Raw genomic sequence first — 288,358 nt, forward strand, 5'->3', positions numbered from 1 at the left:
AGTGAGTGATAACGGAAGGAATTTTATGGCTGCCATGGCCCTTTCACAACTGAAACACATTCCTTGCCTGGCTCACACCTTAAACCTGGTGGTGCAGTGCTTCCTGAAAAGTTATCCGGGGTTACCCGACCTGCTCCTCAAAGTGCGCAGACTTTGCTCGCACATCCGCCGTTCGCCCGTACACTCCAGCCGTATGCAGAACCATCAGCGGTCTTTGAACCTTCCCCAGCATCGCCTAATCATCGACATTGCAACAAGGTGGAACTCCACACTGCACATGCTTCAGAGACTGTGCGAACAGAGGCGTGCTGTTATGTATTTGTGGGAGGATACACATACACAGGCAGGCAGTTAGATGGCAGACATGGAGTTGTCAGGTGTGCAGTGGTCGAAGCTACAAGACCTGTGTCAAGTCCTTCAGTGTTTTGAGGAATGCACACGGCTGGTTAGTGCAGACAACGCCATAATAAGCATGAGCATCCCCCTAATGCGTCTGCTGATGCAAAGTTTGACGCACATAAAGGAGCAGGCGTCTGCAGCCGAGGAAGAGGGAAGCCTTGATGACAGTCAGCCATTGTCTGTTCAGGGATGTCTACAGGACGAGGTGGCAGGCGAAGAGGAGGAGGACAAGGAGGATGATGGGGATGAGTATTTTTTGGATAAGGAAGCTTCTCAGGGGGCAATAGAAACTGGTGGCGTTGCAAGGCCCGGTTCAGGGTACTGCAGCATCATTTCAAAGTGACAGGAGACAAGATTTGTCCAGTATGGTTACTAACTATTTTTCATCCCTTATCGATGTTCTCCCTCAACCATCATGCCCATTTGATTACTGGGCATCCAAAATAGACACCTGGCCTGAATTGGCAGAATATGCATTGCAGGAGCTTGCTTGCCCAGCAGATAGTGTGCTATCAGAAAGAGTATTCAGTGTTGCTGGTTCAATACTGACTCGTCTGGGTACCCAAAATGTTGATGATCTAGCCTTCATTAAAATGAACCACTCATGGATTTCTAATTATTTTGCCTCACCTTTACCGGCTGACACCTAGCTTTCCTGTAAAATGGTCTTGCTTTTGGACTGGTCTTACTGACTGTTCCAATCTCTTAATTTGCAGCTGCTGTTTGTCCAGCATATGACATGTTTACACCTCCCTAAATGGGCTATCTCCCCCCACGGGGCCGTGGTCTCGCCACTTGGTGCAAGCACCCGTGAGAGTGCTGTTTGTCTGAAGAGGTGGGTGTGCCCCCTTTGGTCGACGGCACTGCCACTGGGTCCCTCATAGTACAATGAAGTGTCTCTGGTGGTGGTGGCGCGCACCCAACGTCAGACACACTGTTGTAACATGAGGGGCCCTGGGCCTGTACCGCCGGCCACGAGAGAGTGTCCCCCCCAGCTCAAACAGTGCTCTACCACTTGCAAAATTATCTCTCACAGCTCCACCACTGTTTAGTCTATGCGCTGAAATCCTTCAATGCCTGGCACTGACAATACCAATTTGTTGACATGTATGATGCTAGTTAAAATATTCAGGGGCCCTGTCCTACATTTACACCAGTAAATACTTTGCACCAAATTACAATGTCTGAAAGTCAGCAGTTTTGTTTTGTTGTTTTGCGAGACATTAACATCTATTTATTTTTTGGGAGTACTAACTGTGTCAGACACTCCTTCCAATTGTCCCCCGCTGACCACACCAATGCTGCCTGTGTACCCCTGCAACATAAACGAACCTGCATTGAGCCTATTTTGTTATTTTAGGCCTACTAAGTCTGTTTGCGGTCCCTCCTTCCAATAGTCCTCCGCTGACCATACCAATGCTGCCTGTGTACCCCTGCAAGATAATTAAAACTACATTGAGCCTACTTTTTTATTTTAGGCCTACTAAGTCTGTCTGCGGTCCCTCCTTCCAATTGTACTCCACTGACCACACCAATGCTGCCCGTGTGCCCCTGCAACATAATTCTAACTGCATTGAGCCTACTTTTACTATTTTAGGCCTACTAAGTCTGTCTGCGGTCCCTCCTTCCAATAGTCCTCCGCTGACCACACCAATGCTGCCTGTGTACCCCTGGAACCTAATTAAAAGTGCATAGAGCCTACTTTTTTATTTTAGGCCTACTAAGTCTGTCTGCGGTCCTGCCTTCCAATAGTCCTCCACTGACCACACCAATGCTGCCTGTGTACCCCTGGAACCTATTTAAAAGTGCATAGAGCCTACTTTTTTATTTTAGGGCTACTAAGTCTGTCTGCGGTCCCTCCTTCCAATTGTCCTCCACTGACCACACCAATGCTGACCATGTACCCATGTAACATTTTTTAAACCTGCATCGAGCCAACTTTGTGGTGTAAGGCCTACTAGCAGTGTCTTTCTGTGCCACTCAATACAGCTGTCCTCTTAAAAAAAATGACCTGCAATTGTCAGGTTTTCAGCCTATCAGAATTTTAAAACTGCAGTGGGGCTACTAGTTTGGTTGGGGCCTACTAACAGTGTCTGCCGCTCAAAGGTGTTCTCCAGGTTGCCTTTCCTGACCTTCTATCTTCAGGCTCTTGTTAAATAGTTGTTAAATGGAACAAATGCAGTGGGGCTCCAAGTTCGGTTGGGGCCTACTCACAGTGTCTGCCACTCCAAGGTGTTCTCCTGGTTTCCTGTCCTGAACTTCGATCTTCTGGCTCTCGTTAAGTAGTTGCTAATATTACACTGCATTTGGCCTACTAGTGTGGTTGGGGCCTACTAACGGTGTATGCCGCTCCTTGCTGTTCTCCTGGTTTCCTGTCCTGAACTTCCATTTTCAGGCTCTCGTTAAGTAGTTGTTAATATTACACTGCATTTGGCCTACTAGTGTGGTTGTGGCCTACTAACGGTGTATGCCGCTCCTTGCTGTTCTCCTGGTTTCCTGTCCTGAACTTCCATTTTCAGGCTCTCGTTAAGTAGTTGTTAATATTACACTGCATTTAGCCTACTAGTTTGGTTGGGGCCTACTAACGGTGTCTGCCGCTCCTTGCTGTTCTCCTGCTATCTTGTCCTGAATTTCCATTTTCAGGCTCTCGTTAAGTAGTTGTTAATATTACACTGCATTTGCCTACTAGTTGGGTTGGGGCCTACTAACGGTGTATGCCGCTCCTTGCTGTTCTCCTGCTATCTTGTCCTGAATTTCCATTTTCAGGCTCTCGTTAAGTAGTTGTTAATATTACACTGCATTTGGCCTACTAGTTGGGTTGGGGCCTACTAACGGTGTATGCCGCTCCTTGCTGTTCTCCTAGTTTCCTGTCTTGAACTTCCATTTTCAGGCTCTCGTTAAGTAGTTGTTAATATTACACTGCATTTGGCCTACTAGTTTGGTTGGGGCCTACTGACGGTGTATGCCGCTCCTTGCTGTCCTCCTGGTTTCCTGTCTTGAATTTCCATTTTCAGGCTCTCGTTAAGTAGTTGTTAATATTACACTGCATTTGGCCTACTAGTTTGGTTGGGGCCTACTAACGGTGTCTGCCGCTCCTTGCTGTTCTCCTGCTTTCTTGTCCTGAATTTCCATTTTCAGGCTCTCGTTAAGTAGTTGTTAATATTACACTGCATTTGGCCTACTAGTTGGGTTGGGGCCTACTAACGGTGTCTGCCGCTGCTTGCTGTTCTCCTCCACTGAACAAAGCAGTGCCGCCTGCTTACTACTGTTACCAATTTTGAACTGCATTTAGACTACTTACTGATTTGGGCCTACTCACTGTGTCAGCCTCTCATTACAGTTGTCCTCCACTGAACCAAGCAATGCTGCCTGGTTAGTCCTGTTACCAATTTTGAAATGCATTTAGCCCACTTTATTATTTGGGCCTATATCTGTGTTTCCTCCTCATCCTGCCCATTGCCCAGCCAGTGCTAGATGACTCTGCTGGTACATTGACCCAGACCGCTACATTCCCCTTGCACGCTACACAGCCAGATTTTGACCCTGCTGAAAGTGAGGTTCCCCTTCCCGCATACTATACCACCTTACACGGGGACAAAGAGGAAGGTGCAGATGAAAGTGCAGGTTCCTTCATCAGGTGGGGGGAATACTCGTTGGCGACGTCACTGGCACAGGGCCCCTCATAGTACGCAAAAGTGTCGCTGCCGGTGGGAGGCGCCCCCGCCGTGCAAACACACCGCCGTACTTTGAGGGGCCTTGTGCCAGTGCCAATGTGAACGAGTGCCCCCCCCCACTTGCTCAGGATCACAGCACTTGCAAAGTTGAAATACTTACCTCTCCCTGCTCCACTGCCGTCCACGTTTCCTGGGCCCACTAAATACTTGAACCAGCCATACCCCCCACAACTTTAGCCAAATGACCCCCAATTTCCAATGCCTAACTATTATTATAAGGTAAATTAAGATTGGCAAGCTTCAGTAACAAGAATGGATGTTTTTGCCATTAAAATGGGCACTGTAGGTGTTTTCCTGGCCCCCACTCACTGCCGACTATGCTTCCCCATTGACTTGCATTGGGTTTCGTGTTTCGGTCGATCCCCGACTTTTCGAGATAATCGGCCGATTGCACTCGACTCGACTTTTAAGATTCGCGAAACCCGACTCGACCCTAAAAAAGTAAAAGTCGCTCAACCCTAGTGATAAACAGTTGTGTCCATAAATATTGGCCCAGTTCTTAGATAAGGATTGTTTTATTGGGGTCTGGTTCTGTTGTGATGACCCCTCATAGTCTGAGGGGCAAGTTCCTTGGTTGATGTAAAAAGACATAAATCCATGCGACACATTCATTCCTGCAGTGAGAGTGTCGTCATCAGTTTATATTCCCAGACTTTTCTGTCTCTCTGAGATTTGAAGCTACCTTTTAACACAAGTAATTTCATTTCCATAATGTTATGATTTGGGAGACAAAAATGTATTGCCACAGGTAGATCCATTCTTTTTTCTCTTATTGTGTGGCCGTGAGAATTCATTCTTGTTCTAAGCTTTTGCCCTGTCTCCCCCACATACAGACCCCCCAATTTGTTTTAGTCTTTGCCTGATGAAGAGACCTGTGTAGTCTCGAAAGCTTGCAATTTGCTACCATCTTTTCAGTTAGCCATTAAAAGGTATCAACCACTGAGGACTCTCAATTCTAAATATTTTTCTATCTACTGGCTAACACGGTACCAATATATATTTCTTTCCTGTATCACCCATAGATAGTGAAACTAAACTGAAATGGCTGCTGGGAGGAAAGAGTGACACTTTAACCAGAGTAGAAGGCATGCCCGTAAGAATTAATTAATTAGCTTGCTATACATAAAGGGGACATTAGGTGGCAGGAGAGTAACATGAAGAATGGTACTATGCATAGCTTGAAAATATAACACATAGAAACTGGATAGGATTTATTACAAGCCTGGAAACCGGCCAAATAAAACAGCACAAGGTCTGATATTTAAAATATAGGATGTCAGGGATGAATATAGATATTTGTCCCTCGTATTATGTAAATGGTCCACAGATAATGAATGATTCTATACCTAACTTTGATCTAAGGGGTAAGTTTTCTCCTTATGGAGAGTGATATGCTAGATCTGGCATGCCATCATAAGGAGACTTAAACGTCTTCCATGTTGGCAGATATGCAACAGATACAGACTTATTTGTGTACAGGTGAAAAATAGCAACCCTATTTCCCAGCCAAATAATAATAATAGATGTGAAAAATATTATATAAAAAATTGTACTATCAATAAGGTCAAACAAAGGAAATTATGATTGCTAAAAAAGACAATGGCTGACCACTCGGAGCATAAAAAAACAAAAAACCACAACCTAGGAGCTAAAAAAAAATAGTAAAAACAATATAAATATATAAAAAGACAATATATATGAAATGAATACAATAAAATACATGCGCACACCATTGTTCTACTTTTTCAGATGGTTGTAGAATATTTTATATGATTTATATTTTATTTCGCATTCCTTTTTTGTCCACTTTTTTGTCATCTCCGTTTATATTTTATAATACATATGTATTTTTAATTTTTGGGGTATTTGCTACTTCCAAGTACGGGCACATTGTTAGTGCCATTGTTTGCCAATAATATGTAATAAAGGCATATTTTATACTATTAATTTCGTATATACAGTATTGTCTTTTTATATATTTATATTTTTACTATTTTTTGGAGCTCCTACATTGTGTTTTTTTTGTTTTTTTATTTGTGTGCAGGGGGAATTTACACTTTCTGACAGTAGATGGCGATGTTGTTACTGTTATATGCTTAGTTGAATGTAATGCATATACTTGTACTTTGGCTTCACTTTCTCTCTGGTAAAGGGTCCTTTTCAGACTTCCTGTTATGCTGTATTAAGGAGCTGATGAATGTACCTCATGTTCTGTGTAGATAAAGTTAAATTACCCCATATAATCTACTCTCACAAGTTTCTTCTGAGACCAAACTTTGCAACATTCCATGCTCCTCTGGGAAATTAAATATGCAAATTGTCTCTTCAGAGAGGAAGAGAACTTGAACTCTAGAGTCATCTATTGGAAACCGCAATCCTACAAGTCAATATTGAACCTTTAATGAGCCTTACATTATGACTTAGGATAAATGCCAAATCAGAATCCAAGTTTGCAGACACAGTGCTTCAGGGTATCACCCCTCATCAGTGCAAAGTATGCAATCTAATTTGGCTTGGGGAGAAGCTAAGACTAGAATTTAAAAGGTAAGTTTTCTCCTTATGCAGAGGGACATGTCATGTCTGGCCTGCCAGCATGAGGAGATGTAAACACTTTGCATTCTCCTCTGGAAAATTAAATATTTCAAATTGCCTCTTCAGAGAGGAAGAGGATTTGAACGCTATTGACACCTATTGGAAGTAGCAATCCTACAAGTCAATACCAACCTATGCTCCAAGAGGACCATGCAAGGTATTTCAGTCTCCAATTGCATGCCAGACTTGGCATGTCACCCTCATAAGTTACAATGGGGGGAAATAAGTATTTGATCCCTTGCTGATGTAAGTTTGCCCACTGACAAAGACATGAACAGTCTATAATTTTAAGGCTAGGTTAATTTTAACATTGAGAGATAGAATGTCAAAAATAAACAAATGTATTTGCATTCTACAGTGAGAAATAAGTATTTAATCCCTCTGGGAAACAAGACTTAATTCTTGGTGGCAAAACCCTTGTTGGCAAGCACAGCAGTCAGACTTTTTTTTGTAGTTGATGATGTGGTTTGTGCACATGTCAGGAGGAATTTTGGTCCACTCCTCTTTGCAGATCATCTCTAAATCATTAAGATTTTGATGCTATTGCTTGGCAACTCAGAGCTTCCACTCCCTCCATAAGTTTTCTATGGTATTAAGGTCTGGAGACTGGCTAGGCCACTCCATGACCTTAATGTGCTTGTTTTTGAGCCACTCCTTTGTTGCCTGGTCTGTATGTTTTGGGTCATTGTCTTGCTCGAAGACCCAGACACGACCCATTTATAATGTCCTGGCATTCTCAATCTCTCCTGTGCCCTTAGCAGAGAAACACCCCGAAAACGTAATGTTTCTACCTCCATGCTTGACAGTGGGGATGTGTTCTTTGGGTCATAGGCATCATTTCTCTTCCTCCAAACACGGTGAGTTGAGTTAATGCCAAAAACGTCAATTTCTGTCTCATCTGACCACAGCACCTGCTCCCAATCACTTACAGAATCATCCAGGTGTTCATTGGCAAACTTCAGATGGGCCTGCACATGTGCCATCTTGTGCAGGGGGACCTTGCGGGCACTGTAAGATTTTAAACCTTTATGGCGTAATGTGTTACCAATGGTTTTCTTGGTGACTGTGGGCACAGCTGCTTTGAGATCATTAACAAGTTCCCCCCATGTAGATTTTGGCTGATGTCTCACCTTCCTCATGATCAAGGATACCCCATGAGGTGAGATTTTACATGGTGACCCAGATCAATGTCGATTGACAGTCATTTTGCATTTCTTTCATTTTCTTTCTATTGCACCAACAGTTTTCTCCTTCTCACCCAACAAACTTATGGTTTTGTAGCTCATTCCAGCTTTGTGCAGGTTTATAATCTTGTCCCTGACATCCTTATAAAGCTCTTTGGTCTTGCCCATGTTGTAGAGGTTAGAGTCTGACTGATTAATTGAGTCTGTGGACAGGAGTCTTTTATAAAGGTGACTATGTAAGACGGCTGTCTTTAATGCAGGTAACTAGTTGATTAGGAGCGTCTAACTGGTCTGTAGGAGCCAGAACTCTTAATGGTTGGTAGGGGATCAAATACTTATTTTTTACTGCAAAATGCAAATACATTTATATAATTTCTACAGTGTGATTTTCTGGATTTTATTTTTGATATTCTACAGTATCTCTCAATGTTAAAATTAACCTACCCTTAAAATTATAGACTGTTCATGTCTTTGTCAGTGGGCAAACTTACAAAATCAACAAGGGATCAAATACTTATTTCCCCCACTTTCATACTTTGCACTGATGAGGCGCTTTACCCTGAAGCATCATGTCGGCAAATTGAGATTCTGATTTGGCTTTTATCCTAAGTCATATTAATTTGTAGGATTGCTACTTCCAATAGGTGGCACTAGAGTTCAAGTCCTCTTCCTCTCTGAAAGACAATTTGCATATTTAATTTCTCAGAGCAGCATGCAAGGTGTTTAAGTCTCCTTATACCGGCGTGCCACACCTGGCGTGTCACTCTCCATAAGGAAAAAACTTACCCCCTAGGTCCCAGTCTTAGCCTCTCGTCCAGCCAAATCAGATCTCATACTTTGCGCTGATGAGGCGCAATATGCGGAAACACTGTGTCTGGCTTTTAACCTAAATCATATTGACGTCTAGGATTGCTACTTCCAATAGGTGTCACCAGAGTTAAAGTCCTCTTCCTCTCTGAAGAGACAGTTTGCATAGACCTGACTTTGAAAACATGCTCCATGTTGAGCCTCACCTCTAAACCACATTAGAGAGCAGCCACAGCTCTCACCTCCTCTTGATTATTAATGCGTCTGAAGGCGGGGACAGTGATGTCAGCTCTGAGTGGGCGCAAAGCTCAGGTAACATAACAAACTCATGTGAGCCCCGGGAACATGAGTGCCAACACTGCTGGAACGGGAGGTGAGTTTGTTTGAGTGTTCTTGTTTTAACCACCGCAAACATTAAGAGTGTTATACTATTGTTATAGTAGTGGGCAACCCCTTTAATTACTACTACAATTATTACTAACATCATTTTTATTATTATTATAAAGAATTTTCTGTCAAATTAAAATGTAAAAGGTCAGGAGGACTGGACAGATGCCCAATTTCTCTGAATGTAGTAGTGTACTAATGCAATAAGCCACTAGATGGCAATAAAGACCAATAGTTGAGCTTAGATTCTTAAAATATTCCAAATGCTACAATATTAATATTTTATGTTACTTATCACTATACTGTGTACATGTTAGAAGTTATCACTTTGCTAAGTGTTCAGAGCTAACATTGTTTGAAACCATCGTTTACCTTATATTTCCATGTAGGCTGTGGAACTGAGCTGTAAAGCAGATGGTGATGTTGTAGGTTGCACACTGCACATATATTCTATTTGATAGCTTGGTTAATCATCTTGTGTGGATTGTGTTTCTGCAAGAACTGTACTACTAAATGTGTGCCCCAAAACATGATTGAACAGAAATCTTGAAATGCCAATACTGTATTATCTGTTCATATACTGTATATTCATATCAAGTATTATGTTTTATTAAAAACAATGGCTCCACCTTTGTGCTATTAAGTAACATTATATCCAAGGAAATGTGATAATATATTGTATAAAATACAGATCAGATGGCTTTCACGGCGTAATGTGCTGAATAGTAGAATCCTGTAGACTGTGAGCCCTCGCGGGCAGGGTCCTCTCTCCCTTTGTACTTGTGTGTGCCTTCTATTGCTCATGTTTATTGTACTTGTCTATATTTGCCCCTTTCATGTGTAAAGCGCCATGCAATGAATGGCGCTATAAAAATTTATAATAATAAATAATAGTGATGAGTGAGCGTGCTCATCACTACTCGTAACTTGCTCGAGCATCAGTGTGCTCAGGATGCTCGTCACTTGGCGGGTATTTTTTGAATGTTCGAGTGGGAGCTCAAGTCCTTGCCTGGCATGTTTTTACACATCCAATAAACATGTGGGAATTGCCCGACAGTCACCAAAATGCCATAGCCATCTTGGTTGTGGCATTACTGTGATTTTCTGGCTGCATAGTGTCATCAGGTCTATATAAAAACGTGATGCCATACTCGGCACAGTGTACCCCAGACACAGGCAGTGTAGGGAGAGGTGCTGGGTATTAGCCAGGGATTCGGTCACATTTATATTTCTGTGAAGTACAACAGTCCTTCTTAGAACTAATTATAATCAACTAGATGGTGGCCAGATTCTAACGCATCGGGTATTCTAGAATATGTATAGTAGTATATAGTACAGCCCACGCAGTATATAACACAGCCCACATAGTATATAGCACAGCCCACAAAGTATATAACACAGGCCAAATAGTATATAACACAGGCCATGTAGTATATAGCCCAGCCATATAGTATATTGCCCAGCCGCGTAGTATATTGCCCAGCCATGTAGTATATTGCATAGCCACGTAGTATATAGCACAGCCACATAGTATATAGCACAGCGACGTAGTATATAACACAGACATGTAGTATATAGCAAAGCCACGTAGTATATAACACAGCCCACATAGTATATAGCACAGAGACGTAGTATATAACACAGGCCACACAGTATATAACACAGCCCATGCAGTATATAGCACAGCCACATAGTATATTGTACAGCCATGTAGTATATTGCACAGCCACGTAGTATATAGCACAATCCACGTAGTATATAGCACAGCCCACATAGTATATAACACAGGCCATGCAGTATATAACAAAGCCCACGTAGTATATAACACAGCCCACATAGTATATAGCAATGTGGGCACCATATCCCTATTTAAAAAATAATTAAAATAAAAAATAGTTATATACTCACCTTCTGGCGGCCCCCGGATCCAGCCCAGGCGTTTATCGATGCTTCTCGTGACGCTCCGGTCCCAAGAATGCATTGCAGCAATACCACGTGATGATGTAGCGGTCTCGCGAGAACGCTACGTCATCATCTCGCGAGACCGCTACGTTATCTCCGGTCATTGCCGAAATGGATTATTGGGACCGGAGCGTCGCAAGGAGCAGAAAAGGCGCCGGAAGGTGAGAATATAATGATTTTTTTTTTTTTTTAACATTAGAACTTTTTACTATTGATTCTGCAAAGGCAGCATCAATAGTAAAAAGTTGGTCACACAGGGTTAATAGCAGCATTAACAGACTGCGTTAAACCGCATTATGCCGCGGTGTAACGCAGTCCATTTTACGGACAGCTAAACTGCTATGGGGACACTGACTGGGGAATAGGGAGGGGGCACTGACTGGAAGGGAGTAGGGAAGGGCGAATTCGTGGCCGGACTGTGCCCGTCGCTGATTAGTCACGGACGGCTGGCCACGACCAATCAGCAATGTGGGATTTCCATTACAGACAGACAAACAGACGGAAGTACTCCTTAGACAATTATATATATATAGACTAGATGGTGGCCCGATTCTAATGCATCAGGTATTCTAGTATATGCATGTCCACGTGGTATAATGCCCAGCCGCGAAGTACATTGCCCAGACACATAGTATATTGCCCAGCGATGTAGTATATTGCCCAGCCACGTAGTATATTGCCCAGCCACGTAATATATTGCCCAGCCACGTACTATATTGTCCAGCCACGTAGTATATTGTCCAGTGACGTATTATACAGCACAGAGCCACATAGTATATTGCACAGCCACATAGTATATTGCCCAGCGATGTAGAGTATTGCCCAGCCACGTAGTATATAGCCCAGCCACGTAGTATATTGTCCAGCAATGTAGTATATTGTCCAGCCACGTAGTATATTGTCCAGCCACGTAGTATATTGTCCAGTGACGTATTATACAGCACAGAGCCACATAGTATATTGCACAGCCACATAGTATATTGCCCAGCGATGTAGAGTATTGCCCAGCAACGTAGTATATAGCCCAGCCACGTAGTATATTGCCCAGCAACGTAGTATATTGTCCAGCCACGTAGTATATTGCCCAGTGACGTAGTATATTGCCCAGTTACGTAGTATACAGCACAGAGCCACGTAGTATATTGCACAGCGACATAGTATTCAGCACAGAGCCACGTAGTATATTGCACAGCGACGTAGTATATTGCCCAGCCACGTAGTATATTGCCCAGTGACGTAGTATACAGCACAGAGCCACGTAGTATATTGCCCAGCCACGTAGTATATTGCCCAGACACGTTGTATATTGCCCAGCCACGTCGTATATTGCCCAGACACGTAGTATATTGCCCAGCGACGTAGTATACAGCACAGAGCCACGTAGTATATTGCACAGCAACGTAGTATATTGCCTAGCCACGTAGTATATTGCCCAGTGATGTAGTATACAGCACAGAGCCACATAGTATATTGCCCAGTGACGTAGTATATTGCCCAGTGACGTAGTATATTACCCAGTTATGTAGTATACAGCACAGAGCCACGTAGTATATTGCCCAGTTACGTAGTATATTGCCCAATGACGTAGTATACAGCACAGAGCCACATAGTATATTGCCCAGTGATGTAGTATATTGCCCAGCCACGTATGTCACAGGTTAAAAAATAAAAAATAAACATACTCACCTAACGATCCAAGGGCCCCTTGTAGTTTAACATACTCACCATTCTTGTCGCTGCTCCTCAGCGTCCCGTCTCTCCGCCTCCTGGGATCCAATGGCGCTGTGGCGATGGGCGTGCGGCTGCCGCCATCTTGCGTTCCCAGGATGCATTGCGAAATTACCCAGATGACTTAGCGGTCTTAGCAGCAGTAACGGAGTGCGTTACCCGCAGCATAACGCGGTCCGTTACTGCCGGCATTAACCCTGTATTAGCGGTGACCGGAGGGGAGTATGGAGCGGGCGCTGGGGACAATGACTGCGGGGAGTATGGACCGGAGCACCGGGGACACTGCGGGGAGTATATAGCGGAGCGCCGGGAACACTGCGGAGAGTATATAGCGGATCGCCGGGGACACTGCGGGGAGTATATAGCGGGCGCCGGGGACACTGCGGGGAGTGGGGATAATGGAGCCGGCGCCGGCCACTGACTGCGGGGAGTAAGGAAAGGCCATTTTCTTCCCGACTGTGCCTGTCGCTGATTGGTCGTGGCTGTTTTGCGGCGACGATTCAGCAACTTGGATTTCCATGATAGACAGAGGCCACGACCAATGAATATCCGTGACAGACAGACAGAAGGACAGACGGAAGTACCCCTTAGACAATTATATAGTAGATAGTAATACTGCTATTAGCAGCACTTAGGGAGAGATTGTGCTGAAGGGATTGTGTAGGACTAGTGATGAGCGAGTGTACTCATTGCTTGGGTTTTCGCGAGCATGCTTGGGTGATCTCCAAGTATTTGTTAGTGTTCGGAGATTAAGTTTTCATTGCGGCAGCTGAATGACGTGTGCACATACCCTAAAACTTTCCTCTCTAGCTCTCATTCTATCAGACCGAGTCTAAGGGCATGTGCACACGTAGGTCGAATGTCTGCAGATTTTTCCGCACCTGTTTTTGTAAATCCGCTGGTAAACCACACTGCGGATTACCTGCAGATTTACTGCGGAATTACCGTGGATTTACCAAGGTTTTTGTTCGGATTCCACCTTCGGTTTTACACCTGCGGATTCCTATTATGGAGCAGGTGTAAACCACAGCGGAATCCGCACAAAGAATTGACATGCTGCGGAATGTAAACCGCTGCGTTTCCGCACTTTTTTTCCGCAGCATGTGCACTGTGGATTTTGTTTTCCATAGGTTTACATGGTACTGTATGCTCATGGAAATCAGCTGCAGATCCGCAGCAAAATCCGCAACGTGTGCACATACCCTCACAGGGCTCATACTCACTTGTGAGAAACTCGGATGAGTCTCGTACGGCAATACCCGGCACTGCACCCGGCACAGAGGAGCGGAGCACGTGGCTGCATGTATTCCTATGCGGCCACATGCTCCGATCGGAGTGTCGGCAGCAGCGCCGGGTATTAACATACGAGACTCATCCGAGTTTTGCACAAGTGAGTATGAGTCCTAAGAATACATATCGTGTTCCGTCTGTTTATAATCATGATTGACACCCATTTATCCTTTTCATTTTCATTTTTTGGTTTTTCACAACAATGCCTCTTATTTTATTGTACTGCAATTAAAGATTTACCTTTTTATTGGATCTTGCTGGTGTAAGAGGGTGGTGCTGTTATGGACAATAAGAAACACGCTGTCACTTTAAGAGGCTGCATCCACTTGTCTGGTGTGATGGTATGTTCTGCTGTTCTCCCCTGCTCTTATGTTTGCTATGAACTGGTCGGGGCTGTGTGCAGGGGTGGAGCTGAAGCAGCGTGTGGAGGGAAAGTTTCAGAGGGAACTGAGAGAACTTTGTGCTGTTCTGTCTGCAAGGAAGAGTCGTTGGCTGCAAGAAAGATTACACAGCTTGAGACGAACTGCGTTTGTTAAATAGACTTTCCCGGTTACAGCAAAGGGTGGCTGTTCTGTGCTGGTTTGTGAAGCCACGAAGATACTGAGAAGGGGACTTACGGTTTCCAGGAGCAAGGAGAAGACCACGCTTTGCAGAGCTGACAGGAATCCGTGCGCACCACCGTTTTGGACTTCGGGGGCCCCCTGGGACTGGACCTGTGTCCCCAACATCACCGTGAGTTTGTTCCTGTTTGGTGCACCTGTTAGGGCCTAGTGCAGGCTTCAGTAGTTAGAGCACGGTAGCCGTGTGGCCTGAGTAGTAAAGGCCAGGGAGATTATATGCAGAGTAGCATCGATATATGTTTTATTGGGTAAAGTTGCTTGTGAGACAGATTCTGAGTTTGTAATTGTTGAAGCACTGTGCTATTTTACAGACAAGATAACTCATGTGCATTATCTTTTGCTATTGTAAACCCCTGTTTGCACCTTCCTTGTCCCTTCCATTCCCTGTCTCCCAATAAATCTATCCTTTGTTGTTTGCACCTCATCTTGTGTACAGTAGTCTTCCTGCACCGTGGTGGTCCCCCGGCCATCGCTTCAAGTGGTGCTGCGAGCAGGGTACTGTCACCAAGATGGAGGCAGCAGACAGCAATGGTGGGAATGCTAACATTAATGGGGATGCTGTGGGCATTGGTGGAACCCCTGCAAGGACACTCCCTATGGGCACCATATTTAGTGTGCTCCCAAAGTTTGACGGCAAGAATATGCCACTGTCCGACTGGGTGTCCCGGCTGCAATGCACCCTGAAGATTTATAACATCAGCCCAGACCTTGAAGCGGACATTGCTTTAACTGCCCTAGAGGGGGAAGCCCGCAGAAACGTCTGCCTACAACCAGAACTCACTCGCAGTACCCTGAAGGAGCTAGTGAAGTTCCTGGAAGAGATCTACGGCGAGACTGCTAGCGTGGGACATCTTCGTGCCAAATTTTTCTCTAGGCTGCAGCGGGAAGAAGGAATTTCTCAGTATGCAACAGCACTGCAAGAAGTGTTCGAAGAAGTGCAGAGAAAGGAGGCAGATGGATTTGGCAGCATGGGCTCTAAAGACCGGATACTTCGGGAGCAATTCATTCTTGGACTACACAGCACAACCTTGCGGCGAGCACTGTCAGAACAGGTCCAGGCAGATCCAGCCCTTATGTTTCGTCAAGTTCTGGCGGAAACAGTGGCCCGAAGTAAAGAAGAAAGCTATGCGTCTGGAGTGATGCGTGTCCAGGGCGCCAATTCCAGAGGGGACCCAAACCATCAAGAGGTGCTGGTCCAGGTAGTGCAAGACTTGCAGCGGTCCCTTGTTAACGTGCAAGAGAAACTGACCCAGATGGAGCGAAGAGTGGGGGAACTAAAAGAGACTGACCCACCATACTCATGCAACCATTCTTCAGCCCGATCGACAAGGGATCAGTGGGAACAAGCCCCCTCCCGTCAGGCATCGGCGGCACGAGGACAGGCTCGAAGTACCCCTCGGCGAGGAGGAGGCATTCAATACTGGGAGTGTGGAGGATGGGGGCACCTTGCCAGAGACTGTCGGAACTATACTCAAGGCCAGTGGAAGCCGCCGTTAAACTACCAACCCCCTGCAGTAGTGCGGCACTCTGCGGGGGAGGCGAGAAGAGAGGCCGCTCCATATCATAACGAACACTTGATTGCTGGGAGCCCCATCCTATGTACTGAATTTGAAGGACTTCTGGTGGATTGCCTGGTAGATACCGGGTCACAAGTGACAACGATGCCAGAAGTGTACTTCAAGCAGCATTTCCAGAACCTGGCCAAGCCAGAAAAAGAGACATTGATTCGCTTGTTTGCTGCCAACCAACAACCGATTCCGGTCACAGGGGTCGTGTGGATGAATATTCGAATCTGTGGGCAAGAAGTTGGAAGAAAAGGGATCCTGCTAGTCCCTGAGCCTGTCAAGGAAGATGTGCCTGTAGTACTGGGAATGAATATCCTACGTGAACTCGATCAGATTATGTTTACCAAACGGGGACCTGGATATTGGAAGAAGGCTACTCCACATAAGCCTACTCAAGAAGCCCTTCAATGACTGATCCGCGTCTGTGGGACGCAGAAGAGTGTGCCATCTTATCAGACGGTAGGGGTCATCCGGGCTCCTGGTAAAGAACCTGTAATCCTACCTCCCGAGCGAGAAACTATAGTATACCTTCCAGTGGGGACTCACGGCAACCTTGATGGGTTGGAAGTGGTTGTTCAGCCTGTGGTAGGCGGAGGAGTGGATCAAGAACTCATGATAGCTCAAACGATAGCTGTGGTCCAGCGAGGACATGTCCCCATAAGAGCTTTGATTGTGAGCCCCTGGGAGGTCACCTTGCCACGAGGGACAGATCTGGCCCTGGTGTACCTACATAAGGGGGAAGTGGTGAGTCAGAAGGAGATGTCTTTATCACCGAAAGAAGGCGTGGGGTGGACCCTAGCAATTGCTGCGGGAGAAGAAGAGACACCATCCCCGGAGTGGAGTGGACGGGTCATCCTTGAGCAAATGGAAGTGGATGTGAAGGCTATGGACCCTGAGCTTGTGCAAGCAATAGAAACTATGCTGTGGGAAAATCAGGCCGCATTTGCCCGTCACGCCGAAGATTTCGGCTGTACTGAAGCCATCACGCATGAGATCCCGACTGGGGAAGCTCGTCCAATTTGAGAACGATACCGGCAGATCCCGCCCAAGATGTACCAAGAGGTGAAAACATTACTGAAGGGGGATGCTGGATTCAGGAGTGGTGCAGAGTAGTCAGAGCCCTTGGGCAGCCCCGGTGGTGCTCGTCAAGAAAAAGGATGGGACCATCCAGTTCTGTGTAGATTACAGGAAACTCAATGCCTGCACTGTTCGAGACTCATATCCGTTGCCCCGCATCGAGGAATCCTTGACAGCGTTGGGGAAAGCCAAGTACTTCTCCACCCTGGACCTAGCAAGTGGATACTGGCAAGTAGCCGTGGCAGAGAAAGACAGAGAGAAAACCGCCTTCATCCTCCCTATGGGACTGTTCGAGTTTAACCGGATGCCATTCGGGCTCTCCAATGCTCCAGGCACCTTTCAATGGCTGATGGAAAAGTGTTTGGGAGATTTAAATTTCGAGGCTACCCTGATCTATCTGGATGACATCATTGTGTTTTCATCCTCATTCGAAGACCACCTTGCCCGGCTTGGACAGGTACTCGGAAGACTGCGGGCGCATAACCTGAAGTTGAAGCCAAAAAAATGCCACCTCTTCAAGAGGAAGATCGAGTACCTAGGCCACATAGTGTCACAAGATGGAGTTCTACCCTCGCCAGAAAAAGTGGCTGCTATTCAGAAGTGGCCAGTCCATCAAACAATGCGAGAACTCCAGGCCTTCCTGGGACTCGCGGGGTACTACCGCCGGTTTGTTAAAGACTTCGCAAAGGTGGCAGGTCCTCTCAATGAGTTGCTGAGTGGGACCTCTGGAGTGCCGAAGACCCAGCGCATCCCCTGGGCACAGGGACAACACAAAGCCTTCCAGGCTATAAAGCATGCCCTTACTTCGGCCCCGATTTTGGCCTACGCAGACTTCAATCAACCTTTCCTGTTGTACACGGATGGTAGCCTTCATGGACTCGGTGCAGTACTTTCTCAGATACAGGATGGACATGAGAGAGTTATCGGGTATGCTAGCAGGTCCCTGCGAGACAGCGAAATAAACCCTCACAATTACAGCTCCTTCCGGTTAGAGCTCCTGGCCCTGGTGTGGGCCATGACAGAAAAGTTTGCAGGCTTCCTGACAGGAACCAAAATTCAAGTTCGAACAGACAATAATCCCCTGGCCCACCTTGAGAATGCTAAACTGGGGGCCTTAGAACAATGGTGGATGGCTCGCCTGGCCAAGTTCGACTTTACCATCCGTTATCGCTCTGCTACTGAAAACGCAAATGCGGATGGGCTGTCAAGAGTGCCTGTGGAGACTCCAGTGGGGGATCTTGATGAGCAACTCGAAGAGGAGGAAACCCCAGACTTCAATAAGTTCAAGCCCTCAATGGTTGTGGCCCAGTCAAGAAGGGAGGCCTGCGCATTACCCCGGTCCCTGGGGAGAACCAATGAGGAATGGGGACACGTTCAGGATGAAGACGAAGGGCTGAGACAGATGAAATGGTGGGTAACGCAAAAGCGGAAGCCTGGCAAACAAGAGAGAGATAATCTGGACTCTGAAATGAGGAGTGTGTTGCACCAGTGGGATAGACTGGAAGTGTGAGAGTCAGTACTATATCTTAAGAGGCAACAGCCAAAAGATATGGAAGTAAGGTGGCAAGTGGTCATCCCAGGAAGAATGGCTCAAGAAATAGCTAAAGAAGCCCACGAATTCAGAGCACACTTCGGCCCCACAAAGACCTACCAATGGTTGCAGCGGTTGTATTGCCCCCGGTTGGAGCTTGTGGTGGAAGAGGTTTGCCGGCAGTGTCGAGTATATGACCTCATTAAGAGTACTGAACAGAGGGCACGCATCCAGACCATACAAACTAAGGAACCGTTGGAAGTCTTGATGATCGACTATCTCCTCGTGGGACACTCGGCCCGGGGGCTGCAATACTGTTTGGTGATGACCGATCATTTCTCTAAGTTCGCAGTAGTCACTCCGACTAGAGACCAGACTGCAGAATCGGTGGCGCAAGCCATCTGTCAAGACTTAATCCGGGTGTATGTGTGCCCAAAGCGCATCCACTCTGACCAAGGCGCATGTTTCCAAAGCAAGGTGATGGAAGAATTGTATCGCATGTATGGCATCGAGCGGTCCCGGACCACCCCTTACCATCCTCAAGGCAATGGAGCTTGTGAACGCTTCAACAGAACCTTGCTTCAGATACTGAGAACATTGGAGGAGGATAAGAAGGTGTGTTGGCCAGACTATCTGCCAGAATTGGTCTGGACCTACAACAATCGGGTCCACTCCACCACAGGTTATACCCCCTATCTACTGTTGTTTGGAAGAGCTGGACGAGAGATCATTGAGCTGAATTTGGAACAGCCAGAGGAGCTGATGGAGCGAAATGTCACCTCATGGGTGAAAGAGCATCGGCAACGTTTGCAAACGATACGGCGGTTGGCGGGTCAGCAACTGCAAGAAAAAGAACATACGGCCTGCAAACCGACTCAAGAGTTACCGCTCCAACCTGGAGACCGGGTATTGGTCAGAGAGAAACGCCCTAAGGGAAAACTGAGAGATGGGAAGTACAGCCGTACAAGGTTATCGAGCGAGTGTATGCTAACGGCCCTGTCTACAAGGTACAGATTGAAGATGGGGCATCCACCCCTAGAGTACTTCACAGAAATATGCTGCAGCCTTGCCGGTCTGAGGTCTGTTCTATACCATTGTCGCCTGGAGGCGCCACTCCACTTCCTGAATCTGTCATGCCTGATGACCAAATCGATGATGAGTGGGGGACTGTCCCTGACACAGTAGGGGGTCCTCAGCCGCCCAGAGACGGTAATCTCATGGATGTACCAGTACCGCCATGCGAGGATGAGACCAGACAAGAGCGCACAATGTCCCCTGCAACAAGTGTTCCTCTGGAAGATAGTCAAGCCTTGCCTGACAGCCAAGAGCTTCGGAGATCCCAGAGGTCTAATGCAGGGGTTCCACCAGTCCGATATGTAGAACAGTGTGCTCTGTCTGTTTTTACACCTTTGTTGCCTCCTCCATTACACTTTTACCCTGATGCTGTGATGGCCGAGGACGACCATCATTAAGAAGGGAGGCATGTAAGAGGGTGGTGCTGTTATGGACAATAAGAAACACGCTGTCACTTTAAGAGGCTGCACCCCCTTGTCTGGTGTGATGGTATGTTCTGCTGTTCTCCCCTGCTCTTATGTTTGCTATGAACTGGTCGGGGCTGTGTGCAGGGGTGGAGCTGAAGCAGCGTGTGGAGGGAAAGTTTCAGAGGGAACTGAGAGAACTTTGTGCTGTTCTGTCTGCAAGGAAGAGTCGTTGGCTGCCAGAAAGATTACACAGCTTGAGACGAACTTTGTTTGATAAATAGACTTTCCCGATTACAGCAAAGGGTGGCTGTTCTGTGCTGGTTTGTGAAGCCACGAAGATACTGAGAAGGGGACTTACGCTTTCCAGGAGCAAGGAGAAGCCCACGCTTTGCAGAGCTAACAGGAATCCGTGCGCACCACCGTTTTGGACTTCGGGGCCCCCTGGGACTGGACCTGTGTCCCCAACATCCCCGTGAGTTTGTTCCTGTTTGGTGCACTTGTTAGGGCCTAGTGCAGGCTTCAGTAGTTAGAGCACGGTAGCCGTGTGGCCTGCGTAGTAAAGGCCAGGGAGGTTATATGCAGAGTAGCATCGATATATGTTTTATTGTGTAAAGTTTCTTGTGAGACAGATTCTGAGTTTGTAATTGTTGAAGCACTGTGCTATTTTACAGACAAGATAACTCATGTGCATTATCTTTTGCTATTATAAACCCCTGTTTGCACCTTCCTTGTCCCTTCCATTCCCTGTCTCCCAATAAATCTATCCTTTGTTGTTTGCACCTCATCTTGTGTACAGTAGTCTTCCTGCACCGTGGTGGTCCCCGGCCATCGCTTCACTGGAGCAGGATTTTGCTACCTTCTTTCCTACACATCATCTCCATGTCTCGCGGAGACGGATTCCTGTGCTCCACATATGGACCATGTGAAGTCCTTCATAAAGGTGAGCTGAATTCATTATATATCTTACTACATAGTGTTATTCATACTTTTTTTTCCATTTTGAGGTAATACTTTTGCTGCTAGCATTGCTGCACTTTTTATATGTAACAAATTACGTGTCCTGTGCATATTGTGCATTTACTGTACAATTCATAAGCTGGATTTATTGTTTGTGTCCCTCACACTAAAGACATCTGTTTTATCTTATTTTTTATTATTTTTCTATAATAAAAGTATACTTTATTCATTCGTTTATCGTGTTCACTGTGTCCAACTAGTTCCTTATCAGGAGTTTTTCTATGTGGCACTTTTTTTGATTTACATATTGTGTTATGACACTATATCTTGATATGGACCACTTTTCCATTTGATTTAATGTTGGTTAGAAATATATTGATACTGCAATGTAAAAAGTCCATCTGTAGGAGGAAAATTTTCCTGTAATAGTCATACTACAATGTTTTCTCAACAGGGATATGTCATACGTAAATTAAAATGGGCACGGCTCGTAGTAAGGGATGGGGAAGTTGACGTGATGGTAAGCGCCGAGGCCGTGGGCAAAGTGAAACTGTGAGTCCTGCGGGAGCACAGCAAACCCACACATCATGTCAATCTAGCTTCCTGTCCCACTTTGTAGGGGCTCTGGAACACCACTCTTGAAGACAATCAGGGTGAAAAGGTTGTTGGATGGATAGCAGATAATGCTTCCAGTCACTTTGCCAGCTCCACCCTGTCTTCCACACAGTCAAGTCTCAGTAGCCGTGATTCTGGAACACATAATCCTCACCCTGATCCTCCTTCCTACCACCATACCGAGTGCCTGAAAACAGGAAGGGGTGGACATTGTCATGAGGCGGGAAACTAGGTGAAGTTGCCAAGCCAAGGGTTAGGTGTTCCCGAGTCTGAAGCATTCTTAAACAGTCCAGTTATAACCCCAAAAAAGGCCATTTCCAAGATGCCAGCATCAGCAGGGGCAGCACAACTACAAGCCTGACCACCACCAGCATGCTCAGGCACATGCAAGCAAAGCACCCGACTACTTGGACCGAATGCCAGGGTCCAGAAACAGTGTATGCAAGTGACACCACTGCCTCTTCCCCTGTTCTACAGGCACACCAATCCCCTGTCCATGATATAGGCAAAGATGTTTGATCATGTCTCACACACCACATAGCCAGATAAGGTATTGAAATGATACAATTACATTACCTGTAGCATGTTTTTTCACCATTGAAAGAAATGCAAAATCACTATGTGACGCCCAGGAGACCGGGGTACCCAGCACCGGACCAATGGGGTCTGTCTCTTGAGGGAGATATCACGGTTGGCTTGACCCGGTGCTGTGGCCTCAGGCAATGCACAGTGTAAGGGGTATCGTGAGGGAACAGGCACTTACTTGATCAGCAACAGGTTCTCCCAGCGGTGATGATCCTGATCCTGGATAGATAGCTATTGTCCAAATGAAAGTCTGAGGCACTGAAACGTTTAACCAGTTTACTTCAACATAAAGGGATTTACAACCAGTCCTGTCACCGGAGTCTGTATGGGAACTCTGAGTTACTTTGACCCTGCCGGGGTCTTCGCCTCTTATTGTACGCAGTTTCTGTGTGGCCCTGCTGCTGTATGTGAACTGGCTGCCGGCCCAATCTGTCCCCTCCGGGTCCTGGTTCGACGGGCAACCCGAGTCCTTTTATCGGCTTACCCCCTCCAGGAGTACCCCTGAACTCTGTGTCTGTTGCTGCGTCCGGCCCTAGTGAAGCTGATATCACCTCACGTTTTTCCGGTTGCTGTATTATATATAATGAATACAGCCACGGATCCGGTATCCGTCTTTGCGCCTGTTCTGGGTAGTGATTAATGCTACCCGGTTCTCACAATGTCCTTTTTCTCCGTCCCTTTTCTCCTCAGGCCGGTGATTTGGGCCTGGAAACCGTCATAGGACTGTTAGAAATTCAGTTGTATGACCTCTCACTTTCAGCTCCTTAGCCCAACTGCCAGTTCTTCTCTCAGACCAGAATAGATCAAGGGGAGTCTCTGGAGCTCCCCCTTCTGGCCGGAGGTGGTAGTGCAGTCTTGCTATTTTAGTATTTGTATCCAGTGTCAGTAACTGTTTTTGTGGCAAATACCCCTAGGGGTGCCACATTTACATGTGAACATAGCACAAAGGGTGGAGGAGCATTTTTTCCCTTATTTATTTAGCCTTCTATACAAGTCATTAACCTGGAGAGAATGTTTAGCTACCAATTTTAAAATCGGTCCAATTATGATGCAGGAGAGTCGGAAGAATGTAATGTAAGTGTCATGCGTTTTTTTTATTTTTCATGGCAGTACAATTTTTCACACCTAGCATCAGATTTACATCTGAATGCAATGCGATTTTAACATGAGCTTTTACATAGAGAAATTCTCTAAGTACCGTATATACTCAAGTATAAGCCGAGATTTTCAGCCCTTTTTTTGGGGCTGGTAATTCACACATCACTTTCAAAGGAAATATTAAAAAAATATATATATATATTCTATTCTAACCTGTCACTCTGTGACTTCTACTGTATGCAGCACAAGAATTGCCAGCTTTTCCAAGGAGATCGGTGTGTAAAAATTTAGACAGCACTCGCATGGTCCAAGTGCTATGCGTTTTTTTTTCTCTTGCACCCATTGACTTCTATCACAGGATGCAATCCGATTTCCGATTACAATCGCAGCATGCAGCAACTGTTTTCTAGTCTGATCGTGATCTGATCCGAGCTGGAAAAATAAAACGCAGATTAACACACAATGATGGAATAACATTGGTCTGAATGCAATCTGATTTTAAATCGGATTGCATTCGTCTGATTTCAAGTGGGAATGAGCCCTTAGCATATTTTCCAGTCAAATCTATTTTAACTCTTTTGTATGTTTTATGGTCAGTCCTTAAGGCTGCCGTCATACTAGCAGTATTTGGTCAGTATTTTACATCAGTATTTGTAAGCCAAAACCAGGAGTGGAACAATCAGAGGAAAAGTATAATAGAAACATATGCACCACTTCTGTATTTATCACCCACTCGTGGTTTTAGCTTACAGATACTGATGTAAAATACTGTCCAAATACTGCTAGTGTGACCGCAGCCTAAAAGTGAAGTAAAACTCTGACATTGTTCCCAGCAGCTATAAATATAAGAATGAATGACCTCAGGGAGATCAAAACATCCAACATCGCGGAGACACCATCACGTGTTTCTCAACGCAGTGATCCAGAACACTGCCCCCATCCCTTATGGGAAATATGCAAATGCATGTAGAAAAGCCGCGGAGACACCATCACGTGTTTCTCAACACAAGCAATAAATAGCCAGGTCTTTCACCGGGAAGGAACAACGACGGGAAGGGCAGCATCCAAAAAGGAAAACCACCTATGCCAAAACATGGTATCCATCCACAGACAGCTGTTTCGGGGTATTTGCCCCTCATCAGTGTGGAGTAGGAAACTGGCTATTAGGAGCAGTGCCTAGTAAAAGGACTATAAACATAAGTAGTTTCCTACTCCACAATGATGAGGGGCAAATACCCCAAAACAGCTGTCTGTGGATGGATACCAAGATGCAACCGACCATCTCTCAGGGCCTGTCCGCGACCAGCAAGGGGTAAAGCAAAGCAGTTGGCCGTTGCCGAGGAGACTTGTTCTTGGCGCAAGAGACACACGCCCGAACATAATCTGCGACGTCACGAGCCATATGCGACCACCAATATGTCCTCGCCAGTAGCTCAGATGTCCTTTTGGACCCAAAATATCCACCCACCCTGGACGAGTGAGCCCAAGAGAGAATACAAAAGTCTTGCCTGGAGGCACAGACTCGAGCAAAACCGGGGCCACAGTTCTAAGGCTCTCGGTGGGGACAATAAGCCAAGGCTCCTCTTCCTCCTCAAATGATGATACAACGGAGCAAGAGAGGGCGTCGGCATGAATGTTCTTCTCCCCGGAAATAAAATGGAGGGTGAATTGGAACCGGGAGAAGAACAAGAACCATCTTGCCTGGTGAGAATTTAACCGCTGGGCTGTCTACAGGTACACCAAATTCTTGTGATCTGTGAAGACTTGGATGGGAAAACAAGCTCCCTCCAAGAGATGTCTCCACTCCGAGAAGGCCAACTTCATGGCTAGCAACTCCCTGTCCCCGATGGAATAATTCCTCTCTGCTGGTAAGAAGGTCTTAGAAAAGAAGAAGCAAGGATGCTTCCGACCTTGAGCATCCTTTTGGAAAAGGACTGCTCCAACACCAACAGATGAGGCATCCACCTCCATTATAAATGGCTTATCTACATTGGGACGATGTAGGATGGGAGCGCTAGCAAAGTGTGACTTAATGGAGAGAAAGGCCTTGGAGACCTCCTCAGACCACAATTTGGGTTTTGCTCCCTTCTTGGTGAGGGCTACCAAGGGAGCTACCAAAGTTGAGAAGTGTGGAATGAACTGGCGATGGTAATTAATGAACCCCATAAAGCGCTGCACCGTTTTAAGAGAATGGGGTTCCTGCCAGTCCATCACAGCCTGTAGTTTGGTAGGATCCATAGCCAATCCCTGGGCGGAGATGATATAGCCCAGGAAAGGTAAGGACTCCTGCTCAAACACACATTTCTCCAACTTTGCATAGAGGGAATTTGCCTGTAAGAGGTCGAAGACTCTTCAAACATCTCTCCGGTGGGAGTCATTATCTGACTAGAGTAGATGAGAATATCATCCAGATAGACTACGACTAAGGTGGAGAGCATATCCCAGAAGATGTCGTTCACAAAGTCTTGGAAAATGGCTGGGGCATTACAGAGCCCGAAGGGCATCACCAGATATTCATAGTGCCCATCCCTGGTGTTAAAAGCCGTCTTCCATTCGTCGTCCTCACAGATGCGAAACAGGTTGTAAGCACCCCGCAGATCTAATTTTGTAAATACTCTTGCTCCCTGAAGCCTATCAAAGAGCTCAGATATCAGGGGCAAAGGATACTTACTCTTAACGGTGATAGCGTTAAGACACCTGTAATCTATACATGGACGTAGTTCCCTGTTCTTCCTCTGCACGAAGAAGAACCCAGCCCCTGCTGGTGACACTGACTTCCTAATGATTCCTCTTGCCAGATTTTTCTGGATGTACTGTGACATTGCCTCCGTCTCCGGGAGAGATAACGGATAGACTCGGCTCCGGGGAGGCTCAGCACCAGGAAAGAGGTCAAAAGGACAGTCACAGGGGCGGTGAGGCGGATGGCCTCCGCATTCGTGTGACCATGGCTGTTGAAATCTTTGTGCATCGGTACATGCGATCTCATCCCACTTCAAGTTGACCGGCTGAGAGTCTGGAATCTTGAAAGGGAAAACTGAACAGCTCTTTGGAATGTCCAAGTGTGGGATCAGTTGTCTCAGGGCACTCAGCATGGTGGGAGGGAGGAGGATAAGGGTGAGGAATATCCGGTCCACACTCATGGCTACGCAGACTTTACCGTGTGGAAAACGTGGTGGTGGTGGCTAAGTGACTGGAAGCATTATCCGCTATCCAACCAATAACCATTTCACAATGCTCTGGCTTCGATAGTGGTGTGCTGCAGTCCCCTAGAAACTGGGACAGGAAGGTCGAGCAGGAAAATGTGGGTCTTTGTTGTGGCCCACTTTCAGTTTGGCCTCGTCCTCTGCATGCACCATCAGCATCATGTCCTCTTCACCGCCCCTTGCCTTGCTCATTTTAAATGGACTTCTTGAAATGGACTATTTGAAAAGCTCAATACAAATGAATTTATTTGGACAAAAATTGTGGTCAGTATGCCTGCAAAGTGAAGATTTTTCCACCACAGATACATCAGGTGTCTGACGGAGATAACAGACTGTATACATTTTTTTTTATGTTTGTTGGTATTTTTTGACAACTATAAATATTGAGTAGAACAAGGCTAGCAGACAGAACGGTTTTTGAGACCACTGATACACCAGGCGTCAACCAGAGATAACAGACTGATCAAAATGTGGCCTTGATTTTATTATTTTTTTTTTGGGGGGGGGGAGGGAGGGAACACCAAAATTGTGTCAATAAGTTGGCTATGAAACAAAAAAAATTGGAGTATTAAAATTGTAAGATATTTAGTGCAATGATATATGATGCGTGTGGCGTACAACTCAGTGATAAATCTAAGAACTGTAGCTAAATATTTTTTGGGCCAGCTATAGATTTTTGGGGCAGCAAAATGGTGTCCAAAAATGTTGTAAGACACAAAAAATATTAGTACCAAAAAAAGGACAAATTTTTTTGCGCACTTGCATCTGATGCCTGGGACAACAAAAATAAAAAAATCTTTTGATGTTCACACTCTTGTATTGCAACGAGGTGGGATGGCTTTTGTGCTATTTTTTGATCAAAAAACAGTATTACTAAAAACTCTGTGTTATTTAAATGCACTTTTGCTTTTTTACTTAGTTACATCAGGGTTTTCAGTTACTTTTTTCTCTTGTAGGTTTCAATGTTTTGTGGCCAATGTGAACATGTGTTTAACCTCTGTATGTGTACCAACTCAATTTAAGCTCAATTTTGTGTTTTTTTTCTCTTGTATTGCAATGACCTGGCTGTAGTCTGTAGCGTGAACAAGCAAATAAATGTAATAAAAAGGGGGCTATGGATTGCTTTAGAATAAAATGAGCAGATATAAGCTGCAAAACAAAATTGCCACGGATACCTGCAGCTAGGTAGATATTAAATAAGCAGCAGACAGTGATGGAACTTTTTTAGGTATGCTGTGAGATCTATATACTCACATACAGTGCCTGCAGGCCTTGCACTGATGTGGATATGTGCACATAGACTCCCCTGCCTACCTTACACTGCAATCTCTGTACCCCCAAATTAGCCCTAAAAAGGACTGTTGGTTTCTCAAGATTTGTGGACTGCACACTAGCAGACCCATACTAACTCTTAAAAGGATGATTCTGGCCCTATCTCGGCAGCAGCTCTCCCTACATAAGTCCGAAGCAGAATGCGGCGAGCAGGGCGGCGTCCCGTCTCTTCTACCCCTGATGATGCTGTTCAGTCAGCCAGTCACTGCAAGACCACAACAAAGATGGCTGCCGTGTTACAGTGCCTGGCAGACATTCCCTGAATGTTGATTGGGTCTATAAAGATCGCCAAAAATGCAGGGTGGAGACACGAGCTCCCGCCGAATAATCCCGGAAATACTCGGTACTCACCGAGTACACCGAGCATAGTGATACTCGGGCGAGTACCGAGTAGTGGAGAGCACGTTCGCTCATCTCTGTTCTTAATATTTGGCTAACCTTTCCTATTCACAGTTGTCTGTACCAGGAGAACAAAACAGTCCCAGGAGAACATTGACACACATAATTACACAAGCAGCAAAAGGCTACTTTCACATACAATTTTTGACCCCAAAAATGCATGTTACAACACCATCTTTTTTTGCTAATGTATTTTAATGCCTTTATTTTTGGTTTAATTTTTAAAGACATGTGATGCACAAATCATGTGACTTCAAGATTGCTTTTTTATTACAGATTTGCAAAATCTAAGTGCACAATCATAAACCCCAATAATTAAGATTAAGACATGCATGTTATTGATATTGAGGCTTTAGGAAGAAAATCCTAAACTGCATGAGAAAATTTCATAAAAAGTCACTAACAAAATATAGAACAAAAGTTTCCACTCTGATTGATGTCTGTATCCATTGGCATAATTAGAGTCTGATGGACCCCGATGCAAAATTTGGACCTGAGTCTTCACCTGCATGTTTGTCAGATGTATTGGCCAGATGTATAGAGTTCCAGAGCCTGTGAAGATGCATGTATTCACTCTCTCATGTAACAATGTCCCCCCACCTGTAATAATGTTCCAGCTCCTGAACACTTCCAGTAATAATGTCCCCATCCTGTGCCCCTTTCCTGTAATAATTTCCCTCATCCTTGCACCTTCCTATGTTAATGTCCTTCATCCTGGCCCCTTTTCCTGGTATAATATCCCCCATCGATATTGGTGTTGGTCTTTGTATAGAGATTATATTCAGCAACAGCACGGTCATCTGCTGAGCTTCTCCTACGTCCACTATTAGAGTGCCCCACCATAGTTGTAATCAGGGTTACTTGGTTAGGGGCCCACTCAGTTGTTTCGCCCCCTGAACATACACTGAAAACTATTGCCACTATTTCATGGCATAGATTTTTGTTAAAATGTATGCCAATTTATAACGTAAATTATAGTAAACTAGATGGGATTCTAACGCACTGGGTATTCTAGAATATGTATGTATGTACTGTATATAGCAGCCACATAGTACATAGCACAGCCCATGTAACACAGACAGCCACGTAGTATATAGCACAGACACGTAGTATATTGCCCAGCCACATAATATATTGCACAGTCACGTAATATATAGCACAGCCACGTAATATATTGCACAGCCCCGTAATATATAGCACAGCCGCGTAGTATATAGCACAGAGACGTAGTATATAACACAGCCCATGCAGTATATAACACAGGCCACATAGTATATACCACAGCGATGTAGTATATTGCCCAGCCACGTAATATATACCACAGCCACGTAGTATATAGCACAGAGATGTAGTATATAACAAAGCCCACACAGTATCTAACACAGCCCATGTAGTATATAGCAATGTGGGCACCATATCCCTGTTAAAAAAATAATTAAAATACAAAATAGTTATATACTTACCCTCCGTCGGCCCTCCAGATCCAGCCGAGGCGTTTACCGATGCTCCTCACGACGCTCCGGTCCCAAGTGTGCATTGCAATCTAGCGAGATGATGATGTAGCGGTCTCTCTAGACCGCTATGTCATCATCTCGCAAGACCGCAATGCATGGACCGGTCACCGGAGCGTCACGAGGAAAGGCCTCGGCTTTCGGGGCCAACGGAGAGTGAGTGTATAATGATTTTTTATTTTTTTATTATTTTTAAAATTAGATCTTTTTACTATTGATGCTGGATAGGCAGCATCAATAGTAAAAAGTTGGTCACACAGGGTTAATAGCAGCGTTAACGGAGTGCGTTACATAACGTGGTCCGTTGACGCTGCCATTAACCCTTTGTGAGCGCTGACTGGAGGGGATTATGGAGCGGGCACTGACTGCGGGAAGTAAGGAGCAGCCAGTTTGCCGCCCGACTGTGCCCGTCGCTGATTGCTCGTGGCCGTTTTACCGCGACCAATCAGCGACTTGGGATTTCTACGACAGACAGAAAGAAAGACAGAAGTGGCCCTTAGACAATTATATAGTAGATTTGTCAGGCTCACCCCTCCCCTCTTTTTTATAGACGTGATGAATAGTGATGAGTGAATATACTTGTTACTCGAGATTTCCCGAGCACGCTAGGGTGACCTCCGAGTATTTTTTAGTGCTCAGAGATTCAGTTTTCCTCACCTCAGCTGAATGATTTACATCTGTTAGCCAGCATAAGTACATGTGGGAATTCCCTAGCAACCAGGCAACCCCCACATGTACTTAGCCTGGCTAACAGATGTAAATCATTCAGCTGCGACGATGAAAAATAAATCTCCGAGCACTAAAAAAATACTCGGAGGACACCCGAGCATGCTCAAGAAATCTCGAGTAACGAGTATATTCGCTCATCACTAGTGATGAGTAAACTTTGTTGTAACTTTCTACCCTCAGGTTGACCTTACACAAGATTGTGATTTTTCATCACCAGAAAACTAGGGCAGGATACATCATAAATGCCCCCCATGGTGTTTGGAACGCCCAGAGATCAGTTGTAATCTACGGGAAAATATAGCAGCAATTATTCATTTTCCCTATAGCATCACCTTACGAGGAGTAAAGAATTACATAGTATGTATTCAGATTAATAGGCAGTCTTGTGTGATGCCATCACATATCAAGTCTGGGAGACAATCTTTGTAGGTACATGGCTTAGGCTAATGGATGAAGGTCTCGATACAGGGATCCCATCCCGTATGTAACCTACAGATCCCATAATAGGTTATCTGAAAACTGGACATTCAGGCTACGCTCCCACAATGACAGGTGCATTTTTAGGTTATACATTTTTTTGCTACATTTCTGCACCTATTAGGTCAATTAGGGTACTTGTGTTTTTTTCATTGAGTTTTTTATTGGCTTTTTAATGAGTTTTCAATACTGTTTTTGTCTATTTCTGGTAAGTCATAAATCAAGCTTCTTAAATACTGCTTTGATCCTTGTATTTGGTTTTGATAAAACTTTCTTGATAAAGCCTTGTGCCAAATGCATGGGTTTTCAGTGGGTTTGACATTTCTATAAATCCCATCCACTTTGCTGAAAAATGCTGCATATTTTACATAGCAAAAATGCACAGCTGCAAAAACTCATCGTGGGAACTTAACCTGGTAGGAGGATAAAAACCTGATAATTCTGCTTTAAAGGTGAAGTTTCCATAAATGGTCTCTATCATCATCATCCCATACTCTCCAACATGCTCTTATCAAACATAGACAGTCAGATACACAACTAATGTAGCACAGAAACAAACAATATTATAATAAATATTTATTTTGCCTTACATCTGTATATTGTTCACATTCATTAATGTTGATTAAAAATTGTGTTTTATAATCTGAAAAACTAAAATGTTTAAAAATTTACCCAACACTTTTTAACAATATCAGTTAAAGTAGAGGTTCAGAATTTGAAGGGCCTGAGGGAATATAGCGCACAACTTGCCAAATGAATGTACCCATAGCCACAATATAAGTATTTGACCTTTCCATTGATGACATTTATGGGGAAAAAGAAGGTGATTTCCTGGAGAAAGTTAATAAGGTTACAAACATATGCTAGCATTGGAAAAAAAGATACATTAAACAAATCAAGTGACAAACGTAAAAGAAATGGATCCGTCAAGAAATGGCATAAAACACTGTATAAATCATCATTATGAATTAGCATAGTTCCTATGAGCTTTGGTATAGAAGGCAAGTTGGCAAGGTATTAGTGATTGTTATATAGATAGATTTCCTGCTAGAATGAATATTTATGTAGTTAATTATTAGTCCAGTAACTGTAGTGTAACAGATCATATCCTGATATGTAGTATGTGTAATAATATTTAGCAAATACCTCCAATTAGAAATGTACTATAGTTCTACTGATTCACTATGTCGCTTACCTCATGTGCAGGGCATTGCAGAAGCTTAGGTGTTCATGGTTAAGACCACAACAATTAACTGACAGTTACTATATGAGTGGTAGTAACCATGCATACCTAAGCTACTTTAACCCCTTCATGACCCAGCCTATTTTGACCTTAAAGACCTTGCCGTTTTTTGCAATTCTGACCAGTGTCCCTTTATGAGGTAATAACTCAGGAACGCTTCAACGGATCCTAGCGGTTCTGAGATTGTTTTTTCGTGACATATTGGGCTTCATGATAGTGGTAAATTTAGGTCAATAAATTCTGCGTTTATTTGTGATAAAAACGGAAATTTGGCGAAAAGTTTGAAAATTTCGCAATTTTCACATTTTGAATTTTTATTCTGTTAAACCAGAGAGTTATGTGACACAAAATAGTTAATAAATAACATTTCCCACATGTATACTTTACATCAGCACAATTTTGGAAACAAAATTTTTTTTTGCTAGGAAGTTATAAGGGTTAAAATTTGACCAGCGATTTCTCATTTTTACAACGAAATTTACAAAACCATTTTTTTTAGGGACCACCTCACATTTGAAGTCAGTTTGAGGGGTCTATATGGCTGAAAATACCCAAAAGTGACACCATTCTAAAAACTGCACCCCTCAAGGTACTCAAAACCACATTCAAGAAGTTTATTAACCCTTCAGGTGCTTCACAGCAGCAGAAGCAACATGGAAGGAAAAAATGAACATTTAACTTTTTAGTCACAAAAATGATCTTTTAGCAACAATTTTTTTATTTTCCCAATGGTAAAAGGAGAAACTGAACCACGAAAGTTGTTGTCCAATTTGCCCTGAGTACGCTGATACCTCATATGTGGGGTAAACCACTGTTTGGGCGCACGGCAGGGCTTGGAAGGGAAGGAGCGCCATTTGACTTTTTGAATGAAAAATTGGCTCCACTCTTTAGCGGACCCCATGTCACGTTTGGAGAGCCCCCGTGTGCCTAAACATTGGAGCTCCCCCACAAGTGACCCCATTTTGGAAACTAGACGCCCCAAGGAACTTATCTAGATGCATAGTGAGCACTTTGAACCCCCAGGTGCTTCACAAATTGATCCGTAAAAATGAAAAAGTACTTTTTTTTCACAAAAAAATTCTTTTAGCCTCAATTTTTTAATTTTCACATGGGCAACAGGATAAAATGGATCCTAAAATTTGTTGGGCAATTTCTCCTAAGTACACCAATACCTCACATGTGGGGGTAAACCACTGTTTGGGCACATGGTAAGGCTCGGAAGGGAAGGAGCGCCATTTGACTTTTTAAATGAAAAATTATCTCCATCGTTAGCGGACACCATGTCGCGTTTGGAGAGACCCTGTGTGCCTAAACATTGGAGCTCCCCCACAAGTGACCCCATTTTGGAAACTAGACCCCCCAAGGATCTTATCTAGATGCCTAGTGTGCACTTTAAACCCTCAGGTGCTTCACAAATTGATCTGTAAAAATGAAAAAGTACTTTTTTTTTCACAAAAAAATTCTTTTCGCCTCAATTTTTTCATTTTCACATGGGCAATAGGATAAAATGGATCATAAAATTTGTTGGGCAATTTCTCCCGAGTACGACGATACCTCACATGTGGGGGTAAACCACTGTTTGGGCACTCGGCAGGGCTCGGAAGGGAAGGCGCGCCATTTGACTTTTTGAATGGAAAATTAGCTCCAATTGTTAGCGGACTGTTATGAAAGGTAACTCAGTACCACAATGGACATAGAGATCAGCGCACATACAGTGACCTGGCAATAACCCAAAAAAACAAGAACGAGCTCTGAGACGTGGGAACTCTGTTGACCGCAATCCCTAATCCTCTCAAACCACACTAAAGGCAGCCGTGGATTGCGCCTAACGCTCCCTATGTAACTCGGCATGGCCTGAGAAACTAGCTAGCCTGAAGATAGAAAATAAGCCTACCTTGCCTCAGAGAAATACCCCAAAGGAAAAGGCAGCCCCCACATATAATGACTGTGAGTTAAGATGAAAAGACAAACGTAGAGATGAAATAGATTTAGCAAAGTGAGGCCCAACTTTCTGAACAGAGCGAGGATAGGAAAGGTAACTTTGCGGTCAACACAAAACCCTACAAACACCACGCAAAGGGGGCAAAAAGACCCTCCGTACCGAACTAACGGCACGGAGGTACACCCTCTGCGTCCCAGAGCTTCCAGCAAGCAGTAAGAAACAAATTGACAAGCTGGACAGAAAAAAACAGCAAACAAATAGCAAAGAGGAACTTAGCTATTCAGAGCCGCAGGCCACAGGAACGATCCAGGAGGAAACAGGTCCAATACTAGAACATTGACTGGAGGCCAGGATCAAAGCACTAGGTGGAGTTAAATAGAGCAGCACCTAACGACTTCTGTTGTGAATTCTGTGGCAGAGCTCCCTCCTGTGGTCACAAGTGGTACTTCGGCTGATTCTCTCTGTGAGCTTCTGTTGGTGAAGGGAAGTGGTACTGTGGCTTCTGAGTTTCCTCCCTCAGGTGATCTGGTGAGGTCGTTAGGTGCTTCTCTACTTAACTCCACCTAATGCTTTGATCCTGGCTTCCTGTCAATGTTCCAGTGTTGGACTTGCTTTTCCCTGGATCATTCCTGTGGCCTGCTGCTCTGTATAGCTAAGTTCTTCTTTGCTATTTGTTTGCTATTTTTTCTGTCCAGCTTGTCTAATTTGTTGCTGGAAGCTCTGGGACGCAAAGGGTGTACCTCCGTGCCGTTAGTTCAGTACGGAGGGTCTTTTTGCCCCCTTTGCGTGGTTTTCTTTAGGGTTTTGTGTAGACCGCAAAGTTACCTTTTCTATCCTCGATCTGTTAAGAAAGTCGGGCCTCACTTTGCTGAATCTATTTCATCTCTACGTTTGTCTTTTCATCTTAACTCACAGTCATTATATGTGGGGGGCTGCCTTTTCCTTTGGGGTATTTCTCTGAGGCAAGGTAGGCTTATTTTCTGTCTTCAAGCTAGTTAGTTTCTCAGGCTGTGCCGAGTTGCATAGGCAGAGTTAGGCGCAATCCACGGCTGCCTCTAGTGTTTGGAGAGGATAAGGGATTGCGGTCTGCAGAGTTCTCACGTCTCAGAGCTCGTTCTATGATTTTGGGTTATTGTCAGATCACTGTATGTGCTCTGACCGCTATGTCCATTGTAGTACTGAATTGCCTTTCATAACAGTACAGGAAGCCAAAAGTACTAATGATTCTCAATAGAGGGAAAAAAGAAGTTCTGAGACCATTTTTTTTTCTTTGCACTGTGTTTTGCCTTTTCTTTCCCCTAGACATTTGGGTGGTTCAGTACACAGGTGTAGCGACGGACATTAGAAGTCTGTCTTCATTTGTGGATCAGCTCTCGGCAAGAGTACAAAAGATTCAAGACACTATTGATCAGAAAGCTATGTTGGAACCAAGAATTCCTATTCCTGATTTGTTTTTTGGAGATAGAACTAAGTTTCTGAGTTTCAAAAATAATTGCAAATTATTTCTGGCCTTGAAACCTCGCTCCTCTGGTGATCCAGTTCAACAGGTTTTGATTGTTATTTCTTTTTTGCGCGGCGACCCTCAGGACTGGGCATTTTCTCTTGCGCCAGGAGATCCTGCATTGAGTAATATCGATGCGTTTTTCCTGGCGCTCGGATTGCTGCACGATGAACTTAATTCAGTGGATCAGGCAGAGAAAAATTTGCTGGCTCTTTGTCAGGGTCAGGATGAGATAGAGGTATATTGTCAGAAATTTAGAAAGTGGTCCGTGCTCACTCAATGGAATGAATCTGCGCTGGCAGCTATGTTCAGAAAGGGTCTCTCTGAAGCCCTTAAGGATGTCATGGTGGGATTTCCTATGCCTGCTGGTTTGAATGAGTCTATGTCTTTGGCCATTCAGATCGGTCGACGCTTGCGTGAGCGTAAATCTGTGCACCATTTGGCGGTATTACCTGAGCTTAAACCTGAGCCTATGCAGTGCGATAGGACTTTGACCAGAGTTAAACGGCAAGAACACAGACGTCTGAATGGGCTGTGTTTCTACTGTGGTGATTCCACTCATGCTATCTCTGATTGTCCTAAGCGCACTAAGCGGTTCGCTAGGTCTGCCACCATTGGTACGGTACAGTCAAAATTTCTTCTGTCCATTACCTTGATCTGCTCTTTGTCATCGTATTCTGTCATGGCATTTGTGGATTCAGGCGCTGCCCTGAATTTGATGGACTTGGAGTATGCTAAGCGTTGTGGGTTTCTCTTAGAGCCCTTGCAGTATCCTATTCCATTGAGAGGAATTGATGCCACGCCTTTGGCCAAGAATAAGCCTCAATACTGGACCCAGCTGACCATGTGCATGGCTCCTGCACATCAGGAGGTTATTCGCTTTCTGGTGTTGCATAATCTGCATGATGTGGTCGTGTTGGGGTTGCCATGGCTACAAGCCCATAATCCAGTATTAGATTGGAAATCCATGTCGGTGTCCAGCTGGGGTTGTCAGGGGGTACATGGTGATGTTCCATTTCTGTCAATTTCGTCATCCACCCCTTCTGAGGTTCCAGACTTCTTGTCTGATTACCAGGATGTATTTGATGAGCCTAAGTCCGATGCCCTACCTCCGCATAGGGATTGTGATTGTGCTATCAATTTGATTCCTGGTAGTAAATTCCCAAAAGGTCGACTGTTTAATTTATCCGTGCCTGAGCACGCCGCTATGCGCAGTTATGTGAAGGAATCCCTGGAGAAGGGGCATATTCGCCCGTCATCGTCACCATTAGGAGCAGGGTTCTCTTTTGTAGCCAAGAAGGATGGTTCGCTGAGACCTTGTATAGATTACCGCCTTCTAAATAAGATCACGGTTAAATTTCAGTACCCCTTGCCATTGTTATCTGATTTGTTTGCTCGGATTAAGGGGGCTAGTTGGTTCACCAAGATAGATCTTCGTGGTGCGTATAATCTGGTGCGAATCAGGCGAGGAGATGAATGGAAAACTGCATTTAATACGCCCGAGGGTCATTTTGAGTATCTAGTGATGCCATTCGGACTTGCCAATGCTCCATCAGTGTTTCAGTCCTTTATGCATGACATCTTCCGAGAGTACCTGGATAAATTCCTGATTGTGTACTTGGATGACATTTTGATCTTCTCGGATGATTGGGAGTCTCATGTGAAGCAGGTCAGAACAGTTTTTCAGGTCCTGCGTGCTAATTCTTTGTTTGTGAAGGGATCAAAGTGTCTCTTTGGTGTGCAGAAGGTTTCATTTTTGGGGTTCATCTTTTCCCCTTCTACTATCGAGATGGATCCTGTTAAGGTCCAAGCCATCCATGATTGGACTCAGCCGAAATCTCTGAAAAGTCTGCAAAAGTTCCTGGGCTTTGCTAATTTTTATCGTCGCTTCATCTGCAATTTTTCTAGTATTGCCAAACCATTGACCGATTTGACCAAGAAGGGTGCTGATTTGGTCAATTGGTCTTCTGCTGCTGTGGAAGCTTTTCAAGACTTGAAGCATCGTTTTTCTTCTGCCCCTGTGTTGTGTCAACCAGATGTTTCTCTTCCGTTCCAGGTCGAGGTTGATGCTTCTGAGATTGGAGCAGGGGCTGTTTTGTCGCAGAGAGGTTCTGATTGCTCAGTGATGAAACCATGCGCTTTTTTTTCCAGGAAGTTTTCGCCTGCTGAGCGAAATTATGATGTGGGCAACCGAGTTGCTGGCCATGAAGTGGGCATTCGAGGAGTGGCGTCATTGGCTTGAAGGAGCTAAGCATCGCGTGGTGGTATTGACTGATCATAAGAACTTGACTTATCTTGAGTCTGCTAAGTGGTTGAATCCTAGACAGGCTCGTTGGTCGCTGTTTTTTGCCCGTTTTGACTTTGTGATTTCGTACCTTCCGGGCTCTAAAAATGTGAAGGCGGATGCTCTGTCTAGGAGTTTTGTGCCCGACTCTCCGGGTTTGTCTGAGCCGGCGGGTATCCTCAAGGAAGGAGTAATTGTGTCTGCCATCTCCCCTGATTTGCGGCGGGTGCTGCAAAAATTTCAGGCTAATAAACCTGATCGTTGTCCAGCGGAGAGACTGTTTGTCCCTGATAGGTGGACCAATAAAGTTATCTCTGAGGTTCATTGTTCGGTGTTGGCTGGTCATCCTGGAATCTTTGGTACCAGAGAGTTGGTGGCTAGATCCTTTTGGTGGCCGTCTCTGTCGCGGGATGTGCGTGTTTTTGTGCAGTCCTGTGGGATTTGTGCTCGGGCTAAGCCCTGCTGTTCTCGTGCCAGTGGGTTGCTTTTGCCCTTGCCGGTCCCGAAGAGGCCTTGGACACATATCTCTATGGATTTTATTTCTGATCTTCCCGTTTCTCAAAAGATGTCAGTCATTTGGGTGGTCTGTGATCGCTTTTCTAAGATGGTCCATCTGGTACCCTTGTCTAAATTGCCTTCCTCCTCTGATTTGGTGCCATTGTTCTTCCAGCATGTGGTTCGTTTACATGGCATTCCAGAGAATATCGTTTCTGACAGAGGTTCCCAGTTTGTTTCAAGGTTTTGGCGAGCCTTTTGTGGTAGGATGGGCATTGACTTGTCTTTTTCCTCGGCTTTCCATCCTCAGACTAATGGCCAGACCGAACGAACCAATCAGACCTTGGAAACATATCTGAGATGCTTTGTTTCTGCCGATCAGGATGACTGGGTGTCCTTTTTGCCTTTGGCTGAGTTCGCCCTTAATAATCGGGCCAGCTCGGCTACCTTGGTTTCGCCATTTTTCTGCAATTCTGGGTTCCATCCTCGTTTCTCTTCAGGACAGGTTGAGTCTTCGGACTGTCCTGGTGTGGATACTGTGGTGGACAGGTTGCAGCAGATTTGGACTCATGTAGTGGACAATTTGACCTTGTCCCAGGAGAAGGCTCAACGTTTCGCTAATCGCAGACGCCGTGTGGGTCCCCGACTTCGTGTTGGGGATCTGGTTTGGTTATCTTCTCGTCATATTCCTATGAAGGTTTCCTCTCCTAAGTTTAAACCTCGTTTCATTGGTCCGTATAGGATTTCTGAGGTTCTTAATCCTGTGTCTTTTCGTCTGACCCTTCCAGATTCTTTTTCCATACATAACGTATTCCATAGGTCATTGTTGCGGAGATACGTGGCACCTATGGTTCCATCTGTTGATCCTCCTGCCCCGGTTTTGGTGGAGGGGGAATTGGAGTATATTGTGGAGAAGATTTTGGATTCTCGTGTTTCTAGACGGAAACTCCAGTATCTGGTTAAATGGAAGGGTTATGCTCAGGAAGATAATTCCTGGGTTTTTGCCTCTGATGTCCATGCTCCCGATCTTGTTCGTGCCTTTCATGTGGCTCATCCTGGTCGGCCTGGGGGCTCTGGTGAGGGTTCGGTGACCCCTCCTCAAGGGGGGGGTACTGTTGTGAATTCTGTGGCAGAGCTCCCTCCTGTGGTCACAAGTGGTACTTCGGCTGATTCTCTCTGTGAGCTTCTGTTGGTGGAGGGAAGTGGTACTGCGGCTTCTGAGTTTCCTCCCTCAGGTGATCTGGTGAGGTCGTTAGGTGCTTCTCTACTTAACTCCACCTAATGCTTTGATCCTGGCTTCCTGTCAATGTTCCAGTGTTGGACTTGCTTTTCCCTGGATCATTCCTGTGGCCTGCTGCTCTGTATAGCTAAGTTCTTCTTTGCTATTTGTTTGCTATTTTTTCTGTCCAGCTTGTTTAATTTGTTGCTGGAAGCTCTGGGACACAAAGGGTGTACCTCCGTGCCGTTAGTTCGGTACGGAGGGTCTTTTTGCCCCCTTTGCGTGGTTTTCTTTAGGGTTTTGTGTAGACCGCAAAGTTACCTTTTCTATCCTCGATCTGTTAAGAAAGTCGGGCCTCACTTTGCTGAATCTATTTCATCTCTACGTTTGTCTTTTCATCTTAACTCACAGTCATTATATGTGGGGGGCTGCCTTTTCCTTTGGGGTATTTCTCTGAGGCAAGGTAGGCTTATTTTCTGTCTTCAGGCTAGTTAGTTTCTCAGGCTGTGCCGAGTTGCATAGGCAGAGTTAGGCGCAATCCACGGCTGCCTCTAGTGTTGTTTGGAGAGGATTAGGGATTGCGGTCTGCAGAGTTCCCACGTCTCAGAGCTCGTTCTATGATTTTGGGTTATTGTCAGATCACTGTATGTGCTCTGACCGCTATGTCCATTGTAGTACTGAATTGCCTTTCATAACAGACTTCACCACATCACCTGAGGAAGGAAACTCAGAAGCCGCAGTACCACTTTCCTCCACCAACGGAAGCTCACAGAGAGAACCAGCCGAAGTACCACTTGTGACCACAGGAGGGAGCTCCGCCACAGAATTCACAACAGCGGACACCATGTCGCGTTTGGAGAGCCCCTGTGTGCCTAAACATTGGAGATCCCCCAGAAATGACCCCATTTTGGAAACTAGACCCCCAAAGGAACTAATCTAGATGTGTGGTGAGGACTTTGAACCCTCAAGTGCTTCACAGAAGTTTATAACGCAGAGCCATGAAAATAAAAAAATAAAAAATATTTTCTCAAAAATGATCTTTTAGCCTGCAATTTTTTATTTTCCCAAGGGTAACAGGAGAAATTTGACCCCAAAAGTTGTTGTCCAGTTTCTCCTGAGTACGCTGATACCCCATATGTGGGGGTAAACCACTGTTTGGGCACATGCCGGGGCTCGGAAGTGAAGTAGTGACATTTTGAAATGCAGACTTTGATGGAATGCTCTGTGGGCGTCACGTTGCGTTTGCAGAGCCCCTGATGTGGCTTAACAGTAGAAACCCCCCACAAGTGACCCCATTTTGGAAACTAGACCCCGAAAGGAACTTATCTAGATGTGTGGTGAGCACTTTGAACCCCCAAGTGCTTCCAGAAGTTTATAATGCAGAGCCGTGAAAATAATAAATACGTTTTGTTTCCTCAAAAATAATTATTTAGCCCAGAATTTTTTAATTTTCCCAAGGGTAACAGGAGAAATTTGACCCCAATGTTTGTTGGCCAGTTTCTCCTGAGTACGGTGATACCCCATATGTGGGGGTAAACTACTGTTTGGGCACATGCCGGAGCTCGGAATTGAAGTAGTGACGTTTTGAAATGCTGACTTTGATGGAATGCTCTGCGGGCGTCACGTTGCGTTTGCAGAGCCCCTGATGTGCCTAAACAGTAGAAACCCCCTACACGTGATCCCATTTTGGAAACTAGACCCCGAAAGGAACTTATCTAGATGTGTGGTGAGCACTTTGAACCCCCAAGTGCTTCATAGAAGTTTATAATGCAGAACCGTGAAAATAATAAATACGTTTTCTTTCCTCAAAAATAATTATTTAGCCCAGAATTTTTTATTTTCCCAAGGGTTACAGGAGAAATTGGACCCCAAAAGTTGTTGTCCAGTTTCTCCTGAGTACGCTGATACCCCATGTGTGGAGGTAAACCACTGTTTGGGCACACGTCGGGGCTCAGAAGGGAAGTAGTGACTTTTGAAATGCAGACTTTGATGAAATGGTCTGCGGGTGTCACGTTGCGTTTGCAGAGCCCCTGGTGTGCCTAAATAGTAGAAACCCCCCTCAAGTGACCCCATTTTAGAAACTAGACCCCCCAAGGAACTTATCTAGATATGTGGTGAGCACTTTGAACCCCCAAGTGCTTCACAGACGTTTACAACGCAGAGCCGTGAAAATAAAAAATCATTTTTCTTTCCTCAAAAATGATGTTTTAGCAAGCATTTTTTTATTTTCACAAGGGTAACAGGAGAAATTGGACCCCAGGAATTGTTGCGCAGTTTATCCTGAGTATGCTGGTACCCCATATGTGGGGGTAAACCACTGTTTGGGCACACGGCAGGGCTCGGAAGGGAAGGCGTGCCATTTGACTTTTTGAATGGAAAATTAGCTCCAATTGTTAGCGGACACCATGTCGCGTTTGGAGAGCCCCTGTGTGCCTAAACATTGGAGCTTCCCCACAAGTGACCCCATTTTGGAAACTAGACCCCCCCAAGGAACTTATCTAGATGCATATTGAGCACTTTAAACCCCCAGGTGCTTCACAGAAGTTTATAACGCAGAGCCATGAAAATAAAAAATAATTTTTCTTTCCTCAAAAATGATTTTTTAGCCTGGAATTTCCTTTTTTGCCAAGGGTAATAGGAGAAATTGGACCCCAAATGTTGTTGTCCAGTTTGTCCTGAGTACGTTGATACCCCATATGTGGGGGTAAACCACTGTTTGGGCGCACGGCAGGGCTCGGAAGGGAAGGCATGCCATTTGGCTTTTTAAATGGAAAATTGGCTTCAATCATTAGCGGACACCATGTCACGTTTGGAGAGCCCCTGTGTGCCTAAACATTGGAGATCCCCCAGAAATGACCCCATTTTGGAAACTAGACCCCCAAAGGAACTAATCTAGATGTGTGGTGAGGACTTTGAACCCCCAAGTGCTTCACAGAAGTTTATAACGCAGAGCCATGAAAATAAAAAAATAAAAAATATTTTCTCAAAAATGATCTTTTAGCCTGCAATTTTTTATTTTCCCAAGGGTAACAGGAGAAATTTGACCCCAAAAGTTGTTGTCCAGTTTCTCCTGAGTACGCTGATACCCCATATGTGGGGGTAAACCACTGTTTGGGCACATGCCGGGGCTCGGAAGTGAAGTAGTGACGTTTTGAAATGCAGACTTTGATGGAATGCTCTGTGGGCGTCACGTTGCGTTTGCAGAGCCCCTGATGTGGCTTAACAGTAGAAACCCCCCACAAGTGACCCCATTTTGGAAACTAGACCCCGAAAGGAACTTATCTAGATGTGTGGTGAGCACTTTGAACCCCCAAGTGCTTCCAGAAGTTTATAATGCAGAGCCGTGAAAATAATAAATACGTTTTCTTTCCTCAAAAATAATTATTTAGCCCAGAATTTTTTAATTTTCCCAAGGGTAACAGGAGAAATTTGACCCCAATATTTGTTGTCCAGTTTCTCCTGAGTACGGTGATACCCCATATGTGGGGGTAAACTACTGTTTGGGCACATGCCGGGGCTCGGAATTGAAATAGTGACGTTTTGAAATGCAGACTTTGATGGAATGCTCTGCGGGCGTCACGTTGCGTTTGCAGAGCCCCTGATGTAGCTAAACAGTAGAAACCCCCCACAAGTGACCCCATTTTGGAAACTAGACCCCGAAAGGAACTTATCTAGATGTGTGGTGAGCACTTTGAACCCCCAAGTGCTTCATAGAAGTTTATAATGCAGAACCGTGAAAATAATAAATACGTTTTCTTTCCTCAAAAATAATTATTTAGCCCAGAATTTTTTATTTTCCCAAGGGTTACAGGAGAAATTGGACCGCAAAAGTTGTTGTCCATTTTCTCCTGAGTACGCTGATACCCCATGTGTGGAGGTAAACCACTGTTTGGGCACATGCCGGGGCTCGGAAGGGAAGTAGTGACTTTTGAAATGCAGACTTTGATGAAATGGTCTGCGGGCGTCACGTTGCGTTTACAGAGCCCCTGGTGTGCCTAAACAGTAGAAACCCCCTACACGTGACCCCATTTTGGAAACTAGACCCCAAAAGGAACTTATCTAGATGTGTGGTGACTCGTGAGCACTTTGAACCCCCAAGTGCTTCATAGAAGTTTATAATGCAGAACCGTGAAAATAATAAATACGTTTTCTTTCCTCCAAAATAATTATTTAGCCCAGAATTTTTTATTTTCCCAAGGGTTACAGGAGAAATTGGACCCCAAAAGTTGTTGTCCAGTTTCTCCTGAGTACGCTGATACCCCATATGTGGGGGTAAACCACTGTTTGGGCACATGCCGGGGCTCGGAAGTGAAGTAGTGACGTTTTGAAATGCAGACTTTGATGGAATGCTCTGTGGGCGTCACGTTGCGTTTGCAGAGCCCCTGATGTGGCTTAACAGTAGAAACCCCCCACAAGTGACCCCATTTTGGAAACTAGACCCCGAAAGGAACTTATCTAGATGTGTGGTGAGCACTTTGAACCCCCAAGTGCTTCCAGAAGTTTATAATGCAGAGCCGTGAAAATAATAAATACGTTTTCTTTCCTCAAAAATAATTATTTAGCCCAGAATTTTTTAATTTTCCCAAGGGTAACAGGAGAAATTTGACCCCAATATTTGTTGTCCAGTTTCTCCTGAGTACGGTGATACCCCATATGTGGGGGTAAACTACTGTTTGGGCACATGCTGGGGCTCGGAATTGAAATAGTGACGTTTTGAAATGCAGACTTTGATGGAATGCTCTGCGGGCGTCACGTTGCGTTTGCAGAGCCCCTGATGTAGCTAAACAGTAGAAACCCCCCACAAGTGACCCCATTTTGGAAACTAGACCCCGAAAGGAACTTATCTAGATGTGTGGTGAGCACTTTGAACCCCCAAGTGCTTCATAGAAGTTTATAATGCAGAACCGTGAAAATAATAAATACGTTTTCTTTCCTCAAAAATAATTATTTAGCCCAGAATTTTTTATTTTCCCAAGGGTTACAGGAGAAATTGGACCCCAAAAGTTGTTGTCCATTTTCTCCTGAGTACGCTGATACCCCATGTGTGGAGGTAAACCACTGTTTGGGCACATGCCGGGGCTCGGAAGGGAAGTGGTGACTTTTGAAATGCAGACTTTGATGAAATGGTCTGCGGGCGTCACGTTGCGTTTGCAGAGCCCCTGGTGTGCCTAAACAGTAGAAACCCCCTACACGTGACCCCATTTTGGAAACTAGACCCCAAAAGGAACTTATCTAGATGTGTGGTGACTCGTGAGCACTTTGAACCCCCAAGTGCTTCATAGAAGTTTATAATGCAGAACCGTGAAAATAATAAATACGTTTTCTTTCCTCAAAAATAATTATTTAGCCCAGAATTTTTTATTTTCCCAAGGGTTACAGGAGAAATTGGACCCCAAAAGTTGTTGTCCATTTTCTCCTGAGTACGCTGATACCCCATGTGTGGAGGTAAACCACTGTTTGGGCACATGCCGGGGCTCGGAAGGGAAGTAGTGACTTTTGAAATGCAGACTTTGATGAAATGGTCTGCGGGCGTCACGTTGCGTTTGCAGAGCCCCTGGTGTGCCTAAACAGTAGAAAACCCCCTCAAGTGACCCCATTTTAGAAACTAGACCCCCCAAGGAACTTATCTAGATATGTGGTGAGCACTTTGAACCCCCAAGTGCTTCACAGACGTTTACAACGCAGAGCCGTGAAAATAAAAAATCATTTTTCTTTCCTCAAAAATGATGTTTTAGCAAGCATTTTTTTATTTTCACAAGGATAACAGGAGAAATTGGACCCCAGGAATTGTTGCGCAGTTTATCCTGAGTATGCTGGTACCCCATATGTGGGGGTAAACCACTGTTTGGGCACACGTCGGGGCTCGGAATTGAGGGAGCACCATTTGACTTTTTGAATACGAGATTGGCTGGAATCAATGCTGGCGCCATGTTGCGCTTGGAGACCCCTGATGTGCCTAAACAGTGGTAACCCCTCAATTCTACCTCCAACACTAACCCCCCCACTCCCCTAACCCTAATCCCAAATGTAGCCATAACCCTAATCACAACCCTAACCACAACCCTAATTCCAACCCTAACCCTAAGGCTATGTGCCCACGTTGCGGATTCGTGTGAGATTTTTCAGCATCATTTTTGAAAAATCCGCGGGTAAAAGGCACTGCGTTTTACCTGCGGATTTTCTGCGGATTTCCAGTGTTTTTTGTGCGGATTTCACCTGCGGATTCATATTGAGGAACAGGTGTAAAACGCTGCGGAATCCGCACAAAGAATTGACATGCTGCGGAAAATACAACGCAGCGTTTCTGCGCGGTATTTTCCGCACCATGGGCACAGCGGATTTGGTTTTCCATGGTACTGTAAACCTGATGGAACACTGCTGCGAATCCGCAGCGGCCAATCCGCTGCGGATCCGCAGCCAAATCCGCACCGTGTGCACATAGCCTAATTCTAAAGGTATGTGCACACGCTGCAGAAAACGCTGCGGATCCGCAGCAGTTTCCCATGAGTTTACAGTTCAATGTAAACCTATGGGAAACAAAAATCGTTGTACACATGCTGCGGAAAAACTGCACGGAAACGCAGCGGTTTACATTCCGCAGCATGTCACTTATTTCTGCGGATTCCGCATCGGTTTTACAACTGCTCAAATAGAAAATCGCAGTTGTAAAACCGCTGTGAAATGCGCAGAAAAAACGCGGTAAATCCGCCATAAATCCGCAGCGGTTTAGCACTGCGGATTTATCAAATCCGCAGCGGAAAAATCCGCAGAGGACCAGAATACGTGTGCACATACCAAAACCCTAACCCTAGCCCTAACCCTAGCCCTAACCCTACCCCTAACCCTACCCCTAACCCTACCCCTACCCCTAACCCTAACCCTACCCCTCACCCTACCCCTACCCCTAACCCTAGCCCTAACCCTAGCCCTAACCCTAACCCTAGCCCTAACCCTAACTTTACCCCTAACCCTACCCCTAACCCTATTCTAACATTAGTGGAAAAAAAAAATTCTTTAGTTTTTTATTGCCCCTACCTATGGGGGTGACAAGGGGGGGGGGGGGGTCATTTATTATTTCTTTTATTTTGATCACTGAGATATAATCTATCTCAGTGATCAAAATGCACTTTGGAACGAATCTGCCGGCCGGCAGATTCGGCGGGCGCACTGCGCATGCGCCCGCCATTTTGGAAGATGGCGGCGCCCAGGGAGAAGACGGACGGACCCCGGCAGGATCGGTAAGTATGATGGGGTGTGGGGGAGCACGGGGGGGGGGATCGGAGCATGGGGGGGTGGATCGGAGCGCGGGAGGGGTGGAACGGAGCACGGGGGGGTGCATTGGAGCATCGGGGGTGGATCGGGCTGCAGGGGGGGTGGATCGGACTGCAGGGGGGGTGGATCAGAGTGCAGGGGGGGTGGTTGGAGCACGGGGGAGGGTGATTGGAGCACGGGGGGAGCGGACAAGAGCACGGGGGGAGCGGCGCACAGGACGGAGGGGAGCCGGAGCAGTGTACCCGACAGATCGGGGGGCTTGGGGGGCGATCGGTGGGGTAGGGTGGGGGCACATTAGTGTTTCCAGCCATGGCCGATGATATTGCAGCATCGGCCATGGCTGGATTGTAATATTTCACCCGTTATAATAGGTGAAATATTACAAATCGCTCTGATTGGCAGTTTCACTTTCAACAGCCAATCAGAGCGATCGTAGCCACGGGGGGGTGAAGCCCCTGGGCTAAACTACCACTCCCCCTGTCCCTGCAGATCGGGTGAAATGGGAGTTAACCCTTTCACCCGATCTGCAGGGACGCGATCTTTCCATGACGCCACATAGGCGTCATGGGTCGGATTGGCACCGACTTTCATGACGCCTACGTGGCGTCATGGGTCGGGAAGGGGTTAATGACCTGCACATGGGGTAAGCAACATAGTGAATCAGAAGAACTATATTACATTTTAAATTGGAGGTATTTACTAATTTTATTATTATTACTACACTAACTACATATTGGGATAGGATCTAGGAGACTGGAATACCCCCTTAAGCAACACCTTTTTTTCCTGTAGTAAATTGCAGTCCATTGGCTTCACACACAGGCACACACATTTTATGGTGGGTTTATGTATATTTTCTTTACTTTATTTCCTTTTTTCAGATCTAAAGTTGTCTATATACAATATTTTGGTTCTTCCCATTTTAATAGCATTTTTTCTATATGACTTCAAAAATCCCAGAATAAAAGGCATTTCAAAATGTAGCAAAATATATACCGTATTTTCTGGTGTATAAGACGACTGGGTGTATAAGACGACCCCCAACTTTTCCACATAAAATATGGAATTTGGGATATGCCTGCCGTATAAGACGGGGATCATCTTATACACCCAGTCATCTTATACAGCGTGTGATTCCCAGGGTCTGGAAGAGAGGAGACTCTCCTTCAGGCCCTGGGATCCATATTCATGTAAAAAATAAAGAATAAAAATAAAAAATATGGATATACTCACCCTCGGACGGCCCCTGGCTGTCACCGCTGCAAGCGTCTGCCTCCGTTCCTGAGAATGCAGAGAGTGAAGGACCTTCGATGACGTTGCGGTCAGGTAATCGGTCACCTGACCGCTCATGTGACCGCGACGTCATTGAAGGTCCTTCACTCTCTGCATTCTCAGGAACGGAGGCAGACGCTTGCAGCGGTGACAGCCAGGGGCCGTCCGAGGGTGAGTATATCCATATTTTTTATTTTTATTCTTTATTTTTTACATGAATATGGATCCCAGGGCCTGAAGGAGAGTCTCCTCTCCTCCAGACCCTGGGAACCACATGCCGACATGCAGAATCGCTCCCTGCACACGCCGTACCCGGCGTATAAGACGACCCCCGACTTTTGGGACAATTTTTAGGGGTCAAAAAGTCGTCTTATACGCCGGAAAATACAGTATATATACTTAATTCCTTACACAAAACAGCCTATAGACGAGCGTTGCCGTGCTTCTAGAATAAACACCATGAACACCATCAACTCATCACCATTTTCTTGAAAGTAGCCATGGTTTTTTTCAATCTTTAAAAACTCTTTTAATAATGAAACAAGGAATGACTAATACTGAAATCCTATTATTGTTAATTCTAAAGTGGAAGTAGTATTTATTAGGAAAAATATGTTTCTATATTTTCTAAAAATATTAAAATACTATATATATAAATTACCTATAAATATATCAAACTCTGATCTCTGACTAGCTCATTTTAAGAATATTTTTTAAATTAATAACTTTATAACACTAGAGAAATATTTTAACAAAGTAATATTAATCTGTCAGCAGCGTCCATATTAAAAAGAAATCTCCGTAGATTCAAGTAAAATATTTGTTCCCAGTAATACTCTATGCATTGTTAGGAAATGGAACCACACATCTTCCAGCGACATAAACGGCCTTGATGTTCCTATCATCACCTACAGAAAATTAAAGATAAAGTGATCAGAGAATTATAAAAGTCAATACATATAATTCTGCGAACTATAACAAAACTATAGTAGACCATGTACAAATGAAAATAATCCCCAAAATAAGCTGTGTCACTGACAGCACACAGAAATCGGAGAAAGTAGACTCTCTTATCCCACCTGGTTGGCTTGAAGGCCCCACTAAGACCTTAGACTGGCCCTTATTGGTCGCCTCCTACTGTCTTACATAGTTAAATAGGTTGAAAAAAGACTTGGGTCTATCTCTAGATTATTTAGAACCCCCATTGCCATTTGTTCTGAGGAAATCATCCAGTCCTTCTTTAAAAGCTGTTATATTGTCTGCCATTACCACCATTTGCAGTAGGGGAGGGAGAACCTCAGACCCATCGCCCATTTACGGCCCGCGATGATCTTTTTTCTGCCCCCGGACTGATTTCTGGGGACCACAATGCTTGGGCCCGCAGCTATGTTTTGATGACCAATGGCCTTTTAATTTTTTCTTGATCTGTGCGCATGCGCAAACAGTGTTTACTACTGAATGCTGAGGCGCATGCAATGAAAGATAACATCCTGACACCAGTGTCGAGACTTACTTTCTGGGTGGAGTTAGCACACAATTTGCATGGCTCCCGAAGAATACTTTAAATATCCAAATGGCCCTGAGCAGAAAACGGGGTCCCCACCCCTGCAGTAGGGTATTCCACAGTCTGACTGCTCTAACTGTAAAGAACCCTTTCCTATTTAGCTGCAGGAATCACCTTTCCTCCACATGTAATCAGTGCCCCTTGGTCCATTCTAGGGTCCTTGGAAGGAATAAGTCATGTGCCAGTCCTTTGTATTGACCACACATGCATTTATACACATAAACAACATCTCCTCTGAGACATCTTTTTTCTAAGTGAAATAGACCTGATGTTTCCAACTTTTAACCAGTGTACGTGTACTTCCGGCTAAAACAAAGCACACGTTCATTTAAATTAGTACACATGCGTAGTAAGGTGCGTTCCCGCACTTAATACGCATGTGACAAGGAAGATAATGTGGTTTTACCGCATTTAATGAAAGTGTATGGGTAATTTACGCAGCAGAGACTGAGCATCTCCGCTACATAAATTGCATTGCTGCGGTCTGGAAAGATGCGCCGCATGTCCATCTCCGCAGGTGAGCCGGAGGCATCTCAGCACACATAGTAGAGATGGAATTTCTTGAAATCCCATCCACTGTGCTGTAACATCTGGCCGCTGCAGGTTGGACGCTGTGGATGTACGCAGCGTCCAACCCACAGTGTTTACTCACCGTGTGAACATACCCAAAGAATTCTTCACTGGAGAAGATAAAATTATTAAAATTCTGTTACATCCCATTTCAGCAGTCACGGTGTCTTATGAAAGGGTCTGTCATCTGGTGGAGCCCAATTTATAACATCTAGATATGTACACTGAACACGCATGTAAACATCAATTTTAGTGCAACATACAGTGAGTAAAAAATAAAGGCTGAGAAATACGAGCACACTGCGAGATCTGGTCATTCTTTTACAAAAATCTTGTTTACTTTCACATTGGAATTCACCCTTTTAAATCCAAAGTTATCTGTGGCCAATCCATTCACAGCACAAACCATGGCAAAAACTACAGATAATGCTGTGAAATCTGTAAAGATCTGTATTGGAACAAGTACACCACATGTATCTATATATCGGTACAGCTTGTTCACATTGCTGTGGTTTAACCCCTTCGCGCCACGCGCCGTACTAGTACTGCGCTGCCGGCACTGCATTTGTGCCAGCACCAGTACTAGTACGGCGCACCGATCACCGCGGTCTCGTGCTGAGCGCCGCGGTGATCGGGTGCGGGTGTCAGCTGTATATGACAGCTGACACCACGCAGCAATGCCCACGATTGGCGCTATCGCCGATCGTGGGCATTTAACCCCTCTGATGCCGCTGTCAGTAGTGACAGCGGCATAGAAGGGGATCGCGCAGGGACAGGGGCTCCCTGCGCTCTCCCACCGGAGCAACGCAATGAGATCTCGTTGCTCCGGTGACCCGGAAGGAGTCCCCAGATCCAAGATGGCCGCCGGACTCCTTCCGGGTCATGAAATGACCTGGCTTGCCGGCGCCTGCTAAGAGTTGCTGAGAGCAGGCGCCGGAAAGCCTCCTGAACTGCCTGTCAGATCGTTGATCTGACACTGTGCTATGCACAGTGTCAGATCAACGATCTGATCTAATACAGAGATGTCCCACCCTGGGACAATGGTAGACAGTTAAAAAAAAAAAAAATGTGTAAAAAAAAAAAAAAATCCCCAAATAAAAAAAAAAAAACATTTCCCAATAAATCCATTTATTTATGTAAATTAAAAAAAAACAATAAATGTACACATATTTGGTATCGCCGCGTCCGTAACGACCCGCTCTATAAAACTATCCCACTAGTTAACCCCTTCAGTGAACACCGCAAAAAATAAAAATAAAAAACAAGGCAAAAAACATTGCTTTATTATCATACAGGCGAACAAAAAGTGGAATAACACGCGATCAAAACGACGGATATAAATAACCATGGTACCGCTGAAAACGTCATCTTGTCCCGCAAAAAAAGCTGCCATACAGCATCATCAGCAGAAAAATAAAAAAGTTATAGCTCTCAGAATAATGCGATGCAAAAACAATTATTTTTTAATATAAAATAGTTTTTATTGTGTAAAAGCTCCAAAACATAAAAAAATTACATAAATGAGGTATCGCTGTTATATTACTGACCTGAAGAATAAAACTGCTTTATCCATTTTACCACACGTGGAACGGTATAAACGCCCCCCCTAAAAGAAATTCAGGAATTGCTGGTTTTTGTTCATTCCGCCTCCCAAAAATCGGAATAAAAAGCGATCAAAAAATGTTACGTGCCCGAAAATGTTACCAATAAAAACATCAACTCTGTGGGCCAAAATATGGATAAATTATAGCTCTCAAAATGTGGTGATGCAAAAACTATTTTTTGCAATAAAAAGCGTCTTTTAGTGTGTGACAGCTGCCAACCCTAAAAATCTGCCAAAAAAACGCTATAAAAGTAAATCAAACCCCCCTTCATCACCCCCTTAGTTAGGGAAAAATAATAAAATGTAAAAAAATGTATTTATTTCCATTTTCCCATTAGGGTTAGGGTTAGGGCTAGGGTTAGGGCTAGGGTTAGGGCTAGGGTTAGGGCTAGGGTTAGGGTTGGGGTTAGGGTTTCAGTTATAATTGGGGGTTTCCACTGTTTAGGCACATCAGGGGCTCTCCAAACGCTACATGGCGTCCGATCTCAATTCCAGCCAATTCTGCTTTGAAAAAGTAAAACAGTGCTCCTTCCCTTCCGAGTTCTCCTGTGCGCCCAAACAGTGGTTCCCCCCAACATATGGGGTATCAGCGTTCTCAGGACAAGTTGGACAACAACTTTTGGGGTCCAATTTGTCCTGTTACCCTTGGGAAAATAAAAACATAGGGGATAAAATATCATTTTCGTGGAAAAAAAAATATTTTTTATTTTCACGGCTCTGCGTTATAAACTGTAGTGAAACACTTGTTGGTTCAAAGCTCTCACAACACATCTAGATAAGTTCCTTGGGGGGTCTAGTTTCCAATATGGGGTCACTTGTGGTGGGTTTCTACTGTTTAGGTACATCAGGGGCTCTGCAAATGCAACATGACACCTGCAGTCCATTCCATCTACGTCTGCATTTCAAACGGTGCTCCTTCCCTTCCGAGCTCTGCCATGCACTCAAACGGTGGTTCCCCCCCACATGTGGGGTATCAGCGTACTCAGGACAAATTGGACAATAACATTTGTGGTCCAATTTCTCCTGTTACCCTTGGGAAAAAAAATTACGGGCTAAAACATTATTTTGTGGAAAGAAAAAATGATTTTTTAATTTTCACAATGCTACATTCTAAACTTTAGTGAAACAATTGGGGGTTAAAAGTGCTCACCACACATCTAGATAAGTTCCTTAGGGGGTCTTCTTTCCAAAATGGGGTCACTTGTGGGGGGTTTCCACTGTTAAGGCACGTCAGGGGCTCTCCAAATGCGACATGGCGTCCGATCTCAATTCCAGCCAATTTTGCATTGAAAAGTCAAATGGCACTCCTTCCCTTCCAAGCTCTGCCATGCGCTCAAACAGTGGTTTATCCCCATATATGAAGTATCGGCGTACTCAGGACAAATTGCACAACAACTTTTGGGGTCCAATTTATCCTGTTACCCTTGGGAAAATAAAAAATTTGGGGCAAAAAGATCATTTTTTGTGAAAATTAATATGAAATTTTTTTTACGGCTCTACATTATAAACTTCTGTGAAGCACTTGGAGGTTCAAAGTGCTCACCACACATCTAGATTAGTTCCTTAGGGGGTCTACTTTCCAAAATGGTGTCACTTGTGGGGGTTTCCACTGTTTAGGCACATCAGGGGCTCTCCAATCGTGACATGGGCTCCGATCTCAATTCCAGCAAATCTTGCATTGAAAAGTCAAATGGCGCTCCTTCCCTTCCGAGCTCTGCCATGTGCCCAAACAGTGGTTTACCCCCACATATGGGGTATCGGCGTACTCAGGACAAATTGTACAACGACTTTTGTGGTCCAATTTCTCCTGTTACCCTTGGTAAAATGAAACAAATTGGACCTGAAGTAAAAATTTTGTGAAAAAAAAGTTAAATGTTCAATTTTTTTAAACATTCAAAAAAATTCCTGTGAAGCACCTGAAGGGTTAATAAACTTTTTGAATGTGGTTTTGAGTACCTTGAGGGGTGCAGTTTTTAGAATGGTGTCACTTTTGGGCATTTTCTGTCATATAGACCCCTCAAAGTCACTTCAAGTGTGAGGTGGTCTGTAAAAAAATGGTTTTGCAAATTTTGTTGCAAAAATGAGAAAACGCTGGTCAACTTTTAACCCTTATAACTCCCTAACAAAAAAAAATTATGTTTCCAAAATTGTGCTGATGTAAAGCAGACATGTGGGAAATGTTGTTTATTAACTATATTATGTGATATAACTCTCTAATTTAAGGGCATAAAAACTAAGAGTTTGAAAATTGCTAAATTTTCATAATTTCCGACAAATTTTTGTTTTTTTCACAAATAAATGCAAGTCATATCGAAGAAGTTTTACCACTAACATGAAGTACAATATGTCACGAGAAAACAATGTCAGAATCACCAGGATCCGATGAAGCGTTTCAGAGTTATGACCTCATAAAGTGACAGTGGTCAGAATTGTAAAAATTGGCCCTGTCACTTAGGTGAAAACAGGCTTTGGGGTGAAGGGGTTAAAGATATGTTCACGCTGGCATTGTGGTTTGTGGTGATAACAGAGGCCACAACATCGCTGGTTCTATCATACAGGGGAATCCTCGGACTCCCAATGGAACTAATTAAATGAAAGGGTCTTCCTGGACACAGTCTTCACAGTGTGCAGAACTCCCACTGTCAGGATTTCCCTCTATTTGCACCTTGAGTAGGCAGTCACATGACTCCATGTATGCAATTTGCATCTACCAGCTGGCATCTTTTACTGCCTCTCTCAATGTTCAACCAAGAGAAGTGGATGAGAAGATAGATAGTCAGATGATAGCAGGCACATGAAAGCAAAGCAGAAGCTGGCAATTGTCTTCACAGAGATAGTCAGAGATTTAAGAGGTGAGTGGAAGAGTTGCAATTTTTAAGCCTTGAGTACCCCCAGGCCAAAATCAATAAACAGAGAAATTCTAGGATTTTTGTTGGTTTTGCCGAGAAAGATGATTGATTGGTTATATACATATATTAATGTTAAATTTTGTATGCCATGATTATTTTTAGGAAACAAAAACAATATTTAGTATGAAGTATTCTGACCTAAGAGATTTTATTTTATTTAAGGTGAAGAAACATTGACATACGTACCAAGATAAAGGAATCTCTGGAACATTTCCTAATTTAAAAAAAGAGAGAAATTTACAGAAAATTCCACGTATCCAGTTGTATATACAGTGTATATAGTACATCAAATATTTCGATTTCTAAATACTTCTCTTTTGACATATAAAACTACAGTGGCTTGCAAAAATATTCACCTCCTAGGCTTTTTACCTATTTTGTTACATTACAACCTGTGCTTAAATATTTTTGAATCGAATTTGTGTGTGATGCGCTAAATAGTTGAAATTGGTGAAGTGAAGTGAGAAAAATTAAATTTATGGGATCAAATAACTAAAAATTGTCATGTGCATATGTAAGTGTATGTGCATCCTTTTGCTATGTAGCCCCTAGAAATTTCTTGTGCAAGCAATTACCTTCATAAGTCACATGCTCAGTAAAACGAAGTCTACCTGTGTGCAATCTAAGTGTCACATAGTCCGTCAGTATATACACAGCGTTACTGAAAGGCCACAGAAGCTGCAATGCCATTAAGCAAGAGGCACCACTAACCATACACCACCATGAAGACCAAGGAGATCTTCTAACAAGTGAGGGACAAAGTTGTTGAGAAGTACAAGTCAGGATTAGGCTATAAAAAAATCCCAGTCTCTGATGATCCCCGGAGCACCATTATCATCAAATGGAAAGACAAATGGAAAGCCCACTAAAACTCTCAGCCCAGGCATTAATCAGACAGGCAGCACAGAAACCAAAGGTAACTCTGGAGGTGCTGCAGAATTCCCAAGCAGAGACTGAAGTATCTGTCCATACAACCACAATAAGCCGTACTCTCCATAGAGGTGGATTTTATAGAACAGAGAGCAGAAAAAACCTTTACGTCACACAAAAATTGTAAGGCTTGTTTTTAGTTTGCCAAAAGTTATGTGGGAGAATCCTCAAATGTAGGAAGGAAGATTCTGTGGTCAGATGAGACCAAAATTGGACTTTTTGGCCATCAAGGTAAACATCATGGCTGGTACCAGACCAACACAACTCATCACCCCAAGAATACCATCCCCACAGTGAAACATGGTGGCGGCAGCATCATAGCATCATGCTGCGGGAATGTTTCCAGCAGCACGGACAGGGAAAGTGGTCTGAGTTGAGGGGAAGATGGCTGGTGTGAAATACAATGATATTTTTGAACAAAACCTGTTTCAGTCTGCCAGTCTCATGTATGAGAAGGGGGTCAGGAGGAGCATCTGTTATTCAAACTAATCAAACATGTATAGCCAGCTTTAAAATCAAATGTACTATAAAATTGTCATGATTCTGCCACTTGAATGACAGGTCTACCACCCTATGGCATTGAGGGCTTGCTGAGCTATCAGGATTGTGAGTGACAGCTATGCCACCCAATCTGAGGCAGAGATGTGAGTATTGTGAATGACAGATAAGCCGTCCTTTCTGACGGGGGCTGTGGGATCTCCTCCAGGTGTCATCCATTCTGGGTGACTACAGGGCTACTTAGCACTCTGACAATTGTCAGGTCATTGCCAATTGTAGCTTTACTCAAGTGGTGAGTGTTTGCTCTGTGCCCTGAGTTTTATTTTGATCTCCATTGCTGACTTGCTGGCCTTGTATTTACATTTGACCATCCGTCTGACTTACCCTTTTGTCTTGCTTCGCTATCTTCCTGATGCTCTGACCTCGGACTGTTACCTGACCACACTTTTGTCTTACCCCTTTGTCTATTACAAGCCCTCTTGGTTTTGACCCCGGACCTCTTGACTTTCCTGCCTCGCAGTGAGTAGTCCCTAGTGTCACATTGAGTAGTAAAAAGGTGAGAAATTAGTGAATATGTTCGGAAAAAGATTGCTGAATCCGAATTTGCCTTATTCGAGCCATAGTTGCACCATATTTGTGCCGAATTTATGATTGACGATCGTTTCCGAACATGTTCGCTCATCTGTACTCCCAATGACTACAAGGGCGTTTGGCTATGTTTGGCGAATATTAGAAATGCGACGATCGTAGATTCAACCGAAAATATACATTTTACACATCTCAATACTACCTCTCTAGACATTTGAGAAAAGACCTCTAAAGGGCTGTCTTTGGCTTCAGGGTTGATTAACAGTGCATCAAATTCCTTGCCCACGTTAAAGTTTCCGGTTATGTGGTCAATGCTTAAAGCTGTAAAAAAAAGGCATAGATAAACAGATTTTACTTATGTAGTGAAATTGGCTGTCATTTTGTTGTTTTTAAATGGTGAACTTACCTTCACTGCCACCCAATGTTGCTAGCCGGAATGCCTCCTTGTAACTTAACACTTTAGCATTATATTCAGTTATTATTGAGCCATTTTGAGCTTCTCTGTTTATTCCACTTGGCTTCTTCTCGTTTTCTATTTTATTATTGTCCTGTTCATCCTTTGTTCTTTCCATGAAAAGAATTTTTGAAGTTTCTATTGCTTTCCGGATAGCATCAAGTAATGATATGGAATACCCACCAGCAACATCTAATAGAAATGTTATATTTACATTTTTAAGTATTCTTTCATCAATTATTTCTAAAAACTAGAAAGTTATAGATCAGCGGCATACGACCAGAAGAGAAGTCATATTCAGAGACCATAACTAACTGGACATAAATGACATGTCTTGAACAATGGTTTTTCAATTTACACCACTAACCCCAAGCAGTCAACCACCACAAGGATATGTATTAAATACCTTACCAGTCCCAAGCCCTATTTTAACTCTGTGATTTAGAGCATTTCGAACATCAAGGTGACCACTGCACAATCTGAAACAAACAGAATGGATGCATGAAATATACTTAATTAAAGTGGTTGTCGAGTTCTTGAGTTGAGATAACCCCTTTAAGAACTTTTTATCTTTCTATACTTTTACGCCTTTGTTGGTAGGACTTTTTTTTGGCTGTGCTTCATATCTAAACTTTTACAAGATATACTTTACTTTATAGAATAAAACACAAAGCAGCGGCCAACACATGTAAATATAAACATCATAGATACGATACTGCCAAGAGCTGCCATATAATTTCATGGCAAATTGCAAGTAAGAATCATGTGGCTTTCAAAGTTTTTGGTGTTAGCCGTTTGCTAATTTGCTAATTATGTTGTTTATGACTTCCATTCTCTTTTTATAAAAAAGTGTAAAACGTATAAGGCTAATTCATCAAGATGCTCACGGTACGAGTACAAGGAGATGAATTCATTAAGATGCGCTTTCCACTTTAATGAATCTAATGAATTCGGCTAATCTTGTTAGTGACAGTAACGGACTGGAGCAGCATTTCTGCCATACAAAAAAAAACAGCACTTTAGATGAACTGGAAGGGCGGGCGTGGCTGCATCCCATTTCACCCTGACTCCCTCCCGGCTCCACCAATTCCAGAGGAGCGGATTCAAACTGGCATGATAAACGCCAAAAGTTGCAGAATTTCTGAACAATTTCACACTGCACAAAAATGTTACAACTTCAAAGTTTTTATGCCAGCTTTATGGTGTAAACGCTTGGATGAATTTGCCCTTATGACTTATGATTTTACAATTATTTCCAACATTTACTACCTTTTAAGTCATAATTTTGATTTTATGAATACAAGTTACCGTATATACTCGAGTATAAGCTGAGATTTGCAGCCCAAATTTTTGGGCTGAAAGTGCCCCTCTCGGCTTATACTCGAATCATGGTCTGCGGCAGGGTCGGCGGGTGAGGGGGAGAGAGGACTGTCGCATACTCACCTGCTCCTGGCGCTGTCCCTGCCTGTCCCATGGTCTTCGGGTGCCGCAGCTCTTCCTGTGTTCAGCGGTCATGTGGTACCACTCATTAAAGTAATGAATATGGACTCCACTCCCATAGGGGTGGAGCCGCATATTCATTCCTGTAATGAGTGGTACCAGTGATCGCAGACCATCTGCCCGGGAGAAGGAGCCAGGGACCGCACCGGAGCAGGTGAGTAGTTCATATTTACCTGTCCACGTTCCAGCCTCGGCGCCGCTCCGTCTTCCCGTCCTTTTGCTGCGACTGTTCAGGTCAGAGGGCACGATGATGTATTAGTGTGCACGCCGCCCTCTGAATGAACAGTCAGTGCGGAGAGACGGGACGCTGAGGAGCACTGGGCAGCGACGAGAGGTGAGTATGTCATTTTTTTTTTATTGCAGCAGCAGCATTATATGTGGCACAGCTTTACATGGAGCATCTATGGGGCAATAATGAACGGTATGGAACATTATATGTGGCACAGCTTTATATGGAGCATCTATGGGGCAATAATGAACGGTATGGAGCATTATATGTGTTACAGTTTTATATGGGGCATCTATGGGGTCATAATGAACTGTATGGAGCATTATATGGGGCATCTATGGAGCCATAAAGAATTGCATGGAGCTTTATATGGGGCATCTATGGGGCCATAAAGAACTGCATGGAGCATTATATGGGGCATCTATGGGGCCATAATGAACTGCATGGAGCATTATATGGGGCATCTATGGGGCCATAAAGAAATGCATGGAGCATTATATGGGGGCATCTATGGGGCCATAAAGAACTGCATGGAGCATTATATGGGGCATCTATGGGGCCATAAAGAACTGCATGGAGCATTATATGGGTCATCTATGGGGCCATAATGAACTGCATGGAGCATTATATGGGGCATCTATGGGGCCATAAAGAACTGCATGGAGCATTATATGGGGCATCTATGGAGCCATAAAGAACTGCATGGAGCATTATATGGGCCATATTTGTATATGGAGCATCTTATGGAGCCATAAAGAACTGTATGGAGCATTATATGGGGCATATTTTAATATGGAGCATCTTATGGGGCCATAATGAACTGTATGGAGCATTATATGGGGCTCCTGATTCAATATGGATATTCAAAAACACTTAACCTACTGATGTCTCAATTAATTTTACTCTTATTGGTATCTATTTTTATTTTTGGCATTTTTCCGGTAGCTGCAGCATTTTCCACCCTAGGCTTATACTGGAGTCAATAAGTTTTCCCAGTTTTTTGTTGCAAAATTAAGGGGGTCGGCTTATACTCGGGTCGGCTTATATTCGAGTATATACGGTAGTCCTGTTTAAAATTATTACATTAATTTCTCATGATTAGGTTGGTTTTACATATCCAGCTTTCAATTTGAGAATTATCACAATGTCTGGATTGTCCTCAGGACTCCTGACCCAAACACACATGAGGCTTTTGAGTTCAGGTCAAAGGACCTGCTGCCGGGCCAAGCTTTATGGACTGTCCTTGGACAGTGAAAGTTGGATGTTGGAAACTGGCCTTATTATTGTTCCTGTTGCCGTTTTTACAGCCTAAAAACTCTTGACAGTCCCTCTAAAGAATAAACCTTGACTGTGTGAACTTCGCCTCAATACACATAGTAAACTTTATAGCTTATTATGTTGCATGTAATTTCCATTAACTTACGAAATATTGGAATTAGGGCAATGTGATATTGCAGCACCACTTTCTCTAAATACATTTAGCTCCTCAGTGGTCAGGTAGCAGCCGTGAGCCATTACTGTCTGAAGTGACAAATCAAAAAGGAAACAAAATAATGAAGCAATAATATTTTGACCTTACTTCAGTAACACACAATGGCTTTGCCCAAAAGATTGAAAAATCCAATAGAGTATTGCACACCTTTTCTTCCTCATACCATTGAAGAAATCAATCCATTGTATACAAGGAAAAATAAAATTGGTCACATTAACGAGGAACTTTTGACCTATAAACTGGCAGAAAATCAAATCTATGTCTCAAACAATTGAATCCAGTTTTATTTACTCAACAATGTGACGTCAAACTACCACACCTTGGAGCCAATGCCAGTTTTTCTTAGAACTTTTTTGAAAATGATTAAAAGTGATTTAAAAAATATATTCATTTTAATGTTAATTTGTCATGCAGCATATTTGCTCATTTTTATGACGCTGTTTACACTAAAACCTGGTGTAAACTCTAGGGAAAGGAACCATGAACTTCAATTTTGTACCTCATTGTATATATTAAGAGGGCACATGAGAAATGTAAATTTCTAATCAAGCTACTCATAAAGAACAGAATACTATATGGGGTCTACGTATTTAAACCTTTATGAAATTAAGAGCACAGTGTTGGTGGTCTTGCACACTGCCCAGTCTACCACAACATCACTTGCTTTCGTAAGCAAACTTATTACAGTTTTGCTTATACACAAAATGCAGGGTGTCTTTTTTCAGTAAATATATTTTTGTGATTAGTTGAACTTGTTCTACATTAGCAAACTCTAGCTGTTTTATGTCATCAGTGACTACTTATTCGTGCTGAAAGAAAATTGAGAATTAGTAAGTGTGTTATTATTCTTTACAGTAAGAGCAGTGAAACTTGGTACTCTCTGCCACATGATGTTACAGTGGTTGATTCATTACAAAAATTCAAGAAGCGTCTAGATGCCTTTCTTATTGAATATAATATTACAGGTTATGGGCACTAGATTCTGTCATGAGACATTGATCCAAGGAGCTAGTCTGATTACAGTATGGAGTCAGGAAGGAATTTTTCCCCTAACATGGCACTATTAGGCTGTGTGCATGTTGCGGATTTACTTGCAGAAATTTCTGCAAGGTTTCTGCATCTCTTGGCAGATAAACACAGTGGAAAATCCGTGCTGTTTTTATGCGTTTTTGTTGCGTCTGTCAGGACTACAGGACTTTTCATGGAAAAAGTCACGGTGGCGAAACGTATGTTGGAGCTGGAGTACTTGGGAGCCAGGGATCACTAATATATTGGTATTTATACCCTTTGTACATCACTTATGCACTTTATGCAGTCCTGACAGACTGATTATTTAGATTTGCACTTTATATGATTTTTTGAGGGTCATTCAGCCAATTATATTTGTATATAATATGGGATCTGTGTTCCTAACGATGTATATATTCTTTGTACTATGATATATATGGTGATGTTTGTTGTTAGTTTCTCCTGGTTTTTAATTATATTCAATAAAACTATTTTAAAGCATTTGATATTTGGATTTCGAATATTCACTTTTGAGTAGGTTTTCTGGATTTGTTCTAGTGAATATTATTTATTTATCTATTTTGGTGAGCTTTTCTCACTGTTTGGTTGATATAATACTATCCTGTCCGATATAGTCCATTTAATACCGAGTGTCCCATGGCGATCTCAAGTGTAGATGTGACCGCTCTACTCGGCCTTCGGCGATACACTTCATCAGCTCCGATGCTCTCACTTACGGCACTACCGATGTGTGAGAACTTTCCCATGCAGCGGTGCCGCAAGTGAGAGCACCGAATCTCATCAGCTGATGAACTTCGATGAACTCTCATGGCGGCTCAGTGATACACTGCGGGAGCGATTACCTCCTGTCAGTGTATTGCCGGCGGCCGGGTGAGATCAACGAGGGACACTCGGTATTAAATGGACTACGGCGCAAAGGTGAGTATATGTTGGTGTATTATTTTTGATTGTTTGCAGGAGACACAAGCATCGGGGATTAGGTGTTCGGTGAGTATGTATTGTGTATGTAAATATGTAAATGTTTTTATTTTTTTTACAATTGAACACAGGCGCCGGATGATGAGACTATTCTCCCATCATCGGCTCATGCTGTCACTGTAATATGTGACAAAACACGTAGCCGGATGTTAGTAGTAGTCCCATCAGATGACGCCTGGGTACACACGTCGTATGGGTACACACACACACACAGACGCACACACACAGATAGACACACAGACAGACAGACACACGCACATATTCTCCACACACAGAGACAAACTCTTCCTCCTTCTGACATCATTTCCCTTTGACAAATCGCAGCATTTTTGCCAGCAACTCCACAAACCATTTTACACCTGCATTTTGCTGTGGATTTGGCTAACTCAATAGAAGTCAATGGGTGCAGAAATGCTGCAGATCCGCAAAAAGAATTGACATGCTGCAGAAAATAAAAGACTACAAATAAGGATGGAAATTTCGGGATCATGTGCACAACACTTCAGGAATGTCATTGATGAACATTGCTTAAGGAATCCATTGCGTTTTTGGAGCATTTCCATGCGTAAAAAAACGTCGTGAAAATGCATAAAGAACGCATCGTGTGCACATAGCGTCAATATCTGCCCCTTGGGATTTTTTTTTACCATGCTAGGCTATAGGTTGAACTTGATGGACTTGAATCTACCTTAAAATTTAAAAACTATGAAAAAAACTACGAAACTATTATGTTTAGATCACTGGACTGCATATATCAAATATTCTACTGCTCTTTAGATAAAAAGTGGTTGCCCCATAATCATCCATGGCCTACTTACTGACTAGGCTCCACCTCTGGGAATCGTGACATAAAGGAGCGTTCTGTGTTTACTGACTTGTATAAATGGGCCATAATTCTCTGGTGAGTGTGTTTGTGCAATGGAGAACTGTGGATATGAGGGCTACCTTTCCATCACACCCATTCTTGAGGGAGAGTGGGCACCAAAATATAAAGAGAACTAGAGTATAATCCAAAATATTTATTTAAAATTTTAATAAAGCACACAAATTAGTTATTATACAATGTAGTACAGAGGCTGCCCAGCTACACTAAAAGGAACGCACCTTCTGGATAGATAAATAAAGTGCATAGTGCAAAATTAAGTACACAGTCATTGTGCATATTACTTTATAGTTTTCTTCTAAAAATCGCATAATAGTAGTGTAAAAATAAACTGAATTTCACTTAATGAGGTATCTATCAGTGGTGCTATGGGCAGCATCTGTACTACATTGTATAATAAATATTTTGTGTGATTTATTACAATTTTAAATAAATATTTTGGATTATACTCTAGTTCTCATTTTGCTGTCTCTGTTATAGCTGAGTTTTCGATTCAAATGGATTGTGTTGTTAAAAGTGGGCAATTTATACCAAAATATAAAGCCTCAGCCTTAGGTCTACAGGAGCAGAAGTGCACGTTAACGGCCATCTCTCCCATAGAAGTTAAATTAATGGTGGTAACGCATGTGACTTTGGGATAGCAAGTTACCAGAATTACAAAGGGATGCTAGTGTCCAAATCCCCAGTGATCATACTATTATCAGCGAAAGTGTGGGTAGGTGTGAAATGTATTTTGCAGATTGACACTTTAATAAGAAACTATAAAAAAATATTCAGCTCACCTTGTTTGTTAGAAGTTTATTTTTATTATAAACTTCAGTATAATTTTTGTAAGCAGGAAATAATCTTAGAACTTCTTTGATTTCTGCCGGTGACTCACTGATGTGACTCTAAAAGAAGATGTAGAAACTTAGAAACGATACTAAATAATTAAATAAAATAAATGAAACGAAATTATTAAAAAGGTAAATAAAATCATTAAAGTATGTTTAACACTAAAAACAAGAGTTTTGTAGCTTTCTGTGCTGGTATCATATAGGTCTCCCAATCACTCTGATTTCCTTGTGATTGTTCCTTTGACCTGTCAAAGATTGATACATCCTATCAAGATATAAAGATTAGAGGAACCTAGTGTGGAAAATCTAAAAACTGTTGTACACAGAGTTTATTAACATAAACTGGAACTTGTAAAATTGTTTAATCTAATTCTGTGATACAGAAGTTGCAATGCTTCTACAGGAATATATTGTGTTGTATTGAAGTACCATGTGGCCTATAGATCTGAAATCTAGAGCTCAAGGGACCAAATGCCATAATAACTTGTCACTTCATTTTTCAAGAAAGACATGTACATTTATGATTAAGCTTTCAAAATGCAATTTACAAGTTTTCTTCCCAGAGACTCTATGACGTCTTGGTTAGTACAAGAAATTTTATGTCTGAAATGAATGCAATTCAACAGAAGATTGAATCCATATGACATTGCTTTATCTCCACAGATTAAATGGGGTTTCCCTTAACCCCTTGTTGCAACCTGTCCTAAATGTACTTCACGGCCAGGGCCGGACTGGCCATCAGGCAAATCTGTGAAATATCAGCTGGACCGGTATGGCCGTGGGTTGCATTGATATTGTTAACAGTATCAGCTTACCGATACTGGTAAGAGCTATGGGGGTCGATACTGGTAAGAGCTATGGGGGTGTAGAGACCCTGCGACATGCTGGTGGAGACACAACACAGGGGACATTGTGTGGCGCAAAGACTCAATGTGAGACAAATTGAAAGTGGAGAAGAAGGCTCCAGTTGACAGGGAACAAGGGGTAGGTGAGTATATTTTTTTTCTCATATTATTGGGCATGGGAGTCAGGTGATAGGGGTATAATACTGTGTGGGGGAATTTGGGGTAAATTATACTGTAGGGGAGCTGTAGGGGACATCATAATCTATGGGGGGCTGTGGAGGGACAAAATACTGTATGGAGGTCTGTTGGGGATAACCAACTGTATGGGGGCTGTAGGGAACAACATAATGTATGGGTGCTGTGGGGGACAACATTCTGCATAGGGAGCTGTGCTAAGTATCTTAATGTGTGGAGTGCTGTGGGGCATCATACTTTGTGTGGTATCATACTGTATAGGTGGAGGAATGTGAGCATATCATTCTGTCTGTGTTTGTCATACTGCATAAGGGCATCATATTCTATCGGTTCAATGGTGGATGTATCATAATGGGTGAGAATACTAAGAGGTTTCAGTAGCGGCAAAATACCTGTGTAAGTGCCATGATTTCTATGTACATCCCGGTTCATAAAAATTATTCTAATAAGGAGGCTACAAAGCTCATTATTCTATGGAGGCATAATAGGGGGGCGCCATTATTATATGGAAGCATACTGGGGGATTCTTATCATCATAGGGGAAGCACAGGAGACATTATTAAAAGGAAAAGCAAAGTCAAAGAAGCTATAAAAATTTTATAGGATGAAATCAGTGAAGTGGTCAAGAATGGTGTTGAGAAGGTCGAACGTTTAAATTCCTATTTTGCATCTGTGTTCTCTAAGAATGCAATTGTATAATCAATTGTAGAGTACTTAGAGAGTAAAATTGCAGAACCACCTGCCAGAATCTTTGAAAACTCCTGGAGAACAGGAGAAGTCCCAGAAGATTAAAAAAGGGCAAATGTTGTCCCTATCTTCAAAAAAGGGAAAAAAAATTGAGCCAGGAAATTACAGGCCAGTGAGCCTTACTTCTATAGCAGGAAAGATATTTGAACAAATTATTAAACAGCATGTATGTAAGTACTTGGAAAAGAATACAGTAATTAATCAGAGCCAGCATGAGTTTGTGGCAAACAAGTCATGAAATACTAATCTAGTTTCCTTCTATGATGGAATCCCTGACTGGCTGTATCAGGGAGATGGGGTAGATATAGTATATCTTGACTTCAGCAAAGTATTTGATAAGCTATCTCATACTATCTTCATTGAAAAAATGACCAAGTATGGGATTGACAAGGCTACAGTTAGGTGGATTCATTATTAACTCCGTGGTTATACTCAAAGAGTGGTAATAAATGGTTGCATATCCAATTGGAAGAGTGTTTCAAGTGGTGTACCACAAGGCTCTGTCCTGGCTCCAGAGTTGTTCAACATTTTTATAAATGATCTAGATAAGGGAACTGAAGGTAAACTAATCAAATTTGCAGACGATGAAAAGCTAGGAGGGATAGCTACAGGTACCGTCACACTTAACGATATCGTTAACGATATCGTTGCTTTTTGTGACGTAGCAACGATATCGTTAAGGAAATCGTTATGTGTGACAGCGACCAACGATCAGGCCCCTGCTGGGAGATCGTTGGTCGCTGAAGAAAGTCCAGAACTTTATTTCGTCGCTGGATCTCCCGCTGACATCGCTGGATCGGCGTGTGTGACACCGATCCAGCTATGTCTTCACTGGTAACCAGGGTAAACATCGGGTAACTAAGCGCAGGGCCGCGCTTAGTAACCCAATGTTTACCCTGGTTACCAGCGTAAAAGTAAAAAAAACCAAACACTTCATACCTACCGCTGTCTGTCCCCGGCGCTCAGCTTCTCTGCACTCCTCCTGCACTGGCTGTGAGCACAGCGGCCGGAAAGCAGAGCGGTGACGTCACCGCTCTGCTTTCCGGCCGCTGTGCTCACAGTCAGTGCAGAGGAGTGCAGAGAAGCACAGCGCCGGAGGACAGACAGCGGTAGGTAAGTATGAAGTGTTTGTTTTTTTTTACTTTTACGCTGGTAACCAGGGTAAACATCGGGTTACTAAGTGCGGCCCTGCACTTAGTTACCCGATGTTTACCCTGGTTACCGGGGACCTCGGGATCGTGGGTCGCTGGAGAGCTGTCTGTGTGACAGCTCTCCAGCGACCAAACAGCGACGCTGCAGCGATCGACATCGTTGTCGGTATCGCTGCAGCGTCGCTTAGTGTGACGGTACCTTAACACTAGAGAAGACAGATAAAGCATTCAGAAGGATCTAGATAAGCTTGAACAATGGGCAGTGACTAATAGAATGGCATTTAACAGGGAGAAATGCAAGATTCTACATCTGGGCAAGAAAAACGAAAATTACATCTACAGAATAGGAGGAATAGAACTAAGCAACAGCATGTGTGAAAAAGACTTGGGTATACTAATAGATCACAGAATGCACATGAGTCAACAGTGTGATGCAGTAGCAAAAAAGGTAAATACAGTTCTAGGATGTATTAAGAGAAGCATACATTCTAGATCACGTGAAGTAATTATCCCCCTCTACTCCTCCTTGGTCAGGCCACATCTGGAATACTGTGTCCAGTTCTGGGGACCACACTATAAAAAACACATTGAGAAACTGGAGCAAGTTCAGAGAAGAGCTACCAGGATGGTGAGTGGAGTGCAAAGTATGTCCTACAAGGAACAGTTAAAGGATCTGGGAATGTTTAGCTTGAAACTAAAGCTGGAGTCACACATAACGATATAGTTAACGATATCGTTGCAATGTCACGCTTTTGGTGACGTAGCAACGATCCCACTAACGATCTCGTTATGTGTGACAGCGACCAACGATCAGGCCCCTGCTGGGAGATCGTTGGTCGTTGGGGAATGATCAGGACCATTTTTTGGTCGCTGATCACCCGCTGTCATCGCTGGATCGGCGTGTGTGACGCCGATCCAGCAATGTGTTCACTTGTAACCAGGGTAAATATCAGGTTACTAAGCGCAGGGCCGCGCTTAGTAACCTGATATTTACCCTGGTTACCATTGTAAAAGTAAAAAAAACAGTACATACTCACATTCTGATGTCTGTCACGTCCCCCGGCGTCCACAGGGTTAAAACTGCTTTCGTCAGGAGCGCTGCCAGCGCCAGCCGTAAAGCAGAGCACAGCGGTGACGTCACCGCTGTTACTGCCGGCGCTGACACAGTCAGTGCAGGGAAACTCTTGGCAGCAGCGCGTGCATTAGCAGCGCTCTTGCCGAAAGCAGTTTTAACCCTGTGGATGCCTGCAGGGAACGTGACAGACATCAGAATGTGAGTATGTAGTGTTTTTTTTTTTTTTACTTTTACAATGGTAACCAGGGTAAATATCGGGTTACTAAGCGCGGCCCTGCACTTAGTAACCCGATGTTTACCCTGGTTACCCGGGTGCTGCAGGGGGACTTCGGCATCGTTGAAGACAGTTTCAACGATGCCGAAGTCGTTCCCCTGATCGTTGGTCGCTGGAGAGAGCTGTCTGTGTGACAGCTCCCCAGCGACCACACAACGACTTACCAACGATCACGGCCAGGTCGTATCAATGGTCGTGATCGTTGGTAAGTCGGTTAGTGTAACTATACCTTAAAGGGACACTGTCACCTGAATTTGGAGGGAACAATCTTCAGCCATGGAGGCGGGGTTTTGGGGCTTTTGATTCACCCTTTCCTTACCCGCTGGCTGCATGCTGGCTGCAATATTGGATTGAAGTTCATTCTCTGTCCTCCGTAGTACATGCCTGCACAAGATGGCTAAAGGGTGACTTAATAGCTGTTTACAAATATCTGTCACAGTGTAGAGGGATCATCCTTATTCTCATTTGCACATGAAAACACGAGAAGCAATGGAATGAAACTGAGAAGGGAGAAGATACAAATGATTTATTAGAAAAAAAAAGTGACAGTTAGGGTGATCAATGAGTGGAATAGGCTGCTGCGAGAGGTGGTGAGTTCTACTTCAATGGAAGTCTTCAAACAGAGGCTGGACAGACATCTGTCTGTGATTGTTTAGTGAATCCAGTATTGAACAGGGGGTTGGACACGTTGACCCATGAGGTCCCTTCCAACTCTAACATTCTATGATTCTATGATTCTATTATAAGAAAGCACAGGGGAGAGTTGTTATTATTATTAAGGAGGTACTGGGTCAGTGTTATTATAACAACACATAGAGGGATTATTAAAGAAGACACAGGTGGACATTATTACTATAAGTTGCTGTATAACTACAAGGAGGCACACGGGAGCATTGTGACCATGTGAAAGTAGAGAGGGAATATTATAGGGACCACTATTATTGTGTAGGGCACAAAAGGATGTTACTGTTACTATGCGGGTCACAAGGGAGGCATTGCTATTGTCTCAGGCAATAGTTGTAGCACTATATAGTTTTTGTACAGGTGGGGAACGTGAGGAGGTTGCTGGAAAAGCAGTAAGCCAAAGATGTCTCTGTATTACATTTTGTTAGGGACAAGTTATGACTGGAAGAAGTAGTCATTAAGGTCTGGGCCGAATTACAAAAAAAGCAGAAAATGAATGACTAATCAGAAAGAATGTCACTGGTGAGAACCTGTATTGTACACACATATATGGCCTACAAAGCACTGGTGTAATATTGGTATTACCATTATATGGTTACCATATGGTGGTAATGTCAGTCCTAGTATGGTCGTTCTGATTAATGATCAGCATGGTATTATCACTATTGTATATGCTGGTAATATTTAGTTATAATCAGGTGGTATTTGTCTGTTGCATTGCAATATTATTACTGCAGTCTTATTAAATTTTATATAGCAGTATTACTGGAAATGTAGGTAGTAGTAGTAAATCTTGATTTTCTCCAGGCAGGGTATTATTGGTAATAGAGACCCCAATCTGGGGAAGGGGTGGGGGCAGCAAGGGGCATTGTGCTTTGACTGAATCTCAGTCCCAGTCCACAGCTCAGGAGCTGTGCCCACCTCAGAAAAAACAATAAAAATAAACACAATTGGTATCACTACATACATAAATACATAAAAGTCCAGTCTATCAAAATCTAAAATTATTTCAAACATAAAAATACAATAAAAAGTCATTATTATGCTGTAGGTGCCCCAAAATGGTATCAATGAAAACTGTAGATCAGCAAGCAAAAAACAATGCCCACATACAGCGCTATTGATAGGAAAATAAAGTTACATATCTCAGAAAATGGCAGCAAACAATTTTTTTTCTTCAGAAATGTCAAAAAAATTCTGTTACCAAAATACAAAAAAGGATACAAGTTTGATATTGCCAAAATTGCACTGACCTGAATAATCATATTCCCATATGCAATCAGTAGACACAAAACTTGAAAACAATGATGGAATTGCATTTTTTTTCTCACAATTTTATCCAACTTCGAATTTTTTTCCTATTTTCAGTACACGATATGATAAAATGAATTAAGAATCTCCCGGTACTTACCTACACGCAACTTTCGATCCTCTCAAGATCTCCTTCTCTACTCCCCTCTCATCTCCTCTTCCCACAACCACATCCAAGACTTCTCCCGTGCTTCCCCCATACTCCGGAACTCTCTACCCCAACGCATCAGACTCTTGCCTACCTGTTATGATCTGGTGGCCTAGGAGCAGCATGAGACGTACTCTGGAGAAGGTGGTACCTGTACTGACCGCAAACCTGAACTTAGCAGCGCAACTAGAAGTAGCCGTGGGGGGTACCTAACACTCCCTAGACCCCTCGACACAGCCTAAGAACTAACTTCCCCTAAAGACAGAAACAGGAAACCTATCTTGCCTCAGAGAAAATCCCCAAAGGATTGACAGCCCCCCACAAATATTGACTGTGAGAGGAGAGGGAAATAACATACGCAGACATGAAATCAGGATTTAGCATAGGAGGCCATACTACCTAAAAAGAAAGAATAGGACAGAGTACTATGCGGTCAGTATTAAAACACTAGAAAATATCCACCACAGAAAGTACAAATCACCACATCTGACTAAAGTCATGGAGGGTATATCTGCATCTCCAGAGACACAGCTAGGCTACAAAAAATCCTTCACAGACAAAGCTGGACTAGACCAAACATGAAAATGCACAGAACTATAAGGTCCACAGAAGGTGGACAGCAAAAACAAAGCCAGAACTTATCTTTGTTGAAATGAACAGCAGAACAGAAGAGACCAGGTATGGATGTGAATCCTCCAAAAACAATGGACAACTGGCACTGACTAAAGGCTAAAGCAGGACTAAATAGCCCAGCCCAAATTGCAAAAAATAGAAACACCTGATAAATGCTGCGATCCAACTACCGCAGCACTACCACTCATAACCACCGGAGGGAGCCCAAGAGCAGAATTCACAACAGTACCCCCCCCCCTTGAGGAGGGGTCACCGAACCCTCACAAGGGCCCCCAGGCTGATCAGGACGAGCCAAATGAAAGGCACGAACCAAATCGTCAGCATGAACATCGGAGGCAACAACCCAAGAATTATCCTCCTGGCCATAACCCTTCCATTTGACCAGATACTGAAGCTTCCGCCTTGAAAAACGAGAATCCAAAATCTTCTCAACCACATACTCCAACTCCCCATCAATCAACACCGGGGCCGGAGGATCAACAGAGGGAACAACGGGCACCACATACTTCCGCAACAAAGATCTATGGAAAACATTATGGATGGAAAAAGAGGCTGGAAGGGCCAAACGAAAAGACACTGGATTGATAATCTCAGAAATCCTATAAGGACCAATAAACCGAGGCTTGAACTTAGGGGAAGAAACCTTCATAGGAACATGACGGGAAGACAACCAGACCAAATCCCCAACCTGAAACCGGGAACCAACACACCGACGACGGTTAGCAAAACACTGAGCCTCCTCCTGAGACAACACCAAATTGTCCACCACAGAAGGCCAAATCTGCTGCAGCCTGTCAACCACAGAATCCACACCAGGACAATCAGAAGGCTCAACCTGCCCTGAAGAAAAACGAGGATGAAAACCAAAATTACAAAAAAAAGGCAAAACCAAGGTAGCAGAACTAGCCTGATTATTAAGGGCAAACTCAGCCAATGGCAAGAAAGCCACCCAATCATCCTGATCAGCAGACACAAAGCATCTCAAATAAGTTTCCAAAGTCTGATTAGTTCGCTCGGTCTGGCCATTTGTCTGAGGATGAAATGCGGAAGAAAAAGACAAATCAATGCCCAGCCTAGCACAAAAGGCCCGCCAAAACTTAGAAACAAACTAGGAACCTCTATTGGACACAATATTCTCCGGAATGCCATGCAAACGAACCACATGCTGAAAAAACAACGGAACCAAATCAGAAGAGGAAGGCAATTTAGGCAAAGGTACCAAATGATCCATCTTAGAAAACCGGTCACAAACCACCCAGATAACCGACATCCCCTGGGAAACCGGAAGATCTGAAATAAAATCCATAGAAATATGCGTCCAAGGTCTCTCAGGGACCGACAAAGGCAGAAGCAACCCACTAGCGCGGGAACAGCAAGGCTTAGCCCGCGCGCAAATCCCCAAGGACTGCACAAAAGAACGCACATCCCGCGGCAAAGAAGGCCACCAAAAGGACCTACCAACCAAATCTCTGGTACCAAAAATCCCAGGATGGCCAGCCAACACTGAACAATGAACCTCAGAGATCACTTTACTAGACCATCTATCAGGAACAAACAGTTTCCCCACTGGACAGCGGTCAGGTTTATCAGCCTAAAATTCCTGAAGAACCCGTCGTAAATCAGGGGAGATGGCAGAAAGAATCACCACTTCCTTCAGAATGCTGACCGGCTCAAGAACCCCAGGGGAATCAGGAAAAAAACTCCTAGAGAGGGCATCCGCCTTAACATTCTTAGTACCAGGAAGGTACGAGACCACAAAATCAAAATGGGAGAAAAACAGGGACCATCGAGCCTGTCTAGGATTCAATCGTTTGGCAGACTCGAGGTAAATCAGATTTTTATGATCGGTCAGGACCACAATACGGTGCTTGGCCCCCTCAAGCCAATGACGCCACTCCTCAAATGCCCACTTCATAGCCAACAACTCCCGATTGCCGACATCATAATTGCGTTCCGCAGGTGAAAACGTCCGAGAAAAGAAGGCACACGGTTTCATCAAGGAACCATCAGAATTCCTCTGAGACAAAACGGCCCCTGCCCCAATCTCAGACGCGTCAACCTCAACCTGAAATGGAAGAGAAACATCCGGCTGACGCAACACAGGGGCAGAAGTAAATCGGCGTTTAAGCTCCTGAAAGGCAGAAACAGCCGCAGAGGACCAATTCGTCACATCAGCGCCTTTCTTCATCAAATCGGTCAGAAATTTAAACACACTGGAGAAGATGGCAATGAAACGACGATAAAAATTAGCAAAGCCCAAGAATTTCTGAAGGCTCTTCACAGATGTAGGCTGAATCCAATCATGAATGGCCTGAACCTTAACCGGATCCATTTCTATAGATGAGGGAGAAAAAATGAAGCCCAAAAAAGAAACCTTCTGCACTCCAAAGAGGCACTTCGACCCCTTCACAAACAAAGCATTATCACGGAGGATCTGAAATACCATCCTGACCTGTTTCACATGAGACTCCCAATCATCAGAAAAAATCAAAATATCATCCAAATATACAATCATGAATTTATCAAGATAACTCCGAAAGATATCATGCATGAAGGACTGGAACACAGATGGGGCATTAGAGAGTCCGAATGGCATCACAAGGTATTCAAAATGGCCTTCGGGCGTATTAAATGCAGTTTTCCATTCGTCACCCTGTTTAATATCAATAAGATTATATGCCCCTCGAAGGTCAATCTTAGTAAACCAGCTAGCCCCCTTAATCCTAGCAAACAAATCAGTAAGCAAGGGCAAAGGGTATTGAAATTTGACCGTGATCTTATTCAAGAGGCGATAATCAATACACGGTCTCAAGGAGCCATCCTTCTTGGCAACAGAAAAAAAACCTGCTCCCAATGGTGAAGAAGATGGCCGAATATGCCCCTTCTCCAAAGACTCCTTAATATAGCTCCGCATGGCGGCATGTTCTGGCACAGACAGGTTGAAAAGTCGACCCTTAGGGAACTTACAACCTGGAATCAAGTCAATAGCGCAATCATAGTCCCTATGTGGTGGAAGGGAACTGGATTTGGGCTCATCGAATACATCCTGGAAATCTGACAAAAACTCAGGAATTTCAGAAGAGGGGGAAGAGGAAATTGACATCAAAGGAACATTACCATGAACCCCCTGACAACCCCAACTAGTCACAGACATAGATTTCCAATCTAACACCAGATTATGTAGCTGTAACCATGGAAAACCCAGCACAATATCATCATGCAAATTATGCAACACCAGAAAATGACAATCTTCCTGATGGGCTGGCACCATGCGCAGGTCAGCTGTGTCCAAAACTGAGGTTTATTTTTAGCCAACGGTGTAGCATCAATGCCCCTTAAAGAAATAGGGTTCTGCAAAGGCTGCAAGGGGAAACCACAACGTCTGGCAAATTCTAAGTCCATTAAATTCAGAGCGGCGCCTGAATCCACAAATGCCATGACAGAAAATGATGATAATGAGCAGATCAAGGTCACAGATAACAGAAATTTAGGTTGTACAGTACTGATGGTAACAGAACTAGCGATTCTCTTTGTACGCTTATGGCAATCAGAAATAACATGAGCAGAATCGCCGCAGTAAAAACACTACCTATTCTGACGTCTAAATCCTTGTCGTTCAGCTCTAGACAAAATCCTATCACACTGCATAGGCTCAGGGCTCCGCACGGAGGACAACGCCACAGTGTGCACAACTCTGCGCTCGCGCAAGCGCCGATCAATCTGAATGGCCAGAGACATAGAATCACTCAGACCAGCAGGCGTGGGGAACCCCACCATAACATCTTTAACGGATTCAGAAGGACCCTTCCTGAAAATTGCCGCCAAGGCATCCTCATTCCATTTAGTCAGTACAGACCATTTTCTAAATTTCTGGCAATACAATTCTGCCGCTTCTTGACCTTGACACAGGGCCAACAAGATCTTCTCAGCTTGATCCACAGAATTAGGCTCATCATACAATAACCCCAATGCTTGAAAGAAAGAATCAACATTAAGCAATGCAGGATTGCCAGATTCCAGGGAAAATGCCCAATCCTGTGGGTCACCACGCAGCAGGGATATGATGATTTTAACCTGCTGAATGGGATCGCCAGAGGATCGGGGTCTCAATGCAAAAAACAGTTTACAGTTATTTTTGAAACTCAAAAATTTGGATCTGTCACCAAAAAATAAATCAGGAGTAGGAATCCTAGGTTCTAAGGCAGGAGTCTGAATAATATAATCTGAAATACCCTGTACCCTAGCAGCAAGCTGATCCACCCGAGAAACTAACTCCTGAACATTCATGTTATTACTAGGTTCCGTAGCCACCCAGAGATTAAGAGGGAGGAAAAGACAAAACAGGTTAAGGAAAAAAAATGGCTCAAAACTTTTCCTCCCTTCTTCTGAGATGCAATTAACCCATTGTTGGCCAGTTGTACTGTTATGATCTGGTGGCCTAGGAGCAGCATGAGACGTACTCTGGAGAAGGTGTTACCTGTACTGACCGCAAACCCTGAACTTAGCAGCGCAACTAGAAGTAGCAGTGGGGGGTACCTAACACTCCCTAGACCCCTCGACACAGCCTAAGAACTAACTTCCCCTAAAGACAGAAACAGGAAACCTATCTTGCCTCAGAGAAAATCCCCAAAGGATAGACAGCCCCCCACAAATATTGACTGTGAGAGGAGAGGGAAATAACATACGCAGACATGAAATCAGGATTTAGCATAGGAGGCCATACTAGCTAAAAAGAAAGAATAGGACAGAGTACTATGTGGTCAGTATTAAAACACTAGAAAATATCCACCACAGAAAATACAAATCACCACATCTGACTAAAGACATGGAGGGTATATCTGCATCTCCAGAGACACAGCTAGGCTGCAAAAAATCCTTCACAGACAAAGCTGGACTAGACCAAACATGAAAATGCACAGAACTATAAGGTCCACAGCAGGTGGACAGCAAAAACAAAGCCAGAACTTATCTTTGTTGAAATGAACAGCAGAACAGAAGAGACCAGGTATGGATGTGAATCCTCCAAAAACAATGGACAACTGGCACTGACTAAAGGCTAAAGCAGGACTAATTAGCCCAGCCCAAATTGCAATAAATAGAAACACCTGATAAATGCTGCGATCCAACTACCGTAGCACTACCACTCATAACCACCGGAGGGAGCCCAAGAGCAGAATTCACAACACCTACCATAGAAACCTTCAAAAAGAGCCTTAAGACTCACCTCTTCTGACAAGCCTACAGCCTGCAGTGATCCTCAACCTATTGAACAGCGGCACAACCAGCTATACCCTGTACTAGTGTATCCTCACCCATCCCCTGCAGACTGTGAGTCCTTGCGGGCAGGGTCCTCCCTCCTTGTGTACCTGTTAGTGCCTTTTTTTGCTCATGTTTATTGTATTTGTCTATATTTGCCCCCTTGTCACATGTAAAGCGCCATGGAATAAATGACGCTATAAAAAATGTATGATAATAATAATGTATTTGAAAACTACAACTTATCCTGCAAAAGACAAGATCACATATGGGTGTATACCGTATATACTAGTGTATATGCCAAGATTTTCAGCACATTATTTTGTGCTGAAAACGCCCCTCCCGGCTTATAAATGAGTCATTGTCCAGAAAGACAGTGGGGGAGGGGGTGGGGAGCGGCGGAGCAGCAGCAGGACCCGGTGGCTGTGACATCCTACTCACCCTCCTCATGCCGTTGCTGAACGTCCCTTGATCTCCGTTGTCCAGTTGCGGCAGCTGTTCCTGTGCTGAGCGGTCATGTGGACCGCTCATTAAGGTAATGAATATGCACACGTCTCCACTCCCATAGGCGTGGCACGCATATTCATTATCCTAATGAGCGGTTCCACGCTCAGCACAGGAGAGGAGAGTTGCCGGCTCCGGGACAACGGAGATGCAGTTACCCTGCAGCGACCGAGCAAGGAGGGTGAGTATGACAGGGAAGGACGTGAAAGCCCAGCCATGCATACAAGGACGGGGGAGGATGGGGGAGCCCAGCCATGCATACAAGGACGAGGGAGGACGGGGGAGCCCAGCCATGCATACAAGGATGGGGGAGGACGGGGAAGCTCAGCCATGCATACAAGGACGGGGGAGGACGGGGGAGCCCAGCCATGCATACAAGGACGAGACGGGGAGCCACACAGAGCAGGACAGGGGCAATGCATACCCGGCTTATAGTCGAGTCAATAAGCTTACCCAGTTTTCAGAGGCAATATTAGGTGCCTTGGATTATACTCGAGTCGGCTTATACCCGAGTATATACGGTAGATGGAAAAATATAAATTTAAGGTTTTTGCAAAAAAGGGGGGGAAATGAATCAATAAATGTAAAAAACACCTGATCTCTTAGAGGTTAATGATAATGTGCACAGCTGCAGGGGAACCTGGCAGTAAGGCTGCTTTCACACATCAGTTTTTTGCCATCAGGCTCAATCTGGTGAATTTTGCAAAAAACTAATCTGTCGCAGATTGTGAAAAACTGATGCGACCTTTTTTTGCCGGATCCGACTATTTGGATCCTCCGTCTATTATGGATCCTGGGGGAAAGAGAGAGAGAAGAATGGGAAAAAGCAAAAATCTGAGCATGGTCAGTTTAAAAAAATGGAATCCGTTGCTGGATTCCATCATTGGAAGGATCCAGAACCATAGGCTTCAATTCTAGCAAAGGCTGGATGGCGCCATATCCGTCGCTGTGTGTTTTTTCGACGGACACAAAAAGCGTTACTATGTCCGTTTTGTCCGGCCGCCGGAAAACCAATTTTTGACCAATCCGGCAAAAAATGGATGAAACATCCAATTTTTGCCGGATCTGTTTTTTTCAAAATTCACTGGGTTGTGCCTGATGGCAAAAAACTGATGTGTGAAAGGGGCCTAAGTATTCAATTAGCATGTAGTGCCACCGCAGGTGTAATATTACATGGTGTCCAAAACATGAATAGACTTTCCAGGTAATGCAAAGATGTGCAACTCCTCCAGAAAGAGGGACATTCTCTGTAACCACTCTATTTGTAGCTTCAGCTAATGGATGAAGGTCTTGTACGATTTATTCTCAACAAGACCACTCAACAAATAACTAATACTAATAATAATATTTATTTTTATATAGCGCTAACATATTCCGCAGTGCTTTACAGTTTGCACACATTATCATCGCTGTCCCCGATGGGGCTCACAATCTAAATTCCCTATCACTATGTCTTTGGAATGTGGGAGGAAACCCATGCAAACATGGAGAGAACATACAAACTCATTGCAGATGTTGTTCTGGGTGGGATTAGAATCCAGGACTCCGGCGCTGCAAGGCTGCAGTGCTAACCACTGAGCCACCGTGCTGCCCCATGTAGATTTGCAGAATCAGACAGTCCTTTAACACATTGCATTTGAATCTCTAGACTGAAAACATGAAGACACAAAAGAGCACAGTAAGACCAAAAACACTCTGTTGCAAAAAAATCACAGTAATAAGCAAGTGCCAGTAAAAAGATGGAAAAACAGGGTATTTGGTTGATACACCAAACGTCAAGGTATATCCATATAGAGCAGTCCTAACTGATGTATGGAATCCCTATCTGATGTATTTAAAAACCTGATCATCTGTATATCACCTGCATAAGCAGGGTTCAGAGAGGAAATGTCCATGTGGACACGCTGAATGGAACACCATGTGTTTCTGTTTCCATAATTGTTCTCTTGTGTCTACAAGAGTGGGGAGTTATCCACCACTCCTTGTGGGCCATTTGCACAAAAGCTGTTCCATTCAGCGTGTCCACATGGACATTCCCTCTCTCAACCCTGCTTATGCAGGTGATATACAGATGATCAGGTTTTTAAATACATCAGGTAGGGATTGCATACATCAGTTAGGACTGCTCTATATGGATATACCTTGACGTTTGGTGGAGCAGCTTAGTATACATTTTTGGCAAAAAACGTATCAACCAAATACCCTGTTTTCCATCTTTTTACTAGCACTTGCTTATTAGTGTGATTTTTTGCAACAGAGTGTTTTTGGTCTTACTGTGCTCTTTTGTGTCTTCAAGTTTCTTGGTGGTGTGTAAACATGTTCCTACAGACTTGTTCACTGTGCAAGTAGCCCATGTGTTTCTGAATCTCTAGACTGCAAGCAAAATATTTCTTATGTCATGTAGTTTATATGCTCATACCTGTATATGAAGGTTGTGTTTAACAGCAAATTCGCCCAGCTCATTCAGCAACATTTCACTGCAGGATATTGCAAATCGAGGCGTTATAATGGGCTTTACTCTCTCATACTAAGATACAAAGAGTACATTATTAATGTTATCACATGTAGTAGCACTTTTATTTTGCAACTTGTAACAAATCTACCATATACTTTAAACTTGATATGATAAAAAGATATACATCAAATGGAAAGTGTGACATGCTAATTATCTATGAGAATGTACGAGGTGTGGGCTGGACTGTTACGTTCACTGAAGACCAATCGCATTGTAATGTGTATTATTTCATGTGTCTTTTGTATATATATTTTGCCATGTGATGTTTGCCAATGTATTGTGATATGGTAATGTATAGTGTTATTAGTGTACAGTATGGTATAGCATAGGGGTAAAGATGAATAAAACTCGGCACTCAATGTGAGAAGAAAAGCTTCTTAATTTATTGATGCATCCATCATCATATTGCACGACTCGTTAAAGAGTTGATTGTGACTTGTAGGATCGCTACTTCCAATAGGTGGCGCTATAGAGTTTAAGTCCTCTTTTTCTCAGAAGAGGCAATTTGCATATTTAATTTCCCAGAGGAGCGTTGCATGGCGAATAAGCCTCCTTACCTTGACAAGCCAGAGATGGTATGTCACTCTACACAAGGAGAAACGATACCCCTTAGACCCCAGTCCAGAACCTCTCACCTAGCCAAATTAGTTCTCATGCTTCGCACTGACGAGGGCCAACAGCCCGAAACACCGTGTCTGCGAATTGAGATACTGATTTGGCTTTAATCCTAGGTCATATTGCACGACTCGTTAAAGAGTTGATTGTGACTTGTAGGATCGCTACTTCCAATAGGTGGCGCTATAGAGTTTAAGTCCTCTTTTTCTCAGAAGAGGCAATTTGCATATTTGATGCATCCAGACAAACAAAACTGCTAAACGTTTTCGGTCCACACCAGACCTTCGTCAGAGTATTTCTTTGACATTGACTATGAAATATATAAATAAATATAGTGTCACATGATGCAGAAATACATGTCACATAATGCAAAACAAAAAGGAGATCTACTAGTGAATATAACACGAAAATATACGTGATGCTCCATCTGGTTTAAGGAGACATGTGCCAGAGAGATGAATCTATCCAGAAAAAGCAGGTGCTCCGTACGTGGTGGAGATCTAGTCCGTGCTGAGTCGCTGGATAAGGGAAGTAACAATGGTGCTGGAGATGGAAGAGCGCTGATGGTAGTGTGACCAGAGGCCAAAAAGGTCTTGCTCAGTGAGGTAAGTAAAAAAGGATACATAAATATGCACTACTCAAATACTTGAAAAGCAGAAATGAGGTACAATACACGCCTCCAGTGAAGATATATAGAATTGCATAGTGGTGGGTCTAACGTGAGGACCTAAAAAGATAAGGGATAAGTGAGACCTTGCATATATATATATATATAACTGGGCACCCCCAAAAAAAAAAAATTAAACAAATAGTGAAAAAGAAGAAAAAAGAAAAGTAGAAAAAAATGGTAAAGAAGAGAGAGCATGGGTGGCATGGGTCCTGAGGGAATAGAGATAAGGGAAGAGTAATGAATATGATACCAAAAGGTAAATCAGAGGAGCAATAACATGGAAAGATACACACAGCAGAGAGGCAAGGTTTAGAGAAAAAGTATGTGAGAACAACACACTACCTGGATGTGGAAGCTAAAAAGCATGGATGAGCGTCAGCAAGAAATGGACATACATCAACTGAAGTATGCTACAAAAAACCAGAACCGAGGGAAAGGGTTAACAAGGAAAGCACAAATGTTAGATAATAATGGAAAGTTAGCCAAATGTACGCAGCGAGTGTATGTACCTGGAGGATCGGAGCACAATAGAGTGTAGAGCGCCACGGAAAGGCACAGAGCCTGAAGGGGATAACGGTGCTGTGGAAGAAAAGGTGACCGGGTCAGGAGATACAAAAATAACAGGTACCGCAATCAAAGGAGGGTAGGGCTGCGACAAACGCCAGCGTACCTGGATCCTGGGCGAGCGGTGTGCCGAGCAGAGAGGAGCGACGCTGCAGGAGAGGTGGCACTTCCGGGTATAAATCCTGGAGACTGATGACGCAATCGTGGTCATGTGACCATCAGCAGATGGCGCATGCGCAGAGAGTGCTAATGGGAAGGGGAGGGCAGACCAGGGGGCAGAATCCCTAAGTGGCCAGGACGCTGGGAGCGGTCATGTGATCGCAAGCAAAATGCCTGACAGCACAGCGAGTGTGTAGAAAAGCAGTGTAAGGAGAAGAAGAAAAAGAATAGGGGAAGAAGCGCACAGCAATAGTGCTATGACAAGGATATAGGAACGGAGAGGAAGAGAGGACCCATAATACAAGAGGGAAGATAGTGATATCATACCGTACAGACTATAAACGGTGCCCAGTATAGTGAACGTGGTGAAATCTAGTGATTCTAAAGGAAAAAAGAAAATCTATTGAGTGCCGTGTTCTCTAATCGTATAGCATGGGGTAAGACATGGGTTAGGACTTAGGACATAGATAGATAGGATACGTTAGTGACTTTAATTACGCAACAACATCATGGTAAGGAAAGAGCTAAAATTTGGGACTAGCCCACAGTGGGAATGGCTTAGTGTTAGGGAAAGTGACTGCTTCATGTTTGATAGTCTGGTAGGGAGAAGTTCAAGTTGAAATAAGATGTGTCTGTGAGCAGTGCTGCCATTAGGGTGAACTATTAAGAAAAGGAGACTAAGAGACAACAGAGTAGCGTGATCTAGAACTGGCTGTAGATGAGACAGAGTGGCCTTTCACCTTAAAGGGGTCACTGGATATAACGAAATGTTATAAGAAACCCTGAGCTTGCTAAATGCCAAAGGTTATGGACCTAAACAGGACTGAGATTATAGGACTATTGGAGGTCCCGAGCGGTAGATCCAATGTGCCTGTAGTGCAAGAAATAGGACACGAAACTGCTGAGCAGATAGAGAGACTTGTTGCTCAGGACTGTGGTGACAAGCTAAGCTGTGACAAAGTAGGGTGAAAAATTATACTTCATTGGCCCTGGAGTAGACTACACAGTGGAAGGAGTCTATGTGTGTGAAAATGCTTTACACTGTAAGGGAAACACCCATAAGACTTTTTACCCGCTACCCCTTGTACATACCCCTTACCAAGTTACATTTCTGATTAGACTGTGTTTTAGAACGGGAGTCTCCTTTATTGAACTCTGAAATCTGTGGTCCTTTCCGGCCAACACCATCGGCTACAGGTGACCTGCATGGATGCAAGGTCCTCACCATACCAACACCTAGCCATGACCCATTCTTTCATGTAGTGCACCAGGGCATGACAAGTGCTTCGATTGTAGCTACCACCCCGTAAGAGAAGAAAGACAAAGGGCACAATTTATCAAGACCAGCATTGTTCTTGAGTGTCTTGATGAAGGGGAATGGTGGGGTCAGGTACTCTTTATACATAAAGTCAGGGAATTTAGACTCCAAGATTGTCACAGCAACCCATCTGTGCCCCACATTCGCATTTTGGGGGAGCTGATGAGTGTTTAGAACAGCATGCTCCCTGGGCATGCGCTGTAAATACCATTGTCACAGATTGAAAGTGGCATTTCACAGGTTAAGAACCACAGGATGAGCTTTGCTCCATTTGCGGCTGTTAGAGGTAGATGGTGGTTGAATAACACAGCCTTCATCTGCCGGGAAAGATGCAGTTTTTGAGAATGCATCAAAGTCAGGGAGCCTTCATATGAACTAATTGTACATCATATGTCAGTAAAGGATTAAAGCTTCCATGCCTAAAAAGAGTTTTTTTGTGTGTATCAGACAATGCACTTAATATATAGAGTTTTTTGTTCTATGGAGTAAATACACACGTGGTCAAAATTGTTGGTATCCCTCATTTAATGAGAGAAAAAGCCACAATGGTCATAGAAAAAACTTGAAATTGACAAAAGTAATAATAGATAAAAGATCTATGAAAATGAACAAATGAAAGTCAGACATTGCTTTTCAACCATGCTTCCACTGAATTTAAAAAAAATAAAACTCATGAAATAGGCCTGGACAGAAATGATGGTACCCCTGAAAATAATGTGACAAAAGGGACTTGTTAAATCATGGTGTGTCCACTAACAAGCATCACAGGTGTCTACAATCTTGGAATCAGTGACTGGGTCTGTATATAGGGCTACAGATACTCACTGTGCTGTTTGGTGACATGGTGTGTATCACACTCAACATGGACCAGAGGAAGCAAAGGAAAGTGTTATCTCAGGAGATTAGAAAGAAAATTATATACAAACATGCTAAAGGTAAAAGTTATAAGACCATCTCCAAGCAGCTGGATGTTCCTGTGACCACAGGAACATTTTATTCAGAAATTTAAGATCCATGGGACTGTAGCCAACCTCCCTGGATGTAGCCGCAGGCAGAAAATTGATGGCAAATCAAAGAGACGGATAATATGAATGGTAACAAAAGAGCCCAGATAAACTTCTAAACAGATTAAATGTGAAATTCAAGCTCAAGGAACATTGGTGTCAGATTGCTTCATCCGTCGTTGTATGAGCCAAAGTGGACTTCAAGGAGGACACAATTGTTGAAAAAAAATGATAAAAAAGCCAGACTGGAATTTGCCAAACTACATGTTGACAAGCCGCAAAGCTTATGGGAGAATGTTCTATGGACAGATGAGACAAAGATGGAACTTTTTGGCAAGGCATATCAGCTCTATGTTCACAGATGAAAAAATAAAGCATATCAAGAAAAGAACACTGTCCCTACTGTGAAACATGGAGGAGGATCTGTTATGTTCTGGGGCTGCTTTGTTGCATCTGGCACAGGGTGTCTAGAATATGTGCAGGGTACAATGAAATCTCAAGACTATCAAGGGATTCTAGAGAGAAATGTGTTGCCCAGTGTCAGAAAGATTGGTCTCAATGACCCAAAACACACAGCTAAAAACACCCAAGAATGGCTTAGAGGAAAACATTGGACAATTCTGAAGTGGCCTTCTATGATCTCTGACCTAAATCCTAATGAGCATCTTTGGAAAGAGCTGAAACATGCCGTCTGGAAAAGGCAACCTTCAAACTTGAGACAACTTTAGCAGTTTGCTCTTGAGGAGTAGGCTGAAATACCTGTCGAGAGGTGTGGAAGTCTCAATAACAGTTACAGGAATCATTTGATTGCAGTGATTGCCTCAAAAGGTTGTACAACAAAATATTAAGTTAAGGGTACCATCATATCTGTCCAGGCTTATTTCATGAGTTTTATTTTTTTTAATTTTGTGGAAGCATAGTTGAAAAGCAATGTCTGACTTTCATTTGTTCATTTTCATAGATTTTTTATTTATTATTACTTTTGTCAGATTCAAGTTTATGTGACCATTGTGGATTTTTCTGTCATTAAACGAGGGGCATCAACAATTTTGACCACGTGTGTATCTATATAAATATGCAGTTGATTTATTAATGCTAAATACTGATACATACAGCCCATAACAATCTTGAATTTAAGCTAGTTGAGTTTAGATTTTTACAGTTTTGTCTTTTCTTGTTAATATTTTTTTTTTTTTTTTGGGGGGGGGGGGAGAGGATGCAGTTTCAGTTTTCGCATAAGACAGTGAATAAGCTAGAATCGACCCTGAGAATATCATAGACAGACTTGCCACATATTACTCCCCTTGACAGTTCCTAAAGGTTCCTTGGTGTTTACCTTTTCTTCTTTTTCCTGGCTATAGGATCTCTAGAATCCCATGTGTCCATAGAGGGCTTCCTATTGCAAGGAATAGGTGTCAAACTCAAGACATATTAGTACCAAAGTGACAGGGATAATGACAAAATTCAACTACAAAATGTAGTCATGGGATAGTCAGGTAAACCCCTTTGTGACATGGTGATTCATGGCATTTTTCGTTTTTAAATCTACTTCTTCCAAGAGCCATAACTTTTAAATTTTTTCCATCCACTTATAGGAAGGCTATTTTTTATGGAGGATGAGAAGAGAATAGATGTATAATATACAACACCAAAAACCCATAAGGAAAAATAAAGCAGTCCCTTCATCCTGCATATGGGTTGATTACCTAGTGGTTTGTGTGTCTTATTAAGATCTGATTTTGTCTTTTGGTATCTTACTTTTATTTATTTATATATTTCCGTATTGTTACCTCACCAGGTTTATTTTGCTGTTGCATTTTACTATTCCTATGCATATATGATTACTTTGGTACTGTTCATTCTTTTGTATTGTCAATTTTTTCATGTATGCATAGATTATATGTGGCTTTGCCTTTAGCAACCCTACTTTATGTATCTTCAAATTGGGTTAATAGAGAGATTTGTCTCCTTCTCTGTTCTGCTTTGGAGCGATGTGATCCTTTACAAAAAGTATTTCCTGTAATTTTAGTTTTTACATGTTTTTGAAATTATTTGTTGTTTTTTTTCCATATCAATAAAGTTTAGTCCACAATTTTTGGTTATATTGCAAGAACTGTTTTATTTTTCCTTATGGGTTTTTGGTGCCCTATTCAGGGGCGATTTTAACAGAGTGGAGCCCTGGGCAAAGTTTAAAGTGAGGCCCTAAATGCTCACAGATTGCACCATCACACAAACATTTTGGCTGTATTTACATGCCATTAAAGGAAATTTGTCACCCCCCAGGGCGTTTTTAAGTAAAAGACCCACCTTCAGCAGCACTAAGGCTGCATTCTGTGAAGGTGGCTCTTATGTTTCTGATCCCTAGTAACACCAAAATATTGCATCTGTGCGCTACCTCCTGTGTTGCTGTTATATGCCCAGCGCCTGCTGAGCTGAGCTCCCCACACACAGTTCACTGGCAGGTCAGCTCATCTGACACTGCCGAGGGAGGAAAAAGAAAGAGGAGGAGGGAGATAGGGGCTGGCCCCGGGCATAAAACAGCAACACAGGAGGCAGCGCACAGATGCAAGAGATTGGGATGATGGACGGCTGGGAGGCGGCTGAAACAGGGGGAGATACCATACCTCTGGGACTCAATACAGGTATGGGGCGCAATTTATAAAATTCAATATTTCAGTGTTACTAGTGATCAGAAACATAAGAGCCACCTTCACAGAATGCAGCCTTAGTGCTGCTGAAGGTGGCTCTTTTACTTAAAAACGCCCTGGGGGTGACAAGTTCCCTTTAAACGAGATCAACAATATTTCTGACTGCTCCTTCAGTGTTCTGATCGCTGGCTCCACTTCATCTCCTATTCCTCTCACTGTTGGGGTACCTCAGGGCTCAATTCCTCGCCCCCTTCTCTTCTCTCTCTACATGGCCCCAATTGGACAGACCATCAGCAGATTTTGCTTTCAGTATCATCTTTATGCCGACGACACACAACTATACATGTCATCCCCCGACCTTACCCCCGCTGTACTACAGAACACCAGTGACTGTATGTCCACTGTCTCCAACATCATGTTCGTTCTCTATCTGAAACTCAACCTCTCCAAAACTGAACTTCTTCTGCTCATGCCATCTACCAACCTCCCTAAATCTGACATTTCCCTGTCTCTGGGTGGCAGCATAATAACGCCCAGGCAGCAGGCGCGCTGTCTGGGTGTTATGTTTGACACCAATCTCTCCTTTACCTCCCATGTACAATCGCTTGCCCTCTCTTGCTGCTTACACCTAAAGAACATCTCTAGAATCCGTCCTTTTCTCACCATGGAAACAACAAATACCCTCACTGTCGACTTGATCCACTCCCGCCTGGATTACTGTAACGCTCTATTAATTGACCTCCTCCTCACTTGACTTTCCCCTCTCCAGTCTATCCTTAATGCAGCAGCCAGGGTTGTCTATCTAGCTAATTGTTACTCGGACGCGTCCGCTCTTCGCCAGTCGTTACAGTGGCTTCCGATTCATTATAGAATCCAATTCAAAGTACTTGTTCTCACCCACAAAGCTCTCCACAGTGCAGCACCCCCTTACATCTCCTCCCTCATTTCTGTCTATCGGCCTAACCAACCTCTGCACTCTGCAAACAACTTTTGACTAACTTCTGCACTAATCCGTACCTCCCACTCCCGACTCCAAGACTTCTCCCACGCTGCGCCAGTCCTCTGGAATGCTCTACCCCAAGATATTAGGACCATCCACAATTTGCATAGTTTTAGGCGCTCCCTCAAAACACATTTGTTCAGAGCGGCCTATCACGTTCCCTAATCAAAGTCATTTTATGTGTAAGTGTGCATGTGTAGCCCATTCTCTACTTCCATCTATCCCCCACTCCCTGAAGATGGCTGGACCATCATTGTAAATACATCATTGTAAATACACACCCGTACTTTGCATCTCCCCCACCTCATTGTAGATGGTAAGCTCTCACAAGCAGGGTCGTCTTATTTTGCTTTAATTATTGTATTGTTAACATTGTTACTTATGACTGTTGTGTTTGAAACTGTTAAACTGTAAAGCGCTGCAGAATATTGTTTAGTACAATGCACAGGTCACAGTCCTCTATATAGTACAATGCACCCCCCATAGTCCTCCATATAGTACAATGCATCCCATATAGTCCTCCATATACTACAATGCACCCCCATAGTCCTCCATATAGTAGAATGCATCCCCCATAGTCCTCCATATAGTACGATGCACCCCTCATAGAGCTTCATATAGTACAATGCACCCTTCATTGTGCTGCATATGGCACAATCCACCCCATAGTCCTCCATGTACCATATAGCCCCACACAGGAGTATAATGCAACCTCCCTCACAAGAGTATAATGCAGCCCCCCACTACAGTTTAATGCAGACCCCCACAGGATTGTGATACAGACCCCACAGGAGTATAATGCAGCCCCCCCACAGGAGTATAACACAGCCCTATAGGAGTATAATTCAGCTCCCCATATGAATACAATGCAGCCCCCCACAAGAGTGTAATGCAGCCCCCCATAGAAGTATAATACAGCCCCCACAGGAGTTTATTGCAGCCCTATAGGAGCATAGTGCAGCCCCCATAGTAGCATAGTGCAGCCCCCATAGGAGTATAAAGCAGCCCCATAGGAGTATAATGCAGTCCCCCACAGGAGTTTAATGTAGCCCCCACAGGAGTATAATGCAGCCCCTCCCCATAGGAGTATAAGGCAGCCCCAAAGGAGTATAATGCAGCCCCAAAGGAATATAATGCAGGACCCCACAGGAGTATAATGTAGCCCCCCACAGGAGTATAATGCAGCCCCGCCCCATAGGAGTATAAGGCTGCCCCAAAGGAGTATAATGCAGCCCCAAAGGAGTATAATGCAGGACCCCACAGAAGTATAATGCAGACCCCCACAGGAGGATAATGCAGCCCTCCATAGGAGTATAATGCAGCCCCCCAGATAGTATAATGCAACACCATATAATACTCATCTCTCCTCTTTCCTCCACTGCAGCGCAACTCCTCAACTCAGCAGCTCCTCTGCCCAGCACAGCGTTAAAGTGACACCATTGCCCCCGCTGTGTCAGAGGCAGAGGAGGAATGATGGGATAGGGAGCATCACGTGACGCTCTCTTCTCCATCATTGCTTTCATGGTATCGGCATCTATGGTGCTAATACAGCTGAACATGCAATGTGGGGAGGAGGCGCTAGCACCTGACTCACGGGCCGCATAGCGGTGGCATCGTCTGCCGCTATTATCGTCAGGCCATCGGCAGATGCCTAGTCTGCCTGCCCAAAACGCCGGCCCTGGCCGTATATGCACAAGTTTTCTTCTCCTCAATGGATTAATCTATTGGTATATGGCAATGAACTCTTTATTATTTTTGCAGTGCCAGTTAACTCTCCTACAAGACTTGTTTTTTTGGAGTCACATTGTAGTTTTGAAAAACACCATTTATTTTTCCATTCAACTTACTGGAAAACTTAAAAGAAAATTCCTAATGCAGTGAAATTGCACAAAAAGTGTAATTCCATAATTGTTTTGGCAGCATTGCTTTCATGGTAAAAATGACCTGGCAACATGATTCTCCAGGCTAGTTTCATTGTGTTAATACTAAACTTGTATTTATTTTCATATAAGTGCCCAAAAATGTGTAGATTTGTAAAAAGAAAAACAATTAACTTGTGTCACCATGTTCTGATATCTGTAATGTTTTCCCCGCCACCTATATGGTGCTTGATCATCTTCTCATCCACTTCTGCTTGCGGTGAATTCTTCAGCTTTGTCACACTGTCTCGGACTTCCTGGTATCATGAAGCCCAGGACGGTTCTGCATAGGCACGTGGGTGGTCAATTGCAACACGACATGCGCCTTCATTTTCTTTGCGCATGTGCTGACCTTTCTGGGCTTCATAACACACAGAGGTGTTATGCTATGTGCACACGATGCGTTTTGGATGCGTCTTCGCTGTGTTTTTTTCTGCTAGGAAATGGTCCAAAACGCATTGGAATCCTTATGAAAGGTAATTCAACGACAATCTTGAAGTGTGGTGCACATGATCAGTAAATTTCCATGAGTATTTGCAGTGCATTTTTTTCTGCAGCATGTCAATTCTTTTTGCGTTTCTGCAGCATTTTTCACCCATTGACTTCAACTGAGTCAGTCAAATCCGTAGTAAAAATGCAGGTATAAAAATGTTTGCGGATTTGCTGAGTTTATTCCATTGTACCGTCTTTCTATGGTGTTTCCCACGCTGTCATCTGTGTGACAGTGTGGGAAACACCGGCAAGGTGGCTCTTATCGGCGGTAACGCTACCACGGGTAAGACCGTTGGTCAGAGCACTACGGGGTAACGCTGTCAGATGTCAGCAAGACCCCACAGCTGTGACTGTCACCCGCTGTAACTTATCCATGGTACTGTCAGAGCACTGCAGGACCATGCTGTCAGATGTCAGCGTGATCCCCCAGCTGTGACTGTGACCCGCAGGCGTAGGCTGATGAGACTACTGCTCCCATCAGGCTATATCTTCTGTCACTGATAACAGTGACAGCAGTTGCCGCTGATGGGAGATGTAGTATCATTTGCCGGTGCCTGTACTCACAGTTAAAAAAAAAAAGTAAAATTACATACATACATACAAAAGTAAAAAAAAAATTATACTAACCTAACACCAAATTCCTGATGCCTTAGTATCCTAGAAATGATGTAAAATAATAAACCAACATATACTCACCTGTCCGCCGTAGTCCAGGTAATACCAAGTGTCCCAATTATATCTCATGTGTACAACAGTCACATCGGGAGATGTCACCACTCTACCTGGCCACCGGCGATACACTGACAGGAGGTAATAGCTCGTGCAATGTATCACTGAGCTGCCGTGAGAGTTCACTGGAGTTCATCAGCTCCAGTGCTCTCACTTACGGCACCGCTGCGTGAGAACTTTCCCGCACAGCAGTCGTGTCGTAAGGGAGATCACCAGAGCTGATCAGCAGATGAACTCCGGTGAACAGTGATACACTGCGGGAGCGATTACCTCCTGTCAGTGTATCGCCGACTGTCTTTGAGAGCAGTCACATCACTGATGTGACTGCTATAAAAGTCATCAGGACCGCCATGGGACATTATGGATTATCTTCTTTGCAGACAGGTGAGGAATTTTGTGGTTTATTATTTTATTTTTGTTGCAGAAGACGTTGGCTTTCAAAAATTAGGCGTTCGGTGAGTATTGGTTAATTAAGATTATTAAAGGAGTCTGTGTCTTTATTTCAAATAAAGGACTTTAGTCTGGGTGCCTGCTTTTATACAATATCACTATGGGGTTACTAATAGATAGGTGTCTTATAGATGCCTCTGCATTACTATCCTGTGGGCTTGATTTCACCTGATGTCACCTGACAATACAAAGGTGACATCAACCCCACAAATATGAACCTCACTTGCCACAGCTACAGGGCAAGTGGAAAGAACAAGTATAAGTGCGCTTTTTCTGGGGTGCCTAAGGGCTAATGTTTTTAGTCTGGGAGGGGCCAATATTCATGGCCCCTTCCTAAGCTATTAATATCAGCCTGCAGCTGTCTGCCCAGCCTTTGCTGGTTGCATTTTATAGGGGGACCCAATATCTATTTTTTTCTGGGGTCACCCTGTAAACTAGTAAACTCTAGGTCAGTAAACCAGTAAAGTCTAAGCAAAACGCTGCAAGCTGATATTAGTAGCCTGGGAACCTTTATGGCTATTGGCTCCTTTGCAGACTATTGACATCAGCACTTAGCCATCGGCTTTCCCTCTGCTGGTTATTAAAATTACGCTGGAGCCCACGCCATGTTTTTTTCATTTTTTTTGTTTAAAATTAACAGTTGATGTCTGGTTACAGCCTATGTACATTCCTGTTGTTAACGCTCCTACATAGGCTGGTGACAATGTGTGTGTAGGTTTGAGTGTATGTGTTTAATTATTGGCTTGATTATGTCAAGTAAAAAATAATAACTTCTAGTAATTATGGTTTAGGTCACATACTTACGTTTTTCTCTTTTAGAACCTCAACAAACCTGTGAAAACACAATATGCAGACCTGCAATTTTCCATCTGACTAGTAAATATTAACAAGAAATGAAACCTGACGAAGGTATGAATAATTCTATTGAAAACATATTTAAAGGGACACTGTCACCTGAATTTGGAGGGAACAATCTTCAGCCATGGAGGCGGGGTTTTGGGGTTTTTGATTCACCCTTTCCTTACCCGCTGGCTGCATGCTGGCTGCAATATTGGATTGAAGTTCATTCTCTGTCCTCCGTAGTACACGCCTGCATAAGGTAATCTTGCCTTGCGCAGGCATGTACTACGGAGGGCAGAGAATGAACTGCAATCCAATATTGCAGCCAGCATGCAGCCAGTGGGTAAGGAAAGGGTGAATCAAACACCCGAAAACCCCGCCTCCATGGCTGAAGATTGTTCCCTCCAAATTCAGGTGACAGTGTCCCTTTAAAATACTGACCTAGAGTATCTAAGGCTAATTATATAAGATAATGGAAAGTCTGTCATAGGATCTTCAACTGGAATTGTATAAGATTTGACATAAGGGTTTGCTAAAAAGAGTGCCACCCATGTTTATGGTCAGTGATTGGTATTGGAGCTCAAGAGAACATGGTTTAGCTGTCATAATTACTGTTCTATTTAATTATGTAATAGAGATTTATTACACTAAAAGGAATCTGTTACCAGGCTTTTTGCTATCTGATCTGAGAGCAGCATAATGTAGGAAAAGAGACCCTAATTCCAACAACGTATCACTTAATTTCCTGGGTACAGCAGCTGTGACACAATAAGAATTTTTAGATGAAGCTTGTAGCAGAGCTCAGAAAGCTAATCCCGCCCACATCAGGTTCCCTATGTAGATTGTCTATTGACAGTAAACTGCTTATCTGATGGGAAATGTGGTCTTTCTAGCAGTCATATGAGCGGTAGTCTTGGCAGTGATGATCTCCAGGTGAGAAAATCTTCATTGTAAGTAAACAACAGCACACAGCCCCTACCTCTCTCCTGCTGTGTTCAGAATACATGGTAAAAACTTGCTGGCAGATTCCCTTTAAAAGAGAGTCTGTCAGAACAGAATGATTGCTCAAAATATGTACAGGCACTCGGTGCACCCCTGGCAAGGCAAAATATTTGTGACTTTCCAGACCCTAGAGCATAATAAATGGAGGATTTTTTTTTAAAAAAACCAACCTTATATTGTAAACAACCTCACTGCTCACTACCTACTGTCTGGTCCTCCTTCTCTGTGCTGTCACATGTCACATCTTCACTGGAGACTCGGACTCTGGCTATGACCAGGACTCGTACATCCTTGCGTGCCATATTATTACTTCATAACATTACGCCATTCGTCGCACAGTTTATGCAATAATCTCCAGGGCCTGGTTTATAGCCGGAAGTCACAGCCTAGAGTGATGATACCTGAAATGCAGAACATGATGGTGGAAACAAGAGACGCAGAGGACTGGATGGCGGGTAGTAAGCAGCAAAGGCTGCCAGACAGGTGAGCAGTGAGATATTTGAGGGTCTTTTTCTTACAACCTTTTGTCGACACATTAAGGGTCAGCAACATGGAGGGAGATTAGCTATCAATTTGCTGAATTTGCACACAGTGAATTTAAATAAGAAAATCTCTATTCCAAACACTAATGATGTTTGTAAAATTTGACTTCAATTCAATTCAACTAAATTCTCCAATTTCTAGCCCACATCTTTGGAATCATATTGGCGATTTTTTAAATTAAAAAAAAATGGAAAAAAAGAAAAAAAGAAGAAATACAGTTGAGTAGTGGTAGTACTGTAGAATAAGACCAAAAACTTGTCACGTTTCACTGGTTGACAGGTTCTCTTTAAAGTAACACCCTATATGATTAGCTTTAGTTGTCTTAATTTTAGATATTGATGCTCTGATGACTTTTTTGTGAAGCACCTCCCCTAAATCTTGCGGTATACCGGTAACCGTAAGCACTTTGAAAAGAAGTATTGATATAGTACCTTTCTGTTTCCCTAATAGAGTCTTCAGTAGTTTCACAATACTTTTCATATGTATCATTACGATCCATGCAAACTTTTCCAATAAATGCTCTTTGACCATACCGACCTATGGAAACATAGAGAGACAGTAATTGTCAGCTATTAATACAGAGATTGTTTCTTAAAAACAACGTGTGTTCTTGTTGAGATAAATATGGCTAATAGAAGGACCTCTCCATACTCACATAGCTCTTTGCATTATGATAGGGTCAGGTATTGCAAAATGCAACTGTGAGCTTCCAAGGTCTACTAGATTCCTCTTGGACTAGTGACCACCACAGTTCTATTCCTGAATATTTCAATAACTGTGATTTACTTGAATTTTATTCCCTGATCACAAGCTAGTTAATAATGATTATACTAGGAATTATTTAGTGATTAGTAAATTTTGAATAGTAAATGCCTGTGCCTTTGGCTTCCACAAACCAAAACCTAAATCTTAAGTGACCTACAGTTACAGATGATGGAATAAATCCACTACAAACCAATCTTCTAGCAAATGTCATGACATTTTCAGATTTCTTCAGTTATAAAACATGCTCATACAACGTCAGGTGTGAGTGTTTGGGCTTCCTCATAATGGATTGCAGCTATTACATCACATGGTATAGTGCAGCCAATCAGGTGGGATGCCCACAGGCACTATAAAAAAGGAGGGCGGGGAATGCAGTGACCATTTCAGGCCTTCATGGCCTAAGGGTAGAAGGTCAAGGCACACCATTAATCATCAGAGATAGTGGCATGGCAGAAATACCTAAATCAGAGTGTAGTATACTTCTCGCTGAAGAACATAGAAGATGGGGGAGTTAGTCTCAATTCGTAAATACCCCATTAACTTTAGTGATATGGAGGTGCTGGACCTGCAGAGTCAGTGTGACAGTGAAGTGACTGATCTGTGATATGTTGCAGAAGAGTACCTAAATAACACCATTTAATTTTCATTCTTGACAAGGAGGGCAATTTAAGTAGCCTCAGTCCTAATGTTCAACTGAAAAAGATCACTGAATCCAAAGCTTGTCTGCCTGGTAAGATAAGCTTCCTGGTTTGTTAGATGTCTTTTTGCATTTCTCTTTGTAAAGGATATTTTATTGTTTAATAGACAAAAAGGAAGAGCCCAATATAACACAAATTTAAATGCAACTGTCTACCTCACAAAGTATGTGTGTTTTTAAAAACTTTTACGTTATGTGCATACCAACCTAGCTTTACTTAGCATGACCATGACCACTTTGCATGAGGAGTAATTAAATTTATTTTTTTTTAAGTTTAATGTTTTACATGGCTATATTACTAATCCACTCAACCAATGACCACACTGGCGCTGCACTGCTATGAATCCAAGAGGAGAGAGGGAAAGAACAAATAAATAAAAATTACAGGAAAGCAGCTGGTACTTAGGCAGGGGTTGTGCCGACCTCTGTCAATAAACTAAATAGCAATGAACAAATTAGTTTGTATATTACTAATCCATTTTAGCACCGTACAGCCAACGACAAAACCACGTGTTGTTGCTGTATGTTACTTTCTGGTCAGGTACTTAGTCAGCATGTTTTAATTTTTGCAGACCTGTTTTACTAGTCCAATTTTGGCAACTGCACACTCCACAACTATACTGTGGGCTGTTGCTGTATTTAGAAGCTGTGTACCTGCCCGGCATTTGTTATTAAATCATCCTTTTTGGCCATGGCGATTTAATTTATAAAATATCTACAAAGAAATTACAGTGGCTTGTGAATGTATTCACTCCTTGGCTTTTTACCTACCGTAGTTTGTTACATTACAACCTGTGTTAAATATTTTTGTAATCCAATTTTTGAGTGATGCATCAGCACTAAATAGTCTAAGTTCGTGAAGTGAGAAAAATATAGGCATAAATTAAATGTATGGGATCAAATAACAAAAAATTGGCTTGTGCATATGTATGAACATCTTTTGATATGATGCCCCTACAAATTTCTGGTGCAAGCAATTAAATTCATAAGTCAAGTACTTAGTGAAAGGAAATCCACCTTGTGCAATCTAAGTGTCACATGGTTTGTCAGTATATACACACCTTTTCTAAAAGGCCACAGAGGCTGTAACAACATTAATCTTCAAACAAGTCAGGGACAAAGTTGTTGAGAAGTACAAGTCAAAATAGATGTGACCTTTATGGAAGAGTGGTCAGAAAAAAGCCTTTACTTTTGAGTTTGCCAAAAGGAGGAAAGTGCTGTGGTCAGATGAGACCAAAATTGAACTTTTTGGCCACGAAGGTAAAAACTATGTCTGGTGCCAAACCAAAACCCCAAGAACACCCTACCCACAGTGAAACATAGTGGTGTCAGCATCATGCTGAGATGTTTTTTGGCAGCAGGGACATGGAAAATGGTCCGAGTCAAGGGGAACATGGTTGGTGGGAAATACAGGGAAATTCTTGAGCAAAACCTGTTTCAGTCTTTCAGTGATTTGAGACTAGGATGGAGGTTCACCTTCCAACAAAACAATGAACCAAAGCATACTGCTAAAGCAACACTCAAGGGTTTATAAGAGGAAATGTGTAAATGTTTTGGAGAGGCCTCGTCAAAGCCCAGACCTTAATTCAATTGAGAATCTGTGGTCAGACTTGATGATTGCTCTTCACCAGAGGAAACCATCTAACTTGAAGGAGCTGGAACAGTTTTGCCTTGAGGAATTGGCAAAAATTGCAGTGACAAGATGTGGAAAGCTAATAGAGACTTATCCAAAGCAAATTGTAGCTGTAATTGCCACAAAAGGAGGCTCTACAAAGAACTAGACTTTAGGGGGTGAATAGTTATGCACACTTAAGTTTTCAGTTATTTTGTCAAATTTGTTATTTGCTTCACAATAAAAAGAAAACCAAATGTTCACAGTTGTAGGCATGTTATTTTATATGAACTGATGCACACCCTAAAAAAACAGTGATATTAATGTTAAGGGTATGAATACTTTCACAAGCCACTGTACACTAAATCAAGACATTTAACCAATATCTGACCTTGGACAGGATAGTACGTCCAAGGTCAGATCCCCTGCTTTGAGCCCGCACCAAAGCTGGGACATGTCAGCTGTTTTGAACAGCTGACATGTGCCCGTAATAGGCGCGGGCAGAATCGCGATCTGCCCGCACCTATTAACTAGTTAAATGCCGCTGTCAAACGCAGACAGCGGCATTTAACTACCGCTTCCGGCCAGATCGCTGCTATGTAGCAGAGGCGATCGCGTTGTGCCTGCTTCTAGCATCCCATGGAGGCTATTGAAGCATGGCAAAAGTAAAAAAAAAAAGTTGAAAAAAATGTTAAAAAAATAAAAAAAATATAAAAATTTAAATCACCCCCCTTTCGCCCCAATCAAAATAAATCAATAAAAAAAATCAAATCTACACATATTTGGTATCGACGCGCTCAGAATCGCCTGATCTATCAATTAAAAAAAGTATTACCTGATCGCTAAACAGCGTAGCGGGAAAAAAATTTGAAACACCAGAATTACGTTTTTTTGGTCGCCGCGACATTGCATTAAAATGCAATAACGGGCGATCAAAAGAACGTATCTGCACCGAAATGCTATCATTAAAAACGTCATCTCGGCACGCAAAAAATAAGCCCTCAACCGACCCCAGATCACGAAAAATGGAGACACTACGAGTATCGGAAAACGGCGCAATTGTTTTTTTTTTTTTTTAGCAAAGTTTGGAATTTTTTTTCACCACTTAGATAAAAAATAACCTAGTCATATTAGGTGTCTACGAACTCGTACTGACCTGGAGAATCATAATGTCAAGTCAGTTTTAGCATTTAGTGAACCTAGCAAAAAAGCCAAGCAAAAAACAAGTGTGGGATTGCACTTTTTTTGCGATTTCACCGCACTTGGAATTTTTTTCCCGTTTTCTAGTACACGACATGCTAAAACCAATGATGTCGTTCAAAAGTACAACTCGTCCCGCAAAAAATAAGCCCTCACATGGCCAAATTGACGGAAAAATAAAAAAGTTATGGCTCTGGGAAGGAGGGGAGTGAAAAACGAACACGGAAAAATGAAAAATCCCATGGTCATGAAGGGGTTAAAGAAGCACTCCCATCAAAATGTTTATCCTATTTATATATTGACATCAATTTTCTCTGCACAAGTAATGAGTCGAAGAGGGGAATGATAAATGCAGCGACACGAGATTTCCTGTTTCTACATAGAGCAGAGAAAAGAGAAGAATTAGTTGGGTAAAAAGGCAAAATGAGTAATTGTCAGTATACTGTGCTATATAATATGATGACTGTAAATTTTAAAGGATAGAAACTTTGATGGGAGTGCTTCTTTAATATTACATTATTCACATTCAACTAACAAACAATTGCTTCTATATATTATACCAGAACATGCCCTGTAATAATGACATATGACATATACCATGCCCAGTCTAATTCCCATGCAGTTGTACTAATATTTTATTTTCTGCTTATGAAACATTTGAGAAACTTTATACAAGCTATATAATTATACAAAAAAAAAATAATTCTTTTAGGTTGTAGACATAAATAAAAGTTTTTATTTCTTCTTGCATCTAGAATTGAACAAAAGCTTTCATGCTGCCCTGGTCTGGCATTCAGTCCAGTCCCCCATGGAACTGGTCCAAGTAAGTCTTCACTTCTGCAACTGCCATCCTCAGACCCACAACCTGGGTGCCTCTGGCATTTACTAGGTCCTGTGACATCATGATGACGAGTCAAGAATGCCTAAAATGAAGATTTCTCTGGTCTAGCTGCTCTAGGAGATCTGATCTGGATGCCAGACATTTTCCTCAACTCAACATGAATTTTTATCTCTTTTCATGGTTTGCCTAGATGCAGCTATCAAATATAAATGTGAAGATAGCACTCTTCCAGAAGACTAAGGCCACATTCACACTAGCAGTATTTGGTCAGTATTTTACATCAGTATTTGTAAGCCAAAACTAGGAGTGGAACAATTAGAGGAAAAGTATAATAGAAACATATTCACCACTTCTGAATTTATCACCTTCTCCTGGTTTTGGCTTACAGATACTGAGGTAAAAAACTGACCAAATACTCAACGTGTGAACGTGGCCTAATAATGACCATCCTTGAATTTAATCCACCAATCTCAAATATTGCTAGTCTTATCCACTGGTCAAGCCTGAATAAGGGGTTTTATTATCTGAAACTTGAAGCATTGCCTAAATAAATTGTGCATCACCAAGAGGTACTATTCTATTTTCTTCAAGAAAAGTACGGACCTTGATGCATGGACTGGAAACGGGTCTCCTGACCTGAGCATGACATTTATGCCTGTGAGACTGTCAAGTTCGGGTTAGCAGACTCAAACTTGACAGCTCTCATAGATCATTTTGGGACAAGTTTTGTTTTATTTAGTTTCACTTGTTCTATTTGTAGGATTCGATAATCTGCTGCTTTTGACAATTGAAGGAAAGTGCATGCAATTTCACGAAAACTCATGCCTATTGTGCATATAAAGATAGCAGAATTGTGTGTTTTTCTTGACCAACTTCTATGCTGCAGCTGAAAATGAATGCAGAAAAAAATATGGATCTAAGTGCAAAACATCAGCATTTCTGTAGTAAAAAAGGCATAAAAAAGTGGTTTCAAATCTGCACCAAAAATGCATCAATAAAAGCAAAATGCATAAAAAAGAAACAAAAAAGTAATCAGGGCAGATTGCTATTTTGTATTTTGATGCTGCCACCTGTGGAAAACGTGTGTGTGTGAAGCATGTGTGTGTTTGTTTGGTGTTTTCATGAGAAGAATACATACCCATTATAATCTATGGTGCTATTCACATGTCCATGTATTTTTACAGACAAAGGGAACACAAAAAAATCAAGGATACATGTCGATTTTTGATCCAAGTCATGGATCAAAATTACCCATACAAGTCTATGAGTCAGTGAAAATTGCTGACAGCACAATTGTCATCTGTGTGCAATACTTTCGTTACTGTTTTTTTGGGATCCAAGAAGTATCGTTTCTCCTTGCGGAGAGTGACATGATAAGTATGTCGAGGTGAGGAGACTTAAAGCCGCAATGCTCCTCTGGGAAATATGCAAATTGTCTCTTCAGAGAGGAAGTCCTCTTCCTCTCTGAAGAGACAATTTGCGCGTTACTGTTTTTTAACATTGTGAGGGACCCTACAGATGTGCGCATAACAAATCGTCCAAGTTTCATTCAGAAAACTCATAGGATATGTGCAAGCGATCAGTAATCTCAAGAAATCCTATGCCCACTCTACGTCCACAGAGGTCCGTGGCTCACCAGCAGAGAAGGACATACATTCCGTATGTGATTTGATTTTGATGTACGCACCAATAGACTTGAATAAGTGAGTTTCATCCAAGACTCAGATGAAAGTAGTGGATGCTGCGATTTTTTCTTGAGAAAAAAAAGTTAATCTGAACAGCCCTATTGAATAAAATGTGTTAGTGTGATGTCCAATTAAAAATCAGACAGCACACATCCGATTTATACACTCAACAGGGACATTCGTGGATAGACGAAACTTAGCAAATTTTTTTTATGCTGGAAAATCACTGATGATGAAAAACTGAAATCCTGACCAAATACTGATGCTGCAATCTGTTCAATCGCACAGGGGTCCAAGAGGTAAGGAGGGGCTCACTTCCACCTCCAAAGTAGCAAATGGTTTTTATCATAGACAGAAATATTTGACAGCAAACAGCCCACATACTGTTCTTGCAGAGGGACACTTTTCTTTCTGCATCCGCCACTAAAGTGAGCCATTGTGTATGAAAAGATCATCATTTATGCATGGATTAAGAAGTGTAATTTTAACAATTTTACTGTCATAGCAACTGAACCTGGATAAAATTCTTCATTCAAAGAAAAGATATAAAAGTAAATTCCAGAACTAATAGTGGGGTCCTTACTTGCAGTGTCAGCCAGCACAATGGAAGCATCGGTATGTATTGTAGCAAAGTAACAAGCTGTTGTTGTACCATTTCTCAGTGTTCTTCTCTTTAAAAAATACAAATCAAAATTATCATTAATACACAAACTAAGCACTATTTTTTCATTTATTTTGTAATATGGCTTTTAAGCTACATTAGAGTCCCCAATAGTAGTTCTGCAAAAATGTATGTATTCAGCAAAACTGTGAATCCATTGGAGCAACTTCTGAAGCAAAAAAAAACAGAACTGAGAACCAAGATACTAAACAGAGAAAAATGCATAACTTGTGTAGACCTACCACGACTGTGTCGTACATGTTCCCTGCAATTTCTACATTTGAGTATGTATCTTCTGTTGGGAATGTAGTATGTTTCAACCATTCCAAAAGAGGTCTTTCCATTCCTGTTCCAATAAAGGAATACTGGGGTGCATGGATATGGGTGTCAATCATTCCTGGCATGAAGAACTCACTAAAATCATAAAGCATGATACATTACTAAAACAAGGCCACATTCGTTTTAATATGAATAGCTGACCATAAACTGACACAAGTGGTCAGTGTGACATGATCCATTTTTATCTTTAGTTTTATGAGCAACCAGAATTATTATTTCATATAAAAACGTGATAACTACCTATAAAGACTAACATTTTTGATTAGGTTATAAGTATATTTGTTCTAAAGTCGTCACTAGAGGAAAATATTAGGCAAGTTTTATTTATACTAACGTTATCAGCATAATATGGGAAACATTGGTCCTAATAAATCAAGATTGGCGATTTTTACGCCGATCTTGATGAGGTGGAGTGCTGGAGTCAGATGCATCGGGAGCACCTGAATAGTAGAGTGTGCCTCTGTGTGCCTTGTCAAAAATCTCACTCCAGTTGGGACTGGAGAAAGATTTGGGGCATAAGGAACATCGTTGCTCGTCCTGAAATTCATGAGAAGGGTTAGCCATGCCCCCATCCCGAACAAGTTTTACTATTGGCACAGGAAAAAAATGGTTTGAAAAATCTAAAACTCATAACATTTTAGCGCTGCCTCTCATTTCTACAAAATTTTGTGACTTGATATTTATGTGCAATGTCTGCCATGTCATGTGAGTGTCACGATTCCTGTGCTCACTGGGTTTTGAACACAGTGACTGACAACTCAGTCGTCCAATCTAGTTCAGGGACATGCTGAGCTGTCAGAATTTTGATGAACAGCTCAGTTGCCCAATCTAGTGCAGGGACATGCTGAGCTGTCAGAATTTTGATGGACAGCTCAGTTGCCCAATCTAGTGCAGGGACATGCTGAGCTGTCAGAATTTTGATGGACAGCTCAGTTGCCCAATCTAGTGCAAGGACATGCTGAGCTGTCAGAATTTTGATGGACAGCTCAGTTGCCCAATCTAGTGCAGGGGCATGCTGAGCTGTCGGTATTTTCATTGACAGCTCAGCCATCAAATCTGAGACTGGGAGGTGCTGACCTTCCTTCAGGTGTTCCCTGTTCTAAGTGATTACACAACTACTTAGCTAAGCTGTCAGTCCCAGATCGTTAGTAGAAGTAGCATTTGCTTGGTGGTTTGCCCTGTATTCCAAAGCTCTGTTTGTTGATCTATTGCTGCCTGACCTCGGACCTCATTGTGACCATCCATTTGCTCAGCCTCTTTGCTCTGATTTGCTATTTTACTGGTATTCTGACCTAGGACCATGGTCTGACTTCATCTTTGTCTTTCCCCTTTAGTTAACTACATGCTCTCTTGGTATCTAATCCCGGAATGTTTGACTACCCTGCCTCACGACTTGTCCGTGAGTAGTGACTAGTGTCACAGTATGTTTGAAAATCAGAAAAAACTTGCGGAATATTGCAGGCGCTGACAGTGGATGAAGGATGTCCAAAGTCAATGAAGAGGTTTTTTTATTGTATTATGTATTTCAGAGTTGATTCAACTCCTTCCACAGATGCATTAAAACAGATTATCACCTTTTATCCTTAAAAGTGTCAGTAATGATGTTATAATTATGTTCTCAGTGAGAAACATAAGGACTATCTATTGGTGGAACATCCAATTCTACCTTTTCTACATGTTCTCCCAAAAGTTCATAAAGCGACCAATTCCCCTACTATGAGACCTATTATTTTGGGGATTGGTTTGGTAACGGAACATCTGAGTGAATGGTTGGATGCGGCGTTCCAACCACTGGCCTAGAGAACACCAGGTTCCCTGTGATATTTTGGAACACTTCACTGACAAGGCATAGTCTGATAACTTCTTATGGCTCAGCTGTGACGTTGTTTTGTTATACACGTCTATTTTCCACGATATCGCAATTACAGTGATTTATCGATTGATCTCTACAATTACATCATACAGGTCACCCATTTTCTCATGGCACACAATTTTTTTTACCTTTGCTCATGCTTATTATTTACAATGCAGTGAAAATGGTATTTTAATCAAGTTTTTAAATAAAATACCCGTTTTAATTGGAGCTGGATACACTCCCTTTTTTCCTTTGCTGTCCAACATTGCTTTCACCCAATATATATATATATATATATATATATATATATATATATATATATATATATACTATATAATTGTCTACAGGTCACTTCCGTCTTTCTGTCTGTCCTTCTGTCTGTCCTTCTTTCTGTCACGGATATTCATTAGTTGCGGCCTCTGTCTGTCATGGAATCCAAGTCGCTGATTGGTCTCGCCAGCTGCCTGTCATGGCTGCCGTGACCAATCAACGATGGCCACAGTCCGATTAGTCCCTCCCTACTCCCCTGCAGTCAGTGCCCGGCACCCGCTCCATACTCCCCGCAGTCACTGCTCACACAGGGTTAATGCCAGCGGTAACGGAACGCGTTATGCCGCTGGTAACGCACTCCGTTACCACCGCTATTAACCCTGTGTGACCAAGTTTTTACTATTGATGCTGCCAATGCAGCGTCAATAGTAAAAGGATCTAATGTTAAAAATAATTTTAAAAAAAATCATTATATACTCACCTTCCGCCGCCTTTCCCGCTCCTCGTGACGCTCCGGTAACCGCTCCATGCAAGCGACAGGTTCCGACATGACTACAAGGGCTCCCTCGGAAAGTGAGTATATGTTTATTTTTTATTTTTTAACATGTGACATACGTCACTGGGCAATATACTACGTGGCTCTGTGCTTTAAACTACGTCACTGGGCAATATACTACGTGCCTCTGTGCTGTATACTACGTCGCTGTGCAATATACTACATGGCTCTGTGCTGTATACTACGTCACTGGGCAATATACTACGTGACTGGGCAATATACTACGTCACTGGGCAATATACTACATCACTGGGCAATATACTACATCACTGGGCAATATACTATGTCACTGGGCAATATACTACGTGGCTGGGCAATATACTACGTGGCTGGGCAATATACTACGTGGCTGGGCAATATACTACGTGGCTGGGCAATATACTATGTGGTTGGGCAATATACTACGTGGCTGGGCAATATAATACGTGGCTGGGCAATATACTACGCAGGCTGGGCAATATACTACGTGGCTGGGCAATATACTACGTGGACATGCATATTCTAGAATACCGGATGCATTAGAATGGGGCCACCATATAGTGTGTATATATATATATATATATATATATATATATATATACATACACACACACACATATAGTGTATTTATATATATATAATTTTCAATTTAAATTTACTGAACATCAACTGATGAAAAACTGACATTGATTTTGAATTGTCTTTCAACAGAAAAGCTAAAAAAAAGAAAATAATGAAAATGGCCTGAACAAAAATTATGGTACGCTTAACGTAACAGGATTTCGGAAACTCTCAATGAGACTTCTATACCTGTCCTCAGGTATTTTGGCCCACTCCTCATAAACACACTGCTCCTGCTGTGTCAGCTGTTAAGCTGACTTCTCCAGACTGCATCTTTCAGCTCCTTCCACAGTTGTTTCATAGGACTTAGCATACAGAAGACCACTTGCTCGTATTCCAATGTTTTTCTCTTAGCCATTTTTGGATGTTTTTAGCTGTACTTTGGGTTATTATCATGTTAGAGGACTCATGAACGGCATCTCAGACCAAATCTTCTGACAGTGGGCAGCACATTTTACTCCAGACATGCTCTGATAGTCTTGAGATTTCATTTTACCCTGAACAGATTCAAGACACCCTGTGCCAGATGCAGCAAAGCAGCTCCAAAACATAACTGAGCCTCCTGCACGTTTCGCAGTAGGCATAATGTTCTTTTCTTTGTATACTTCATTTTTACATCTGTGAACATAAAGCTTCAGTTTTGTCTCATCTGTCCCAATGACACTTTTCTAGAAGCTTTATGCATTATGCATTTTGGCAAATTCCAGTGTTGCTTTTCTTATTTATTTTCAACAGTGATGCCTTTCTCGATTGTCGTCCATGTAGCCGACTTTTACCAAGACAGTGATGAATGTGGAATCTGTATATTTGGTACACTCAAAAAACTTAAATGTATTTTATTGAGATTTTATGTGATATACCAGCATAAAGTAGCAAGCATTTGGAAGTGTAAAATATACGATACATTATTTTCTAATTATTTTAAAAATATAAATCTGAAAATTGTGACATGCATTTGTATTCAGCCGACTGTAGTGTGAAATCCCTAAAAAAAAATTGAGTGACCAATTGGCACCGGAAGTCACACAATTAGTTAATTGAGCCCACCTGTGTGTAATTTTTTCTCAGTATAGCTACAGTTATTATGTGTAGCCTCAGAGGTTTGTTTGAGAATATTAGTTATCAAATAGCATCATGAAAACCAAGGAATACACCCAGACAGATCAAGGTTTAAGTTGTGGAAAAGAGTAAATAAATCAGGTTAGATTATTAAAAAAGATGCTCTGAACATCTCATAGAGTACTGTTCAAACCATCATACATAAATGGAAGAAGTATGACACAACTGCAAACCTACTAAGGCATGGCTGTTCACCTGATCTGACATCCCAAGCAGGGGCGTAACAACTGCGGTCGCAGGGGTCGCGACTGCGACGGGGCCCACAGTGTTTTCAGGGCCCGCCCAGTCCAGCAAACAAGTAGCAGGGGAAGGAGACAAGTCACACACGCATCCTGCTGGCCACGCCCACAGCTTCCCCAGACTTTCAGCAGTGTGCGCCGAGTGGGCGTGTCCGTGAAGGACATGTGACCTAGCAGAAGGGCTGTGCGTGTCACTGACTGAAGCTGGAGAGATGGCAGGCATTAGCTGGTGAGTGATGTGCTGCTTACACCTGACACACACACACACACACACACACACACACACACACACCTACCTGTTCTATGCGCACAGGACCTGTGATGAGGTCACAGGAGGGGAGGAGTCAGGGGTCACATGATCAGTGGCCTCAGTGTATGCACTATGCAGGACTCTGCTGTGCTTGATTGTCATGGTGCTGAATGAGGGGATGTTTATGTAACAGAGCCGTGTGTGTACAAGGTGTACAGAGCGGAGCCGTGTATGTATGTAGTGGAGCAAGGTGTACGGAGCGGAGTCAGGTGTGTACAAAGCTGAGCCGTGGGTGAAAGAGGTGAGCGGATTCGTGTATGTATGGGGTGTATGGAGTGGTGCTGCGTGTGTAAGAGGTGTATGGAGCGGAGCCGCGTGTGTACAAGGTGTAAGGAGTGGAGCCGCGTGTGTACAAGGTGTACGGTGCAGAGCCGCGTGTGTACAAGGTGTAAAGAGCGCAGCCGCATGTGTACAAGGTGTAGGGAGCGGAGCCGCGTGTGTACAAGGTGTAGGGAGCGGAGCCACGTGTGTACAAGGTGTAGGGAGCGGAGCCGCGTGTGTACAAGGTGTACGGAGTTCTCAGAGCGAAGCCGTGTGTTCAAGGTGTAGGGATCGGAGCCGCGTGTGTACAAGGTGTAAGGAGTGGAGCCACGTGTGTACAAGGTGTACGGTGCAGAGCCGCGTGTGTACAAGGTGTAAAGAGCGCAGCCGCATGTGTACAAGGTGTAGGGAGCGGAGCCATGTGTGTACAAGGTGTAGGGAGCGGAGCCACGTGTGTACAAGGTGTAGGGAGCGGAGCCGCGTGTGTACAAGGTGTACGGAGTTCTCGGAGCGAAGCCGTGTGTTCAAGGTGTAGGGATCGGAGCCGCGTGTGTACAAGGTGTAAGGAGTGGAGCCGCGTGTGTACAAGGTGTACGGTGCAGAGCCGCGTGTGTACAAGGTGTAAAGAGCGCAGCCGCATGTGTACAAGGTGTAGGGATCGGAGCCGCGTGTGTACAAGGTGTACGGAGCGGAGCCGTGTGTGTACAAGGTGTACGGAGCGGAGCCGTGTGTGTACAAGGTGTACGGAGCGGAGCCGTGTGTGTACGGGTTCTCGGAGCGAAGCCATGTGTGTACGGGCTGTACACGGCTGTGGGCAGAGCCCAGCATGTGCACTGTGGGGGAGTATTGCGTGTACTTGCCAGTGTCAGAATGTGCAGTGCGTATGCTCCAGAGCCAACCAGTACACCCAATACACCCCCACACTGCACAGGTCTGGAAATGACGCACTGCAGCGTCATACCAGGAAGAAACAGCACACAGAGTTCAAACGCCGGGAGTGCGCTTGGAATTAGAGCGAGGGAGGACATATTACTATAGGGACATGTTAGTTATAAAATCATTTTTCTCAGCGATTACAGGGCAGTATTAGGTCAGACTACACAACATTGCAACACGACTATAGTGTGCGAAATGAATAGGGAAAATGTGAATTTCGGTGGGAAATATTTTGGCGCGGGGGGCCCCATTTGAAAGTTCGCATCGGGGCCCCTCACTTTGTAGTTACGCCACTGATCCCAAGCAAGGATAGCACTAATCAGAGAAGCAGCCAAGAGAGCCATACTCACTCTGGTGGAGCTGCAGAGATGCATAACTCAGATGGGAGAATCTGCCAACAGGACAACTATTATTTGTATACTCCACAAATTTGGCGTTTATGGAACAGTGGCAAGAAGAAAAACAGTTTTGAAAGCAAGCCATAAGACGTTTGCTAAAAGCTATATAGGGGACACAGCTACCATGTGGACGAAGGTGCTCTGGTCAGATGAGACCAAAGTAAAACTTTTTGTGCTAAATGCAAAATGCTAGGCTGTTACATCATTCTGTGGAGGAAAACTAAAACTGCACATGACCCTGAAAACACTATCCCCACCATCAAACATGGTGGTAGCATCATGCTGCATACTTTTGTTCAGTAGAAATCAGAAAAATCTTCAGAATTGATGGGAAGATGTATGGAGCTAAATACAGGGTAATCCTGTAGGAAAACTTGTTAGAGGAAGGAAAAGAATTGAGACTGGAGCATAGGTTCATTTTCCAGAAGGACCCTAAGCATACTGCCAGAGTTACAATGGAATGGTTTATATCAAGTCGTATTCATGTGTTTGAATGGCCCAGTCACATTGAGAATGCACATCACAATTTTCAAATTTATAAATTTATATTTTTATGCTGAAAAAACATGAATCACTTCATATATTCATACTGTATATATATATATATATATATATATATATATATATTGTAGCATGGCTAAAGGTTGTGTAGTCGACGGGAGGTATGTGTCACATATGTGGCTTGTCGCTGTGATGTAATCCGCAGTGTTTTCTTTGATGCACATAACCATGCCTATCTATATGTGTTTCAGGACCTGTGGTGATGTAATAACCACATGTCTAATCGTGATGGGTTTCTGGGTGTGGTTAGATCCATAAAACACAGGCTAATGCTTAACACAGGAGGTGTGTGTATGGAGGTGAAAACCTCCAGAGTGTGTTAAGACTCCTGGACTGAGCCTGAAGGACTGGACACTTGTATTTTCTTTTCCTGAGCTAAAGGCTATTTGTTTCCTGTTATTTACTATGTGGTTTATGGAGCAATAAACCCTTGAACTTTTAATGGAGCGTGCCTCCTGAGTGTCAGCCTTCGCACCTGAGCGAGTGCAACCCCTACAATTGGTGGAGAATGCGGGCAGCATTCCCAGCGAAGACATAAGTCTGTTATTGAATGTCCTCGGTCAAGTCTGTTGCAAGCCAGCAAGCATTGCCGGGGAAAATGGAGGACCTTCTGAAAAACTTGGTCCAGTCGCAGTCACAGCAGCAAGAGACCAACAGGCTGCTGCTGCAGCAGATACAACAGAGCCAGCAGGAGCAACGGCAGCAGATACAACAGAGCCAGCAGGAGCAACGGCAGCAGATGCAGCTTCTGGCAGCCGCAATCCAGGGCAGGACGAGCGCCCCAACCCCAGGTCTGGCTGATGACACCCATGCCCAGAAGATGGTAAGAAGCGCATTACAGAAAATGACCCCCAGGGATGATGTTGAGGCCTTCCTGACAGTGTTTGAGAGAGTCGCTGAGAGGGAAAAACTTCCGCCAGAGCAGTGGGCAGAGGTACTGGCGCCATACCTGACGGGAGAACCCCAGAAGGCGTATTAGGACTTGACCTTGCAGGATGCCAAGGAGTATCACAAACTGAAAGCTGAGATTCTTGCACGTTTGGGGGTAACACTGACTGTCAGGGCACAGCGAATTCATTGCTGGGCCTATCACCCGGACAAACTGCCTCACTCCCAAATGTTTGACCTGTTGCACCTGGTTCAGAAGTGGCTGCAGCCAGAGTCCTCTACACCTGCACAGATGGTAGAACGAGTGGTGATGGATAGGTTTGTGCATTCCCTCCCAAGACCCATACAGACTTGGGTTGCCCAGGGTGATCCCCAGAGTGCCGACGAGCTGGTCGGACTGGTCAAGAGATACCAAGGGATGGAAGGCTCCTTCGGGAGGAAGCCCATGCCGTACTGGGGTTTCAGAAGGGGGCTGAGTCCAAAAAAGGGGTGGGGCGTCCAAGGTCACAAAGGGGCGGGGGAGGTGGTGCCCAAGGTCCCTACGGGTGATATTATTTGCTGGAGGTGCCACAGGCCAGGACATATAGCTGCCCGTTGTTCCCAGACCACTGAGCAGATGGACTGCAGCATGAGACGCCGCAGTTCATACTATGCATATCCAGCCTGCAGTGTGAACTCTCCACCCAACGAGGAGCCTCAAGTGTGTCCCGTAAAGGTGAACGGTCGAGCAGTAACAGCGCTTTTAGACTCGGGGAGCTTAGTGACCCTGGTGATGGCCACTTTTCCTCTCCACCTGCTCCCGAGAAAGAAAGTCGGCGTGTGATACATACTGTACATGGTGATGCAAAGGACTACCCTATGGCCAGAGTGGATATTGAAATGGCATGTGGCACTGAGTCCCTTGAAGTCGGCATTGTTTGGGACTTGTTGCACCCTATAATTATTGGCCGGGATCTCTGTTTGTTTTGGGATTCATGGAGAAAGGGTTCTGAGGTCGCTAGCAAGAGTAGGGAACCAATGAACCCTAAAAAGGAGACAGACAGGTTTCCTCTTTGTGTCCTGGTAGGGGATGAGGATGTAGTGTCCCCTGCATCTGACATTCTGGAGTTAGGGGTGACCGGTGAATATTTTGGGTCTGCCCAACATAGGGACCCCACTCTGAGGGAAGCCTTTAATAATGTCACAGTTATTAATGGGGTTGTATAGGAGCCGGGTGCAGACACAAGATTTCCCTATTTTCTGATGAGTGGGGAGTTGTTATATCGGGTCACAAAAATAAGGGAGGAGTTGGTAGAGCAGTTGGTAGTGCCGGGTCCATATAGACGGAAGGTGTTGGACATGGCCCATTCACACATCCTGGGTGGACACCTAGGGGTGGAAAAAACGCAGGAACGGGTTGTACAGAGGTTCTATTGGCCTGGGTGTCAAAGGGAAATAGTGAACTATTGCAGGTCCTGCCCTACATGTCAGCTAACTGCCCCCACTCCTCATTTCCAGAGCCCCCTTGTGCCATTGCCCATTATTAAGGTGCCATTCGAGAGAATTGCCATGGATTTGGTCGGTCCCTTGGTTAAATCAGCCCGGGTCATCAGTATATACTAGTCATCCTGGACTATGCCACACGCTACTCTGAGGCAATTCCCCTAAGAAATTCTTCCTCGAAGAGTATAGCCCGCAAGTTGGTCCATGTGTTTTCCCGGACAGGTTTGCCGAAGGAGATCCTGACTGACCAGGGGACACCTTTTATGAGCAAGGTGATGAGGGAGTTATGCAAAGTCCTGAAAATCTCCCAGTTGAGGACTTCGGTGTACCATCCTCAGTCGGATGGCCTTGTTGAGAGATTTAACAAGACAGTGAAGAGCATGCTGAGAAAAGCCATAGAGAAAGACGGTAGAGACTGGGACTGTCTCTTACCATATCTGATGTTTTCCATTCGTGAAGTTCCACAGGCCTCCAAAGGGTTCTCACCGTTTGAGCTTCTATATGGCCGACATCCGCGAGGTCTCCTGGATATAGCCAAGGAAATCTGGGAAGCCGAAGTTACGCCCCACAGAAGCGTCATTGAGCATGTGGCCCTGATGCAGCAGAGGATTGGAAAGGTGATATCTATTGTGAAAGAACACCTCCACCAGGCACAAGATGCTCAGGCCAGGGTCTACAACCGGTCTGCCAGAGTTAGGCAGTTCAATCCGGGAGACCGAGTTCTTGTGTTAATTCCGACGGTGGAGAGAAAGTTCTTGGCCAAATGGCAAGGGCCATATGAGGTCATCGAGAAGCTTGGTGAGGTAAACTATAAAATTCACCAACCAGGAAGATGGAAACCAATCCAAGTTTACCATGTCAACCTCATCAAGCCATGGCAAGATAGAGAGCCGGCAGTAACTCCATCTTTGATTAGCAACCCAGAAGGTGAGGTTGGAGGGGTTACTATAGCGAAGACGCTATTGAAGGCCCAGAAACAGCAGTGCTGGGAGTTACTCCAGAAGAACAGGGACCTGTTTTCAGAGTTTCCAGGGTACACGAAGGTCATAGAGCACGAGGTCCTAGCAGAGCCACATGTGCGGGTGAACGTGAAGCCCTATCGAATTCCTGAGGCCCGTCGAGAAGTAATCTCCAAGGAGGTGGAGCGTATGTTGAAGCTTGGAGTCATTGAGGAATCCAAGAGCGGTTGTCCTGGTCCCAAAACCTGATGGGGAGTGGAGGTTTTGCAATGACTATCGGAAGTTGAATGAGGTCTCCAAGTTCGACGCATATCCCATGCCCCGCGTTGATGTGCTCATCGAAAGACTTGGGCCCGCCAGGTATATAACCACCTTGGATTTGACAAAGGGGTATTGGCAGATCCCCATGGCACAGGAAGCCAAGGAGAAGACGGCGTTTTCTACACCAGATGGATGCTTCCAGTATGTCCAGATGCCGTTTGTCCTACAGGGAGCTGCGGCGACCTTCCAGAGGGCTATGGATAGAATCCTTGCACCCCATAAGCCAAACGCTGCTGCGTACCTGGATGATATCGTCATCTTTAGCCCGGACTGAGAGAGTCATCTGGAAAAAGTCCAAGCAGTGTTTGATGCTCTAAGGGAGGCGGGGTTTACAATAAACCCGAAGAAGTGTGCCTTGGGTAAAGAAGATAGGTACCTAGGATATGTAGTGGGTCATGGAGAAATAAAGCCCCAAATCAGTAAAGTGGAGGCAATTCAAACATGGCCAAAACCACTCTTCGAAAAGCATGTTAAAGCCTTTCTGGAGCTCGTGGGATATTACAGGAGGTTCATCCCAAACTTCACCACGGTGGCTGCGCCTCTGACTGATCTGCTAAAGGGGACAAAATCAGTAATGGTTAAATGGTCCAAAGAGACAGAGTCAGCCTTCCAAGAAATGAAAGGGGCTCTATGTAAGCAACCCGTTCTGATGGCCCCAGACTTTAAGAAAGAGTTTATTCTTCAGACAGATGCCTCGGATGTTGGGGTAGGAGCAGTCCTTTCCCAAGAGCTACATGGGGAGGAGCATCCTGTTCTCTATCTGAGTATGAAGCTGTCCTTGTCTCAAAGGAATTACTTAGTCGTAGATAAGGAGCGTTTGGCCATAAAGTGGGCGGTTTACACGTAACTGTACTATCTGCTAGGATGTAAATTTAGACTGATATCCGACCATGCCCCACTTAGATGGATGAGGGAAACGAAGGGTAGAAATGCTAGGGTCACCTGTTGGTTCTTAGCCCTGCAGGACTTCAGTTTCCATGTGAAACATAGGGCCGGGAAGCTGCACGGTAATGCTGATGCCCTATCAAGAATCCCTTGTCTAGTGGGGGAAAGTGCCAAGCCCCATGGCTTTAGGCAGAGGGAGGAGGTCTGTAGCGTGGCTAAAGGTTGTGTAGTCGACGGGAAGTATGTGTCACATAGGTGGCTTGTCACTGTGATGTAACCCGGAGTGTTTTCTTTGATGCACATAACCATGCCTATATATATTTGTTTCAGTACCTGTGATGATGTCATAACCACATGTCTAATCATGTGATGGGTTTCTGGGTGTGTTAGATCCATAAAAGACAGGCCAAGGCTACTTTCACACTAGCGTCGTGCACTGCACGTCGCAATGCGTCGTTTTGCAGAAAAAATGCATCCTGCAAAGTCTGCAGGATGTGTTTTTCTCCATAGGTGTGTATTAGCGACGCATTGCGACGCATTGCCACACGTCGCAACCGTCGTGCGATGGTTGCATCGTGTTGTGGCGGACCGTCCGAACAAAAAAACGTTGCTTGCAACGTTTTTTGAGCGTCGTGTCCGCCATTTCCGACAGCACATGCGCGGCCGGAACTCCGCCACCACCTCCCCGCAACTCACAATGGGGCAGCTGATGCGCTGGAAAAATGCATCCGCTGCCCCCGTTGTGCGGCGCTTCCATAGTATGCGTCGGTACGTCGGCTGTTGTGAATTCTGTTGTCGAACTCCCTCCTGTGGTCGTGAGTGGTACTTCAGCGAGTTCTGTCTATGGGCTCCCTCTGGTGGCTATGAGTGAAGCTGCTGCTTCTGAGGTTCCTTACACAGGTGACGTGGGTTGTCCTTTGGTTGGCTGCTCTATTTAACTCCTCTCAGATCGTTACTCCATGCCAGCTGTCTATGTTTTTGCATTGGTTCAGTTCGCTCCTGGATCTCTCTGGTGACCTGCCTTCTCCTGCAGAAGCTAAGTTCCTGATAGTCATTATTTGTTCACTGTTTTCTTGTCCAGCTGGTTTTCATGATTTTGTCTTGCTAGCTGGAAGCTCTGGGATGCAGAGTGGTCCCTTCGCACCGTGAGTCGGTGCGGAGGTCTTTTTTGCACACTCTGCGTGGTCTTTTGTAGGTTTTTGTGCTGATCGCAAAGTTACCTTTCCTATCCTCTGTCTATTTAGTAAGTCTGGCCTCCCTTTGCTGAAACCTGTTTCATCTCTGCGTTTGTGACTTTCATCTTTACTCACAGTCAATATATGTGGGGGGCTTCCTTTACCTTTGGGGAATTTCTCTGAGGCAAGGTAGGCTTTATTTTCTATCTCTAGGGCTAGATAGTTCTTAGGCTGTGACGAGGCGCCTAGGTCTGGTCAGGAGCCTCCACGGCTATTTTTAGTGTGTGTGATAGGATTAGGGCTTGCGGTCAGCAGAGCTCCCACATCCCAGAGCTCGTCCTGTATGAGGTTTAATTATCAGGTCATTCCCGGTGCTCCTAACCACCAGGTCATAACAGTACAGCTGGCCCAAAGTATTAATGCATCTCAATAGAGGGATAAGAGAACTTCTGAGACCATTTTTTTTTCTTTGCACTGTGTTTTGTCTTTCTTTTCCCCTAGACCTTTGGGTGGTTCAGGACACAGGTATAGATATGTACATTCAAGGTCTGTCCTCTTGTATGGATCATCTCTCTGCAAGGGTACAAGACATTCAAGATTTTGTGGTTCAGAATCCTATGTTAGAGCCTAGAATTCCTATTCCTGACTTATTTTCTGGGGATAGATCTAGGTTCTTGAATTTCAAAAATAATTGTAAACTGTTTCTAGCTTTGAAACCCCGCTCCCCCGGTGACCCCGTTCAACAGGTAAAAATTATTATTTCTTTGTTGCGTGGTGACCCTCAAGACTGGGCATTTTCCCTTGCGCCAGGAGATCCTGCATTGCGTGATGTTGATGCGTTTTTTCTGGCGCTTGGATTGCTTTATGATGAACCTAATTCAGTGGATCAGGCAGAGAAAATCTTGCTGGCTTTGTGTCAGGGTCAGGATGAAACGGAGGTTTACTGTCAAAAGTTTAGAAAGTGGTCTGTGCTTACTCAGTGGAATGAATGTGCCCTGGCGGCAATTTTCAGAAAGGGTCTTTCTGAAGCCCTTAAGGATGTCATGGTGGGATTTCCCACGCCTGCTGGTCTGAATGAGTCTATGTCTTTGGCCATTCAGATCGATCGGCGCATGCGTGAGCGCAAAGCTGTGCACCATCTGGCGGTATTCTCTGAGCATAGGCCTGAGCCTATGCAGTGTGATAGGACTTTGACCAGAGCTGAACGGCAAGAACACAGATGTCGGAATGGGCTGTGTTTTTACTGTGGTGAATCCACTCATGCTATCTCCGATTGTCCTAAGCGCACTAAGCGGTTCGCTAGGTCTGCCACCATTGGTACGGTACAGTCTAAATTTCTTTTGTCCGTTACTCTGATTTGCTCTCTGTTGTCCTATTCTGTAATGGCATTTGTGGATTCAGGCGCTGCCCTGAATTTGATGGACTTGGAGTTTGCCAGGCGCTGTGGTTTTTTCTTGGAGCCCTTGCAGTATCCTATTCCATTGAGAGGAATTGATGCTACGCCTTTGGCCAAGAATAAGCCTCAGTACTGGACTCAATTGACCATGTGCATGGCTCCTGCACATCAGGAGGATATTCGCTTTTTGGTGTTGCATAATCTGCATGATGTGGTCGTTTTGGGGTTGCCATGGCTACAGGTCCATAATCCAGTGTTGGATTGGAAATCTATGTCTGTGTCCAGTTGGGGTTGTCAGGGGGTACATGGTGATGTTCCATTGCTCTCAATTTCACCTTCCACTCCTTCTGAAGTCCCTGAGTTTTTATCAGATTACCAGGATGTATTTGAAGAGCCCAAATCTGGTGCTCTACCTCCTCATAGGGATTGCGACTGTGCTATTGATTTGATTCCTGGTAGTAAGTTTCCTAAGGGCCATCTGTTTAATTTGTCTGTGCCAGAGCATGCCGCTATGCGGAGTTATGTAAAGGAATCCTTGGAGAAGGGTCATATTCGCCCGTCGTCGTCACCATTGGGAGCAGGGTTTTTTTTTGTGGCCAAGAAGGATGGTTCTTTGAGACCTTGTATTGATTACCGCCTTCTTAATAAGATCACAGTCAAATTTCAGTATCCTTTGCCGCTGCTGTCTGATTTATTTGCTCGGATTAAGGGGGCTAGTTGGTTCACAAAGATAGATCTTCGTGGTGGGTATAATCTTGTGCGAATTAAACAGGGTGATGAATGGAAGACGGCATTTAATACGCCCGAGGGCCATTTTGAGTACCTGGTTATGCCATTCGGGCTTTCTAATGCTCCATCTGTGTTTCAGTCCTTTATGCATGACATCTTCCGAGAGTACCTGGATAGATTCATGATTGTATATTTGGATGACATTTTGGTCTTTTCGGATGATTGGGAATCTCATGTGAAGCAGGTCAGAATGGTGTTCCAGGTCCTTCGTGCGAATTCCTTGTTTGTGAAGGGGTCAAAGTGTCTCTTTGGAGTTCAGAAGGTTTCATTTTTGGGTTTCATTTTTTCCTCTTCTACTATCGAGATGGACCCTGTTAAGGTTCAGGCCATTTACGATTGGACTCAGCCGACATCTGTGAAGAGCTTGCAGAAGTTCCTGGGCTTTGCTAATTTTTATGGTCGCTTCATCACTAACTTTTCCAGTGTTGCTAAGCCGTTGACTGATTTGACCAAGAAAGGTGCTGATGTGGTGAATTGGTCCTCTGCGGCTGTAGAGGCTTTTCAGGAGTTGAAGCGTCGTTTTGCTTCTGCCCCTGTGTTGTGCCAGCCAGATGTTTCGCTTCCTTTTCAGGTGGAGGTTGATGCTTCTGAAATTGGAGCAGGGGCTGTTTTGTCGCAAAGAAGTTCTGATGGCTCGGTGATGAAACCCTGTGCCTTCTTTTCTAGAAAATTCTCGCCTGCTGAGCGCAATTATGATGTGGGCAATCGGGAGTTGTTGGCCATGAAGTGGGCATTCAAGGAGTGGCGACATTGGCTTGAAGGAGCTAAACATCGCGTGGTGGTCTTGACGGATCACAAGAATTTAACTTATCTCGAGTCTGCCAAACGATTGAACCCTAGACAGGCTCGATGGTCGCTCTTTTTCTCCCGTTTTGATTTTGTGGTTTCATACCTTCCGGGATCTAAGAATGTGAAGGCTGACGCCCTGTCAAGGAGTTTTGTGCCTGACTCTCCGGGTGTTCCGGAGCCGGTGGGTATTCTTAAAGAAGGGGTAATTTTGTCTGCCATTTCCCCTGATTTGCGGCGTGTGCTGCAAAAGTTTCAGGCTGATAGACCTGACCGTTGTCCTATGGAGAAACTGTTTGTCCCTGATAGATGGACTAGTAGAGTTATCTCGGAGATTTATTGTTCAGTATTGGCTGGTCATCCTGGAATCTTTGGTACCAGAGATTTGGTGGCTAGATCCTTTTGGTGGCCTTCTTTGTCACGGGATGTGCGTTCTTTTGTGCAGTCCTGTGGGATTTGTGCTCGGGCTAAGCCCTGCTGTTCTCGTGCCAGTGGGTTGCTTTTGCCCTTGCCGATCCCGAAGAGGCCCTGGACGCATATTTCCATGGATTTTATTTCTGATCTCCCTGTTTCTCAAACGATGTCGGTCATTTGGGTGGTTTGTGATCGCTTCTCTAAGATGGTCCATTTGGTACCCTTATCTAAACTGCCTTCCTCCTCTGATTTGGTGCCATTGTTTTTCCAGCATGTGGTTCGTTTGCATGGCATTCCAGAGAACATCGTCTCGGACAGAGGTTCCCAGTTTGTTTCAAGGTTTTGGCGGTCCTTTTGCGCTAAAGGTACCTTCACACTAAACGATATCGCTAGCAATCCGTGACGTTGCAGCGTCCTCGCTAGCGATATCGTTTAGTTTGACACACAGCAGCGATCAGAATCCTGCTGTGATGTCGTTGGTCGGGGCTAGAGGGCCAGACCTTTCTTTGGTCGCTGGCTCTCCCGCTGACATCGCTGGATCGGCGTGTGTGACACCGATTCAGCGATGTCTTCACTGGTAACCAAGGTAAACATCGGGTAACTAAGCGCAGGGCCGCGCTTAGTACCCGATGTTTACCCTGGTTACCATCCTAAAAGTAAAAAAAACAAACAGTACATACTTACCTAACGCTGTCTGTCCTCCAGCGCTGTGCTCTGCACTCCTCCTGCACTGGCTGTGAGCGTCGGTCAGCCGGAAAGCAGAGCGGTGACGTCACCGCTCTGCTTTCCGGCCGCTGTGCTCACACAGACAGTACAGGAGGAGTGCAGAGCACAGCGCTGGAGGACAGACAGCGTTAGGTAAGTATGTACTGTTTGTTTTTTTTTACTTTTAGGATGGTAACCAGGGTAAACATCGGGTTACTAAGCGCGGCCCTGCGCTTAGTTACCCGATGTTTACCCTGGTTACCTGCATCGTTGGTCGCTGGAGAGCGGTCTGTGTGACAGCTCTCCAGCGACCAAACAGCGACGCTGCAGCGATCCGGATCGTTGTCGGTATCGCTGCAGCGTCGCTTAATGTGAAGGGGCCTTTAGATGGGCATTGATTTGTCTTTTTCTTCGGCTTTCCATCCTCAGACTAATGGCCAAACCGAACGAACTAATCAGACTTTGGAGACATATCTGAGATGCTTTGTTTCTGCTGATCAGGATGATTGGGTGTCTTTCTTGCCTTTGGCTGAGTTCGCCCTTAATAATCGGGCCAGCTCGGCTACTTTAGTTTCTCTGTTTTTCTGTAATTCTGGTTTCCATCCTCGTTTCTCTTCAGGGCAGGTTGAGTCTTCGGACTGTCCTGGTGTGGATGCGGTGGTGGACAGGTTGCAGCAGATTTGGACTCATGTGGTGGACAATTTGACATTGTCCCAGGAGAAGGCTCAACGTTTCGCTAACTGCCGGCGTTGTGTTGGTCCCCGACTTCGTGTTGGGGATTTGGTTTGGTTGTCATCTCGTCACGTTCCTATGAAGGTTTCCTCTCCTAAGTTTAAGCCTCGTTTCATTGGACCATATAAGATTTCTAAAGTTCTTAATCCTGTGTCATTTCGTTTGGATCTTCCAGCTTCTTTTGCCATCCATAATGTGTTCCATAGGTCGTTGTTGCGGAGATACGTGGCGCCTATGGTTCCCTCCGTTGATCCTCCTGCCCCGGTGTTGGTCGAGGGGGAGTTGGAGTATGTGGTGGAGAAGATTTTGGATTCTCGTGTTTCGAGACGGAAACTCCAATACCTGGTCAAGTGGAAGGGTTATGGTCAGGAAGATAATTCATGGGTTTTTGCCTCTGATGTTCATGCTGCCGATCTTGTTCATGCCTTTCATTTGGCTCATCCTGATCGGCCTGGGGGCTCTGGTGAGGGTTCGGTGACCCCTCCTCAAGGGGAGGGTACTGTTGTGAATTCTGTTGTCGAATTCCCTCCTGTGGTCGTGAGTGGTACTTCAGCGAGTTCTGTCTATGGGCTCCCTCTGGTGGCTATGAGTGAAGCTGCTGCTTCTGAGGTTCCTTACACAGGTGACGTGGGTTGTCCTTTGGTTGGCTGCTCTATTTAACTCCTCTCAGATCGTTACTCCATGCCAGCTGTCTATGTTTTTGCATTGGTTCAGTTCGCTCCTGGATCTCTCTGGTGACCTGCCTTCTCCTGCAGAAGCTAAGTTCCTGATAGTCATTATTTGTTCACTGTTTTCTTGTCCAGCTGGTTTTCATGATTTTGTCTTGCTAGCTGGAAGCTCTGGGATGCAGAGTGGTCCCTCCGCACCGTGAGTCGGTGCGGAGGTCTTTTTTGCACACTCTGCGTGGTCTTTTGTAGGTTTTTGTGCTGATCGCAAAGTTACCTTTCCTATCCTCTGTCTATTTAGTAAGTCTGGCCTCCCTTTGCTGAAACCTGTTTCATCTCTGCGTTTGTGACTTTCATCTTTACTCACAGTCAATATATGTGGGGGGCTTCCTTTACCTTTGGGGAATTTCTCTGAGGCAAGGTGGGCTTTATTTTCTATCTCTAGGGCTAGATAGTTCTTAGGCTGTGACGAGGCGCCTAGGTCTGGTCAGGAGCCTCCACGGCTATTTTTAGTGTGTGTGATAGGATTAGGGCTTGCGGTCAGCAGAGCTCCCACATCCCAGAGCTCGTTCTGTATGAGGTTTAATTATCAGGTCATTCCAGGTGCTCCTAACCACCAGGTCATAACAGTCGGCCCAACAAACTGCGACGGGCCGAGTACGATGCTAGTGTGAAAGTAGCCTAATGCTTAGCACAGGAGGTGTGTGTGTGAAGGTGAAAGCCTCCAGAGTGTGTTAAGGCTCCTGTACTGAGCCTGAAGGACTGGACACTTGTATTTTCTTTTCCTGAGCTAAAGACTATTTGTTTACTGTTATTTACTATGTGGTTTATGGAGCAATAAACCCTTGAACTTTTAATGGAGCGTGCCTCCTGAGTGTCAGCCGTCGCACCTGATGCTTTATCCAGCATAACAAAAATAAAACATAACAGCTTTTCTTCAGCCAAATCAAATAGTAATCCACACAGTCCTTTTTTCAGAGTAGGCACAGTACATTAACATAGTTGTACAGTACTCACACCACAGCACAGGCATTAGCTATCCCAGTTTGTAAACCAACACTAGCTTCTATCCAGCTCCACTACCACAGAGATGTGTTCACCTCCCTGACAGCTGACAGTTCCTGGTCTCTCACCAACTTCAGCACAAAGACTGCTCAGCCTCCCTAGCTGCCGAACACCAAATTAATTCAGGGCTTGGCTCTACTAATTGCTAGTCAAATGAACGTAACTGGGACTATATATATATATATATATATATATATATATATATATATACTGCTCAAAAAAATAAAGGGGAACACTAAATTTCCACATCCTAGATATCACTGAATGAAATATTTCAGTTGTAAATCTTTATTCATTACATAGTGGAATGTGTTGAGCACACTGAAATAGGAAAATTATTAACGTAAATCACAACTAATATCCCACGGAGGTCTAGAGTTGGAATGATGCCCAAAATCAAAGTGGAAAATGAAGTTACAGGCTGATCCAACTTCAGTGGAAATGCCTCAAGACAAGGAAATGATGCCCAGTAGTCTGTGTGGCCTCAACGTGCCTGTATGACCTCCCTACAATGCCTGGGCATGCTCATGATGAGTCGGCAGATGGTCTCCTGAGGGATCTCCTCCCAGACCTGGACTAAAGCATGTGCCAACTCCTAGACAGTCTGTGGTGCAACGTGACGCTGGTGGATGGTGCAAGACATGATGTCTCAGATGTGTTCAATTGATTCAGGTCTGGGGAATGGGCGGGCCAGTCCATAGCTTCAATGCCTTCATCTTGCAGGAACTGCTGACACACTCCAGTCACATGAGGTCTGGCATTGTCTTGCATTATGAGGAACCGAGAGCCAACTCTACCAACATATGGTCTCACAAGGGGTCTGAGGATCTCATCTCGGTACCTTATGGCAGTCAGGCTACCTCTGGTGAGCACATGGAGGGCTGTGCGGCCCTCCAAAGAAATGCCACCCCACACCATTACTGACCCACTGCCAAACCGGTGATGCTGAAGGATGTTGCAGGCAGCAGATCACTCTTCACGGTGTCTCCAGACTCTGTCATGTCTGTCACATGTGCTCAGTGTGAACCTGCTTTCATCTGTGAAGAGCACAGGGTGCCAGTGGCGAAATTGGCAATCCTGGTGTTCTGTGGCAAACGCCAAGCATCCTGCACGGTGTTGAGCAGTGAGCAAAACCCCCATCTGTGGATGTTGGGTGCTCAGACAATCCTCATGTAGACGGTTTCTAACTGTTTGTGCAGACACATGTACATTTGTGGCCTGTTGGAGGTCATTTTGCAAGGCTCTGGCAGTGCTCCTCCTGTTCCTCCTTGCACAAAGGCTGAGGTAGCGGTCCTGCTGCTGGGTTGTTGCCCTCCTACGGCCCCCTCCACATCTCCTGGTGTACTGGCCTGTCTCCTGGTAGCGCCTCCAGCCTCTGGACACTACGCTGACAGACACAGCAAACCTTCTTGCCACAGCGCGCATTGATGTGCCATTCCGGATGAACTGCACTACATGAGCCCCTTGTGTGGGTTGTAGAGTCCATCTCATGCTACCACGAGTGTGAAAGCACAACCAACATTCAAAAGTGACCAAAACTTCAGCCAGAAAGCATTGGTACTGAGATGTGGTCTGTGGTCCCCACCTGCAGAACCACTCCTTTATTGAGTGTGTCCTGATAATTGCCAATAATTTCCTTATTCTATTTGCACAACAACATGTGAAATTGATTGTCAATCAGTGATGCTTCCTAAGTGAACAGATTGATTTCACAGAAGTTTGATTTACTTGGAGTTATATCCTGTTGTTTAAGGGTTTCCAAAAAAATTTTTGAGCAGTGTGTGTATATGGTATATATATATATACAGTGGGGCAAAAAAGTATTTAGTCAGTCAGCAATAGTGCAAGTTCCACCACTTAAAAAGATGAGAGGCGTCTGTAATTTACATCATAGGTAGACCTCAACTATGGGAGACATACTGAGAAAAAAAAATCCAGAAAATCACATTGTCTGTTTTTTTAACATTTTATTTGCATATTATGGTGGAAAATAAGTATTTGGTCAGAAACAAAATTTCATCTCAATACTTTGTAATATATCCTTTGTTGGCAATGACAAAGGTCAAACGTTTTCTGTAAGTCTTCACAAGGTTGCCACACACTGTTGTTGGTATGTTGGCCCATTCCTCCATGCAGATCTCCTCTAGAGCAGTGATGTTTTTGGCTTTTCGCTTGGCAACACGGACTTTCAACTCCCTCCAAAGGTTTTCTATAGGGTTGAGATCTGGAGACTGGCTAGGCCACTCCAGGACCTTGAAATGCTTCTTACGAAGCCACTCCTTCGTTGCCCTGGCGGTGTGCTTTGGATCATTGTCATGTTGAAAGACCCAGCCACGTTTCATCTTCAATGCCCTTGCTGATGGAAGGAGGTTTGCACTCAAAATCTCACTATACATGGCCCCATTCATTCTTTCATGTACCCGGATCAGTCGTCCTAGCCCCTTTGCAGAGAAACAGCCCCAAAGCATGATGTTTCCACCACCATGCTTTACAGTAGGTATGGTGTTTGATGGATGCAACTCAGTATTCTTTTTCCTACAAACACGACAAGTTGTGTTTCTACCAAACAGTTCCAGTTTGATTTCATCAGACCATAGGACATTCTCCCAAAACTCCTCTGGATCATCCAAATGCTCTCTAGCAAACTTCAGACGGGCCCGGACATGTACTGGCTTAAGCAGTGGGACACGTCTGGCACTGCAGGATCTGAGTCCATGGTGGCGTAGTGTGTTACTTATGGTAGGCCTTGTTACATTGGTCCCAGCTCTCTGCAGTTTATTCACTAGGTCCCCCCGCGTGGTTCTGGGATTTTTGCTCACCGTTCTTGTGAACATTCTGACCCCACGGGGTGGGATTTTGCGTGGAGCCCCAGATCGAGGGAGATTATCAGTGGTGTTGTATGTCTTCCATTTTCTAATTATTGCTCCCACTGTTGATTTCTTCACTCCAAGCTGGTTGGCTATTGCAGATTCAGTCTTCCCAGCCTGGTGCAGGGCTACAATTTTGTTTCTGGTGTCCTTTGACAGCTCTTTGGTCTTCACCATAGTGGAGTTTGGAGTCAGACTGTTTGAGGGTGTGCACAGGTGTCTTTTTATACTGATAACAAGTTTAAACGGGTGCCATTACTACAGGTAATGAGTGGAGGAAAGAGGAGACTCTTAAAAAAGAAGTTACAGGTCTGTGAGAGCCAGAAATCTTGATTGTTTGTTTCTGACCAAATACTTATTTTCCACCATAATATGCAAAAAAATGATAAAAAAACAGACAATGTGATTTTCTTGATTTTTTTTTCTCAGTTTGTCTCCCATAGTTGAGGTCTACCTATGATGTAAATTACAGACGCCTCTCATCTTTTTAAGTGGTGGAACTTGCACTATTGCTGACTGACTAAATACTTTTTTGCCCCACTGTATATATATATATATATATATAAATATATATATATAATTATGTGTGTGCTTATATATTATACATATTGTATTTGTTTTAAAAAGGTCCATATACTACTTAACAGAGAAAACTTGTATCGTAATCACCATTGCAAGTATGTCACAAAATTAGTATTTTAATAATGGATACTAACTTCTTGCCAAGTTCTCGAATGTTGCTTTCATCAAACACCCATTTCTGAGACAATATTGATTGTTTCTGGGCATCTTCAAAGAACAAAATCTAGAAAAAAACAAGGTGCACATTTGAACTCAAGTCATCAGTTTTACAGAATATTTACATTATATTATTATTTTTCTTGTCTACCCTGTACATATAAATTTTATAACAGACACACAACATGCTGAATATATCTTAATGAAGACTACATAAATACAGTGTAGTTCATTGAATATGTGAGGCCCTGACACAAACTATGGGGCAGAGTCAACTTTCTGCGATGACAATGCATATTCTTGATGAATTGTATTTTAATAAATCTTATCTGTCAGACCACAAAAATGGCATGTCTAGCATCAATAGTAATCTACAGGTAGAAAAAAAGGATAAGAGGTTACCACACTTTGTAGGTTGGAAGTCCATGGGAGGAGAACCAGCTTTCGCTGGTGTGGCTCAGCAACAGCAGTGAAGAGTGAAAAGAGTGGCACTTCCATAGGTGAAATAAAAGCACTATATTATTTCTTTAAACTGTAAAACGCGACATATAAAGAGAAAAAACTGATGCGTTTCTGGCGTCCCAGACTCCCTAAATCATATTATAGCACTGAAATGGCAGTGGTCCTGTTTTAACTAAACAGTCAATTACAAAAGGGCTGAACATGACATGTGTAATTAGCAGGTGTGCAGGAGCATGCAATGGAATAGAAAAAGTAACCAATCAATACATATATAATAGAGATCTATCCTCTAGTTCATACACATGAAATATTTTGCTATCCAAGAGACATGGAACATACAGTAGTGTACATAGAATGACAAATTTATATATATAAAAGAGATCGCTCCGATAATTCATGCCTTTGAGATGTTTGCTATCTAAATTTAGTATCCAAAATGCCTCTCGCAGCATAAGGCCTTTTCACCAACTACCTCCTCTTGGCACTCTTTCAATACCAAAGAATTTTAAGTGTGTTAACAAACTAGTGTGCTGATTTGACTAGGCATTGCTCTATGTTGCAAGACACTGTTCACATTGATTGCGATGTTATATCATGAAAATGCTCAGATACAAAAAAGAATGCAAAAAAACAAAGTGCTGTGTGTATTTGGTGGCAAAATGCACACAACAGTCTAAGGGCTCTCTCACACGACCATTTCTACGGTACATGTGGTGACCGTTTTTACAAATACAGTACAGAACAACAGTTTGGACACACCTTCTCATTTAAAGATTTTTCTGTATTTTCATGACTATGAAAATTGTACATTAACACTGAAGGCATCAAAATTTTGAATTAACACATGTGGAATTATATACTTAACAAACAAGTGTGAAACAACTGAAATTGTGTCTTATATTCTTGGTTCTTCAAAGTAGCCACATTTTACTTTGATGACTGCTTTGCACACTCTTGGCATTCTCTTGATGAGCTTAAAGAGGTAGTCACCGGGAATGGTTTTCACTTCACAGGTGTGCCCTGTCAGGTTTAATAAGTGGCATTTCTTGCCTTATAAATGGGGTTGGGACCATCAGTTGTGTTGTGCAGAAGTCTGGTGGATACACAGCTGAAAGTACTACTGAATAGACTGTTAGAATTTGTATTACGGCAAGAAAAAAAGCAGCTAAGTAAAGAAAAACGAGTGGCCATCATTACTTTAAGAAATGAAGGTCAGTCAGTCTGAAAAATTAGGAAAACTTTAAAAGTGTCCCTAAGTGCAGTGGCAAAAACCATCAAGCGCTACAAAGAAGTTGGCTCACATGAGGACCACCCCAGGAAAGGAAGACCAAGAGTCACCTCTGCTTCAGAGGGTAAGTTTATCCAAGACGCTAGCCCCAGAAATCACAGGTTAACAGAATCTCAGATAAGAGACCAGGTGTTAGGTGTCGAGTTCCCGCCTCTGCACAGGGGGAATCTCGAACCATCTCTGCTGCGATCTCCCATTCTTCTCCAGCTGCAGTGGAGTCTGCTCAGCAGAGACGTCGGTCCCAGCGTCTTGCTCAGTTTCACTTTGTGCATAGGGTTGCTGCTGCTTTTCCAGCTTCTGCCATTGGAGCCAGTGCTGGGCAGCGGCGAGCAGACGCTTCTGAGACTAAGTCCTACTTTGCACACACTGATCATGCCCAGGGCAAGATCTCTCAGTGGAGATCTAGGGTCACATGTTCAGGTACTGCAGCGTCTTCCATTGGTCCTTCTCACGGAAGGTCCTGGAGGTACTAGGACTAAGTTCTGCTTTGCACTCTGAGCATGCCCGGGGCAAGATCTCTCAGTGGAGATCTGGGGTCACATGCTCTGGTACTGCAGCAATTCCATTGGTCCTTCTTTGAAAGGTCCTATACGTGCTGCAGCTATTTAAGGCTCGCATGGCCCACGGCCATGCGCTAGTGTACATTTGTAAACGTGTGTGTGTTGTGAGTGAAAGTCGCTCTTTAAATAACCCTCCCTATTGGATGACTGTTCGCGGAAGGTGTATGATTGCTATCTAGCACCCGACTTATCCAACAGCACGTTACACACTAATACAGCGTCTAGTTGCTGTGTCCGCCAGTGCGGCGCCGTGCGCTTTCACAGCGCTTTCCTGACCCAAGCCTGGGCGGTTAGTGGCATCCGCCAGTGCGGCACCGCACGCACTCTCGTGCATTCCTTTGTTATTATTTTGGTTACACTGACACCCCAGTTGCGGTGTCGCCCGCAAGTAGTCTCCACACACTCAGATCTCAAGTCTTAGGACTGAGCTCGGAGACTCCTTGCTTGTGCTCTTGTGTGCGGTACCGCGGCTCTGTGACTTAACAGGGTTTGCTTCCTTCACACAGGGTGAAGTTAACCCATGTGTATTCACATTGTACCGCCATATAGTCCATCATTACTTGGCAGCAGATTCAATCTCTGCACGGTGGACCCCGGGCTGCGAACGCACCTTATTCTACCTATCTTATTATTTCTAGCCGGGATTCCGAATACATATCAACAAAATCTGGGAAAGAATACTAGTGTATATGATAATAACCCAGATTATATTTATAATCGCTCCAAAAACTGAATCCAAAAAAAGGGAGGAGGACCAGGAGCATATAGTAAAGGTATATATAAGAAAATCTTTATTAATACAAAAATGTTAAAAATTGGACATCAGTAATCGTCACATGTATTCCACAGCATAGCATAGAAAGGGGAAAAAAACACACACCCTACATCTCACCACCCCTACATTGTAAAGAATGGTCATATAGGTAGCTATAAACGGTGGACACCATATAGCTGAAGGTAATTGCATGGGAAGAAGGACACTACTGTGCTAGGACCTAGCAAAAGGTATAGAGCAAGTGCACAATAACGGCTATAGTAAACTAGCTATTGAACCCGTTCTACGCCCGGGTGGCTAGCATCTATATTGGTATATGGTCTCCATCCTGGTATGTGCTGCTCCATCCTGCGTCCCCATCCTGTCATGAGCTGCTCCATCCTGCGTCCCCATCCTGACATGTGCTGCACCCATCCTGCACCCCCATTCTGACATGTGCTGCTCCCATCCTGCACCCCCATTCTGACATGTGCTGCTCCATCCTTGCGTCCCCATCCTGTCATGTGCTGCACCCATCCTGCGCCCCCATCCTGCCATGTGTTGCACCCATCCTGCGCCCCCATCCTGCCATGTGTTGCACCCATCTTGCGCCCCCATTCTGTCATGTGTTGCACCCATCCTGCACCCCCATTCTGTCATGTGCTGCTTCCATCCTGCGCCCCCATTGTGACATGTGCTGCTCCCATCCTGCGCCCCCATTCTGACATGTTCTGCACCCATCCTGCGCCTCCATTCTGACATGTTCTGCACCCATCTTGCGCCCCCATTCTGTCATGTGTTACACCCATCCTGCGCCCCCATTCTGTCATGTGCTGCTCCCATCCTGCGCTCCCATTGTGACATGTGCTGCACCCATCCTGCGCCTCCATTCTGACATGTTCTGCACCCATCCTGCGCCTCCATTCTGTCATTTGCTGCTCCCATCCTGTCATGTGCTGCTCCCATCCTGTGCCCCCGTTCTGTCATGTGCTGCTCCCATCCTGTGCTCCCGTTCTTTCATGTGCTGCTCCCATCCTGCGCCCCTGTTCTGTCATGTGCTGCTCCCATCCTGCGCCCGTTCTGTCATGTGCTGCTGCCATCCTGCGCCCCCGTTCTGTCATGTGCTGCTCCCATCCTGCACCCCAGTTCTGTCATGTGCTGCTCCCATCCTACGACCGTTCTGTCATGTGCTGCTCCCATCCTGCGCCCCTGTTCTGTCATGTGCTGCTCCCATCCTGTGCCCATTCTGTCATGTGCTGCTCCCATCCTGCGCCCGTTCTGTCATGTGCTGGTGCCATCCTGCGCCCCCGTTCTGTCATGTGCTGCTCCCATCCTGCGCCCCCGTTCTGTCATGTGCTGCTGCCATCCTGCGTCCCCGTTCTGTCATGTGCTGCTCCCATCCTGCTCTCCTGTTCTGTCATGTGCTGCTCCCATCCTGCACCCGTTCTGTCATGTGCTGCTGCCATCCTGCGCCCGTTCTGTCATGTGCTGCTCCCATCCTGCGCCCGTTCTGTCATGTGCTGCTGCCATCCTGCGCCCGTTCTGTCATGTGCTGCTGCCATCCTGCGCCCATTCTGTCATGTGCTGCTGCCATCCTGCGCCCGTTCTGTCATGAGCTGCTGCCATCCTGCGCCCGTTCTGTCATGTGCTGCTTCCATCCTGCGCCCGTTCTGTCATGCGCTGCTGCCATCCTGCGCCCGTTCTGTCATGTGCTGCTGCCATCCTGCGCCCGTTCTGTCATGTGCTGCTGCCATCCTGCGCCCGTTCTGTCATGTGCTGCTGCCATCCTGCGCCCGTTCTGTCATGTGCTGCAGCCATCCTGCGCCCGTTCTGTCATGTGCTGCTGCCATCCTGCGCCCGTTCCGTCATGTGCTGCTGCCATCCTGTGCCCGTTCTGTCATGTGCTGCTGCCATCCTGCGCCTGTTCTGTCATGTGCTGCTGCCATCCTGCGCCCGTTCTGTCATGTGCTGCTGCCATCCTGCGCCCCCGTTCTGTCATGTGCTGCTCCCATCCTGCGCCACCATTGTATTATATGCCCCCATAAGATGCTCCATTATATATGCCCCGTATGCTGCTGCCATATATAAAAAAAAAAAAATACCATACTCCCCTATCGTCGCTGGGCGCCGAGTGCTGGGGGGCCTGAGCAGGCGGGGACACCGGCGCGCTGTGGGGGTCAGGTGCCGGAGTCACCGCTAGCTCAGGCCCCCAGCACTTGCTATACTCACCTGTCTGTCCCTTTCCAGCGCTGCGCGCCGCCATCTTCCGGGTCCTCTGCTGTGACTGTTCAGTCAGAGGGCGGCGCCGGTGCGCATTAAGCGCGTTATCGCGCCCTCTGAACTGGGAACGTCACAGCAGAGGACCCGGGAGACGGAGCCGCACACAGCGCTGGAACGGGGGACAGGTGAATATACTTACCCTCCTGGCGGTCCCTGACTCTCCGGTGGAGATCGCGGTGTGCGTTCAGTGTTTACGCATACCGTGATCTCCTGGGAGCGTCACTCTGTGAGGCCCAGACTGCGCCGGCGCTTGCACTTGCGCAGTCTATAAAGGCTTCGGACAGAGTGACGCTCCCAGCGTTATATTATAGATAACCCTTGTCACAGCAGTAAAACCTAAATTGTATGCTTACCCATGCGGAGGGGGGAGAGAGGTGAAGGGGTCCCGCCGGTAGGTAAGCCCCGACGCTCGTTTCACAGCGTGAACACGCCGCTTCCTCAAGGGGATATGTGATCTAGTGGAGCAGGACCTGTCTATAACCCCCCTGACCTCTGTCACATGTCCGGCAGCCGCCAATCCCAGTGGCGCTGTCGGCACATGCGCACTGCGGTGGGGAAGCCTGACAGGAGGACCTGGCGTCCAGCTGTGCACAGAGGCCAGGAAAACAAGTTCCGGACCTGCGCACAGGGCACAGAGGACGCCCGCCCACATGTCAGAGCCGCCTGCACGCAGGGCGATGCGCACGGCCACAGGGGGGCGTGCCGTAATATTACATTGTGGAAAAAAGGGGTAAGTGATGAAACAGAATGGCAAACAATACATCGGCGCCGCAAACCCACATATGAATATGGCCATACTGGAAATGTATACAGACATCTGTGACAGATATAACCCGGTATAAATAATAATAAAAACAGTTCATAGTGTAGTCCATCTTTGAACCAGGGTCACATGACGTGTAGTGCAGATCATTCCATAGGCTTTGGGAGAGCGCTTGATGATCAATACCCTTCAAGAATCATCCACACATGCAGCGGGCTCAGATGATGATGGCGGCTGTTAATAAATGGGTAACGCGACCAAGGAGGAGGAGGACCAAAAAACAGGACTCACATAAAGGTAATTACTGATAATAAAAGAAAAAGAAAAAGAGCACGTTAAAAACGAGATAAAAACAAAACCAAGACCCACCGGAGGGATCCTAATGATAAATAAAGATGGAGCACACCACTAAGAGAAAGAAGCACAATAGACTAGAGGTAGGGAGCGAAACTAAAGGTACCGTCACACTAGACGATATCGCTAGCAATCCGTGACGTTGCAGCGTCCTCGCTAGCGATATCGTCCAGTGTGACAGGCAGCAGCGATCAGGCCCCTGTTGTGCTGTCGCTGGTCGGGGAAGAAAGTCCAGAACTTTATTTGGTCGCTGGACTCCCCGTAGACATCGCTGAATCGGCGTGTGTGACACCGATTCAGCGATGTCTTCGCTGGTAACCAGGGTAAACATCGGGTAACTAAGCGCAGGGCCGCGCTTAGTAACCCGATGTTTACCCTGGTTACCATCGTTAAAGTAAAAAAAACAAACGCTACATACTTACCTACCGCTGTCTGTCCTCGGCGCTCTGCTTCTCTGGTCTGGCTGTGAGCACAGCGGCCGGAAAGCAGAGCGGTGACGTCACCGCTCTGCTTTCCGGCTGCCCGGCGCTCACAGCCAGACCAGAGAAGCAGAGCGCCGAGGACAGACAGCGGTAGGTAAGTATGTAGCGTTTGTTTTTTTACTTTTTAGGATGGTAACCAGGGTAAACATCGGGTAACTAAGTGCGGCCCTGCGCTTAGTAACCCGATGTTTACCCTGGTTACCTGGGACCTCGGGATCGTTGGTCGCTGGACAGCTGTCTGTGTGACAGCTCTCCAGCGACCAAACAGCGACGCTGCAGCGATCCGGATCGTTGTCGGTATCGCTGCAGCGTCGCTAAGTGTGACGGTACCTTAAGGGATTCGTTAAGACCTTTAGGGGTCACGGTATCGAGCATAACGATCCACTAAAGGTACCGTCACACTAGACGATGTGACGTTGCAGCGTCCTCGCTAGCGATATCGTCCAGTGTGACAGTCAGCAGCGATCAGGCCCCTGCTGTGCTGTCGCTGGTCGGGGAAGAAAGTCCAGAACTTTATTTGGTCGCTGGACTCCCCGCAGACATCGCTGAATCGGCGTGTGTGACACCGATTCAGCGATGTCTTCACTGGTAACCAGGGTAAACATCGGGTAACTAAGCGCAGGGCCGCGCTTAGTAACCCGATGTTTACCCTGGTTACCATCCTAAAAGTAAAAAAAACAAACACTACATACTTACCTACAGCCGTCTGTCCTCCAGCGCTGTGCTCTGCTCTCCTCCTGCACTGACTGTGAGCGTCGGTCAGCCGGAAAGCAGAGCGGTGACGTCACCGCTCTGCTTTCCGGCCGCTGTGCTCACACAGACAGTACAGGAGGAGTGCAGAGCACAGCGCTGGAGGACAGACGGCTGTAGGTAAGTATGTACTGTTTGTTTTTTTTACTTTTAGGATAGTAACCAGGGTAAACATCGGGTTACTAAGCGCGGCCCTGCGCTTAGTTACCCGATGTTTACTCTGGTTACCGGCATCGTTGGTCGCTGGAGAGCGATCTGTGTGACAGCTCTCCAGGGACCAAACAGCGACGCTGCAGCGATCCGGATCGTTGTCGGTATCGCTGCAGCGTCGCTAAGTGTGACGGTACCTTTAGTTTCAATCTGTGCTAATCGTTTTTTATTGTCCCCACCTCTAACACCCAGATGGAGCACATCAATCCCCCTCACCTTAAGCAATTTCTCGTTGCAGTTATGATGTAACTTGAAGTGACGGGGGATTGTTTTGAGATCCACCACCGCGTACACCGTCCTGGCCGCGCCAATGTCCTGCACATGCTGCCGTACGCGAACTCTAAGTTCGCGAGTAGTAAGACCAACGTATATCCTGGGGCACGGACAGGTAGCATAATATATAACATTAGTAGTGCCGCAGGATATACGTTGTCTGATTTGGAATACTTTGGAACCATCACTAGAGGTGAAGTCAGAGCAGCGCAGGACATTGGCGCAGGCAAGACATATTGCTAAGATTGGTGCCTCTTCTGGGGGTCATGAGGGGAAAGGCACCCAGGGCAGCACACAGGGAAGGCTCAACCTGAAGAACAGGCCAATGCTTTTTCAAAATAGACCGCCACGTAGTGATCTATTGCACCCTAATGCCCGACGCCGTACTGTGGGTGGGGATGAACGTATCAGATTTATCTCCACCTACAATCATGAATGGGAGAGTATGCGGTCTATTTTGAAAAAGCATTGGCCTGTTCTTCAGGTTGAGCCTTCCCTGTGTGCTGCCCTGGGTGCCTTTCCCCTCATGACCCCCAGAAGTGGCACCAATCTTAGTATTTTAATGTTTTACATTGTTATGTGATAGAGTTGTGTTCTGCCCAGCAACAGGAAGTGAGAAGGTATGGATAGAGTTATCAGGTTAACAGTTGGGACTAGCACAGAGAGGTAGGGGCTGTGTAGCAAGATGAGAGAGGACTTCCTGCTAGTGAGTCAGACAGAGCCTGGCTTGCAGTTAGAAAAGACGTTTGGTCTGAGTACTCAGCAGAGCTACATGTGTTGGGTGTGCCCAAAGTGAGTGGAGACCGAGACAGTGGATAGCGAGATCCAGAGTATAGAAAGGAATAGTGACAGAAGGTCACAGTGATGCACCGGAGATGAGTCCTGTGACAGGATACCTAGCAGTACGACCCTGAGTTGGCAAGACAGAGAGGTAATGGGCCAGGATGGAACAGGGAACGTGAGATGAAGAGAGTGCCCTGGGCAGTAGTACCAAGGCATCAGCAAGTAAAGAAGTTAAAAGGGTATTCCATCTCCAAGATCCTATCCCAATATATAGTAGGTGTCATAATAATATCAGCAAATACCTCCAATTAGAAATGCACATAAGGAAAAAGACATAAATCAAATTAACTATATTACATTTATAACTGAAGGAATTTGCTAATATTATCATTATTACATGTACTACATATTGGGATAGGATCTTGGAGATGGGAACACGCCTTTAAGTAGCAACCATAGTGGTAAACCAGTTCCCCGATGGCAGGGATTACGGACCATGATGACCTTCTCTCCAGCCCCAGGCAGATTTATGGGGACCACAGTGCGTGGACTAGCAGCTGTGTTTTGATGGCCACCAGCATTCTAATTTCTTCTTGCTCTGCGAGCATGCGCACGCAGTGTTCACTACTGAATGCTGAGGTGTGTGCAATGAAATTCCTGGGTGGACTTAGCACACAATTTGTCCTGCCCCTGAAGGATGGTATAAACATCCAAATGGCCCTTGGTAGACAAAAGGTTACCCACCCCTGCCCTAAGGGAAAGAAGGATTGTTGACATATAGGACTCTCATTTAATGGACGGTGGACGGGGTTACTGTTATTGGGGACCAGAGATACTTCCGAAGTACTGCGTTGGGTAGTGATGAAGGTAGAGATGCTTGATGAGAAAGAGGCAAGTCAGCCTAGAGAGCCTTACACCATCTGTTCCTGGCCAGCCAAAGTCATCGGAATCATGGGGCTTGCAAGACAAAGCCTGTAGACAAAGCCCGCACACAAATCCAGGACCTCCAACTTCATGTAGCATGTTGGGACATTAAATTTGAGTACCTCGCCCACGGCTTCCGTCCCACGCCATGCTACAAAGGTGCAAACACATCTAGTGACAAAAGCAAGAGTGGAATGAGCATGATCAGCAATAGATTTTAGATTTAGATTTAGATTTGAAGATATTTGTAGTATTTGCCATTTTTAAGATATTTGTAATAATATTTGTTATCTCTTCTTATTTCAGCTCTATCACTGAGGGTCTAACAAATGTTACATGGTTCTCTGATGACCCCGTATATATGGGCAGCACGGTGGCTCAGTGGATAGCATTGCAGCGCAGGAGTCCTGGGTTCAAAACCCCACCAAGGGCAACATCTGCAAAGAGTTCGTATGTTCTCTCCGTGTTTGCGTGGGTTTCCTCCCACATTCCAAAGATATACTGATAGGAAATTTAGATTGTGAGCCCCATTGGGGACAGCGATGATAATGTGTGCAAAACGGTAAAGCTCTGCCGAATATGTTAGCGCTATATAAAAATAAAGATTATTATTATGAGGGAGAAATGCGTTGTATCCTTATTGATCTTCTCTATCATTTGTCTTTTTTATGACCATTGGCAAATATTATGGTATTTATTGCTCAATACTGTATATTTTATTCTCGCTTTATCTTTTAAGAAGTGTGTTTTCATCTTTCGTATAGTTGTGAGGAGGAAGACCGGACCGCGGGAACCTGTACCGAGCTGAGTCCGGAACTGTTGAGGCTGCCACCCTTGTTGCCTGGGGGAAGAAATGAAGAGCAGGACCAGCCTCATGACCTAGGTAGGAGGGGCAGCTTAAAAAGCAAAGCGCACGCAGCTGTGGGCGGGCAGTTTGGTGCCAACCAGCAGGAGCGTGCAGCCAGGCAAGCAGCACGCTCCGTCCCCTGGGTGACAGCGCCGTGACAGGCCATATTGTATGGTCCCTGCCGTCCGCAATGGGACCGCTGTGCATAGAGGTGCCGTGTGCCCTGTAACTGCCGAAGAGAGAGGTGCCGTGCACCCTGTAACTTCCGGAGAGAGAGGTGCCATGCGCTCAGTGACTGTCAGTACCAGGCAAGTGCAACGAAGGAAGAGCAGTGTACTGGACAGACTCCTGCAGCCTTCCCTGCCACTTGCTTTAAGCTTCACAGCGCAGCAAACACTGCTTCTGATCGGTGTACAATCATCACCGCCGGTCAGACAGCCGCGGTTCCCACGCTGTCAAAAGACAGCGTGAGCACACATCTGTGATCAAAGGTATAAAGTTTACCTTCGGTCACTGGTGTCAGCTGATGGGACTACTGCTCTCTCAGAAAAGCCTGCATTTATGGGTAGGTAGGATCCTGCTGTAATTAAAACTACCACATGTTGAAGGGCAGAGTGCTCGGTCAGAGAGCTAACATACAAATTTATTTTCTGAGACAGGTATTCACATTTATTCAGGAATTCAGACTTCATCCTAAGAGAGGAATTTACACTAGACACTTAGGGTCCCAGCAGCTTGAGACCACCTTGTCGTTGGTTGCAAGGCATTCATTAATTCACTAAATTATGTGCTAAGCGTCTCAATTGTTTCTTATTATCCAGAGCAGTATTGCTATTCATATTTCATATATTCCATGTTTACATGCTTTAGCATGACCCAAGAGTGCAACTTCTTTGTATATTGTATATGGAGGTGGCTGCTCCTAGTATGCACTTATTCACATTAGCTTGGAAGTGCCTGTTAGGGCTGGCAGAACGCACCGAATAAATATAAAGATAGTAATAAGGTGCGTTCGCAGCCCAGGGTCCACCGTGCAGAGATGAAACCTGCTGCTAGGTAATGGCGGCACTATTAAGCCAGAATAAACGCGGGTTCCGTCACCTGAGATGAACTGATGCGAACTCTGTTGCTTCACAGAATCGCAGGGAATCAAAGGAAGCACTGTGGCCTGTTAGCAGTCACAGGGTGCAGCAGATGGATTCTAATGGGATCCCTGGAATTCACCCCCACTATGCTGGTGATTGATTTCGCTCTGACCCTTGGTGGCGTTTGAGCCCACGCCTGAGGACTCCCTGAGTCAGATGCTGGCATCAAGCGGGAGTTCCCAACCTACACTGACCGGTTGTCAGGACTACTTAAAGATTTACCGCAGAGTGCGTACAGCGCCGATCTAGCGGACGCCACTAACCACCCCAACTAGGGATAGGAAAGCGCACTGGTTGCACACGGCGCCACACTGGCTGCAAATTGACGCAGTAATTCATCTCTAGATGTGCGGGATAGCACTGTCTGGCGCTAGGTAGCCTCCACCATTCCCGAGCAGTCAACAACTCAAGGGATGGAAATGATTCGGAGCTTTCATCCATCGACAGGCATACATCCCCACACACACGTAAGCAAGTTTATACTAGACTTTTATAGCTGTAGCCTTCCGGGACCTTCCTAGTGACCTTCCTATTGGAGATGCTACAGGACCTGAGCATGTGACCCCCGACCTCCAATGAGAGGTCGTCCCGAGGGCATGTTCAGTAGAAGAAAAGCAGGACTTAGTCACTGGAGGGTCTGCTTGCCGCTGATCAATGCTGGTTACAAAGACTGAGCCTGGAAAGGCAGCTGCAACCAAACGCACAGTATCTGCTTGAGCCAGACGCTGGGATCGATGTCTCTGCTGAGCAGGCTCCACTGCGGCTGGAGGAGAATAGGAGACCGCAGCGGACATGGTTCGAGATTCCCCCTGTGCAGCGGCAGGAACTCGACACCTAACATTACCCACCCTCCTAGGGCCCCCCTCCTTGGGCCTTGCTACGTTCGAAGGCAACAATGAGCTGAGGAGCCCGAATGTGCTTAATAGGCTCCCAGGACCTGTCCTCTGGGCCATGACCCTTCCAATCCACCACATAGAATTTTTTGCCACATACCACCTTACTCCCAATGATAGCGCTCACCTCATAATCGTCCATGCACGAACCCGATGTCCCGGCAGATGACTCGGAAACCCGGACATGTGAACAGGTTTTAGGAGGGACACATGAAAGGTGGTGGTGATACCTAGGCGTGGAGGAAGAGCCAACCGATAGACCACAGGATTAACTTGTTCCAGGACCTTGAAGGTACCTATGTAGCGAGGTGCAAACTTAGTGGACTCAACTTGCAGCCTGATGTTACGGACGTAGAGCCACACTAAGTCTCCAGGAGCAAATGTCGGAGCAAGGCACCGGTGTGCATCAACAGAAACCCTCATTCTCTCCTTGGAGGCCCAGATGGCATCCTGTGTGCGGTCCCAAATGTCACGTGCCTCTACCGTCCAGTCTGCCACCTTAGAATCAGTGGATGACACGGGCATGGGCACAGGGACACGTGGATGCTGGCCATAGTTAAGGAGGAATGGGGTCTGCCTGGTGGAGTCAGCTACGGCGTTGTTCAATGCAAATTCTGCCCAAGATAGCAAGGATGCCCTCTCTCCCAACCCATTTGTCTGGGGATGATATACTGAAGAGAGATTCAGCTCAATGCTGAATAAATGACAGAGCTCTCTCCAGAACCGAGACACAAACTGGGGACCCCAGTCACTGACAATTTTGTCAAGCATACCATGTAGGTGAAAAACATGCTTAATGAACAACGCCGCCAAGGCCTGTGCAGAAGGTAACCGTAGAAGAGGCACCAAGTGCACCATTTTGGAAAACTGGTCTGTGACTCCCCAGATAATGGTGCAGCTACGAGACTTGGGTAAGCCCACCACAAAGTCCATCCCGACCATTTCCCAGGGCTAAAGTAGCCCAGCAGGCCGTTGCCGAGGAGACCAATTCTTGGTGCTGGAGACACACGCCCGACTATAGTCTCTGACGTCACAGGCTATATGCGGTCACCAGTACATTCAGATGTCATCTTGGTCCCAAAATGTCCACCCACCCAGGACGAGTGAGCCCAAGAGAGAATCACTGGTCGCAAATTAGGTGGAACAAAAGTTTGCCCGGAGGCACAGACTCTAAGGAGACCGGGGCCACAGTTCTCAGGCTCTCTAAGGGAACAATTAGTCGACGTTCCTCCTCATCCTCCTCTGATGACACTACGGAGCGGGAGAGAGCATCGGCATGGATGTTCTTCTCCCCAGATAGATATTGGTGGGTGAAGTGGAAGAGGGAGAAGAACAAGGACCATCTAGCCTGGCGAGAGTTTAGCCGCTATGCTGTCTGTAAATAAACCAAATTTTTGTGGTCTGTGTACACTTGGAAGGAACAATGAGCCCCCTCCAGGAGAGTGTTTCCACTCTGAAAAGGCTAACTTCATAGCTAGCAACTCCCTGTCCCCGATGGAATAATTCCTCTTTGCTGGTGTGAAGGTCTTAGAGAAAAAGAAGCAAGAATGCTTTCGACCTTGAGCATTCTTTTGGAATAGGACTGCTCCAGCACCGAAGGATGAGGCATCCACCTCCATTATAAAAGGCTTATCTACATCGGGGCGCTGTAGAATGAGAGCGCTAGCAAAGTGGGACTTGATAGAGAAGAAGGCCTTGGAGACCTCCTCAGACCACAATTTGGGATTTGCTCCCTTCTTGGTGAGGGCTATCAAGGGGGCTACCAAAGTTGAGAAGTGGGGAATGAACTGGCGATAATAGTTAATGAACCCCATAAAGCGCTGCTCCGTTTTGAGAGAATGGGGTTCCTGCCAGTCCATCGCAGCCTGTAGCTTTGCAGGATCCATAGCCAGTCCCTGGGCGAAGATTATATAGCCCAGGAAGGGCAAGGACTCCTGCTCAAATACACACTTCTCCAACTTAGCATAGAGGGAGCTTGCCTGTAGGAGGTCGAAGACTTTGCAAACATCTCTCCAGTGGGAGTCTATATCTGGAGAGTAAATGAGAATATCATCCAGATAGACTACAATCGAGGTGGTGAGCTTATCCTGGAAGATGTCGTTCACAAAGTCTTGGAAGACGGCAGGAGCATTACAGAGCCCGAAGGGCATCACCAGGTATTCATAGTGCCAATCCCTTGTGTTAAATGCCTTCCATTCGTCCCCCTCACGGATGCAAATCAGGTTGTAAGCACCCAGCAGATCAAGCTTAGTAAATACCCTCGCTCCCCACAACCTATCGAAGAGCTCAGATATCAGAGGCAGAGGGTATTTGTTCTTAACGGTGATGGCGTTAAGACCCCTGTAATCTATGCATGGACGTAATTCTTCTGCACAAAGAAGAACCCCACCCATGCAGGTGACCCTGACTTCCTAATGAATCCTCTTGCCAGATTCTCCTGGATGTATTGGGTCATTGCCTCCATCTCTGGAAGAGATAGGGGATAGACTCGACCCCGGGGAGGCTCTGCACCAGGCAAAAGGTCAATAGGACAGTCATAGGGGCCGTGAGGAGGAAGGGTTTCCGCAGCCCTCTTGGAGAACACGTCCGCATAGGGCCAATAGTACTTGGGGAGAGAGGAAAGATCTGCGGGTACTTCAGTAGTAGCAACCTGAACGCACTTCCTCAGACATCTACCCTCACAAGATTCACTCCGTCCCAGAATTCTCCCTGAGGACCACTCTATATGAGGTGAGTGGTAGAGTAGCCATGGAATCCCTAACAGGACCTCATCAATTCCCTCGGGAATGACTAGCAGGGAGATAATCTCCTGATGAGATGGAGAAATGAATAAAGTAAATGGGATGGTCTGGGGTGTTATCTGTGAGGGCAGTGTCAACCCATTTACCACTCATATGGTCACAGGTTTGGCGAGCATCACCAGGGGTATTGTGTGCCGTTGGGCGAAGGCAGATGACATAAACTTGTCCTCTGCTCCGGAATCCATGCAAAGCTCTACTGTAAGAGTGGATGGGCCTATGGTAATTGTCCCCTTGAAGGACAGTTTGGAGGAATATGTCGCCGTGTCTAGTGTACCTCCTCCTGCAACCACTAGCCACTGGCGTTTTCCTGACTGCTGGGAACATCTGTAGGGAAGATGTCCTGACTGCTGGCAGACATGACAGACCTTGAGTGCACGAGCGGTCCAGGACTTAGATCCCGCTCGTGACACCTCCATAGCCTCATGTGGCTCGGACACCTGGACCGGAGATTCCAGAGGTTTGGCGAAGGTGGGAGCCAGCCAAAACCTCTGCCTACACTGGGCTCGCTCCAACCTTGGCTCGTTAAAAGGAAGGTCGATGCGAGTTGATACAGTTATTAGCTCCTCCAGTGTGGCAGGGAATCTCCCTGGTGGCCAAAGCGTCCTTCACATGGTCAGCCAGCCCCCTCCAGAATACAGGGATGAGGGCTTTATCCAGCCACTCCAGCTCTGATGCTAAAGTCCAGAAGTGGATGGCAAAATGTCTGACCATGGATGAGCCCTGTATCAATTCTAGCAGTTGGAGCGCCGTATCATGAGTGACTCGAGGTCCTAAAATTGAAATACATCTTGTGTCTATTATATCCCTATACTTCCGGATCTTACCGGTCTTGCCATGATTTCTATCTTATAGGCAGCGTGTATAGCCACTAGCATCCATCCTCTATCCCAGTACATGGTACGTACCCCTCCACTCCCTCTTTCTCACTCACTGTGCCACTATATATTTATGACTCTCCATTATCATACGCGCACTTTAGAAATGCTCTTATTGCCATGCACATGTACGGTTGTCCATGTGTATGTTGTGTATATACTTTGTTTATTAGTTACCTATGATTTTGTTACCCCGATTATGTGAACTGTTTTGATGTATGTACTTTTCAGTTACTGACGAAGGTCCTCTGTGTGACCGAAACGTTTTGCTTGGGATACAATAAATTATCCATTTCTTCTCACCACAAAGTTGAGTGCTGGGTTTTGTATTTATTTAGAGGTCCTAAAAAGACCTGTTTCAGAGTGCTCAGGACCACGGAGCAATCTGCACCACATGATCATCGCGCTCCCACAGCGGCGTAGCCCACTTCAACGCCCTGTCTGACAGGAGGGATATAATGAATCCCACCTTTGCCCGCTATGTGGGAAAACATGCAGCCAGGAGCTCGAGATGTATTGCACACTGGCTCACGAATCCCCTACACAGCTTACTGTCGCCAATAAACTTATCTGGCAACGAGAGGCGGGATAAGGTCAGAACAGGGGAGGCAGTGGACAAACTAGCTGCAGCCATGCTAGCAGCCTGAACAGCTACTGTGGTAACATTCATAGCTGAGGTTGTGCGTTTGAGAACTGCCAACCTGCACTCCAGCTGCTGGATGTACCACTGCAGTCACTGTTCGTCCGCCAATACTTGCCAGACCCTGGCGCTAGTATAATGTTAGGGCTGGCGGAACGCACCAAATAAATATAAACATAGTAATAAGGTGCGTTCGCACCCCAGGGTCCATCGTGCAGAGATGGAAACTGCTGCTAGGTAATGGCGGCACTATATGGTGGTACTACGCCACAATAAACATGGGTTCCATCAACTGGTATAAACTGATGCAAACTCTGTTGGTTCACAGAGTCGCAGGGAAACAAAGGAAACACTGTGCCCTGTTAGCAGTCACAGGGTGCAGCAGATGGACGCTAGTGGGATCCCTGAAATTCACCCCCACTATGCTGGTGATTGATCTCGTTCTGACCCTCGGTGGCTTTTGAGCCCGGGCCTGAGGATGCCCTGAGTCAGATGCGAAGATCAAGCGGGAGTTCCCACCCTACACTGACCGGTTGTCAGGACTACTTAAAGGTTTACCCCACAGAGTGCGGACGCCACTAACCACCCTTACTAGGGATAGGAAAGCGCACTGGTTGTGCACGGCGCCGCACTGGCGGTGGCTGCAAATTGACGCAGTAATTCGTGTTTAGATGTGCGAGATAGCAATGTCTGTTGCTAGGTAGCTTCCACCATTCCCGAGCAATCAACATCTCAAGGGATGGGAATGATTCGGAGCTTTCATCTATTGACAGGCATACATCCCCACACACACGTAAGCAAGTTTATCCTAGCACATGGCCAAGCGGCCATGCGAATCTTTTATAGCTGTAGCCTTCCGGGTCCTTCCTAGTGATCCAATCGGAGATGCTACAGGACCTGAGCATGTGTCCCCCGACCTCCAATGAGAGGTCGTCCCACGGGCATGCTCAGTAGAAGAAAAGCAGGACTTAGTCACGGAGCATCTGCTCGCCGCTGATCAATGCTGGTTACAAAGGCTGAGCCTGGAAAGGCAGCTGTAACCAAACGCACAGCATCTGCTTGAGCCAGACACTGGGATCGACATCTCTGCTGAGCAGGCTCCACTGCAGCTGGAGGAGAATGGGAGACCGCAGCTGACAAGGTTCGAAATTTCCCTTGTGCAGCGGCGGGAACTCAACACCTAAAGTGTCAGTCAGTCTTTTGTTATTTGGACATTTTCTCAAGGACTGCTCAATACGCCCTCAAGCAAGCAAGCAGTCAGGAAACGCCTAAGGGTGGGTGATTTTTGAGGTCACCCAGACTTCCAGGTACCTTTTTACTCCTCAGATAAATTACTGCTGGAAATTGTTAGATGCAGCCCCATTTGTCATAAGAGATGTCTCAGTTGAGTACAAATTTCTCTGCTAGTCTGGATGGCCTGCTGGGGTTCCTTTAAAGACTTCAGAGATGTGTTCTCAGAAAAAGAGGCAGAGACATTACCTCCCAATTGTCCTTATGACTGTGCTATCAATCTTATTCCTAATGCTAAATTACCTAAAGCTCACCTGTATACCGTAATTTATTGGGTCCTGAACATACCGCCATGAAAGAATATGTAAACAAAAATTTACAGAAGGGTCATATTCGTCCTTACTCGCCTGTAGCTGCTGGGATTTCTTTGTTAAAAAAAGATGGTGGCCTCCGTTCTTGCCTTGATTTCCATGAATGAAATAAAATTACAGTTAAGAATACATACCCACTTGCACTCATCCCTGACCTATATATTCAGCTGAAGGGGGCCAAATGGCTTTTTAAACTTAATCTCAGAGAGGCTTATAATTTGTTATCCACCCAGAAGGGCGATGGGCGGAAAACAGCGTTTTTAATGTCTGAGGGTCTGTTTCAAAATCTTGTCATGCTATTTGACAAATCTCTTTGCTGCCACCTTCCTTCTTTTTAGAGATAGTAGGGGTGGGCAGTGGTAAAGGGAGTCAGAAGAGAGGGTGACGGGGTTTAAAATGCATTTCAGGGGTCTGAATATGAATGAAGGTAGATTGCAGACAAATATAAAGGCATTTAAAAAAAATCATGTCAAAAGGTATCCAAATCATTTGAAGGGGTTCTCAAAAGGAAGAGAAGTTATCACCTATTCTTAGCATAAGTGATAACATAGATTGGTGGGGGTCTAGTTGCTGTACAGATTGGCAGAATGGGGCACTTTTATCCCTGTTAGAATAGAATAGAATAGAGCAGCAGTATGCATGCTCAATCATCATTCTATTCATTTACTATGGGGCTGCCAAAAAATCCAAGGCTAGCAGTCTGCATTGCCATAGAGGAAGAATGGAGCAGCGGTTAGGCATGTGCACTGCTGCTCAATTCTGGTGGGGATAAATGTACCGATAAGTGGGGGTCAGAGCAGTGGATAGGTGATAGCCTCTTTTTACCTGACAACCCCTTTATTATTTTGTATATGAGGGTGCTGATATTTTAGAGGAATAACTTAAACATTCCATGGGCTTTAGCTAGGAATCGCATTGATTGACCTTCAGAATCTTGACTTGTGACACACCTGAAGTAAAAGAACTTTGCATTCTAAAACTTATGTTGTACTTTGAACTCGGTGCAAAATAAGAGGTATAGAAATTCTCTACAGGTCAAGAGAAAAGATGGAATTTAATGTAAACGGATTATAACAGACATTTAGATATTTGCATATTTTATGAGCAGGGCAAAATTAATGTGGATAGCTCATGCATTCTTGCACTTCTATTGTGAATATTTCTGTTTGCATGTTGTCAGGTGTCAATTTAATTTATGACAGCTTCCAGATATGGAAAGTACAATGTTATTAATGTGTACTATAGTCACCGTGTGAAGGCAGTTATTTAACCCCTTAATGCCATGGTTAGTATTGTTCTTTAGGCTGGATTTACACACAGCATGGGTTGAATTCCCCGAGAGTATAACGTTGAATAATGAAAAGTTGTAATATTTGCAGTATGTTTGGAAACTGTTTTTTTTTTAGTTCACCATGCTCTGGTTATAGCCTTTTTAGTGCATTTTCTATTAGATTTTAAATGACTTGATAACACTCGGAAAATAAGACCAGACATTACAAGCGCTTTTTTTACAAGGTCTAAAAGATATCAAAGTTGACTTTTTTTTTTCAAATTAATTTAGGTCTATTTCGATAATTACATTGAAGATGTTTCTATTCCTTTGACAACGTTGAATAAAAAAAAGGGTTAATTACTAGGTTAATCTCCACTGCAATAGAGATGATGCTCCAGTGGTCTTCAGTGTTCTCACCAGTAGCAGAGCTGTAGTATTAGCAGAATTTGTGCTCAGGTATACAGTTCCACTGCAACACCTTATACAGTGGGGCAAAAAAGTATTTAGTCAGTCAGCAATAGTGCAAGTTCCACCACTTAAAAAGATGAGAGGCGTCTGTAATTTACATCATAGGTAGACCTCAACTATGGGAGACAAACTGAGAAAAAAAAATCCAGAAAATCACATTGTCTGTTTTTTTATCATTTTTTTTTGCATATTATGGTGGAAAATAAGTATTTGGTCAGAAATAGTGTTGAGCATTCCGATACCGCAAGTATCGGGTATCGGCCGATACTTGCGGTATCGGAATTCCGATACCGAGATCCGATATTTTTGTGATATCGGGTATCGGTATCGGAAGTGTAAAATAAAGAATTAAAATAAAAAATATTGTTATATTCACCTCTCCGGCGGCCCCTGGACATCAGCGGGAGGATCCGGCGTCCGGCACGGCTTCTTTCTTCAAAATGCGCGCCTTCAGGACCTGTGGAATGACGTCCCGGCTTCTGATTGGTCGCGTGCCGCCCATGTGACCGCCACGCGACCAATCAGAAGCCGCGACGTCATTCCTCAGCTAAAGTCCTAGAATGAGCGCCTTCTAGGACCTGAGGAATGACGTCGCGGCTTCTGATTGGTCGCGTGGCGGTCACATGGGCGGCACGCGACCAATCAGAAGCCGGGACGTCATTCCACAGGTCCTGAAGGCGCGCATTTTGAAGAAAGAAGCCGTGCCGGACGCCGGATCCTCCCGCTGATGTCCAGGGGCCGCCGGAGAGGTGAATATAACAATATTTTTTATTTTAATTCTTTATTTTACACTTTAATATGGATCCCAGGGCCTGAAGGAGAGTTTCCTCTCCTTCAGACCCTGGGATCCATGAGGATACATTCCGATACTTGATGTCCCATTGACTTGTATTGGTATCGGATATCGGTATCGGCGATATCCGATATTTTTCGGGTATCGGCCGATACTATCCGATACCGATACTTTCAAGTATCGGACGGTATCGCTCAACACTAGTCAGAAACAAACAATCAAGATTTCTGGCTCTCACAGACCTGTAACTTCTTCTTTAAGTATCTCCTCTTTCCTCCACTCATTACCTGTAGTAATGGCACCTGTTTAAACTTGTTATCAGTATAAAAAGACACCTGTGCACACCCTCAAACAGTCTGACTCCAAACTCCACTATGGTGAAGACCAAAGAGCTGTCAAAGGACACAAGAAACAAGATTGTAGCCCTGCACCAGGCTGGGAAGACTGAATCTGCAATAGCCAACCAGCTTGGAGTGAAGAAATCAACAGTGGGAGCAATAATTAGAAAATAGAAGACATACAAGACCACTGATAATCTCCCTCGATCTGGGGCTCCACGCAAAATCCCACCCTGTGGGGTCAGAATGATAACAAGAGCGGTGAGCAAAAATCCCAGAACCACGCGGGGGGACCTAGTGAATGAACTGCAGAGAGCTGGGACCAATGTAACAAGGCCTACCATAAGTAACACACTACGCCACCATGGACTCAGATCCTGCAGTGCCAGACGTGTCCCACTGCTTAAGCCAGTACATGTCTGGGCCCATCTGAAGTTTGCAAGAGAGCATTTGGATGATCCAGAGGAGTTTTGGGAGAATGTCCTATGGTCTGATGAAACCAAACTGGAACTGTTTGGTAGAAACACAACTTGTCGTGTTTGGAGGAAAAACAATACTGAGTTGCATCCATCAAACACCATACCTACTGTAAAGCATGGTGGTGGAAACATCATGCTTTGGGGCTGTTTCTCTGCAAAGGGGCCAGGACGACTGATCCGGGTACATGAAAGAATGAATGGGGCCATGTATCGTGAGATTTTGAGTGCAAACCTCCTTCCATCAGCAAGGGCATTGAAGATGAAACGTGGCTGGGTCTTTCAACATGACAATGATCCAAAGCACACCGCCAGGGCAACTAAGGAGTGGCTTCGTAAGAAGCATTTCAAGGTCCTGGAGTGGCCTAGCCAGTCTCCAGATCTCAACCCTATAGAAAACCTTTGGAGGGAGTTGAAAGTCCGTGTTGCCAAGCGAAAAGCCAAAAACATCACTGCTCTAGAGGAGATCTGCATGGAGGAATGGGCCAACATGCCAACAACAGTGTGTGGCAAACTTGTGAAGACTTACAGAAAACGTTTGACCTCTGTCATTGCCAACAAAGGATATATTACAAAGTATTGAGATGAAATTTTGTTTCTGACCAAATACTTATTTTCCACCATAATATGCAAATAAATTGTTAAAAAAACAGACAATGTGATTTTCTGGATTTTTTTTCTCAGTTTGTCTCCCATAGTTGAGGACTACCTATGATGTAAATTACAGACGCCTCTCATCTTTTTAAGTGGTGGAACTTGCACTATTGCTGACTGACTAAATACTTTTTTACCCCACTGTATATCAGTGGTTTATTGTTCAGACTGGCCTACCGCCTCAACGCATTAACCTAACTATTCCTGTGTAGCCCATTCAAAAAAGCAAAAACAAAACAAAAAAAAACATAATCAGGTTCCTCGCATCATGTTCTCATACACTTTATGCAGTTAATAGCCCTCTGTGTCTGTACTGCTACATACTTAGGCAGTTAACTGGTTCATGCAGCTTTACATGAACACCCGAGCCTTACACTATGGCCGGTCCGAATAACTAAAGCAATTGTTACCTTCCACCTCTCGTGTCTCCCCTTTTTCCTCATAGATTGTAAGCTTGCGAGCAGGGCCCTCACTCCTCTTGGTATCTATTTTGAACTGTGATTTCTGTTATGCTGTAATGTCTATTGTCTGTACAATTCCCCTTTATAATTTGTAAAGCGCTGCGGAATATGTTGGCGCTATATAAATAAAATTATTATTATTATTATTGTGGTTTTATTTGACATATATCAGTGGTTTCATTTATATTTAGAGATAACAATCACGCAGCTCACAAAAGTTAGAACCATGATTGGGAGAGCTAATATCCATGCTGCCATTGGTAGGAGCTGGTGATCTTGCAAGATTAATAACAGCAGCTTGTCAGGAGTTAAGAGGGAGGATAATGGAGGTGTGCAGCTAACTGCTGCATAGAACTCAATGGGCTGCAGAGAACTGAGTGGGATGTTAACAGTTAACTCCTCTCCTTGAATACTGTGTACAAATACTGTGCACACTTGGTCAGGCACTAGTATCCAAACTCCAGTTACATGAACTGTACAGTATGTAAGATAGAAATGTTCATAGCAGGAGAATGACAGCAGATAGAAAAAAGCAATTCAATTGCAAAATAGCTGTTTATCTAAAGTAATTTAACATGATAATACTCCTTTAAGAATTTTGTTGAAAAAAGTGGGGAAAAAAATATTAAAATATTTTAAAAGGTTGACATTTAACTGTGTATAGTTTAAGTAGATAACCGTACATGCCACTTTTATACTGCAGTCTGTTACATTTTAATTTCTGTACTTGTACCTACCTACCCAGTATTTTTTATTAAATCCTTGACAATGGTTGAATACTTGGAATTGAAAAGCTTGTCAAAAGAAAAGAAAAATGGCAATGAACAGGATAATGTACAAGAAAAAAACAAACAAACAAATCCCTCAGCAAAGAATGTGGGAACCCGTAGCATCAGCATCACCACCAACACCAGCCATCCTCATAGTATTAGGAGCAATAGCAAGCCATAATTGGCCTCCTTTGTCAGTGGTGGGGACAAAGCTAAGGGAGTTATGCAATATACAGAATATCCCTTGCCTCAGTCACAGCAGGATGTTACCTCTGACAGCGACACCGTCACTTTGAGTCAGTATTTCTCACAGTATGGTTTGTCTTAATACAGATGAATGAGAAGGTTAATTTTTGGAAGAAAGTCAGTGCATCATGTTCTTAAATGAGCTGTTGTTTACTACAAGATTATCATCCATTTCTATGGTGAGGGCACTTTAATATTACTAAAGCTGAGTATAGGTTAAGTAGTTTGAAACAGAATGCTACATAACTCTATCCAGGGCAGTTGTAAATTATGTAGCATTGTTATTTATGGCGATTTAATTCACGTTGAATCAAATTTTGGGGAAAAACTGAACAAACCTGTCAAATATGAATAGATTTGATAATCTCAAATTATTAAGCTCGTGTCAGTGACATATAATAATAATAATAATAATCTTTATTTAGATAATAATAATCTTTATTTATATAGCGCCAACATATTCTGCAGCGCTTTACATTAAAGAAAATTAAAGGTTACTTTGGAACATGGATGGTATGAAACAAAATGTTCTGTTGAGAGATATTTTATTGAATTTGACAGTTGAATACAGGACTTTATATCTGCATTGACCAATCAGATTTAACCCCTTAATGACTGCTGATACGTCTTTTAAAGGCAGCAGTTAAGGGGCTTTATTGCTCAGTGCCGCTTTTTAATGGCGCTGAGAAATAAGTGTATAGCACCCGCAGCATCGGAAAATCTCTGAGGTCTCGGCTGTGAGTTGTGTTAGGGTTGGGGTTGTGTTGGGGTTAGGGTTCGTTGGGGTTATGGTTGTGTTGGGGTTAGAGTTGTGGTTAGAGGATAGGGTTTTGTTGGGGTTACGGTTGCGGTTAGGGTTAGAGGTTAGGGTTGGAATTAGGGTAAGGCGTGTGTTGGGGTTAGGGTTGTGTTAAGGTTAGGGTTGTGGTTAGGGTTGGGATTATAGCAAGGGGTGTGTTGGGGTTAGGGTTGGATTTAGGGCTGTGTTAATGTTGTTGTAGTTAGAATTGGGGGTTTCCACTGTTAAGGCACATTAGGGGGTCTCCAAATGCAACATACAGTAGTCCCTGCCATCAATTCCACCAATTTTGCATTCAAAAAGTCAAACAGTGCTCCCTCCCTTCTATGCCCTGTTATGTGCACAAACAGTGGATTTCCCCCACATATGAAGTATTGGTGTACTCAGGAGAAATTGTTAGCTAGAATTTGGGGGTTTTCAAAAATAAAAAAAAATGATGATGGTATGATGGCTAGTGTTGAGTTCAATTGCTTGCTACTCAAGTTTGCATCGGGTGCTCGGATATGCACGAAGTATCGCAGATCCCCGCATGTTTTTTGGGGGATGTCTAACAGCCTTGAAACATGCGGGGCAGGGACATGAGCATGTCACTTGAGCCCCCACAATATTCTGTGCATAGCCGAGCACCCGATGCAAACTGGAGTAGCAAGCACTTTTTCTCAACATTAATAACGCCATATTCTATGTGACAAACTAATGTTATCAATTTCTCACCACACAACTGGATAAAATCCTTGAGGGGTGTGGTTTCCAAAATTGGGTCACTTGTTTGGGGCTTCTACTTTTTAGGCACATCAGGGGGTCTCCAAATGCGACATGATGCCCGCATCAATTCCAGTCAATTTTGAGATCAAAAAGTCAAAAGGTGCTCCCTCCATTCTGAGCCCTGCCATGTGCCCAAACAGTGGATTTGCCGCACATATGGCATACCGATGTACTCAGGAGAAATTGTACAAGAAATTTTGTGGTCAATTTTCTCCCAATACCCTTGTGAAAATAAAAAAGTATGGGTCTAAATTAAATTTTTTGTGAAAAAAGTGAAATATTATTTTTTGCCTTCCAAATTGCTTTAGTTCTCGTGAAGCACCTGAAGGGTTAATAAACTTGTTGAATATGGTTTTGAGCACTTTGAGGGGTGCAGTTTTTAGAATGGTGTCACTTTTGGGTATTTTCTGTCATATTGACCCCTCAAAGTCACTTCAAATGTGATGTAGTCCATAAACAAAATGGTTTTGCAAATTTTGTTGGAAAAATGAGAAATCACTGGTCAACTTTTAACACTTATAGCTGCCTAGTAATAAAAAATTATGATTCCAAAATTGTGATGCTGTAAAGTAGACATGTGGGAAATGTTATTCATTAACTCTTTTGTGTGACATGACTCTCTGATTTAAGGGCACACACATTTAAGGTTTGAAAATTGCTAAATTTTCTAAATTTTAGCCAAATTTCCATTTTTTTCACAAATAAATGCAAAAGAAATTTTATCACTAACATGAAGTACAATATATCATGAAAAAACAGAATCAGTGGGACACGTTGAAGTGTTCCAGAGCTGTAACCTCATAAAGTGGCAGTGGTCAGAATTGTAAAACTTAGCTTGGTCATTAAAGGGAACCTGTCACCCCCAAAATGGAAGTTGAGTTAAGCCCACCGGCATCAGGGGCTTATCTACAGCATTCTGTAATGCTGTAGATAAGCCCTGATGTTACCTGAAAGAGGAGAAAAAGACGTTATATTATACTCACCCAGGGGCGGTCCCGCTGCGGTCTGGTCCGATGGGCATCGCGGTCTGGTCCGGGGCCTCCCATCTTCATAGGATGACGTCCTCTTCTTGTCTTCACGCTGCGGCTCCGGTGCAGGCGTACTTTGTCTGCCCTGTTGAGGGCGGAGAAAAGTACTGAAGTACGCAGGTGCAGGGCCTCTCTGACCTTTCCCAGCGCCTGCTCACTGCAGTACTTTGCTCTGCCCTCAACAGGGCAGACAAAGTACGCCTGCGCCGGAGCTGCAGCATGAAGACAAGAAGAGGACGTGATCGTAAGAAGATGGGAGGCCCCAGACCGGACCGCGACGCCCATCGCAGCGGGACCGCCCCAGGTGAGGATAATCTAACCTCTTTTTCTCATCTTTCAGGTTACATCGGGGGCGTTCCAGAATGCTGTAGATAAGCCCCTAATGCCAGTGGGCTTAGATCAACTTCCATTTTGGGGGTGACAGGTTCCCTTTAAGGTCAAAATTGGCTCGGTCACTAAGGAGTTAATAAAACATCACTCACCTGCACATTTTGTTTCATACCATCTACCGTATGTGCCAAAGTAACTGTCAATGACGCAAGTTATTCTTCAGAGCACAAAAATACTTTTTGGCAGTAGAGCAAGCTTATCCATTAATCTATTAAAGAGAACCAGTCACATCGAACTGACAGTCTCATCTGCAGGAAGAACATTATAGAGCAGTAGCCAACTGATACACAGTTGGGGAGAAATTACTAAGCACAGATAGTACTTTGTTAATTTAAGTTTCTGCCTTTTCTGGGTTTAATGATCAAGAGAAGAGCTGTCAAACTGCATTCCTCGAGGGCTGCAAACAGGTCATGTTTTCAGGATTTCCTTGTGTTGGACAGGTGATAATTTAATCACCTGCACAGAATGATTCCAGCACCTTGTGCAATGCTAAGGAAATCTTGAAAACACGCATGGTTTGAGGCCCTCGAGGAATGCAGTTTGACATCTCTGATGAAGAGGGCAATCCTAATCAGTGATTGACATTTTATGATAAAGCACTGACCCAGATCCATACTACCGTATATATATTATAAATTATATTACCTATTCCTTTAATTACACATTCCTGCCATCAATTATAAAATCATATCTTCTGCCAAGTGCCAGCCTTGCCTAAATCTATTTCCAATAGTCTGACAGGGCATTTATTTTAGTTTCGAAATATTTTTTTTCCAATTAATTCAGTTCACTATCCTTTATTGACAGAAATCGGGATATTTAGAATACATGTTTTTAGAGCATGAATAAGCTGCTTTTTCTTTCAATTCTAGACCGGATGAGTTCCTGGTTATTAGATATTCCAGCTATAAGAATAAATATAACAGCGATAACAAACGGAAAAAAAATCATCTCCAACATTATATGAATGGTCCAGTGCTAACAATCTCTTTTGCAGAATCCTGTAGTACTTTCCACCCACAAATTAACAGAAGGTTAACTCCTGTAAATTAATTACCACTGCCCACACATTGCTTTTTTATAATGGTTAGATTATTTTCTCCTACCATCTTTACTATTTACCCTGAGAAAATTCGATAATCAAAATTTGGTTTTGTTGGGTCAGTTATATAGTAAATAAATAATAATAATAATAAATAATATTTAATATTGCGAAATATAATATGAATGTAACTAATGCAAATTCCAACTGGACACATGCAAAATAGAAAAATAACATGAACGCTATCACTATATAGTGTAACAGAAATCATGTTCCATCTCTGACATGAGAGACCACATATGACCATTAGTATGAGTATTAATGTACATATTTATTATTAATGAAGAATATACCGTACTTACTTTTCCAGCCTTGTCTGTACCCAGGATGTGGTTTTCTAAAATCTCACAGTCACAGCTAGGAATTGAATGTATAAAAGTGCCCTTGAAGACATGTTGTACTGCATCCATATCAGCTCAGCAGTAGAAGCACGGATGACTATGAGCAGGGTGGGTCTAATGCCTCCTAACAGCCTTACAGTATAAGCATTTATACAAGGAAGAGGCTGAGCTCACAGCTTGGAACCAATGGCTTCTCAAGTTCATTGCTGCCACTGTTTTATTTTCCTTTCCTTAGAAATGACTATTAATCACCTGGAAACATTATACTTCTCAGAGGTTACTCAGCAAATAGTTTCACAATAGGATGTGAAATGATTATATGTATGCCATCTTCCTCTTTGTAAGGTGTTCTCATCTGTCACGCCATTTCAGGCATGCACTGTTCTGTATGCTTATTTATCTGTAAAGCTAAAATAAAGGAAAAGGTCAGGTATAATAGTTGTAACGAGGCACAATAAAACCAACAGGCTCTGAAGTTCAAAGAGCAGAACGTCCGTATATTTGCTTAGTTAGACTACTGTAAATTACTTCGCTTTTATTCTGGATAGGACACAGTTATTGCTTACAGAAGCAAAACCTATAGGACTTCAGAAAAGTACCGGTAGTATGATTGGCATTTTACATGGAGGTACCCACTACAGATTTTGTATTTGCAGTTTAAAAAAATTAACCCCTTAACCCCCAATTTTGACCTTAAAGGGAACCTGTCACCCCCAAAATGGAAGATGAGCTAAGCCCACCAGCATCAGGGGCTTATCTACAGCATTCTGTAATGATGTAGATAACCTGAAAGATGAGATAAAGAGGTTAGATTATACTCACCTGGGCGAGCGGTCCGATCCAAGGGGAATCGCGGTCCGGTCTGGGGCCTCCCATCTTCATAGGATGACGTCCTTTTCTTGCCTTCATGCTGCGGCTCTGGTGCAGGCATACTTTGTCGGCCCTGTTGAGGGCAGAGCAAGGTACCGCATTGTGCAGACGCCGGGCCTCTCTGACCTTTCCGGAGCCGCAGCGTGAAGACGAGAAGAAGACGTCATCATAAGAAGATGGGAGGCCCCAGACCGGACCACGATGCCCATCGTACCGGGACCGCCCCTGGGTGAGTATAATCTAACCTCTTTTTCTCATCTTTCAGAATACATTGGGGGCTTATCTACAGCATTACAAAATGCTGTAGATAAGCCCCTGATGCCAGTAGGCTTAGCTCATCTTCCATTTTGGGGTGACAGGTTCCCTTTAATGACCAAGCGAATTTTTACAATTTTGACCACTGTCAGTTTATGAGGTTATAGCTCTGGAACGCTTCAATGTATCACTCTGAGTCTCAGACAGTTTTTTCGTAACATATCGCACTTCATGTTAGTGGCAAAATATCTTCGATAAGACTTGCATTTATTTATGAAAAAAATGGAAATTTGACAAAAATGTAGAAAATTTAGCAATTTTCAATCTTTTAATTTTTGTACCCTGAAATCGGGGTCATGTCACACAAAATAGTTAATAAATAATATTTCCAACATGTCTACTTTGCATCAGCACAATTTTGAAAACATAATTTTTTTGTTAGTAAGTTATAAAGGTTAAAAGTTGACCAGCGATTTCTCATTTTTCCAACAAAATATACAAAACCTTTTTTTTTCTGTGTGAACATGCCACACACAAATTATTTGTTTGCACAGGTGTACCAAGCAGCCAATCCCTGATTGTAAGCTGGCTGCCTTATCGGTATTATTGCACCTGTGTATTTTGCCATCTTAACTTGGGTCCACTGCACCTTGGATAGTGCAATTGTTTGGAGGCCTTGGACAGGTAAGCATCTTTGCCTGTGTACTGGTGTTTCTTTTTGTCTAGAATAGTGGAGGTTTTTCCTCTTATGGTGTTTTTTTTTGTTAGATTAGGACTGGCAATATGTAAGGACTAGTGTTAAGCATTCCGATACTGCAGATATCGGGTATCGGCCGATATTCGCTGTATCGGAATTTCGATACCGAGTTCCGATACCTTTCCGATACTTTTGCGATTTTGGATACCGGAATCGGAAGTTCCTATAGTGCAATGATGCACTACAGTATAATGGAGTGTGGGCAGTGCGTGGGCGGAGACTGCGTATGTGTGTGGGTGGGGTCTGTGCATGACCGTGGGGGGTCTGTGCGGGCCTGCCGGGGGTCTGTGCGTGCTTGCAGGGGATCTCTGCGGCCAGATGGGGGTCTGTGCGTGCCTGCTGGCGGTCTGTGCGGCCTGCTGGGGGTCTGTGCGTTCCTGCCGGGGTTCCGTGCGGGCTGCCGGGGGTCTGAGCATGCCTGCCGGGGATCTGTATGGGCTGCCGGGGCTCTGTGTGGGCTGCCGGGGGTCTATGCGGGCTGCGGGCGGCCGGGCTGCCAACCCTGGCAGCCTGCACAGAGCCCCGGCAGCCCGTACAGAGCCCGGGCAGGCCCAAACCGAGCCCCGGCAGCCTGCATAGAGCCCCGGCAGCCCATACAGACCCCCGGCAGCCCGCACAGAGCCCCGGCAGCCTGCACAGAGCCTCGGCAGCCCGCAGAGCCCCGTCAGCCTGCACAGCGCCCTGGCAGCCTGCACAGAGCCCCGGCAGGCCCGTACAGACCTCCGGCAGCCCTCACAGAGCCGCTGCAGGCCCGCACAGAGCCCCAGCAGGCCCACACAGTGCCCCGGCAGCCCACACAGAGCCCCTGCAGGCCCGCACAGGGCCCTGGCAGGCCCATACAGACCCCCAGCAGCTCGCACAGAGCCCCAGCAGGCCCGCACAGAGCCCCGGGAAGGCCCGCACAGACCCCACCCGCACACACAGACACGCACTGTGTCCACTTACGCACCACCCACACTCTTCCCCCCTCCAGAACAGGATGTAGAATGACAGAAAGGGCTTATTTACATTCCAATATTTGTGTCCCATTGACTTGCATTGGTATTGGGTATCGTATCGGCGATATCCAATATTTTTTGGATATTGGCCGATCCAAACCGATACTTCTGGATATCGGAAGGTATCGCTCAACACTAGTTAGGACCCTTGACATGGGTTGCCAGCTTAAGCATTGTGGCCATAATATGAACCAATACCTTGCATACATTGTTTTGCATTTGTGCACTTTAAATATTTTTCAGGGTGCAGTTGGGCCCAGATGGCTCTGTGAACTGTGGCCTCTGTTCGCACAGGATGCATTATAGTCAGCACTGGTTGGCCTGCCATATGGCATCATTAATAGGCTTTGCCAGATGCTCTGCATTTCTGTGTGAACATTGCCACATACAGATTATTTGTTTGCACGGGTGTACCAAGCGGCCAATCTTTGATTTGAGGCTGGCTGCCTTATCGGTATTATTGCACCTGTGTATTTTGCCATCTTAAATTGGGTCCGCTGCACCTTGGATAGTGCAATTGTTTGGAGGCCTTGGACAGGTAAGCATCTTTGCCTGTGTACTAGTGTTTTTTTTTTAAGTTATAAGGGTTAAAAGTTGACCAGCAATTTCTCATTTTTCCAACAAAAAATACAAAACCATTTTTTTTAGGGACCACCTCACATTTGAAGTGACTTTGAGGGATCAATATGACAGAAAATACCCAAACGTGACACCATGCTTAAAACTGCACCCCTCAAGGTGCTCAAAACCACATTTAAGAAGTTTATTAAGCAATTTTGAAGGAAAAAATGAACATTTAATTTTTTCACAAAAAACTTACTTTAGACCCATACTTTTTTATTTTCACAAGGGTATTAGGTGAAAATGGACCACGACGTTTGTTGTGCAATTTCTCCTGAGTACACCGATACCCCATATGTGGGGGAAATCCACTGTTTGGGCGCATGGCAGGGCTCAGAATGGAGAGAGCACAGTTTGACTTTTTGAATACAAAATTGGCTGGAATTGATGGAGAGCACCATGTCGCGTCTGGAGACCCGTGATGTGTCTAAACAGTGGAAACCCCCCAGTTCTAACTCCAACCCTAACACAGCCCTAAACCCAACCCTAACCCAAACACACCCCTAACCCTAATCCCAACCCTAACCACAACCCTAATCCCAGCACAACCCTAACCCCAACACAACCCTAACTTCAACCCTAACAAAACCCTAACCTCAGCTCTAACCCCAACCCTAACCCTAACAGAACCCTAGCCCCATCTCTAACCCAACCCTAACCCTAACACAACCCTAACATCAACCCTAATCCAACCATAACCCCACTCCTATCCCTAGAACAGGTCTTTTGACCGAAATGAGCGTCGGGGTGGGTGAGTATGCCACAGCGATCCTGTTACTGCAATTTATTAAGGTACTAATATCCATTACTATTTGCTTATACTTTGGGGTGGCTCTTACTATGGATCATACATAGTTACCTTTTTCATGTGTACTTGATATCTGTGACCTACCTGCCTATGGCAATTTCTGGATGCTGTATTAACATCAATTTTACTCTTTTAGCCCCATTTGCCCCTTTTCCTATATTTGGTATTAATAAAGATTCATATTTGTTTATTTCTAATGGTCTTTATGACTGTTTTTCTCTTTGGTCTTTTTGTATATGTTGTTGGTTGCAGTTGGCCCTTATTCTAGTCCATATGATATGTGGAATTATTTAATACATTATTCATTGATATTTATGATATTAGTGGAGGTTTTTCTTCCATTTTTTCCAGTGTATTATGCTTGCCGAAACTATTCTTTGCTATCCCTAAAACAACCCTAACCCCAGCTCTAACCCCAACCCTAACCCTAAACCTAACTGTAAAGAATGGAAAAAATTTCAATTTTTTTATTTTATTATTTTTTTCTAACTAAGGGAGTGACAAAGAAGGGTTTGATTTACTATTGTTTTATTCCGATCACTGTGAAACACTGATAGGGTCTATCACAGTGATCAAAATGAACCAATGGGAAAAATCTCCTATTGTTGCCGGGTACCGGCCAGCAGATCTAGACAGGTGCACCATTTTCTTCCAGGAAGATGATATGGAGGGCAGAGGGACAGAGCAGGAGGATCCGAGGATGGCGGAGGTAGCAAGGGGTGGCTTGGGGGCCCCCCATTTTTCTCTCCTCTGGTATGCTAGATCATATCTGAGGAGAGAGAAATAAATGCAAAATCTGCTTTTTTTAGTGATCGCTGTTATTCAGGGAACAACGGCGATCACGTGACAGGGGACGGTAAAAACTGACCCAGGTTAGCTGTTAGTCAGGGCAGGTAATCCACACTCTGCTCTCCCTTGTATCCATGTGCTTTATTCCTATCCTCCTATGTTCCCTTGCCATCCACACTCACCGCGCCATCCCCCCTCCATCACGATTCCTATACATCAGCTCCTCTCTCCTTACCTCTCCCATGTACAGCTCTCATGCATTTGTCACCTTCCTGAAAAAACATAGCCTATCTTGCCCAAACATACTGCACAAAAAATCTTTGTACAATTCCAAAAACTACTTGCTCTTTATCCTCCTACTCCTTCTGATCTCGGGGATATCTATCCCAACCCTGATCCACCCTTCCCCAACCTCAACCCCTCTCCTACCTCATATCATAACCACACTAATCTTATTAATATTACTTGTACACCTTCATATCCTTCTTTTAATTGTGCCTTTTGGAATCCACTGTCTGTATGTAACAAACTTCCTTTTCTGCACAATTACTTTCTGAACAACTCTCTGAATCTGTTGGCCCTTACAGAGACCTGGATTCAGGATTCTGACACTGTCTCCCCTGCTCCCATTTCCCATGGTGGCCTACAATTCTCCCATTTCCCGAGACCCACAAACAGACATGGTGGTGGAGTCGGCATAATCCTGTCCGCACAATGCACCTTCCAGGTCATCCCACCAGTTCCATCACTCTCATTCCCTTCTTTTGAGGTTCACACCATAAGGCTCTTTCGTCCTCTCTCCCTCAGAGTAGAGGTCATATATCGGCCCGCAGGCTCGCCCACCCAGTTCCTTGACCACTTCTCAGCCTGGCTGCTGCACTTCATGTCCTCAGAACACCCAACCCTTATCCTGGGAGACTTCAATATCTCCATAAACAGCCCCAATTCCACATCTGCATCCCAGCTTCTATCACTAACTCAGTCTGCTACCTAGATAACTCACCGCTTCCCCTCTCTGACCACAACATTCTCTCCTTCTTGCTCACAATTTCTCGCCCACCCCAGCACATTCCTACCTACCATTCAGTCAGAAATCTACATGCTATTAACCCTCATACACTTTCAGACTCCCTACACTCATTACTGTCCCCAGTATCCTCTTTTTCCTGTACTGTTCTGGCTGTACACCACTACAATTACACTCTTAGAAGCACCCTGGACCAAGTAGTGCCCCTCACCCTCAGAACCTCCAAGCACAGAGTAAAACAGCCCTGGCTCACATCACAGACTCGGCTTCTCCAGCAATGCTCTAGAAGTGCTGAACGCTTATGGAGGAAAACTCGCACACCAGAAAACTTCATCCACTTCAAATTTTTGTTAAGAACCTATCATACTAACCTTCACCTCGCCAAACAGACCTACTTCACCACCCTGATCTCTTCACTATCCAACAACCCCAAGAAACTTTTTAACACCTTTCACTCATTCCAGGTGCATTCTGGGAAAAGCGAAGTCTCCCTAAGCTAGAAGATCGTTGGGTACAGCCGGGACCAGCTGCTTGGAAAGCATCGCCAAACCAGGGATTCAAGCTTGAGGAGGCTAATTTGCATATTCCAGGTGCATTCTGGGAAAAGCGAAGTCTCCCTAAGCTAGAAGATCGTTGGGTACAGCCGGGACCAGCTGCTTGGAAAGCATCGCCAAACCAGGGATTCAAGCTTGAGGAGGCTAATTTGCATATTCCAGGTGCATTCTGGGAAAAGCGAAGTCTCCCTAAGCTAGAAGATCGTTGGGTACAGCCGGGACCAGCTGCTTGGAAAGCATCGCCAAACCAGGGATTCAAGCTTGAGGAGGCTAATTTGCATATTCCAGGTGCATTCTGGGAAAAGCGAAGTCTCCCTAAGCTAGAAGATCGTTGGGTACAGCCGGGACCAGCTGCTTGGAAAGCATCGCCAAACCAGGGATTCAAGCTTGAGGAGGCTAATTTGCATATTCCAGGTGCATTCTGGGAAAAGCGAAGTCTCCCTAAGCTAGAAGATCGTTGGGTACAGCCGGGACCAGCTGCTTGGAAAGCATCGCCAAACCGCGCGCCTTACGGCGCGCGAATTTTTGCCTATAGGATATTATTGCAAGAGAACTTGGCTAAGTAGATTACACAAGAAGGAAAACACACAGGAAGTCAGCAGGATCTAGGAGCAACATGGCAGATGTGACAACCTACATGGTGAGCTGCAGCATGTGCTACATGTTCACAGACCGACCAGAAGAAGAATCAAATTTCACCTGTCAGAAGTGTAGACTAGTGGCCCTTTTAGAAGAAAAGGTGCGGGGTCTGGAAGAAAGAATAGCAACTTTGAAACTCATCAAAGAGAATGAAGACTTTCTAGACAGAACAGAAGCATCTCTACTGGTCACAGAAGGTGAAAAAAGTGTCAGAGAACCTCCAAAAGAAGATGAGTGGAAGCATGTGACCAAAAGAAGCAAGAAGACCATGGAGAAATCAACAACCACACAACTGAAGAACCGATATCAAATCTTTGTAGAGGATGAAGATGGCACACCTAAGGATGAAGCAATACCAGCAAGCAAAAAAGAAAAGGGCACACAGCAACAAGTGACAGCAAAAAGTACAGCCAAGAAGCAACGAAGAGTGGTGGTGGTGGGAGACTCACTACTGAGAGGCACAGAAGCAGCCATCTGCAGACCGGACATAACTGCAAGAGAAGTATGCTGCCTTCCAGGTGCGATGATCAAGGATGTGACCGATAGGATACCAAAGCTCTTCAGCTCCAAGGACGTCCACCCATTTCTTCTGATACATGTTGGCACCAATGACACGGCAAGGAAAGACCTACCGACAATCTGCAAAGACTTTGAAGAGTTGGGGAAGAAAGTAAAGGAACTGGATGCACAGGTAGTTTTTTCTTCTATCCTTCCAGTAGACGGGCATGGCACCAGGAGATGGAACAGGATCCTTGATGCAAACAACTGGCTAAGACGATGGTGCAGACAACAAGGATTTGGATTCCTGGACCACGGTGTGAATTACTTGTACGATGGACTCCTCGCCAGAGATGGACTACACCTCAACAAACCTGGGAAACACACATTTGCCAGAAGACTCGCTACACTCATCAGGAGGGCGTTAAACTAGAAGAAGAGGGGACGGGAAGAAAAACATTAGACTTGAACAAAGAAGACCCAGGAAAACATACTCAGATGGGAGGTAAGAACATTTCTAAAGCAATCCACAGCGAGGAGATTGGAACAAAACAAAATCCTCTAAACTGCATGCTCGCAAACGCCAGAAGCCTGACAAACAAGATGGAAGAACTAGAAGCAGAAATATCTACAGGTAACTTTGACATAGTGGGAATAACCGAGACATGGTTAGATGAAAGCTATGACTGGGCAGTTAACTTACAGGGTTACAGTCTGTTTAGAAAGGATCGTAAAAATCGGAGAGGAGGAGGGGTTTGTCTCTATGTAAAGTCTTGTCTAAAGTCCACTTTAAGGGAGGATATTAGCGAAGGAAATGAGGATGTCGAGTCCATATGGGTCGAAATTCATGGAGGGAAAAATGGTAACAAAATTCTCATTGGGGTCTGTTACAAACCCCCAAATATAACAGAAACCATGGAGAGTCTACTTCTAAAGCAGATAGATGAAGCTGCAACCCATAATGAGGTCCTGGTTATGGGGGACTTTAACTACCCGGATATTAACTGGGAAAGTGAAACCTGTGAAACCCATAAAGGCAACAGGTTTCTGCTAATAACCAAGAAAAATTATCTTTCACAATTGGTGCAGAATCCAACCAGAGGAGCAGCACTTTTAGACCTAATACTATCTAATAGACCTGACAGAATAACAAATCTGCAGGTGGTTGGGCATCTAGGAAATAGCGACCACAATATTGTACAGTTTCACCTGTCTTTCACTAGGGAGACTTGTCAGGGAGTCACAAAAACACTGAACTTTAGGAAGGCAAAGTTTGACCAGCTTAGAGATGCCCTTAATCTGGTAGACTGGGACAATATCCTCAGAAATAAGAATACAGATAATAAATGGGAAATGTTTAAGAACATCCTAAATAGGCAGTGTAAGCGGTTTATACCTTGTGGGAATAAAAGGACTAGAAATAGGAAAAACCCAATGTGGCTAAACAAAGAAGTAAGACAGGCAATTAACAGTAAAAAGAAAGCATTTGCACTACTAAAGCAGGATGGCACCATTGAAGCTTTAAAAAACTATAGGGAGAAAAATACTTTATCTAAAAAACTAATTAAAGCTGCCAAAAAGGAAACAGAGAAGCACATTGCTAAGGAGAGTAAAACTAATCCCAAACTGTTCTTCAACTATATCAATAGTAAAAGAATAAAAACTGAAAATGTAGGCCCCTTAAAAAATAGTGAGGAAAGAATGGTTGTAGATGACGAGGAAAAAGCTAACATATTAAACACCTTCTTCTCCACGGTATTCACGGTGGAAAATGAAATGCTAGGTGAAATCCCAAGAAACAATAAAAACCCTATATTAAGGGTCACCAATCTAACTCAAGAAGAGGTGCGAAATCGGCTAAATAAGATTAAAATAGATAAATCTCCGGGTCCGGATGGCATACACCCACGAGTACTAAGAGAACTAAGTAATGTAATAGATAAACCATTATTTCTTATTTTTAGGGACTCTATAGCGACAGGATCTGTTCCGCAGGACTGGCGCATAGCAAATGTGGTGCCAATATTCAAAAAGGGCTCTAAAAGTGAACCTGGAAATTATAGGCCAGTAAGTCTAACCTCTATTGTTGGTAAAATATTTGAAGGGTTTCTGAGGGATGTTATTCTGGATTATCTCAATGAGAATAACTGTTTAACTCCATATCAGCATGGGTTTATGAGAAATCGCTCCTGTCAAACCAATCTAATCAGTTTTTATGAAGAGGTAAGCTATAGGCTGGACCACGGTGAGTCATTGGACGTGGTATATCTCGATTTTTCCAAAGCGTTTGACACCGTGCCGCACAAGAGGTTGGTACACAAAATGAGAATGCTTGGTCTGGGGGAAAATGTGTGTAAATGGGTTAGTAACTGGCTTAGTGATAGAAAGCAGAGGGTGGTTATAAATGGTATAGTCTCTAACTGGGTCGCTGTGACCAGTGGGGTACCGCAGGGGTACTTGGGACCTGTTCTCTTCAGCATATTCATTAATGATCTGGTAGAAGGTTTACACAGTAAAATATCGATATTTGCAGATGATACAAAACTATGTAAAGCAGTTAATACAAGAGAAGATAGTATTCTGCTACAGATGGATCTGGATAAGTTGGAAACTTGGGCTGAAAGGTGGCAGATGAGGTTTAACAATGATAAATGTAAGGTTATACACATGGGAAGAAGGAATCAATATCACCATTACACACTGAACGGGAAACCACTGGGTAAATCTGACAGGGAGAAGGACTTGGGGATCCTAGTTAATGATAAACTTACCTGGAGCAGCCAGTGCCAGGCAGCAGCTGCCAAGGCAAACAGGATCATGGGGTGCATTAAAAGAGGTCTGGATACACATGATGAGAGCATTATACTGCCTCTGTACAAATCCCTAGTTAGACCGCACATGGAGTACTGTGTCCAGTTTTGGGCACCGGTGCTCATGAAGGATATAATGGAACTAGAGAGAGTACAAAGGAGGGCAACAAAATTAATAAAGGGGATGGGAGAACTACCATACCCAGATAGATTAGCGAAATTAGGATTATTTAGTCTAGAAAAAAGACGACTGAGGGGCGATCTAATAACCATGTATAAGTATATAAGGGGACAATACAAATATCTCGCTGAGGATCTGTTTATACCAAGGAAGGTGACGGGCCCAAGGGGGCATTCTTTGCGTCTGGAGGAGAGAAGGTTTTTCCACCAACATAGAAGAGGATTCTTTACTGTTAGGGCAGTGAGAATCTGGAATTGCTTGCCTGAGGAGGTGGTGATGGCGAACTCAGTCGAGGGGTTCAAGAGAGGCCTGGATGTCTTCCTGGAGCAGAACAATATTGTATCATACAATTATTAGGTTCTGTAGAAGGACGTAGATCTGGGGATTTATTATGATGGAATATAGGCTGAACTGGATGGACAAATGTCTTTTTTCGGCCTTACTAACTATGTTACTATGTTACTCCCTCCTCAGGCCAAAAGCACAAAGCCCCTATCACAGACATTTGTGCTGATGACCTAGCCTCCCACATTATAGAGAAAATAGATAATATCCGTCAGGAAATCCGCTCCCAGCCACTAAGTGTTGTGACTCCCATCACCTCCCTGCATTTTCCCTGGCTCACTCTCCACATTTGATCCCATCACAGAAGAAGAAGTCTCCAGGCTCCTCTTTACTTCTCATCTGATTACATGCACTACTGACCCCATTCCCTCACACCTCCTCCAGTCGCGCTCTCCAGTCGCCACAACTCACCTAACTACAATCTTTAATCTCTCCATCTCCTCGGGCATCTTCCCATTCTCCTTCAAACACCTTATCATTATTTCACTATTAAAGAAACCTTCTCTCGATCCATCCTGCACAAATAACTACAGACCAGTCTCCAACCTCCCCTTCATCACTAAACTCTTGGAGCGCCTGGTCTACTCCCGCCTTACCCGTTACCTCTCCACTCACTCCCTCCTAGACCCTTCACAGTCCGGCATATGCCTTCCGCGCATACACGATGATGTCATTGCATATGCGCCATCTCCTGACCGGAGGTCAAGAGGGCGGAGGGAGCAGGAGCGGCACACTCATCCAGGTTAGACAGCTGTGGAGCTCCGAGAAAGCTCTCACTGCCAAGGCGTGCGCCATGCACAGGTCTTCATTGCACTATGGGGAAGCATAAGAGGCAGGGCAGTAATGCCATGATGGCGGACCTTACTGCACCTCATGCTGTGAATTCAGATGCCTCATCATACAGATAGTGCTCAGGTTCAGAACATTTTTACCTCGCTTCAGGGTCTGACAGCGCAGAGTGCAAACCACCTGTCACTTTTTATTAGCACATTCCCTGACGAAATGCCACTCCAGAGAGCTCTTTTAAGCTGTTATTGAAGCTGTTATTGGTGTGCTTATAGCAGCAGCATAGTGGGCAGTAGCAGCCAATGTACTAGTTACAGGCTGTCCACTGTGCCTTTGCACCCTCTTTTGCTGTGCTGTTGTGGGAGCGTGTCCACCTCATATTCCTCCAAACTGGTCACGTCACTAGGATGACCTTCGCTCCATGTGAAGTCTACGACCCCATCATCCCCCACATCATCTTCTTAACCCTGCCCTCCCTGCCAGTCTGCACACTGCATAAAGATGCTGCAGTTGGCAATGGAGTTTCGTCATCATCTGACATGAGCTGCGATTGTCCACTGACCGTCTGCCCTAGCCCTCCCACAAACTCCTCATCCAACCTAACAAGTGATTGGGCATCAGTGTATTCATTCTCTTCCACTTCTGAAGCAAAGGCAGGTGGATGGGCCACGGAAACCCAGCCAGCAGAGTCATCAAAAATCCCAAAGAGAATGCTGCATAACTTGGAGCTCAGACTGCTTGGCCGATTTACAAGGGGTTGAGGTGGAAGCCAAATGACAATGCTCCTCAGGTGTCAGTTGTGCACTTTCTGCACTGAACCAGGTGGAAGATAATGAGAAGGAACTGGAACCACTTTTATTCATCCAATCTAATACATTTTCAACATCTTGTGACCTCACCATTCGTGGAGTGGAATTCAGGCCTTCAAAAGGACGCATAACGTCCTATCGCCTGAGTACACCAGAGGGATGTGTTGGAATTGTGCACGTAGCAGGTACAGAACGATCACATCCTCTCCCTGCATCAGCTTCACCACCACCACCAGCAGCAGCTACCCCAGCACCACCACTGCCATGCCCATGTTGCTTATTTAATGCTTTCATCATTTTGGGAAGTTGTTTTTGTAAACACTACTCACAAAGAGATGGCGGAAGTAACAACAGTTGCAACAGTACTAGAAAAAACACAACAGTTCAGCTAATGTCAATCATTTATTTCCCAAACTTATAAAAACCACATACAGTATCAGCCCTGAAAAACTAGTTTTTGGGCCTAGAAATGGCAAGGAGAAGACTGTTGCAATATACTGATTTGCAAGACTATTAGAAAACAGATACCAGGCCTAAAAAAAAGTATTTTTGGGGCCTAGAAATGGCAACAAGAGAGCTGATGTGATATACAGTGCCTTGCGAAGGTATTCAGCTCCCTGGAACTTTTCAACCTTTTCCCACATATCATGCTTCAAACATAAAGATGCCAAATGTAAATTTTTGGTGAAGAATCAACAACAAGTGGAACACATTTAACACAAGAAAAGAATGGAGTTCCATACACGTAGAAATGTAATAAAAAATACATGAACTTTATTGAAAAATACAAAAAACATAATACAATATAAATGGAAATAAAAAGGACGAACAACCTAGATAATAGGAATCCGCAGATGTAAAACCGCAGGTGAAATCTGCACAAAAAATGTGAAAAAAGCACAGTAAATCCGCAGTAAATCCGCAGATTTACTGCAGATTTACCAAAATCAGTGCGGAAAAATCCACACACCTTTCCGCAACGTGTGCACATTCCCTTACACAGAAACCCCAGGGAAGGCACTGAGTGCAGAGTGCAGGATAAATGTGACCTCGACTTTACAATGATCTTTGGAAGGCAGAATGAACAAATCAACAGCAGGTGAAGAATTGATTTTATTTATTTTTTTATGCTGTTTCTCGTGAGGTATAAGTGATTAGACAACATTATTCTTCAGATCGGTGCGATTACAGCGATACCAGATTTATAGCGGGTTTTTATGTTTGGCTGCTGTCACACACTAAAAGATGCTTTTTATTGCAAAACCTGCATCACCATATTTAGACAGCTATCATTTTTCCATATTTCGGCCGATAGAGTCATGTGACTTTTTTTTGTGTGATTCAAATTGACATTCTTGTTGGTACTATTTTCGGGCACATGACATTTTTTGATCACTTACTATTCCGATTTTTGGGAGGTAGAGTGAACAAAAACAAGCAATTCAGATTTTTTTTGTTTCTTTTCAGCGTGTGGTAAAATTGATAAAGCAACTTTAGTCTTCGGGTCAGTATGATTACAACGATGACACATAAATATAGTTTTTTAAGCTTTAGCTCTTTTAGACAATAAAAACTATTTTATAGCAAAAATAATTATTTTTGCATCGCTGTATTCTGAAATCTATACCTTTTTATTTTTCTGCTGACAGAGCTTTATGGTGGTTTGTTTTTTGTGTGACAAGATGATGTTTGCAGCGCTAACATTTTTATTTACATTCATTTTTTTATTCCGTTTTATTGCACTTTTTGTTCGGCGGCATGATGATAAAGCATAGTTTTTTCCATAATTTTTTTTTTTTACTGTGTTCACTGAAGGGGTTAACTAGTGGGACAGTTTTATAGGTAGGGACATTTTGGATGTGGCGATACCAAATATGTGTAGAAAATAAATATGTGTAGAAAATAATAATAAAAGTTACATTTTCTAAAATTAGATTTACATGTAAATCCACAAGGGCTATAAGAATTTGTCTGTATTTTCAACATTAATTAGAATTATGTCGCAAACTGTTTGAAATGTCAAAAAATAAGCAAACATTTTTGCATTTTTACTTGCACACCTTCAACTTTTTGAACAATGGGTTAAGCTTTGTGGAAATAGGTGCAACCAGCACACTCCGGATCAAGACTGGCATACAAAACGTCTGTCTTCATGAATCTGTCTCACATGCCTTCTTTGAAAAGCTTAACATATTTGAAATAAAGCTTTGAAGAATATCGTCTGCCATTCATCTTTATCAGCGCAGATTTGGACACATACGCCCTAATTCACCGTTATCCTCGGTCTCTGGACCCGTGTCCTGCCACAGCTGATCCATGCTTTTTACATGTTGCTTTGTTGCAACAAAACAAGGTGAGCGTACCAACAAGGTGAGCGTACCTCTCCCACGTGCATCCCATGTTTTAACCAGTTAAGACCCTATTTGCGCTTTATTTGCTCTCCAGATTTTCTACTTATATTCTTTCCCAAGCTGCTCTAGCACTATTTAACACAGTTAACCGAGGACTTTTATTAACCTGAACCATAGTCACCTTTAATATTGTTTGTTCTGCAAACTTTGTTTTGTGCATTTTTACATAAGCCAGGTAGTAACCGAAAGGTCGTGTTCTTTGCCCAGTATCGTAACAGAAATAGCTGCAGAAAGTGATGACAGATTTCTGGTGGCTTTAAACTTTCATTTCTTAATTTACAATCTTTAGTAGATTTTACTTTTCAGTTAGCTAAACAATATTATATATATCTAGGAAATCTCTATGTTTATTATTTTATCACAATTATATTTTAGCTTCCTATTCCCTATCAATCATCCATTTTTCAGGTATTCATCATATAATTAGCAAATAATTATTAGTATTGTACAACATGTATTATCTATGATTGCAGTAAAGTAGAATTATCTCCTTAGATAAAATCAGGACAGATAAGAAGCCGTGGAATTGGGTCATTGTCAGAATGGAAGTGGGGGCCTGCCGGTCTTGGAGTCCTACTGCTACAGGCAACACGCATGAAGTAGACCCAACCAGGAGTCTACACATTTATAAAAATTAGTGGCAGACATCAACAAAGTGGCATCAATTGCAATAGAGTATAACTAGTATAGCAGGGACCGACACCTCTTACACTACAGCCAACCCAGCAGATGGAGACTGTAACGGGCAAGGTGGTAGAATTACTGTTCCGTATCCCTCTGAAAGCCTGGAAGGGGCATAACTAGGTGGCCTACCAAAGCCCTAGTCGGACAAGTTGCAGCAGGCGAAAACTGAGACCCAAGGAGGGATAAAGAGGTGCTACTCCATGGCTGACCTACAGAAGGTGGCAGCTGACCCCCTACAGCAGATAAGCTGCTACGGTCTAAAGGAGGAATGAAAAATGCAGGCAGGCACTGTAGGGACTCTGGAACCATGGGTTCAGATGGGACTGGCTGAGGAACAGAAAAGTACTGACAGGTGTGATCTCGACCGGCTGATGGACAGAAGAGCTCAGACAGGTATGAACAGATGGGCACAGACCGGTAAGAGCAGACGGGCGGACCTGGAGAACCTGACAACTAGCAAGCATTCAAGGCAAACTAACAACATAGCTGAGGCACTTCCATAATGGAGAAGCCTTAAATAGAAAGTGTCGCCCAGCTATAGGATGGTAACACCTTAAGTTGATGCGTGCGGTCCCTTTAACAGGGAGGGAGTGCGTGCGTGTTTGCGTGCACCTTCTAAGTATAGTTCCCAGTCCTACAACTGAACCTTGGTGGCACCGACACATAGGGGGCGAGATGAGGAGGTGGTGTGTGAGTAGGAGACACTGAATGTCCTGTCTGTTAGGTACAAGGAGATCCAACAAAGAGCCAAGTCTGTAATGTCCACAGATCAGAAAGTCTATAGTAAGAGCGAATGGTCCATTGTGTCAAAGACAGATGCCAGGTCCAGGAGAAGGAGGAGGACAAACTCACATCGCTTTCATTTGGTGGTTAGTAGGTCGCTGGTGACTTTAGTCAGGGCAGTTTCAGTGGAATGGTGCGGTCTGAAGCCAGATTGTAAGCGGTCAAAGAGGGGGCAATAGGAGAGGTGGGAGGACAGTTCAAAATGGATGTGTATTGTTGGAGGTATAGGGGAGAAATGATATGGGGTGATAGACAAACATAGAGTATGGGTCAAGGGTGGGCTTTTTGAGGTTGGGTGTGATTGAGGTATGTTTCAATCAGGATGGAAAACACCAGTTGTTAGTGACAGGTTGAAGAGGTGGGTTAAGGTTGTGATGAAGACTGTGGTAAAGTTTGGAATGAAGTGGGATGCTATTGTGTCAAGTTCACAGGTGGTGAGGCACAGTATTCACATGAGATGAGAGGAGAGGGAGGGGGAGCTGGTGGACTCAGTAAAGAATTGAAAGTACTGAATAGTTGTTTAGGGTTGTGAGACAGGTATGATATGAGGTTTAGAAGTTGGTTTGTTTTGCTGCAGCTTTTTTAAAACTACTCTTACTGGACGGGCAACTCTGCTCCCTTTCTTTGGTAGCCATACACTGGTACGCTTTGTAGATGAGGGCCAGAAAGAACATGTGCTCCAGTGGATGGCAAGCATTGCATCAAGTGGCATCTGCTCCTCTTCCTCCACCTTAACATCACACACAGTATAGTCCTCAGTGGTGGCACCCCAATTACCTTTTTTTCCCCCACAGCACAACTCTCCAAGCGCCCAACTAACTGTAGGGAACCAAAGAAGGCTGAGTCTGCAGATCTCTTAACAGATCATATGCCATAGACATAGGAAGTGTACTCCAAAGATTCACAGAGTCAAGAGGAGGAAATTATCTGCACAAATTTTTTCTCACTTTGAACCATGGCTGGATGAAGTTTGGTCCGAGCATAAACCAAACCCTCATCAGCAGATGTTAACCCTGTTGGGTGAAGGTGATCCATTCATGACAAGACTCAGATACTTGAGGTGCCCGAGGACTGTACTGTGCTGTCAAGGCAGGAAGAGGAGGAGGGGGACTCTCAGGGCAAGGAGTGGAAGAACAGAGAGGATGACAATGAGGTAGTAGATCACACTTGGTGTAAACTCAGAGGCATGAGTAGCTCAGCAGAAGACGAGGAGGTTATGTAGAAACAGAGTTATGCAACCTCGACAACCAATGCATCTTGAACCCCAATTCTGGCAGTGGACAGCAGCATTTGCAGTTCTGCAGTTGCCTATCTTGGGTCTTTTTTTTTTCAGACTCACAAAAGTCTAAAAAATCACATTAAGTGTCAACTTTTTAAAAAAAGACCTAGTAGAGTAAAAATAAAATGAAATAATTTCAGTACTACATGCATGAACTGGCACATGCACGATCAACATGCATTAATCTGGGAATGTCACTATGCTAAAATGCGGACTAGTGGGCATCGCCAACCACCATCTACCCCATCAACCGCATCTTCTGATTCTTCCTCCTCCCTCACCGTGGCAAGTGTTGTCACCCAGGTCTCCGGCCGAAGAACCTCCACTTGTTTTCATGGGGGACAAAGGGTAAGAGATGAGTCATCTAGGTAGAAGATTGAACACAGCCAGACAAAGTCCAGATCAGGGGTGTTACCATCTTTGTGTGTCTCAAAGTTTGAAAGTTGTGAGAGGCTACGATAATTAGCTAGAGACAGAAGCTGGGATGCAGTTGGGGAGGTGGAGCTGTTGAAGTCTCCCATGATAAGGGTTGTCAATTTGAAGGACATGAAGTGTGGCAGTGGAGCACCCCGCTAGGGCCTAGGGGTTACTCGGTACAGGGTCCGGTCGTCATTAATGGGGTGATCAAGGTGGCAGTGACCCGGTCCGTGGCCCTGGGTGTCCAAATTAAAGGGAAAGGTCTTTAAAGGGGTTTTTAGGAATAAAAATGTTTGTGACGCCACCTGTGGTATTCGGCCAGAGGTGATCGAGTCTGCTTAAAGGGGTTCTTTGGGGAGTGATAGCACTGCAGCAAGGATAATATGGTTTCCCACAGGTGTAGCTGGGGTCCCCAGAGCTCCCAGTGTCTTAGGAACAGATGGTAGATGGTGTAGAAAAAATGAGAGTACACGAGGTTGCAATCTATTTACCTTTTTACTGGGTAAGGCAGCCACAGTCCAGGGTACCGAATCACAGGTCTGGTATGGTCCGGCTGTCTTGGAAGCAATTCAGGAATCCCTCTAGTCAGGTGGGGTTGGAAGCTTTCCCTTCTGCACTGTGTTGTAGTCCCTTGCAGCCATTGGCCTCAAACAAGTTCCTCACTTTCTCTCTGTCCCCTTTGTTGGTTGGACACTACCCGCATGACAGGTAACTCAAGCCTTTTTACAGGTGTCTCTCAGATGACTCCGGTCTCTATGTGCTTCTGTGCCTTCGGGTGTTAATGGTGGACAGGCGACTTGAAATATCCTGCCCGCCGGTTTCTGCTGTGGGGCATATAATTACCCTCACAACCTCGGACTTCCGACCTCCGGTATTCTGCGCTTCAGCATGGAGGGAGCTCAGTCACAGCTCCCCTCCAGCTCTTTAACTCTCCTGTGCTTCTTCTCCCCTATCATTCACATACAGACTGCTCTGTTTCTCTCCTCTCAGAAGCTGCAGAACCACTTGTCTGCTTGTCTGCACGGCTGCCCCAGCATTCCTCTCTCAGACTCTCTCTGTCTGTTTTCCTCTCTTCTCTGTCAGACTGACCCACTATCTCCTCCTCCAGCCAGAATATATAGGGAAGTTCCCCTGAATCTGGGTCTCAAGCTCTCCCTTCTGACCTGGAGTCAGAACAGTGTTGCATGTACTTTTTACCTGTTAAAGGGATCCTTCCTCACTTCCAAGCATGGCATCACCTTCTCCATGAGGAAGGCAATACCACTATGACAGCCGAACTCCTGGGGTGTCACAGCAGCAATGCATAAAAGTGGTCAAGGAAGTGGGTGGGTGAGCCTGGGGGCCGGCACATGACTGCTACTCTGAGGGAGAGGGGATGGAACACGCTGAAGGTGTGAACCTCAAAAGAAGAATTGCATCTAATCAGCCTATATTTATTTATTGGGTTAAAAACAGGATTGTTGTTGGTAGCAAGGATTATAGGGTTATCATAGAGTTAGCAGTGATAGTACGACGGGATATACACATATTCCATGTGTTCTAATCTGAACGTGGATAAGCCGTATGCTCAATATTTATTTTCTGAGAACTAATTGTTGTGAACAGCCTGCGGCTTTCTCGGATGATTTGTCGCTCAATCTTGTCATTGTCTGAACGATAGGGGCCAGCTGAGAGCCATTCGCTACAAAGATCACAGTTCTTGTTTTTGTATGACTCATGGCCTGTGATCTCTGTGATTATTGCATGGCCACGCCAATCTGTTGGCGACAGAAATGCAGCCTTTCCGCCTTATGGATACAGTTTCCGAAAGCTGATGGCCGTTGCAGTCCCCAAGTACCAGTTTCCCAGTTACCATTACCTCTCTAAGAAAGATGTGCCTGTGCTACAGCAACAAGTAGCAGACAACATCACCCGTTCCCTGAAAAATTCTATGTCTGCCAGGGTAATCAAAACTCCTAAAAATTAACTTTTATTATTATATTAATAGTACTCAATATTTTTTTAAAAAGTGCTAGAATCAACCAGGAACCACCAAATATATAGTGTTCACACTCAAAAGGTATATTGACCAAAAATAATAGGGGAAGGGGATAATCTCACCCTGTAAGGCCTTGAAAGAAGCCCTCCCTACCAGCGGAAGTTGGCACCCTAATTGTAGACGAAATGGTGCCCCCACTCAACTTCGGTAGCCCTGTAAACCCTAGATCACCCTGAACATACCAAAAAATGGGACACACAAGAAACACACACACACACACACACACACACACACACACATAAAGATACCGAAAAAAAAAAAACCCTAATGGGGAAACAAATATTCTCATTGGAAACTAAATTTAATTATCTCGGATCGCTTAAGTGCTGATGTGCTGTAAATGGCTGTTGTGAGGTAGAGCCAGAGTCCACACTAACATGGCGGTATGTTAGTCTCTCTACTCACAATAGTGTGCCTCAAAAAACATACACACTTAAGTATCTAGACAAATGAGAGGTTAAATAACCATAGTATTGTGGACATGCCTCAGCAAACACCCTAAATACATAATTGTGGAGAAATATCCACTAAACAGAAATAATATACAGGTAATAGTGGAACCATGTGATACATTTAGCAACCATTAAATAATTCACTCCATTGCTCATCCACTGAAATGCTAAATTGTCGTATTAGACAGAGCCAATGGAGTTAGGGTCTTTTAGAAACCATAAATAGGCAATAGATGTTTTTCTCAATCTAAGCATCACTGACATCAAAAGACATGCCAAAAATGAGTCTAGGCATAATCTGACCAGGGAACAAATGACAGCACTCCGTAATTTGGAAAGGGATACATCTCTTGTCTTAAAACCATCTGACAAAGGAGGGAATGTGGTCGTGATGGATGTGGACAGTTACAGAAATCTGTGTCTGTCGCTCCTGAATGACCACACCACGTACACACGGGTGACTTCCAATCCGGTTGGTGATTGTGTAAAAACTCTTGGGGTAATTTTAACAAAAGCTAAGGATGATATGCTTATTAGCGAAGATGAACTATCTTTTCTTCTACCCCGCCATCTGGTAATGGCTACTTTTTATGCCTTGCCGAAGGTTCATAAGGGTCTGGACCCTCTGAGAGGCAGGCCCATCGTGTCCGGCATAGGGAGTGTAGGACAAAACATCGGCATCTATCTAGATGATGTACTTAGACCATTTGTGATATCACTCCCGTCCTATATAAGAGACACGATGGACCTGCTCCGTAAACTGGAGGGCATTTCCTTGGAACCGGGCACATTGCTTGCCAGTATTGATGTGGAGGCCCTGTACTCCTCAATCCCACATGAACATGGGATTGGGGGTGTACATCACTTCCTTAACACTAGGGGTTGCCAATTTAATGCCCATAATAAACTCATCCTGACCTTATTGGAATATGTGCTTACCAATAATTACTTTACCTTTGACGGCAGAACCTTCCACCAGCACAGGAGCACCGCTATGGGTAATCCCTGTGCGCCCACGTACGCCAACTTGTTTCTGGGCTGGTGGGAGGACTGCATCGTCTTCTCGAAGCTACATGTTCAATACCTGGCCCATATTGATTTATGGGTCAGGTATATTGATGATATTTTTGTGATTTGGAGAGGATCCAGAGATGAGTTTAGGCAATTCATTGAGTCCCTTAACAACAATGAGGTGGGGCTCAAATTCACTTGTGACGTACAAGAGTCGCAATTACCATTCCTGGATGTATTGATCTCCAAGTCACAGGATGGAGAACGCTTGGAAAGTACTATCTATAGGAAACCCACCGCAACTAACTCGCTCCTGAGGTGGGATAGTAATCAACCCTATTCCCTAAAGAAAGGCATCCCAAAGGGCCAATACCTGAGATTACGACGTAATTGTTCTAATCAGAGGGACTACAAAGTGATGGCCGACGATTTAAGACAGAGATTCTTGGCTAGAGGGTACCCGGATCGAATCCTACGGGAGGCATTCCGATATGCCAACCAACAGGATAGGGAGAACCTCTTAATACCTCGAAGGGAAGAGACCGAACCCTCAAGGGTTACTAGAATCATTTGTACATATGACAATGGAGCATGATCTGTCAGAAACATCATCCGGAAACACTGGGACATCCTTAAGATGGATGAGGATCTGAGAGACACCTTGGGGACAGAACCAGTTATTACCTATCGCAGGGCTAAGACACTAGGTGACAGACTCGTCCATAGTCACTTTACGACACCCAGGGGTACAACTTGGCTCCCACAGAGACCAACGGGATGCTTTAGGTGTGGTGGATGCATAGCGTGTGAATCGATACAAACGGGCAAGGAGTTTTTCAATGAGAATACACAAGAGACATTCAAATTGAAAAAATTTGTGAATTGCAAAAGCACAGGAGTTGTGTATCGAGCCCTGTGCCAATGTGGTATTACGTATGTTGGGAAGACAATCAGAGAATTGAGGAGGAGGGTGGGGGAGCATTTGGGAGATACAGTGGGGCAAAAAAGTATTTAGTCAGTCAGCAATAGTGCAAGTTCCACCACTTAAAAAGATGAGAGGCGTCTGTAATTTACATCATAGGTAGACCTCAACTATGGGAGACAAACTGAGAAAAAAAAATCCAGAAAATCACATTGTCTGTTTTTTTAACATTTTATTTGCATATTATGGTGGAAAATAAGTATTTGGTCAGAAACAAAATTTCATCTCAATACTTTGTAATATATCGTTTGTTGGCAATGACAGAGGTCAAATGTTTTCTGTAAGTCTTCACAAGGTTGCCACACACTGTTGTTGGTATGTTGGCCCATTCCTCCATGTAGATCTCCTCTAGAGCAGTGATGTTTTTGGCTTTTCGCTTGGCAACACGGACTTTTAACTCCCTCCAAAGGTTTTCTATAGGGTTGAGATCTGGAGACTGGCTAGGCCACTCCAGGACCTTGAAATGCTTCTTACGAAGCCACTCCTTCGTTGCCCTGGCGGTGTGCTTTGGATCATTGTCATGTTGAAAGACCCAGCCACGTTTCATCTTCAATGCCCTTGCTGATGGAAGGAGGTTTGCACTCAAAATCTCACGATACATGGCCCCATTCATTCTTTTATGTACCCGGATCAGTCGTCCTGGCCCCTTTGCAGAGAAACAGCCCCAAAGCATGATGTTTCCACCACCATGCTTTACAGTAGGTATGGTGTTTGATGGATGCAACTCAGTATTCTTTTTCCTCCAAACACGACAAGTTGTGTTTCTACCAAACAGTTCCAGTTTGGTTTCATCAGACCATAGGACATTCTCCCATAACTCCTCTGGATCATCCAAATGCTCTCTAGCAAACTTCAGACGGGCCCGGACATGTACTGGCTTAAGCAGTGGGACACGTCTGGCACTGCAGGATCTGAGTCCATGGTGGCATAGTGTGTTACTTATGGTAGGCCTTGTTACATTGGTCCCAGCTCTCTACAGTTCATTCACTAGGTCCCCCCGCGTGGTTCTGGGATTTTTGCTCACCGTTCTTGTGATCATTCTGACCCCACGGGGTGGGATTTTGCGTGGAGCCCCAGATCGAGGGAGATTATCAGTGGTCTTGTATGTCTTCCATTTTCTAATTATTGCTCCCACTGTTGATTTCTTCACTCCAAGCTGGTTGGCTATTGCATATTCAGTCTTCCCAGCCTGGTGCAGGGCTACAATTTTGTTTCTGGTGTCCTTTGACAGCTCTTTGGTCTTCACCATAGTGGAGTTTGGAGTCAGACTGTTTGAGGGTGTGCACAGGTGTCTTTTTATACTGATAACAAGTTTAAACAGGTGCCATTACTACAGGTAATGAGTGGAGGAAAGAGGAGACTCTTAAAGAAGAAGTTACAGGTCTGTGAGAGCCAGAAATCTTGATTGTTTGTTTCTGACCAAATACTTATTTTCCACCATAATATGCAAAAAAAATGATAAAAAAACAGACAATGTGATTTTCTGGATTTTTATTTCTCAGTTTGTCTCCCATAGTTGAGGTCTACCTATGATGTAGGGTAACAGTATGTTTAGAAAGGATCGTAAAAATCGGAGAGGAGGAGGGGTTTGTCTCTATGTAAAGTCTTGTCTAAAGTCCACTTTAAGAGAGGATATTAGCGAAGGGAATGAAGATGTCGAGTCCATATGGGTTGAAATTCATGGAGGGAAAAATGGTAACAAAATTCTCATTGGGGTCTGTTACAAACCCCCAAATATAACAGAAAGCATGGAAAGTCTACTTCTAAAGCAGATAGATGAAGCTGCAACCCATAATGAGGTCCTGGTTATGGGGGACTTTAACTACCCGGATATTAACTGGGAAACAGAAACCTGTGAAACCCATAAAGGCAACAGGTTTCTGCTAATAACCAAGAAAAATTATCTTTCACAATTGGTGCAGAATCCAACCAGAGGAGCAGCACTTTTAGACCTAATACTATCTAATAGACCTGACAGAATAACAAATCTGCAGGTGGTTGGGCATTTAGGAAATAGCGACCACAATATTGTGCAGTTTCACCTGTCTTTCACTAGGAGGACTTGTCAGGGAGTCACAAAAACATTGAACTTTAGGAAGGCAAAGTTTGAACAGCTTAGAGATGCCCTTAATCTGGTAGACTGGGACAATATCCTCAGAAATGAGAATACAGATAATAAATGGGAAATGTTTAAGAACATCCTAAATAGGCAGTGTAAGCGGTTTATACCTTGTGGGAATAAAAGGACTAGAAATAGGAAAAACCCAATGTGGCTAAACAAAGAAGTAAGACAGGCAATTAACAGTAAAAAGAAAGCATTTGCACTACTAAAGCAGGATGGCACCATTGAAGCTCTAAAAAACTATAGGGAGAAAAATACTTTATCTAAAAAACTAATTAAAGCTGCCAAAAAGGAAACAGAGAAGCACATTGCTAAGGAGAGTAAAACTAATCCCAAACTGTTCTTCAACTATATCAATAGTAAAAGAATAAAAACTGAAAATGTAGGCCCCTTAAAAAATAGTGAGGAAAGAATGGTTGTAGATGACGAGGAAAAAGCTAACATATTAAACACCTTCTTCTCCACGGTATTCACGGTGGAAAATGAAATGCTAGGTGAAATCCCAAGAAACAATGAAAACCCTATATTAAGGGTCACCAATCTAACCCAAGAAGAGGTGCGAAACCGGCTAAATAAGATTAAAATAGATAAATCTCCGGGTCCGGATGGCATACACCCACGAGTACTAAGAGAACTAAGTAATGTAATAGATAAACCATTATTTCTTATTTTTAGTGACTCTATAGCGACAGGGTCTGTTCCGCAGGACTGGCGCATAGCAAATGTGGTGCCAATATTCAAAAAGGGCTCTAAAAGTGAACCTGGAAATTATAGGCCAGTAAGTCTAACCTCTATTGTTGGTAAAATATTTGAAGGGTTTCTGAGGGATGTTATTCTGGATTATCTCAATGAGAATAACTGTTTAACTCCATATCAGCATGGGTTTATGAGAAATCGCTCCTGTCAAACCAATCTAATCAGTTTTTATGAAGAGGTAAGCTATAGACTGGACCACGGTGAGTCATTGGACGTGGTATATCTCGATTTTTCCAAAGCGTTTGATACCGTGCCGCACAAGAGGTTGGTACACAAAATGAGAATGCTTGGTCTGGGGGAAAATGTGTGTAAATGGGTTAGTAACTGGCTTAATGACAGAAAGCAGAGGGTGGTTATAAATGGTATAGTCTCTAACTGGGTCGCTGTGACCAGTGGGGTACCGCAGGGGTCAGTATTGGGACCTGTTCTCTTCAACATATTCATTAATGATCTGGTAGAAGGTTTACACAGTAAAATATCGATATTTGCAGATGATACAAAACTATGTAAAGCAGTTAATACAAGAGAAGATAGTATTCTGCTACAGATGGATCTGGATAAGTTGGAAACTTGGGCTGAAAGGTGGCAGATGAGGTTTAACAATGATAAATGTAAGGTTATACACATGGGAAGAGGGAATCAATATCACCATTACACACTGAACGGGAAACCACTGGGTAAATCTGACAGGGAGAAGGACTTGGGGATCCTAGTTAATGATAAACTTACCTGGAGCAGCCAGTGCCAGGCAGCAGCTGCCAAGGCAAACAGGATCATGGGGTGCATTAAAAGAGGTCTGGATACACATGATGAGAGCATTATACTGCCTCTGTACAAATCCCTAGTTAGACCGCACATGGAGTACTGTGTCCAGTTTTGGGCACCGGTGCTCAGGAAGGATATAATGGAACTAGAGAGAGTACAAAGGAGGGCAACAAAATTAATAAAGGGGATGGGAGAACTACCATACCCAGATAGATTAGCGAAATTAGGATTATTTAGTCTAGAAAAAAGACGACTGAGGGGCGATCTAATAACCATGTATAAGTATATAAGGGGACAATACAAATATCTCGCTGAGGATCTGTTTATACCAAGGAAGGTGACGGGCACAAGGGGGCATTCTTTGCGTCTGGAGGAGAGAAGGTTTTTCCACCAACATAGAAGAGGATTCTTTACTGTTAGGGCAGTGAGAATCTGGAATTGCTTGCCTGAGGAGGTGGTGATGGCGAACTCAGTCGAGGGGTTCAAGAGAGGCCTGGATGTCTTCCTGGAGCAGAACAATATTGTATCATACAATTATTAGGTTCTGTAGAAGGACGTAGATCTGGGGATTTATTATGATGGAATATAGGCTGAACTGGATGGACAAATGTCTTTTTTCGGCCTTACTAACTATGTTACTATGTTACTATGTTACTATGTAAATTACAGATGCCTCTCATCTTTTTAAGTGGTGGAACTTGCACTATTGCTGACTGACTAAATACTTTTTTGCCCCACTGTATACGCAATCATAGGGATACCCCAATTGCTAAACATGTCAACAACATGCATGGAGGAGATCTCAAAGTTATACGATTTATGGGGATTGACAGAATTGATACGCCAGCCAGAGGTGGTGATTTTGACAGACAGTTGCTTCAGAGAGAAGCCAGCTGGATATTTGTGCTGGATACCTGCCACCCCAGAGGTCTGAACGATCAGATTAATTTTGGATGTTTTTTATAACAGAGTTCTCTTTATGTCCCCCTTGTGCGTGCTCCCCTCTTCCCCGGGACAAAATACGAGGAGCCCGAATGTTCTCTCGAGGCTCCCAGGACCTCTCCTCAGGACCAAAACCCTTCCAGTCAACCAAAAACAAAGTTCTCCCTCTAAGTTTTTTCATGGCTAAAATGTCCCTAACTTCAAAGACATCATCCTCGGAAACAGGCGAAGGAGAACAAAGGTTAGAAGAATGAAACTGATTAAAAACTACAGGTTTAAGGAGAGACACATGAAAAGAATTAGAAATACGCAGAGAGGCAGGCAACTTAAGTTTGTAAGAAACGTCATTAATACGAGACAAAACTTCGAATGGACCAATATAGCGAGGACCCAGCTTATGTGAAGGGATTTTGAGACGGATAAATTTAGAAGAAACCCAAACCTTGTCCCCAGGATGGAATATAGGAGAATCAAGACGTCTTTTGTCCGCATGTCTCTTCATCCTAACTTGAGCCAACTCAAGGGCGGACTTGGTCTCCTGCCAGACCCTGGAGAACTCTCTAGACAGAAGATCAGCCGCTGGTACAGTAGAGACAGGAGGAACCGGAAGAGGAAGACCAGGATGTTGACCGTAGACGATAAAAAATGGAGATTTGTTAGTGGCTTCGCTGGGATGGTTATTGTAAGAAAACTCAGCCCATGGCAGTAAGTCAGACCAATCATTCTGATGAGAATTGGAAAAATGACGGAGATAAGTTACCAAGGTCTGATTAGTACATTCCACCTGGCCATTGGACTGTGGATGGTAGGCCGAAGAAAAATCAAGCGAAATGTTCATAGATTTGCAGAGGGATCTCCAGAAGCGGGCGGTGAATTGAACACCTCGGTCAGAGACAATATGTAAAGGAAGACCATGAAGACGAAAAATATGGTGAACAAAAATCTTTGCCAATTCGGGAGCAGAAGGTAAACCTGGGAGAGCGATGAAATGAGCCATCTTGGAGAAACGGTCCATGACCACGAAGATGACGGTGGAACCAGAAGAGTGAGGCAGATCAGTGATGAAATCCATAGATAAATATTGCCACGGAGTGGAAGGTACTGGCAAAGGATGTAGAAGCACAGAAGGTAGTTGCCTGGGAATCTTATTCTTGGCACAGGAAGGACAAGAGGCGACAAAACTTTGGACATCCTTAGACAACGTTGGCCACCAGTAAAGACGAGAGATCAAACGAAAGGTTTTTTTGAAACCAACATGTCCAGCCAGTTTGGAGGCGTGACCCCAAAATAAGACACGTCTCCTGTTCCCTTCAGCGACAAAGGTCTTACCCGGAGGCAACGAAGTGAGAGAGACTGGAGCAACTGTGATGACTCTGGCAGGATCAATGATGTGTGCAGGCTCGTCCTCCAAATCCACCACCTGGAATGACCTAGACAGAGCGTCTGCTTTGGAGTTTTTATTTCCTGGCAAGAAACGAAGTTCGAAGTCAAACCTGGTGAAAAACAAGGCCCACCTGGCCTGCCGAGGATTAAGTCTTTGCGCAGAACGAATATACGCCAGATTCTTGTGATCGCTGTAGATTATAAAACGATGTAAAGCCCCTTCTAAGAGGTACCGCCACTCCTCTAATGCCAACTTGATTGCCAAAAGTTCTTTATCACCGATGGAATAATTTTTTTCTGAGGAGGAGAAGATCTTAGAGAAAAAACCACAGGGCACAAGACGACAAGAGGATTTCTGCGAGAGCACAGCTCCAGCTCCAATTGCAGAAGCATCTACTTCAAGGATGAAGGGTTTATTGGCCACTGGACGATGAAGAATAGGAGCTGAGGCAAAGGCTTGCTTGATGGACCGGAAAGCCTCTTCGGCCTCAGACGACCACAGATGAGGATTGGCACCCTTCCGAATCATGGAGGAGATTGGAGCTGAAAGAGAGGAAAAGTGAGGTATTAACTGTCGATAGTAGATAGCAAATCCAAGAAATCGCTGAATTGCTTTCACTCCAAGAGGATGCGGCCAGTTGAGCACGGCAGAAACTTTTCCCGGATCCATACACAAACCAGCGTCGGAAATGATGAAACCCAAGAAGGGTAGAGATGACTGTTCGAAGACACATTTTTCCAGTTTTGCGTACAGCCGATTCTCTCTCAAACGCTGAAGTACTTGCCGTACATCTCTTCTGTGAGTAGACAGATCTGGAGAGAACACAAGGATATCGTCCAAGTACACCACAACACAGGTGTAAAGTAGATCCCGAAAAACATCATTTACGAACTCCTGGAAGACTGCGGGTGCATTGCATAAACCGAATGGCATAACCAAATATTCATAATGACCATCTCTGGTATTAAACGCAGTCTTCCACTCGTCACCAGAACGGATACGGATCAAATTATAAGCTCCTCTGAGATCCAATTTGGTAAAGATTTGTGCTCCACGTAGACGATCAAAGAGTTCTGGTATGAGAGGAAGTGGATACTTGTTTTTGATCGTGATGGTGTTGAGACCCCGGTAGTCTATACATGGGCGAAGAGAACCGTCCTTCTTTTTAATGAAGAAGAACCCAGCTCCTGCAGGTGAGGAAGACTTTCGAATGAAGCCTCTGGCCAGATTCTCTTGAATATATTCGGACATGGCTTGAGTCTCGGTAGGAGACAATGGGTAAATACGATCCCTAGGTGGAGTAGAACCAGGAACAAGGTCTATCGGGCAGTCATAAGAGCGGTGCAGCGGCAAAATCTCTGCTTCCTTCTTGTTAAAGACGTCCGAGAAAGCGCAATAGGCTGGAGGAATTCCCACGGATTCCGAAGCAGACCGAGAGGAGGACGCAGGCTTGACGGGAAGCAGGCACCTGTTCAGACAAGACTGTCCCCACCGTAGAACATCTCCAGTACGCCAGTCCAGTGTGGGTTCGTGATCTCTCAACCAAGGAAGACCCAAAAGGAAAGAATGAGACAAAGGTAAAACATAAAAGGCCAGTTTCTCACGATGAAGAGCTCCAATCTGAAGTTTGACTTCCTCCGTAACCAAGTTGACGGTCTCCCGCAAAGGCTGACCATCGACGGAAGCTATTTGTCTAGGAGTCTCCAAGGGTCTAACAGGTATCCCAAGCCTGTTAACAACCTCGAGCTGAACAAAGTTCCCAGCCGCTCCTGAATCAACATAAGCCTCCAGAGAAAAGTGACGGGAACCTAAATGTAGAATAACAGACAAAACCAGAGGCGGAGAGGAATCATAACCACCTAGGAAGGCCTCTCTTACCTGTCCTAGGCGGATGCGTTTCCCGGCTTCTGAGGACAAGCGCGTAAGAGATGAGAGGCACTGCCGCAGTAAAAACAAAGACCTTGTGCGAGTCTCTCCTTGCGGCGTTGCTCAGAAGACTTAAGGTGATCGACCTGCATGGGTTCAGGAAAAGATGAAGAAGCCACCGGGGCTGCTTGAGAAAAAGAAGTCCCTCGAGCAACAGTGGTCTGGCGAAGAGGTCTCCTCTCTCTGGCAAGCTCACGAGTGCGCTCCTGAAAGCGCAGATCAATGCGTATGGCCAAGGAGATAAGATCATCCAAAGAGGTGGGAGTGTCCTGTCCCGCCAACTAATCCTTAATCCGTGAAGACAAACCACGCCAAAACGCTCCAACCAAAGCCTCATTATTCCACCCAAGGTCTGAGGACAGAGTCCGGAAACGGATGGCGTACTGGGCTACTGAGAGAGTACCCTGGTAAAGGTTAAAGAGGAACTCAGTGGTAGAGACCAGACGACCAGGTTCATCAAAAACCTTACGGAAGGTATCCAGGAACGGATTGAGTTGGGAGACCAAAGGATCATCACGCTCCCAGAGGGGATTAACCCACGCCAAAGCCTCACCCTCCAAATGGGATACTATAAAAGCAACCTTAGCTCGGTCGGTAGGATAAAGTAGCGGAGATAATTCAAAATGCAACTGGCATTGATTAAGAAAGCCGCGGCACGCTTTAGAATCCCCACCATACCGAGGAGGTCTAGCAAGTCGGGGCGAGGGTTGTGGCGCAGAGACAGGAGTGGAAACAGAGGCCACATTCTGGAGGGAGAGAAGCCGATCATTAAAGGAGGCCATAAAATTCAAAATATGGGACCGAGTGTCCCGTTGTTGACCTAGCTCCTGCTGAAGGGCAATCAACTGCGGAGCAATACCAGGATCAGAAGGCTGTAAAGCCCCTAGGCGAGACTCCATATTCTTTAAAAATGACATGATCCTAGTCTGGTTTTCACGCAACTCCTTTTGAGTGGCGGAGACTCCAGCGGGGTCCATGGCCTGATGTTACTGTGACGCTGTAAGAATCTGGCTGCACTCGGATGTCACCCGAGTGCAGTCCTATTAGAGCATGTAGATTCAAACAGTGAAAAACGGAGAGTGGACCCACTGGACCGTGATGACGAACCCCTCTCGGACGAGCTGACCAGGTGGACCGCCCCCTATACAGGGAGAGTTAGGGGCAGGCCCGTGAGGGACTATCGCCACGGAAGCTGGAGGGTCGACTGAGATCAGATGGGAACACAGCAAGCACAAAGGGAAAGAGGGAACAGAAAGGAACTACTGAGACAAGGGAGAAGATGGGAACGCTACGGAGGCACGGAGGCTGGCAGGACAAAATGGAGACACCGAGGCTGACGGGAGCAAGGAAAAGATATAGGAGCCGGGCAGGTACCGCAGAGGAAAAGGAACTGAAGGAACAAGGCTGGAACACAGGAAACAGGCAGGCACTGCAGAGGGCAGAGGAGACCCAAAGTCAGAGAGCTAGGAACGCACAGAGACCACAGGTGGCCAGAAGCACTTGTAAACACAAATGAACATCAGGCACAGAGAAGCAGCAGGAAGCAGTTTACATAGCAGCATGGGAGCTACTTCCGGGTTACAGTCCTCCAGGATGACGGAGAGGACAGGAAAGAGCGCCAACAGAGGAATCAGATGTGCGCACGCGCAGAGCTGAATGCGACGCGCGTGCGCACCCGGCGAGCTGCAGTGGGGAGAGGCGGCGGCAGCAACGGCATGACAATAGGTCATTTTTTCTTTTATTATATAGTAATGGAACCATTGTTCCTTTCTAGTAAGATTTCCAGTGACCGCATATAATGGGGAACCCATCTGGGATTTCCTCCCCATTTTGGTACGGAAGTCGTTTTAGGACCTAACTTATATGGCAATTTATGTGCCCTGTATGCTGAGACCTCCCTGTCCTCATGCCCTTCTCCCCCTATGTCTAACCACCACTGGGCTGTATGTTGAGCATGACAGACGTTTGTTTTGCCTAGATACATATTTGGTCTGGTTCTGGTGGTGGTATACATATGAAAGATTTTCTCTGCCCCCACATGTGGATATATATATATTTTGAGGATACTTACCGATGGTCTAAAATGGTACACTTACATACTGTATATTATGTTCATATATAAAAAATAAATCATATGATGCATGTTTTTGTTTTACATAGTGTGCGATTGCGGATCATATGGACACTATATACCCCGCTACCCGGCATCACAAAGCATTACAGGGATGAGTGTGCCCTGTTAATGTGGTGGGCTAAAAATGACGCCTTCAATACGGCGTCAAAACTTCCAGTAATAGGTGCCGTAGTGACCGGAACTTGACCATTTGGCGTCATAGTAGTCTAGAGGGAGCCTTGCGCTCCGGTAATATGGTGGGCGGAAGTGACGCTCCTAATATGGCGTCCAAACTTCCGGTAGCGAGGGCTAGAATCGCCCGGTGATACTATGGACTATGGAGGGAGTGTCACTGTGCTCCAAAAACATGGGGGGCGGAAGTGACGCTCTGCTCATGACGTGCACACTTCCGATAACGAGCGTCTCAGTGACCGGAACTGCCCACCACTCGGCGGCACAGTATACACCGCATGAATCTGGTATGTGTTTACTAACCACTCATTTGGGTAATTATTCCAAACAGCTGGCATAAGAGGGGGCTATATAGGGAGGGGAATTTGATCAGTATACAGGGACGTTTTGCAGGCTGCGGACGCAACTTACATCTGTGAACCTTATATGGGTATTCCTTGCCACTGCGGGACCCATACTCTACACGGACCCTCATGGATAAGTTTTGACTACATCTTTCCCGGACTATTATAAAGACCCATTGGTCGTGACTCATACAACTCCCCTGATGATTCTCCCCCATCGGAGTTGAAACGCGTTGGGAGACAAGAGACACTACTTTTTTGTTTTTTTTCTTTGTGGTTGGTGGGTGTCCATAGCAGGACCTACTTGGGGCCTGTCCTTGTCAGGACAGGAGCTCTTGCGAGGGTTTCACAGGGAAGGCAGTGGTTACATATTATTTCCCTACCCTTCGACCTGATTGTTACATTTGGAACCACCTCCTTTCTACTATCTGAGGGACCTTCCTCATATGTCCGTTTAATTGGTAAGACTGTTCCAATTTTTTATCTTGAGCACGGTTTCACTTGAGCACGTTTTTTTTGTTTATGTATTTGTTAGGATCCGAATGGTTTTAATTAGACTAATTAAAGGTTATGTTTTATTTAGCGGATATCCTCCACGGCTATTGTTATAGAAACCATAAATAGGTCTAAGATGTTAACATAAGATATACCGTAAATAAGACTATTTATGACTGATAAGTATCTTTAAATCTTTCTTGGTGTTATTAACATGGCATTTCCATGAACTTATGCCTATCATTGGGAATCTACATATATAATTGTCTAAGGGTTTTTCTGTCTGTCTGTCTGTCTGTCCTGGAAATCCCGCGTCTCTGTCAGCGACGGGCACAGCATGGCGACGATGATGTCATAAAGGTTGCCTCGACCAATCAGCGACGGGCACAGTCTGCCGCGAATTCGCCTCGACCAATCAGCGACGGGCACAGTATCGACGTAGATGTCATAATAGTTGCCATAGCGACAATGATGTCATAAAGGTTGCCTCGACCAATCAGCGACGGGCACAGTCTGCCGTGAAATCTGGAACCATCATTGTCCATATACTATGTGGACATGCATATTCTAGAATACCCGATGCGTTAGAATCGGGCCACAATCTAGTAATATCATAAGTATATTTAAATTTTTCTTGACGTTATTTATATGGCATATTGTTTGCTGCTGAGAGACTTGGGTTATGGAAACTGGGATAAATGGGTATTGGTCTTTTTTTAAATCTTATATCTTATGTTAACATCTTAGACCTATTTATGGTTTCTCAAAGACCCTGATCCCATTGGCTCTGTCTAATATGCTATGCAGTCGTGCAGTATTCTGCATCATCACTTGCCCTGCCACCATGCTAGACAGGAGGAAGTGGGCGGTCTTCTGTCCAGATCACGAGCGGCAGTGATGTACTTGAGGAGTCAGGGCTGGAGAAGTACAGCACAGCTCCCCCGGCCCTGCCTCTTCAATTGCGTCACTGCAGCTCATGATCTGGATGGAAGACCGCCCACTTCCTCCTGTCTAGCATGGCGACAGGGCAAGAAAACTTGAACTCACGCTGCAGAGAGAACCAGAGTTCACTTGTTGTAACTGATTTCTGGCAATCATCAGAATAAACATAAGAGTAAATAAAATCACTGTACAGCTCCTCTGGTGAACTATAACTCCCAGCATGCCATTGGAGCTTAAGAATATGCTGGGAGTTATAGTTCTCAAAAAATAATGGTCACATAACATCACCACTTAAATACCACTTATGGCGTCTTAAAGGGGACCTGTCTGCTTATGCAGGCTGCCTGATCAACGGGCTGCATGTAATGGACACTGGCAGCATGATTTCAGCCACATATGTTTTTCGCTGAAATGCTGCTGTGTTTCAGGGAAAAACATACTTTAAAGGGAACCTATCACCAGGTTTGGCCGAGATAAGTTATGGCCATCACCTTTCAGGGCTGATATACAGCATTCTATAATTCTGTATATAAACCCCCAACCAGACCTGGAAGAGAAGAAAAATAACTTATTATATTCACCTGCTGGGCGGTTCTGTCCGATGGTTGTCGCTGGTCTTGGCGGTGGCCGCAGGGCCGCCATCAGGGCATGACGGCCGTGACTGGCGTATGGGGCCCGGTGAGCAGAGGGGGCCCGCATCGGGCCCCCTCTTATCTGCTCACCGGGCCCCTACCGGCAGCCGCAGGCTAACCGGGCCCTTAGCGCCGACGCTGCAGCTGTTTAAAGCTATTGACGTGCGGGCGCGGGCCCGCACGTCAATAGTTAACAGCCGCGGCGCCGCCAGCCAATCTGAGGCTGGCAGGCGCTGACGTCAGCCGCAGCGTGCGTGCATGTCGCCGGCGTCTGACATCATTGTCAGTCGCCGGCGAGTGCATGCACGCTGCAGCTGCGTGGAGACTTCGCCCGCCGCAGGAGCGTGGCAGGTAAGAAGAACTTCTTTTTTTTTTTTTTAGAGCGGCGATCCGGGGGCCCAAGGAAGAACGCTGGACAGAGATGGGGCAGAGTGCTGGGAAGAGATGGGGCAGAGTGCTGGGAAGAGATGGGGCAGAGTGCTGGGCAGAGTGCTGGACAGAGATGGGGCAGAGTGCTGGACAGAGATGGGGCAGAGTGCTAGACAGAGATGGGGCAGAGTGCAGGGAAGAGATGGGGCAGAGTGCTGGGCAGAGTGCTGGACAGAGATGGGGCAGAGTGCTGGACAGAGATGGGGCAGAGTGCTGGACAGAGATGGGGCAGAGTGCTGGACAGAGATGGGGCAGAGTGCTGGGCAGAGATGGGGCAGAGTGCTGGGCAGAGTGCTGGGAAGAGATGGGGCAGAGTGCTGGACAGAGATGGGGCAGAGTGCTGGACAGAGATGGGGCAGAGTGCTGGACAGAGATGGGGCAGAGTGCTGGACAGAGATGGGGCAGAGTGCTGGACAGAGATGGGGCAGAGTGCTGGACAGAGATGGGGCAGAGTGCTGGACAGAGATGGGGCAGAGTGCTGGACAGAGATGGGGCAGAGTGCTGGGCAGAGATGGGGCAGAGTGCTGGGCAGAGTGCTGGGAAGAGATGGGGCAGAGTGCTGGGAAGAGATGGGGCAGAGTGCTGGGCAGAGTGCTGGACAGAGATGGGGCAGAGTGCTGGACAGAGATGGGGCAGAGTGCTGGACAGAGATGGGGCAGAGTGCTGGACAGAGATGGGGCAGAGTGCTGGACAGAGATGGGGCAGAGTGCTGGACAGAGATGGGGCAGAGTGCTGGACAGAGATGGGGCAGAGTGCTGGACAGAGATGGGGCAGCGTGCTGGACAGAGATGGGGCAGAGTGCTGGACAGAGATGGGGCAGAGTGCTGGGAAGAGATGGGGCAGAGTGCTGGGCAGAGATGGGGCAGAGTGCTGGGCAGAGTGCTGGGAAGAGATGGGGCAGAGTGCTGGACAGAGATGGGGCAGAGCGCTGGACAGAGATGGGGCAGAGTGCTGCACAGAGATGGGGCAGAGTGCTGCACAGAGATGGGGCAGAGTGCTGCGCAGAGATGGGGCAGAGTGCTGGGCAGAGATGGGGCAAAGTGCTGGGAAGAGATGGGGCAGAGTGCTGGGCAGAGATGGGGCAGAGTGCTGGGCAGAGTGCTGGGAAGAGATGGGGCAGAGTGCTGGGAAGAGATGGGGCAGAGTGCTGGGCAGAGTGCTGGGCAGAGTGCTGGGCAGAGTGCTGGACAGAGATGGGGCAGAGTGCTGGACAGAGATGGGGCAGAGTGCTGGACAGAGATGGGGCAGAGTGCTGGACAGAGATGGGGCAGAGTGCTGGACAGAGATGGGGCAGAGTGCTGGACAGAGATGGGGCAGAGTGCTGGACAGAGATGGGGCAGAGTGCTGGACAGAGATGGGGCAGAGTGCTGGACAGAGATGGGGCAGAGTGCTGGGCAGAGATGGGGCAGAGTGCTGGGCAGAGTGCTGGGAAGAGATGGGGCAGAGTGCTGGGAAGAGATGGGGCAGAGTGCTGGGCAGAGTGCTGGACAGAGATGGGGCAGAGTGCTGGACAGAGATGGGGCAGAGTGCTGGACAGAGATGGGGCAGAGTGCTGGACAGAGATGGGGCAGAGTGCTGGACAGAGATGGGGCAGAGTGCTGGACAGAGATGGGGCAGAGTGCTGGACAGAGATGGGGCAGAGTGCTGGACAGAGATGGGGCAGCGTGCTGGACAGAGATGGGGCAGAGTGCTGGACAGAGATGGGGCAGAGTGCTGGGAAGAGATGGGGCAGAGTGCTGGGCAGAGATGGGGCAGAGTGCTGGGCAGAGTGCTGGGAAGAGATGGGGCAGAGTGCTGGACAGAGATGGGGCAGAGCGCTGGACAGAGATGGGGCAGAGTGCTGCACAGAGATGGGGCAGAGTGCTGCACAGAGATGGGGCAGAGTGCTGCGCAGAGATGGGGCAGAGTGCTGGGCAGAGATGGGGCAAAGTGCTGGGAAGAGATGGGGCAGAGTGCTGGGCAGAGATGGGGCAGAGTGCTGGGCAGAGTGCTGGGAAGAGATGGGGCAGAGTGCTGGGAAGAGATGGGGCAGAGTGCTGGGCAGAGTGCTGGGCAGAGTGCTGGGCAGAGTGCTGGACAGAGATGGGGCAGAGTGCTGGACAGAGATGGGGCAGAGTGCTGGACAGAGATGGGGCAGAGTGCTGGACAGAGATGGGGCAGAGTGCTGGGCAGAGTGCTGGGAAGAGATGGGGCAGAGTGCTGGGCAGAGATGGGGCAGAGTGCTGGGCAGAGTGCTGGGAAGAGATGGGGCAGAGTGCTGGACAGAGATGGGGCAGAGTGCTGGACAGAGATGGGGCAGAGTGCTGGACAGAGATGGGGCAGAGTGCTGGACAGAGATGGGGCAGAGTGCTGGACAGAGATGGGGCAGAGTGCTGGACAGAGATGGGGCAGCGTGCTGGACAGAGATGGGGCAGAGTGCTGGACAGAGATGGGGCAGAGTGCTGGGAAGAGATGGGGCAGAGTGCTGGGCAGAGATGGGGCAGAGTGCTGGGCAGAGTGCTGGGAAGAGATGGGGCAGAGTGCTGGACAGAGATGGGGCAGAGCGCTGGACAGAGATGGGGCAGAGTGCTGCACAGAGATGGGGCAGAGTGCTGCACAGAGATGGGGCAGAGTGCTGCGCAGAGATGGGGCAGAGTGCTGGGCAGAGATGGGGCAAAGTGCTGGGAAGAGATGGGGCAGAGTGCTGGGCAGAGATGGGGCAGAGTGCTGGGCAGAGTGCTGGGAAGAGATGGGGCAGAGTGCTGGGAAGAGATGGGGCAGAGTGCTGGGCAGAGTGCTGGGCAGAGTGCTGGGCAGAGTGCTGGACAGAGATGGGGCAGAGTGCTGGACAGAGATGGGGCAGAGTGCTGGACAGAGATGGGGCAGAGTGCTGGACAGAGATGGGGCAGAGTGCTGGGCAGAGTGCTGGGAAGAGATGGGGCAGAGTGCTGGGCAGAGATGGGGCAGAGTGCTGGGCAGAGTGCTGGGAAGAGATGGGGCAGAGTGCTGGATAGAGATGGGGCAGAGCGCTGGACAGAGATGGGGCAGAGCGCTGGACAGAGATGGGGCAGAGCGCTGGACAGAGATGGGGCAGAGCGCTGGACAGAGATGGGGCAGAGCGCTGGACAGAGATGGGGCAGAGCGCTGGACAGAGATGGGGCAGAGCGCTGGACAGAGATGGGGCAGAGCGCTGGACAGAGATGGGGCAGAGCGCTGGACAGAGATGGGGCAGAGTGCTGGACAGAGATGGGGCAGAGTGCTGGACAGAGATGGGGCAGAGTGCTGGGCAGAGTGCTGGGAAGAGATGGGGCAGAGTGCTGGGCAGAGATGGGGCAGAGTGCTGGGCAGAGTGCTGGGAAGAGATGGGGCAGAGTGCTGGACAGAGATGGGGCAGAGCGCTGGACAGAGATGGGGCAGAGCGCTGGACAGAGATGGGGCAGAGCGCTGGACAGAGATGGGGCAGAGCGCTGGACAGAGATGGGGCAGAGCGCTGGACAGAGATGGGGCAGAGCGCTGGACAGAGATGGGGCAGAGCGCTGGACAGAGATGGGGCAGAGCGCTGGACAGAGATGGGGCAGAGCGCTGGACAGAGATGGGGCAGAGCGCTGGACAGAGATGGGGCAGAGCGCTGGACAGAGATGGGGCAGAGCGCTGGACAGAGATGGGGCAGAGCGCTGGACAGAGATGGGGCAGAGCGCTGGACAGAGATGGGGCAGAGCGCTGGACAGAGATGGGGCAGAGCGCTGGACAGAGATGGGGCAGAGCGCTGGACAGAGATGGGGCAGGATTGGACACAGATGGGGCAGAGTGCTGAACACAGATGGGGCAGAGTGCTGAACACAGATGGGGCAGAGTGCTGGACACAGATGGGGCAGGATTGGAAACAGATGGGGCAGAGTGCTGGACACAGATGGGGCAGAGTGCTGGACACAGATGGGGCAGGATTGGAAACAGATGGGGCAGAATGCAGACAGATGGGGCAGGATTGGAGACAGATGGGGCAGGATGGATACGATGGAGACAGATGGGGCAGGATGGGGAGATCATATAGGGCAGAATGGATACTCATGAGGGCAGGATGGGAGAACATATGGCTGGAGCCTGCAATGAGACACACGGGGGCTAGGATGGCGAATATTATCATAGGGGCTAATTAAGGGATATTATTATTGCAGTGATGTATTTATTTTATTTTTTGAGTATACTGTTTTAAATGGGGGGAGGTCCTGTTACTGTGCAGAGTGATACTATGTCACCTTCTTTATGTGGTGTAATGTAGAGGCTGTGAAAATTAAGTAATGTATTCTGCAAGTGGAACTCGAGATAACTGTGTTATTTCCTGCAGAGACGAGTCCTGGCTTGAAGAAATGATGGCGGTCTGTGCTGGATGAAAGATGAAGGACTTCACCTAGAGACGTCACTGGTGAGTCAGTGTTAACTATACACTGACACTATGCACTGTATACTATATACAGAGCTCCTGTGTATAATGTCAACTGTGATCACTGTATTACCTGTACACAGACACTGCTTACTAATTACAGATCTCCTGTGTATAATGGCACTGATGGTGATAGTATTGTGGTTGTTTTTTTTTTATTACTGATCAGTATTGTAGTATTCAGTCACTATGTGGTGGTAATATGCGGTCTGGTCATGGTGTTGTGGTATTTGTTCCTTGTATTTTATATTATTCGATCACTGTGGTGGTAATATGTCATCTGGTCATAGTGTTGTGGTATTTGTTCCTTGTATGTAGTATTATAGGTCATTTTAAAAATTGAAAAATAAATAAAAATATACCTAAATTGTATTGCATATTTTAACAAATATTTAGTAGGTTACAGTACAGTAGGGCCCAGCCAAAAGTGTCTACCGTGTTCTGGTGGCGGCTTAAAAAATCTTTTGGCCAAAACAAAAGCTGCCGGCTATATGTGTGATCTGGTGATGGGAACTGTTAATGTGTGATAGGTGAGAAGTGGAGATTTTCCAAGAGAGAGCGGTGGGACTGTGGACAGTTCGAGGGGTGGAGCCTGGAGGCGGGGCTGGGGTGGAGCCTGGGTGGAGTCTCAAGGGGGCCCCGAAAATTTTGCCAGTATGGGGCCCCAAAATTTCTAGTGGCAGCCCTGGGTGGCCGTAACTCATATCGGCCAAACCTGGTGACAGGTTCCCTTTAGAAGTCACCAGGACCAAGCCGCAAGAAAGAATGGTGAGACAGTTAGGTCCTCTGTGGCTTCTCTCCATCCGCTCCCATTGACTGAAAAAAAAAATTCTGTCAGTCACTGACAGCAGGAGAGAAGAAGCCAAAGTATGTTTTTTCTCTGTGACGTCACAGCATTTCAGAGTCAAACATACATGGCTGAGAGATCGTACAGCCAGTGTCAGAAAGATTTGTCAAAAATCACATCTGCCATCAAGTTTATGGGATAGTAATGGAGAGGTGTCAGTCAGACAATCCCATTACTAAACCTGTAAATAAAAATCATTAAACACACACAGAAAAGTCCTTTATTTTGAAAGAAAAACCTAGACAACATCTTTCAGCTATTTCTCCAAAAAACACCTCCACAGGTCCATTGTAATTCACATCGATCCCCGACTCTGTGGTGGGCTGTGATGAGCGGTGACATCAGTAAGGTCACCGCAGTTCACAGCTGGCTGTTCACACGCTGCCATCTATAGATCACACAGAGGTTACAGTGAGAATCGCCAGCTGTGACCTGTGATTACCTTACTGACATCACAGCTCTTTACTGCCACTGGTTCTCACACTACTCTTTGTGTTCCAGCAGCCGTGGTGAGCGGTAATGTTACTGATGTCACCGCTCCTCACATCCTCCAGATGCAGCAGAGTTGGGGATCGTTGTTGGACATCAATGTGGATTACAATAGACCTGCAGAGGTGTATTTTGGAAAATGAATAGGTGAAAGAGAGTGGCTTTTTATTTTAAAATAAAGGACTCTTCTTTCTGTCTTTTAGTGATCTTAACTTAAAGGGTTAGTAGGGGGGGAATACTGACTAACACCTCTCCATTACTAAAACAGGGCTTGATGGCATATGTGATTTTTGACAAGTCACAGCTGTCATCAACACCATATGTTAACCCGATTACCACCACAGCAGGGCATCAGGATGAGCTGAGTAAAATGCCAGAATTGGCTAATCTAATGTGATGCACCAATTCTGTGGAAGCCGTGGGCTTCTATTTTTTGGCTCAGAATGGGCCAATAACCATGGACTATCCCGGCCTGATAATAGAAGCCCACAGACACTGTCTATTTTATCTGCACTGGTTTTAAAATATAGGGGGGACCCCATGCTGTTTGTTTTTAATTTAATTATTTATTTAATGCACGCTATTTCCAGGCGCTGGGTGTTGACTACAACTGTCATCAGCGTTGCCTGGGCTCACTGATCGCAGGGAGACCAGGCAAGGAGAAATCCCTGTATCAGAAACCAATCGACCGCCCAACAGACCTTAAATGGGACAGTTTCCATCCAAAATACATTAAAAACTCTATTGTCTACAGCCAAGCCATCATATGCAATCGTATATGTTCCAATCCCATGGATAGGGATGAACACCTTGCTCGCCTCAGAAAGACCTTTTTAAATCAGGGCTACCATCCAAGAACAATTCAAAACAAAATTATAAGAGCAACTAGAATATCAAGGAATCACCTGCTACATTACAAAGCTAAAGAAGAAAATAACTGGGTGCCTCTAGTAGTGACCTACAATCCAAATCTGGAGGTGCTAAGGGGAGCTGCATGGAAATTACAACCTTTACTGCAAAAAGATGCCCACATACAATCCATTTTTCCAGACCCCAATTACTGTATTTTAGGCAGCCCCCAAATCTAAGAAGTGTTATTGTCAGAAGCTCCCTGTCCTCTCCGACAGCTGCAGGAACCTTTCCTTGCAACCAGATAAAAAGTAAAACTTGTCCATTTATAATGACTATGGACAAGATAAAGATCCACAACTCACATCAGGACTACAAGATCCCAGGTACTTTCAGCTGTATCACATCTGATGTGGTGTACCTAATTATTTGTACCAAATGTCCAACTGGGGGTCTGTATGTGGGGGAGAGAGGGCAAAAGCTTAGAGCAGAAATGAATTCTTATCGCCACACAATAAGATAAAAAAGAATGGATCTACTTGTGGCAATACATTGTTGGCTCCTTAATCACATCATTATGGACTTGAAATTACTTGTATTAAAAGGTAACTTCAAATATCAGAGAGACAGAAGAGTCTGGGAATATAAGCTGATGATGATCTTTGACACACTCAGTGCAGGAATAAATGTGTCGCATGGATTTATGTCTTTTTACATCAATTAAGGAATTTGCTCCTCAGAACGTGTGGGGGCATCATAGCAAAGAAGCAGACCCCAATCAGAGGACAATAAAACATTCACACTCCTTATCTCTGAACTGTTCCAATATTTATGGACATAACTGTTTAGCACTCTCACATAATGGTAGTTCTGCTTCACGTCACCTGTCTTATCTATGGCATTTTTTTCTGGGCTGTATTGTGCATAAACATGTGTTTTTTCAGAATTTGTATTAATCTATGCCTGATGAAGGGATCATCATAGTCTTGTAAGCTTGCAAATTGTTACCATCTTTTCAGTTAACCATTAAAAGATAACGACCACTGAGGACTCTCAATTCTAAATATTTTTCTATCATTTGCTAACACGATATCAAGATATATATCTTTCCTGTATCAAAATGGAGGATACCAGAATGTACCGCATCTTTATGGAACTAAAGCCACTTCCGAAAAAATGTGCACAAATGGACAGCGACATTTTTTGTTATCTACATGCAAAAAGGAGAATCTAATTTCCAAAGGACTCTGGATTACAAACCCAATTTTTCATACCTACAATACTCATTATGCACAAAACCTTTGTCACGGGACTTTTGAGAGATTAAGGAATCACCTTTTGCATGTCTGCTACAGCATAAAGAGTAAAGTACAAGGGCAATTTGAAACTCTGAGGAAAACATTTACAGAAAACACAGAGCAAAAATTACAACAATACTACAATAAACTACGGACCTTTCTGATTCATAACAAGGAAAAGAAACTACACAGATTGCGCCTCAATTCAGGACTCTATACAAACAGATACAAAACAAAGCCAAAACCTGACAACTTGGACAACCACTCCATTCCAGACACAAAAGCATCTGTGTCATTAATCTCTCAGATTACAAACCCAACAAAGTGGAGCTGGCCGTGCTTTCTAGAGTAGAGTTGAGCGACTTTTACTTTTTTCGGATTGAGTCGGGTTTCGCGAAACCCGACTTTGTCAAAAGTTGGGTCGGGTGAAATCGGCCGATTATTGCGAAAAGTCAGGGGCCAACTGAAACACGAAACCCAATGCAAGTCAATGGGGAATCAAAGTCGACAGTGAGTGGAGGACAGGAAAACACCTACAGTGCCCATTTTAATGCCAAAAACATCAATTCTTATTACTTAAGCTTGTCAATCTTAATTTACTATATAATAATAGTTAGGCATTGAAAACTGGGGGTCATTTGGCTAAAGTTGTGGGGGGGTAGGGTTGGCTCAAGATTTTAGTGGGCCCAGGAAGTGCGGAATACGTCACAGTGGTGGAGCAGGGAGAGGTAAGTATTTCAACTTTGTAAGTGCTGTGATCCTGAGCAAGCAGGGGGGCCCACTCGTTGGCACTGGCACAGGGCCCTCATAGTATGGCGGTGTGTTTGACGGCGGGTGGCGCCTCCCACTGGCAGAGACACTTTTGCGTACTATGAGGGGCCCTGTGCCAGTGACGTCGCCAACGGGTATGCCCCCTGTTGTGAGTTCTGTTTTTGGGCTCCCTCTGGTGGTTACTGATGGTACTGGGTGACTTGTGTTCTCTGCGGTCTCTGGTGTCCACCTGTTCCATCAGGTTATGGGAGTTTCCTATTTAACCTGGCCTTTTTGTCATTCCCTCGCCGGCTATCAATGTAATCAGCGTGTCTTTTTACCTCTGCTCCCTGCGTCTGTTATCTTCAGGACAAGCTAAGTTTTGATTTTCCTGTTCCACGTTTTGCTTTATTTTTGTCTTAGTCCAGCTTGCTGATCTGTGATTCCTTGCTTCTGGTTGCTCTAGTGGGGTGAAATTACTCCTCATGTTCCATGAGTTGGCACATGAGTTCAAGTAATTTCTGGATGGTTTTTTGAAGGGTTTTTCGCTGACCGCGCAGTTCACTTTTGTATCCTCTGCTATCTAGCTTTAGCGGGCCTCATTTTTGCTGATTCTATTTTCATAACTACGTATGTGCTTTCCTCTCATTTCACCGTTATTACATGTGGGGGGCTGCTATTTCTGTGGGGTGTTTCTCTGGAGGCAAGTGAGGTCTGTGTTTCTTCTAATAGGGGAAGTTAATCCTTCGGCTGGCGCGAGACGTTTAGGAATCATCGTAGGCACGTTCCCCGGCTACTGCTAGTTGTGTGTTTAGGTTCAGGATCGCGGTCAGCTCAGGTTCCATCACCCTAGAGCTTGTTTTGTTTTTGTGCTTGTCCTTTTGTGATCCCCTGCCATTGGGATCATGACAGTATAGCCGGCCTGAAAAAATTGGTCATCGTTTTGGCTGAAGTAGGAGGAAAAGTAGTCTGAGGAAGTTTTTTTTTTTTTATTTTCCCCTCCTCAGTGTTTGCTGCCTAGCCTTAATTGCAGCTTGGTTGTTTTTTTTTCCTCCTCACAGGGATTGCGATTGTGCTATAGATTTGATTCCTGGCAGTAAATTCCCTAAAGGTCGTTTGTTCAATCTGTCAGTGCCAGAGCATACTGCTATGCGGGATTATGTTAAGGAGTCCTTGGAAAAGGGACATATCCGTCCATCTTCGTCCCCTTTGGGAGCAGGTTTTTTTTTCGTGGCCAAAAAAGATGGTTCCTTGAGGCCTTGCATAGATTATCGTCTTTTGAATAAGATTACAGTCAAATATCAGTATCCTTTGCCATTGTTGACTGATTTGTTCGCTCGCATTAAGGGGGCTAAATGGTTCACTAAGATTGATCTTCGGGGTGCGTATAATCTTGTGCGGATAAGGCAGGGTGATGAGTGGAAAACCGCATTTAATACGCCTGAGGGCCATTTCGAGTATTTGGTGATGCCTTTTGGACTTTCTAATGCTCCTTCTGTCTTCCAGTCTTTTATGCACGATATTTTCCGTGAATATCTGGATAAATTTATTATCGTGTATTTGGATGATGTTTTGGTTTTTTCTGATGACTGGGAGTCTCATGTTCAGCAGGTCAGGAAGGTGTTTCAGGTCCTGCGGGCCAATTCTTTGTTTGTAAAGGGTTCTAAATGTCTCTTTGGAGTCCAGAAGATTTCCTTTTTGGGGTATATTTTTTCCCCTTCTACTATTGAGATGGATCCCGTCAAGGTTCAGGCTATTTGTGACTGGACGCAGCCTACATCTCTTAAGAGTCTACAGAAGTTCTTGGGCTTTGCTAATTTTTATCGTCGCTTCATAACTAATTTTTCTAGTGTTGTTAAGCCTTTGACGGATTTGACTAAGAAGGGTGCTGATGTTACTGATTGGTCTCCTGCGGCTGTGGAGGCCTTTCAGGAACTTAAGCGCCGGTTTTCTTCTGCTCCTGTGTTGCGTCAGCCAGATACGTCGCTTCCTTTTCAGGTTGCGGTTGATGCTTCCGAGATCGGAGCGGGGGCGGTTTTGTCACAGAGAAGCTCCGATGGCTCAGTGATGAAGCCATGTGCGTTCTTTTCTAGAAAATTTTCGCCCGCTGAACGGAATTATGATGTTGGTAATCGGGAGCTTTTGGCCATGAAGTGGGCATTTGAGGAGTGGCGTCATTGGCTTGAGGGTGCTAGACATCGTGTGCTGGTCTTGACTGATCACAAAAATTTGATGTACCTTGAGTCTGCCAAGCGTCTGAATCCTAGACAGGCTCGTTGGTCACTGTTTTTCTCCCGTTTCAATTTTGTGGTTTCATACCTGCCAGGTTCAAAGAATGTGAAGGCGGATGCTCTTTCTAGGAGTTTTGTGCCTGACTCCCCTGGAAATTCTGAGCCCACTGGTATCCTTAGGGATGGGGTGATTTTGTCGGCTGTCTCCCCAGACTTGCGACGTGCTTTGCAGGAGTTTCAGGCGGATAAACCTGATCGTTGTCCGCCGGAAAGACTGTTTGTTCCGGATAATTGGACCAGTAGAGTCATCTCCGAGGTCCATTCTTCTGTGTTGGCAGGTCATCCTGGAATATTTGGTACTAGAGACTTGGTGGCCAGGTCTTTTTGGTGGCCTTCCTTGTCGAGGGATGTGCGTTCTTTCGTGCAGTCTTGTGGAGTTTGCGCTCGGGCTAAGCCTTGCTTTTCTCGGGCCAGTGGATTGTGGTCACCTTTGCCTATCCCGAAGAGGCCTTGGACGCACATTTCCATGGACTTTATTTCGGATCTCCCTGTCTCTCAAAAAATGTCCGTCATATGGGTTGTGTGTGACCGCTTTTCTAAGATGGTTCATCTGGTACCCTTGCCTAAGTTACCTTCCTCCTCTGAGTTGGTCCCTCTGTTTTTTCAAAACGTGGTCTGTTTGCATGGCATTCCGGAGAACATCGTTTCTGACAGGGGATCCCAGTTTGTGTCTAGATTTTGGCGGACGTTCTGTGCTAAGATGGGCATTGATTTGTCCTTTTCGTCTGCATTCCATCCCCAGACGAATGGCCAGACGGAACGAACTAATCAGACTTTAGAAACTTATTTAAGGTGTTTTGTTTCTGCTGATCAAGATGACTGGGTTTCCTTTTTGCCGCTTGCCGAGTTTGCCCTTAATAATCGGGCTAGTTCTGCTACCTTGGTTTCTCCTTTCTTTTGTAATTCGGGGTTTCATCCTCGTTTTTCCTCTGGTCAGGTGGAGCCTTCTGATTGTCCTGGAGTGGACATGGTGGTGGATAGGTTGCATCGGATTTGGAGTCATGTGGTGGACAATTTGAAGTGTCCCAGGAGAGGGCTCAGCAGTTTGCTAATCGCCGTCGCCGCGTGGGTCCTCGACTTCTTGTTGGGGACTTGGTGTGGTTGTCTTCTCGTTTTGTTCCTATGAAGGTCTCTTCTCCTAAGTTCAAGCCTCGGTTCATCGGTCCCTATAGGATCTTGGAAATTCTTAACCCTGTGTCGTTTCGTTTGGATCTCCCGGCATCGTTTGCTATTCATAATGTGTTCCATCGGTCGTTGTTGCGGAAGTATGAGGTACCTGTTGTTCCTTCGCTTGAGCCTCCTGCTCCGGTGCTGGTGGAGGGTGAATTGGAGTATGTTGTGGAGAAGATCTTGGATTCTCGTGTTTCCAGACGGAAACTCCAGTATTTGGTCAAGTGGAAGGGTTATGGTCAGGAGGATAATTCTTGGGTGATTGCCTCTGATGTTCATGCTGCCGATTTGGTCCGTGCTTTTCATAGGGCTCATCCTGGTCGCCCTGGTGGTTCTCGTGAAGGTTCGGTGACCCCTCCTCAAGGGGGGGTACTGTTGTGAGTTCTGTTTTTGGGCTCCCTCTGGTGGTTACTGATGGTACTGGGTGACTTGTGTTCTCTGCGGTCTCTTGTGTCCACCTGTTCCATCAGGTTATGGGAGTTTCCTATTTAACCTGGCCTTTTTGTCATTCCCTCGCCGGCTATCAATGTAATCAGCGTGTCTTTTTACCTCTGCTCCCTGTGTCTGTTATCTTCAGGACAAGCTAAGTTTTGATTTTCCTGCTGCTGGTTGCTCTAGTGGGCTGAAATTACTCCTCATGTTCCATGAGTTGGCACATGAGTTCAAGTAATTTCTGGATGGTTTTTTGAAGGGTTTTTCGCTGACCGCGCAGTTCACTTTTGTATCCTCTGCTATCTAGCTTTAGCGGGCCTCATTTTTGCTGATTCTATTTTCATAACTACGTATGTGCTTTCCTCTCATTTCACCGTTATTACATGTGGGGGGCTGCTATTTCTGTGGGGTGTTTCTCTGGAGGCAAGTGAGGTCTGTGTTTCTTCTAATAGGGGAAGTTAATCCTTCGGCTGGCGCGAGACGTCTAGGAATCATCGTAGGCACGTTCCCCGGCTACTGCTAGTTGTGTGTTTAGGTTCAGGATCGCGGTCAGCTCAGGTTCCATCACCCTAGAGCTTGTTTTGTTTTTGTGCTTGTCCTTTTGTGATCCCCTGCCATTGGGATCATGACAGCCCCCCACCTGATGAAGGAACCTGCACTTTCATCTGCACCTTCCTCTTTGTCCCCGTGTAAGGTGGTATAGTATGCGGGAAGGGGAACCTGACTTTCAGCAGGGTCAGATTTTGGCTGTGTAGAGTGCAAGGGGAATGTAGTGGTCTGGGTAAATGTACCAGCAGACTCATCTAGCAGTGGCTGGGCAATGGGCAGGATGAGGAGCAAACACAGATATAGGCCCAAATAATAAAGTAGGCTAAATGCAGTTCAAAATTGGTAACAGGACTAAACAGGCGGCAATGCTTTGTTCAGTGGAGGACAACTGTAATGAGTTGCAGACACAGTTAGTAGGCCCAAATAATAAAGTAGGCTAAATGCAGTTTAAAATTGGTAACAGGACTAAACAGGTGGCATTGCTTTGTTTAGTGGAGGGCAACTGTATTGAGTGGCAGACACAGTTAGTAGGCCCAAATAATAAAGTAGGCTAAATGCAGTTCAAAATTAGTAACAGGACTAAACATGTGGCATAGCTAGGTACAGGGATGGGCTCCTCTGCTGAGTAGCAGACAGTGGTAGTAGGCGCAAAGTATTAACTGGTCTAAATGGAGGCCAGGGCCCCTGTATATTTTAACTATCATCTATCATGTCAACAAATTTGTTTTGGCAGTGCCATTGAAGGATTTAACAGCACAGACTACACAGTGGTGGAGCAGGGAGAGGTAAGTATTGCAAGTGGTAGAGCACTGTTCGAGCTGAGGGGGAAAACTCTCTCGTGGCGGCGGTACTGGCACAGGGCCCCTCATATTACGACGGTGTGTCTGACATTGGTTGTGCACCACCACCGTCAGAGACACTTCATTGTACTATGAGGGACCCTGTGCTAGTGCCGTCGCCCAAGAGTGGGCCCACCAACCTGTCCAGGCAAACGGCACTCACACGGGTGCTTGCGCCAGGTGGTGACCACGGCCCTGTGGAGGGAGTCAGCCCATTTAGGGAGGTATAAAAATGACCTATGGTGGACATTCAGCAGCTGCAAATGGAAGAATTGAAGAAGTCAGTAAGAGGAGGCCAAAAGCAAGAAATTTTTCAGGCAAGCTACGTGTCAGCAGGGGAAGGTGGGGCAAAATAATTTGAAATCCATGATTGGTTCATTTTAATGAAGGTTAGATCATCAACATTCTGTAGAGGAAGCAAAAGAGCTAGAGGCTGAGTCAGCAAGGAAAGCCAAAACTTTTTCCTGCTGCTCTGGCTTTAAAAACTGTTTTCCTACTCCCAGATAAGGGAGCCTTCGAGGCCTTGTGTAGCCAGACGATGACGCTGGCTCAACACCTCCAGCCTTAGGTGCTATTGTGCTTTTGCCACTACCACCAGATGCACCACCACCACCACCATCACTACCAGCTGGCAACCACCGCCCACGGGCTCTTCCACCAGACTTCCTCATTTTTTGGAAAATCTAACCAAAATAATAACCGTTATATGGTACTGTAAAACAAGGTAGAAGGTGTATATAAACTTGTTGAGAATTTAAATCTCCCTTTTTTGGGGGGAGACTGAACCAAAACTTAGGCCCAGTGTATAAAACAACACAATGTAAGTGGCAGAAAGTGGCTGGCTGATATACGACAAACTAACAGGACTGAAGTATATCCACTTTGTGAGAATCTGAATCTCACTTTTTTGGGGGGGAGACTGAACCAAAACTCAGGCCCAGTGTATAAAACAACACAATCTAAGTGGCAGAAAGTGGCTGGCTGATATACGACAAACTAACAGGACTAAAGTATATCCACTTTGTGAGAATTTGAATCTCACTTTTTTGGGGGGAGACTGAACCAAACCTCAGGCTCTGTGCATGAAACAACACAATCTAAGTGGCAGAAAGTGGCTGGCTGATATACGACAAACTAACAGGACTGAAGTATATCCACTTTGTGAGAATTTGAATCTCCCTTTTTTGGGGGGAAACTGAACCAAAACTCAGGCCCTGTGCATAAAACAACACAATGTAAGTGGCAGAAAGTGGCTGGCTGATATACGACAAACTAACAGGACTGAAATATATCCACTTTGTGAGAATTTGAACCTCCCTTTTCTTTTGGGAGACTGAACCAAACCTCAGGCCCTGTGCATACAACAAAACAATGTAAGTGGCAGAAAGTGGCTGGCTGATATACGACAAACTAACAGGACTGAAGTATATCCACTTTGTGAGAATTTGAATCTCACTTTTTTGGGGGGGAGACTGTACCAAAACTCAGGCCCAGTGTATAAAGCAACACAATGTAAGTGGCAGAAAGTGGCTGGAAGATATATGAAAAAATACAAGGAGTACAATTTCAATCTCCCTACAATGATCTCAGGAAAAATATGGCAGCAATAAAAAGGACTGTTGCACACAAAAGTGTGGACAAATAAACAAGATAACTGTACAGAAAGGAGCAACAGGATTTTTGCTTTTAAAAAAGCAGTTGGTTTGCACAGCAGCGTGCAAACAGCAATGCAGCTATCAGGGAGCCTTATAAGGCAGCCTAATAAGCTACAGAGATGAGGCACAAAAATATAGCCTCCACTGTCCCTGCAAAAAAAATGGTGGTGTTGGACAGTGGAAATCGCTACAGCACAAGCAGTTTGGGGGTTTAATCTTCCCTCCCTAACTATATCCCTTCTTCTGATGAAGCTGCAGCAACCTCTCCCTATGCTAAGATCGGCAGAAGTAAAATGGCGGCCGGTGTGCACGCCCCTTTATAGCCCCTTTGACGCTGCAGAAAGCAACCAATCACTGTCATGCCCTTCTCTAAGATGGTGGGGATCAAGACCTATGTCATCACGCTGCCCACACTCTGCATCCTCCTTCATTGGCTGAAAAATGGTGCTGAAAGCGTAATATGAAATGCGACTTTTGCGCGCAGATTGCCGACCCCATGGCCGATCCCACACTAGGATTGGGTTTCATGAAACACGACTTTGACGGAAGTCGGCGATTTTTGAATTTGTCCGATCCGTTTCACTCAACCCTATTCTAGAGGACTCTCATTTTGTCCTACTAAGGCCCTGGATAAAACTGAACTCTGCAGTGATATGGAACATCTTTTCTGGAGACTGCGCCTGTGGGAATATTTCAGTGATACAGAAGATTCAGAAAACACTCTGACTGAAGGAATAGGGATCCTAACAACCAAGAAGGGGTCAGACTGGACACCTCCACCTGGACACAACCCTCATTTGGATAAATATATAGACTCCTTCAGACATTTGATAAAATCCACCATCATAGATACTAACAGGAGACAAGCATCCAACATCAGTGCCCAGGAAAGAAAAGCCATACACTCTCTGAAAACCAACAAATATATCGTCATTAAACCTGCTGACAAGGGTGGTGCAATAGTCATGATGAGCACATCAGACTATATGAAGGAAGCAAACAGACAACTTATGGACACACGCTACTACAAAAAATTGGAGTTGGATCCTACACAGGACCTTTACAAGGAACTAAACAAGTTGGTATCTTGTCTGCCTGACGAATCCACAAGAGCTGACGACCTGATACCAGAAAGTCGAACAATAGGGACATTCTACATGCTGCTCAAAATTCACAAATATGGAAATCCAGGAAGACCAATTATTTCATGTGTGGGCACCCTTACTGAGCAGGTATCTGGATGGGTAGAGGATATTCTTAAACCCCTGGTAAAGGATACACCCAGCTACATTCAGGACACAACTGACCTATTGAATAAACTAGCAGCAATAGGTCCTCTGCCAGAAGGAACCATCCTGGCCACCATGGATGTGGAATCTTTGCACTCTAATGTCCCACACCAGGATGGTTTAAATGCATTCAAATTCTTCCTGGAAAACACAGGGACTGATGCTGATTCTGTGGTGAAACTTATAAAATTCACCCTTACCCACAATTGCTTTGAATTTGACAACAAGATACAGTATATCTACAGGAGACTGGCACAGCAATGGGAAGTAAAATGGCCCCACAGAGTGCAAATCTTTTCATGGCCAAGCTTGAAAGCGACTTTTTGTCCTCAAGTCCCATCAGGCCTCTGGCCTACTACCGCTACATTGATGATATTTTAATCATCTGGATGGAGTCTGAGCCACAGCTAAAGACGTTCCATGAACAGTTTAATCAATTTCATCCTACCATCATCTTAAGACGCACCTACTCCAGCACTGAAATTAACTTTTTGGACACCATCATTAAGCTGCAGAACAATGAAATAGAGACATCCATGTATCAGTAGCCAATTGACCGCCCAACATACCTTAAATGAGAGTTTCTACCAAAAACACAGGAAAAACGCTATTGTCTACAGCCAAGCCTTCAGATACAATCGTATATGTTCCAACCCCATGGATAGGGATGAACACCTTGGTCGCCTCAGAAAGACCTTTCTGAATCAGGGCTACCATCCAAGAACAATTCAAAACAAAATTACAAGAGCAACTAGAATATCAAGGAATCATCTCCTACATTACAAAGCTAAAGAAGAAAACAATTGTGTGCCTCTAGTAGTCACCTACAATCCAAATCTGGAGGTGCTAAAGGGAGCTGCACGGAAATTACAACCTTTACTACAAAAAGATGCCTGCTTACAATCCATTTTTCCAGAACCCCACTACTGTGTTTTAGGCAGCCCCCAAATCTAAGAAGTATTATTGTCAGAAGCTCCCTGTCTTCTCCAACAGCTGCAGGAACCTTTCCTTGCAACCAGAAAAAATGTAAAACCTGTCCATTTATAATGACTACGGACAAGATAAAGATCCCCAACACACATCAGGACTACAAGATCCAAGGTTCTTTCAGCTGCATCACATCTAATGTGGTGCACTTAATTATTTGTACCAAATGTCCAACTGGGTGTCTGTATGTAGGGGAGACAGGTCAAAAGCTTAGAACAAGAATTAATTCTCATCGCCACACAATAAGAGAAAAAAGAATGGATCTACCTGTGGCAACACATTTTTGTCTCCCTGATCACAGCATTATGGACATGAAATTACTTGTATTAAAAGGTAACTTTAAATCTCAGAGAGACAGAAGAGTCTGGGAATATAAGCTGATGATGACCTATGACACACTCAGTGCAGGAATAAATGTGTTGCATGGATTTATGTCTTTTTACATCAATTAAGGAATTTGCTCCTCAGACCATGTGGGGGCATCATAACAAAGAACCAGACCCCAATCAGAGGACAATAAAACATTCACACTCCTTATCTCTGAACTGTTCCAATATTTATGGACATAACTGTTTAGCACTCTCACATAATGGTAGTTCTGCTTCACATCACCAGTCTTATCTATGGCGTTTTTTTCTGGGCTGTATTGTGCATAAACGTGTTTTTTCAGAATTTGTATTAGTCTATGCCTGATGAAGGGACCTGCGTAGTCTTGAAATCTTGCAATTTGTTACCAACTGTTCAGTTAGCCATTAAAAGGTATCAACCACTTAGGACTCTCAATTCTAGACAGTTGTAGTTAGCACCCAGCACCTGGAAATTGCACCAACTCTACTGCTTTTTCCAGCCGCCACAGCATTTAATTCTGGTATGTGTAATGGTTTTTAGGATTGATGTCAGCTGCCATCATTCCCAGGTGTAAGTAGTGGAGAGGTGTCTATTAGACACTCCCTCTACTAACCTAGACATGGTGAGACACAGACCTATCAATATTAACTACCATTACCTTGATTTCCACTGCATCAGGGCAATCAGAAAGAGTCAAAGTGAAGAGCCAGATTTACATAGTAACATAGTAACATAGTTAGTAAGGCCGAAAAAAGACATTTGTCCATCCAGTTCAGCCTATATTCCATCATAATAAATCCCCAGATCTACGTCCTTCTACAGAACCTAATTGTATGATACAATATTGTTCTGCTCCAGGAAGACATCCAGGCCTCTCTTGAACCCCTCGACTGAGTTCGCCATCACCACCTCCTCAGGCAAGCAATTCCAGATTCTCACTGCCCTAACAGTAAAGAATCCTCTTCTATGTTGGTGGAAAAACCTTCTCTCCTCCAGACGCAAAGAATGCCCCCTTGTGCCCGTCACCTTCCTTGGTATAAACAGATCCTCAGCGAGATATTTGTATTGTCCCCTTATATACTTATACATGGTTATTAGATCGCCCCTCAGTCGTCTTTTTTCTAGACTAAATAATCCTAATTTCGCTAATCTATCTGGGTATTGTAGTTCTCCCATCCCCTTTATTAATTTTGTTGCCCTCCTTTGTACTCTCTCTAGTTCCATTATATCCTTCCTGAGCACCGGTGCCCAAAACTGGACACAGTACTCCATGTGCGGTCTAACCAGGGATTTGTACAGAGGCAGTATAATGCTCTCATCATGTGTATCCAGACCTCTTTTAATGCACCCCATGATCCTGTTTGCCTTGGCAGCTGCTGCCTGGCACTGGCTGCTCCAGGTAAGTTTATCATTAACTAGGATCCCCAAGTCCTTCTCCCTGTCAGATTTACCCAGTGGTTTCCCATTCAGTGTGTAATGGTGATATTGATTCCTTCTTCCCATGTGTATAACCTTACATTTAGCATATCTAATGTGATGTGCCACTTCTGGGGCGGCTGCTGGCTGGTATTTTTAGGCTGGGATGGGACCATGGATCTTTCCAGCCTGATAATATCAGCTCACAGCTGTCTTCTTTATCTTTGCTGGTTACCGAAAATAGGGGGGACCCCACATCATTTTTTTCATTTAACCATTTATTTATTTAGCTTTGATTTCTTGAATGAATTATATTGCGGGACTTGTCACACAGCACGGTACACGGATGTCACGAGTGTACGATACGTGTTTTACACGGACTCATCGAGTTATATAAATCTGTGTGATCTGTGCTGCCAGTAAAAAACTGTATGTAAATAAACACCGTGTGCACTGCTATATGGGTGGTGCAGAGACTAGGTTCCCAAACCATCGGTAATCAGTATAAAAGTCTCGCACTCAACTTAAATCTTATTCCTTTATTTGAGTGAAGGGTAGCACTGGAAACGTTTCAACTCTTATTAAGCTTTCATCAGTCACTACAATATTTGAAAAGATATATACATATATCAAAAACAGTGTATAAAACAACAAGGACCGTAACCAAAAGTACAATGAACAAAAGTATATACAAAATCTCACAAAATTGTACAATAGCCGAAATCATATTCCATAGACGCATATGGCATATTTGATGGCAGTGAGAACTCGCGTATAGATTCCCGCTCGATATAAATTATCGTGGAAGAAAAGAGGAGAAACAGACATACCGTGCTGTGCCCAAAACTTGTGTGTAGAACAAGTCCTAGAATAGAACTCTGTTGCCTAGTACAGCAAAGGGAAGGGTTAGATGTCGGAATAGCATGGACCGGGGCAGAAAGAGTACTGGTATAATAAAGTAAAAGTAAAAAACTGACATGTCTCAGTGTGGTTCACATGGGCACACAGTCCATAGGAAAACACTGACATATCAGCAGCACTATAGATTATAATAGGTGTGCATGTGTACATTTCTCTGGAATGTGTGAAAACAGATGCCACATCTACCGGAAACATGGACGTGTGAAGTGGGCACAAGGCTGTGTGCCTCTTACCCACTGCGCTTTTTTTACTCAGAGTAAACTGTCCTGAGGTGCGTGTTTCAAATCCGCAGCATGTCAATTTCTCTTGCAGGTACACTGACTTTTCTGAGCAGTTTTACCCCCCAGACTTGCAATAGATGTGGAAAATAAAGTTAACACTCTAATTGTGCGGAATATCCAAAGTATAAAATTTGCAAGTAAAAAAAAAAAACACAGCAGTCTCACTATTCCATTTATGTTCCTTGCCATAAAGAGTTAATAAAAGTTTTTATGAGCCATAGGTACACCAAAATGGTGACAAATACCTGAAAAAACCTGAAAAAAGAACGCGCGTTGGGGTGTCACAGGTAGTTATCGCCTTTATCTGTTGTTTACAATTGTACTATATGCTGCAGCAGCTGAGGAAGTACAGGACGGATTTAAGGGATATATATTAGCTACTCTGCATTACGGACTACTGAGCTTGATGTATATCACTCAGCTTCCCATCTTGTTAGGGTGATTGGGCATTCATGCATGTGATATAAGTTGTTCATAATAAAGCTTTAATTTAATTTTTCTACTCTGGATCGCTTTGTTTCGGCTGTTTTGTAAGGTCAGACCGAGTTTGGATTAGCATGCATTGAGAAGTGCCAGTCATTATATTTGGACATTTGGTGATTAGTTTGAATTTTTATGCTCTTAAATCACAGAGATATGTCACACAAAATACTTAATAAGTTACATTTCCCACATGTCTACTTTACATCAGCACAATTTTGGAAACAAAATTTTTCTTTGTTAGGGAGTTATAAAGGTTAAAAGTTGACCAGCAATTTCTCATTTTTACACCATTTCTTTTTAGGGACCACATCACATTTGAAGTCACTTTGAGGGGTCTATATGATAGAAAATAACCAAGTGTGACACCATTCTAAAAGCTGCACCCCTTAAGGTGCTCAAAACCACATTCAAGAAGTTTATTAACTATTCAGGTGTTTCACAGGAATTTTTGGAATGTTTAAAAAAAATGAACATTTATCTTTTTTTCACAAAAAATTTACTTCTCATCCAAATTGTTTTATTTTCCCAAGGGTAACAGGAGCAATTGGACCCCAAAAGTTGTTGAACAATTTGTCCTGAGTACGCTGATACCCCATATGTGGGGGTAAACCACTGTTTGGACGCATGGCAGAGCTCGGAAGGAAGGAGTACCATTTGACTTTTCAATGCAAGATTAGCTGGAATTGACATAGGACGCCATGTCGCGTTTAGAGAGCCCCTGATGAGCCTAAACAGTGGAACCCCCCCCCCAAAAGTGACACCATTTTGGAAGTTAGACCCCCAAAGGAACTTATGTAGATGTGTGGTGAGCACTTTGAACCCCCAAGTGCTTCACAGAAGTTTATACTGTAGAGCCGTAAAAATAAAAAATCTTATTTTTTTAACAAAAATGATTTTTTGCCCCCAATTTTTTATTTTCACAAGGGTAACAGGAGAAATTTTAACCCAAACGTTGTTTGGTGCTCCATACTGTATAATGACCATACAAGATGCTACATACTGTATAATGACCACACATGATGCTCCATACTGTATAAAGACTGCACATGATGCTCCATACTGTATAATGACCACACATAGTGCTCCATACTGTATAATGGCCCTACATGGTGCTCCATACTGTATAATGGCCACACATATTGCGTACAGTATAATGGCCACACCTAATTACTCCTACACATGCGGCTCTGCTCCGTACACCTTGTACACACGCGGCTCTGCTCCGTACACCTAGTACACACGCGGCTTCGCTGCATACACCTCATAGACACACACGACTCCGCTCCATACACCTTGCACACAAGCCTCCACTCCGTACGCCTCGTACACACCCAGCTCTGCTCCGTACACCTCATACACACACGGCTCCTCTCTGTACACCTCGTACACACACGGCTCTGCTCTGTACACCTCGTACACACGTGGCTCCGCTCCATGCACCTTGCACACAACCAGCTCTGTTCCATACACCTCATAGACACACACTACTCCGCTCTATACACCTTGCACAAACGGCTCCACTCCGTACACCTCGTACATACCAGCTCTGCTCCGTACACCTCGTACACACACGGCTCCACTCCATACACCTTGCACACACCCAGTTCCGCTCCGTACACCTCATACACACACGGCTCCGCTCCATACACCTTGCATACACCCAGTTCCACTCTGTACACCTCGTACACACACGGGTCCGCTCCGCTCTATACACTTCGTACACACACGGCTCCGCTCTGTACACCTCGTACACACACGGCTCCGCTCTGTATACCTCGTACACTCACGGCTCCGCTCCATACACCTTTCACCCAACCAGTTCCGCTCCGTACACCTCATACACACACGGCTCCGCTCCATACACCTTGCATACACCCAGTTCTGCTCTGTACACCTAGTACACACCCAGCTCTGCTCCATACACCTTGCACACACCCAGTTCTGCTCTGTACACCTCGTACACACATGGCTCCGCTCTGTACACCTCGTACACACATGGCTCCGCTCTGTACACCTCGTACACACATGGCTGTAATGTCCACATGGTGTAAGGAATTTAAGAGAGAGTAAGCTTTAACTGTAGTTTATTCTTCTCATTTCCTCCAGCACACAGCATAACAGCAGCATAACATTTCCTCCTCAGGTCAGAACTCAAACTGAAACTCCTCTCAACTCCCGCCCTCGCTTTCTTAAAGAGACAGATCTAATTCTTATACATTACATCATCCCCCTTTTTTTTTTTTTTTTTTTTTTTTTTTTATATACATATATTAACAACCTAAAACAAATATTGACAATGTAACAACACGAAAATGTCCAAGAAAAACCATATGTCTGTATTGTCTTATTCCCCTTTTTTTTTAAACTATATCTCTTCAATAAGTCTCGATGGAGCCCTTCTTTCCCGTGTAGGGTAATGTCTGCGTTCATTGGGGGTGTCCAGTGCTGACGGATCAGTCACCTCTTGTTGGTCCTCTCCACCGTCGGGTATCAAATCTTCCACTGGTGGGAGTTCATTACCATTGTTCTGCGGTATGATTTTAAAATGTGAGGAATTTCGAGTGATGGAGTGTCCGTCTCGCTCAGCCGTGACCATACTGCCTTTTCTCTCAGTAACATTATATTTTGCAGGACTATATACAGCTGAGGTTTTGTTGGTTGATTTTTGACGCACAACAACCATATCACCTCTTTTGATGGCACATGGTTGTGCCCGTCGCCTTATGTCTGCATAATGTTTCATGGCTTGCTTGTAAAGAAATCCGTTGATCGCACTGAAGAGTCATTTGGTAAGGGATGACTGGTCACATCAGGGATCCGTGTACGAAGAGTTCTGCTGAACATTAGATGAGATGGCGCAGCATTAGTGGTGGAATGTGGCGTGTTGCGGTAATTGCGCAGGAATTTGTATAGTGACTGTTTCAGTGGGGTGTGCTCCAGGCTAGCTGCCTTGATTCGTTTCCCCATGGTGCGCATGAAACGTTCTATGATTCCATTAGCTTGCGGCCAGCAAGGTGTGATTTTTCTGTGGCCGAACCCCAAGTATTCAGAAAACTGTGCAAACACATGTCCATTGAATGGAGGTCCATTATCTGTTTTGACCACTCTTGGAATGCCATATGCAGAGAATATATATATTAGCAGAAGTTGAAGAGATGAATGAAATGACAGGGTATCTAGAATATTCATCAATTGTTACTAGAATGTATTGGCCATTTGGTAATGGTCCATATATGTCGACTGCCACTTCCTCCCATACAGCAGTGGGTAACGGAGACATTTGTAATGGCTCTAGAGTTGATGATGGAGTAATTAATTGACAAGTGGAGCAATGTCCAATCTTCTCTTCCACCAATTTATCCATATTTGGGAACCACACTTTTTCTCTGAGTAACTTTTTTGTGCCAACAATTCCTAGATGACCTTCGTGTGCTATCTGTATGACTAGGTTGCGCAAGGCCTTAGGTACAACCAGTTTGGTACCACGAAGGATGAGTTGATCTTCAGTGACTGATAATTCCTCACGTACATTTGAAAATAGTTTTAACTCTTTCAGATCAATCCCATCTTCAGGAAATTTTTTCTTTTGAATTTCATGCCACTTTCTATTTTGAATAATTTGTATTAAGGCACAGAGTGTCTTGTCACTTGTTGTCGTATTCACAAACTGATCAACAGAAAGTGCTTTTGGCACGGCGTGAGCTGCAACAAAGTGGATGTATTCTTCAATGGAGGAATGCACAGGTAAATCATCATTCGTGGGATGTCTTGAGAGATAATCAGCCGGATTGCTGTATTTTCCAGGTTTGTGAACAATTTTGTAATTATAGTCCTGTAGACGTAGACCCCATCGTTCAATCCGTGCTGGCATTTTAGCTCGGGGATTTCCAAAAATTGTAAGGAGAGCTTGATGATCTGTGACAATGGTGAAGGGAGCGCCATAGAGAAATAAGTGAAAGTGTTCACATCCCCAGACGACTGCCAAGCTTTCTTTTTCAGGTTGTGAATACTTTCTTTCAGTGCTTGTTAAGCTTTTACTTGCATAAGAAATGATGTGGGGACTTTGATTGTCATCCTTGTATTGTGCTAAAATTGCACCCAGTCCCACGGGACTAGCATCCACAATCAGTTCGGTTCGAAGAGCTGGATCAAAATAGGCCATGGTGGTTGTTGAGCAGAGTTCCTTTTTGATTGTTTCAAAAGAGGCCTGACAGTCTTGGGACCATTGAAAAATGCAATTTTGTTTCGTAAGTTCCCTTAATGGAGTGCTGATTGTCGAAAAATTTGGAATATATCTAGCACAGTAACTTGCCATTCCAAGAAAAGAGCGCACTTCACTGGCATCCTGTGGAATTGAAGCTGCTCTGATGGATTCCACTTTCTTGGGATCAGGTCGTACTCCTTCCGCCGAGAAAATGTGACCATAGAACTCCAATGAATTTTTATCAAATTCGCATTTTTCTTTGTTTAAAGTGAGTCCAGCAGAGAGCAGACATTCAAAGATAGCATATAGAGCACGATTATGTTCAGTTTGAGTTTTCCCAAAAACCAGTATGTCATCACTGTAATTAAAGGCATTTGGAATATGTTGAATGACACTCCTTATCGTATCTTGAAAAATTTCTGCTGCTGAGCAGACCCCAAACGTCAATCTTTTGTATCTTCTGAGACCCACATGGGTGGAAAATGTTGTTAAGTATCTGGATTCTGGACTCAATTCTAATTGATGATAGCCCTTATTGAGGTCGAGCTTTGAAAAAACAGTTGCTCCATTTAATAAATTAATAATGTCATCAATTGTGGGTGAGATGTGTCTTTCCCTTTGAATAGCAGTGTTGGGCAGGCGCATGTCAACACACAGTCTTACCTGCTCTGGAGTCTTTGGTTTTGGAACTACCACAAGTGGAGAGACCCACGGAGTGGGACCAGAAACAGTTTCAATGACATCATCATCCATGAGCAATTGGAGTTCCTTTTCTACCTTCTTTCTCAGGTGAAATGGAATACGCCTGTGAGCCTGGGCTACTGGACGGACACTGTCATCCACATGAAGATGCACTTGAGAGTCCTTTAATTTTCCTAATCCACTAAATAGGGAGGGAAAACTATTCACCATGGCTTGTACATCCAGGTCCGCAGGGTCGGTTATGGTATGAACAATCTGGATGAGTCCTAGCTTCAAGGCAGTGTGATAGCTGAGAAGACAGCCTCCGGATCCTTGTAATGTGTGAAAAGTGGTTTTCTGCCTATTTTCTTTATAGCTAAGTTCAGCATCAAATTGTCCCATTGTAACTAGAGGTGTTTTAGATCCATATGGGAAGATTTTAGTATGCACTTGCTGTAAGACTGGCTTTGTTTTCAACTGTTCATAAGTATTGCTGTCTATGATATCTACCGAAGCTCCTGTATCTATTGTAAAGGTGATATCCGTGTTGCAGATGGTGAGTGTAATACATGGAGCCTGCACTGAGCCAGTGACAGAAGTTGTGAACACATAGTTCTCAGCCACAGACATTTCTTCTATATCCTGATTTACCATTTTTATATTTGCAGGCTTTGTCATTGGCAGAGGAGACTTGTTGGGCGCTGATTTGCAGACAACTGCAAAATGGTTCCCTTTTCCACATTTACTGCAAGTTTGTCCTATAGCTGGACATTTATTCATGTGGTGAGGGAAATCTTGTCCACATCTATAACATTTCTTCTGTTGCGGGGCCTGCTTGCCTTGTGCACTGTTATATTTGAGATTATGCACATGTAAATTATCCCCACTCTCCATTGCACTTGCCTGATGATCTGCTATCTCTATAGCACGGGCCATCTTGAGTAAATCATGCAGAGAGAGATCCTGCTGCAGAGCTTTACGCCTTATGGTATTAGACGAGCAGGTGACAATTACTTGAGTTAGGATTTCATCATCTACGTCAGTAAATGCACACCCATGTGCTAGTTCTTTTAGCCGGGTGACATAGGTGTCTATGGATTCTTCTGGAAGCTGCTTAGCAATCCTGAACTTGTATCTTTCATATCTGATGTTTTGTTTAGGGTTGAAGTAGTCAGTGAGAGCTTTGGAGCATTTGCTGTACGTGTCTGTCTCCGCTGCTGGTAATGTGCTGTATATGTCATAGACTCCTGTGCCCGCACAATGCAGGAACACAGCTTTTTTTCTGTTCTCCTCTTTTATATCTATTGCTTCCAGGAAATTCTCAAATCGATTTAACCATTTTCTCCAGTTATGAGAGAGATTAGTGACATCAGTCATATCAAACTGTGGGAACATGTGCAAGTATTCAGCCATGATGGAGTCTCTCAGTGGCGCTGGCGTGTGAAGCAGTAAAGCAGGGGTCAGTACTCACAGAAGCAGGTGATTCTATCCGATCCTCGTCGCCAGTTGTAATGTCCACACGGTGTAAGGAATTTAAGAGAGAGTAAGCTTTAACTGTAGTTTATTCTTCTCATTTCCTCCAGCACACAGCATAACAGCAGCATAACATTTCCTCCTCAGGTCAGAACTCAAACTGAAACTCCTCTCAACTCCCGCCCTCGCTTTCTTAAAGAGACAGATCTAATTCTTATACATTACAATGGCTCCGCTCTGTACACTTCGTACACACACGGCTCTGCTCCATACACTTTGCACACACCCAGTTCCGCTCTGTACACCTCGTACACACACGGCTCCACTCTGTACACCTCGTACACACCCAGCTCTGCTCCATACACCTCGTACACACACGGCTCCACTCTGTACACCTCGTACACACCCAGCTCTGCTCCATACACCTTGCACACACCCAGTTCCGCTCTGTACACCTCGTACACACACGGCTCCACTCTGTACACCTCGTACACACCCAGCTCTGCTCCATACACCTTGCACACACCCAGTTCTGCTCTGTACACCTCGTACACACATGGCTCCACTCTGTACATCTCGTACACACGCGTGTTGTGAATTATGCTCTTGGGCTCCCTCTGGTGGTTGTGAGTGGTAGTGCTGCTGTCTTTGGATCGCAGCATTTATCAGGTGTGTCCACTTATTGCAATTTGGACTGGGCTATTTAGTCTTGCTTGATCCTTTAGTCTGTGCCAGTTGTCCATTGTTTTTGGAGGATTCACATCCCTACCTGGTCTCTCCTGTTTTGCTGTTCTTTTCAACAAAGATAAGTTCTGGCTTTGCTTTTGCTGTCCACATGCTGTGGGCCTTATAGTTCAGTGCATTTTCATGTTTTGTCTTGTCCAGCTTTGTCTGTGTAAGGATTTTTTGCAGCCAAGCTGTATCTCTGGAGATGCAGATATACCCTCCACGTCTTTAATCAGATGTGGAGATTTGTATTTTATGCGGTGGATATTTTCTAGTGTTTTAATACTGACCGCATAGTACTCTGTCCTATTCTTTCTTTTTAGCTAGAAAGGCCTCCTTTGCTAAATCCTGATTTCAGTCTGCGTATGTCATTTCCCTCTCCTCTCACAGTCAATATTTTTGGGGGGCTGTCTATCCTTTGGGGAATTTCTCTGAGGCAAGATAGTTTTCCCGTTTCTATCTTTAGGGGAAGTTAGTCCTTAGGCTGTGTCGAGGTGTCTAGGGAGTGTTAGGTACATCCCACGGCTACTTCTAGTTGCGGTGCTAAGTTCAGGGTCTGCAGTCAGTACAGGTACCACCTGCTCCAGAGTACGTCTCATGCTGCTCCTAGGCCACCAGATCATAACACACGCGGCTCTGCTCCGTACACCTCATACACACCGAGCTCCGCTCCATACACTTGCACACACGGCTTCCGCTCTGTACACCTCGTACACATGTAATAGTATGCAGGTACTAAGTATGTCACCATGGAACAGACAGACCAACAGTTAAGGGGTTTATTAACAGGAATCAGGTTCTCCTCGCAGGGAGGAAGCAGTGGGAAATAACTATGAATAAAACAGTGCAAAAATATGGGAGTCAAACTATGTTGTCCATGGGCTGAGTAGTCTCTAGGAGCCTGCTGCCTGGGGTTTCGGGAGTTAATGTGGTATGCACAGGCTCTGAGTCTTTAGCTTTTACAGCACAGCCAGGAATCCGGGGCTCTGCACTGTTAAGTCTCTGTACCAGGAATCAGGGGCTCTGCACTGTTAAGTCTCTGTACCAGGAATCAGGGGCTCTGCACTGTTAAGTCTCTGTACCAGGAATCACAGTCTCTGTACTGATACTGCGGAGACCAAGGGGTAGAAGTCTCTGCACGAGCCAATGTCTCTACACGGGTCTTAAAGTGCCCCTCTCCAGTCACAGCAGAGTCCGCTTTCAAGTACTCACAAGATGCAGTCTTTCTGGGCAGTCTCCCTGTATTTGTTCTCAGACCGGGAGCTCTCTCTCTCCCGGAGCACAGCTGCACCCTGCTCTAACTGCTGCTCACGCTGCTCTGTCTCTTGTGCACATGCCTTTCCCGCTCTCTGCCCGCTTACTTCCTGTCCCAGTCTCTAAGTCTGCCCCCTGGGGAAACTACAGCACAGCTCAATGGTTCCAGGCACAGAGCCGAGAAGGTAACCGCCCCAGACTCTTCTGGTGTTTCACCTCCTTACATTCCCCCCCTCTTTCTGCTCGCCATTCCACGGGCGAGATTTTCATGAGTTCCTGTTGGCAATCTTCCAGTCCTTGCACAATCTGCTGCCAGATGAACTCGTCCTGATTGTAGCGAACAGGGGGAACGTTCAGAGCATCTCAAATCAGCAGAGGCGGTGGTGTCAACTGCTGTGGGAGGAGTCGAGTGTTGTGAATTCTGTGGCAGAGCTCCCTCCTGTGGTCACAAGTGGTACTTCGGCTGGTTCTCTCTGTGAGCTTCCGTTGGTGGAGGAAAGTGGTACTGCGGCTTCTGAGTTTCCTTCCTCAGGTGATGTGGTGAAGTCTTTAGGTGCTGCTCTATTTAACTCCACCTAGTGCTTTGATCCTGGCCTCCAGTCAATGTTCTAGTATTGGACCTGTTTCCTCCTGGATCGTTCCTGTGGCCTGCTGCTCTGCATAGCTAAGTTCCTCTTTGCTATTTGTTTGCTGTTTTTTTTCTGTCCAGCTTGTCTATTTGTTTTTTTCTGCTTGCTGGAAGCTCTGGGACGCAGAGAGTGTACCTCCATGCCGTTAGTTCGGTACGGAGGGTCTTTTTGCCCCCTTTGCGTGGTTGTTTGTAGGGTTTTGTGTTGACCGCAAAGTTACCTTTCCTATCCTCGCTCTGTTCAGAAAGTCGGGCCTCACTTTGCTAAATCTATTTCATCTCTACGTTTGTCTTTTCATCTTAACTCACAGTCATTATATGTGGGGGCTGCCTTTTCCTTTGGGGTATTTCTGTGAGGCAAGGTAGGCTTATTTTCTATCTTCAGGCTAGCTAGTTTCTCAGGCTGTGCCGAGTTGCATAGGGAGCGTTAGGCGCTATCCACGGCGTGGTTTGAGAGGATTAGGGATTGCGGTCAACAGAGTTCCCACGTCTCAGAGCTAGTTCTTGTTTTTTGGGTTATTGCCAGGTCACTGTATGTGCGCTGACCTCTATGTCCATTGTGGTACTGAATTACCTTTCATAACAGTCGAGGCTTCCTCTGATACGTTGGTAGTTTCAGGCACCAGCCCTGTTCCTGGGTTCCCTGGGAGAGATTGGGAGTCTTCCTCGTCTTCCACATCTATGTTGATCACTGGCGCAGCCGGTGGAGGCGCTGGTGCCAATTGGACTGATTCAGGATCTCGAGACAAACATGGACGCAACATATTCCTGTGCAGTGTGCGGGTGGGAGTCCCCTCTTCCGTTTCGGGCTGGACCTCATAAACGGGACCCCCGTTGCCGAGCCGCCGCTTCACTCAGTACAGCATTTTCTCCCAACGGTACTCCAGTTTGTTATGTGGGCACTTTTCCCTCACTAAGACTCTGTTTTGAGGAGCTACCTGGGGATGCTCCAATTCTTCCAGCCGGTTCTGCACTAGACGTTGAATTGTCCGCAGCCGATGACAATGAACCCAGGAGTATACGCCTGTCCGTGGGTAGTCCTCCTCGGGTTCCAGCGCCAGCTCTGCCAGCCCCTTCCCGGGCCGGCCAAAGAACAAAGAGTAGGGGGTGAACCCGGTGGTGCTGTGTTTCCAATTGTTATACGCCCACACCAATTCAGGGACGGACTCAGTCCACTTTGCCTTCTGGTCCTCTTCCAGGGTCCTCAGCATTTGAATCAGAGTGCGGTTAAATCTTTCACAAGCCCCATTCCCCTGTGGATGATACAGGGTGGTCCGGGACTTTTGTACAGCTGGTGCAGCTCCTCCATCACTCTTCCGAGGAAGCAGGCCCCTTGATCAGAATGGATGCGCTTGGGACACCCATACACCTGTATGAAGTGTCTACAGATTGCGCGAGCAGCAGACTCGGCAGTCTGGTCCCGAGTGGGTGTCACTACGGCAAATTTAGTAAAGTGGTCTATCATCACTAAACAATGCTCATAGCCTTGGTGTGCTGGTCCAATTGTCAAGTAATCTATTGCCAGTAGGTCCATGGGGCCAGAAGACCTCACCGTCTCTGTGGGAGCTCGTTGTTCTGGTGGTTTGACCAGCTCACAACTTCTGCATTGCTGACATACTTTCTCTACAATGTTCCTTAAGTGGGGATGATAAAATAGGCGCTGTAACCACTGGAAAGTTTTTTCTGGCCCAAAGTGTGCTCCTTTCTCATGTGCTTCCTTAGCCACCTGGTCTATCAAGGACGAGGGAATCACCATCTGCCATACAAGACTGAGTTCTGTTTGCAGGAATACCTTCCGGTACAGGATACCATCCTGCAACTGGAGCCTCTCCCATTGGCGTAGCATCTTCAGTAGTTCAGGTGACATGGATCTCCTCTCGTGCTGCTTGGGCATTTGTTCAGACACGACCCACCTTCTCAACTGAGCTAGCTCCGGATCCTCCTGCTGCACTCGGACCCACTCATCGCGGGGCTGCTCCAGCAAATTCACACAGGCCTCTTCCTGCTCAATTTCCCGCACCGCTGCCACCATCCTGGCATTCTCTCCAAAACCTGGAACCTCCACATCTTCCAGTTCTTCATCCTGGCTGGGTGTTGGTTTGCGATAGTTTACTCGGGAGAGGGCATCCACATGAACATTCTCAGCTCCTCTTTTATACAAAATTCTGTATCGGAACTTGGCCATTCGGGCTACCCAACGTTGTTCTAGGGCACCTAACTTGACATTCTCGAGATGTGCCAACGGTTTGTTATCGGTGCGTACTTGAACTTCTGAGCCAGCCAGATATTCCGCGATCTTCTCAGTCATTGCCCACACCAGCGCCAACAACTCTAGCTTAAATGAACTGTAGTTTTCTGGATTCCATTTCGAGTCATGCAAAGACCGACTGGCGTATGCGATGACGCGCTCTTTTCCGTCCTGCATCTGCGATAGTACGGCCCCGAGGCCCTGCAGGCTCCAATCAGTGTGCAAGATGAATGGTTGTGTGAAGTCAGCGTAGGCCAGCACAGGGGCCTCCGTCAAAGCCTTCTTCAAAGCCAAGAATGCCTCCTTCTGACGCTTCCTCCAGTGTATGTTCCTGTTTTTGGCGCAAGAGGGCACTCCCCTCAACAACTCCTGGAGTGGATTAGCAAGGCGGGTAAAGTCTTTTACGAAGCGTCTGAAGTATCCAGCGAGTCCGAGGAACGCACGCACATCTTTCACAGTTTTTGGAGCTGGCCACTCTTGTACTGCAGCGATCTTCTCCTGGGAAGGCCTCACCCCCTCAGCGGAGACAACGTGTCCCAAGTATTCAATCTCGGTACGGAAGAGGTGACATTTCTGGGGTTTCACTTTCAAGCCATACTTCTGTAGCTGACTCAGAACTTGCTCTAGTCTCTGCAGATGCTCCTCAAAGGTGGGGGCAAAGATGATGATATCATCCAAGTAGTTCAAAGTGGTTTCAAAGTTCAGGTCTCCCAGACATCTCTCCATCAGTCGCTGAAATGTTCCTGGGGCGTTTGCTAGGCCAAAGGGCATCCGGTCGAACTCATACAGTCCAATCGGAAGGATGAAAGCTGTCTTGGCTCGGTCTTGCTCAGACATGGGCACCTGCCAGTAGCCGCTGGCCAAGTCTAACGTGGAGAAATATCTGGCATTCCCTAGTGCCGTCAGGGACTCCTCTTTCCTGGGCAGTGGGTATGAGTCTCGCACTGTGCAAGCGTTGAGCCAGCGATAGTCCACACAGAACTGCAAGGACCCGTCTTTCTTTCTCACCAAGACTATAGGGGCAGCCCACGGGCTCTGACTCTCGCGTATAACTCCCTTCTTCAACCTGTGTGACAGCATTCCCTTCACCTCCTGGTACATCTGTAGGGGTATTTGGCGGTACCGTTCCCGGATTGGTGCCGCATCCCCGGTGGGTATCTCGTGGGTGATGGCCGTGGTACGTCCAAAGTCATCTTCATCTTTGGCGAACGCATCCTGAAATTTCCCCAATACAGCTTCCACCTGAGATACCTGCTGCGGAGAAAGTTCTGAGAGCTCCGCCCTCGTGCGTTCCAGTATCTGGCGCCCTTCTTGCAGCAATCTGGGGTCCAGAGCTGCCTCCACTTTGACGGTCACCAGCCACGGATCTTGCTGTCAGCTGTACCGCCTCAGTGGGGACCAACTCGTCTGGGAGGCCCAGGACTTGGGCGACTTTGCTTCTAGGGGGCAAAGTTGTATCTGTCTCCCCCAAATTTATGCAGCATCACAAGGACAGTTCCATCCTGCACGGTAGCCAGGGACCGTGCAACCAATATTCCTGACGGCAGCTGGTCGGCTCTGCTGGGCTCAACTTGGACTTCGACCCCTTCCAGTGGGATGCCAGCTTGTATAGGCAGGGGAAGCACCGTCTGCCCAGGGGGCAACAGTCGATTGACTGAGGCAGAGGCGAAGACTTTGCCGAGTTCCTTTCCATCGCTGTATGCTTCTCGGACCTGGGCGGTCCGTATCAGTTGTTGAAAGACCCTTCTCTGGGGGGTTTGGTCGCTCCATTGTTGCAGGAACTGTTTCGGGGGACTCGTTGAAAACCAGGCTTCCGAGGTCTTTTAACATATTCATGCCCAGGGTCACGGTATGGTCTTTAGCTACCTCTCCATCCACCAGTACCACTCCTCTTCTCCCGAGGTCTTTTCCGCAGACCTCTATGTTCATCCATATCACCCCTGCGACCAGGATGGGTAAGTGATTGGCCGCCATAAGTTTGATCACAGGGCCCCATTCAGGCCGTAGAGCCTCTGTGAAGTGACGGTGGAAATATCTCTCAGGCATGGTGGTCACTTGTGAGCCGGTGTCTATCAAGCACCACATTGCTCTTCCACTGATTTCTGCCTAGACCAGAGGGAACATGGAAACAAGGCTGTGGAGACTTTTACTACTCCTCCTCTGTTCTTCACGCTCTGAGCGGTGCCCCTCAAGCTCTGAGCCACCTAGTTTAAAGGAGGGCGCGGGGATGGTTTGCTCCGCCAGAGACACCATCGAGCAATGTGGCCGGATTCTCCACAAGTGTAGCATGTAAGAGGGCTTTTCCTCCTGGTAGATTCACCCTCCCTTCGGGGGGCCGCTTCTCTGTCTCGCACCAGAGGGCCGGGCCCTTCTGCCAGAGTTCTTCTGGAGGTCGCCATTTCTTCACGGACCTGTCTAATCTCCATTCTCAGGTCCTCCACCCACTGGGGGATATTGCCTGCGGTGGTGGTTACCTCCCTGCTGTACACCTTTCCTACCAGCCCCGTCAGTCCCTGTTCTTGTTCTCGCACAGGCGCCTCACTGCCAACCTCAGAGAAAGTCATGTCTGGCTTTACTCGCATGCGCTCTCGCAGTGCCTGTTTTATCATTGTGTCACGCAGTCCAGTCACCAGCTGATCTCTGAGCACCACATCAACTGACCCAACCCCTACATCGTCCTTTCGTCTGATAGCAGTGTGAAGCTCTTGTAGGGCATTCATGAATTGGGTCACGGTCTCCCCCTCCCGTTGTACTCGGTGAAACAGTCGCATGCGAAGTTCCCCTACGTCAGTGGGGTCCCCGTGCGTCTCCTCAAGTATGCGCAGCACTTTGTCCAGGGTCTCCCGGGGGCACCTATGCATGACAGAATCCCGCGCCTCCCCCTCAGGGGCCATCAATGCAATTTCTGCCTCCAGGGCTGATGTCATGGGATGCATCCGCATCATTCCCCGGATACACTCTGTCCAACTCCACAGCATTACATTGTTCCCAGTGAACCTTGGCAAATTATTCAACATGGCTCCCAGAAAAAATGCTAGACCTGGGAACTTCCCCAGCTGCTTGGTCTGCCCTATCCGCGCTACCGTGTGACATCCTGCCGACTACGCCAAAAGAGTTAGCAAGATTTCTTGAGAAAAGAACACTTATCAGTCTGATGAGGACTTGCTTGAAGGGTTGTCTTCTCCAATGTAGGCGCCGAGAAACAGCGGCACTGGTTGTCCCTCTGTTGTCCGTGGGCTGAGTAGTCTCTAGGAGCCTGCTGCCTGGGGTTTCGGGAGTTAATGTGGTATGCACAGGCTCTGAGTCTTTAGCTTTTACAGCACAGCCAGGAATCCGGGGCTCTGCACTGTTAAGTCTCTGTACCAGGAATCAGGGGCTCTGCACTGTTAAGTCTCTGTACCAGGAATCAGGGGCTCTGCACTGTTATGTCTCTGTACCAGGAATCACAGTCTCTGTACTGATACCGCGGGGACCAGGGGGTAGAAGTCTCTGCACGGGCCAATGTCTCTACACGGGTCTCAAAGCGCCCCTCTCCAGTCACAGCAGAGTCCGCTTTCAAGTACTCACAAGATGCAGTCTTTCTGGGCAGTCTCCCTGTATTTTCCTCAGACCGGGAACTCTCTCTCTCCCGAAGCGCAGCTGCACCCTGCTCTGACTGCTGCTCACGCTGCTCTGTCTCTTGCGCGCGTGCCTTTCCCACTCTCTGCCCGCTTCCTTCCTGTCCCAGTCTCTAAGTCTGCCCCCTGGGGAAACTGCAGCACAGCTCAATGGTTCCAGGCACAGAGCCGAGAAGGTAACCGTTCCCAGACTCTTCTGGTGTTTCACCTCCTTACACGCACACAGCTCCGCTCCGTACACCTTGCACACACGGCTTTCGCTCTGTACACCTCACACACACACAGCTCTGCTCCATACATTTTGCACACATGGCTTCCGCTCTGTACACCTCGTACACACACGGCTCTGCTACATCCACACAAACCACTCCTGATCCCACACAAAAGCTTACCCTCGTCCAGCACCATGACAACCAGCAGAGTCCTGCACTACACAGAGGCTCTTGATCATGTGACTCCAGACTCCTCCCCTCCTGTGACCTCATCACAGGTCCTGAGCGCCAGGAGCAACAGCAGCCATAGTTGTGGTGTGCGGCTCTCTGCAGTGGAGGGGCTCTGCTGTAGGACAAGTGCAGTCCCACCCGTGATCACGCACGCACTGAGAAAGTGCATGCGCATCAGGGCCTGTACAGAAGATTTAAAGGGCCAGTGGCCCATTTTGTAGCTCAGAGTGCTTACGGGTCCGCCCAGTCTCTGCTGGACTGGGCGGGCCCCTAAGCACTCCGGGCCCCATCGCAGCTGCGACCCCTGCGACCACGGTAGTTACGCCGCTGTTCCTACAGTCCCCTCCCTTCATCCCACAGTCCTTATCCTTATTCTCTTATTCTTATTCTATTCTTATTCTCAACTGTGCACATGCTTTGGCAAAGCTAATGTAATTTGAATATACTAGTTATACTATAATTACATCTGCTTCACAGTTTTTTGTAATCATTGTTTTTCTAATCTCTGTCCCTCAAAATATCGGACTGATTTCAAATGAACTAAGCTCAAATAGCAAAAGCAGAAATTAATGTGCTTTGTACCATACTGCCACCTAGTGTGCAACATTTAAAATGCAGCAAACAAGTACTTTTTTCCTAGTGCCATGCTTAAATACATGGAATACTTTTGTCATCATTGAGTATAAAAGTATTCATATTGATTTTTATGGCTCACACAATGCCACAATATAATTTGTTGTTGTACATACATGGAATGCAGAAGAATAACTAGAATGTACCTGTCACAAAGCTAACTTTTAGAGTTTGTTGACACATTTCACAATTGCCAGAAAATGCATCTGTAAAATTTGAAGCAGAATACAGTAGCATCCAAGTGGATGAAATTTGAACAAATCTCCTACATGCAAATTAGGAAATTTGAGTCCTCTGTGAGAGTCCTCTGACTGGAGGTCTATGGTCGCAATCTTGGAGGAGGCCGCCGGCGCCTGCGTAGTAGCAGCTATTTTTTTAGTAATTTATGGATACCATCAAAGAAAATAACTAAATACACATTATAGATGCGATCATGCTGCAGTGCAGGCGCTGCCTAAGGGATTTTTTTTTCAATATATATTTATAATCTTCATTATGTAATCTAGGGGGCAGGTCATTGAGGGATCAGTGACCTGTCAGAAGCCATACACCAGAGCACCACATGAAGACCCCCCTACAGCCTCTGCCCTGCTCTGGAGCACGAGCATATCATTAACTCAAAACTGAAAAAAGATTAAAAAAGAACCACAAGACGGATTTCATCACCCAATGTATCATTTTAATCAGTATAAAAGCTCCAACCTGACACTTTGTGTAGGTTACTCAACACAATCCTGCTGACAGGTTCTCTTCAACCCCTTTCTGACGTCAGGCGTAATAGTGTGCTGATGTCGGACTCCCCCTGTTTGATGTGGGCTCCGGCGCTGAGCCCACACCTTTCTGGGCACATGACAGCTGATCTGTACAGATGACATGTGCCTAGAACAGCCATCCGCAGGCGCGCTGGAATTCCCACGGGTCACCAATGGATTGGCATGACAACCAGAAGTCTCCAGCAGATCTCTGTGGTTGTTACTGCCGGATTGCTATGAGCACCGCCCAGCGATGGGACCCACTAAGAGATTCGCTGTGAACTGGCAGTGCGCTTCATACAGTCTGATGAGAATGATAAACTAAGAACCTCATGTTCAGTTATATATATTTTTGCCTAGCAACATTAGATCAATGTATGATTTTTGGAAGTACGGTCCTTGCTCTTTTTTTTTTTGTTGTTTTCTTCTTCTGGTTCTTCCATGAAGACCATATTTGTGTAGGTGTTTCTGAACAGTAGAGCAATGTACCACAACGTCGGAGTCTGCTAGACCTTTCTGAAGGTCTTTTGCAGTCAAGTGGGGGTTCTGATTTGCCTCTCTAGCAATCCTAAGGGTACCGTCACACAGTCCCATTTCGATCGCTACGACGGTACGATTCGTGACGTTCCAGCGATATCCATACGATATCGCTGTGTCTGACACGCAGCAGCGATCAGGGATCCTGCTGAGAATCGTACGTCGTAGCAGATCGTATGGAACATTCTTTCGTCGCTGGATCTCCCGCTGTCATCGCTAGATCGGTGTGTGTGACACCGATCTAGCGATGCGTTCGCTTGTAACCAGGGTAAACATCGGGTTACTAAGCGCAGGACCGCGCTTAGTAACCCGATGTTTACCCTAGTTACAAGCGTAAATGTAAAAAACAAACAAACCGCACATACTTACATTCTGGTGTCCGTCAGGTCCCTTGCCGTCTGCTTCCCTCTGCTTCCCGCACTCACTGACTGCCGGCCGTAAAGTGAAAGCAGAGCACAGCGGTGACGTGTGCTGTGCTTTCACTTTCACTTTACGGCCAGCAGTGAGTGCGGGAAGCAGAGGGAAGCAGACGGCAAGGGACCTGACGGACACCAGAATGTAAGTATGTGCGGTTTGTTTTTTTTACGCTGGTAACCAGGGTAAACATCGGGTTACTAAGCGCGGTCCTGCGCTTAGTAACCCGATGTTTACCCTGGTTACCTGGGGACCTCGGCATCGTTGGTCGCTGGAGAGCGGTCTGTGTGACAGCTCTCCAGCGACCACACTACGATTTACCTACGATCACGGCCAGGTCGTATCGCTGGTCGTGATCGTAGGTAAATCGTATAGTGTGACGGTACCCTAAGATCAACTCTCACTGAAATTTTGCTTGGTCTTCCAGACCTTATCTTTACCTTCATTGTTCCTGGTAATTGCCATTTCCTAATTACATTTCAAACTGAGGAAAGGGAAACTTGAAAACGCTTTGCTATCGTCTTATAGCCTTGTCCTGCTTTGTGGGCCTCCACCATTTTCATTTTCAGAGTGCTAGGCAGCTACTTAGAAGAACATATGGCTGCAGTTTTTGGCACAAGATTAGAGGAGGCTTGGTTTTTATAAAGCTGGGAAATTTGCATCACATGGTCTTTCCTAATGATGATAGTGAACAAACTATAACCCTAACAGGCTAATTAAGGTCTTAAACCTTGGTCAAAGTTATCTCAGCACACAAATGTCTAAGGGTGCCCCAACTTTTGCAACAGTTCATTTTCCTTTTGGTAATTTTTAAAATATAAGAAATGACAATATATTTTTTTCTTTTTGCCTAAAATATAAAGGAAATGTGTGCTATCTTTAACTTTGGCCTTTTCAGACACCATTTCATCTTAATTTTGACCAGGGGTGCCCAAACTTTTGCATGCCATTTTATGCTACACTGGTTTGGGCAATCTGATGATTATCATTTTTGTGCCTTAATTTAGTCACATTTCTAATATTATATTTTCTTTTGCATTTTCTGCACATTACTATTTTGCTGCATTTCCACTTTTGTAGATATAAAATAACCCCTTTCCGACCTTACACATAACCATATGTCCAGGTCACCTGGTACTTATCGACCATGGACATATGGATACATCATATCTTTAATGCAGCACCAAACCGCAGTCGCGGTGATACCATTAAAATTCTGGTGCCATCTTGGAGCTGGGCACATGGAGTCAACGCCTCCCCACAACTACAATAACTGTGATTGTCTGTTCAATTCTGAACAGCCAATCACAGCGCTTCTCAGTGTTTCAGGCAATCAGATTGCCTGAAACACTGATGTCCAGCCTAGGATCGGTGCTGAAAGAGCACCGATCATAGGCTGGTGTCTGGCAATGCCAGGATCACCAGGGTCAGCACTGACTGGTGCAACCGACGATGACACACACCAATCAGAGCGCACAGATGTGCTGTGACCTGTAAGTGATCGCCTTGTACAAGTTCGAAGCTAGACTGAGGATGGTCAGGGCGGTGACTCTGTCCATCTGTGCTGGGCCTTGTGATGCCACAGAAGTCTGAGACATCATAGAGCCTGCTGCTGCCTGTTCTCCTGTTCCTGCTGAAGGAAGAAGCAAGAAGAGTTCATGATCCCTGATCCTTGCTTGATCTCTCCTCATCCACCCCAACCCTCACCCTCTCCTCCCTTTCCCCCCTTGGTACTTCTGATCCCCCTCCCCAGCCCCCCTTTGTCGCTGATCAGCACTTGATCACTTGATTTTTGGCAGTTTTTTTCCTTTTTGTACATCCTGCAGTGGCCGAGCACTGATCAGTAACGCAAATAACTGATCAACGTCCCTGCTCGCTGGTTTCCAGGACTTTTTTTTCCCTGTCAATTTTTCTTTCCCCTCTCCTTTGCACCACCTCCGTGTGTGCAGTCAGCAGCTGCCAAGCGTTGATCAGTGACGTACAGTACAGACCAAAAGTCGGGACACACCTTCTCATTTAAAGATTTTTCTGTATTTTCATGACTATGAAAATTTTACATTCATACTGAAGGCATCAAAACTATGAATTAACACATTATATGCGTAACAAAAAAGTGTGAAACAACTGAAACTATGTCTTATTTCTAGGTTCTTCAAAGTAGCCACCTTTTGCTTTGATGACTGCTTTGCACACTATTGGCATTCTCTTGATGAGCTTCAAGAGGTAGTCACCGGGAATGGTTTTCACTTCACAGGTGTGCCCTGTCAGATTTAATAAGTGGGATTTCTTGTCTTATAAATGGGGTTGGGACCATCAATTGTGTTGTGCAGAAGTCTGGTGGATACACAGCTGATAGTCCTACTGAATAGACTGTTAGAATTTGTATTATGGCAAGAAAAAAGCAGCTAAGTAAAGAAAAACGAGTGGCCATCATTACTTTATTAAATGAAGGTCAGTCAGTCTGAAAAATTGGGAAAACTTTGAAAGTGTCCCCAAGTGCAGTGGCAAAAACCATCAAGCACTACAAAGAAACTGGCTCACATGAGGACCGCCCCAGGAAGGGAAGACTAAGAGTCACCTCTGCTTCTGAAGATAAGTTTATCCAAGTCACCAGCCTCAGAAATCGCTGGTTAACAGCAGCTCAGATTAGAGACCAGGTCAATGCCACACAGAGTTCTAGCAGCAGACACATCTCTACAACAACTGTTAAGAGGAGACTTTGTGCAGCAGGCCTTCATGGTAAAATAGCTGCTAGGAAACCACTGCTAAGGACAGGCAACAAGCAGAAGAGACTTGTTTGGGCTAAAGAACACACAGAATGGACATTAGACCAGTGGAAATCTGTGCTTTGGTCTGATGAGTCCAAATTCGAGATCTTTGGTTCCAACCACCGTGTCTTTGTGCGACGCAGAAAAGGTGAACGGATGGACTCTATATGCCTGGTTCCCACCGTGAAGCATGGAGGAGGAGGTGTGACGGTGTGGGGGTGCTTTGCTGGTGACATTGTTGGGGATTTATTCAAATTTGAAGGCATACTGAACCAGCATGGCTACCACAGCATCTTGCAGCGGCATGGACCATCATTTATTTTTGAACAGGACAATGACCCCAAACACACCTTTAGGCTGTGTAAGGGCTATTTGACCAAGAGGGAGAGTGATGGAATGCTACGCCAGATGACCTGGCCTCCACAGTCACCAGACCTGAACCCAATCAAGATGGTTTGGGGTGAGCTGGACTGCAGAGTGAAGGCAAAAGGCCCAACAACTGCTAAGCATCTCTGGGAACTCCTTCAAGATTGTTGGAAGACCATTCCCGGTGACTACCTCTTAAAGCTCATCAAGAGAATGCCAAGAGTGTGCAAAGCAGTTGTAAGGGCTGGTGGGACTCCAAAGGTGAACCCACTGGACCGCGACAGCGAACCTCCCTAGGGCGAGTAGACCAGGTGGACCACCCCCTGTACAGGGAGCATTAGGGACAGGCCCAGGGGAGACTACTGCCACAGCAGCTGGTACCCAGGAACAGGGAGTCAGAAAGAGAGCCGGACACATAAAGGCAGGAGGGGTGAAAGACACGGAAAGAACACGGGAACACGGACTGGCTGGAACGACGAGGTAACAGGAACATGGACAGGCTGGAATGATAAGGTAACAGGAACACGGACAGGCTGGAATGATGAGGTAACAGGAACATGGACAGGCTGGAATGACGAGGTAACAGGAACACGGACAGGCTGGAATGATGAGGTAACAGGAACACGGACAGGCTGGAATGACGAGTTAATAGGAACACGGACAGGCTGGAATGACAAGGTAACAGGAACACAGACAGGCTGGAATGACGGGATGACGGGAACTCAGACAGGCTGGAGACACAAGAAGGCAGGAACTGGAAGGGAGCAAACGAAAAGGACAAGGTAATGGACAAAAGGGCAGAGAAACAGGGAAGCACGGATCACGGAGCAGAGCAAAAGCTGAGCAGAGAAACGTGGAGCCAAATCACTTGAAAGATACAAATCACAGTCAGGCACTGTCATGAGGAAGAGGCGGGCAGATAAACAGTGCGGGGAGTTACCTTCCGAGTCAGGGTCCTCCAAGATCATAGAGGAGGCTGGAAGGAGCGACCCAGATCAAGATGGGAAGTGTGCACGTGCGCCGCTGAAGTGAGTGCGTGCGCGCATCCGACGGGGAGCAGAAGCCGGACGCGTGAGCAGAGCAGCAGACGCCGAAGGACAAGCGGGAGGACGCCGCGAACAGGTGAGTATAACGGGAGTCGGGGGAAGACGGCGACGGCGGCGTGACAGCAGTCATAAAAGCAAAAGGTGGCTACTTTGAAGAACCTAGAATATAAGACATAATTTCAGTTGTTTCACACTTTTTTGTTAAGTATATACGGTAACTCCACATGTGTTAATTCATAGTTTTGATGCCTTCAGTGTGAATGTACAATTTTCATAGTCGTGAAAATACAGGAAAATCTTTAAATGAGTGTGTCCAAACTTTTGGTCTGTACTGTACATCACTGATCCGCACTCCTGTTCGCTGTTTTCCACAACTTTATTTTTAAGTAACTATCCCCCCTCTTTGCACCACTCCGTGTGTGCGTCCTACAGTCGCCGAGCAGCTGATTAGACGTACAACAGCACTCATTTTTATCAAGGACTTTTTTTCCTGTCTAGTTTTTTTTATCCCCTTTTTGCACCACATCCGTTCATCCATCCTATAGCTGTCGAGCGTGAGTAAAAAGTTTACAACAAGCACAAACACACACACAAATAAAATTTGGCACTCACACAAACGTCACATAAGTTAAAAAATGTCCCACTCATCCCAAACCCGGTATTCAGCAGAGGAGGCATACGTTTCATTGCCTCCAACACTGACAGTGAGGGAGAGGATTCCACCTTCCTTTATTTTTCCTCCTCATACTCTTCCTCCAGTAATACCGAACTACCACATAGACACCCCAGGACAGAAACCTGTCACCAGCGCCCACCATTTCTGACCCTGCATGGATCTCACCCCCCACCCCAGAAAAAACTATGAGCCACTAATTGCTGATTTTGTGGTGCAATCAGGAATCAAATTTGACACCACCAGCATCACAGAAATAGACTTTTTCAAAGTCTTTCTCTGAGGATTTTGTAAATCTCATGGTTGGTCAAACGAGTTTGTACTTCTAGCACTTTTTGTCACAAAACAGCCCATCATCATTTTCTAACTGGACATCATTACATGGGGCCTGGTCCTTCACATGGGGCTACTGAAGAATCCAGAACTTTGGCAATATTGTAGTGTTGACGTTTTGTATAACACTGCACTATTTCGAAAGGCCCTAATCTTTGGAGATCAGGAAGGAATGTGCCCCAGTACTCCCGGAACTGATGGCGCTCATATCATACCAGGCCTCTCACGGGGAGGTCCCCCAAATCCCCAAAAAATGAAGGTCACAAAAGAGGTCCCGAGTGTGTTACAGAAGGGGGATTCACAAGGACACCCCTTATCAATGCGACACCAGCCCTGACAAACCTGGCCTGTGTACAAAAGAACGCTTCAGACTGTACCACACATCCATGGGCTACTAAATTCATTTCTGACTTTCACAACTCATGTATGCCAACCTGACAAACACTACACAACTCACATATGCCAACCTGACGTACACTACAAAACTCACATATGCCAACCTGACGACCACTACATAATTCACATCTACCAACCTGACAGACACTACACAACTCACGTATGCCAACCTGATGCACTCTACACAACTTACATATGTCACTACTTTATAAAATTCACATACCAGGAAACAGTAGATCAGTTCAAAAATGAAGTCACTTGTGGGGCATTTCCACTGTTTAGGCACATTAGGGGATCTTCAAATGTGGCATGACAAACATTCCATCAAAAGTCTGCATTCCAAAACATCACTCCTTCCCTTCCGAGCCCCTACGTGTGCCCAAACAGTAGGTTTCTCCCACATATGCAGTATCAGCATACTAAGGAAAAATTGCACAACAACTTTTGGGGTCCAATTTCTCCTGTTACCCTTGTGAAACTAAAAAAATGATGGTGTTAATTTCTTTCAGCAGAACAGGAGTTAATCGGCCATGTTGGGAGCTCTGGGAGTCTGAGCTCTCATCTGAGCACGGTTAACCACTCCTATTCCCTTTATAATCTGGGTCCTGATTGAAACATATTGTCAGAGGTAGCTTATGCTGCATGGCTAAGAAGAGAGATGTTTTGGTGGTTATATGAGGAGTTTGGAGGAGTTATCTGTGACTGTTGCGTGGGTTTGTAAGTGTGATAATTACTTTTTGTTGCACTGATGGCATATCTTAGCAACAAAATATAGCTTTAAGAGATAATAATAACCCTTCAATGTTACTGTATCATCTTGTAAAATATATAAAGCAGAATAAAGGTAAGCCTATGGTATATTCTTTTCAATCCCCTCTCCACAATCTTATTTGCTGTGATGGTTATTTTTTCCATTTTCAGCATCTTCATCACACAGTAGACTTTTTTTTTACTCTATTCAAGCACATATTGCAAGCACAAAGAGCAATTCAGGATATGATTAATAGAAATCCTACTCTTGGCTGGTCTAGACAGAAAAGAGCTCTTAATTTGTTCTTGCACTGAGAATCCTTTGTACATCAAAATACATGCAAGGCTTCTAATTATCCCCTCAGCTTTCAGCCATGGCAGGAACATGCCAAAATTGGACCATTTGAAAGATTTAGGGGATTAATTGGTCTCTAATTAACTGCTATTTATTTAGAAGGCATATACATATGCTGCATTGAAAAATGGATGATGAATGCAACAGTGAAATTAAAAAGTAGGCCAGCTGTGCTCCTGTTTAGGGGGCTATTGCACACAGGTAGATGGGCAGTTCACATAAGGACAGTGTACAGGCACTTTTCTGCAACTTAAGTCTTTTTTGCCTGACGTAACCAGCTGCCATATACATCCTGAAAGTTCATTGTGTCCATTTCCAGGTCTTACAGGACTGAAGTTCTTCCTGTACAAATGGAAAGGATCCAAATGCAATTCATCCGATGCACTAAGCATATACAGTACATCGGAAAGGAAGTGTTATCATTCATAAACATCATCTTTGTGTGATGTATTTTCTTGGCATGAGCTGGTGGTAGCATGGGAGCGGCAGGGATCTGTAAGGTGCGCGTTCATCTGTTATTCCATAGCATTCTAGAGCTTTTGCAAACAATGGTCACTAAGACTTCACAGACTTACTGTTACTTTTTGGTTGGTGCTGTGCACACTAGTGAGGTGGATCAGTTTTTTTGTCATTAGAGGGTAACATCTGCATTATAAAATTGCAGAAATGTAGCCCAGAATGAAGACTCAGTGCCGGATCTGGGGAAGGAAAGTAAAACACAGTTTGTTTTAAAACTAACAGAACCCAGGGGAGAGGGGTTTTCAGAAACAAGAACATGGTTTTAATTCATCAACAAAATTGCATCTGCCTCCTTCAAGGATGCAGTTCATTACTATGACATTGATTACTTATTTTTAAGATAGGTCATCAATATCAGATCGGTGGGGATCCGACTCTCAGTACCCTCACCAATCAGGTCATCAATATCAGATTGGTGGGAGTCCGACTCTCAGTACCCTCACCACTCAGGTCATCCATATCAGATTGGTGGGTGTCCGACTCTCAGTACCCTCACCAATCAGGTCATCAATATCAGATTGGTGGGAGTCCGACTCTCAGTACCCTCACCAATCAGGTCATCAATATCAGATTGGTGGGAGTCCGACTTTCAGTACCCTCACCACTCAGGTCATCCATATCAGATTGGTGGGAGTCCGACTCTCAGTACCCTCACCAATCTGGTCATCAATATCAGATTGGTGGGAGTCCGACTCTCAGTACCCTCACCACTCAGGTCATCCATATCAGATTGGTGGGAGTCCGACTCTCAGTACCCTCACCAATCTGGTCATCAATATCAGATTGGTGGGAGTCCGACTCTCAGTACCCTCACCACTCAGGTCATCCATATCAGATTGGTGGGAGTCCGACTCTCAGTACCCTCACCAATCTGGTCATCAATATCAGATTGGTGGGAGTCCGACTCTCAGTACCCTCACCAATCAGGTCATCAATATCAGATTGGTGGGAGTCCGACTCTCAGTACCCTCACCACTCAGGTCATCCATATCAGATTGGTGGGTGTCCAACTCTCTTTACCCTCACCAATCAGGTCATCAATATCAGATTGGTGGGGGTCCGACTCTCAGTACCCTCACCAATCAGGTAATGATCGGTGGAGGTCCAACTCTCAGTACCCTCAGCAATCAGGTCATCAATGTCAGATTGGTGGGTGTCCGACTCTCAGTACCCTCTCCAATCAGGTCATGAATATCAGATCGGTGGGGTTCTGCCGTGGGCAACTCCACCAATCAGCTATCAAAAGCTCCGCCAAAGGCTGAATGTAAGCCAGGGATGAAACAGAACACTTTTGCTCTTTCACATAATTTAGTGGACCAGTTCTGGGTACTGCAGGTTAGCCTGTTAATTTGAATAGGCTTTATCATAGTAGTGGACATTTACTTTAATAGCATCACATAGTGTATATAATGTAACTCTACAAGTCCCTCCTGCCAGCACTTAAAATCTCTGTTGGATACAAGGCCACTGTCTGGTCACAGTAAGGCTACATTTTCACAATGAGTTTTGGGTGATTTTTTTATGCTGTGTATTTTCAAAAAAAATGCAAGTAACTTATTTTACTTTATGGGTGCAGAAATGATGAGCAGATTGTGAGGTGCTGGCACATGGAATATAGGTGAAATTACAGGAGATTCAACGTCCCTGTTCCAGCACCACTGTGGTGCCTAGCCCAGATACTTTAGCTATGCTGGAAGATGCTAACTGTTCCATACAACATAGTTGTACTGCATATGGAGAATATTGTGTTGTAATAGTCTTATTTTGCACACAAAAACTGCTCTTTTAAAAAAAGCACTTTTAAGCTGCTGCTCTATATTCTGTATGTTGATTAGGTAGGACTAGTATGTATTACTTCTCCAGACTAGTAATGCGTGTCACGGTAGTGCGGCGCCCAAGGGTCCTGGTCGTCGCAGTGGTATTGCTTTCCTCTCGAGGAGGGTGATGCTACGTTTGGAGGCAAAGAAGGATAACTGCATCCAGGTATCACAAACATGCAACACATTTCACACTCCAGGCCACCAGGGGGAGCTCTTGCTCCTATTTATTAGGTCACTCCCCACATAGGTAAAACTGGTCACCTGTAGGAAAAATTAATTAGTTACTGGCTGTGCTCAGCTCAGTTATTTGGTCCCTGACAGGGGTGGGATCCTGTCAGCAAACGAAGGAGAAATGACACGGAGCTGTGCATGCCCTCAGAGCTGCAGCTCCCAGAAAGAGATACATAGAAGGCAGAATCGTATTGCAGCGAGCGTGAAGGAAGTTGTAGCAAAGGAAAAGATACCAGAAGGGGACCAGCCCTACACAGGCTGCCTCCTTCTGAGGCGCAGAGACCCAGTAGCCGAAACACCGAGGGAGTAAGGACCTTTATGCTTTGCTCCAGAGACCGGCAGGACAGCTAATTGCAAGTAACCTGTCCGCCCTACACCCAGGAAACACGTTGGCAACCCATGGAGGCCAGGGCGTGCTAGAGTCCCTATAAACAGCCTCAAGCCACCAGTCATACAGGTTTGTCCTATCCTATATGGGGGACAGAGAGAAAGACATTACATCTGTGAGGACCTTATGTGAAGCCTTAGGCAGTAAGGAACTAGAACACTGCAGCGCAAGGGAAGGCTACTGATTTCTACCTGGACAAGGGGACTCTGGACTTGCCTAGAAACCGGCCAAACTCTGCCTGCCCTGTGATCTGGTGCTCTGGACTGTGGATGCTGAAGTCTTCAGTAAAGGTAAAGAGACTGCAACCTTGTGTCCTCGTTCTTCTCTACGCCTCTCACCATACCACCATCTACACAACAGGAAGCCCTGGGGGCATACTTCACCTGTGGGAAGGTATACCATCTAGCTGCCATAACATCACCCTAGCGGACCCCTTAAAGCAGCATCGGTCACCCTGACCAAATACCACAGGTGGCATCATGAACACAAACTTTATCCCTTTAAAGACCTTTCCCTTTTACACGGATGTCCCAGGGCCATGGACCAAGTTAGCCACCGTGACATCCCTGTTATGATCCGGTGACCTTGGAGCAGCATGAAAACTTACACTGGAGTAGGTGGTAACTATACTGACCGCAAACCCTGATCTAACACCGCAACTAGAAGTAGCCGTGGGATGTACCTAACAAGACCTAGACACCTCGTCACAGCCGGAGGACTAAATACCCCTAAAGATGGAAATAGGAATACTATCTAGCCTCAGATACAAGTAAATATAGCCAACTACCATGGTAACACTAATATAAATCAGAAGTCAGTACCACTAGTCACAACAGGACCTAAACGGCCTATCATCAAATACATAACCACAACGAAGAAAACAAAGATGATGCATGACCAAAAGAGTATCAAAAAAATGTATAAACTTTATTCATTTTAAAATACAGCAAGTGTATGAAAGGTAACACGCAGCATGGCGCCACAGGACTGGATCCTGCAATAGAAACAGCAGGAGGCACGCGCACAGAAATATCAGTCCACAGAGTATAGTAATCACATATTGCCTAGCATGATTACAAAAAAATAAGCAAAATCATGAAAATAAGCCTAAAAACTCAGCATACATAAATAAATACTTCACCGCAGACTACAGCCCCAGGAAAGTTGATCAAATGACAGTGCAGGGTAAAGGTGATAATACACCTAGGACTGCCGCTATACACAATGGGTCGTAAGTACTATAATACAACTAAATGGCTGACATAACCACCAAATGATACCCACCGCAATGTGGACTGAAGGCGCGCTCCCGGAATCTTCAGTCCACATTGCACTGGGTATCATTTGGTGGTTATGTTGGCCAGTCTGCGGTGAAGTATTTGGATCACCGTTTGTGTGGTCGCTTCCCATTCCATTCGGTTTTCTCACGTATTGCCGTATTTATTTATGTATGCTGAGTTTTTAGGCTTATTTTCATGATTTTGCTTATTCCAACTCCCCATCAACCAACACAGGGGCCGGAGGATCAACAGAGGGAACAACGGGCTCCACATATTTCCGCAACAAAGATCTATGGAAGACATTATGGATAGCAAAAGAGTCCCGAAGCGCCAGTCGAAAAGACACCGGATTAATAATCTCAGAAATCCTATAAGGACCAATAAACCGAGGCTTAAACTTGGGAGAAGAAACCTTCATAGGAACATGACGGGAAGACAACCAGACCAGATCCCCAACCCGAAGCCGGGAACCAACACACCGACGACGGTTTACAAAACGTTGAGCCTCCTCCTGAGACAACACCAAATTGTCCACCACATGAGCCCAAATCTGCTGCAACCTGTCAACCACAGAATTAACACCAGGACAGTCAAAAGGCTCAACCTGCCCAGAAGAAAAACGAGGATGAAAACCAAAATTACAAAAGAAAGGCGAAACCAAAGTAGCCGAACTAGCCCAATTATTAAGGGCAAACTCGGCCAATGGCAAGAAAGCCACCCAATCATCCTGATCAGCAGACACAAAGCATCTCAAATAAGTCTCCAAAGTCTGATTAGTTCGCTCGGTCTGAACATTTGTCTGAGGATGAAACGCAGAAGAAAAAGACAAATCAATGCCCAGCCTAGCACAAAAGACCCGCCAAAATCTAGAAACAAACTGGGAACCTCTGTCGGACACAATATTCTCCGGAATACCATGCAAACGGACCACATGCTGAAAAAACAACGGAACCAAATCCGAAGAGGAAGGCAATTTAGGCAAAGGCACCAAATGAACCATCTTAGAGAACCGGTCACAAACAACCCAGATAACCGACATCCTCTGGGAAATCGGAGGATCGGAAATAAAATCCATAGAAATATGCGTCCAGGGCCTCTCAGGGACCGGCAATGGCAAAAGCAACCCACTAGCCCGGGAACAACAAGGCTTGGCCCGCGCACAAGTCCCACAGGACTGTACAAAAGAACGCACATCACGCGACAAAGAAGGCCACCAAAAGGACCTACCAACCAAGTCTCTGGTACCAAAAATGCCAGGATGACCAGCCAACACGGAACATTGAACCTCAGAAATCACTCTACTAGTCCATCTGTCAGGAACAAACAGTTTCCCCACAGGACAGCGGTCAGGTTTGTCAGCCTGAAATTCCTGAAGAACTCGTCGTAAATCAGGGGAAATGGCAGAAAGGACCACCCCTTCTTTCAGAATACCGACCGGTTCTAAGACCTCAGGAGAATCAGGCAAAAAACTCCTAGAGGGGGCATCAGCCTTAATGTTCTTAGAACCCGGAAGGTACGAGACCACGAAATCAAAACGGGAAAAAAACAAGGACCATCGAGCCTGTCTAGGATTCAGCCATTTGACAGACTCGAGGTAAATCAAATTCTTATGATCGGTCAAGACCACAATACGGTGCTTAGCTCCCTCAAGCCAATGTCGCCACTCCTCAAACGCCCACTTCATAGCCAACAACTCCCAATTGCCGACATCATAATTGCATTCAGCAGGCGAAAACTTACGGGAAAAGAAGGCACACGGTTTCATTAAGGAACCAACAGGATCCCTCTGAGACAAAACGGCCCCTGCCCGAATCTCAGAAGCGTCAACCTCAACCTGAAACAAAAGAGGAACATCCGGTTGGTGCAACACCAGAGCCGAAGTAAATCGCCGTTTAAGCTCCTGAAAGGCAGAGACAGCCGCAAAGGACCAATTTGCCACATCAGCGCCTTTCTTCGTCAAATCGGTCAAGGGTTTAACCACGCTGGAAAAATTAGCAATGAAACGGCGATAAAAATTTGCAAAACCCCAAAATTTCTGAAGGCTCTTCACGGATGTGGGCTGAATCCAATCATGAATGGCCTGAACCTTAACCGGTTCCATCTCTATAGACGAGGGAGAAAAAATAAAGCCCAAAAAAGAAACCTTCTGCACCCCAAAGAGACACTTAGACCCTTTCACAAACAGGGCATTGTCACGAAGGAGCTGAAATACCATCCTGACCTGTTCCACATGAGACTCCCAATCATCGGAAAAAATCAAAATATCGTCCAAATATACAATCAAGAACGTATCAATATACGGTAAGTCCGGAGAATATCATGCATGAAGGACTGAAAAACAGATGGAGCATTAGTGAGCCCGAATGGCATCACAAGTTATTCAAAATGGCCTTCGGGCGTGTTAAACGCAGTTTTCCATTCATCACCCTTCTTAATACGAACAAGATTATATGCCCCCCGAAGGTCAATTTTCGTAAACCAACTAGCTCCCTTAATCCTAGCAAACAAATCGGTAAGCAAAGGTAAAGGGTATTGAAACTTGACCGTGATTTTAATCAAGAGGCGATAATCAATACAGGGTCTCAAGGAACCATCTTTTTTAGCAACAAAAAAGAACCCCGCTCCCAATGGTGAAGAAGATGGCCGAATATGCCCTTTCTCCAAAGACTCCTTAATATAGCTCCGCATGGCGGTATGTTCAGGCACAGACAGGTTGAAAAGTCGACCCTTAGGAAACTTACAGCCTGGAATCAAGTCAATAGCACAATCGCAGTCCCTGTGTGGTGGAAGGAAACTGGACTTGGGCTCATCGAATACATCCTGAAAATCAGACAAAAACTCTGGAATTTCAGAAGAGGAAGAAGAGGAGATTGACATCAAAGGAACATCATTATGAACCCCCTGACAACCCCAACTAGTCACAGACATGGATTTCCAATCCAACACAGGATTATGTACCTGCAACCACGGAAAACGCAGCACGATAGCTGTTGTGAATTCTGTGGCAGAGCTCCCTCCTGTGGTCACAAGTGGTGCTTCGGCTGATTCTCTCTATGAGCTTCCGTTGGTGGAGGAGAGTGGTACTGCGGCTTCTGAGTTTCCTTCCTCAGGTGATGTGGTGAAGTCGTTAGGTGCTGCTCTATTTAACTCCACCTAGTGCTTTGATCCTGGCCTCCAGTCAATGTTCTAGTATAGGACTTGCTTCCTCCTGGATCGTTCCTGTGGCCTGCTGCTCTGCATAGCTAAGTTTCACTTGTGTTATTTTTGTTTGCTGTTTTTTCTGTCCAGCTTGTTTATTTGTTTTTTCTTGCTTGCTGGAAGCTCTGGGACGCAGAGGGTGTACCTCCGTGCCGTTCGTCGGTACGGAGGGTCTTTTTGCCCCCTTTGCGTGGTTGTTTGTAGGGTTTTGTGTTGACCGCAAAGTTACCTTTCCTATCCTCGCTCTGTTCAGAAAGTCGGGCCTCACTTTGCTAAATCTATTTCATCTCTACGTTTGTCTTTTCATCTTAACTCACAGTCATTATATGTGGGGGGCTGCCTTTTCCTTTGGGGTATTTCTCTGAGGCAAGGTAGGCTTATTTTCTATCTTCAGGCTAGCTAGTTTCTCGGGCTGTGCCGAGTTGCATAGGGAGCGTTAGGCGCAATCCACGGCTGCCTCTAGTGTGGTTGGAGAGGATTAGGGATTGCGGTCAGCAGAGTTCCCTCGTCTCAGAGCTCGTTCTATGTTTTTGGGTTATTGTCAGATCACTGTATGTGCTCTGACTTCTATGTCCATTGTGGTACTGAATTACCAGCCATAACAGATAGCATCATGCAAATTATGCAACACCAGAAATCGACAATCTTCTTGATGGGCTGGCGCCATGCGCATGGTCACCTGTGTCCAAAACTGGGGCTTATTTTTAGCCAAGGGTGTAGCATCAATGCCCCTTAAAGGAATAAGGTTCTGCAAAGGCTGCAAGGGAAAACCACAACGCCTGGCAAACTCAAAGTCCATTAAGTTGAAAGCAGCGCCTGAATCCACAAACGCCATGACAGAAAATGATGACAATGAGCAGATCAAGGACACAGATAATAGAAATTTAGGTTGTACAGTACTGATGGTAAATGAACTAGCGATCCTCTTTGCCCGCTTAGGGCAGACTGAAATAACATGAGAAGCATCGCCACAATAATAACACAACCCATTCTGACATATGAATCCTTGTCGTTCCGTTCTAGACAGAATCCTATCACACTGCATTGGCTCAGGAATCTGCTCTGAGGACAACGCCACAGCGCGCACAGTTCTGCGCTCCCGTAAGCGCCGGTCAATCTGAATGGCCAGAGACATAGAATCACTCAGACCGGAAGGCGTGGGAAACCCCACCATAACATCTTTAACAGATTCAGAAAATTGCCGCCAAAGCATCATTATTCCATTTAGTCAACACAGACCATTTTCTGAATTTCTGACAATACAATTCTGCCGCCTCTTGACCCTGAGACAGGGCCAACAAGGTCTTCTCAGCTTGATCCACAGAATTAGGTTCATCATATAATAATCTTAAAGCCTGAAAAAAGGAGTCTACATTAAGCAAAGCCAGATTCCCAGATTCTAGGGAAAATGCCCAATCCTGCGGGTCGCCACGCAGCAGGGAGATGACGATTTTAACCTGCTGAATGGAATCACCAGAGGATCGAGGTCTCAGAGCAAAAAATAGTTTACAGTTGTTTTTAAAACTCAAAAATTTGGACCTGTCTCCATAAAACAAATCAGGAGTAGGAATCTTCGGCTCTAAAACAGGAGTTTGAACAATATAATCAGAAATACCCTGTACCCTAGCAGCAAGCTGGTCTACACGAGAAACTAATTCCTGAACATCCATGCTTGCACAAGGCTCCTCAGCCACCCAGAGATAAAGAGGGAAGAGAAGATAAAGCAGACTGAAGAAAAAAAATGGCTCAACACCTTCCTTCCCTTCTTCTGAGATGCATTTAACTCATTACGGGCCAGTTGTACTGCTATGATCCGGTGACCTTGGAGCAGCATGAAAACTTACACTGGAGTAGGGGGTAACTATACTGACCGCAAATCCTGATCTAATACCGCTACTAGAAGTAGCCGTGGGGTGTACCTAACAAGACCTAGACACCTCGTCACAGCGCGGAGGACTAAATACCCCTAAAGATGGAAATAGGAATACTATCTTGCCTCAGAGCAGAACCCCAAAGGATAGGCAGCCCCCCACAAATATTGGCTGTGAGTAGGAGAGGAAAGACACACACAGTCAGAAAACATGATTTAGCACAAGAGGCCGCTCTAGCTAAAATAGGAAACGATAGGACAGAGTTCTGTGCGGTCAGTATTAAAACCCTTCTAAAAATATCCACAGCAGATTATACAAAAATTCCTCCATCTAACTAAAGACGTGGAACGTATATCTGCAACTCCAGAGACTACTAAACTCAGAGCAGGAATACAATAAAAAAACAAGCACACAGCTTGTGTGCAATAGAAAAAGAAACAGACACTTATCTTTGCTGAATTGGCAGCTAAGCAGGAGAGCCAGACAGAGAACCAACACTTCCCAAGAAACATTGACAACTGGCAAGGACTAATGAGTCCTGCAAACCTAAATACTCCAGTCAGAACTGCAATCAGCAGAGACACCTGTCCAGGACTGCAGCCCAGAGACAACTGCATTACCATCTACAACCACCGGAGGGAGCCCAAAAGCAGAATTCACAACACATCCCCCCGTGAACCGCAGGACCCGGTACCGAGTACCCAACGGCCCCATGGGGGCGATCCAGTAGGACTCCTGGAACTGTCACACAAACGTCTGATGTATAGTTAGTCCTACAATGATGGAGATTGTCAACCATAACCAGGGAGACGAAATGAAAGGATCCGAGACAGGACAAATTTCAGGGAAGCTGCACCCACTGGACTAGTCCTGTCTCATTAGCATAAACCAAGCAGCAGATTAAAATAACTTTTTTAAAAGATACTTACATTAAACTAGTTAGACTTGGCAGGTTCCCTTTAAGCAATTGTTTTTGTAAGATTGCTTTGACTATAATAATAGCATGCTAGGAAAGCTTCCTGGGAGGCAGATATAGTGCTGGTGGTTGAATAAAGGAGTAAATCCTGCAGACAGGTTCCCTTTAATGTAAAGACTCTGACATTTCCCGACATCTGCGCACTGCAGTACTTTGCTCTGCCCTCAACAGGGCAGATAAAGTACGCCTGCGCAGGAGCCACGGCAGGAAGAAAAGAAGAGGACGACATCGTATGAAGATGGGAGGCGCCGGACCGGACCACGACACCCATCGGACAGGACCGCGCCGTGACCGCCCCTGGGTGAGTATAATATAACCTGTTTTTCTTATCTTTCAGCTTACATCTGGGGCTTAGCTACAGCATTACAGAATGCTGTAGATAAGCCCCTGATGCCGGTGACCGCAGTTTATAGGCCAATTTTGGGGTGACAGATTCCCTTTAAGGTCAGGCGAGTTTGTTGCCCAATCAAGCACAGAGATACTGTTGTTTTTAAATCCGGTGTTGGTACTTTTGGCTGTGTGGACAGCTGCCAAGTCCTGCTGGAGAATGAAATTTCCATCTCTAAAAAGCTTGTCGGCAGAGGGAAGCATGAAGTGCTCTAAAATTTTCTGGTAGATTGCTGCGCTGACTTTGATCTTAATAAAACACAGTGTACCTATACTAGCAGATGACGTGTCTCCTCAAACCATCACTGATTGTGGAAACTTCACACTAGACCTCAAGAAGCTTGGATTGTTTGTCTCTCCACTCTTCCTCCAGACTCTGGGAACTTGATTTCCAAGGTCTAGTGGGAAGTATCCACAATCAATGATGGTTTGGTGAGCCATGTCATCTGCTGGTGTAGGTCCACTGTGTTTTACCAAGACCAAAGTCAGCGCAGCCATCTACCAGGACTGGCCAGCAAACTCTTCTGACCTTAACCCCATAGAGAATCTGTGGGGTATTTGTCACGGACCTGGTTTTGGAACCACTGTGTCTCGGACCGTGGAGAGCCTGGAGGGGCGTGACTAAGTGAGCACCGAACTGTTCACTAGAGCCTCCGATGGTGAGGTTAGGCTTGGCTCCTGATGCACGCCAGGTGCCACTCCAGAACAGACCAACGGACACTCAGCAGCTGGACCCAGAAGGACAGACTGGATGCTGTGGCAGGCAGAGTTCGTATCAGAGTGCAGCAGGCAGGATCTGCACCAGAGTGCAGCAAAGACAGGTACGCAGCCTTACGCAACTTAGACTGCAGAACAGGAAGGTTGCTCAAGCATCTCCCCAGTGGGGAGGAAGCAATATATACATTCTGCCCCACAGCCATTGGCTGGGGAGGAAATAGCAAGTGCATGTGCTGGCCCTTTAAGATGGCTGGAGTGTGCGCACGCGCTCTAATGACATGGCTAGAGGCACAGATAGATGTTATGAAAGGTAATTCAGTACCACAATGGACATAGAGGTCAGCGCACATACAGTGACCTGGCAATAACCCAAAAAACAAGAACGAGCTCTGAGACGTGGGAACTCTGTTGACCGCAATCCCTAATCCTCTCCAACCACACTAAAGGCAGCCGTGGATTGCGCCTAACGCTGCCTATGCAACTCGGCACGGCCTGAGAAACTAGCTAGCCTGAAGATAGAAAATAAGCCTACCTTGCCTCAGAGAAACACCCCAAAGGAAAAGGCAGCCCCCACATATAATGACTGTGAGTTAAGATGAAAAGACAAACGTAGAGATGAAATAGATTTAGCAAAGTGAGGCCCAACTTTCTGAACAGAGCGAGGATAGGAAAGGTAACTTTGCGGTCAACACAAAACCCTACAAATACCACGCAAAGGGGGCAAAAAGACCCTCCGTACCGAACTAACGGCACGGAGGTACACCCTCTGCGTCCCAGAGCTTCCAGCAAGCAGTAAAAAACAAATTGACATGCTGGACAGAAAAAAACAGCAAACAAATAGCAAAGAGGAACTTAGCTATGCAGAGCAGCAGGCCACAGGAACGATCCAGGAGGAAACAGGTCCAATACTAGAACATTGACTGGAAGCCAGGATCAAAGCACTAGGTGGAGTTAAATAAAGAAGCACCTAACGACTTCACCACATCACCTGAGGAAGGAAACTCAGAAGCCACAGTACCACTTTCCTCCACCAACGGAAGCTCACAGAGAGAACCAGCCGAAGTACCACTTGTGACCACAGGAGGGAGCTCTGCCACAGAATTCACAACAGTACCCCCCCCCCTTGAGGAGGGGTCACCGAACCCTCACCAGAGCTCCCAGGACGACCAGGATGAGCCATATGAAAGGCACGAACAAGATCGGGAGCATGGACATCAGAGGCAAAGACCCAGGAATTATCTTCCTGAGCATAACCCTTCCACTTAACCAGATACTGGAGTTTCCGCCTTGAAACACGAGAATCCAAAATCTTCTCCACAATATACTCCAACTCCCCCTCCACCAAAACCGGGGCAGGAGGATCAACAGATGGAACCATAGGTGCCACGTATCTCCGCAACAATGACCTATGGAATACGTTATGTATGGAAAAAGAATCTGGAAGGGTCAGACGAAAAGACACAGGATTAAGAACCTCAGAAATCCTATACGGACCAATAAAACGAGGTTTAAACTTAGGAGAGGAAACCTTCATAGGAATATGACGAGAAGATAACCAAACCAAGTCCCCAACCCGAAGTCGGGGACCCACACAGCGTCTGCGATTAGCGAAACGTTGAGCCTTCTCCTGGGACAAAGTCAAATTGTCCACTACATGAGTCCAAATCTGCTGCAACCTGTCCACCACAGTATCCACACCAGGACAGTCCGAAGACTCAACCTGCCCTGAAGAGAAACGAGGATGGAACCCAGAGTTGCAGAAAAACGGTGAAACCAAGGTAGCCGAGCTGGCCCGATTATTAAGGGCGAACTCAGCCAAAGGCAAAAAGGACACCCAGTCATCCTGATCAGCAGAAACAAAGCATCTCAGATATGTTTCCAAGGTCTGATTGGTTCGTTCGGTCTGGCCATTAGTCTGAGGATGGAAAGCCGAGGAAAAAGACAAGTCAATGCCCATCCTACCACAAAAGGCTCGCCAAAACCTCGAAACAAACTGGGAACCTCTGTCAGAAACTATATTCTCTGGAATGCCATGTAAACGAACCACATGCTGGAAAAACAATGGCACCAAATCAGAGGAGGAAGGCAATTTAGACAAGGGTACCAAATGGACCATCTTAGAGAAGCGATCACAGACCACCCAAATGACTGACATCTTTTGAGAGACGGGAAGATCTGAAATAAAATCCATAGAGATATGTGTCCAAGGCCTCTTCGGGACCGGCAAGGGCAAAAGCAACCCACTGGCACGAGAACAGCAGGGCTTAGCCCAAGCACAAATCCCACAGGACTGCACAAAAGTACGCACATCCCGCGACAGAGATGGCCACCAAAAGGATCTAGCCACTAACTCTCTGGTACCAAAGATTCCAGGATGACCAGCCAACACCGAACAATGAACCTCAGAGATAGCTTTATTCGTCCACCTATCAGGGACAAACAGTTTCTCCGCTGGGCAACGATCAGGTTTATTAGCCTGAAATTTTTGCAGCACCCGCCGCAAATCAGGGGAGATGGCAGACACAATTACTCCCTCTTTGAGGATACCCGCCAGCTCAGATACACCCGGAGAGTCGGGCACAAAACTCCTAGACAGAGCATCCGCCTTCACATTTTTAGAGCCCGGAAGGTATGAAATCACAAAGTCAAAGCGGGCAAAAAACAACGACCAACGAGCTTGGCTAGGATTCAACCGCTTGGCGGACTCGAGATAAGTCAAGTTCTTATGATCAGTCAAGACCACCACGCGATGCTTAGCTCCTTCAAGCCAATGACGCCACTCCTCGAATGCCCACTTCATGGCCAGCAACTCTCGATTGCCCACATCATAATTAAGCTCAGCAGGCGAAAACTTCCTGGAAAAGAAGGCGCATGGTTTCATCACCGAGCAATCAGAACTTCTCTGCGACAAAACAGTCCCTGCTCCAATCTCAGAAGCATTAACCTCGACCTGGAACGGAAGCGAAACATCTGGTTGACACAACACAGGGGCAGAAGAAAAACGACGCTTCAACTCTTGAAAAGCTTCCACCGCAGCAGAAGACCAATTGACCAAATCAGCACCTTTCTTGGTCATATCGGTCAATGGTTTAGCAATACTAGAAAAATTGCAGATGAAGCGACGATAAAAATTAGCAAAGCCCAGGAACTTTTGCAGACTTTTCAGAGATGTCGGCTGAGTCCAATTATGGATGGCTTGGACCTTAACAGGATCCATCTCGATAGTAGAAGGGGAAAAGATGAACCCCAAAAATGAAACCTTCTGAACACCAAAGAGACACTTTGATCCCTTCACAAACAAAGAATTAGCACGCAGGACCTGAAACACCGTTCTGACCTGCTTCACATGAGACTCCCAATCATCCGAGAAGATCAAAATGTCATCTAAGTACACAATCAGGAATTTATCCAGGTACTCTCGGAAGATGTCATGCATAAAGGACTGAAACACTGATGGAGCATTGGCAAGTCCGAATGGCATTACTAGATACTCAAAATGGCCCTCGGGCGTATTAAATGCAGTTTTCCACTCATCGCCTCGCTTAATACGCACAAGATTATACGCACCACAAAGATCTATCTTGGTGAACCAACTAGCCCCCTTAATCCGAGCAAACAAATCAGATAACAGCGGCAAGGGGTACTGAAATTTAACCGTGATCTTATTTAGAAGGCGGTAATCTATACAAGGTCTCAGCGAACCATCCTTCTTGGCTACAAAAAAGAACCCTGCTCCCAATGGCGACGATGACGGGCGAATATGCCCCTTCTCCAAAGACTCCTTCACATAACTCCGCATAGCGGCGTGCTCAGGCACAGATAAATTAAACAGTCGACCTTTTGGGAATTTACTACCAGGAATCAAATCGATAGCACAATCACAATCCCTATGCGGAGGTAGGGTATCGGACTTGGGCTCATCAAATAAATCCCGGTAATCAGACAAGAACTCAGGAACCTCAGAAGGGGTGGATGACGAAATAGTCAGAAATGGGACATCACCATGTACCCCCTGACAACCCCAGCTGGACACAGACATGGATTTCCAATCTAAAACTGGATTATGGACTTGTAGCCATGGCAACCCCAACACGACCACATCATGCAGATTATGCAACACCAGAAAGCGAATAACCTCCTGATGTGCAGGAGCCATGCACATGGTCAGCTGGGTCCACAAATGCCATGACAGAATACGATGACAAAGAGCAGATCAAGGTAACAGACAGAAGAAATTTTGACTGTACCGTACCAATGGTGGCAGACCTAGCGAACCGCTTAGTGCGCTTAGGACAATCAGAGATAGCATGAGTGGAATCACCACAGTAGAAACACAGCCCATTCAGACGTCTGTGTTCTTGCCGTTCAACTCTGGTCAAAGTCCTATCGCACTGCATAGGCTCAGCTTTAAGCTCAGGTAATACCGCCAAATGGTGCACAGATTTACGCTCGTGCAAGCGTCGACCGATCTGAATGGCCAAAGACATAGACTCATTCAGACCAGCAGGCATAGGAAATCCCACCATGACATCCTTAAGGGCTTCACAGAGACCTTTTCTGAAAATAGCTGCGAGCGCACCTTCATTCCACTGAGTGAGTACGGACCACTTTCTAAATTTCTGACAATATACCTCTATTTCATCCTGACCCTGACACAGAGCCAGCAAATTCTTCTCTGCCTGATCCACAGAATTAGGCTCATCGTACAGCAAACCGAGCGCCAGAAAAAATGCAACGATATTACTTAATGCAGGATCCCCTGGCGCAAGGGAAAATGCCCAGTCCTGAGGATCGCCACGCAAAAAAGAAATAACGATCCTAACTTGTTGAACTGGGTCACCAGAGGAGCGAGGTTTCAAAGCCAGAAATAGTTTACAATTATTTTTGAAACTCAGAAATTTAGTTCTATCTCCAAAAAACAAATCAGGAATAGGGATTCTCGGTTCTAACATAGAATTCTGAACCACAAAGTCTTGAATACTTTGTACTCTTGCCGTGAGCTGATCCACACATGAAGACAGACCTTTAATGTCCATTGCTACACCTGTGTCCTGAACCACCCAAATGTCTAGGGGGAAAAAAAGGCAAAACACAGTGCAAAGAAAAAAAAATGGTCTCAGAACTTCTTTTTTCCCTCTATTGAGAATCATTAGTACTTTGGGCTTCCAGTACTGTTATGAAAGGTAATTCAGTACCACAATGGACATAGAGGTCAGCGCACATACAGTGACCTGGCAATAACCCAAAAAACAAGAACGAGCTCTGAGACGTGGGAACTCTGTTGACCGCAATCCCTAATCCTCTCCAACCACACTAAAGGCAGCCGTGGATTGCGCCTAACGCTGCCTATGCAACTCGGCACGGCCTGAGAAACTAGCTAGCCTGAAGATAGAAAATAAGCCTACCTTGCCTCAGAGAAACACCCCAAAGGAAAAGGCAGCCCCCACATATAATGACTGTGAGTTAAGATGAAAAGACAAACGTAGAGATGAAATAGATTTAGCAAAGTGAGGCCCAACTTTCTGAACAGAGCGAGGATAGGAAAGGTAACTTTGCGGTCAACACAAAACCCTACAAAAACCACGCAAAGGGGGCAAAAAGACCCTCCGTACCGAACTAACGGCACGGAGGTACACCCTCTGCGTCCCAGAGCTTCCAGCAAGCAGTAAAAAACAAATTGACAAGCTGGACAGAAAAAAACAGCAAACAAATAGCAAAGAGGAACTTAGCCATGCAGAGCAGCAGGCCACAGGAACGATCCAGGAGGAAACAGGTCCAATACTAGAACATTGACTGGAAGCCAGGATCAAAGCACTAGGTGGAGTTAAATAGAGAAGCACCTAACGACTTCACCACATCACCTGAGGAAGGAAACTCAGAAGCCACAGTACCACTTTCCTCCACCAATGGAAGCTCACAGAGAGAACCAGCCGAAGTACCACTTGTGACCACAGGAGGGAGCTCTGCCACAGAATTCACAACAGATAGAAGCTCTGCTGGAAACATGAGGAGCACGAGAAAGGGGAGAACCGACCGCAGCGTGGGTGAGTGAAGTGACATGCCAGAGGCCCTGCCTGTCAGAGCAGGGATTCGGCGTGGCACTAACAGTATTGTCAAGAGATGAGAGACACCAAACCCCACAACGCACACGAGCTGAAGGCTGCTATCAAAGCAACCTGGGCTTCCATAACACCTCAGCAGTGCCACAGGCTGATCGCCTCCATGCCACGCCTCATTAATGCAGCAATTTATGCCAAAGGAGCCCTGACCAAGTATTAAATGCATTTACTGAATATACATTTCAGAAGGCCAACATTTCGGATTTTAAAATAATTTTTTCAAGCTGGTGTTATAAAGTATTCTAATTTACTGAGACAATGACTTTTGGGTTTTCATTGGCTATAAGCCATAATCATCAACATTAACAGAAATAAACACGTGAAATAGATCACTCTGTTTGTAATGACTCTAAATAATATACTAGCTGAAGAGCCCGGCTTTGCCCGGGCATAGTAACTAACTGTGGTTAATTATAACAAATTATAATGATTATCCTCCATCCCATAGTCTAGTGCCCATATACCCATCATACATATCCTCCATCCCATAGTCCCGTGCCTATATACCTATCATACACATCCTCCATCCCATAGTGCCATGCCCATATACCCATCATACACATCCTCCATTCCATAGTCCCGTGCCCATATACCCATCATACATATCCTCCATCCCATAGTCCCTTGCGCATATACCCATCACACATCCTCCATCCCATAGTCCCGTGCCCATATACCCATCACACATCCTTCATCCCATAGTCCAGTGCCCATATACCCATCCTCCAGCCCATAGTCCCATGCCCATATATCCATCATACATCCTCAATTCCATAGTCCCGTTCCCATATACCCATGATACATATCCTCCATCCCATAGTCCTGTGCCCATATACCCATCACACATCCCCATCCCATAGTTCCGTGCCCATATACCCATTATGACATCATCTTTGCCATGACAACCATTCTGACATCATCGTCGCCATGGCAATTTATTATGACATCATCATCACCATGGCAACCATTATGACATAGCCATCACCATTAACAACCTATTATGACATCATCGTCACCATAGCAACCATTATGACATCACTGTCACCATTGCAACCTATTATGACATCATCGTCGCCATAGCAATCATTATGACATCATCTTCACCATGGCAACCTTTATATCATTGTCGCCATGGAAACCATTATGACATCATCGTTGACACACACACACATACACTCATTTTTATATATACAGTACAGACCAGACGTTTGGACACACCTTCTCATTTAAAGATTTTTCTATATTTTCATGACTATGACAATTGTACATTCACACTGAAGGCATTAAAACTATGAATTAACACATGTGGAATTATATACTTAACAAAAAAGTGTGAAACAACTGAAATTATGTCTTATATTCTAGGTTCTTCAAAGTAGCCACCTTTTGCTTTGATGACTGCTTTGCACACTCTTGGCATTCTCTTGATGAGCTTCAAGAGGTAGTCACCGGGAATGGTCTTCCAACAATCTTGAAGGAGTTCCCAGAGATGCTTAGCACTTGTTGGCCCTTTTGCCTTCACTCTGAGGTCCAGCACACCCCAAACCATCAGGTCATCTGGTGTAGCACCCCATCACTCTCCTTCTTGTTCAAATAGCCCTTACACAGCCTGGAGGTGTGTTTGGGGTCATTGTCTAAGCTCATTGTATAAGCTCATCAAGGGAATGCCAAGAGTGTGCAAAGCAGTTATCAAAGCAAAAGGTGGCTACTTTGAAGAACCTAGAAAATAAGACATATTCAGTTGTTTTACACTTTTTTGTTAAGTATATAATTCCACATGTGTTAATTCATAATTTTGATGCCTTCAGTGTGAATGTACAATTTTCATAGTCATGAAAATACGGAAAAATCTTTAAATGAGAAGGTGTGTCCAAACTTTTGGTCTGTAATGTATATAGATGAGTTTTACTTTTTGTATTGAAGAACTGTAATTTATTTTTACTTTGTGATGATATTCTAATTTTGTGAGATGCACCTGTAATATAATCAAAGCAATAAACTGTTGGATAGAACATGGAAAAAAAAAGAAATTGTAAATGGTAATAAAATCCTCAATAATGAAAAACATGTCATAATAATGAAATAAGGACCATTCACAAAGAACTGCTTTCCTGTTTACTGCATTGGCTCACATCAGGTACGCACAATGTCCAGTCCCTTTTGACATCACATGACGACAATGGTACTTTATATTACTAAATCATCATCTCTGAATCTTTCAGCAAACAGCCCGGACGCTGGCTATCAGGGAACCTCGCGGCCGCAGACAGCTCCGTGATGTCATCTCCTTCCTTTTAATATGTTGATTTGCAGTACAATTTCCTTTTCTCCTACAAGTACAAGACCTAATCAGCAACTATTGTATATCAAGACCTTCTGTTAGACGTAGCTTCACAGACACCATTCTCATGGCAGAAGCCAAGTGTTATCGCTCTCCACCTTACATACAATGAAACAGTGGCTGGCTCTTGACATTTCACTTCCCAGCTATTGGGTTGCCGCCGCGTGCGCTGAGAAGTCAATTAACTCAACACAAACGTTTCCATATTCTGTTAATTTCTCAGTTATGTTCCATTGGAAATTACAATGAAACTGCTGCTCCCAAAGATCTGCTCTGTTAATTACATAAGGGTCTTCCTGATGCAGCCCCTGCCTTCAACATGCTCACATTATAGACAAGATTGGAAAGGGCACATGCAAATTGTACCGAATATGGCCAATATCTATCTGCTACACTTTGCTGCTGTCCACCATAGACCCATCGCACCCAATGTGGAATGTCTCAGACAGTCACAGGGCCGGACAGGCCATCGGGCACTTCTGGCAAATGCCAGAAGGGCCGGTGCCAGTAGTGGGTCGCTCGATCCCTGCACGCTGTGCCGCTGTCAGTGGCGCCAGCGCCGACTCGCCCCCCCCGCCAGTGCCGCCGCATTAAACTATACCGGCTAGACGCCGGTACAGTTCAATGCAATGATATAGGAGAGTGCATCCGCTGACGCCCCCTCTCCCATCATTCCCCGCTCTGCCTCTGACACTGCAGGTGCGCGATTACATCATATCATCGCATACCTGCTGTGTGCCGGGCAGACTGTCACTGCAGCTGCTGAGACCGGAGCCAAGAGCACCGCAGAGCACGAGGAGAGGTGAGAATTGTGTGGTTTTTTTTTAAATATATCAATAAGTGAAAACTGGATTGTAGGGCTATTGGGGGGCACTACATTATATTCTATGGGGGGGCTGTATTACATTCTATGGGGGTTGTATTATATGGGAGGCTGTATTACATTCTATGGGGCTTTATAACATTCTATGGGGGCTGTATTAAATTCTATGGGGTGTTGTATTATATTCTATGGGGAGTTGTATTATATTCTATGGGGGCTGCATTATGCTCTATGAGGGGGCTACCATATATTATATATGCATGGGCTGCATTATATTATATGAGGGGGCTGCATTATATTCTCTGGGGGGTTACATTATACTCAGGGGGCTACAATATATTCTGTGAGGTGGCTGCATTATACTATGGGGTGGCATCATTATACTATTTGTGGGCTGAAATATACTGTATCGAGGACTATGGGGAATACATTATACTATATGAAGAACTATGTGATGCATTATAATATGGGAAGTGAATTTTACTACATGGATGAATACGGCAGTGCATTATACTATATGGAGCACTATGAGGAGTGCATTATACTATATGGAGGACTATGGCGGTGCATTATACTATATGGAGCACTATGAGGAGTGTATTATACTATATGGAGGACTGAGCAGTGTATTTTAATATATGGAGGACTGAGGAGCACGTTATAATATATGGAGGACTATGGGGTGTATTATACTAAACAAGCAAATTGCTACCTATTCATCGAGTGATGTGGAAAAAGAAATCCTTGTTCTCAGCAGCACATCGCTGATGTAAACTGTAGATGTGCTGCTGATAACATGATACTGTATGGGGACAGATTGATCTAATTGTGATTGTTCTGTTCCCTTCGTTCTTTCTCAGTTGGTGTAAAGAAGCCGGGAAACAAGCGAACGACTTCAATATTGTCGATCACACTCGTTTAGCGGCCTGAGATCAGAGCATGTAAATACAGCAGAAATGCTTCGCAGGGAGACCAGGCAAGGATGATGACAGTTGTAGTTAGCACCCGGCGCCAGGGAATAGCGCTAACTCTACTGCTTTTCCCAGCCGCCAGAGCATTTAATTCTGGTATGTGTAATGATTTTTAGGGTTGATGTCAGCTGCGTAATGTCAGCTGCTATCAATCCCTGGTGTAAGTAATGGAGAGGTGTCTATCAGACACCCCCCACTACTAGCCCAAACCTGGTGAGATCCAGCGACTCTGAAGAGCGGTGACGGTAGTAACAATACCGCTCTTCACAGTCGCCGAGCTCAGCGCAAGGCCCAGAATATCTGAAGAGTGGTGACGTTACTGATGTCACCGCTCTTCAGAGTCACCGGGTCTCGTGCTGCGCAGCGGAACCAAAAGTGGCTGTAGGCAAAATTTATGGAGCGTCAGAATGAGGTTCCATAGCCTTTGGTCGTCTCATCCCTTCATTATCTACGAGATCCAGTTATGTAGGTAAAGTAGCGGCTTTTCTTGGTACTGCAACTGAAAGCAATAAATAGGACTGAGCTGTAATGCTGGATACAGCTGTGATTATATGTTATATAGTGGTGTTACACTCCCCTCATTTCTTGTAACCTACAAGTGTACAAAGATATTATACAGTCACCATGTGACAAGTGGGCCTGTGTACCTTCACATGCCAGGGCTGAATTTTAAGTCCGGCCCTGGACAATCATTTGTACAATCATTTCTGTTCAGACAATAATTTTGGGTCTTATGATAGACCTATTTTGTAGACAGCAATAATTTCATTTTGGCATAGTCCATAATCATCAAATTGCAATCCTCTGCGTACTTTACAATCAGGGACAGCTAATTTAATCCAGGATGCCATGTCATACCTAATGTATAGAGAAGAGCCACTCATGTGAGTTGACCACACAAGAAAACAATCATAGTGCAGAACTCTGATGCATGATCATGTTTCTAAATAACTCTATTAGGGCTGGCCCTAAGTCTGTGCTATGGGCTAAATTAAGAAGCTTCCTGCTCGTCACTCTCAGGCTATGTTCACATTATGCCTTTTAGATGTCGGCGTCCTCAGATAATTTTTGAAGCAGACGATGTCTCAGGAAAATGTCAGCAATATTTTTCCTGAAGGTATTTCTTTGATGTCTTTTGCACCATTATTGTGGTGGCTTTTTTTTCCTCTTAAATTTCATATACAGCAGGTGAAATAAGTATTGAACATGTACTAATTTTCCAAGTAAATATATTTCTAAATGTGCTATTGACATGAAATTCTCAACAGATGGCTGTAGCAACCCATCCAATCCACACAGGTAAAGAAATCAAACCATAGATGTCCTCAAATTAATTTATGTGTAATAATGAGACATGACATAGGGGAAAAAGTATTGAACACATGAAGAAAGAGAAGTGCAAAAAGCCATGGAAAGTCATGACACCAGCTGAAATCTATCAATAATTAGAAAGCAAGCCTGAAAAATTGCAGCTGGTTCAACTGATGGCCTATATAAAGGTGCCTCAATACCAAGGTGATACATAAGAAACATCTCATGATTGGTAAATCCAATGAGCTGTCTCAAGACCTTTGCAACTTTATCTTTGCAAAACATGCTAATAGCATTGGTCACAAAAAGAATTTCTGAACTAATGAAGGTTCCAGTGAGCAATGTTGAGGACATAATCCGGAAATGGAATGAACATAATTTCATCATAAATCGACCACAACCAGGTGAGCCCCACAAGACAGAGGAGTGAAAAGAATTATCAGAATAGTTGTCCAAGAGTCAAGGACCGCATGGGGAGAGCTACAGAAAGAACTGGAATCAGCAAGTACAATTATTTCAAAGGAGACTATAAGTAATGTACTCAATCTCCATGTCCTGTATGCACGCCCACCACGCAAGACTCTATTGCTGAACAAAAAGCATGTTCAAGAGTGTTTAAAGTTTGCTCAACAATATTTAGACAAGCTTGTGAGATACTGGAAAAATATAGTCTAGTCAGATGAGTCCAAAACTGAACTCTTTGGATGCCATATTAAACACCATGTTTGAAGGGCAAAGGGGCGGAACTTCTTATCACCCCCCAAAAAAAACATACTAACAGTGAAGTTTACAGGTGGGAACGTCCTGATGTGCGCCTGTTTTTCAGCATAAAGACTTGAAGGAAGGATGAAAGGACAAATGTACTGAGATGTTCTTGATAAAAATCTGCTGCTATCTACCAGGATGATGAAGATGAAACCAGAGTGCACATTTCAGCAAGATAATGATCCTAAATACACAGTCAAGGAAATTGTCAATTAGTTTCAGAGTAAAAAAAAGCTGCTTTTATAGTATATAGATTAGTAACATAGTTAGTAAGGCCGAAAAAAGACATCTGTCCATCCAGCTCAGCCCACACTCCATCATAACAAATACCCAGATCTACGTCCTTCTACAGAACCTAATAATTGTATGATACAATGTTGTTCTGCTCCAGGAAGACATCCAGGCCTCTCTTGAACCCCTCGACTGAGTTCGCCATCACCACCTCCTCAGGCAAGCAATTCCAGATTCTCACTGCCCTAACAGTAAAGAATCCTCTTCTATGTTGGTGGAAAAACCTTCTCTCCTCCAGACGCAAAGAATGCCCCCTTGTGCCCGTCACCTTCCTTGGTATAAACAGATCCTCAGCGAGATATTTGTATTGTCCCCTTATATACTTATACATGGTTATTAGATCGCCCCTCAGTCGTCTTTTTTCTAGACTAAATAATCCTAATTTCGCTAATCTATCTGGGTATTGTAGTTCTCCCATCCCCTTTATTAATTTTGTTGCCCTCCTTTGTACTCTCTCTAGTTCCATTATATCCTTCCTGAGCACCGGTGCCCAAAACTGGACACAGTACTCCATGTGCGGTCTAACTAGGGATTTGTACAGAGGCAGTATAATGCTCTCATCATGTGTATCCAGACCTCTTTTAATGCACCCCATGATCCTGTTTGCCTTGGCAGCTGCTGCCTGGCACTGGCTGCTCCAGGTAAGTTTATCATTAACTAGGATCCCCAAGTCCTTCTCCCTGTCAGATTTACCTAGTGGTTTCCCATTCAGTGTGTAATGGTGATATTGATTCCCTCTTCCCATGTGTATAACCTTACATTTATCATTGTTAAACCTCATCTGCCACCTTTCAGCCCAAGTTTCCAACTTATCCAGATCCATCTGTAGCAGAATACTATCTTCTCTTGTATTAACTGCTTTACATAGTTTTGTATCATCTGCAAATATCGATATTTTACTGTGTAAACCTTCTACCAGATCATTAATGAATATGTTGAAGAGAACAGGTCCCAATACTGACCCCTGCGGTACCCCACTGGTCACAGCGACCCAGTTAGAGACTATACCATTTATAACCACCCTCTGCTTTCTATCACTAAGCCAGTTACTAACCCATTTACACACATTTTCCCCCAGGCCAAGCATTCTCATTTTGTGTACCAACCTCTTGTGCGGCACGGTATCAAACGCTTTGGAAAAATCGAGATATACCACGTCCAATGACTCACCGTGGTCCAGTCTATAGCTTACCTCTTCATAAAAACTGATTAGATTGGTTTGACAGGAGCGATTTCTCATAAACCCATGCTGATATGGAGTTAAACAGTTATTCTCATTGAGATAATCCAGAATAACATCCCTCAGAAACCCTTCAAATATTTTACCAACAATAGAGGTTAGACTTACTGGCCTATAATTTCCAGGTTCACTTTTAGAGCCCTTTTTGAATATTGGCACCACATTTGCTATGCGCCAGTCCTGCGGAACAGACCCTGTCGCTATAGAGTCACTAAAAATAAGAAATAATGGTTTATCTATTACATTACTTAGTTCTCTTAGTACTCGTGGGTGTATGCCATCCGGACCCGGAGATTTATCTATTTTAATCTTATTTAGCCGGTTTCGCACCTCTTCTTGGGTTAGATTGGTGACCCTTAATATAGGGTTTTCATTGTTTCTTGGGATTTCACCTAGCATTTCATTTTCCACCGTGAATACCGTGGAGAAGAAGGTGTTTAATATGTTAGCTTTTTCCTCGTCATCTACAACCATTCTTTCCTCACTATTTTTTAAGGGGCCTACATTTTCAGTTTTTATTCTTTTACTATTGATATAGTTGAAGAACAGTTTGGGATTAGTTTTACTCTCCTTAGCAATGTGCTTCTCTGTTTCCTTTTTGGCAGCTTTAATTAGTTTTTTAGATAAAGTATTTTTCTCCCTATAGTTTTTTAGAGCTTCAATGGTGCCATCCTGCTTTAGTAATGCAAATGCTTTCTTTTTACTGTTAATTGCCTGTCTTACTTCTTTGTTTAGCCACATTGGGTTTTTCCTATTTCTAGTCCTTTTATTCCCACAAGGTATAAACCGCTTACACTGCCTATTTAGGATGTTCTTAAACATTTCCCATTTATTATCTGTATTCTCATTTCTGAGGATATTGTCCCAGTCTACCAGATTAAGGGCATCTCTAAGCTGTTCAAACTTTGCCTTCCTAAAGTTCAATGTTTTTGTGACTCCCTGACAAGTCCCCCTAGTGAAAGACAGGTGAAACTGCACAATATTGTGGTCGCTATTTCCTAAATGCCCAACCACCTGCAGATTTCTTATTCTGTCAGGTCTATTAGATAGTATTAGGTCTAAAAGTGCTGCTCCTCTGGTTGGATTCTGCACCAATTGTGAAAGATAATTTTTCTTGGTTATTAGCAGAAACCTGTTGCCTTTATGGGTTTCACAGGTTTCTGTTTCCCAGTTAATATCCGGGTAGTTAAAGTCCCCCATAACCAGGACCTCATTATGGGTTGCAGCTTCATCTATCTGCTTTAGAAGTAGACTTTCCATGCTTTCTGTTATATTTGGGGGTTTGTAACAGACCCCAATGAGAATTTTGTTACCATTTTTCCCTCCATGAATTTCAACCCATATGGACTCGACATCCTCATTCCCTTCGCTAATATCCTCCCTTAAAGTGGACTTTAGACAAGACTTTACATAGAGACAAACCCCTCCTCCTCTCCGATTTTTACGATCCTTTCTAAACAGACTGTAACCCTGTAAGTTAACTGCCCAGTCATAGCTTTCATCTAACCATGTCTCGGTTATCCCCACTATGTCAAAGTTACCTGTAGATATTTCTGCTTCTAGTTCTTCCATCTTGTTTGTCAGGCTTCTGGCGTTTGCGAGCATGCAGTTTAGAGGATTTTGTTTAATTACACACACAGTACTGTGTAAAATTTTTAGGCTGGAGTTGAAATAATGCAGCAAAGTAAGAATGTTTAAATAAATATAAGCGTTAATAGTTTATTTTTATCAAGCGATATAATGCGAAATGACTGAACGATATGAATCTAAATCAAATCAATATTTGCTGTGACCTGAATTATTATTATGCATTGCTATCATATTCCACAGTGCTTTACATATATTTTCGCTGTCCCCAATGGGGCTCACAATCTAAATTCCCTATCAGTATGTCTTTGGAATGTGGGAGGAAACCGGAGTATCCGTAGGAAACCCACACAGACACAGGGAGAACACACAAACACCTTGCAGAGGTTGTAGTTGGTGGGATTTGAACTCAAGACCCCAGGTGATCTGAAGATAGTTAATGACATTGGCTACACGTTTCTGGTCACTGTCATGCTGCAGAATAAATTTGGAGCCAATCAGACATCTCCCTGATGGCACTGTATAGTGGATAAATACCTACCTATATTTCTCAGTACTGAAGACACCATTAATTGTGATTGAATCCCCAAATTTATTTGCAGAAATTCAACCTCAAACTTACTAGGAACCTCCACCATGCTTCACTGTTGCCTGCAGACACTCATTTTTATATAGTGCATAGTTGAGTCACTTGGCTTTGTTTACAGTATATTGTGCATAGTTGAGCCACTTGGACTTGTTTCTGTGTAGGGGGTCTGACTTTCTGGCCACAATTCTTCTATGAAGACCATTTCTATGCAGCCTTCTCTGAACAGTAGATGTGTGTAGCTGTGTCCTTCTAGTTGCTGTTAGTTCTGTGCTGATGGTACTGCTGGACATCTGATTAAGGCTACTTTCACACTTGCATCGGTACGGGCCCATCGCAATGCGTCGGGCCGACGTGCCGATGCACATTGTGAAAGAAATGAACAACGGGGGCAGCGGATGCAGTTTTTCAACGCATTCGCTGCCCCATTGTAATGTCCGGGGAGGAGATGGCGGAGTTCCGGCTGCGCATGCGCGGTCGGAAATGGCGGACACGATGCACAAAAAAAGTTACATGTAACTTTTTTTGTGCTGATGGTCCGCCAAAACACGACGCATCCATCGCACGACGGATGTAGAACAGCACATCTTGAAATCCTGGTCCACAGTGAAATCTTTGCTTGGGAGAACCCTTGTTGATGCAGTATAACTACCTTGTATCTTGTTGCTGTGGTCAGTCTTCCTACGGTGTATGACCTGTGACATGAAACTGTCTTCAACAACCTCACATCCTTTTGCTTCAGTTAATGACTGTCCTTCAATGTACATATGAATATGATAACCATAATCACCTGTCTGGTATAATTGGTTACTCATATACCTGACTATAATCTTACATGATTCCAGACTTTGTGCAAGGGCACCTAGAATAATCGATGCTGTTTTGAAGGCAAAAATTGGTCACTCCAAATATTGGTATGAGATTTCACTTTTGTTCATTAACTTTGCATTTTCTTAACCGATAATAAACTATTAGAACCTCTATTTGTTAAAGTATTCTTACTTTCCTGCATTTTTTCCACAGCTGCCTAAAGGTACTGTCACACTAGACGATATCGCTAGCGATCCGTGACGTTGCAGCGTCCTCGCTAGCGATATCGTCCAGTGTGACAGGCAGCAGCGATCAGGCCCCTGCTGGGAGATCGCTGGTCGGGGAACAAAGTCCAGAACTTTATTTGGTCGCTGGACTCCCCGTAGACATCGCTGAATCGGCGTGTGTGACACCGATTCAGCGATGTCTTCGCTGGTAACCAGGGTAAACATCGGGTAACTAAGCGCAGGGCCGCGCTTAGTAACCCGATGTTTACCCTGGTTACCATCCTAAAAGTAAAAAAACAAACACTACATACTTACCTACCGCTCTCTGTCCTCCAGCGCTGTGCTCTGCTCTCCTCCTGCTCTGGCTGTGAGCGTCGGTCAGCCGGAAAGCAGAGCGGTGACGTCATCGCTCTGCTTTCTGGCTGCCCGGTGCTCACAGCCAGACCAGAGAAGCAGAGCGCCGAGGACAGACAGCGGAAGGTAAGTATGTAGCGTTTGTTTTTTTACTTTTTAGGATGGTAACCAGGGTAAACATCGGGTTACTAAGCGCGGCCCTGCGCTTAGTTACCCGATGTTTACCCTGGTTACCGGGGACCTCGGGATCGTTGGTCGCTGGAGAGCTGTCTGTGTGACAGCTCTCCAGCGACCAAACAGCGACGCTGCAGCGATCCGGATCGTTGTCGGTATCGCTGCAGCGTCGCTATGTGTGACGGTACCTTAAGACTTGCACCGTACTGTATATACACTTCAAGGAATAGGTGAACGATTTACAATGCTGTTCACGGCAAATTATACTGAAACAGTTCCTAACCCCTCAGCTTGTGCATACTGGTTACAACACAGCAGTGGTCAATACAGAACAAGTGAGTTATTTGACATGCACAGCTGTTTCTTTATTACAATGTTCTTGGGCAAACTGAAGACCGCGCTCACGAGGTAGATTTTAGGTTTTTTATTGAAGCCTACGCGTTTCAAGAGCTTTCTTACTCTCTTCTTCAGGGCAGAGAGTAAGAAAGCTCTTGAAACGCGTAGGCTTCAATAAAAAACCTAAAATCTACCTCGTGAGCGCGGTCTTCAGTTCGCCCAAGACTACTACCCTCAATATCCTTTTGGATTTTTGTGGAGACCTGCTGCTACGGTTATGCCTTCATGGGAGTTGTGACCTTTGGTTCACAACTGAAATAGGTGAGCACATTTCCCGCAAAGGATTGTATTCTTTCAAATATAGTGAGACACATTGGGGGCGCCTTGTGTTTTTTTTCTTTATTACAATGTTAAAACACAACCAATTTCATGTTACACTCCTGGAAAATCCTTTGAAATATTCAGAGCATGACATTTCAATAATTTCCCAGTTCTCAAAAATAGCTACAAGTAACAGTAGCATTCCAATCACACCCTTAGAGATCGAGAGAGAGAGAATTTTGTTTCTTTTCTTAGCAGGTCCGGTATCCATTATTTTCACTGGGGTTCGGATGCTGTTCTTGTACCCGAACGAACTTTCTAAAATGTTCAGGTCAGGTACCAGAAGCCAAGCTTCCACCGATCCGCCCATCCCTAGACCTAAGAAATTATTGTAGAACATACCCAGGGCAATCTTCAAAATTTCTAAGCCCCTTAAGGAAAAATTACCAGGGTCGGGTGGCTCTCAATCTGCCAACCTTTGATGTGGATTTCTGAGATACAAAATTCTCTTCCACTTTTAAAACATATTTTTGATATGGTTGTTCTCCCTTTTTCCCTGGCACAAAGCAACCGCTTTTCTTCATCCAGATTTTTAAGTTTTTCTTTTACGTGTATTACTAGTATAGGGATATTATCCCAATCTTAATAGTATACGCTGCATCATTACAAAGAGATTCACATTTCAAATCCTTATTAAACTCAGCCACAAGAGGTCACTCTACACTAAAGTCAAACCATAAAGCAAAGTCTATATTAAAAAGTTTATTTTGAAATGGTGTAAACATAAAACTGCCTTGATCATCATCCCAGGCAGTATTCTAGCAGAATATGCTAACAACACGTGTTATTGTGTAGGGAGGAGAACCAAGTTGATGGTCTCTCCTGTGTATCTGGGCCGGAACCGTCGGGGCTGTCACAAGTGTGGCAGGGTGAAGAGATTGCTGACCAGAGCGGTACCGGACACCTGACTGATGGGATCGGATCCGACATAAATAGCAGTTTGAGCGGGAAGACAGGACACTTGGCGGACACTGAGCTTGTGAGTAGTAAGACGGTTAACTCCCTCTTCATGGACCCACGCCCGCTAGCTGTGCCTATACCCAGGGCCGCCATCAGGGCATGACGGTCGTGACTGGCGTATGGGGCCCGGTGGGCAGAGGGGGCCCGCATCGGGCCCCGTCTCATCTGCTCACCAGGCCCCTACCGGCAGCCGCAGGTTAACAGCCGCCAGCCAATCTGAGGCTGGCAGCTGACATCAGCCGCAGCGTGCGTGCATGTCGCCGGTGTCTGACATCATTGTCAGTCGCCGGCGAGTGCACGCTGCAGCTGCGTGGAGACAGAGAACTTCGCCCGCCGCAGGAGCACGGCCAGGTAAGAACTTTTTTTTTTTTGCTTGAGAGCGGCGATCCGGGGGGCCCAGGGAAGAGCGCTGGACACAGGGGCAAAACGCTGGACACAGATGGGGCAGAGTGCTGGACACAGATGGGGCAGAGTGCTGGACAGAGATGGGGCAGAGTGCTGGACACAGATGGGGCAGAGTGCTGGAAACAGATGGGGCAGAGTGTTGGACACAGATGGGGCAGGATTGGAAACAGATGGGGCAGAGTGCTGGACACAGATGGGGCAGAGTGCTGGAAACAGATGGGGCAGAGTGCTGGACACAGATGGGGCAGAGTGCTGGACACAGATGGGGCAGAGTGCTGGACACAGATGGGGAAGGATTGGACACAGATGGGGCAGAGTGCTGGACACAGATGGGGAAGGATTGGACACATGGGGCAGAGTGCTGGACACAGATGGGGCAGAGTGCTGGACACAGATGGGGCAGGATTGGAAACAGATGGGGCAGAGTGCTGGACACAGATGGGGCAGGATTGGAAACAGATGGGGCAGAGTGCTGGACACAGATGGGGCAGAGTGCTGGACACAGATGGGGCAGGATTGGAAACAGATGGGACAGAGTGCTGGACACAGATGGGGCAGGATTGGAAACAGATGGGACAGAGTGCTGGAAACAGATGGGGCAGAGTGCTGGACACAGATGGGGCAGAGTGCTGGAAACAGATGGGGCAGAGTGCTGGAAACAGATGGGGCAGAGTGCTGGACACAGATGGGGCAGGATTGGACACAGATGGGGCAGAGTGCTGGACACAGATGGGGCAGAGTGCTGGACACAGATGGGGCGGGATTGGAAACAGATGGGGCAGAGTGCTGGACACAGATAGGGCAGGATTGGAAACAGATGGGGCAGAGTGCTGGACACAGATGGGGCAGGATTAGAAACAGATGGGGCAGAGTGCTGGACACAGATGGGGCAGGATTGGACACAGATGGGGCAGAGAGCTGGACACAGATGGGGCAGTATTGGACACAGATGGGGCAGAGTGCTGGACACAGATGGGGCAGAGTGCTGGACACAGATGGGGCAGGATTGGAAACAGATGGGGCAGAGTGCTGGACACAGATGGGGCATGATTGGAAACAGATGGGGCAGAGTGCTGGACACAGATGGGGTAGAATTAGAAACAGATGGGGCAGAGTGCTGGACACAGATGGGGCAGGATTGGAAACAGATGGGGCAGAGTGCTGGACACAGATGGGGCAGGATTGGAAACAGATGGCGCAGAGTGCTGGACACAGATGGGGCAGGATTGGACACAGATGGGGCAGAGTGCTGGACACAGATGGGGCAGGATTGGAAACAGATGGGGCAGAGTGCTGGACACAGATGGGGCAGAGTGCTGGACACAGATGAGGCAGGATTGGAAACAGATGGGACAGAGTGCTGGACACAGATGGGGCAGGATTGGAAACAGATGGGACAGAGTGCTGGAAACAGATGGGGCAGAGTGCTGGACACAGATGGGGCAGAGTGCTGGAAACAGATGGGGCAGAGTGCTGGAAACAGATGGGGCAGAGTGCTGGACACAGATGGGGCAGGATTGGACACAGATGGGGCAGAGTGCTGGACACAGATGGGGCAGAGTGCTGGACACAGATGGGGCGGGATTGGAAACAGATGGGGCAGAGTGCTGGACACAGATAGGGCAGGATTGGAAACAGATGGGGCAGAGTGCTGGACACAGATGGGGCAGGATTAGAAACAGATGGGGCAGAGTGCTGGACACAGATGGGGCAGGATTGGACACAGATGGGGCAGAGTGCTGGACACAGATGGGGCAGTATTGGACACAGATGGGGCAGAGTGCTGGACACAGATGGGGCAGAGTGCTGGACACAGATGGGGCAGGATTGGAAACAGATGGGGCAGAGTGCTGGACACAGATGAGGCAGGATTGGAAACAGATGGGGCAGAGTGCTGGACACAGATGGGGCAGAATTAGAAACAGATGGGGCAGAGTGCTGGACACAGATGGGGCAGGATTGGAAACAGATGGGGCAGAGTGCTGGACACAGATGGGGCAGGATTGGAAACAGATGGCGCAGAGTGCTGGACACAGATGGGGCAGGATTGGACACAGATGGGGCAGAGTGCTGGACACAGATGGGGCAGAGTGCTGGACACAGATGGGGCAGGATTGGACACAGATGGGGCAGAGTGCTGGACACAGATGGGGCAGGATTGGAGACAGATGGGGCAGGATGGGGAGATCATATGGGGCAGAATGGATACTCATGAGGGCAGGATGGGAGAACATATGGCTGGAGCCTGGAATGAGACACACGGGGGCTAGGATGGCAAATATTACCATAGGGGCTAATTAAGGGATATTATTATTGCAGTGATGTATTTATTTTATTTTTTGAGTATACTGTTTTAAATGGGGGGCGGTCCTGTTACTGTGTAGAGTGACACTATGTTGCCTTCTTCATGTGGTGTAATGTAGAAGTTGGGAAAATTAAGTAATGTGTTCTACAAGCGGAACTCGAGATAACTGTGTTATTTCCTGCAGAGATGAGTCCTGGCTGGATGAAGTGATGTCGGTCTGTGCTGGATGAAAGATGAAGGACTTCACCTAGAGACATCACTGGTGAGTCAGTGTGTTACCTATACACTGACACTATACACTGTATACTATATACAGAGGTCCTGTGTACAATGTCACCGGTGATCACTGTATTACCTGTACACAGACACTGCATACTAAGTACAGATCTCCTGTGTATAATGGCACTGATGGTGATAGTATTGTGGGTTATTTTTTTTTTATTACTGATCAGTATTGTAGTATTCAGTCATTGGTGGTAATATGCGGTCTGGTCATGGTGTAGCGGTATTTGTTCCTTGTATTTTATATTATTCGATCACTGTGGTGGTAATATGTCATCTGGTCATAGTGCTGTGGTATTTGTTCCTTGTATGTAGTATTATAGGTCATTTTAAAAATTGAAAAATAAATAAAAATATACCTAAATTGTATTGCATATTTTTGCGTCGCTACCTGTGAAAAGCAGGAATCCAGCGACGGGTCCCATCTTTTCAAACTGAGCATGCGTGGAAGAATTTCTCATCAGGGAAATTCTTTCTCGTTCGCTCTCTTTCTCTTTTTACTATTGATGCTGTAACAAGAATATAATAGTAATAATAGTAACAAGATATAATGTTAAAAATAATTAAAAAATAAAAAATCGAAATATTCTCATCTACCGGCTTTCCCGCGCAGCGTCACCGATGCTCCCGGCAGCTAGCGTTCCTAGTAATATCATTGCAAAATCTCGCAAGAAGTCGCGGTCTTGCGAGAGAGAGAGAGAATTTTCGTCTAGGAAGAGGTTTCACATGTACCCATTCAGATGGAGACGTTTATTCTCAGCGAGGTAAGGCAAGCGTAGGACCTGGTATAAGAGAGATGCCGTAAAGTGGCTACCAGGTACACATAAAATTGGCCATTTTTATGCGCTAAACGCTCTCATTTTTCATATTTCTAGTGCAGTAATGCAGTTCAAATTTCGTATTTCAAGTTTGTATGTTCTAGCGCTGCAGTGTGCTGCCTTATTTATTTAACTATATACGAGTTGGCGACTCTAGGTTCAGCACCTGTTCACACTTAGTCTATGTTTGGATGTGCAGGTCAGGTTTTTGAAATGTATTCTCTAGCCTTCTGATCATGCACTCCGCCTTCTAGCCACAGGTGTTTTAATTACAGCAGGTCCAATACCCTTCCATAGAGAGAGAGAATTTTAGTCTAGGAAGAGGTTTCACATGTACCCATTCAGATGGAGACGTTTATTCTCAGCGAGGTAAGGCAAGCGTAGGACCTGGTATAAGAGAGATGCCGTAAAGTGGCTACCAGGTACACATAAAATTGGCCATTTTTATGCGCTAAACGCTCTCATTTTTCATATTTCTAGTGCAGTAATGCAGTTCAAATTTCGTATTTCAAGTTTGTATGTTCTAGCGCTGCAGTGTGCTGCCTTATTTATTTAACTATATACGAGTTGGCGACTCTAGGTTCAGCAGCTGTTCACACTTAGTCTATGTTTGGATGTGCAGGTCAGGTTTTTGAAATGTATTCTGTTATGTCTGCTAATGAAAGGTGTAATGAAGGCAATCCAGAGACACAGTGTGCCTAGCGATCAGAGCGCACACAGTGATCTGACAAATACCCAAAAACAAAAGAACGATCTCTGAGACGTGGAAACTCTGTAGACTGCACACCTGATCCTATCCTAAACACAACTAAAAGTGGCTGTGGATTGCGCCTAACCACTACCTATGCAACTCGGCACAGCCTAAGAAACTAGCTAGCCTGAAGATAGAAAAATAGGCCTGACTTGCCCCCAGAGAAATACCCCAAAGGAAAAGGCAGCCCCCCACATATAATGACTGTGAGTAAGATGAAAAGACAAAACGTAGGGATGAAATAGATTCAGCAAAGTGGGGCCCGATATTCTTAGACAGAGCGAGGACAGTAAAGCGAACTTTGCAGTCTACAAAAAACCCTAAAGCAAAACCCACGCAAAGGGGCAAAAAAGACCCACCGTGCCGGACTAACGGCACGGCGGTACACCCTTTGCGTCTCAGAGCTTCCAGCAAAACAAAAGACAAGCTGGACAGAAAAAAGGCAACAAAATAGCAAAAAAGCACTTAGCTATACAGAGCAGCAGGTCACAGGAACAATCAGGAGAAGCTCAGATCCAACACTGGAACATTGACTAGGAGCAAGGATAGCAGCATCAGGTGGAGTTAAGTAACGAAGCAGCTAATGAGCTCACCAGAACACCTGAGGAAGGAAGCTCAGAAGCTGCAGTACCACTTGTGACCACAGGAGTGAATTCAGCCACAGAATTCACAACAGTATTCTCTAGCCTTCTGATCGTGCACTCCGCCTTCTAGCCACAGGTGTTTTAATTACAGCAGGTCCAATACCCCTCCATAGAGAGAGAGAATTTTAGTCTAGGAAGAGGTTTCACATGTACCCATTCAGATGGAGACGTTTATTCTCAGCGAGGTAAGGCAAGCGTAGGACCTGGTATAAGAGAGATGCCGTAAAGTGGCTACCAGGTACACATAAAATTGGCCATTTTTATGCGCTAAACGCTCTCATTTTTCATATTTCTAGTGCAGTAATGCAGTTCAAATTTCGTACTTCAAGTTTGTATGTTCTAGCGCTGCAGTGTGCTGCCTTATTTATTTAACTATATATGAGTTGGCGACTCTAGGTTCAGCACCTGTTCACACTTAGTCTATGTTTGGATGTGCAGGTCAGGTTTTTGAAATGTATTTCCTAGTTTCCAGTCACATGACTTCTGTTCCGACTTGCCGGATGACTCGGTATGAGAAAACAGTCTTTTTCACAATGGAAACCTATGGTGGTTCTTTCTGACACTTCATACTTACATTGTGAAAGCAACTTACAGCGAATCGGAGAGGAGCTGGAAACTATAGAAAACAGCAATCGGGGAGTATATTAACCCAAACACATTTACACAGCTTTAGCTAATAAAAAAAAAAACAATATGAGTGCTTCTTTGACCCCTTAGAAATGGAGCCAATTTTGACCAAAATGACAAAGCCAATTTTTTTTTTAACCCCTTCAAGACCCAGCCTATTTTGACCTTAAAGACCTTGCCGTTTTTTGCAATTCTGACCAGTGTCCCTTTATGAGGTAATAACTCAGGAACGCTTCAACGGATCCTAGCGGTTCTGAGATTGTTTTTTCGTGACATATTGGGCTTCATGTTAGTGGTAAATTTAGGTCAATAAATTCTGCATTTATTTGTGATAAACACGGAAATTTGGCGAAAATTTTGAAAATTTCGCAATTTTCACATTTTGAATTTTTATTCTGTTAAACCAGAGAGATATGTGACACAAAATAGTTAATAAATAACATTTCCCACATGTTTACTTTACATCAGCACAATTTTGGAAACAAAATTTTTTTTTGTTAGGAAGTTATAAGGGTTAAAATTCGACCAGCGATTTGTCATTTTTACAACGAAATTTACAAAACCATTTTTTTTAGGGACCACCTCACATTTGAAGTCAGTTTGAGGGGTCTATATGGCTGAAAATACCCAAAAGTGACACCATTCTAAAAACTGCACCCCTCAAGGTACTCAAAACCACATTCAAGAAGTTTATTAACCCTTCAGGTGCTTCACAGCAGCAGAAGCAACATGGAAGGAAAAAATGAACATTTAACTTTTTAGTCACAAAAATTATCTTTTAGCAACAATTTTTTTATTTTCCCAATGGTAAAAGGAGAAACTGAACCACGAAAGTTGTTGTCCAATTTGTCCTGAGTACGCTGATACCTCATATGTGGGGGTAAACCACTGTTTGGGCGCACGGCAGGGCTTGGAAGGGAAGGAGCGCCATTTGACTTTTTGAATCAAAAATTGGCTCCACTCTTTAGCGGACAACATGTCACGTTTGGAGAGCCCCCGTGTGCCTAAAAATTGGAGCTCCCCCACAAGTGACCCCATTTTGGAAACTAGACGCCCCAAGGAACTTATCTAGATGCATAGTGAGCACTTTGAACCCCCAGGTGCTTCACAAATTGATCCGTAAAAATGAAAAAGTACTTTTTTTTCACAAAAAAATTCTTTTAGCCTCAATTTTTTCATTTTCACATGGGCAACAGGATAAAATGGATCCTAAAATGTGTTGGGCAATTTCTCCTGAGTACACCAATACCTCACATGTGGGGGTAAACCACTGTTTGGGCACATGGTAAAGCTCGGAAGGGAAGGAGCGCCATTTGACTTTTTGAATGAAAAATTATTTCCATCGTTAGCGGACACCATGTCGCGTTTGGATAGCTCCTGTGTGCCTAAACATTGGCGCTCCCCCACAAGTGACCCCATTTTGGAAACTAGACCCCCCAAGGAACTAATTTAGATGCCTAGTGAGCACTTTAAACCCTCAGGTGCTTCACAAATTGATCTGTAAAAATGAAAAAGTAATTTTTTTTCACAAAAAAATTCTTTTCGCCTCAATTTTTTCATTTTCACATGGGCAGTAGGATACAATGGATCATAAAATTTGTTGGGCAATTTCTCCCGAGTACGCCGATACCTCATATGTGGGGGTAAACCACTGTTTGGGCACTCGGCTGGGCTCGGAAGAGAAGGCGCGCCATTTGACTTTTTGAATGGAAAATTAGCTCCAATTGTTAGCGGACACCATGTCGCGTTTGGAGAGCCCCTGTGTGCCTAAACATTGGAGCTCCCGCACAAGTGACCCCATTTTGGAAACTAGACCCCCCAAGGAACTTATCTAGATGCATATTGAGCACTTTAAACCCCCAGGTGCTTCACAGAAGTTTATAACGCAGAGCCATGAAAATAAAAAATAATTTTTCTTTCCTCAAAAATGATTTTTTAGCCTGGAATTTCCTATTTTGCCAAGGATAATAGGAGAAATTGGACCCCAAATATTGTTGTCCAGTTTGTCCTGAGTACGCTGATACCCCATATGTGGGGGTAAACCACTGTTTGGGCGCACGGCAGGGCTCGGAAGGGATGGCACGCCATTTGGCTTTTTAAATGGAAAATTAGCTCCAATCATTAGCGGACACCATGTCACGTTTGGAGAGCCCCTGTGTGCCTAAACATTGGAGATCCCCCAGAAATGACACCATTTTAGAAACTAGACCCCCAAAGGAACTAATCTAGATGTGTGGTGAGGACTTTGAACCCCCAAGTGCTTCACAGAAGTTTATAACGCAGAGCCATGAAAATAAAAAAAAAAATTATTTTCTCAAAAATGATCTTTTAGCCTGCAATTTTTTATTTTCCCAAGGGTAACAGGAGAAATTTGACCCCAAAAGTTGTTGTCCAGTTTCTACTGAGTACGCTGATACCCCATATGTGGGGGTAAATCACTGTTTGGGCACATGCCGGGGCTCGGAAGTGAAGTAGTGACGTTTTGAAATGCAGACTTTGATGGAATGCTCTGTGGGCGTCACGTTGCGTTTGCAGAGCCCCTGATGTGGCTTAACAGTAGAAACCCCCCACAAGTGACCCCATTTTGGAAACTAGACCCCCAAAGGAACTTATCTAGATGTGTGGTGAGCACTTTGAACCCCCAAGTGCTTCATAGAAGTTTATAATGCAGAGCCGTGAAAATAATAAATACGTTTTCTTTCCTCAAAAATAATTATTTAGCCCAGAATTTTTTAATTTTCCCAAGGGTAACAGGAGAAATTTGACCCCAATATTTGTTGTCCAGTTTCTCCTGAGTACGGTGATACCCCATATGTGGGGGTAAACTACTGTTTGGGCACATGCCGGAGCTTGGAATTGAAGTAGTGACGTTTTGAAATGCAGACTTTGATGGAATGCTCTGCGGGCGTCACGTTGCGTTTGCAGAGCCCCTGATGTGCCTAAACAGTAGAAACCCCCCACAAGTGACCCCATTTTGGAAACTAGACCCTGAAAGGAACTTATCTAGATGTGTGGTGAGCACTTTGAACCCCCAAGTGCTTCATAGAAGTTTATAATGCAGAGCCGTGAAAATAATAAATACGTTTTCTTTCCTCAAAAATAATTATTTAGCCCAGAATTTTTTATTTTCCCAAGGGTTACAGGAGAAATTGGACCCCAAAAGATGTTGTCCAGTTTCTCCTGAGTACGCTGATACCCCATATGTGGGGGTAAACCACTGTTTGGGCACACGTCGGGGCTCAGAAGGGAAGTAGTGACTTTTGAAATGCAGACTTTGATGGAATGGTCTGCGGGTGTCACGTTGCGTTTGCAGAGCCCCTGGTGTGCCTAAACAGTAGAAACCCCCCACAAGTGACCCCATTTTAGAAACTAGACCCCCCAAGGAACTTATCTAGATATGTGGTGAGCACTTTGAACCCCCAAGTGCTTCACAGACGTTTACAACGCAGAGCCGTGAAAATAAAAAATAATTTTTCTTTCCTCAAAAATTATGTTTTAGCAAGCATTTTTTTAGATTCACAAGGGTAACAAGAGAAATTGGACCCCAGTAATTGTTGCGCAGTTTGTCCTGAGTATGCTGGTACCCCATATGTGGGGGTAAACCACTGTTTGGGCACACGTCAGGGCTCGGAAGTGAGGGAGCACCATTTGACTTTTTGAATACGAGATTGGCTGGAATCAATGGTGGCGCCATGTTGCGTTTGGAGACCCCTGATGTGCCTAAACAGTGGTAACCCCTCAATTCTAACTCCAACACTAACCCCAACACACCCCTAACCCTAATCCCAACTGTAGCCATAATCCTAATCACAACCCTAACCCCAACACACCCCTAACCACAACACTAACCCCAACACACCCCTAACCCTAACCACAACCCTAATTCCAACCCTAACCCTAAGGCTATGTGCCCACGTTGCGGATTCGTGTGAGATATTTCCGCGCCATTTTTGAAAAATCTGCGGGTAAAAGGCACTGTGTTTTACCTGCGGATTTTCCGCGGATTTCCAGTGTTTTTTGTGCGGATTTCACCTGCGGATTCCTATTGAGGAACAGGTGTAAAACGCTGCGGAATCCGCACAAAGAATTGACATGCTGCGGAAAATACAACGCAGCGTTCCCGCGCGGTATTTTCCGCACCATGGGCACAGCGGATTTGGTTTTTCATATGTTTACATGGTACTGTAAACCTGATGGAACACTGCTGCGAATCCGCAGCCAAATCAGCACCGTGTGCACATAGCCTAATTCTAAAGGTATGTGCACACGCTGCGGAAAACGCTGCGGATCCGCAGCAGTTTCCCATGAGTGTACAGTTCAATGTAAACCTATGGGAAACAAAAATCGCTGTACACATGCTGCGGAAAAACTGCACGGAAACGCAGCGGTTTACATTCCGCAGCATGTCACTTCTTTGTGCGGATTCCGCAGCGGTTTTACAACTGCTCCAATAGAAAATCGCAATTGTAAAACCGCAGTGAAATGCGCAGAAAAAAACGCGGTAAATCCGCCATAAATCCGCAGCGGTTTAGCACTGCGGATTTATCAAATCCGCAGCGGAAAAATCCGCAGAGGACCAGAATACGTGTGCACATTCCTAACCCTAACCCTAACCCTAGCCCTAACCCTAGCCCTAACCCTAGCCCTAACCCTACCCCTAACCCTAACCCTACCCCTAACCCTACCCCTAACCCTAACCCTAGCCCTACCCCTAACCCTACCCCTAACCCTAACCCTATTCTAACATTAGTGGAAAAAAAAAAATTTCTTTATTTTTTTATTGTCCCTACCTATGGGGGTGACAAAGGGGGGGGGGTCATTTATTATTTTTTTTATTTTGATCACTGAGATAGATTATATCTCAGTGATCAAAATGCACTTTGGAACGAATCTGCCGGCCGGCAGATTCGGCGGGCGCACTGCGCATGCGCCCGCCATTTTGGAAGATGGCGGCGCCCGGGAGAAGACGGACGGGACCACGGCTGGATCGGTAAGTATGATAGGGTGGGGGGGGACCACGGGGGGGGGGGACCACGGGGGGGGGGGGAATCGGAGCGCGGGAGGGGTGGAACGGAGCGCGGGGGGCGTGGAACGGAGCACGGGGGGCTGGAACGGAGCACGGGGGGGGGTGGATCGGAGTGCAGGGGGGGTGATTGGAGCACGGGGGGGTGATTGGAGCACGGGGGGAGCGGACACGAGCACGGGGGGGAGCGGAGCACTGGACGGAGGGGAGCCGGAGCAGTGTACCGGCCAGATCGGGGGGGTGGGGGGGCGATCGGAGGGGTGGGGTGGGGGCACACTAGTATTTCCAGCCATGGCCGATGATATTTCAGCATCGGCCATGGCTGGATTGTAATATTTCACCAGTTATAATGGGTGAAATATTACAAATCGCTCTGATTGGCAGTTTCACTTTCAACAGCCAATCAGAGCGATCGTAGCCACGAGGGGGTGAAGCCACCCCCCCTGGGCTAAACTACCACTCCCCCTGTCCCTGCAGATCGGGTGAAATGGGAGTTAACCCTTTCACCCGGTCTGCAGGGACGCGATCTTTCCATGACGCCGCATAGGCGTCATGGGTCGGAATGGCACCGACTTTCATGACGCCTACGTGGCGTCAAAGGTCGGGAAGGGGTTAAATCTGATCAGTGTCATGTCATGAGGTAATACCTCTGAAACGCTTCAACTGATCCCAGCGATTCTTGGATTGTTTTTTCATGCGCTTGAGGATGCGTATACAGGCAAGGACTAAACGGGATACTTAGGGAACAAATGATCCAAAGAGACCCCAAATAAATTCCAAGTAAAAATCCCACTAAAACCATTAGCAAACAACCAATCCGCTAAAAAGACCCCTATGCTGGCCACATCACATGTATAACTACAGATTTAAATCAGGTACCCATATCCATCAGCTTACCTCTAGATTGATGGATGTAGCTGTACACGGGACAGTGCTGGATACCTGTTCACCTGCCCGGTGTACGTACCCGGGGCTGCGGCGCCGTCTGTGTCAGATGGCAGAGTGCAGTGCTGGACCAGGGAAGCTCCGGCCGGTAGCGTTCCCTGGATACCGCGTGGAACAAAAAAGATGGCCGATAGGCTCCTCCTAGTAGTGATGTCACCTGCAGTATGGAGCGCTACAGCGCTCAAAAAAGGGGAGAAGGAAACAACCAATGCGTTTCAAAGAGCGGCGCTCTTCTATTTCAGGGTTACCACTCCCTAAACTCACTCTATCTTATATCTTATCAGCCCATCTATGCGCACCGCCCACAATTTAACCCCAGGTTTCCTGGCAAGTGTCAAAATATCCACACCAATTTCCTGTGTGTTCATAGCAGCGCCCGAATTTCCCTAAGAGTAAAACTATTATAATTTAACAAGACAGAGGGGTATATGGCGCAGTGTACTAAGTTCATATGTAAATAAGTGCATGCATGTATATAAAAACTTTAATTTTATTTATAAACACAAAATACAAAATGTTAAATGACACCATTTAAAATGTATAAAAAATGAATTCGTTATGGAAAAAAGTTTTTTTATGAAAGTTCTTTTATTAATATTGCCAAACATCCTTTCAATAATACTCACAAGGAGTACTTTAAAAATGTTACTCTAAAAAAATTTTTCTTTTTCAAACGATAAAATAAAACTGGAAAATATTTAAAATGATTCTTTATACAAAAATGCCTCAAAAGGCTCCAAAAAATCTCCCAGAAAAAACTTCCCCCCCCCCCAAAAAAAAGCCTTTTCTTTCTTTCTAAAACTTGTCTTACTTCTCTTGTATGATATCCCTATAGTACCTATAGACATGTCTTTATGCCCCGTTCTCCAATATTTACCCCCATTGCTGACTGACCACTATTAGTTGAACAGGGCAGCCTACACGCATCAAAATGCAAATAATTCCACCTCATGGTTTAAACCCTTTGGGGCCAGGCTGTCTAGGGTAAATATCCATTGCTTTTCTGCCCTGGACATGCTCTTAATAAAATCGCCCCCCTAGGGTTTTGGTGGACCAGTTGGATGCCAGTAAAAAATATTCCTTTGGTTGATTTATTATGTTTCATTAAAAAATGTCATGACAGTGGCTGCCCTGTGTGGCCTTTCTGGATATTTTTCAGATGCTCCTTAATTCGAGTCATAAGACACCGCTTAGTGCGTCCTACATAAAGTTTATCGCATGGGCAGCGGATCACGTATATGACCCCCGTTGAGAAGCATGTAATCTTCTCCCTTATAATGAATTCCTTTTTTCCACTTGTGTCCTTAAATGTGGTTTGTCTTATTTTCTTAAAATTGGTGTTTATACAACCATAACAGCTACCACATGGCACAAAGCCTGCATTTGGTTGTAGGGGTGTTTTAAAGAAGGAAAATACCATCACTCGAAATACGAATCAGACAACAAATGAGTATATCCATACAACACTATCCAATCCATCAAAATTTACTCCTGCACAAGAATTTTCGAATGCCTTCCGCACATTTGATACACTAGTTACGGCGGATATTAGAAAAATGAGTGGTCAAAAACCAAAATCCACACCTTACAATTTATCTATGCAGGAAAGAAGGGCAATAAGAGTATTACAGGAAAATTATGACATAGTCTGTCCAGCTGACAAGGGTGGAGGGATAGTGGTGTTAAAATGGTCAATGTACCGGGAGGAGTCCATTAGACTCCTTAGTGATGAGACTACATATCAAAAACTAAAAAGTGACCCCACCATACATTTTGTAAAGAAATTCAACATTCTATGTTCTAAGGGAAGATATATATCTTGGTACTGTGTTAGCCAGTAGATAGAAAAATCTTTAGAATTGAGAGTCCTCAGTGGTTGATACCTTTTCATGGCTAACTGAAAAGATGGTAACAAATTGCAAGCTTTCGAGACACACAGGTCTCTTCATCAGGCATAGACTAAAACAAATTCTGAAGAATCACATATTTATGCACAACACAGCACAGAGAAAAAAAAAGAGGGGGAAAACCATGGATAAGACAGATGTATAAGACTGGTGACATGAATCAGAATTACCATGAGTGATAAACAGTTATGTCCATAAATATTGGGCCAGCTCTTAGATAAGGATTGATTTATTGTCCTCTGATTAGGGTCTCTGTTGTGATGACCCCTCATAGTCTGACGGGCAAGATCCTTAGTTGATGTAAAAAGACATAAATCCGTGCGACACATTCATTCCTGCAGTGAGAGTGTCAAAGGTCGTCATCAGTTTATATTCCCAGACTCTTCTGTCTCTATGAGATTTGAAGCTACCTTTTAACACAAGTAATTTCATGTCCATAATGTTATGATTTGGGAGACAAAAATGTATTGCCACAGGTAGATGCATTCTTTTTTCTCTTATTGTATGGCGATGAGAGTTCATTCTTGTTCTAAGCTTTTGCCCTCTCTCCCCCACATACAGACCCCCAGTTGGACATTTAGTACAAATAATTAGGTACACCACATTAGAAGTGACGCAGCTGAAAGTACCTGGTATCTTGTAGTCCTGATGTCAATTGGGGATCTTTATCTTGTCCATGGTCATTATAAATGGACAGGTTTTACATTTTTTCTGATTGCAAGTAAAGGTACCTGCAGCTGTTCGAGAGGACAGGGAGCTCTTGACAATGATGCTTCTTAGATTTGGGGGCTGCCTAAAGCACAGTAGTGGGGGTCAGGAAAAATGGATTACAAGCGGGCATCTTTTTATAGTAGAGGTTGTAATTTCCGTGCAGCTCCCCTTAGCACCTCCAGATTTGGATTGTAGGTAACTACTAGAGGTACCCGGTTATTTTCTTCTTTAGCTTTGTAATGTAGCAGGTTACATAGTTACATAGTTATTAAGGTTGAAGGAAGACTATAAGTCCATCTAGTTCAACCCATAGCCTAACCTAACATGCCCTAACATGTTGATCCAGAGGAAGGCAAAAAAACCCATGTGGCAAAGAGTAAGCTCCACATTGGGGAAAAAAATTCCTTCCCGACTCCACATACGACAATCAGACTAGTTCCCTGGATCAACGCCCTATTAAGGAATCTAGTGTATATACCCTGTAACATTATACTTTTCCAGAAATGTATCTAGTCCCCTCTTAAATTTAAGTAATCAATCACTCATTACAACATCATACGGCAGAGAGTTCCATAGTCTCACTGCTCTTACAGTAAAGAATCCGCGTCTGTTATTATGCTTAAACCTTTTTTCCTCCAAACGCAGAGGATGCCCCCTTGTCCCTGTTTCAGGTCTATGATTAAAAAGATCATCAGAAAGGTCTTTGTACTGTCCCCTCATATATTTATACATTAAAATAAGATCACCCCTTAGTCTTCGTTTTTCCAAACTAAATAGCCCCAAGTGTAATAACCTATCTTGGTATTGCAGACCCCCCAGTCCTCTAATAACCTTGGTCGCTCTTCTCTGCAGCCGCTCTAGTTAAGCTATGTCTTTCTTAAACACCGGAGACCAGAACTGTGCACAGTATTCTAAGTGTGGTCGAACTAGTGACTTGTATAGAGGTAAAATTATATTCTCCTCATGAGCATCTATGCCTCTTTTAATACATCCCATTATTTTATTTGCCTTTGTAGCAGCTGCCTGACACTGGCCACTGAATATGAGTTTGTCATCCACCCATACACCCAGGTCTTTTTCATTGACGGTTTTGCCCAGAGCTTTAGAATTAAGCACATAATTATACATCTTATTACTTCTACCCAAGTGCATGACCTTACATTTATCCCCATTAAAGCTCATTTGCCATTTATCAGCCCAAGCTTCTAGTTTACATAAATCATCCTGTAATATATACAGTTAGGGCCAGAAATATTTGGACAGTGACACAATTTTCGCGAGTTGGGCTCTGCATGCCACCACATTGGATTTGAAATGAAACCTCTACAACAGAATTCAAGTGCAGATTGTAACGTTTAATTTGAAGGGTTGAACAAAAATATCTGATAGAAAATGTAGGAATTGTACACATTTCTTTACAAACACTCCACATTTTAGGAGGTCAAAAGTAATTGGACAAATAAACATAACCCAAACAAAATATTTTTATTTTCAATATTTTGTTGCAAATCCTTTGGAGGCAATCACTGCCTTTTGTCTGGAACTCATGGACATCACCAAACGCTGGGTTTCCTCCTTCTTAATGCTTTGCCAGGCCTTTACAGCCGCAGCCTTCAGGTCTTGCTTGTTTGTGGGTCTTTCCGTCTTAAGTCTGGATTTGAGCAAGTGAAATGCATGCTCAATTGGGTTTAGATCTGGAGATTGACTTGGCCATTGCAGAATGTTCCACTTTTTGGCACTCATGAACTCCTGGGTAGCTTTGGCTGTATGCTTGGGGTCATTGTCCATCTGTACTATGAAGCGCCGTCCAATCAACTTTGCAGCATTTGGCTGAATCTGGGCTGAAAGTATATCCCGGTACACTTCAGAATTCATCCGGCTACTCTTGTCTGCTCTTATGTCATCAATAAACACAAGTGACCCAGTGCCATTGAAAGCCATGCATGCCCATGCCATCACGTTGCCTCCACCATGTTTTACAGAGGATGTGGTGTGCCTTGGATCATGTGCCGTTCCCTTTCTTCTCCAAACTTTTTTCTTCCCATCATTCTGGTACAGGTTGATCTTTGTCTCATCTGTCCATAGAATACTTTTCCAGAACTGAGCTGGCTTCTTGAGGTGTTTTTCTGCAAATTTAACTCTGGCCTGTCTATTTTTGGTATTGATGAATGGTTTGCATCTAGATGTGAACCCTTTGTATTTACTGTCATGGAGTTTTCTCTTTACTGTTGACTTAGAGACAGATACACCTACTTCACTGAGAGTGTTCTGGACTTCAGTTGATGTTGTGAACGGGTTCTTCTTCACCAAATTAAGTATGCGGCGATCATCCACCACTGTTGTCATCCGTGGACGCCCAGGCCTTTTTGAGTTCCCAAGCTCACCAGTCAATTCCTTTTTTCTCAGAATGTACCCAACTGTTGATTTTGCTACTCCAAGCATGTCTGCTATCTCTCTGATGGATTTTTTCTTTTTTTTCAGCCTCAGGATGTTCTGCTTCACCTCAATTGAGAGTTCCTTTGACCGCATGTTGTCTGCTCACAGCAACAGCTTCCAAATGCAAAACCACACACCTGGAATCCACCCCTGACCTTTTAACTACTTCATTGATTACAGGTTAACGAGGGAGACGCCTTCAGAGTTAATTGCAGCCCTTAGAGTCCATTGTCAAATTACTTTTGGTCCCTTGAAAAAGAGGACGCTATGCATTACAGAGCTTTGATTCCTAAACCCTTTCTCCGATTTGGATGTGGAAACTATCATATTGCAACTGGGTGTGTGCACTTTCAGCCCATATTACATATATAATTTTATTTCTGAACATGTTTTTGTAAACAGCTAAAATAACAAAACTTGTGTCACTGTCCAAATATTTCTGGCCCTAACTGTATATTCCTTGATATTCTGGTGGCTCTTGTAATCTGGCTTTCAATTGTTCTTGGATGGTAGCCCTGATTCAAAAAGGTCTTTCTGAGGCGACCAAGGTGTTCATCCCTATCCATTGGGTTGGAACATATACGATTGTATCTGATGGCTTGGCTGTAGACAATACAGTTTTTTTATGTGTTTTGGATGGAAACTGTCCCATTTAAGGTATGTTGGGCGGTCGATTGGCTTCTGATACAGGGATGTCTCTATTTTATTGTTCTGCAGCTTAAAGATGGTGTCCAAAAAGTTAATTTCAGTGCAGGAGTAGTTGAGTGCCAAGTTGATGGTAGGATGAAATTGATTAAACTGTTCATGGAACGTCTTTAGCTGTGGTTCAGACTCCGTCCAGATGATTAAAATATCATCAATGTAGCGGTAGTAGGCCAGAGGCCTGATAGGTCATGAGGACAAAAAGTCGCTTACAAGCTTGGCCATGAAAAGATTTGCATACTGTGGGGCTATTTTACTTCCCATTACTGTGCCATTCTCCTATAGATAGATCTTCTTGTCAAATTCAAAGTAATTGTGGGTGAGGATGAATTTTATAAGTTTCACCACAGAATATGCATCAGTCCCTGTGATTTCCAGGAAGAATTTGCAGGCCTTTAATCCATCCTGGTGTGGGATATTGGAGTACAAAGATTCCACATCCATGGTGGCCAGGATGGTTCCTTCTGGTAGAGGACCTATTGCTGAGTTTATTCAATAGGTCAGTTGTGTCCTGAATGAAGCTGGGTGTATCCTTTACCAGGGGTTTAAGAATACCCTCTACCCATCCAGATACCTGCTCAGTAAGGGTGCCCACACATGAAATAATTGGTCTTCCTGGATTTCCAGATTTGTGGATTTTGGGAAGCATGTAGAATGTCCCTGTTCTTGGACTTTCTGGTATCAGGTCATTGGCTCTTATGAATTCATCGGGCAGACAATATACTAACTTGCTTAGTTCCTTGTAATAGTCCTGTGTAGGATCCGAATCCAATTTTTTGTAGTACCGTGTGTCTATAAGTTGTCTGTTTGCTGCCTTCATATAGTCTGATGTGTTCATCATGACTATTGCACCTCCCTTGTCAGCAGGTTAGATGATGATTTCTTTGTTGGTTTTCAGAGACTGTATGGCCTTTCTCTCCTGGGCACTGATGTTGGATGCCTGTCTCCTGTTAAGTTATGTTCTAAGGGGAAATACATGGGGGTCCTAAATAAGAAAGAATTTGAATTTGTGATGAACCGCACTCCAAGTGTAGCGTTGTTCTATCATATCCCAAAAATTCATAAGAACCCAATATGCCCACCTGGAAGACCAATTATCTCTGGCATTAATAGCCTGACGGCCAATTTATCTAGGTATGTTGATATCCACTTACAGAAATGTATCCCTTTGATACCTACATACCTTAAAGATACAGGACACACGTTACAAATTTTAGAAACTGTCAATTGGAAATCTAACTTTATTTTAGGTACATTGGACATTAAGTCCCTGTACACAGTAATTGACCAGGATATGGGCTGCCAAGTGGCAGGCTATTACCTGCAATTATTGGGTATATATACGTCAACCCAGGTTAAGTTTATTCAGGATAGTATACAATTTATTTTAAAACATAATTATTTCCTGTATGAAGACCAATTTTTTATGCAAAAGTGGGGCACGTCTATGGGGACACGGTTTGCCCCGAGCTATGCTAACCTATATGTAACCAAGTGGGAGGAGTCGAAAATTTTTGTAGCCGGAAAACTCCATGAAAATCTAGTACTTTGGCATTGGTTTATCGACGATGTTTTGTTTATTTGGGAAGGATGACAACATGACCTTGAAGTGTTTACATCTAGTCTAAATATAAACGAATATGGTCTTGAGTTTACCCCAAGAATAAGTTCCACGAATGTTAACTTTTTGGACCTCAACATTTATGTAGAGGGTAACCAATTATGTACAAAATGCTATCGTAAGGAAGTGGATGCAAACAGCTTCATCCACATAACGAGCTGCCATCTCCCCGTATGGCTCACAAACATACCTAAGAGTCAATTCACACGCATAAAGCGTAATTGCACTAAAGAGGAGGATTATCGTATAGAAGCAGAATTTTCATCACTGCAGTTTCTAGATAAAGGCTACCCGAAATCTTTATTGGATCAAGCAAAACGTGATATGGAACACATACCAAGAAATGAGCTGGTATATCCCATCAAAGCAACTACCACAAAAGAAACTAATATTAGTCAGCAAATATGCCAACTCCCATTTATATCTCAGTTCCATACAGGCCATAAGCATTTTAGGAGAATTTTTGGGAAACACTGGACAGTTGTGCAAGGGGACAAAACTGTGGGAGAATATTTACCCAGCTGTTATGACCTGGTGGTTAGGAGCACCCGACCTGATAGTTAAACTCATACAGGACGAGCTCTGGGATGTGGGAGCTCTGCTGACCGCAAGCCCTAATCCTATCGCACACACTAAAAATAGCCGTGGAGCGCTCCTGACGCTCCCTAGGCGCCTCGTCACAGCCTCAGAGCTAGCTAGCCCTAGAGATAGAAAATAAAGCCTACCTTGCCTCAGAGAAATTCCCCAAAGGAATAGGCAGCCCCCCACATATAATGACTGTGAGTAAAGATGAAAGTCACAAACGCAGAAATGAAATAGGTTTCAGCAAAGGGAGGCCAAACTTACTAAATAGACAGAGGATAGGAAAGGAATCTTTGCGGTCAGCACAAAAACCTACAAAAGACCACGCAGAGTGTGCAAAAGGGTCCTCCGCACTGACTCACGGTGCGGGGTGCCACTCTGCATCCCAGAGCTTCCAGCTAGCAAGACAAAATCAGGATAACCAGCTGGACAAAGAAACAATGAGCAAAAATAACAATAAGGAACTTAGCTTCTGCAGGAGAAGACAGGTCACCAGGCAGATCCAGGAGCGAACTGAACCAATGCTAAAACATTGACAGCTGGCATGGAGTAACGATCTGAGTGGAATTAAATAGAGAAGCCAACCAAAGGATAAACCACGTCACCTGTGTAAGGAACCTCAGAAGCAGCAGCTTCACTCATAGCCACCAGAGGGAGCCCATAGACAGAACTCATCGAAGTACCATTCACGACCACAGGAGGGAGCTCAACAACAGAATTCACAACACCCAGCGTCCCAAAGTTCATATACAAAAAATCCCAATCTCTGGGCCATATTACAGCCCCCACTACCAGATTATCAATTGCGTAAATAAGGGGCCTAAAACACCCCTACAACGAAATGCAGGCTTTGTGCCATGTGGTAGCTGTTATGGTTGTATAAACACCAATTTTAAGAAAATAAGACAAACCGCATTTAAGGACACAAGTGGAAAAAAGGAATTCATTATAAGGGAGAAGATTACATGCTTCTCAACGGCGGTCATATACGTGATCCGCTGCCCATGCGATAAACTTTATGTAGGACGCACTAAGCGGTGTCTTATGACTCGATTTAAGGAGCATCTGAAAAATTTCCAGAAAGGCCACACAGGGCACCCCCTGTCATGACATTTTTTAATGAAACATAATAAATCAACCAAAGGAATATTTTTTACTGGCATCCAACTGGTCCACCAAAACCCTAGGGGGGGGGGCGATTTTTTTAAGACCATGTCCAGGGCAGAAACGCAATGGATATTTACCCTAGAAAGCCTGGCCCCAAAGGGTTTAAGCCATGAGGTGGAATTATTTGCATTTTGATGCGTGTAGGCTGCCTTGTTCAACTAATAGTGGGCAGTCAGCAATGGGGGGTAAATATTGGAGAACGGGGCATAAAGACATGTCTATAGGTACTATAGGGATATCATACAAGAAAAGTAAGACAAGTTTTAGAAAGAAAGAAAAGGTTTTTTTGGGGGGAAGTTTTTTCTGGGAGATTTTTTTGAGCCCTGTGAAGCATTTTTGTATAAAGAATCATTTTTAATATTTTCCAGTTTTATTTTATCGTTTGAAAAAGAAAATTTTTTTTAGAGTAATATTTTTAAAGTACTCCTTGTGAGTATTATTTAAAGGATGTTTGGCAATATTAATAAAATAACTTTTATAAAAAAAAACTTTTTTCTATAACAAATTCATTTTTTATACATTTTAAATGGTGTCATTTGACATTTTGCATTTAGAAATAAAATTAAGGTTTTTATATACATGCATGCACTTATTTACATATGAACTTAGTACACTGCGCCATATACCTCTCTGTCTTGTTAAATTATAATAGTTTTACTCTTAGGGAAATTCGGGCGCTGCTATGAACACACAGGAGATTGGTGTGAATATTTTGACACTTGCCGGGAAACATGGGGTTAAATTGTGGGCGGTGCGCATAGATTTGCTGATAAGATAGGGTGAGTTTAGGGAGCGGTAACCCTGAAGAAGAAGAGCGCCGCTCTTTGAAACGCATTGGTTATTTCCTTCTCCCCTTTTTTGAGCGCTGTAGCGCTCCATACTGCAGGTGACGTCACTAGTAGGAGGAGCCTATCGGCCATCTTTTTTGTTCCACGCGGTATCCAGGGAACGCTAACGGTCGGAGCTTCCCTGGTCCAGCACTGCACTCTGCCATCTGACACAGACGGTGCCGCAGCCCCGGGTACGTACACCGGGCAGGTGAACAGGTATCCAGCACTGTCCCGTATACAGCTACATCCATCAATCTAGAGGTAAGCTGATGGATATGGGTACCTCATTTAAATCTGTAGTTATACATGTGATGTGGCCAGCATAGGGGTCTTTTTAGCGGATTGGTTGTTTGCTAATAGTTTTAGTGGGATTTTTACTTGGAATTTATTTGGGGTCTCTTTGGATCATTTGTTCCCTAAGTATCCCGTTTAGTCCTTGCCTGTATACGCATCCTCAAGTGCGATATCTATTGTTCTAACAGGTGTATATTGGTATACAGGGTGGCACTACCCTGGTTGATCCCAGTAGCTGAGGATTGCTAGTTTCGGGTTGAGCTCCAGTGTGACTATTTTCTGTTATTTACATTGTACTTTCTGTTAGTGGTAAATTTAGGTCCAGATTTTTGCATTTATATGTGAAAATTTCAGAATTTTGGCAAAAAAGTTAATGCAATTTTCGAACTTTCAATCTTTACATCCTTACACCAGTTAGACATGCTGTACAGAATAATGAAACGCTTTACCTCCCAAGCCTGTTTGCACCTTCATGACTAGACCAAATTTTACAATTCTGAACAGTGTAAATTTATGTGGTAATAACTTTGGAATACTTCCCAGATCCTACCGATTCTGAGATTGCTTTTTCGTGAGATGTTGTGTTTCACGATACTGAGGACATTTCTTCCATATGACTTGTGTTTATTAAAAAAAAAAACAATTGGTGGAAATTTTAAAAATTTGCAATTTGCAAGTCAAATTTGAACCATGTGACTTTTTGAAAGATAAATTTGCTACAATAATTAGTTGGCACCATGCTGCATTTCTAGAGCCCCTGATTTGCCTAAAGAGTGGAAATCCCACAAATGTAACTTCCTTTTGGAAACTAGACCCAACTCCCAGGTGCTTCACAGAAGTTTATAACGTAGAGCTGTGAAAATTTCAAATTTTTCACACAAAAATGTTCTTTCAGTCAAAAAATTTTTTATTTACCCAAGGTAACAAGAGAAAATGGACTGCAAAATTTTGTGGTGCAATTTCTCCTGAGTACGCAGATACC

At 44.8% G+C, this 288,358-nt stretch overlaps 1 protein-coding gene and 1 long non-coding RNA gene across 3 annotated transcripts; both read right to left on the reverse strand.

The window, feature by feature from the left end:
• Window positions 1-48,718: 48,718 nt before the first annotated feature.
• GDA (guanine deaminase) lies at window positions 48,719-216,774 on the reverse strand. 2 transcript variants are annotated; one of them, XM_069763442.1, is made up of 14 exons: window positions 216,723-216,774; window positions 124,596-124,684; window positions 101,549-101,720; window positions 101,229-101,316; window positions 94,277-94,382; window positions 92,265-92,292; window positions 79,797-79,904; window positions 64,501-64,608; window positions 60,760-60,857; window positions 58,019-58,086; window positions 57,560-57,799; window positions 57,356-57,474; window positions 55,324-55,351; window positions 48,719-49,399 (listed from the first exon to the last, which is right to left on the reverse strand). In XM_069763442.1, exons 3-14 carry the CDS (start codon window positions 101,708-101,710, stop codon window positions 49,329-49,331), a joined length of 1,224 nt encoding a protein of 407 aa, XP_069619543.1. In that variant the 5' UTR covers window positions 101,711-101,720; window positions 124,596-124,684; window positions 216,723-216,774; the 3' UTR covers window positions 48,719-49,328. The 2 variants fall into 2 exon arrangements, with proteins under 2 accessions (XP_069619543.1, XP_069619536.1); XM_069763435.1 differs by lacking the exon at window positions 216,723-216,774 and adding an exon at window positions 153,168-153,537.
• LOC138675336 (uncharacterized) lies at window positions 80,437-82,267 on the reverse strand. The gene is made up of 3 exons (XR_011320667.1): window positions 82,228-82,267; window positions 81,131-81,234; window positions 80,437-81,017 (listed from the first exon to the last, which is right to left on the reverse strand). It is a non-coding gene; the product is annotated as an uncharacterized lncRNA (long non-coding RNA).
• Window positions 216,775-288,358: the final 71,584 nt, after the last annotated feature.

This window comes from Ranitomeya imitator, chromosome 1 (assembly GCF_032444005.1).
Source record: "Ranitomeya imitator isolate aRanImi1 chromosome 1, aRanImi1.pri, whole genome shotgun sequence".
Taxonomy (NCBI): domain Eukaryota; kingdom Metazoa; phylum Chordata; class Amphibia; order Anura; family Dendrobatidae; genus Ranitomeya; species Ranitomeya imitator.

Bases quoted from the DNA above. Each gene is read 5' to 3' on its own strand.
- GDA (XM_069763435.1), bottom strand. From the start codon at position 153,275: ATGGATGCAGTACAACATGTCTTCAAGGGCACTTTTATACATTCAATT. The intron at 94,383-101,228 runs GTAAGGACCCCA...ATGTTTCCATAG, and splicing joins TGTGCTGGCTGACACTGCAA to GTCGGTATGGTCAAAGAGCA. The intron at 55,352-57,355 runs GTAGTATTGAGA...TTTTTAAATTAG, and splicing joins TTTCTCAAATGTCTAGAGAG to GAAATGTTCCAGAGATTCCT.